At 56.0% G+C, this 245,630-nt stretch overlaps 3 protein-coding genes and 1 pseudogene across 3 annotated transcripts; 1 reads left to right on the forward strand and 3 right to left on the reverse strand.

Annotated features, from left to right (window-relative positions):
* Window positions 1–4,150: 4,150 nt before the first annotated feature.
* Window positions 4,151–8,767, reverse strand: PAM16 (presequence translocase associated motor 16). The gene is made up of 5 exons (XM_065411796.1): window positions 8,689–8,767; window positions 7,190–7,274; window positions 6,291–6,427; window positions 5,663–5,728; window positions 4,151–4,307 (listed from the first exon to the last, which is right to left on the reverse strand). The coding sequence occupies exons 1-5, from the start codon at window positions 8,689–8,691 to the stop codon at window positions 4,215–4,217; spliced, it is 384 nt and encodes a 127-aa protein (XP_065267868.1). The 5' UTR covers window positions 8,692–8,767; the 3' UTR covers window positions 4,151–4,214.
* A 4,111-nt stretch (window positions 8,768–12,878) lies between these two features.
* CORO7 (coronin 7) lies at window positions 12,879–183,970 on the reverse strand. Its single transcript, XM_065412032.1, has 29 exons — window positions 183,911–183,970; window positions 174,531–174,554; window positions 167,713–167,809; window positions 166,523–166,597; window positions 164,743–164,813; window positions 163,758–163,941; window positions 162,754–162,830; window positions 150,658–150,708; window positions 117,682–117,768; window positions 115,719–115,801; window positions 33,853–33,907; window positions 33,346–33,403; window positions 31,524–31,669; window positions 31,073–31,168; window positions 30,220–30,360; window positions 28,872–28,986; window positions 28,445–28,620; window positions 27,739–27,847; window positions 26,614–26,700; window positions 26,009–26,151; window positions 24,246–24,350; window positions 23,836–23,921; window positions 22,676–22,817; window positions 17,470–17,559; window positions 15,438–15,554; window positions 15,165–15,300; window positions 14,608–14,699; window positions 13,825–13,911; window positions 12,879–12,884 (listed from the first exon to the last, which is right to left on the reverse strand). Exons 1-29 carry the CDS (start codon window positions 183,968–183,970, stop codon window positions 12,879–12,881), a joined length of 2,796 nt encoding a protein of 931 aa, XP_065268104.1.
* On the forward strand, window positions 77,288–79,303 carry VASN (vasorin). Its single transcript, XM_065412761.1, has one exon. The coding sequence runs from the start codon at window positions 77,288–77,290 to the stop codon at window positions 79,301–79,303; it is 2,016 nt and encodes a 671-aa protein (XP_065268833.1).
* Window positions 183,971–188,895: 4,925 nt separating the features above from the next.
* LOC135884608 (voltage-dependent L-type calcium channel subunit alpha-1S-like) lies at window positions 188,896–235,567 on the reverse strand (annotated as a pseudogene).
* Between the last annotated feature and the right edge of the window lie 10,063 nt (window positions 235,568–245,630).

Consider the following 245,630-nt stretch of genomic DNA (forward strand, 5'->3'; position numbering starts at 1 on the left):
CATAAACTCTTTAGACTGATTTAGCACTTTGAGTGGTTGCTCCAGAGCCAAGCTCCTTGAGCACAGCTAGGCCTGGGCATGGCATGGCTGTGCCCACAGGAGCAGGCCCAGGCACTTCCTGAGGACAGGGCATCTCCAAGCAGCCACTGCTTGTGCCCAGGTCTCCTGGCCTCTCCCCCTCCCCACGTTTGCCCCTCGGACGCTCCCTCCCCTGCAGAGGGATTGCTCAGTGCTCGCCCCAAGGGGCCCACCCGGACTATCCCTCCGTTACAGGAGGGGTCTCGCTGTCTTTTCCGCTCCTCCTGGTACACAAGGGGGTCCTGCGTACCTCTCCCCTGTCCTCAGCAGGACCCCTGCTCTGCTGCCACCCTCCAACCAGGAGATCCTCCTAGCCAGGCTCTAGACCCCCCTCACTGGCCACATCCTCCACCTCAAAAGCTCCATTGCAGCTGCTGGAGGGAGGGAGGGGCCCTCAGGGTCTGGCTGTTACAGCACTGCAGCCTGGCTGGCAGGGAGCCAGCCCCCCAGAGCCAACGCTTGGGGGGAACCTGGTGCTGCGGGCAAGCATCACGCCTGCCAGCTCTGGGGCTGCCGAGAGATCCCTGCCCCTTCGCCCCAGGCCGGGCGAGCAGCATGCCACTCAAAGGGTTAACAGTAGCACAGCATGTGCTTTGTGATAGACTAGGCCTGCCAGGGCCGGTATACGTTTTGTTTTTCGGTCGTCGTCGCACATTCCAGGCTCTCGGTATTTTACCCGTCTCTAAGTGCCTTTCTCTGGTAGTGTACGTTCTTTCTCCTCTCGGCTCCATTGCTGTTAGCATAGCGTTTAACTAAAGAAACAAAGCGAGATGCTCACGACTGCCCCTCTCGGCCTCCAGAGGAGAGGAAGTTTATTAAGAAAACAATAAAGTGAATTGACAAGTTGCCCTGGCTGTGTCAGCCTGTGATTGCTTTTTGGGGGCTCCACCCTGCTCAGCGCCGCCTAGGGACACCACCCCTGTGAGCACATCTTAGCTTCCCACTGGCACCTGCACCCTTAGGTGCCAGCGACGGGCACTGCCTGTGCTGGCAACGGGTGGGGGGTTGCACAGGAGCTGTTGGCGATGAGAGGCAGCGGGCAGGGCTCTGGTGTGGGGACGGGAAGAGTTGGGTTTGAGCCCGGAGCTGCCGGGAGATCTTGGACAAGTGGCCACCCATTTCCCTTCTTCCTCGGTGCCTAGCTGGTCCACAAACTCCTGCCTCCTCCCATGTCTGGCCAGTGCCCAGCACAAGGCCCGCAGATGCTACCAAAACAGAGAGGGGGAGCCAGGATGCTGCAACCCCCAGTTTGGGAGCCACTGAGCCCTCTGGTACCGACGTCTCCCCCCATGGGCCAGAAGGGGCCCCGAGGAGGCAGCCAGGTCAGGCTTAGAATCATAGACTTTAAGGTCAGAAGGGACCAACATGATCTAGTCTGACCTCCTGCACAACGCAGGCCGCAGAATCTCACCCATCCACTCCCACAACAAACCCCTAACCTATGTCTGAGCCATTGAAGTCCTCAAATCGTGGTTTAAAGACTTCAAGGTACAGAGAATCCTCCAGCAAGTGACCCATGCCCCACTCTGCAGAGGAAGGCGAAAAACCCCCAGGGCCTCTGCCAATCTGCCCTGGAGGAAAATTCCTTCCCGACCCCAAATATGGCGATCAGCTAAACCCTGAGCATGTGGGCAAGACTCACCAGCCAGACACCCAGGAAAGAATTCTCTGTAGTAACTCAGATCCCACCCTATCTAGTGTCGCATCACAGGCCATTGGGCATATTTACCGCTAATAGTCAAAGATCAATTAATTGCCAAAAGTAGGCTATCCCATCATACCATCCCCTCCATAAACTTATCAAGCTCAGTCTTGAAGCCAGATATATCTTTTGCCCTCACTGCTCCCCTTGGAAGACTGTTCCAGAACTTCACTCCTCTGATGGTTAGAAACCTTCGTGTAAGGGTTTGGGATGAACCTCAATGTTCTCAAGAGTGTCCACCTCCCTGTGCAGCCAGCCCAGAGCAATCAGGTGAGTGAGGGAATGTCAGAGCCCGCCCTGCAGGACCAGGGGGCCAAGAAGGGCGTGTGCCAAGCAGCACAGAGGGCAGTGCCACAAAGGCTGTGTGTGTGTGTCATTGTGGTACCGATGGCCCTTAGGAAATGGAAACAATCTACTATGCCAGCTGGGCTCAGGCAGGGTTATTCCCTCTGGTCTGTTCACCCGGCACAGGGATCTCAGGACTTGGTAAAGCTAACCCCCCACGGGGTGGGGGCTGCCATCCCCCCGAGAGCTGCAGGATCGCACCGCTTTGGGAACATGCCGCCTGCCGCCCCCCGGGTGGCCTGGTAGTTACGATGATCAGGAGTGGCGGGAGCACGGGTCTGACAGCTGTTGTGATCAGTGGTGGCCAGAGCTCACCTCGCTGGAGGGGTTTGTGGAACAACGCTGCACCCCAGGAAATGCTCCAAGCATCTCAGGGCAGCTGAAGCCTGGAGTTTATGGGGGAGCCCCCAGAAGCCATGCGGGCCGTTGCTCTCCCCAGTCTGACGGGGCCCAGGTTTTCCTGTGGTGGTGACAGGCCAGCAGCAGGGCGGTTACAGCTCCTGGGCTCAGCCGTTCCCCTGGCTCCTGGGAAGGAGCCACAGAGGGGCCATTTGCTGCACTCTAGTTTGGCAAAACGCTCTCAGAAATGGTGCCTGGCGAGATTTGGTTCCTGAGCCCCCTGGGCTCAGTCTGGTCCCAAGAGCCCATCTGCGCCTGGCCTCCATGGCTGGACAGGAGTGGCTGAGACAGGCAGCTGGGGCTTTCCAAATGGCTGGGCAGAAAATGCGTCACTGCAGCCCCCCAGGTGAAACCGGCGGCCCTGCACCCTGGTTACTGTCTCGCCCCACTAAACTGCTGGGCTCTTTAGGCTGCCCTCACCCCCAGGGAGAGCTGGGTGTACAGGGGTCCAGTCAGATAGGGTGGGCTCACACTGACTCCCAGGGGCCCAGCAGCGGGTCTCCTCGCACAGCAGCTTCCCCACGTCCTACCAGATCTCCGCCCATGTTGTCTGAGTCTTCCTCCCCAGCAGACACCGTCCTGAGGCCGCTGAAGGACCTGGCCAGGGAGTGGAAGAGCAGATACGTCCCTGCGATGGTGGGTGCAGTGGAAAGCGTCTAGCCCACATCACACTGAGTCAGGGGCACACGGAAACCCTGTTTCTAGAGCAGGGGTGGGCAAACTTTTTGGCCCGAGGGCCACATATGGTTATGGAAATTGTATGGTAGGCCATGAATGCTCACAAAATTGGGGGTTGGGGTGCAGGAGGGGGTGAGGGCTCTGGGGTGGGGCCAGAAATGAGGGCTTCAGGGTGCAGGAGGAAGCTCCAGGCTGGGGCAGGGGTGCAGGCTCTGTGGTGGGGCTGGGGATGAGGGATTTGGGGGTACAGGAGGGTGCTCCGGGCTAGGACTGAGGGGTTTGGAGGGTGGGAGGGGGATCAGGGCTGGGGCACAGGGCTGGGGCATGGGAGGAGGTCAAGGGTGCAGGGTCCTGACGGCGCTTACTTCAAGTAGTTCCCAGAAGCAACGGCATGTCCCCCCTCCGGCTCCTATGCAGAGATGCAGCGCTGGCTCTGGGTTCCCAGCCAATGGGAGCTGCAGAGCCAGTGCTTGGGGCGGGGGTGGCGTGTGGAGCACCCTGGCTGCCCCTACGTGTAGGAGACGGAGGACATGCTGCTGCTTTTGGGAGCAACACGGAGCGGAGCAAGCCCTTGGCCCGGCTCCCTGGCGGGAACTCGAGGACCAGATTAAAAGGTCTGATGGGTTGGACGTGGCCCGCAGGCTGTAGTTTGCTCACCCCTGTTCTAAAGCATGGGGCTCCCAGGGGGGCAGCCAGCTGGCTGCATGTAGCACCAGGCATTTCTGGCTCTGCGGTGGGTGGGGGCAATTGGACGCCATGTTTCAGGGTGAATGGTCCAGGAAGGAATGCTCCGCCCCCATCTACCTCACTGCCCACTTGTCCTAGTGCATTATGGGAGGCCCCTGGCCATTCGGTAGTGGATACAGCTGCCCGCAAGCAATGGGCCAGGCCGTGACCCCCCCATCTCTCCCACGGAATCTCCTGAATCCAAACCACACAGAGGAAGCTGCAGAGAGGGGATTTATTGGCTGGCTATAATTTAGAGGGGCTGAGAAGAGGGCATGGAGGGTAGTTACGTCTCTGGCTTCTGCCCCTGTTCTCTTTCACTCTGTCTCTGGGCCTCGATTCGGAGCTCTTCGTCCAGCCGCTCCTTGGCTCTCACCACCTGCGGGACAGTGTCTCCAATGAGTCTCACCTACCACCCAGTCCGCCATACCCGGGCAGGGCCTCAGGCCCAGGATAGCCAAGGGACATGGCTGCCCTTCATAGGGCAGCCAGGAGGAGGCAGCAGAAACCAACTGCGTGACTGGCTAAGTTCCCTCTAAGCTGCGCAGCTGCCTATTAAGCCCTGCGCAGGGGCTCAGGCGAGGAGAGGTGCCCCTCCCCGCTGGCCCCAGCGCGGACGTGTCACGGCCGGGGGAGGGGAGCCCCTCCCTTGGCCCGGCCCCAGCACAGATCTGCCTCGGCTGGGAGAGAGGAACCTCTCCCTTAGCCCGGCCCCAGCGTGGACCTGCCTTGGCCTGGGGAGGAGCCCCTCCCTCAGCCCAGCCCAGCCCCGCCGGAGCTGCTGCGGCCGGGGAAAGGTGCCTCTCCCCCAGCACCAAGCTGCTGCGGCGAGAGAGGGCTGGGGGGAGTCATCTCTCCCCACCGCAGCCCCAGGGAAGCCTGCACCCCAAACCCATCATCCCTGGCCCCACCCCAGAGCCCACCCCCCCTGCACCCCAACCTTCTGCCCCAGCCCTGAGCCCCCTCCCACACCCCAAACCCCTCATCCCCAACCCCACCCCAGAGCCTGCACCCCCAGCCAGAGCCCTCACCCCACACACCGCAACCCTCTTCCCCAGCCGTGAGTCCCCTCACACACTCCGAACCCCTCGGCCCCACCCCCACCACATGAATTTTGTAATGTGCACCAATACAAAGGTGAGGTGTCACACATCATCTCCATATTGGTGCACATAACAAAATTCATTCCGCACATGGACGTAAAACATTAGAGGGAACACTGGTGACTGGCATGGGGGGGGCTGCTGATAGTGGCTCCAGGCCAGGCCCCACCATGCAGCAGCAGAGGGGCCTGAGAAAGATGCTGCAGCCCAGAGCAGTTTGCCCCCTCAATCCACATGCCCCAGAGAGCACAGGATGGCAAACGGACGCTGTGCCAGACCCCAGGAAACTCAGCCTTTCTCAGGGTCCAACATGCTGCCATCGGAGACACCCAGGGTCCAGCCCATGTGACAGGGGCCCAGAGAGGTGTGGGGGCATGTGGGCGGGTGTGGGGATGGAGACACCCAGAGGGCACTGCCAGCAGGACGTTCACCCTGGCAAAGACCCCGGAAAAGATCTGCTTCTGCTCAGAGGGGTAATTAGAGCGCCACAAACAGCGATGACAGCCTTAGCGCCTCCAGCCCCAAGTGCCAGCTCCCAAGAGAGCCAGCCAGCTCCCGAACCTGCGAGGCCAGCCCAATAGCCTGGCACAGAGCAGGACGGATGCCCAGACCCATTCAACACCCCGCTTACCTTAGACTGCAGGTAAAATGATCCCCCCACTGACTTGTCATTCACCTTGAATAAGTGATCGTAGTTCTGCCAAAGGAAACAAGCCAACCGTGAGCTGCCTCTTCCGGCTGCCCCTCGCTCTGCATTTCAGCGCGCTGCCAGCTGGCTGTTCTAAGCCATAGTGACAGGTCCCTCCAGGGGACAGCCATGGCAGTGCCCGCGCCCTGAGGAAGAGGGAGCAGCTACCCTCGCTCACTGACACTTGGCCAGCAAGGGCATGCAAATTTGTTGGGGGGCTGAGTCCAAGCACTTCAGCCCAGAGGCTCTCTCCCTCCTGCAGCACTGGAAAGCCCTGATTACAGGGCAAGCCAAGAAGGGTCCGGGGCAGAGAGGAAGGTGCGAATGCCTCAATTCACCATGGGTAACAGGCCTGCTGAAGGAAGCTGCTGCACTGAGATCAGAGGTGCCCAGCTCTAACTGGCCACCCATACTCACACTCCCTGGAGCAAAACACGCCACCACCCAGCCATCTCCTGCCAGAGCGAGAACACCAGGCTGCAGCAGCTGGGGAAAAAGGGCTGGCCTTTCAGTAACCTGCTGCTATGCAGACCTGCCTGCTGGACCATCCCATTCCGAGCTGCGGCTTTACCTTCTGAATTTCCTCCGGGCTGAGCTTGGAGATGTTGAGGATCTGCTGGGCCTCCTGCAGGCTGATCCCCGAGATGCTGGTGGCTGCAGCAGACTGGGGCCCGGCGCGTCCCCGCGCATCGGCCGCTGCTCGGCTGGCTGTTCAGAGAGACCCCAAGCTGGTCACTCCTCCAGTCACAGCCCGCTCTCCCCGGCCCACCTGGCCACTGCGCTCACAGGAGAGCTTGCCTGGGGCTATTGAACACGCAAAGGGAAGTGCCACAGGACCTCTATGGACATAAGGAAATGGGGGGGGAGGGGGAGTGAGGGCAGGGGGTGGCAACATGAGCCAAGGATGCCTGGGTTCAATTCCAGTCTCTCACAGGCTGTGTGGGGCAATGGGGATGATCCTGCCCTCCCTCCCAGAGGATCCCCCTGCTCTCTGTACAGCACTCAGAACTGTCCCCACGGGGGCCACAGTAAGCCTGGCCCAGTCAGCCACCGAGCAGGGCCCCCAGGAAACACTTGGGGCCAGACTTGGGGGCACTGCTCCCCGGGCTGCAGAGGCCAACTCTGACAGCAAATCTGGGGTCCCCGGAGACTGGAATCCCAGCCCAGGTCCCCATCCCTGCTCCCTGTCTGGCAGCAGCTCGTGTTACTAGCCTAGGTCCGTGAAGGTTACCCGCTAACACTAACGCACGTTACTGAGCAGTTACCACAAGCAATGGTGCCAATCCAGGCTGCCTTCCCCCAGCAGCACAGGCCCGGTGCCTCGCTCCCACCAGCAGCCCTTTAACATGCAGAACAAAGACCCTAAACCAGAGCTAAGGCCAGGGGTCACCCTCAAGGACAACACCAGGTTTCCATAGCTACCCCCCTTGGGTGGAAGAGACAAGGCTGGCAACAGTGACTGGTGCTTACCTGCAAATTCCTGCCGGAGTGCCCGAGCGAAGGCCCTGCCCACCACCTGCACCCCCACCACGATGATCTGCGCCAGGTACTTGGCCTGCAGACAAAGCACAAGAAGTCAAATGCCCGCTGCCGACAGGGGCCTACAGAAGAGGTCTTCTGCGTGGGTGTGCCCAGGTTACTCCTCAGACCTTGCATCGTTCAGGAAGGGCATCAGGTAACTAGGAAGATCCAGCGGCTCCCCCTCTCCCACCACAACTCGGGCACTAGTCAGCTTAAAAGCCCTCTCCTCCCTCAAAGCATTCACCCTGCCAAAAGCCAGCAATCGGTTAACCCAGCCAGTGACGCAACATGGTCCAGAAGAGCCAGGGACAGATCGGGGCCAGTGCCCTGGGACTAGTTAAATCACTAGTTATGGGAGCCCAGATGTGACCCCAATGCTCGCTGGGCACGGGATGCAAAAGGGAAGGGAGGCCGCACAGCTGGCGACGCACAGTGCGATACTAGACAAACCCTGCACTGGGGGAGGGGGGCACTTCACTAGACCGTGCATCTGAATTCAGAGTAACCTCAGCCTTTGCACCCAGCAGCCAGGGGTGTTCCTGTTACACAGCGAGTGCCTTCTAGTGGCCAGGAAGCTGCATGTTCCTGCTGGCTGTATGCAGAGCAAGGCCAGCCCGGCCCTGGGCACCGCAGGGTGGGCACTGGACACGGAGGAGCAGTTAATGCCCCTGCATTAGGAAGTGAAAGCGACCAGACAGGCCACTTGTACACTGATGCCAGGCGCTGGGCTCATCCCTCACACCGGTGGTGCTGATGAGCCGCGGCAGCCAGAGAGTCAAGTGAACGGCGGGCACCGCAGGAGCCCGCGCAGGTGACACCTTCTGCCTGGCAGAGCGGGTCAAGCGCTGCCCTGGCCCCTCTCTCCTGAGCCAGGGGAGCTTTTAACAGCCCCCAGCCTGGGACGCCTCTGCACAAACACGCTCTGCCCAGGGCTGCTTTCCACGGGCAGGGGGTACTAGGGCGATGGACGAGTTGTTCCCTGACCTAGCGCCGTCTACACCGGGGTGAGGTCACCGGGTGAGAGTCCGGCACTGCCGGGCCGGCAGCCGGGGCCATGGAGCTGTTCTGTACGGCCTGGCAGAGCCGGGCGAGGCAGGCCACGAAGGTCCTGCCCCGGCCGAGCTGCATGGACCCAGGGCGCGCCGGGCTCGGTCCCGGCCCCGGCCCAGCCGCTTTCCGCCTGCACGGGCAGGAGCTTGGGCCGGGGGCCTGGCGGGCAGCCGGGGTCTGTCCCAGCGCCGCAAGGGGCCCCGTGGGCGAGTCGGTGAAACGCTCCCTGCGGGTCCCCGGGGGCCGGCCCGTGCCAGGTGGCGGGGCCCGGGGCAGCACCGACTCTCCGGCGCCCACCGGGCAGAGGGACGAAGGGGCCGCCCCCCGGCGGGCCCTGCGCAGGACGGAGCGCGGCTGGGGGAGCCCCGGCTCGGGGGAGCGATCCCGGCCCCGCTCACCATGTCCCCGGCGCTTCCGGCCTGCAGCAGGCCCCGGCTCAGGGAGCGAAGGGCAGCGGCCCCCACGGGGGCGCCATAGAGACGGTGCCGGGCAGAGTGTCCTCGCGGCCATCGAGCGGCAGGTGCCGAGCGCCGCGCGAGAGGGGAGCGCGCCCCCTGGCGGACGGCGGGGAGGCTGCAGCGGGGGCGGGGCTGGGGTGCCCTGTCCCGGGAGCCAGGCCGCTCATCCCCATCTTGGCCCCAGCGCAGCAGCACCCCCGTGCCACGTGCTGTGGGCGTGCCCCACGGCCTGACCCACAGCCAACCCCCGCGCTGGGGGGCAGCAGCGCCACGGCACTTCTCTAGCGCTTGGGTCTGGGCTTTGGATCGTGGCCCGGCCCGAGATCTGCCAGGCCCTCCTGCCACGCTCCGCACCCGCAGTCCCTCGAGTGTGCCCTGGGGCTTGGCCCAGCCATGGGGCAGGGAGAACACGGGGGCAGCAGGAACTGGCTGAGCTGGCATTTGGCCACGTCCCTGGCACGACCCACCCCTGGTGAGCAGATTGCCCTGGCATCAACGCTAGCTGGGGCAGAGCCCTTGGGCTGCGATCTCATCCCATGGCACAGCACCGTGTGGGGGCACTGCTTCCAGGGCTAACAGACGCAGCCCCCTTACTGGGTTGGCTTGGCCCGCTCTCGCTAGTGCTCTCCCGTTCAAACACTGACCAGGCCTGGCAGCTTGGCAGGACTGATCTGCCAAACTCACCGCGTAGCTTAGTGTGTGTGTGCTGTGCCTGTAACGGTGCCATGCTGGGAGCCGGCAGCTGACCGGTGTGATAAACAACACCTGTGCGGTGGAGCATTGTGTGCCATACAGTGGCCGTACCTATTCTGAACCATAAAACTGGGCTGGAAAGATGTTTTCTCACTATATCACAATAATTCACAATAATTCACAATATTGTGAATTACAATAACCAGTTTAAAAACATCTTCACATTTGGGCCTCGGACTCTGGGCTTGAACTGGAGCCAGGTGGAAAAATTCCAGACAAACATTTTAGGTCAGAATTTGCCTTTGTCAAAATCAGACTGTTTTGATCTGTGCTGACAGAGCCCTGTCTGATGTTTGGCCAGCACCCCCGCCCGCTTGGCAGGGAGACGAGCCTGGAAGCCCTGGGCAGGCACCCCGGCTCTGGGGCAGCCCGCCACGTTGACAGAGTTGGAGACCCCAGGGCTCCTCCGCTTGTAACTCCAGGGCAGCCGTGGCTCTTGGGCAGCTCGACAGGTGAACGACCCCTGAGCCAGAACCTCCAGTCCCTTGAATGGCCAATTTCAACATGTTTAGGTTTGGTTCCAAATCGCAACAAAACCAGACTTCAAACGATCAGCCAAGGGGGGGTGGGCTTTGGTAGGTTGCCCCTGCTGCCAGCCCCCTGCCCATGCCCGGTGCAATAGCATTCACTAGAACAACAGGGAGCCAGTTACCCCGTGGCACTGGCAGTTCCCTTCCCCCAGGGCCTCGCATCTGAACTCAATCCTCTCCATGTTTTGGGTCACCTCCACAGGGGCACAGCCTCACCCACTGGGCCCAGGCATAGCATGGCTGCGATTCCCAACCGCTCCCAGGCAGTGCCCGCACCAGGGGCAGCCGTCTCCCAAGCTGCAGGGAGCCCTGAGCTGTGAACACGACCCTTGCAGGCTCCAAGCGGGCCAGGCCGGAGCATCAGTGACGTGCTTAGCGGGAGCCGAGGGTGCCTGGCACTGAAAACTGCTGGCTGCAGGACAATGCGCTGGGCTCGGGGGCTGGGGTGTACCACCGCTGCACCCCTGTACCCCACCAAGGAAAATGGAGGGCTGGGAGGCACCTTCTGTTGGCCACAACGGCGGTGGTGAGCGCTCAGGCTCACCCACGGGAGCACCGGGTCTGAGGGGAGAAAGCACAGTCGGCTGCAGCGGCTCAGGGACTCCCTGCCCATGGTGCTCAGCACGCGATCTAAGCCACACTGGCTACCTGCGATGGGCTTGGCCCTCCCAGTGACAGCAGCCGCAGCCCATGAGCTCGGCCACAAAGCCAGCCAGGTGACGGGCAAGTGGGAGTTGGCCACAGGCCAGCATCGACCGGGAGCTGCAGCACCAGCCGGCCAAGAGGCAGGTGTGAGAATCCATCCCCCCACAGCCCCGGAGAAAGCCAGCTGAGGAGGAGGCTTTGTCTGCCACGCTGCCTTTCAGGGACTATAGATTTGCTACCTCCATTTGTTTTTTTAAAGTACTGTTTTTTATTAAAACTCGCGACGCTGTTTCAGTAGCCCCCTCCCCACCGCTGGGTTGCTGGCATTCGTCCTCTTCCAGTGGGCACCCACTGAGTCCCCACTCCCAGATTCCTGTGCCGTACAAAGCATAGCCCCAGCCCTGCTCTGGCACTTGGGCTTGTTGGCAAGGCAGTGCCCCTCGCAGTGCCAGGCCCCCCAGGAAGGGCTGGACAGCTGTGGGCCTTGGCTCGGGGTAGCTCAGCTCTCTGGCCCCAGCTCTGCTCTCTCACCCCAAGAGAACATTCTCCCACCGCCCAGGCAGGTCACATACCGGGCGACATCACGCGCTGTCTGCTAGACACCACCTAGGTAAGCTAAAGGCTCACACTGCTGGTGAAATATTGCGCAGAGCGAATGTAATGCTGGGGAAGGATGCCAGCCTGGAAGCCCTAGAGCCTGGAGGTGTCCAGACTGGGTACCCCACAAGAAGCAGGGCAAGTATCTCCGGGTACCGCCCGCCCGAGCTGCACTAAACACCAGGGTCAGAGGGAAATCAGCAATAGTGCCTGGGACGTGAGTCTGAGTTGAAACCAAGGGGACAATGCCCACCTGCAGCAGCAGCCTGTGCCCCAAGCCCAGCCTGGGGTAGAGGGGAGGCTCTGGAGGCGTGGCAGTGGGGTTGCAGTGGCAGCTCCAGTGGGGCTGGGCCCGGGTGTGGGCTGGCAGTGCCACACAGGCCGGGCACCCTTGGGTTCCTGATTTCTGGGGGTGCAGCTGAACCGCAGTGCTGAGCTCCAGGCCTGTTCCATCCCTGCTCTCTGCCAAGGCTACCCACCAGCGACTCCTGCCCACCCTCCGGACAGGCAGCCCTCGAGGCCAGGGTGTGGTGCCCCTCTTGGGGAGGCTTGTGCTTTGAACGTCTGCCCGATGGGAAACAGAACAAGTGAACTGAAGAACAATCCCAGGCCAGGCCCCTGCACTGGATCGACAGGTGCCAGCGAGCCAGGGGCAGCCGGGGCGACAGCCTGACACAGAGAAGGCACTTGGTGTACGTTGTGCCGCGGTCATTCCAGCCTCCGGCCCTTGCTCCCCACAGCCTGAAAGAAGACCCCGATTCAGCAGCATGAGGCACGTGCAAGCGCTCCGGGGTAGACTTGTGGAGGTGTTCAAGGCACCTGCTGCCCTGGGTGTCAGACCCCTAAAGCCCCGTGCGTTGTGAGCAGGGCTGGCCTGAAGGAGGCGCTGCAGGCCGCGCCCTTGCTTGGGAGCCGTGCTCAGTCGGGCTGAAGAGATTGTGTTGACAGAACAGGAAGGGTTGGTGGCTATGAAAGGCCAGGCTGGGAGGCCCAGACCCCACGGTGGCACCCCCAGCTCCCCACGGCCCTCTCCTTCCCCAGCCTTGCAGCCCCCGGGTGGCTCTGTCCCTGCCCACGGTGGTTACCACCACCATGCCATTGGCTGGGGCCCAAGCACAACATGGATGTCAGCCAACCGGCGAGCAGCTCTGCCCGAGGGTGGGTGGTTTGAGGTGCCCGGAGGAGCCTGCTGGTCCAACGGGCAGAGGGTATAAACTCCTGGCCAAAGCCGCGGGCAGCATGGCCAGCCCCGGCCTGGCAGCACAGCGGAGCGTCCGTAGCCCTGCCAGACCCCACATGGAGAGGAGGGTGCAGCCTGGCGAAGCTGGCAGGATCTGGCTCACTCAGTCCGTTAGACCTTAGGTAACAAGGCAGAGCCCGGCACAGAGCTGGCTTCCCGGGTTCTTTGGGAAAGGACCGGGGCTGGGCCTGAGCCCCTCCAGGGAGATCGGGGCTGGATTGGGGAGCGGCGAAGCCCTGGGGTGTGGGCACAGTTCAGCGAAAAGCAAGGCCTCAGCGTGGGGGCTGCGAAGGCCAGGCAGGGAGCCAGCAGCATTGGCACGGAGGAGATTGCGGTCCCAGGATACAGGAGTCGCCCCTCCACGGCTAGTCCTACAAAGAAAGAGATGGAGTGAGCATGAGCCTGGGCAAGGCGCCTGGCACACGGGTGTGATCACTGGACACGCTGCCCTCTCCGGGTTCCCCCACGTCCCGGGCAGGGTTACTGGCACAGGGGTGTGATCACTGGGCACGCTGCCCTCGCTGGATCGCCCCACGTCCCGGGCAGGGCTCCTGGCACAGGGGTGTGATCCCGGGCACTCTGCCATCTCTGGATCTTCCCACATCCCAGGCAGGGCACCTGGCACACACGTGTGATCACCAGACACACTGCCTTCTCCGGATCCCCCCACATCCCGGGCAGGGCACCTGGCACACGGGTGTGATCACCAGGCACGCTGCCCTCTCCGGATCCCCCCACATCCCGGGCAGGGTGCCTGGCACACGGGTGTGATCGCCGGGCACGCTGCCCTCTCCGGATCCCCCCACATCCCGGGCAGTGCGCCTGGCACACGGGTGTGATCGCCGGGCACGCTGCCCTCTCCGGATCCCCCCACATCCCGGGCAGGGCGCCTGGCACACGGGTGTGATCGCTGGGTACGCTGCCCTCTCCGGATCCCCCCACATCCCAGGCAGTGCGCCTGGCACACGGGTGTGATCGCCGGGCACACTGCCCTCTCCGGATCCCCCCACATCCTGGGCAGGGCTCCTGGCACAGAGGTGTGATTGCTCTCTGCCCCCTCCAGAGCCCCACAAATCCTTCTGGGTACGGAGGGCCATAAGGGTTTCTCCTCAGGGAACCATCCGTAGCTCCTGCCGCCCAGCTTCCCCCGTGGGGGTGGGGAGCAGGAGGTGGGGGTCCAGGCAGCACCGTGGCCCCAGCTCTCCTCCCCTCACGACCAGCGAACCGAGTGACTGGCTCCTGCCCCCCACCCCCAGGGGAGCACGTCACAACATCCCCCCGTTACCCCTGCAGCAGGCCCCCCGGCCCTACCCATTCCGCTTCATCCACCCCTTCGAAGGATTCCTGCGGCAGGGGGTCATCCCGGTTACCCAACTTGGCCACCATCGCGCTCAGCAGCTGCAGAGAGAAGGGCAGAGCGTCGGTGCCGTCCCACGATGGGACCCAGGGGGCCTTCCCAGCGCTCGCTGCCCCCACGGTGTCTGCTACTGGTGGCCGGGTGGGGGAATACGGGCTCTGCAGCCCCGCTCCCCTGCGCCGGGCACGGAATGGAGACTAACTGTCCAGTGGGCACTGATGTGCCAGATACTCCCCCCTCCCCCAGGAGCGCTGGTGGGTCAGTGCCTGGCAGGAGGCTCCATAGGGCTGGTGGGCGGGGTCAGCGCCAGGTGGGGAGGGGGCTCCAGGGGGCTGGCGGGCAGGGTCAGTGCCAGGCGGGGAGGGGACTCCAGGGGGCTGGCGGGCAGGGTCAATGCCAGGCGGGGAGGGGACTCCAGGGGGCTGGCGGGCAGGGTCAGCGCCAGGTGGGGAGGGGACTCCAGGGGGCTGATGGGCAGGGTCAGCGCCAGGTGGGGATGGGACTCCAGGGGGCTGGCGGGCGGGGTCAGTGCCAGGTGGGGAGGGGGCTCTGTGGGGCTCGTGGGTGTGGTCAGTGCCTGGCATGGACAATGGGGGGACCCAGCAGGGTCAGTGGTCCCCAGCACTGGGCCAGGTCCAGCCTGCAGCTGTGGGGGCAGGGTGGCCTGGCTGGGCAGTGCTGGCTGGGGCGGGCAAGCCGAGGCAAGTCGAGGCACACGGGTCCCTGGGGCAGCCCACCTCCTCCTTCTTCTGCTCATCAGACTTCTCCTCCAGGTAGACCGAGGCTGGGACGTACTTCCGGATCGGCACATCCTGCGGGGCCGCGCTCACTGGCACAGACGGGTCCAGAGGAGAGAGCAGCATTAGCACCCATCTCCTCACCCCCTGCCCCACCCGGCACCGCCCAGCCCTGAGCTCACCGGCCTTCACAAAGGGCCACCAGAGAACGGCTCCGCATGGCCTCCCCCAGTCCCCGAGAGAGACGCCAGCCTGGGGCGCAGCCTGCCCACCCAGAGCCTGGCAAGGACCCCCGGACCCCTCCCCTGTCCGCCCTGAGCCCAGCAAGCGTTTGCCAGTCTGATCAGCCTCAGCTGGGGCTATGGGTCCTTCTCCCAGTGCCACATAGCCAGGGACGCCTCCTCTCCTGAGCGCCCTCACTCCACCCCACGACGCTGGTGCATGTGGGGAAGAGGAAGGTGCATGGGACCCACTCTGCACCACCCGGGGGCCAGCCCCCACCTGCGCTGTACCTGGCGCTCTGGGCCCCTCCCCGCCATGGCCCTGCCCTTGCCCACCTGGCGTCATGTCCCGGGGCTGCAGGCTGATGGTGCGGTGCTGCCCATCGGTTCCCGCGCGCCAGGCCGCGGCATGGAGGGCCGGCTCCCAGCATACTGCGGTGGCTGGGTAGATGTCGTCCTGGAAATAGTCCTTCTGCACGGGGGGAGGAAGGCCGGGGTTAGGGGCTGTGCTGGGCAAAGGAGCTCAGTCTGCCCAGCCCCGTAGGGAAGGGGGAGGCAGCACGCCAGGGCTCGCTCCTCGTGCAGCCCGGGGAGTCCAATGCCACCCACCTTGACTCGGGGGACCCTGAAGGCAACAGGCTCGATGGAGCTCTGCCTCAAGCGCAGAGCCCTGGCAAACTCCACCTCCCGCACATCGCACTCCGTCTTGGGCAGGAACACGAAGCCCTGGGAAAGCAGAGAGAGAGATGTCAGAGTCCCCCCTGGCCTGGCAGCTCCACCCCCTGGGGGCCTGGCCCCCGTGAACCTCCCTTCCGAGGCACTGGGAAGTCCTGCTCTCCTGCTCAGCGGGGGGCAGGGATGGCAGCGGAGTGATGGGCCCGCAGGAGGCCGTGTTCAGGCAGTGCTACCAGCTCCCTGGCACTGCCTACTCAGGGCACAGGATTTGTGCAGGTCCCATGGCCCGCTGCAGAGTTACAAGGCAAAGCCAGAGAGGGAAGGCCTGAACCACCAATAAGATGCAGCCACTTCTGGTGTGGAACCTGGCAGCTGATTAACAGCACAGGACAACAGCATACAAATGAAGAAACCTGACAGTCATTTGGCACTGCAGTGGGGCTGAACGGAGGCAGAACATCCTCACCCCAATTGGAACAGGAGCCCAGTCTGGCATCCCGACCCCTGCAAAAATTGCCATGGGGTGGCACACAAAGGATGGTGCTGCCCCCTGGCCCCACCCTCTCCTACCGCTTCTGCCCCTCCCCAGCAGTCTCTATAGCACCCTGTGCCACAGGGCTCCTGGTGCAGTCTGGGCTGGGCTGTGAAGACCAGGTGCCCAAAGCCCATGAGAAAGGCCCTACTCCCATGGGAACGGTCTGTCGGCTGCCTATGTGGGCAACATTCACCATGCCAGGCCCTGGGGCTCAGCACGAGGAAGGGCAGTTCAGGGGTTCAGCACCCCCTTCTCTCCCTCCCTGTACCACACCCCACACTGTGGAGAGCCAAGCCCCCGGGTGCACCTCTAACCTGGTGCCCGCCCATGGACACCCATGCCCAGGGAGGGATGTGGTGCTCCTGCCCACCCCCGCCCAGCTGCAGAGGGACCGCGGCAAACTCCAGCAGCCTGGGGGGCAGCTGCCAGCCTGGACTTTGGGGGGGGGGGGAGGCTGAGGGCACTGCCAAGGGGGCTTCGCCTGCACACACGGGTAGGAAGCTCCACCTACCTCTGGAGTGGATTCCTCCTGCAAACGTAGCACGGGTTTACACCCCGTGTCCCTGCACATGCCCCACGGCACCACGAGGCCCTCTAGCGGCCGAGGCGGGGAATTGCTACGCTATAACGCCCCTGCACCCTGGAGATAGTGACTCCCCTGGACGGCCACTAGAGGGCAGCTTTGCACCTGCTATACAAGGGAGCGGAGTGGCAAGTTCCCGGCTGCAGAAGGACTGGCAGGGAAAAGGAGGAGGTGGATCTGTCTGGGGATGTGGCCCGGTCTCCCGGGGAAGGGGTTACACAGCCCGTCCCTGGGATACTGAGCCCTGGGCTGGTCAAGACCTGGGGAAGGCGTGATCGGGGACAGCCCTGCACAGGGACCCATGGGACGCAGCGGGCTCTGCCGTCACTAGGTCCCGGCTTTGCCCGCTCTGCCATGCTCCGATGCAGCGATGTGGCCTGGACCAGGACTGTGCCCCTGGTGTGACAGAACCACCCATGGCCTGGGGCCGTTTGAGCCAGGACAGCTGGCATGGAGCACCTCAGGTCTCCTTGCTCGGGCGGTGGATGCAGAAATCGCCCCCCATGCACAGACCGGGACTGAGCCGGGGAGCGGAGGCGTTGGGGTCTCTGCGCTCGTCAGCTGTTGGGAGATCCGGCTGTCCCAACACAGCCATCCGGGCAGCTGCCCCATCCACCCAGCCTCGCAGAAACCTGCCACCAGCCAGGGAGGGCAGCAGCAAAGGCAGGCGCTGCCAGACCGCCCCCAGGCCTGGCTCGACTGGGGGAGGCCAGGGCACATGCTGCACAGGCAGAGCCCAACTGGGGTGGCTGGAGCCCCTGCCTTTGTGAGCAGGCAGCTGGCCTGGCACCGCAGAGGTGACCCTGCTCCCTTTCTGCCCAGGGCCCTCTCCCCGCCAGCCCTGGTACCTTGTGAGGGTCGCTGGAGGCGAAGCTGTTGCACTCCAGGAAGAAGGGCGCCTCGGGGACCAGCTCGTAGACAAAGACTCTCGTGTCGCCCTAAACACCAAGGGCAAGGAAAGTCGTGTGAGGGGAGAGCTGGCGACGTACGGGGTACGGCCAGGCTGGGTGCCGATGTCGGGGGCAGCTGCCGTGTCCCCATGGCGCTGTCGTGGAGGTGCGGTGTGTGGCGAGTGAGCTGGGATGCAGCAGCCTCATGGCATCACTTTTGCGAACAGGGGCTGTTAACAGGGAGTTTCGCAAGGGGAGTGGGAAGGGGCGAGGGTCCCTTGCCGGTTCTATCTGTTTTCCCTTTATTCCCCTTAAAACCTAAAACTTCTTGCTTAAACAACCCTTTCAGCGGACAGGGGGGCTGCAGACGGGAGTTTGACAGAGGGAGGCTTACGATGGTTAGGAAGACCCGCAACACCTGTGCCAGCACTGCTTCTGTCTCCTCCACCTGCACCTGTAGCCAGACAGAGCGCCTGAGCATGGATGCTTCTACCCAGATCCTGGTGTGGTTTTGCAGAGACTGTAACTTGCAATTTCCACTTACTGATATCCAGGCTGGGGGGACCATCCAATGTGAAAGGTGCCTGCTGGTGGAATCTCTCAGGCAGCAGGTGGGAGAGCTACAGGAGGAGGTGGCTAGGTTGAGAAGCATCCGAATCCACGAGCAGTTCCTGGACAGTGTCCATGTGGAGACAGCTGAGGTAGCTGTCCCAGTACACAGGACTGCTGATACACCACTGGTGGAGGAGGAGATGGCTCAGGGTGGACACTGGCAGCTGGTTACTTCTGGCAGCAGGCAGTGCTCCACCCCTGCTCCGAACCCTCCCACTGTGGTAATAGGTAACCGTTATGCTCTTCTTGATACAGGAAAGAAGGCATCACCCCCCTACAGTAAAGGAGGAGAAGCCTCGTACCCCTAAGGCTGGGAGGTCTGCTGCCACCACTGCGAATAGGAAACGTAGGGTAGTGGTGGTCGGAGACTCTCTGCTGAGGGGGACGGAGGCGCTCATCTGTCGTCCTGACATTTCGTCTCGGGAGGTATGCTGCCTGCCGGGAGCCCGTATCCGAGACGTTACGGAGGCATTGTCGAGGATTATCCAGCCCTCTGACTACTACCCCATGCTACTCATCCATGTGGGCACAAATGATACTGTGCGGTGTGACACTGAGCGGATCAAGAGTGACTACAGGGCTCTGGGAGTACGGGTGAAGGAGTTTGGAGCGCAGGTGGTATTCTCTTCGATTCTTCCTGTCAAAGGTAGGGGCCCGGGCAGAGACAGATGCATCATGGAGGTGAATGCCTGGCTGCGAAGATGGTGTCACCAGGAGGGCTTTGGCTTCCTAGACCACGGGATGCTATTTGAGGAAGGACTGCTAGGCAGAGATGGCGTTCACCTTTCGAGGAGGGGAAAGACCCTATTTGGACACAGACTGGCTAACCTAGTGAGGAGGGCTTTAAACTAGGTTCGACGGGGACAGGTGAGCAAAGCCCGCAGGTAAGTGGGGAACATGGAGACCTGGGAGATGGGTCGGAAACGAGAGGGAGTGTGGGCTATATTGGCAGAGAGAAAGGAGGGTCAGGACAAAACTGGGAGGAAAGATCAAACCAGTATCTTAGATGCCTATATACAAATGCGAGAAGTATGGGTAATAAGCAGGAAGAACTGGAAGTGCTAATAAAGAAATACAACTATGACATTGTTGGCATCACTGAAACTTGGTGGGATAATACACATGATTGGAATGTTGGTGTGGATGGATACAGCTTGCTCAGGAAGGATAGACAGGGGAAAAAGGGAGGAGGTGTTGCCTTATATATTAAAAATGTACACACTTGGACTGAGGTAGAGATGGACATAGGAGACGGAAGTGTTGAGAGTCTCTGGGTTAGGCTAAAAGGGGTAAAAAACAAGGGTGATGTCATGCTAGGAGTCTACTACAGGCCACCTAACCAGGTGGAAGAGGTGGATGAGGCTTTTTTTAAACAACTAACAAAATCATCCAAAGCCCAAGATCTGGTGGTGATGGGGGACTTCAACTATCCGGATATATGTTGGGAAAATAACACAGCGGGGCACAGACTATCCAACAAATTCTTGGACTGCATTGCAGACAACTTTTTATTTCAGAAGGTTGAAAAAGCTACTAGGGGGGAAGCTGTTCTAGACTTGATTTTAACAAATAGGGAGGAACTCGTTGAGAATTTGAAAGTAGAAGGCAGCTTGGGTGAAAGTGATCATGAAATCATAGAGTTTGCAATTCTAAGGAAGGGTAGAAGGGAGAACAGCAAAATAGAGACAATGGATTTCAGGAAGGCGGATTTTGGTAAGCTCAGAGAGCTGATAGGTAAGGTCCCATGGGAATCAAGACTGAGGGGAAAAACAACTGAGGAGAGTTGGCAGTTTTTCAAAGAGACACTATTAAGGGCCCAAAAGCAAGCTATTCCGCTGGTTAGGAAAGATAGAAAATGTGGCAAAAGACCACCTTGGCTTAACCACGAGATCTTGCATGATCTAAAAAATAAAAAGGAGTCATACAAAAAATGGAAACTAGGACAGATTACAAAGGATGAATATAGGCAAACAACACAGGAATGCAGGGGCAAGATTAGAAAGGCAAAGGCACAAAATGAGCTCAAACTCCCTACGGGAATAAAGGGGAACAAGAAGACTTTTTATCAATACATTAGAAGCAAGAGGAAGACCAAAGACAGGGTAGGCCCACTGCTTAGTGAAGAGGGAGAAACAGTAACAGGAAACTTGGAAATGGCGGAGATGCTTAATGACTTCTTTGTTTCGGTCTTCACCGAGAAGTCTGAAGGAATGCCTAACATAGTGAATGCTAATGGGAAGGGGGTAGGTTTAGCAGATAAAATAAAAAAAGAACAAGTTAAAAATCACTTAGAAAAGTTAGATGCCTGCAAGTCACCAGGGCCTGATGAAATGCATCCTAGAATACTCAAGGAGCTAATAGAGGAGGTATCTGAGCCTCTAGCTATTATCTTTGGAAAATCATGGGAGACGGGAGAGATTCCAGAAGACTGGAAAAGGGCAAATATAGTGCCCATCTATAAAAAGAGAAATAAAAACAACCCAGGAAACTACAGACCAGTTAGTTTAACTTCTGTGCCAGGGAAGATAATGGAGCAAGTAATTAAGGAAATCATCTGCAAACACTTGGAAGGTGGTAAGGTGATAGGGAACAGCCAGCATGGATTTGTAAAGAACAAATCATGTCAAACCAATCTGATAGCTTTCTTTGATAGGATAACGAGTCTTGTGGATAAGGGAGAAGCTGTGGATGTGGTATACCTAGACTTTAGTAAGGCATTTGATACGGTCTCGCATGATATTCTTATCGACAAACTAGGCAAATACAATTTAGATGGGGCTACTATAAGGTGGGTGCATAACTGGCTGGATAACCGTACTCAGAGAGTTGTTATTAATGGTTCCCAATCCTGCTGGAAAGGCATAACGAGTGGGGTTCCGCAGGGGTCTGTTTTGGGACCGGCTCTGTTCAATATCTTCATTAACGACTTAGATATTGGCATAGAAAGTACGCTTATTACGTTTGCGGATGACACCAAACTGGGAGGGATTGCAACTGCTTTGGAGGACAGGGTCATAATTCAAAATGATCTGGACAAATTGGAGAAATGGTCTGAGTTAAACAGGATGAAGTTTAACAAAGACAAATGCAAAGTGCTCCACTTAGGAAGAAAAAATCAGTTTCACACATACAGAATGGGAAGAGACTGTCTAGGAAGGAGTACGGCAGAAAGGGATCTAGGGGTTATAGTGGACCACAAGCTAAATATGAGTCAACAGTGTGATGCTGTTGCAAAAAAAGCAAACATGATTCTGGGATGTATTAACAGGTGTGTTGTGAGCAAGACACGAGAAGTCATTCTTCCGCTCTACTCTGCTCTGGTTAGGCCTCAGCTGGAGTATTGTGTCCAGTTCTGGGCACCGCATTTCAAGAAAGATGTGGAGAAATTGGAAAGGGTCCAGAGAAGAGCAACAAGAATGATTAAAGGTCTTGAGAACATGACCTATGAAGGAAGGCTGAAAGAATTGGGTTTGTTTAGTTTGGAAAAGAGAAGACTGAGAGGGGACATGATAGCAGTTTTCAGGTATCTAAAAGGGTGTCATAAGGAGGAGGGAGAAAACTTGTTCACCTTAGCCTCTGAGGATAGAACAAGAAGCAATGGGCTTAAACTGCAGCAAGGGAGGTCTAGGTTGGACATTAGGAAAAAGTTCCTAACTGTCAGGGTGGTTAAACACTGGAATAAATTGCCTAGGGAGGTTGTGGAATCTCCATCTCTGGAGATATTTAAGAGTAGGTTAGATAAATGTCTATCAGGGATGGTCTAGACAGTATTTGGTCCTGCCATGCGGGCAGGGGACTGGACTCAATGACCTCTCGAGGTCCCTTCCAGTCCTTGAATCTATGAATCTATGAATCACGGGGAGGGAGGCAATGGGCCGCGGGGAGGCTCCGTGGCGGGACCCAGAGGAGGAGCAGCCCCCAGCCCTCCAGGGATGGCTGCACGGAGAGCATGGCCTGAAGCCTGGCCGCCGTGGGACGGAGCCAGTGGGGCTGTCCGGGCCAACAGCCTCCCAACGGGGGGGCCAGGCAGGGAGCTGCTCCCCCGCGCAGGGAGACTCCGCTCCATCATCCTGGGCCCAGCCCTCTGGAGACCCCCACCCCAAACAGAGCATGGTCACTGATGCCCCAGTGGCCGGGCACGGGGGCACTCCCCGCTGGGCTGACGGGCACTGCCTCTCCCAGGCTCACACACATGTGCCAGGGGCCTGTGCGACAGGCAGAGTACAGACGCTGCTCAGCCCTTTCTCTAATGCCACAGGCTCTTCAACTTCCTGTTGGCCTGGGGCAGCCCCGCTGGTATTCCTGGCACAGTCTGAGGCCTGGCAGCTCGGCCGGGACATGCCCCCTGCAGCGACAATGGAGAGACAAGGATGGGGCCTGTCGGTCCGAGCCCTGGGAACGCCCCAGTCGTGCTCCTGGCTCCACCGGGACCTCGCTCTGCAACTCACTTCTAGGTTGGCTCCTATGCCCAGCCCCCGGCAGGGCTGGTGAGGAGCTGGCAGACACCCTGTCTGTGCGAACTGGCTGAGCCGCCCCTCCCCCAGACACTCACCTTGCCCGTGAGGAAGACCACGCTGGTGTCTGGGTCGTAGAAGGGGATGAGGGTGGAGGGAGCCGTGTCGATGCTCACCACTGCCAGGGGCCCGGCTGCCAGGGATGCTGGGTCAGACAGATACAGCTGGCGCTCGCTGCGGCTGCATGGAGAACACGGCGCGGATCAGTGGGGCCCGACACCGGCTCACCACACAGCTGCCCTCACCCTCCTGCTGGAAGATGCTGCTCCCTTGGCGATCCCATTCCTGGGGCACTGCCATGCAGGAGGCCAAATGGCGCAGAGGCCGGCTCGGCTCAGGCTGTGGCTGCCTCCCAGTCAGGATGTGCACCGGGCCGAGCAGGGGAGCTGGGACACAGGAATTCGCAGGCCGGGCAGCAGGGAGATGGATGAAGTGCCAGGGTGTTGACCTGGTGTCTAGATAAAGGCCAGGTGCAGAGTAGGGCAGATGGAGCTGGCTTCAGGGCCCAGGCCTGGCTCCCAGCGGGGAGATCTGCAGAATGGCAGGTGGCCCTACCTCCTGGGCCCCTCGCTGGAGCCACCTCTCACAAGGCCTCCTGCTGCGCTAGCAGAGCTGCTCTCCACCCCGCCTGGCGCAGCTGCAGGCTCCTGCCTGGTCCCCAGGGACCCCCTGGGGCTTCCTCCACAAAGCGGCCCCAGTGTCCCAGGGAGTGCGTGGCCCCCTTGGGAATGCAGCCCTGTGGGGCAGCAGGGCCAGCGTGCAGCAGCGGTTTAGGACAGGAAGTGAAGCCCTGCTTTGCCCACCAGCAACCCCCGGCCCCAGTCCCCAGCAGAGCAGTTATCCAAGCTGGGACGCTGCAGCATGGCCAGCCACACAACCCAGCCAGGAGGTGACTGACCCCCCAGGTGGTCCCTCTGGGGAGGGCGTGGGTGCCACGCTGTTCCGGGCACTGGCACGAAGCTGGCATCCCTCGCTCCGGAGCTTTGCCTTGCGGAGCAGGCGGCACAGCCTGGCTGAGGGCACAGCCCTGCTGGGACCAGCGATCAGTGCAATTCGGAGCCACAGCCTGCATGTGGGGTCAGCTGCCGTCTTCCCCCCAGAGGTGGCTGCACTGCCAGGACCATGGCAATGGAAGTTATCGCAGGGCGGTGACCTGCGCAGGTGACTGACGGCCTGGGGACGCAGCACCAACCCTTACCTGTCGAAGCCAGACACCAGCAGATAGCGGCCACCACAGACCCAGACCAGCCGCGCACCTCGCCCGCCCTCGGGGCCGGGGCCTTCCTGTGGGGGGGAGAGAACCGTGACTCCCAGCATACGCCCCCCATGCTCCCCGTACAGCTGCCTCCACCCCGGCCGGTGGCAAAGGGGAAAAGGCTGCGCAGGGCAGATTCGGGGCGGGACAGGGAGGCAGGAGCGGGAGCACGTGACTGGCTGCGCACAGCAGAGCACACTGCTCCCATGCTGCCCCCTCCCCCTGCTGCCAGCCAAGCACCCCCACAGGGACCCCTGTGCCCCACAGCTCCCTCCTGGTCCCCCCACAGCCCCATGCCTGCCTCCATCATGCCCTCCCCTCCACCCCCCAGGAGGAAGCGACTGACCCCTCACCTGCTCAGGCTCCGGGGACTGGCGGGGCGCATAGACCCGCAATCTGCCATCCTTGCTGACCGTGGCCAGCTTCCGGCCATCCGGACTCCAAGCCAGGCTGAAGATCTGAAAGACACCCACTGCCTGCGTCACGCATGTCCTGGCCCTGGGCACCGGCCGCGTGGTGCTCACCGAGCATGGTAAGCAGGGAAGGGCTGGCAGCGACGGGGCGGGCAGGGTGGGGCCCCCCAATCCAAGCTGTGACCTTGAGGAGCTGGCTTGGGAGAGGCTGGCGGCTCACACTGGAAGGGTTAAAGCAGAGTGGGGCAGCATGGACCATGGCAGTGGAGGGACCTCTGCAGGCAAGGGGAGAATCAGCAGGGGGCCTGCTGGCTGAATCAGTCTATGTGTGCTGGAGAAGGGGGCCCAGCCCCACACCGGGACAGCCACAAGTCCACTGCGGCTTCCTCTGCCAGGCCTCACTCCCACGCTGAACCCGTGCCAGTTTAAATCAGTTCAGCTATGCCAGTCTCCCCCCACGGAGATGCTCAGATTTCCGATTGGCACTTGTAGCCCACGCCCAGTGTGTCCCACGCAGCCTGGCACCGGCACGGGGACGTGGCTCTGGGCACGCCAGGCTGGCCTGCACTCCTGAACCACACCAGCTGGGGATGGGAATCCTGAGGGCTTGCAGGGTGGGATCCGGCCGTCAGCCCCACAGACAGGCGCCCCAGAGACAGGGGCTCCCTTAGCTCAGGTCCCAGTCCCCCGCATGCCCACAGGCAAACAGACACACCCGGCAGGTGCTGATTCCCACCCCCTGCCAACGCGGTCCCATCTGTCCCAAGTCCTGCTGGGGAGCGCGGGGATCGGCCGTGGGCAGGGCCCTCCCAGCACCACCGCCATGAGGCTCAGTGGTTCAGCTGAGACATTGGCTGGCATGGCTGCAAGCTGGCAAAGGCCAGTTAGGATGCAGTGCCTCTGTTCTGAACGTGCTAGGCCGGGACTCAGAGTGTGGGGGCATGGGGCGTAGACACTAACAGCACTGCTTCGTAGTACGGCTCCTGGGCTTTCCGCTCACACCCTGCCTTCATCCGCATTGACCCTGGGACAGTGACTGGAGCTTATGCCCCTGCAGCCAGAGCTCTGCCCGGTGCTGCCCTGGGCATGTGCCAGCAGCCGGGCCGGGCAGGCGCTGCAGCCCGGAGAGTCAGGCTGGTCTGGGAGTGGGCCGGTGCCGAGCTCATTTGGAAGGATCTGGCTGGAGGGAGCTACCCCCCTGCGTGCGTCTTTGGGCTGACCCCTGGCGCATGGAGGACTGACGACCCAGCTGCCAGACACAAGCTGTCCCTGTGTTTTTGGCCAAGCTTGCCTGGCTTGGTGTCTCAAGGGAGCATTCTGGGACTGACCATCTCTTGGGAGGGGTTTAGCGTTCTGAAGGTGCAGCCTACAGTGGGCTGTGGGGGATTCTCATCTCCCCGGCTATGGCCGGCTGCAGATGTTTATGCATTTTTAAAAGCCCTGTGTATTTCTCCGGCAGCGACAGCCATGCTCCTTGTCACTGACTGCACCCTCCCCTCCTGCGTGGAGCTGTTGCAGTGTGGGGGAGCTGCAGGCCTTGCCTGCCCATGGTGACTCCTTTTTCTTGCCCCTTGGCACATCAGGGCATCCACCAGCACCAGCCTCCCCCGGCCTTCCTCACACAGATCCCCACGCCGGGCACTGCTCTGCCCAGCTCCCTGGGGCGGGCACATGGCTTTGCCCTGGCCTCGCTCGCCTCCTACCTGGTCTCGGTGCCCCCTCAGGCACAGCTCCTCCCTGCCCGCCTGCAGGTCCCAGATCCGCACGCTCATGTCGTAGGAGGAGGAAGCCAGTATGTCTGCAGCCAGAGGGTGGAATTTGAGGGAGTAGATCTTCTCCGTGTGACCTTGGGGAAGAGAGAGGGGAGATCTCCGTGGCCTGGTGCGGACAAGGGAGCCAGGGCGCGACAGGAGCTGATGTGCCTTGGCACTCTGTTCAGAGCCCCCAAGCGCACAGCGTGTGAAGCCCAGAGCAAGGAGCCGGCGAGCCCGGTCTATTGAAACCAGGCTTGGTTAGAGGGCCAGAGCGGTGATAGCGCCAGCGCCCCGTCTGCACCCCACCTGGCGCCGAGGGAGCCAGCCAGTTGGCATATCCTGGGGCCCTGTTTCTCCAGCAGTGCCACACTCCTGTCCCCTCCAGATGGTTTGCTCTGCAGGCCCCAACTTAGAGACGGGCTCATGGGCTTAAGGGAAAGCTTCGCTCCAGCGCAGCATGACTGCAGGGCAGGCCAGGTAAACCAAGCCAGCAGGCCGGGCACTCGGAGCCTCTCCCTGGCTGCCAGGAGCGCAGACGCCCCCACAGCCCTTACCTCTGAGCACGGCCTCAGGCTCCAGCAGCGTCTCCTGCAGCCCTCCGGGGGGGATTCGCCACAGGCGGATCTTGGCATCGTCGCCCGCTGAACGCCCGAGGTGTCCAAACAGAGACAAAGAATGAGCCGGGTGCTAATGGGTGCTGGGCACCAGTGCCTGGGAGGCCCCAGGAGCAGGCAGGCACTAACAGCCTCTGCCCCTTGGGATGCTGAGGCCTTGGGCAGGCGAAGATCAGGGATGCGAGCAGTCCTCTGGGAAGGACAAGGGGCCGAGGCAGCAGGACAACCTGAAATGTGCCCGAGTGGCCGCCCCGAACACGTTTTAAAAACTGCTAAAACTTCATTTTCAACCACTCCTAAAAACCTCCCACTCCCATTTCCCAGAGATTGCTTGGCCTGTTTTAATCACCCGCTGAAATCCACGGGGGACGGGATCCGGCCGAGGAGCCCCAAGGCAATGGCAACAATACTTGGGAAACGAACACATTCTGCACTTGTCGGTTCTGCTGTCAGTGGCATCAGCCTCGTTCCACAGGTGGGGAAACTGAGGCACGGAGCCCTGTCCTACAGCAGTGACTGGCCCGTGGCTACCCAGCAAGTCAACGGCAAAGCTGGGGCTAGAACCCAAGCCGCCCAACGGGTCCTGATACAACCACTAGACCACACTGCTCATGCAGTGATTACCCAAAAGATCAGGAACTCACTAGCCTATGAGAGGAGATCCAGCAGTAAGAGGAGGGGGACCAGATCCCAGGGCTGGGAATCAAGAGATTCTACTCCTGGCTCTGCCACCTGGCTCACCTTGGGTGAGGGAATAGAAACCGTGCCTCAGTTTCCCCATCTGTAAAATGGGATTACACAGATTCCCTTTGTGGGTGAGGCGGGGGAAGGGCTTGGGGGCTTACTGAAGGTCTACAAAGCGTGTTGGAGATCTGTGGAGGAAGGCACCAGAGAAGGGCAGCGAAGAGGGACTGCTGATCTTAACAGTGTGTCCTGGGAGGGGGAGAGCATCGGACAGCCCTGGACATGGGCCTGGAATGAGGAGAGTTCTCCCAGGCCAGCAGCACAGCCCCACCCCCTGCAGCGGGGAGCTGGGCGTTAGGGGAGGACAGAGAGTTCACGCACCGACTGCAAGGCGCTGCAGGTCAAAGGGGTCCCAGCAGAAGTCTGCGACCGGCGTCCCATTCTCGATGGTGGGCACGGACGTGTCGGGGAGCCGGCCCGGCTTGGAGAGCTGCAGCAGAGTCCCGCAGTCAACGCAGCGCAGCAGCTTGGTTACCTTCACCCCATCCCCAGGCGTGCCCTGGCGAAGAGGATGGTGCCTTGCTTCCCCTCCCCCCGTCTCAGCACCACCCTCCCCTGGCCATGCGTGATGAGCTGGCTCACAGAGGGGATTACAGACCCGCTATTGCTACCACCTAGGGGAGCGGCCCTTCAGTGCAGGCTGGCGGGGCTGAGGGTTTTGACACCAGAGTTCTCACCCCACATGTGTGATCTCCTCGGGGACATGTGCCTGCAGCACACTGAGCTGTCAGAGTGGGGTCGGCTGGGGGGAGCCAGGCCCCACACCCGGGAGTCCAGCCCCACTGGGTCCCCTGTGTGATACCGCGGCGCCGGGGGCTGGGCCAGCCAGGGAATGGAGTCTCAGCAGCACCTCCAGCCACTCCCCTTGGGCAGCGGGCACCAGCAACAGCAGAGCCGGCCAGGGCTCTTTCAGCCCTGGGGGAGGCGGGGTGGAGGCATGCTGGCAGGGAAGCTTGCCCTCCCAGGGCCCATGCCGCACCCATGCCGTGGCATGTCCCAGCAGCGCCCAGCCCTGCAGCGCACCTACCTCCAGCACGGCGATCTGCCCGCCTGCTGACAGCAGCGGGACGGCGACGCGCAGCCGGTTGGCGCAGACGCCGTCACTCTCTCCCGGTGTGGTGAGGTTCAGCCCCTTGAGGTTGGTGATGTGGGTGCCGCGGGGCAGCACCGTACCCAGGGTGTGACGGAACTTGGAGCTGGGCCCTGGGGGGGACGAGGGCAGGAGTGAGGGATTTGCCCCCAACCAGGGCAAGGCCTCACGGACCATCCCCAGCTCTGGCTGCCCACCTGGGCCGAGGAAGAGCCGGGCGCCAGCTGCCGCTCCTCTCTCTGTCCATCTTCCAGGAGACAGCAGAGTGCCCTGGGCATGGCAGCTGCCTCGCGCCCGGCTCCAGGCTGCACCCGCCTAGCCAAACGCCCGCCCCCCCACCCCCTGAGCGGCCACTCGCACTTACCCAGAATGCTCTGCAGGGACTTCGGACTGGGACTGGGGCTGGTGGTGGAGAGAGATGGGGCTGAGCTGGAGGGAGAGCTCAGGGAGCTGGGGGGAGACGAGAGGCCGCTGCCCTCCTGGGGGAAGAATAGACCCCACAGGGAGTCAGGGGATTAAACAGCCCGGCCAAAGCCCCTGCCTTCCACCCAAAGCAGCCAGGCAGGGAACCAGACAGTGGTCAGGTGCCAACCCATGGGGGATGGGAGCTGCAGCTCCTGGGAGTCATCAGGGGATGGGGGTTAGCTGGGAGAATCTGATGCTGGGGTAGAATAGCCAGGGGCTGCTGATTGGATTGGAGAGTGTTGGCAGAGCTGGGGGCAGGGCTGGCAGAGCCGGGGACAGTGCTGGCAGAGTCAGGGGCAGGTCAGGATTGGAAGGCATTGGCAGAGATGGGGGGCAGGGCTGGCAGAGATGGGGGCAGGTTGGGATTGGAGCGTGTTGGCAGAGCTGGGGGGCAGGGCTGGCAGAGATGGGGGCCAGGTTGGGATTGGAGGGTGTTGGCAGAGGTGGGGGGCAGGGCTGGCAGAGATGGGGGCCAGGTTGGGATTGGAGGGTGTTGGCAGAGGTGGGGGGCAGGGCTGGCAGAGATGGGGGCAGGTTGGGATTGGAGGGTGTTGGCAGAGCTGGGAGGCAGGTTGGGATTGGAGGGTGTTGGCAGATGTGGGGGGCAGGATTGGCAGAGTTGGGGGCGGAAGGACTGGCAGAGCTGAGGGGCAGGTTTGGATTGGAAGGCATTGGCAGAAGTGGAGGGCAGGGCTGGCAGAGGTGCGGGTCAGGTCGGGATTGGAGTGTGTTGACAGAGCTGGGGGGCAGGGCTGGAGAGCTGGGGGCAGGTCGGGATTGGAGGGTGTTGGCAGGGTTGGGGGGCAGGGCCGGCAGAGCTGGGGGGCAGGTCGGGATTGGAAGGCATTGGCAGAGGTGGGGGGCAGGGCTGGCAGAGCTGGGGGGCTGCTGGTCGGGATCAAAGGGGCAGCGTGTGGGGTTATAGCGCTCAGACACTGGCAAGGGTGTGGGATCCAGGCCTGCCCCCGCCCTCCACAAGCCTTTCACCTCACACGACACTAATGCCCCCCCCCCAACCCTTTCCGTGGCCGTTTGTCACAGTCCTGGCCCCGCCCTCACTCCTGTGCCACCCTGCACACCCCCACCCAGGTTCTGGGGTGACTGCCCCACGCGCCCCAGGCCAGGTGTGCCCCACGCCCCAGTGCACGCTGGGAGCTTGGCAGCGCCCCAGCAATGTGTCAGTGTGTGGGACCCCGAGGCAGCCCCTGCCCTGTGGGCTGGCAGCTCCAGCCAGGCCCGGCACTCACGCTCCTGTCCACGTCCCCAGAGCGGGCGGCGGGCTGCTGGGCAGCGGGTGGCGCAGGCTCCTCATGCTGGGCAGGGGGACACAGGCAGGAGGTGAAGGTCTCCCGGGGCCTGCGGGCGGGGTTCAGGCTCATCTTCTCCACCTGACGGGCAGCAGCAGAGGGTCACTGCCCAGCACCGTGGCTGCCACCCCAACCCCCCATCACCCCCAGGGGGCTCTCTGAAGCCTGCAGAGGGTGGCGCTCTCCAGAATGGTCACTCCGGCGGGGCAGGACCCCCAGCCTGCTCTACATGGGGGGGTTCCCAGAGCTGCCACCCCCAGCTCAGCGATGGTGGGAATGGACAAGGCGCTGGCTCCAAAACGCCACATCACGGAGACCTGCCCTGGCGGTGACCAGCCTCATCAGCGAATGCCACGGTAGCACTGGGTAGCACAGTAGCCTCACACCCTCGCCACCAACAGGGGTGGGGGGGCTCACACCAATGCCACCAATGGGGGGCCTCACCCCAAGCACCAACGGGGGGCCCCTTGTACACTGGTACCAATGGGGGGGCCTCACACCACTGGCACCAACGGGGGGGGCTAACGCCCTTGGCACCAACAGGGGAGGCCTCGCACCACCGGCACCAACCGGGGGATTTATACCACTGGCACCAATGGGAGGGCCTCACGCAACCAGCACCAATGGGGAGGCTTATATCACCAGCACCAATGGGGGGGCTCGCACCCTTGGCACCATTGGAGGGGAAGGGCACCCCGGCACCAATGGGGGTAGCAATGGAGAGAAGCTGTAGAAGGCCCTCTCCTTAGGCACCCCAGGTCTCCGACGGCCAAGTCAGCAGCTGGGTGGGTACCTGCTTGTTGTCCCCTGCCCACCAGCCCTGCGCTGACACCGCAGGGACGGGCCCAGTGGAGTCCGGGAACAGATCTTCGTGGAACTCCTGCAAGGACTGGAAGAGACACAGGCTGTAAGTAGCGCTGAACGACCATATGCCAGGGAAGGGCTGGCATGATCCTGCCCCCTGGCAGGACCATCGCTGTGAGCATAAACCTCACTGGGGAAAGGGGGTGCAGGGTAAGACTCAATCCTGCTCTTCAGTAGCCAGGGCAGCTGGCCGCACCTCCCCCTGAGGTTCGTGGGGGACCTGCTGAGCCATGTGCTTCTGGGAGCGAAGGGACAGAGCACGGCTCAGAACCAGGCTCAGAACGGTTAACATCATCCTTCGGACTCAGGCCGGCCCGGTGGCACGGGGCTGCCAAATATCCGTGCCCAGGGCCGCCCTGGCTCCCCCCGCGCCGGCTCACCTTGCGGGGCACCGTGTAGCTGATGGGAACAATGAAGCTGTCCGTCAGCTGCAGGACTCTGAGCACCTCGCAGGACATGACGTCCAGTGCCCGCTTTGGCACCAGGGCGGCGCCCTTGGCCTTGCCCTCTGTCAGACACTGGGTCACTAGCGGGAAATGGAGACACGGTGTGAGCAGGGCTGCGTTGCCCATCGCCTGGAGGGGACTGGAGAGGCCGGGCAGCCTGCGGGACTATCAGTGGGTATTTACTGGCGTTAGAGCCATCTGGGGTGAGGACACGGACCCCAGCCCTGCCAGACCCCAGTCAGGCACAGGCCTTCCCATTACGTACCCGCTCCAGCCCCGCTGAATTTGGCCCTTGGGCACTGCGGCTGGTCATGCTCTCAAACCCAGCATGGCCTTGCAGGCTTGTCGCTCACTTGACATCCGTGCCCAGCGCAGTTACAGACCAAGCTCCCCGATCAGCCATCCCGGGGCACGGGCAGGAGCCCTCTCCACACCAGGTTGCAAGGCCTTGTTTCAATTGCCAAAGCCTCAGGCAGGGCAGCGCTCAGCACATAGGCCAATCTACTCGGCCCTGTGGGCACTACCCCTGCCAGCCACCACCCCACGCTGGCCTTTCAGGCATTCATACAGGGCCGGCGCAACCCATTAGGCGACCTAGGCGGTCACCTAGGGCACTACAATTTGGGGGGCAGCAACCGCGGCGGTATTTCGGCGGTGGGACCTTCCGTTGCCTCTGTGGGGGGCGGCATTTTGGGGCGGGACCTTCCGCCGCCTAGGGCGGCAGAAAAGCTGGCAGCGCTCCTGCATTCATAGCTGCTTTTCGTGTGGCTCGGCCAGTGGCACAAGGAGGAGCCAGCATCACTGCACCAGCCCACGCCACGTGCACCACGGGAAGCCCCGGACATGCTGACCCGACGAAACCAGGCAGCAGGTGTGGGGGCAATCAGGGTGCCTCAGGGCCAGTTTAGCACACAGGCGGCCAGGGCGAGAACTCTTGAGTGGTCCCAGAGTTTTCCCCATCCCAGGCCAACCCCCTGGGGCCCCTCATACTGCGGCTAGGTGATCCCCTTGCCGCTGGCTGGCGCGATTCACTGCGCTGCCATACGTGGCCCCTGACACCTGGGGACCTGCTGGCTGTCCCCCCGCCCCAGGTCCAATTCTCCTAGGACCTTGTATCCAGGGCAGCCCCTCCAGGGGTCGGGGTCCCCTGCTCCCCCAGCGTGACACTGTGTGCCCTGCAGGCTGCACAGCCGCTCCGTTAGCAGGCCTTCTCCCACCCCAAGCTGGCCCCATGGACAAGGGCTCGGCTGTGTTGCCCGGCCATTCCCAGCGCACACCACACAGGGGGTCCCACTGAGCAGCCCCCTGCCTGTGGCGCTCACGGTGACCGACTGAATGCATCGGCCAGGCATACCGTGGGGGTGTGGCATAGCACTGTGCCCTGTGTCAGGGACTGCCCTGGCATGGGTTGGGCTGCCAGCTGGCCTGGGCTCTCACCCATTCCCTGTCACCAGGCTCAGCCCTTAGACTATACACAGCTCACAGCATCCTGGGATGTCCCGCGGGCACTCACCAGCTGGTTATTGGAGCACTGCTCAGGCGGACTGAGCCCACTGGCTAATATCAGAGGGTCCCTTGGGGGGGAGGGGCAGTCAGGGGGACCCCAATACCCAGGCCTCCCCCCAAAGAAGTGGGCAGCTTCCCATCTGCCATGTCAGCCCTTCCCACGGCCTGAGAACAGTGCCCGGGGCCGGGCACCCCAGGTCCATGGGGCTTGGGAAGGGAAGTGCGGGGCGGCCACCAGATGGATACTCACCCTGTGTCAGGGCTGGCAGCGAGGGGCACACTTCAAAGCAGTAGAGGAGATTTTCACCCTGAAACAGAGACAAGATGGCAGGGCCAGAATGGCCGCACAGGCCCTGGGCAGGCACAATGGGCTGCCCCCGCCCGGGCTCGGCACCGCTGCAGCCAACTCTCGCCTGGACACGCCGGCCGCCATGGGGGCTTCAGAGACAGTGAAATTCTGCCGCCTCCACCCCAGGGATGGAGCGAGACCCCTCGCCTGGGGACACCCCCTAAGGGGACAGGGCAGTGATACCCCCCAATGGAGTGGACTAGCAGTGCACCCAACCTCACCTAAGGGAGAGCAGAGGGGTCTAGAACAAGGGGTCCCTGCTCAGCTGAACCCCACCACGGGAACTAGGGGGAAACCATGCTCCTGGCCCAAATGCTTTGGGGTGAGAGACCCAGGGCCCCCAAGGACAGCCCCGGCCCCCCAGTGACAACAGCTGCAGCATGGTCCCCCTGCTCTCCCAGCACTCACCTTTCCAGCCACCACCAAGAGCCCGGTGTCGGGGTCCAAGAGTGGGATCGCTGCCCTGAAAGACAAAGGGGCCTGGTGAGGGGAACTGCTCAGAGCCAGGCCTATGGATCAGCCACGCCGCTGCCGGCACTCACAGAGGGGCCCCAGCCCCGCACACACTGACAGCGCCAGCTAGCAGGTCGCCACGGGCAATGCCAGCAGAACCCTGGGCTTCTCAATCGGTCTGTGGGACGGCTCCCCAGTAGGGAGCGGCTCCGGGGCATGTTTCCCAGCAGGGTGCAGCACCAGTGCAGCACCCCGGTTTTTCCCTCAGGCCCAGGCCAGCCGAGTGACCACCCACAGGTACAGGGACATGGCCAGACGCTAGCCCTCCCCACAGGGGGCTTTCCCTGAGGGAGCCGGGGGCAGCCCGGGGGGTTCAGGAGCTGAGGGCCGGGCTGACAGCCTTTGCCCGAGTTGGAAATGGACAAAAATGCACTGAAGCCGAAAAGCTTCGAGCAAGCTCCTTATATGGAGATTGAGCTGCCGGACACAGCAGCCGGCTGCAGCCGGGGGCGCTGAGTGCGCCTGAGGGATGCGGGAAAGGAAAGGGAGAGGCAGATAAAGCTCTTCAAAGGGCCTCAGCACTCCAGCCTGCTCAGTGACCAGCTCCCAGCGACCATCCCAGCGAGGCCCAGTCCCAGCCCGGCGCCCGGACCGTCCCAACGGGGCCCAGTCCCAGCCCGGTACCCAGACAGTCCCAGCAGGGCTGTGTCACAACCCGGCACCCGGACCGTCCCAGTGGGGCCCAGTTAAAGCTCGGCGCCCGGGCCATCCCCACAGGGACCAGAAGTTACTGAAAGAACGCTCCCCATGCTGCCCTGCAGCCCACCACTCCTCCAGCCTTGGGTCCCCTCCATGGCTCTGCCAATGCCCCTGATTCCTAACCCTAACCCTAACCCTGCCCCTCACTGCTAATCCAGCCCCAGGTCCTACCCACATCCACAGCTGTGCCGATGCCCCTCAGTTGCCAGGGTGGCGTGCAGCAGACTAAGACTGGTGTTATGGCCGATATAGCAGCTGGTGTTAAAAGTGCAGCAACCACTTTTTTCCTCGGCGGCAAGATTTCTTTGAAAACATTTACGCGCCAGGCCAAAACCAGCCGGCCGTATTTCCCAGGTGTCACGGAGTGTGGGGGAACTCAGGGCCCTGCACCCCCGGCTTCCTGCGATTCACCATGACTCTTAGTCAGCCAGTAAAGCAGAAGGTTTATTTAGATGACAGGGACACAGTCCAAGACAGGTCTTGCAGGCACAGACAACAGGATACCCCTCAGTTAGGTCCATCTTGGGGTCCTCGGGCACCCCAGCCCCCCTTGGGAGGTCAGAGCCCTCTCTGCCTCCCAGCCACCTCACCAGCCAGCTTCTGAGACTCTGCCTTCAGCGACCCCTCCCACAGCCTTTGTTCAGTTTCCCGGGCAAAGGTGTCACCTGGCCTCTCACTCCTTCCTGGGTTCTCATGTTACGTGCTCAGGTATTCTCCGTTGGTCAGTCTCCCATCCCCCCATTGCAGACTATCCTAGCCACACTCCCCTGTCAGCATTCACAGACCACATTAAGAACAGTCCTAGTTCATCACACCAGGATGCTGACATCAGTGCTGCCATGACATCGCCCCCTGCAGGACTTGGGGGAAGGAGCTGGGTGTGTGCCAGAGTCCCCATAACTAAGAATCACAGAGTAACGGACTCCACGGGCCTGAGAGGGGTGCCAGGCTGTGCCCTGGCCAGCTGCCCTGGCCTGCCTATTCCTGAAGCTGTGGTGAGAGGCCAACTTCCCCGTCTCAGCCTTGTGCCCTGAGCAATGTGCAGCACCATCCTGGGGGCACCACCTCTCCCCAGCAGTTATCAGATGCTGCCAGGAAGGAGGAATGGTAATTGCCCCCATTTGCGCTGGCATCACCGGTCAGCCAGCCCCCCCAGACACCAGATCTCTGAGGGCGATGCTGGCGCTCGCCCTGCCAGCGTTCCCTGCAGTCTATTACCCAGGGCGCTGGCACTCCAATCCCACCATCTCACAGACTTCATCAGGCTGTGCCACAGCAGCTCCCCCACCATGTCCAGCACCTCACAGGGAGCTTCCGGAGACATGTCCTGCACATCACCCCTCGTTGCACAGCGCAGCTTGGGCATCGCCCCAGAAAGCCCCTCTCCCTGCTCCAGCCTGGGTGCCCACTCTTCAGACCCCCCCTGGTAGCTACGGGCATGTCGCCCAGCTGCCCACTGGCACAGCAATGGCAGAAACAGCATATGGGCGCCAAGGGCCCTTGGTGCCGGGTGCCCTCCCTGCCCCCTGGCAATGGTGGTGGGGGTGCTCACCCTGCCTGGGTCAGGCTGCGGTGGAGCCACATTGGCATTTGTCTGGACAGGAGGGATTTCAGGGTCAATCCCCTCCCGCCGTGTGACTGCTTCTCCTCCACCTGTCTGCCATGCCTGCTCCGGAGTGACCCCCCCCGTACTCTAGAGCTGCTCTGCCCCCTCTCCCCCCCCACAGAGCTCCAGCTGCAGGGGCTGGGCAGGGTGGGGCTTTGCCTGCTCCAGAGTTCTGGGGAGCCCCAGATGGCATGATGCTCACCCAGGCGAGACTCTGGCTCCCAGGGAGAGCAGCTGGTCCCTGTTGGTGGACAAGGGCGCACTCTCCACTCCCACACCCCCTGTGGTGGCAGACCCACCTGCACATACCCCCAGCTGGAGGAGAGCCCCATCACTCTCTGGGGCTCAGACTGAAGACAGGGAGGTAGGGTGGCGTGCCCCCCCCCCCCCGCCAGCCTGGGCCCCACCTCCTAAGGCAAGTGTGATGTTATTGACATGAACTGTAACCGTATAGATCATTGTTGCAACCACTGTTATATATTTGCAGCAAATATTGTACAAAGGTTATAGAGTAAGGTGTCTATGAGAAGGTTATGATTTGCTGGATATGATTATGCTATCTGTATGCATGTATCATGTGGCTATAAACTCCATCTTGTTGCTGTGGTGTTGCACAGGAGAACAAAGGGGTTTCCGCCCACAAGAGAAAGAATATAAAAGGCCCTGGAAACCCCTCCATTTTGTCTTCAATCCTGCTTCTTACCTCTAGAGGAAGTTTGCTACAAACTGAAGCTCTGAACAAAGGACTGAATGACCCATCCAAGCTGTGGATGTACTTCAGAGACTTGATTTGAACCTGCAGTTTATTCCATCACTGCTACAAGCCTGAACCAAGAACGTTGCCATTACCGTATGTAATTGATTCCATTTAGCCAATTTTAGCTCTCATCTATATTTTATTCTTTTTATGAATAAACCTTTAGATTTTAGATTCTAAAGGATTGGCAACAGTGTGATTTATGGGTAAGATCTTACTGGTCTATTGACCTGGGTCTGGGACTTGGCCCTTTGGGATCGGGAGAACCTTTTTGTCTTTTACTGGGGTATTGGTTTTCATAACCATTCACCCCCATAAGGAGCGGTGCTGGTGGTGATACTGGAAAACTGGAGTGTTTGAGGGAATTGCTTGTATGAGTTCTGGTTAGTCAGTGGGGTAAAACCGAAGTCCTCTCTGTTTGGCTGGTTTGGTGTGCAAAGGACCCCCAGCCTTGGGCTGTGACTGCCCTGCTCTAAGCAATTTGTCCTGAATTGATACTCTCAGTAGTGTCCTGCCAGAGGCCACATTGTTACAGTGGCGTAGTCGGGCTTGGATAAACATTACCACAGGTTAATTGGGTTTTTGGATCAGAACCACATGCTTGTCAAAATTTAAATTTGATATTGGAGAGTTTAAGGGTTAAAAATCAGTTACAGTGAGTGACCCATGATCAAGATCCTGACAGAAAAAGTCTGGAAGAATTGTGCTTACAGAGAGGGTTGTATTTTAAACTAAAGGACCCAGAGCAGGAACTGAAAAATCTGTTAATTGCCAGTGATAAGGAAGCAGACTCAACAAAAATGCTTGCAGTGAGAAGCCAGCAGCTAGAACTTGAACAAAAGCAAAAAGTAGATGATATGGAAGGAGAAGTTACTGAAAGAGAACACCTGTGTTTTGAACAGGAACAAAAAATGGCATACATTCGATTGCAGGAACTAGAAGCTAAGGCAAAAGTGGACAGACTTGAGCTCCAGCTCATGAGAATAAGGAACAACAGGAACTGTATCATACTGAAAAACCAGTCCCTCTCAACAACAAAGATGGGGATAGAATCTATCCAGTTTGTAACAATGTTGGTATGTTGTTTGACTCTAAACAGTTGTCTGTGTGTAACCAAATTTACCCCAACGCTGGCACCTTTTATGTAAATGCTTTTACTGTGAGCTCGGGTGAAGGGAACACCATAACTTGTGTAGAGAATGTAAAAGTCAATGGTAAAAGCTGTTTAAGGCAAATTACAGATTCTAACATCACTCTTGTTAAAGCAGATCTTGTCAAAGAGGAAGATTATTTACTAAATAAGAGTGTGAATACTGTCATCCTCTGAGCTTACTGTAAGTGTGCCTTTAGCCAGAATCCATCTTGAATGGAATGGTGTTAAACATGAAGTTATAGCTGGTGTAAGAAAGTTATTGCCTAAGGATCTTTTGATTGGGGATGATATTAAAGCTTTGTTCAGTCAGGTTGACATAAACCAGTTACAGGAAAGAAATAATCCTGAACCTGTGTCTATTAAGGGCAAGGATTTGCCTATGGAGGGTTTCTCCAAATGTTCATCTGAGAAAGATGGCTGTTTGTCTGTGCAAAGAAGCAATGCATATGTGGAAAACATTTCTGAGTGTCTGTCTAGTATCTCAGAAGTGAATCTGGCATTAGATTAGGCTCAGGAAGATGTTTCTCTAGAGCAAATTAAAATTGGTGATCAGGTTAAAGCCCTAACTAAAGAAGGAAGGGGGACATTCTTGGTGAGTGATAAATTGCTGGCTAGTAAAGGTTGGGAAAGTAAACCTGACCCAGGTAAAAGTGATGTGCTTAAAGTAGCTCAGTGTAATAAGACACTATTTGTGGAAAACAGCAGTTTACCTGGTAAGGAAGCTGCCCCACTCTCCCAGTATGTGTCTGTAACCAGCTCTGTGTGCTGGGACAAGGGAGAGGAAGGCAAGGAAAGTTTGGATGAGCCTAGGCAGCCTTGTGAGCTGATGGCTTTGTCTAATCAGTAGTACGGGAAGGCAAGGATAGTGGAAAATGAGTATCCTTATACCTTACCTGTTACCTATGTGGAGAATTGTGTCAGTGAAGGGAATGTACCTGTGTCTGTTAGGGGTATTGACTTGCCTATGGAGGGAGTTACCCCAGTCTCCAAGCAGTTGTCTGTGAACAGCCCTGTGTGCTGGGACAAGGGAAATGAGATCCCAAGCTGTGTGTCTGTAAAGGGGAAGATTTCTCCAGCTCTTCTTTGTCTGTGGAGCAGACAGAAGGTGCCTTTCAGCCTGTGATGGTTGAGGGTAGTGCAGTTGTCTCAGAGTTGGTTCTGGATTCAACTAAAGCCCAGGAAGGGAATGGTTCTAAGTTTGCATCTGCTGGGGAGAATGGCACTGTAACTAGGTTGCATCCAGTTAGTGTCCTAGAGACCAAACAATTCTGGTGCTTTTATTTTGCCTGTTGCTGTCTGATCAGGGTGATACCCTAGCTGGGGCACAAGGAAAGCATAAAGGTAATTTGACTGTGTTACCTACTAACACTTTGGAAACTTGTAGCAAAAAGGAAAAGATTCCTGAGCTTGTGTGTGGCAAAGGGGAGGAGAATGCTTCTAACCTTTTGTCTATGAAATCTAGCAGTTTGCCTAAAAGGGGATTGTGTAGGAATCCGCCTGATGGGCCAAAGGTGATCCTGGATGTAAGTGAAACTCAGGAGTTAGTAGTGGCTCAGCAGAGCAATGCTTCTGTGGAGCAAGGTAAAGGTGAATTGGTGCTTAAAAAGATTCCTGAAGAGAAAAATGTTCAGGGTAGTCTTTGCAAGCAGTTTGCTGCAACTGAAGGGTGTGGAAGTAATTTAATCAAGGAACTGAGGAAAGATTGGGTTACTGGTTTTTCAGAGCAGAACAGCCTTGTGACTGAACTCACAAGGATGCAGGGGAGAGCAGGCAAACTCTCACCCTTAGGTACTTTGAATTTGTTCAGTATCTCTTTAAAACAGAGTCCAGTCTCTAAGTTGCTGGTGGTGATAGATTCACAAGCAAGCATGCAGGAGAGCGTCTGTGTAGATGTTCAGAGCACAAAGGGTCTGCAGTTGGTGAACACACCTAGCCAGCAAAGGAATTCCTGTGAGCAGGAAATTTCAGTTTTCAACCTTCTAAGAAAAAGGTGTGGGGAGGAAAGAACCCAATCCTGCTGAAGGGAAGAATGAGTGTCCAGCCTTGAAATTGAAATTTAATGTGTTAATGCAAATTACCTAGCTCAGTGTTTTTCAACCACTGTTCCGCGGCACACTAGTGTGCCGCGAGATGTTGCCTGGTGTGCCGTGGGAAAAAAATATTAAACCATGCTTGAATGTCGGAACTGGTTACTAAAATTTTTGAATCCCACCACTGATGTTAAGGACTATAAATAGCTCAGAATATCAGCTTTGTGTTCAGCCAAACAGGCCCAGGTTGCGCACTGAATAAAGTATTTTATAATTTTTCATATTTCTGTTTACTTACTATTTCATAATAAAGTAATTATAAAATACTTTCTTTGTGTTTATTTGATTCCTATTCAAGAGAATTACTTTATATATAGTCAATATAGGCACAGAGTTAAATTTTTTAACATTTTCTAATGGTGGTGTGCCTCGTGATTTTTCTCATGAAACAAGTGTGCCTTTGCCCAAAAAAAGGTTGAAAAACACTGACCTAGCTGGCAGGAAGAAGAAAGACTTGCTAATAGTTGTTAGCAAAGAGAGCACACCCAATCAGCCAGTGGATTCTGTTAAGCAAGAGAAATCTGGGTTTGATCCTACAGGACAAGGAGAAAAAAGAACTTAATTTTGCAAAGGGAAGCCACAGGGTAACCCTAAAAGGCCCAAACCCCAATGGTATTGAGCCAAAGGTGTGGCATGACAAACATGATTGTAAATGGACACTTGCACTGGATTTGTTGTTATTGCTAATAGTAATTTTTTTAACTAATGTGTTGCTATTACCAAGAACTGTACAAATGTACAATGTGCCTAATCTTTTGGAAAAACCCTTGAACATGTTAAAAGCAAAGGGATACATAAGAACACACACAATGTTAAAAGGCCTTGTTATAGTGATGTTTCACAGTTAATGCCTGTAAACAGTATTGGAACTTTTCACAGGAGAAAAGACATTCCAGACCTGATGTGCTGTATGAAGAGGAAAACTGAGGCACACTACTATATTGCTTTCACAGCTAAATGCCAAGATTCCTGTACTATGGACAACATTAATATCTACATTGACTTGATATTAACTGGGTTCCAAACATTTGCCAGAGCTTGTATGGATAAAGTAGCTATGTTCTTCAGCTCTTGGCAAGATCACATGAGACATACAGGAACCATGCTGCAAGAGCAGATCCAATCCACTATTGTTCTAACCAAGTTTTACCTTGAGTTTGTAAAGAGATACAATCAGGTTATTGAACATGACTTGAATAAACCATTTCTGTTATACACCAATACTAGCTGTAGTAAGACAGAACCAAGGATGGGGAGTTCTTGGGATGCAGTCAATGATGTTTGTGTCATCCCTTCCTGCATCAATTTTGCATTGGCGGTGTGACGTTATTGACATGAACTGCAACTGTATAGATCATTGTTGCAACCACTGTTATATATTTGCAGCAAATATTGTACAAAGACTGTTGAGTGAGGTGTCTATGAGAAGGTTATGATTTGCTGGTTATGATTATGCTATCTGTATGCATGTATCATTTTTTATATTTGAAGTTATAAATATTGGCTATGTACTTGCATCTCAATGTGTTTGATTCTAAGTAGCACCAGTGAAGCATTTGGCCAGCTTATTGAGAAGGGACTCTTCAGATTAAGTGCCCAGTCAGGAAACATTTAACTGACAATGGACCTTGGGAGACTCCAATCCACATGAGAAGTCTTTCTGGGAATATTCAAGGTAGCACGTGAGCAAAGGCTGCTCTCCCTGTAAAGTCGTGCATGGACATGTGACTTGCCCATGTGGCTATAAACTCCATCTTGTTGCTGTGATTTTGCACAGAACAAAGGGGTTTCCGCCCACAAGAGAGAGAATATAAAAGGCCCTGGAAACCCCTCCATTTTGTCTTCAATCCTGCTTCTTACCTCTGGAGGAACTTTGCTACAAACTGAAGCTCTGAACAAAGGACTGAATGACCCATCCAAACTGTGGATGTACTCCAGAGACTTGATTTGAACCTGCAGTTTATTCCATCACTGCTACAAGCCTGAACCAAGAACGTTGCCATTACTGTATGTAATTGATTCCATTTAGCCAGTTTTAGCTCTCATCTATAATTCTTTCTTTTTATGAATAAACCTTTAGATTTTAGATTCTAAAGGATTGGCAACAGTGTGATTTGTGGGTAAGATCTTACTGGTCTATTGACCTGGGTCTGGGACTTGGCCCTTTGGGATCGGGAGAACCTTTTTGTCTTTTACTGGGGTATTGGTTTTCATAACCATTCACCCCCATAAGGAGTGATGCTGGTGGTGATACTGGAAAACTGGAGTGTCTGAGGGAATTGCTTGTATGACTTCTGGTTAGTCAGTGGGTTAAAACCAAAGTCCTCTCTGTTTGGCTGGTTTGGTGTGCAAAGGACCCCCAGCCTTGGGCTGTGACTGCCCTGCTCTAAGCAATTTGTCCTGAATTGATACTCTCAGTAGTGTCCTGCCAGAGGCCACATTGTTACAGTGGCGTAGTTGGGCTTAGATAAACATTACCACAGATTAATTGGGTTTTTGGATCAGAACCACATGCTTGTCAAAATTTAAATTTGATATTGGAGAGATTAAGGATTAAAAATCAGTTACAGTGAGTGACCCATGATCAAGATCCTGACAGAAAAAGTCTGGAAGAATTGTGCTTACAGAGAGGGTTGTATTTTAAGCAAAAGGACCCAGAGCAGGAACTGAACAATCTGTTAATTGCCAGTGTTAAGGAAGCAGACTCAACAAAAATGCTTGCAGTGAGAAGCCAGCAGCTAGAACTTGAACAAAAGCAAAAAGTAGATGATATGGAAGGAGAAGTTACTGAAAGAGAACACCTGTGTTTTGAACAGGAACAAAAAATGGCATACATTCGATTGCAGGAACTAGAAGCTAAGGCAAAAGTGGACAGACTTGAGCTCCAGCTCATGAGAATAAGGAACAACAGGAACTGTATCATACTGAAAAACCAGTCCCTCTCAACAACAAAGATGGGGATAGAATCTATCCAGTTTGTAACAATGTTGGTATGTTGTTTGACTCTAAACAGTTGTCTGTGTGTAACCAAATTTACCCCAACGCTGGCACCTTTTATGTAAATGCTTTTACTGTGAGCTCGGGTGAAGGGAACACCATAACTTGTGCAGAGAATGTAAAAGTCAATGGTAAAAGCTGTTTAAGGCAAATTACAGATTCTAACATCACTCTTGTTAAAGCAGATCTTGTCAAAGAGGAAGATTATTTACCAAATAAGAGTGTGAATACTGTCATCCTCTGAGCTTACTGTAAGTGTGCCTTTAGCCAGAATCCATCTTGAATGGAATGGTGTTAAACATGAAGTTATAGCTGGTGTAAGAAAGTTATTGCTTAAGGATCTTTTGATTGGGGATGATATTAAAGCTTTGTTCAGTCAGGTTGACATAAACCCAGTCACAGGAAAGAAATAATCCTGAACCTGTGTCTATTAGGGGCAAGGATTTGCCTATGGAGGGTTTCTCCAAATGTTTGTCTGAGGAAGAATGCTATTTGTCTGTGCAAAGAAGCAATGCATATGTGGAAAACATTTCTGAGTGTCTGTCTGGTATCTCAGAAGTGAATCTGGCATTAGATAAGGCTCAGGAAGATGTTTCTCTAGAACAAATTAAAATTTATTCCATCACTGCTACAAGCCTGAACCAAGAACGCTGCCATTACTATATGTAATTGGTTCCATTTAACCAGTTTTAGCTCTCATCTATATTTCTTTCTTTTTATGAATAAACCTTTAGATTTTAGATTCTAAAGGATTGGCAACAGCGTGATTTGTGGGTAAGATCTTACTGGTCTATTGACCTGGGTCTGGGACTTGGCCCTTTGGGATCGGGAGAACCTTTTTTTTTTTTTTTTTTTTTTTTTTTTTTACGGAGGTATTGGTTTTCATAATCATTCACCTCCATAAGGAGTGGTGCTGGTGGTCATACTGGGAAACTGGCGTGTCTGAGGGAATTGCTTGTATGACTTCTGGTTAGCCATTGGGGTAAAACCGAAGTCCTCTCTGTTTGGCTGGTTTGGTGTGCAAAGGACCCCCAGCCTTGGGCTGTGACTGCCCTGCTCTAAGCAATTTGTCCTGAATTGATACTCGCAGTAGTGTCCTGGCCACATCCTTACAAGAGAGCGAGGAGATCAGGCAGCTCTCTCTGGTCCCAGCACCGCTCTGGGCCCAGCTGCCTAGGGCAAAGCAAAAGGCCCCTAGTTCCCTGTCCAGATGCCTGGGGGACGGGGACTCCTCTGCCCCACAGCCGGCAAGCAGAGAGACCCACACAGCTAACCCGCTGCACCCTGGGACCCCAGGCTGAATGAGGGACCCACACAGCTAACCCGCTGCACCCTGGGACCCCAGGCTGAATGAGGGACCCACACAGCTAACCCTCTGCACCCCGGGACCCCAGGCTGAATGAGGGACCCACACAGCTAACCCGCTGCACCCTGGGACCCCAGGCTGAATGAGGGACCCACACAGCTAACCCTCTGCACCCCGGGACCCCAGGCTGAATGAGGCAACGTCCCCAGAGCCACCGCTGGTTTCAGCCCCGCACTGCAACAGGGCAAAGCATCGCAACGCACGTCTGCTATGTGTGGGAATGGCGCCGGGGTCACTCCAGTGCAATGCAGCAGTGACTGAGCTCAGCTGGTGCCAAAGGGCACCAAGAAACAGGCACCTCCTTGCCAGCCCCAGCTAGCTCACAAATAGCCACTGTCTGGGCGTGCCCATTCCGTTGTTAGCTGGGGTCACTGGCTGGGGCCCGGACTGTCCTGGTGCCATCATTTGCACCAGGGCAAAGACACTACCTGCCAGGAAGGGGGCATCTCACGTTCCCCTGGCACCAGTGTACCCGGCCACCCAAGGGGCAAGGCAGGGCACAGCTGGCCTCTGGCTCACATGTTCCCACCAAGCTGTTGTGATTGGGCATCTGACAGCACCCTCCAAACAGCTCTGTGGTTAATTAAAGAGCCAGATCCGAGGGCCAGCGCAGATGGGGGCTGACCTTCCCCCTCCCTCAGTAAACCATCTCCCGGGGGCCAGGCTCCTGGAGAGAGCCCCTGGAGCTGCAAAGGCCACTGGCCTGATTGGCAGCCCAGAGGGGCTGGAGGTAGCACACACACCTTGCTCCAACCCAGCAGGGAGATCGCTCCTCGGGCAGTCCCCGCGTTAAACACAGATGCTGCCTGGCTTCACTATTTGTACATCTGAAACTGGGAAGCCGTCCCAGGAGAGATCTGGGTGAGAATCTGGCAGCTCTTCCTCTCCATTCCCCTGCTCTGAGCTTCCCTCTCTCCCAAGAAGCCTGGCATGAAGCTTGCTGGGCTAACCAGCCAGCCGAGAGATGGCCTGGCGATGCTGGGGGAAGTTGGGTCCCTTGCTTAGCACCCCCTGCCAGGCATCGATGGGTCTGCGCTAACAGAGCCACCAGAAAAACCAGCAAATGCAGTGTGCAGGGGACCAGGGAAAGAGGTTAGATGAGATGGGGTGGTCGGGGGGTCACGACCCATTCCAGATCACACGCACTGGATGTTGTCTGAAGACTGCAGGGGTGAGCCAGTCGCCAACCGGGTCCCCCGTCGCCAGGGAAATCCCGGATCCCAAATTGGGATGAAAAGTAGAAAACTTGGAATATTTCATGGAATGAAACATTCTGAAAAATTGTGTTTTGGCCTCATGGACTAGCCACAAGGAAAAGTTTTAATAGCTTCCCATCAAAAATTTCAACCGAACATACGCTCCTGCAACCATTTCATTTCCATCAGCTCAGTGATTTCCAGCAACCCAGCAGAACATCATGGACCATCTTAACAGCTGGGCCAGAACTTGCGAAGATGCCGATCAGAGAGACATAGTCCCCTCCACTCCCAACCCCTCAAGTGAGTTCATCTGACAGCACCTTGATGTCCAGTCGCTGTTCCCTTTCAAACAGCAGCACGAGAGAAACCCTCTTCGGAGACAGGACCGTGTGCCTGTGACCCCACAGACGCTGGCAGGAAGGCCAGGGCAGGGCCAGCAATGATGTTTAACTCACTGTTTTGGTAACGGATTCCATTTCACACTGAGATTGCCCCATCAAGCCTAGAAATCTGGTCTCCATTAAACACGGCAATGCCCCCTGTGACAGGGATCACAATCCAAGTCAGCCAACCAAAGCCCTCCTCAGCAGCCAGCCAACCTTTCTATGGGCTTGCGGACACACCCGCGAGATTCGTCTCCAGGACGTCCTGCAGCAGTGAGTCCCAGCAGTTAACTCTAGGCAAGAACAAACGCCCTGATGGACTGATTTGGAAATGAGACCCACTTTCCTAGTCCCTGCTGGCATCTGAGAACTAGAGACACCAACTCAAGACGTTTTTTGTTTTGAAAGTTAATGTAAAAAAATCATAGAAGTCATGGCTGTGTCAACCTCAAAGGTTGGCTCCCTCAATATCCCCCACTCCTGACCTGCAACTCCATCTCCTCACTTCGCTCTGATTATCGTTCCATTCTGCTCCCTGGACCAGCAGAATGTCCCCGGTACCAAGGAGCAGGGCAGATGCTTCTCCAGTGCCCTCTGCTATGCCCCCGCTCTCCCAGCACACGCAGCAGGGTGATGCTGCCACAGGCAGGCTCGCAGAGGTAGAGGTGGGAGAGCTTTCAAAGCACTAAGGAGGTGCCAGGGTTGCAGCATGGTGGAACTCCCTGAATACAGCGACTGGATCAGAGCTGCTTTTGCAGAGCAGAACCCAGCCCGCACCGCCCAGAGGGGGGCAGGTTCTGTGCCAGGACTCGTTCTCACCGTGAGAGGTCAGCGGAGATTCCCCCACCCCTGCCTCCGCACCGGGCTGTGAGAACTCTTTGCAGCACTGTCTACTTTCCCCTGATTTATGGCTTCCCATGTCATAATCCTTTAATATACAACGCCCGGCCTGACGTGTTTATAGTGGCCTCTCCTGGAACCTGTCTGCTGGGAACTCACTGATGCCTGGGAACATCTGCCCCCCGGGCCCTGATTTACAGGCCGGCGGGATCCAGTCGCAGCTCCCCCCTGGTCTGGGGCTCCTGCACTGAGCCACACCCAGGGCTGGGCTGCAGCAGGTTCCCGTCCCCCACTGCTGCCTCCCAGCCTCTGACTGCTTGGCACACGCTGCCTCCGCATCCAGGTACCTGCTCCAGTGAAACGCTCCCATGGCCCAGAGAACGCCCCGGGTGCACCTGGGCAGGACCGCCGAGGAGCAGCCGCGCCCCCCGGCCCTGGTTGGAAGGTGGCCAAAAATGATTAGTGCCTGATGCTGGCATCTGGGAACTGAGTGTGGCGGGTCTCAGTCCACGTCCCAGCCACCACCAGCCCAGCTGGCACCGAATGACCCTCTGACGGGCAGCCTCAGCCAAGGCCCAGGAGTGAGCTGGGCATGGAGAGTGGAGGAGAGACCGTCCTCCAGGATGGGCCCCCCATTTCCTGGCCAATCTGGGCTTCCAAGGCAGAGGGACCCCAGCGAGGGTAACTGCTCTCTGCTGGCAACCCCTCCCTGCTCTCCTGGCGCAGGGGAGAGCGCTGCTTCCCCCCGCTTGCTCCCCAGGGACCACCTGGCCCTGAGAGCACCTGGCTCAGCTTCTGCCCACCCCGTGCAGGGCTAGCCAGCCAGATGGACGAGGCCCCGGGCACCAGGACAGCCCCTCTCTCTCCCACACTGAAGCAGCACCAATGCCAGCATGGAATAGTGCCCGGGGGAGGATCATGGCCGTGTCAGGATGGCAGTTTGCCCCCCGCCTCATGTTTGGAGAGTTCATTGCTTGGCACCTCCCCACCCCGGCCCAATTGCAGCCTGGACCCCACCGCCTCTCCATGCTGGGGCTGCTCCTGCCGCTGCAGCTACAGACCCAGCAGCTGGGTGAAAAAGCCCAAGCAAGGCGCCTGACGTGGGCAGCCGGCAGCCCTGCGGGAACAGGCCCAGTGTGGGATTCCCAAGGGCCTGGCCCAACAGGCCCAAGGGATCATGTCCCCGGCACTGGGCCCGGAGCATGCACGGTAGGTTTACCTCACCCCCAGGCCAACAGAGCTCCTGGCAGGAACCCCTGGAGCCAAAGCCATGCGGGTGCAGCGCCAGGAGCTCCAGCAGCACAGCACGGCCTCGCACAAGATGGGGTGGCCCTGAAAGCCTCGATAGGCAGGAGTTCCTGGTATCCATTGCTAGCTTGCAGAACCACTGCTAGCACCCTCAGCCATGCTGGGGAGAGCGGACAGAGGGGCTAAGAAGGGAAGATGGCCACATTGGGGATGTGGGTGGAGGAGGAATGGGGGGCAGGGGCTGCAGGAGGAGGGGATCAGGAAGAGCGAGGAGATCCGGTCACCTAATCCCCCAGGCTCTGGGGGAACTGGACTCTCCTGCCTCCAGGTCTGCTCTGACCAGGTTTGCCCACAGACCACGCCAGCCCCCCAGGAGATGCAGGTGGGTCCTGCCCTCTGGGCCCAGCATCAGGTGGTCCCTGGAAAGTCATGGAGAAGGAGCTCAGATCTAGCCTGGGCACCACCCCCTAGCTCCCATGCCCCAGCCAGGCTCAACCCCCAAGGGAGCCTGCCTTGCTGGGCGGGGGGGAGGGGGGGGGAGGGGGTTGTTGCGGGGCTGGTCCACGCTGGCTGAAAGTCCCCTGGATGCAGACCGGCTAGCTGCCCAGCCCGGGCAAACACACTCGCGCCGGTAGGGCTCACACCAGCATACTACAGACAGCGCTGCTACTGTGGAGGCTCGGGCTGCACACCTGAGCTGGGAGCCGGGGTGGGGGGCTGGCTAGAGCCTCTGCACTGCCACAACCTCCACACAAGTGTTTCAGCGTCCGTGTGCCCGGGCTGGGAGGCTCGCTGCCTGCTGCAGTGTAGACATACCCACGGGGCTCCCCCATCCACTGCACGAGCTTCCAGTGTGCTCCTGACAGCAACTGCCTGTGCCAAGGGCCCCTCCTGCCTTAGCAGTCCCCCGGCACATGGAATTTGCCAGTGTCTCCTCGATACCAGGACCCACGCCCTCCCACAGAGCTCACCGGGGCCTTCCCCGTGCCAGGCTCCCACTCTCAGAGATCACTGGCGCCTCCTCTGTGCCAGGGCTCCTGCACGCCCATGGAGCTCCCTGGCGCCTTTCTCCTCCTGAGGGCCACCCACCCATCCCCTGCCCCAGCCCTTCAGGTGGAAAGCTGCTCACCGTGGGTTCCTCTGGGTTGGCAATACCCAGCCCCTGTCCACCGCCAGCCATTGCTTTGGGCCACAGAGCTGGCAAAGAAATGCCCTAAGTGCCAGGGGATCTCAGAGACCTGCTGCCCAGCCCACACCCACCCTGGTGCTGCGCAGCACTGCAGCTGGATTCACCTGGCACCACCATCACAGAGGCTGTGGGCGCAAGATGGGACGTGAGAGCCATCGAGCCTGTGGGCATCTCAGCCTGTGCCACCCCCCAGCGAGGGCCTGGCACAGGTGCAACAGGGAGAACAACCTCCAGACGGGGTGGGGAATTGGGGGTAGCCAAGACCCCGCTCTACCATGTACCTGCTTCCCACCCTGTTCCCCAGTATGTTGCTCACTCCCCACCCCGCCACTGACTGGTCACCCCAGCCTCGCCCCCTGAGGCTTGGGCTGGCTTGCATTGGGGGGCCCTCTGCCTTCAGGCTAGAGGAGTTAGACCAGTGCCATTACCCACCCCCAGTTTGGTGTCCCACAGCTCTGCCCGAACCCCTCAGTCCTGACCCATGCCCCCCCGATAGTCCAGCCCTGAGACGCCACACACAGACCTTAGCTTGTCAGCTCGTGGGGCAGAGACTGGCTGCGTGTTCAGTGTCCGTCCAGCGCCCAGCACATAGGGCCTGGAGCCTAGGCACTGCCGTAATATACCTAACAAATGTACAATGCCTAGCACTTGGAGGCTGGGGGGAAGGGGGTTAGGCATTACCATAATATACCTAATAAGCGTACAGCACCCAGCACATGGGAGTCTGGGGTGCCTAGGCACTACCCTAATACACCTAATAAAGGTACAGCAACCACCACAATGGGGTCCTGGGCCATGAGTGGGGCACCTAGACACTACCATAATACACTTAATAAACGTACGGCACCCAGCACAAAGTGGTCCTGGGCCACGACTGGAGTGCCTAGGCACTACCGTAATACACATATGAAACGTACAGCGCCTAGCACATGGGGCCTTGGGGCGCCTAGGCACTACCATAATATACCTAATAAAGATACAGCACCCACCACAATGGGGTCCTATGCCACTACTGGGGCTCCTAGGCACTACCATAATACAAATAAGAATGTTTGCCAACACTCCTCAACCCTGCCTGCAGCCCTTCCTGCTGTTCCAATCCTGGGCTCCCTACACACAGCTCTGCCAGCGCCCTTCACTCACTGGTGCCATTAAGGAAAGGCTGGAGGTGCTGCCCAGTATGGGTTCTTGCATGCAGAAATGCCAAGCAAAGGCAGGCTCCATATCTGAGGCAGAAGGATGTCTCCTTGCCCCCGGGCTGGTGGCATCGCTCCAACAAGTTGAGCTGGACAAACACAGCACTGGACCAGGGAGGGGTTAATGGTCTGTCCTGGATTCAGTGCCCTACCTGCCAGTGTAGGCTGACTGCATGAGGAAGAAGAAGAGAGGAGGCAGGTTTCCAAGCTGGGCTGCTCCGGCAGAGAGCTCTGGACTCTGAGTAGAGGAGCTAGGGGTGGGCTGATCAGCCCCGTGCTGGAACCTTAGAAGCTGCCAGGCCTGGGTAGGTGGCTTGCACTGGACTTTGTCATCTTACTGCTCGAGTGCCAACCCTGCTCAGAGCACCTGGGCCATGCATTAGGGCAGATGAGGAAAATCCCCTGCTCACACCATGGCTCGGCACTAAGGCAGCAAAACACAGACAGAGGCTGTGTTCCACTCCAGAGTAGGCTGCAACTCAGGGGTGGAGGTGGGGGGGGGGGAGCCATCCCTGCTGCATAGTGTGTAGGATCCTCGGGGTCCTTTGAAACGAACTCAGCAAAACCCCATCCAGCAGCGGCTCCTATGCCCGAGGAGGGGTAGCTCACCAGAGTGCATGCGAGAATGGCCACTGAGCGACCCCCTGAGCTCTTCCTGGACACCTCTGTCCAGTGTGCTCAGGCATTCCGGGGTGCGGAGCGCCCGACTCTCCTATTGACTCCGGCTGGGGCCGTGTGTACTCAGCACATGGGCCCATCAGTCCCTGCTCCTGCCATACAAGCCTTCGCTGCTTTGGGGAGGGACAGTGCCACCCCAGCCCTGGGCCCCTGCCACCCCAGCCCTGGGCTCTCTCTTCCCCCCCCCCCCCACACCCCCTGCTGCCCCAGCCCTGGGCTCTCTCTTCCCCCCCCCACCTGCACCCCCTGCCATCCCAGCCCTGGGCTCCCCCCCACCAGTGATGACTCTGCCCGCTCCCCCCTCACCTCCAGCCGGTCCGGCGCTGGCAGGGTCGGGGTAAGCAGCGGGGCTCCCAGGCTGCGCCTCAGCCCAGGGTCCCTCCATCCAGGGCTCCCGCCTCCAGGACCGGCCGGGACCCGGGAGGGCAGAGCCGGGGGACCGCCCCGGCAGAGGGCTGAGGAGCCGGGGCAGGGTAGCCCCAGAGGCAGCGGAGCCCCGGAGAGCGGGACGCAGGCCCCGCATGACAGCGCCCCGCCCTCTATGGCCCCGCTGCTGCTTCTGGCCACCCTGCCACAGTCCCTGGGCAGCTTGGGCCGCTTCGCCCAGCCCCGGCTGCAGCGCTGGGGGCAGCCGCCCTGCGGCACCTGCAGGCGGCTCCGTGTGCCCCGTGGGGTGTCCCCCAGCCTGAGTGTCCCCCGCTCGAAGCCTGCCCGGCCCAGCCACAAGGTGTGGGCGCTGCTCCCCCACAGCGCAAACAGGGCGCCCCCCGCGCAGCTGCTGCCAGGGCCGGCTCTAGGCGTTTGCTGCCGGAAGCACACAAAAAAAAAAATGGCCAGAATGCTGCCCTTGAAAATGTGCTGCCCCAAGCATGTGCCTGGTTTGCTGGTGCCTAGAGCCGGCCCTGCCTGCACACCCCCCAGGTGACAGAAGCTCGGTGGCAGAGAGACACAGCCGCTGCAGAATGGCAGCCTGGTGTATACAAAACCTTCCCCAGCAGCCTGTCAGCCTAGCGCCTTGGACTTCGCCCACTGCACTGTAGGGCCAACGGGGGGGATGCTGAAATGGAGAAGGGGCCATTAGCTGGGGCGATAAAAGAACAACAAGGCTATAAACCTGGAACAGAGCACGGTTAATCAGCGCCACTGTTTACCTAAGATAGGGGCAGGGGAGCAAACTAAACACTCAGCTTTAAAGAGAACAAAGGGACAATATATTATTTTCGGCCTGACATTTTTGTGGTTACCCAGGGCAAGGGAGGGAGATAGGCACTGCCAATCTGCACTGGGATTTGACAGGGAAGCTGTCTCAAACTGCAGCCTGCTATGGTCCAGGCCCCCAGCCCTATGTGGGGGGCACATGAATTGTATGGCACTGCACCCTCGAGTTGTCTCGTCCCAGGCCGGTCCAGGAGCACTGGTTATTTCTTTAGTTGGATATAAGAGTCCCCCACCGCCCCTGCCCCGTCACACTCCGATTTCCAGCTGACTCTAACTGCCCTCTGGAGGCTGTTGGAGGGAAGTCAGCTTTAGGTTTGCAGAACCTAGGAGGCATTTTGGGGCTTCTGCCATTAGGAAAGGGGGTGACTCTCTCTGAGCAGGGCCCAAGGGGCAAGAAGAGTGAGTTGAATTCCCCAGCCAAGCAAGCCTTGACCGCAATTAACAGCCTGATTTCATGCTACCCCGACACCACCCCCAGCCTGCTTCTATCAGTGGGAGAGGAGCACAGCAGGGTCAGCAGCGATAGGGTTAATTACACTGGCAATGAAGGTGCATTGTTAGCCTTCCAAGGTAACATCCTCTTGTGAGGAATGGGACAGGCACAGTCCTCTCCAAGCAATTGTTTCAGGCTCTCTACAGACTCAGGCAGATGTTACTACATCAGTCATACCTCGCTCACACTTTGCAGGTTACCTTCACCATCATACAGGTTACAGACAATGAACACTTAGAATCTGAAGCTTAATTATGTTATAAATATATAAAGGGAAAAATTCTGGTGATTCACACCACCAGTTAATCAGAGTATACACAGTGCACTGTTCAACTGCCTCCATGTTCCACCCCAGAGGTGGCTACATTTTAGTGCTGGGTGGAGTGACTCCTGCACCTAGAAAAATCACTTTGGGATCCTACAAAAAATGCAAGACAGAAAGCGAACGACAAACCGGCTTCTGAGTCAGCAAATCCTCTGGCTCTCAAAGCAGGGTCTCAACACAGGCAACGGTTACGGAGCCATTCAGCATCATACTGTTTCTTTTGCTGAGCAACAACACAGGGTGTGCAGGGGAACCACAGGGCACCGGTGAGGGAAGGGCTGTGTGGGTGTGTGGGCATATACTCTGGAGAGATGGTGGAACAGATCCCCCCCAACCTGCACGGGGGGGCTTTTGACAAAGCACAGGGACAGCCCAGGAATTGTCCCACATCTGCAATAGAGCAAGAGGAACCGGCCTACACTCATCTGGGTGCCTACACCATGTCTGCCAGGGGTTGCCTTGATATTGGGCAGCCAGGGGCATGGGGCACTCAGGGGAAGGGCACTTGAGCCAAGCCACCAGGATCAGCCGGGTAAATGCACCTGTGCTGGCAGCACCTGCTCTGCTGGTTCTGCAGGGAACAGCCCTACCTGGCTAGACCGTGACCATGTTCATTAAGTTCATGGCCTGCTTCCAAAAGGCAGCTACCGCCAATCTGAACAAGGGGCCCGGGGTTGGGGTTCATCTCTAGCTGTGGGGTCCCAGCACCAGGCGCATCCTCCCATTCTTTAAAACAGCCCCTTCGGCTTTCCCCTGCTTTCTCACTGGGGGCATCGCAGAGCTGCTGGGAGGAGGAAGGCAGGGGAAAGCTCTGCTCAAGCAGCCAAGATCCTGCTGCAGAGAGGAAATAAGCAGCCAAGATCCTGCTGCAGAGAGGAAATACGCGAGCTTGCCCCCTCTATGCTGAGCAGCCCAGGGGGGGTGGTCAGAAGCCAAACAAGTGCCAGGCCCACAGTTTGCTTTGTATGGTCCTAGCAGGTACATTTCAATCCGGTTTCGACAGCTATTGGCACGACCAGTTATACAAATATTGCCCATGTTAATCCGGCTGGCATGTGTGCTGAGAGCACTGCCTGCCAGGGCCAGGGCTGGCTACCACAGGCTGCCACGTATTGGCTGGCGCTGCCCAAGCGCCCAGCTCCCGCCCAGCATCCTCATGCACAGTCAGTCACTGCTCCTCCTGGCTTCCTTCCCCCACTGCCCGCTCATACGCTCAGATACTGCCATCTGTACTCATAATAAAGGGGTGCTGCTGGGCTGGCTGCCCCGGGGGCACTCCAGAACCAGATTTGGGGGGGGGGATCGGAGCTGACACCGGAATCTGGGGTGGGGGGGAGATCGGGGCTGACACCGAATCTGGGGGGGAGATCGGAGCTGACACCGAATCTGGGGGGAGATTGAAACTGACACCGGGATCAGGGGGGGGGGCGGAAATCAGGTCTGACACCCGGGTCTGGGTGGGGAGATCGGGGCTAACATCAGGATCTGGGGGAGGGCAGGGATCGGGGCTAACACCAGGATCTGGGGGGGGGGGGTTTGGGGCTGACACAGGATCTTGGAGGGAGATCGGGGCTGACACTGGGATCTGGGGTAGTGGGAGATTGGGGCTGACTGACACCGGGATCGGGGGGGGGAGGGGGGAGAGATGGTGCTGATACCAGAATGTGTGTGTGTGGGGGGAGATGGGGGCTAACACCGGGATGTGTGTGTGTGTGTGAGGGGGGAGATGGGGGCTGACACCGGGATGTGTGTGTGTGTGTGGGGGGGTGAGATCGGGGCTGACACCGGGATGTGTGTGTGTGTGGATGAGAATGGGGCTGAGCCCTGGGGCTGGCGCGGACGGGAGGGTCACGCAGAGGTGCTGGAACTAGGGGTGCTGCCCCCCGGCTGGAGGCGGTATCCATCACACACAGGGTCACAGTTGGTTCAATGGCTCGCAGTGTCCCATTCACACACTGTTCCAGCCCCCCATCCCTTGCCCCGCCCCCCGCTCTTCACGGAGGCGCTGCCGCCAATCCAAAGGCGCTGCCCGGGGGCCCCGCCCTCCGGCCCCGCCCACTTTCCCTTAAAGGCTCCGGCGGCGCGCTGTGGCTGGGGCTACAACTCGGAGTCGCGGTGCAAAGGCCGGGGTGCGAGGTGCTACAGCCGGTGCCCGCAGCCCTGGGCCGGGCCCACTCGCTGGCCGCGGCCGGTCAACCTGGAGGCTGCGTCGCCCGGAGCTCGCCCCCAGCGGCTCGGCTCCGCTCCGCGCCCGGTGAGTCCAGCCGGCCTCTGTCTCCGTGGGTACCTGGGGCGGGGAGCCGGGGCGCCGGCCGCAGCAGCTGGTCCGCTCGTGGGGGGCCAGGGCCCTTGCCACGGGCCGTGCGCTGCCGGGGGGACCGGCATTGCTGGGGCTAGGGGCCGGCCCCGCCAGCCCCGGAGCTCGCCGTGGCTAGCTGCTGAGTTGCCCTGGCTAAGGGAGCCTGGCCCAGCTGCCCCACGGTGCTGCCGATCCAGGCAGGTAGTGGGCACAGCTTACAGACTAGACTGCCTGTCCCGAGGGCATCATGTGGAGCGGTGGGGCAGGGTGGAGGTCCCGCAGCCCCTCTCCATTCCTTCCCTGCCTGGCCCTTCCTAGGGGGATGAACCCCAGCCAGCTCCTCGAGCACGGGCTGTCGGGGGACCCGCGGGAAGGGCGCAGCCTGCGGCCGGGAGGAAGCGGGGACCCCCCGAATAGAGGCGTGAAAGGGCCGGGGTTGGGGGGGGCATGTCCATACCCAGGGGACAGTCACACGGGCCAGCCCCTCCCCGCGTTCCCCATCTGGACCCGGAGCAGAACAGCGCCCGTTAATGGCAAGAGGGAGCTGGGCCAGCAGCGACCGCATCTCGCGATCGGCTTTACAGGGACTTGTAAAGCTTACTAGACTGCGAGCCCCGATAAGATCTGCTGGCGAACAGCCGGGGCGGGTCCCTCGCGCGGCGGGAGCCAGCCTCCCTGGAGGGCGAGCCGCGGCCAGCCCAATTATTAACTAGATGCAAGGAAGAAGTGGGGAGTCAATCAGCCCAGTGAAACTCTGCAGCGCCGCGTGAGGGGCAGTCCCTGAGCGCCGTGGCCCTGCCCTGGGTCTGTGCGCTCCCCGTAGCGCCCTGGCTAGGGGGACAGAGGAACCAGCCCCACAATCTGGGCTGGCCCTTGGCAGAGACCCCCTGTGCACTACCTAGGACCCTTGGCAGACGCCAGGGTGGGAGGTGACATGAGGTTGAAGCATCGGTAGGCAGGCTTGGAGCTCTGGCCTAGTGGCCTCTGGGCTAGGGAGCCAGTAGATTCCACAAGTCTTTTTGGGCAGAGGCCTGTGACTTGTTGGTGTGAGGAATGGCACAGCCTCTATCTAATGCAATATTTCCCAAGCCCTGCTGGCAACTTTGGCTTAGCCAGGCCAAGCTGAGCCAGGCCCCTCCTAACAGCACACAGGCACTTTAACCCACCCGGGTGCCTGTGGGATGGAGCAGGCCAGGGTGCAGGCAGATTTGAGTCTGAGTGAAGAGGAGGTGGGCAGCGAGGGTGGCCAAGGGCGTAGTGCCGGTGACCAAGACGTACACTGCACAGTATCTCAGCCAAAAGAAAAGCCAGCAGGGCCTGTCACCTCTCTGAGCCAGAGGAGGTGGCTGTATGGGGGTGGGGGCTAGGGGGTGGTTTCCAGAGCAGTCTGTAGCAGTGATGGGTGTAGCACTGTGATGCTGGGTGTTGTGGGGCAGGGGCAGCCCTCCCTGCCTGGCGGTGTTTATTTTCTTCTCTTTTGTTAGTGGGACACAGGAGGTTCTATAAATAGAGTGTCAGACACAGGAAAGGGGTTCTGTTAATAAGCAGCCTGGCTGGACTCTCTCCAGCAGCGCAGAGCTGGCGGAGTACACCTCCCTTGCTGCTGGCCTACCTCTAGCCCATTGAGCCACCTATCAGCAAGGCCCCTTGCCTCTGCTGGAGGGGAACACAGAGCTGGTGCTGGGAAGCATGGGGGGAGAGTGCAGGGTCAGGAACACATGCCTGGGAGGGGGTCTTTACAGTGAGTGGCAGGGCTGTCCTGGGAACAGCTGGGGGGAGGGGATGCTCAAATGAGCCAGTATTCTCAGCAGCCTTGGCATTAGGATTGTGTATCATGATGCAGTGCCGTGTGTGACCCCACAGCAGGATATTGCCTCAAAGGGCCCTGCCCCAGCCTACTGCAGGTGGCACTGGGCTGGGCCCATGCAGGGCACAGGGGGAAGCGGTGCTCTCGAGTTTTAAGGGCTAGACACATCTGTAAAGAAACCAAAGCTCAGACTGCGCTGCCTGGCTCTAGCAGAGATGGCCTACCAGCCACACAGGCCCTTCCTGCCAGTGGCACCATGCCAGGGGCCCTGTTTTCCACAGCCATGGGGAGTCCACGGCTCTCAGCAGAGCTGTGAGCAGCACAGGGGTAGGCCTGTCCCTGGGACACGCTGGGGAGAGGAGCTGACTGCAAACTGGTCCTCTTTCATCCCATCTGGGGCACAACCACTGGCAGAGGATCACCTGAAACAACCCTCTCCCCAAAGCCCTGAGCTTGAGTAGCCCTAACCCCTCAGGGAAGGGCCATTGGCTGGCTCCCAGAGCCTGGGGGCTGGGGCCAGCCAGCATTTCAGTCATGGCCCTGTGGATTTTACTGGCCTTCAGCCCAGATGCTTAGTTAAGTGCAGGCTTCTAGAATGGGGGATGGCTGGGTCATGCCAGCCTCAGGTGGCACAAGGCTGTGCCCAGCAGGGAAGAGGCTCCTTCTGTTTACAGCTGGGCTGAACTTCACATAGCTGTTGTGTGTTTGGTCTGGGTGGCGCTGGGATGTATGCTGGGGCTGGCTAACACTCCCATGGGGGTGGGGGAGAAGACGCTTGGGGCAGCCCCTGGGCAGGCTGGCCTGGGTGGGAGCAAGAAGAAAGCATTAGGTCACTGTAAGAGCAATTCCCCAGCACCACAGGCCCCCAGCCATGCTCCTGCATGGAGCTCTGCATGCTAGGAGCCCTCTGCGGGCAGCCTGGGTAGCACAGACCCATCTGCCTCACCCACAGCTGGTGCCACGTGGCACAGGAAGTGCCCCTCCATTGCCTGGCCAATGGGCCTGGGCCTTGACCTGGAGGCGAACCCATTGTGGATCTCCATGGCCTCTCTCCTGAGGGGGCAGTCATTGCCCAAGGTAGTAGTGGGGCGTTTCCTGTGCTGAGGATGACAGCTGGTTAATTACTATATTTATAGTCCGCACAACCCTCTGTCACTCTGTTGGCTCACACTGGGGCCTGACGTAACTCCCAGCTCAGGCCACTCACTGGCTGGGCTGGGGTTTCTTCCTTCTGTCTCACCTGCTGAGCACCCTTGCTTCCCTCCCCTCCAGCGCAGCCTGGAGCAAACCTGCCAGGCTCAGGCCCAGCTAAGCAGCTGGAGTCATGGGATCGGAATTCTCATTAGTTGCTGCTTGGCGAGGAGCTCTCTGGCCGGGCGTGCGCGTGTCAGACGGTGCTGAGGGCGTGGGTGGGTTTGGGTGTCGGAACCAGGCCTCCCTTGCATTCATGGGCTTATGTTGCTTTCAAGAAAGCAGCCCTGCTGGTTTCTGTCACTCCCAGCACCTGGGTTAGCCCTTCAGCAGGGCAGCGGGGGGGGGGGGGGGGCATTTTTGGGGATACAGACTAACACGGCTGCTACTCTGAAACCAGTAAAAGGATGGGCAGTGTGCTGCTGAGACAGGATGGAAAATCCCCTTCTCTACAGCCAGGCGGGAGGATTGGGGGATCCACACAGGCCCAGGCCCCCTGGCCTGCTGCTGGCTGGAGGGAATGCAATAAACAGCCGGCACATTCCTTTGGGGCTGCCTCAGAGACTTAATTAAGTGGGAAGGGGGATGTGGGGGAGGAGGTGGTTGGGATGAAGGGGAGGGGGATTAAGTGGCTAAGCCTGACCCCCTGCCTGCTCCCAGGGCACACATTGAAGTGGGCTTGTCAGGGGGAATTGCTCGGCCCACAGAGAAGGCCTCATATGTGGAGCGACAGGCGGAGCAGCGCCTGCAACCTGACATGGCCAGGCTGGGCCAGGGGCCTGAGGGATCTGGTGGGGAGGCTTGGGGGTGGGGAGCCCAAGGGGCCAAGAAATGTAGCCAGCAACAGGCAGCTGGCAAATGCATGCCCAGCAACAGGAGGGTGCCCAGCACAGCTTTCCTACCAGGAGAGACTGTACCAAGCTCACAGCCTGGCACATGCAAATGGTTGAGATGTGAGACCAGTTCAGGCTTGCTGAGCACCTGCTGTGTTGGTCACAAAAGGGGACCTGGAACCCAGGGAAAGAAATACCCCTTTTGGCCACAGCCCACCGCTGCCTGCACCCCTCTCCTCCAGCACAAAGGTGGCTGCTCAGGGCTAATTTTTAAACCCCACCTAGACTTGAACCAGGCTCAAGCCTGCCAAGAGGGTTGAGTTATTTTCTGACCTGACCCAGTGCTGCCCTGCTATGCCAGCTGTTGCCCCCTGCTGGCTGTGTATGCTGCTCACTTCCCAACATGCTCCCTCCATGGCATGTGCTGCACAGTGAGGTGGCAGTGGCTGGCAGGAGCAGGTGACCCCCCAGGAGGTGAAGAGCCAACCCAAGCCTGATAGTCAGGTTGTTTTCCAGTCCAGCCTACGCTCTCAGCCAGGTCCCATTGAGTTGCAGGGCTGTGCTGCAGAGATCCCTCATGAGGGACAGGCGCATACCCAGCACGCTCGCTCCAGAGGCCCCTGAGCTGCCATTGCGTTGGCAGTGAGCAGCTGGAATGCTCCACCTCCCAGCCAATCCACCATTGACTTCCTCCAACCTGCAGCAACAACAACCTGCTTCTGAAATAAGGTTCAGCTTAGATACTGTGGTGCCCAGACCCTGTGGTGAGGGGCATAGTGTGGCTGGAAGGCTTGGTTGGCTGAGCATGGGGGTGTTCTAGGTGAGACAGGTGGCAGCTTTCATTAGGTGTCTAACCCAGGAGCAGGGTGTCCCAGGAAGGACTGAGGGAGACCTCTGATTTGGAGATGTGCTGACATTAGGTTTGCTCTTGTTCACTGCACCAGAGCCGGCTCCCTGCTTCAAGGCCTCTGGCTCCCTGCTTCAAGGCCTCTGGCTTCCTGCTGCCCTCTTTCCTTGGCTCCAACAGCTGGGCTCATAATCCGAGCCCTGCCTAGCTCTCTGCACCCTGCCCTGGTGGGCATGGAGAGCAACTGAACACTGGCCTCATAATCTCTTTGAAGAGGAGAACAAATTGGGGAGAGGCTGGAACTGGCATGTGAATGTGCAAGCCAATAGGAAGGATTTTAAACTCTGGGGTCATACCTGAAGACTGGAGAATTGCAATTAGAGCATCTGAATTAAGAAAAGTGATCAGGGAAACTCCAGGCCTGTTAGTTTGACCTCAATTGTATACAAGGTCTAAGAACACGTTTTGAAAGAGTAATTAAAGACAATGAGGTAAATAGTAATTGGGATAGAAAACAACATGGTGTCACACAGGATAGATGGTGCCAGACCAACCTGATCTTTCTTTGAGAAGATGACCAATTTTCTTGACAAAGGAAATACAGAGGAGGGCTGGAATATCATAAGGAGATTTGGGTGACCTTGAAAACTGCACTATTCAATTTCATCCCATTTCTATTACTCCAAAGTCATGCATTTAGGGACTAACAACAAGGACTTTTGCTATAAACTGGGGATGAATCAGCTGGCAGTTACAGGAAGAGAAAGACCTGGGTGTGTTGGTTGATCACAAGATAACTAAGCTGCCAATGTGATGCAGCTGTGAAAAAGGCTAACATGGTCCTGGAGTGCATCAGGCAAGGTATTTCCAGTAGACAGGGAAGTGTTGGTACCATTACTCATCTGGAATACTGCATGCAGTTTTGATCTCCCATGTTTAAGAAAGATGAATTAAAACTGGAATGGGGCAGAGAAGAGCTACTAGGATGATCAGAGGAATGGAGAACCTGCCTTATGAGAGGAGACTTAAGGAGCTTGGCTTGTTTAGCCTCACCAAACAGATTGAGGGGAGATGCATTTATAGAACAATCGTACCAGAGGGATAAATACCAGGGAGGGAGAGGAGTTATTTAAGAGACAATGTTGGCACAAGAACAAATATAAACTGGCCATCATTAAGTTTAGGTTTTAAATTGGACCAAGTTTCACCATCAGAGGAATGAAGTTCTGGAACAGTCTTCTGAGGGGAGCAGTGGGGACAAAAAACTTAGCTTGTTTTGAGATTGAGCTTGATAAATTTATGGAGGGGAAGACCTGGTGAGGTTGCCTACGATGGCATATGGCCCAGCTGTAACTATTAGCCAGTATCTCCAACAGCTGCAGATGGGACACTAGCTGGGGTGGGCTCTGAGTTACTATAGAGAATTCTTGCTCTCAAGTGTCTGGCTGTGGGTCTTGCCCATGTGCTCAGGGTCTAACTGATTGCTATATTTAGGGTTGGGGAGGAATTTCCCCCCAGGTCAGATTGGCAGAGTCCCTGTGGGGAGCGGGGTTTCACCTTCCTCTACAGCAGGGGTGGGCAAACTACGGCCTGTAGGCCATTTTAATCCTGCCCTCAAGCTCCTGCTGGGGAGCAGGGTTTGGGGCTGCTCCACCCAGCTCCCAGAAGCAGGGGCATGTCCCTTCTTCTACTCCTACACACAGGGGTAGCCAGGGGGCTGCACTCTGCATGCTGCCCCTGCCCCAAGTGATGCCCCCATAGCTCTTATTGGCCAGGAACCACAGCTAATGGGAGCTGCGGGGGTGGCACCTGTGGATGAGACGGAGCTGCCTGGCTGCACCTCTGCATAGGAGCCTGAGGGGGGACATGACACTGCTTCCAAAAGCCACTTGAGGTAAGCGCTGCCTGGAGCCTGCACCCCTGAGCCACCCCCTGTGCCCCAACCCCCTGCTTGAGCCCTGATCCTCCTCCTGCCCTCTGAACCCCTCAGTCCCAGCCTGGAGCACCCTCCTACACCCCAGAGCCTGCACCCAGAGCCCCCAATCCCCTGCCCCAGCTCAGAGCCCCCCCTCCTGCCCTCCAAATCGCTTGGTCCCAGCCTGGAGCACTCCTACACCCCAAATCCCTCATCCCCAACCCCACCCCTGAGCCCACACCTCCTGCTGGAGCCCTCACTTCCCCCTGCCCTGCCCCAGCCCAGAGCCCCCTCCTGCACCCTGAACTCATTTGTGGCCCCACCCCAGAGCCCACACCCCAACCTTGTGAGCATTCATGGCCCACCATACAATTTCTATACCCAGATGTGGCCTTCGGGCCAAAAAGTTTGCCCACCTCTGCTCTACAGCATGGGGTATGGGTCACTTGCTGGTTTGAACTACAGTAGAACCTCAGTTACGAACTCCTCAAGAATGGAGGTTGTCTGTTTTGTTCAGAGTTACGTTCTGGTTGTCCTTTCAAAAGTTTACAACTAAACATTGACTTAATACAGCTTTGAAACTTTATTGTGCAGAAGAGAAAAGCTGCTTTCAACCACCTTAATTTAAATGAAACTAGCACAGGAACAGTTTTCTTACCTTGTCAAATCTCTTTTTAAACGTTCCCTTTGTTTTTTAGTAGTTTACATTTAACACAGGACTGTGCTGTATTTGCTTGTTTTGTCTCTGCTGCCTGATTGTGTATTTCTGGATCCAAATGAGGGGTGTGGCTGACCTGTCAGCTCATAACTCTGAGGCTCTACTGTAGAGTTAATGGTGGATTCTCTGTAACTTGAAGTCTTTAAATCATGATGTGAGGACTTCAGTAACTCAGCCAGAGGTTAGGGGTCTGTTAAAGGAGGGGCTGGGTATGGGTCTGTGGCCTGTGATGTGCAGGAGGACAGGATCATATGGTTGTCCCTTCTGGCCTTTAAAGTCTGTATCCAGAGAAAAGCAACTACGATCAGAGGTTTGGAAAATGAGCTGAGGCAAGGCTGAAAGAACTGGGCATGCTTCTTCTTAAAGAGAAGGTGGGGGGGCGGGGGGCAGGGACAGCCCTGAACAGTAAAAGGTTGTTCTCCATGTTGACTGAGGGGAGGACAAGTCAGAATTGACTTAGTCTGCAGCAAGGGAGATTAGGTTAGATATTAGGAAAAATTGTCCAAGTCAAAGGATAGTTGAGATGTGGAACAGGCTTCCAAGGGAGGCTGTGGAATCCTCATCACTGGAGGATTTTAAAAGCAGGTTGGACCAACACCTCTTGGGGTTGGTCTAAGGCTATGTCTACACTATGGACCTTGCAACTGCGCTGCTTTAAGGTCTCCGATGTAGCACCACTATGCTGGCGGGAGAGAGCTCTCCGGCTGGCATAATTACCCCCCGCTCCCCCACGAGTGGCGGCAGTGACACAGCGCTGTACACACTGGTGCTTTTTTCAGTGAAACTTATGTCAGGCAGCAGGGTGGGTTTTTTCCACACCCCTGAATGACAAAATGTTGCTGACAAAAGTGCTAGCGTAGACCAAGCCTAAGTGTGTGGGGGATGGAGTAGACGACCCCTCAAGGGCCCTTCCAGCCCTGCATTTGTTACTCTTATCTTGCAGTTCATGCACTGTCCAGTGGGAGGCAGCAGGTGTTCTGCTCACCCAGTGTAAATCCGGAGTCACCCCAGTGAAGCCAATGGAGTTATAGTGGTGTAGGAGGCAGCAGAATCCGATCCCAAGGATTTAAACTGGAGATGGGCCTGAACCAACCCCCTGACACCCCAGGTGCCTAAAAGTTGGTTAAAACCACAAGGGGCTGGAACCCTGGGCAGGATGCAGACCTTGGGGCTCCCCAGGATAGATGATGATGGAGGAGGGGACGGGGCATAGGAGGGATAAGTCCTTGGTGCCATCTAGTACCCTGCATGCTCCAGTCTGTCAAACTCCACTGGCTGACGTGGCTCTCCCAGGCCCAGCAGCCCTGGGAGTGTCTCTCCCTCTCTGGCCACAGGAAGGCTGGCTGCCCACTAAGTGCCCTTCCCAATTATGGGTTGCAGCTATGTGCACGAATTACAGCCTGCCTGCCAGGGCTTCTGTGGCCAAGGGGCTGTGCATGACGGGGATGGGGTCAAGGGCCGCATGTGGCATCTGACTGCCTTTGTCCTGGGGCAGGGGGAGAGGGGTGGAACTGGGGCCAGCTGTGCTTTGATGTTTAGGCACAGCAGATCCCTGCCCTAGGCATGTTGGAAATCCAGGTTGGCACGCTGGAGCCAGCTGCTGCCTCCCTGGGCTGAGCATGGAGTGGGAGAGACTCCATTTAGCTTGGGGTGGGGATTCCAGGGGGGTTCTGCCTCATCAGGCTCCCTCCTCACCAGGACAGCAAGCCCTTGGTGCCACTGAACAAACACCACAGGTGCCACTGCCACCCAGGCTGATGGCTTCCAGCACACTGGCGGGGAAGCTGGTGCTGCTCAGAGGCAAGCCCCCCCATCATGTGGGAGCTCCGGGGGGCACAAGCTCTGTCCCCTGCATCAACCCATAGAACGTGGGGCTTGGCCTCTGGGTGTTGGCCCTTAGTTGGCATATTTTGGGCTGGGGTGCTGGGTGGGGAGGGCACACACCCTTTAGGAGGCTGTTCCCACTGCTAGAAACCCTGTGCAGGGGGGTGGGAGTGGGGGGCAGGCCACACAGGAACAGAGGGCAAGGGAAGGGGTGGAGCCAAGCTGAGATGTTCAGAGGAGCAGCAGCTCACTGCCCCTCTGAGCACAAAGGGAGGTGGCATGGGAAGGGCAGAGCTGACCAGTCTGTCCTGCCAGGCTGTCTGATGCTGCCCCCTGCTCAACACTCCATTCACAGCTCGATTCAAACAGGAGGGTGGGGAGCTAATTAAAGCCAGGGGCAGAGGGCTGGCACAGAGGGGTGAGGGAGTGGCTGTGTGTGAGTGGCTATTACACACTTCTTTGGGCCCTGGTGTTGGTACAGTGCGCAGCACAGGGAGGCCCAGCCTGGCTGTACCATTTAGGGTCCCTGACAACATGAGGTGTAAACCCAGCACCTGCTAGGCAGGCAGGATGCTGCAGTGATCGTGGGCAGCAGGATGAAGGGACAGAACTGGCCATACCATTCAGGGGGGCAGCACCCCTGGGGCCAAGCAGCAGGGAAGGTGCATGCTGGGGCTCTGGATTTGCCTCCCTGTCCCTGCCCTCAAAGTACTCCCTGAGAGCCCCCCCCCCCACAACTGAGCTCTGTCCCCTCCCAGCCTGCATCAGCCAAATCCAACCCAGGTGCTGCGGTGGGGCAGTCATGGGTGTGGGGTGGGGGGGACCTGTACAGCCTGCTTTGCTCCAGCTCTTCCCTCAGGCTCCCCCCAAGGCTGCATGTGTGGCTCCCACAGTGACCCACCCCCCAGTCTGTCCCCTTGGTACTGCCCAGAGGACCTTGGGCCTGGCACAGCCCTGCTTCATTTGCCCCCACAGTCCCAGTGGTGCTGGCAGCTTATGGGCCCACGTGGGCAGGTAACAGCACATCAGAGTCCACACAGCTCCCTCAGCTTCTCAGCCAGGCTCTGAGCGCACCCAGTGCCATGGGGCCACAGTCCTCTGGGCAATCCAGGAGTGGCTCCATGCTAGCCAGACCATCCCCCGCTTCAGACAGGCGTGCTATGCTGGCTAATGCAGCCAGACTGGTCAGCCAGTGAGCCAGACCAGGCTGTGCAGTGGCTTCCCCAAGCCCTCACAGACCTCCCCATCCTCTGCCCTTAGCGCCAGGCCCCCCCAGCCTGCCTTCGCTAACAGATAGTGATGTGCATGCGCTGGGTCACCAGAATTCCACGCCAGCCCCTGCCCCAGCAGCCCTGGGGAGAGGTGAGGAGAACAGGCACATGGCAAGGGCAGCTGTGGTGCTGAATGCCCACCAGGGAGGCACGCAGACAGTGTGGTGATGACCTGGGGCCAGACTTGTGCTGGCTGCTTTAAGGGAAATCTAAACCTCTCTCTAGCTGCTCTGAGCTGGGCACCCAGCACCCTAGTGTGGGGACCCCAGGGAGCCCTCTGCCACCCCAGGTCAGGCTGAGCCCAAGGCACTGGAAGGCTGCTCTGTGCCCAGGGGGGAGGGTACAGCAATGCTCCCCTGGGGAAAGCAGCAAATGGGGGACCAATTCCAGGCAGTGGGGGGTTGCTCTGTTCCACATGTGTAGGCATGGTGCCAGGCTGCCTGGGCAATAGGACTGGAGGGAGACAGGTGAATCTTGGGGCCAGATTCAGCCCTGCTTTACCCCAATCTGTAAGACCAGGCAAAGGCCCCCCCCATGCCAGGAAGGCTGGTGGGGGCTGAAGGTGCCTGAGAGCTTCAGGCCTGGGGGCATGCAGATGGCCAGCACAGTCACTGGGCCAGGAAGAGGAGCAGGCCCAGAGAATGCAGCCCCATGGACAGAGTCAAGGCAGTCTCCATTCAGTAGAAGCCCTCAGGGAAGATTAAAGCTGCCCCCAACTGGCAGAGTGCTCAAGAGGGCAGCTGTAGGAACAGTCTGCTGCTCTGGGGGGATGGGGAGACCTTCATGGGGCTGGCTGGAAGGATGTGCCCCACCCTGGGCTACCTAAGGAGAAAATCTGAGTGCCACAGAGCACCAAGGCAGCAACTCCTTCCTGACCCCAGTGGCAGTCAATTTATAGCTGGAAGCATGAGGATGGGAGGCCTGGGGGTTTATCCAAGCTTGCATCACTGCCTATCCCACTTGCATATGTATCCTTGAATTACAGCCTGCAGCAGGGACTTCCCCAGGTTCACACTTCAGTCCTTGTGTTTTCTGCCTTTTACCATCCCCCAGTGCCTCCTTGTGCCTACACCATGGGGCAAGGCTTCTCTCTAGCATCCCTTAGCACTGGCCGGGGCACGCAGGAGCTGCAGGGAAGGGATCTGCAGGCCAGTCCCACCCCACTCAACTGCCTGGGGTGTTTACTCCTCCACTGCCCACAGGCTTGGAGCACAGCAGGCAGGTCGCTCATGTGGGGGTGGCTGGGCTCTGTCTCCAAGGCGAGTGAATTTGGTACAGCCCTCCTGGTCAGTCCCGTCATCAAGTAAACAACCCCAGGCAGGCTGGCAGGGAACTGGGCCGCCTGGGCCTAGCTCCACACGCAGCTGGAAAAGATGAACAATCCAGCAAGTCTCTATGCTGCAGGCCCACAGGATGGGAGGTTGGGCTGGATTTAGTGCTCCGGCTGTGTTTGCTTGGGCCCATGGCAAAGCAAGCGTGCTGCCAGCATTAGCAGCTTAATGCCTCCCAGAGAAGCAGGGCTTTGTCTCCATCCCGTTTGGCTCCTCACTGGGCCCCCCTTTTCCTGTCTCCCCAGTTTATTAGGTGTAAGCCTGTCTGAGCAGTGCTAAGCCAGCAAGCTTTCTCTGGGATATGGTTAACCCCTCATGGTCTGGCATTTCCACTTAGTGAGCACTGTGTGATGGAGTGCCGCTGTGCCCAGGACCTCCGGCTGTCTAGTTCTCTCAGCCATGCCCCTGTGGGGGGTGGAGGGGAACGCAGGCTGGGCCCTGTTGCCTCACTAGCCCAGGGGCTCACCTCTAGCAGCGGCCCACAGCCAGCACCATGCACCCAGTCAGCTGTTCACTGCTAGAGCTGGGCTGGAGGGGAGACAGCTGAGGGGGAACAGGTGACCCCATTCAGGTCACCACGTAAAGGAGGGAGGGGCCCTGATGCCAGCCACTGGCTCAGCCTCTGCCAGGTTGCATTTGAAGGGCAGGGTGAGGCAGGGACTCATCACACGGAAGTGCAATTAGGAAGCTGTCCCTGCCTGGCCCTCAGGCTGTGGGCAGGCTCATGGCAGGGAGCTTCAGTCCACAATTAAGCATGGGTGGGGCAAAGCCACCTGGCAGCCTGGTCCTGACCTGGCAGTGTGGGGAAGAAATGCCCACACAATTAAAGGGACAGCAGTTTAGTCAGCAGCTTGGCTGCAGTGCCAGACACGTCAGTGAAACCTGACCCTGGCATTTCAAAACTGACTCCCACCCCAGTGCTGGCAGCACGCCTGCTCTGGTGCCCTGCCAGGCCCCATGTGCTTCCCAAGAGCACTTGACTGCCTGCAGCCCTCACTGGGCAAGAGTGTTGCTGGGAACACCAGTGGGCTGAACCAGTGCCCCTCAGAGCCAGGGCTACCCCCTGCCACTCTCATCCCCATCCCACTTCCCAGGGCTGGGCACAGCCCAGCTTCCCTGCAGAGAGCCATAGCCATGATGAGCTGCCCCCTCTCCTGGCAGCAGGACCAGGGGGTACATGCTGGGGGAGATCTCCCCACAGACCCTGGCTGTGTCAAGGGGCCCTGATGAGTCCCAAGGGCTCCTTGGTCTGGACTAGCACCCACAGCTGCTAGGTAGGAAAGTCCACAAGCCTTGTCCACCCTGGCCTCCCTGCTGCAGGTACAGCCCCGGTTCTCCGTTCTTGACCCCAGCTGCACTGCAGGTTTGTGGTCTGAGCTTCGCTTGGCTAGCTCAGCCACCCAGCGCTCTGCCCTTCTCTAGTGCCAGCTGCCCAGGGATCTCCAAGCACTTGACAAGCATTACTGCGCTGGGCAGCAAAGCAGCATTATCCCTGTTTTATAGCGGGGGAATGGAGGCCCCAAGAAGGCACAGGCGCTGGCAGGGCTCCTGATCCCTGCTGCTAGGCCGTCCCCACAGGCCAGGACCAAAGCAAGCAGTGTCCCAGCGAGAGCAGGCAGTGCCCTGGGTCAATGCTCTGCTGCCAGCTCAGAGGCGGGTTGCGCTGTGACACCCAGAGCTTTGCCCTGGGGTTGATACGTGCCTGGTCACTCATTATCCTGGGTTAAACACTGACCTACTGGTCAGTTCACTGGGGGGGGGTAGTGCCCCCCTCTGAGCATGATGCTCCCTGGCCAGGCGTCTCAGTGCAAGCTCATCCCCCTTGCTGCTGCCTGGGTGACAGGTTGCACCTCATGGTGCAGTGCCCAGCCTAGCTGCAGGCAGCTCTACGGCCCAGCTGTGCTGTGTGAGCAAGTGTCAGATGGCAGCAGAGCAGGACGGTCCTGTCCCTGCAGCCACAGCCCTTGCCTGGTGCTGAGGGTATAAGATTTCCTTTAATAGGAGCCATTCTTTGGGGGTGCTCCCTACCTCACAGTGGGGATCTAGGTGCTGGGGCTCAGTGTTCCCTCCTGCTTTCAGCTAAAGCTGGCCTGGGTGGAAGTGCTGGATTCCTCTTTGCTTCAAGTCCCCACATCTTGGGAACAGATGCCACCTGTGGCCACAACTGAGGGGTTTAAAATTCCAGCCCAGTGCCAGGCAAGCAGGAGGGAGCCTTTGCCCTGCACAGCAGGCTGCCTGCCCAGGGCCCAAAGCCTGCAGCTGTGAATGGGGCCAGTCACAGCCATGCCATGGGCCACACAGCCCTCAGCTGGCAGCCCCAGGATGGGAGAGCACTGCCTGCCAGGAGCTGCACCTGTGGGAAGTGCAGAGTACAGCTGGGGAAAAGGACATGGAGATTGGGGGGTGGGCAGTTTAGACAGCCTTTCCCACCCCTTACAGCCCCCCACCCTGTCCCTTTCTGCAGCGGCCACTCCACAGCACCTTCCACCCTGAGGCCCCTTGCTTTCATCCTGCCAATGCCTATCTACCCTGTACAGCAATCCTGCCTGTGGGCACTAAGGGCCTGCTCCTGCCCAGAACCCTGTACAAGCAAATCCCTAGTGCATGCCAGCAGAAAGGCAACTCTTTGAATGAGGCAGCAGGGACCATCTTTATCAGCTCTCAGTAACCCTCCCCCGCCAGAGCAGCGCCACTCGTGCTCTGCCAGTGGTTTGTCTCTGTGCCAAGGCCATGGACTCCCCCAGGATCTGAGACACAATGACCCTGGTGAGGCTGCAGGCTGAGCGTGCTCTGCTGCAGCTGACAGTGGCCACTTGTGTGTTGCTGGGTCAGGCCTGGAGCAGGTGCCTGGAGTAAGGAGAGGCTGTGAGCACAGCCTTGGGTCAGAGGAACCCTGCACTTTGGCTAGTGGGGAGTGTGGCTGGGGGGAGGCAGGGCTGGTCTAGGGCGGGGGGGTTGGGGTCAGTCCTGTGTCAGGCAGGCCCCCCACTGCTCTGTAACAGGCTGCTGGGGGAAGGCCAAGCGCTGACCTGCTGATTCCCCAGGGAGGAGGGGACACTAAGGCAGACCCACTCCTCTCTCCTGCTGCTGATAATGCAACAGGACCCTCCACTGCTAACTTGGCCTGGCAGTGCCTCCTTTGGCCACAGCTGGCTCCCATTACCCACAGCCTCCAGGCCACGGGAGGCCTCAGCAGGTAAAAGATCACAGGGCAGCAGGAGGGCAGACACGGGCCAGGGAGTGCCTGATGCTATCCCATGGGGCCTGGCTAAAGGAACAGCTCAGGCTTCCTAGCCTCCCTGGAGCTTTTCCTTCTAGTTGCCTCCTTTCCTTATCTCTGTGATGCAGGGGGGAGCTTGATCACCCCCTCTCTGGGCAGTGGGGCCACTGTGTCTGGCTAGCAGCAGTGCTTTCCCTGCAACCTGCCTCTTCCTCTCCATGGTCTGGCCTTGCCATAAGCAGCTCTGGCCCTGGCCTGGTGCCCTGTAGCCCTCTGCTAGCCCCTCCTAGGCTCTTTGGGCTGTCGGGGCTGCAAACCACAGCCCCCCCCGCCCCCAGCCCAGCTGCACATTCCACAATTTATTACCTGTCTGGCCCATGCCAGCTCTGCTGATATTTACAAAGATCTCCCCCTCCCCCCAATTGGTAATTACTCCTCTTATTAAAAGGACTGACAGACAGACTGAGAACCAAGCAGCCCCTGTGATCCCAGTGGCCCTTTGTGCTTTGGTGCATGCTGGCTCCCTGGGGGCCTGTACCCGCCCTCCAGGCTGCTGGCTCCCTCCAGGCCATGCCCTGGGTGAGGATGGCTAAACAGGCATCTCGGTGTTCCTTCCCTCCCATGGGCTCCCCGCAGGGACCAGCTGGCATGGGGTCTGATTGCTCCGAAGTGTCCCCTGCAAAACCCAACCATGTGCTTGGAGCCTGTCACCATTCCTCCACCAGTTTCCACTTCCTCCCTGCAGGCTGTAGGTAGAATGGAACATCTGCCTGAGGGGCAGGGCATGGGAAGGTGTGCTCAAGGGGTGGGGTGCAGTGTCACACACACAGACACACAGGGCAAGAGGGGACCATGGCTGCCCTTACCAAGGGTAGGATACCAGGCAGACCAATCACAGCAACCAGTTACAAAGACTCCCCCTCCCCCCCAGCTCGGATCCCTCTGAGAAGAATCTGAATTTGCAGGCCGGCCGGGAAGGATCCCCAGAGGGTCTGGAAGCGCAGTTCCTGCAGAGGCTGCTTGTGTTCTTGCAAATAAATCTGATTGTAATAATAACTGAGTGATGACAGCTTGGCAAATGCCTCCAGCCTTCCTGTGGCGTTCACCTTGGAGCCACGGGCCAGGGTCCTAACCCCCAGCTGACAGGAGCTGAGAGAAATAACCTGAGCTCCATGGGGCAGAGGGACTGGGGAGGTGCCAGCTGCCTAGTAGTGTGGGTGCTACTGGAGTGTAAATAGCAGGTAATGGCAGAGACCTCGCAGCATTCTCAGCCACGCCATCAGCCTCTCTAAACACTCTGGCGCGAGCCTCCGTCTCTAGTTAGCGTTTAGCTTGCCCCAAGTCGCTGCAATGTTCCTTGCTCCTCTGTCTAGTGCCACCCACTGGGCAAACACAAGAGATGTGCCAATGAGCTGCTTTCCCCCCACTCCAGCTTGGCAATCTGCTGCTGTTACCACAGAGACAGTCTGAGCTTCAGGTGCCCACTTCCTGCCCCTGCAGACAGCTGAGCCAGGTGCTGGGAAGCCATGTTGGGGGTGGGATGCAGGATATGGAAAGGGAGCTCCAATGCAACCCAGCTGAGATGCTGCCAGGCAGTAGTGGGAGAGCAGCATAGGTCAGCTGCTGTAACATGCAGCTCCTTACAGAGCTGGTGCCCAGGGTAATGGGCAGGGCTCAGCCCATTCTCCAGGGGGGTGAGAAGAGCTCCTTCCAGGATTTGTACGGTTAAAGCCAGCAGAGACTCCGTGCTCCATCTTAAACAAGGCCCAGGGATGTTCCCTGCATTCCCAACTGCCTCAGGATGCTCCCACCCCGAGCAATGACTTAAGGCATGGCTGGATTTCAGAACTGCCTTGCCAGGACTCTGGATGGAAGGAATCCAGCAGTGAATGGTGCCTCCAACAGTTGTTCTAAGTGCTGGGCTGAAAACGGCGCCAAGAGGTGTGGGGGGCGAGTGGTGAGGTCAAGTCATGAGGTCTTGCTGGCCCCTGCCCAGCATGAGCATGAAGCAAGAGGGAGCGCTGGGGCACTTGGGAGGGGACGGCCACAGGGCTCTTGGGGAGCCGTGGGCAGGACTCTCTGGGCAATGCACTGCAAGAGGCTTTTGACAGTTATTTTGCACCCCAGTGGGGGAAGTAGAGGAAGGGGGTGAATGAACAGGGTGAGATCAGCCAAAGCCCCCTGGCACTCACAGCGGTTAGTGGGGGTGCCAGTGCATTGCTTGCTGGAGAGTGCCCCGCTGTGTTCTCTCCCTATAACAACATCCAAGGCACCCAGGCAGAGGAATTGCAGCCAGGGGCTGAGCGGGATGGCGAGGCACGGAGGAGTTCGGTGCTGTCAGCCGACTGCCACTTCACCGTAGTCGGGTCACAAGGCGAGAGTACAGTGGTTTCTCATCACAGTCCGGAGGGGGAACACAGTTCAGGCCGTCATCACATGGCCCCTGGCTCCAGAGTCACTGGCAGAGCTGTGTGGGTGGGGCACTGGACAGTGGCTGTCTGCATGATGCCTGACCTTAGCTGGGGTAGTCTCTTTAGAAGCAATACATTCGCCTAGGGGACAAGTAGGCACTAGTTTGAGCGTGGGCATGGCACAGCTGTTGTGGCGAGTGCCCTCCCGACTGCAATGCAGAGCTTTGGCTGGAGAGAGCCAAGCTTGAAGGTACTGGCACAGAGCGTAAAGAATGCTTGGCTCCTCTGTGGCTAAATGTGGGTGCATTGCACACACACAGCGATGGCACCTGGTGGAGTGTTTCCGGCAGGAAGAGCTCTGGGCATCCCCTAATATGATGCCATTCTGTGGGCCCAGAAATAATTCTGGAAACAGTAAAAAAAATTCTCAGAAATGCCCCAGTGTGTTGAGGGGTTGGATCCTGCAACCACCACTTCCCCTGTAACATCTCTAACAGTGCTTCTGCTGCCCCCGGCTCCACAGCAGCCAGCCCAGTCGCTAGGACAGAGGCTATGTCAAGGGCTGTGGTGCTCCCCACATCTCTGCTGGACATCTGACAGCAGCTTCCCCCAGTTTGGGGCAGATCCGGGAGCACTGACCAGAGCAATGGAGCTCTGGCTGCACATGGGCTGGGGGGAGGGGGAAATGGGTCAGCTGGGCTCTCCAGGCCGTCCCAAGCGCTTGGGCTCCTGCATGGGCAGTTGTGTGACCAGCTCCGCTCTGGCGTCAGAGAGTGGGGAAGAAAAGGTGAGCGTTCAGAAAGCAGCTGCTGGGGCGCCCAGGGACAGCCAGCAGGTGATTAAAGAGCTTTCAGGAGCAATGAGGCAGGGGAAGCAGCTCCCTTCCTGAGTGCAGACTGTGCCCTGCTCATGGGAGGTGGCTGCCATGCCCAGCGGTAGTGCTCGGGGCTGCTCTCCTCTGGGGTGATCTCTTGGCTGAAGCGGGAAGGGCGCTGCCCGTTGATCAGAGACAGGGCTGCTCTTTGGGTGAGTTGCCCTCCAGCAGCCAGGGGTGGGATGAGGGGCAGCTCCTGGCCCCCCAGTCCCATCTCAGAGGATCCAGGGGACTAGATGGTCTGTGGTGACTCCTGCTGATATGCAAAGGGCTGGAATTTCCTCCCCACAACTCATGCATGTAGGCAGGGACCTTGGGGGCTTCCCCCTTCCCCTGGGGACTGGGCTGGGTGTATCTGTCAGAGTCAAGATGGCATGACCCACACATTGAATTTCAGACCGCTGCGGAGGTGGTGGCCCTTGGCCCTTCCAGTGCTTGTCCATGCTAGTGCCAGGCTGTGCCCAGCATAGCATCCAAGGGACGGGCAGCGCCTTTGTTGGCTATTCTAAGGGGATCTGTTTGCAGGGTGAAGGCAGCAGACTCCAGGCGATGGCAGCAAAGGGGAAAGCAGGAGGCCATGAAGCCAGGGGCAAGTGCTCTAGAGCTTCTTTCCCCCACTGGCATGTTCCAGCAGTGACCAGAGCTGGTGTGCCAAGGGGCCAGCAATGGCTGGCACTTGTGGGCATTGCCCATCGGGAGGATTTGACATGTGCCAGGCTGGGAGGTGAAGCCCAGAGCTCTAGTCGCTCTACAGCCTAGAGCAGGGCCCTCACTGTGGTCCCCAGTGCCCGGAGCTCGGCCTGCTGCACAGAGCCCCAGGCAGCCAGGGAAGAGAGCGCTGGAGGATGTGAGTCACTGGGATGAAATGTTCCCTCTCCCACAGCCGCCCTGCAAGGGAGCCCAAGCTTTGAGTAACACTGAGATGGTCCAGCCAAGTACCACCAGGAGCCAGGTCCTGTCTGAGCCATGGGGGGATGGATGACAGTGCTAGGAAGCTGCCAAAACCAGGGGTGTGCCGTTAGCAGCAAGAGGGAGCTGAGGAGAGGCTGGTGCCAGGGATTGGAAGGGAGCAGGGCCAGGGACTGTGACTATTCAGGTGACGGGCCCAGAGAGTACGGGAGGAAAAGGATGAGGAGCAGTGATCCTTCCCCGCCCCGGACAATGTCGCTGCAGTGTGGAATGGAAATATACCCTAGGTTCTTTCAGGCAGGGACACTAAGGCAGCCAGCGGGTCAGACTGCACGGGCCGAGCGCCCGCTCCGTGGGTGAGGCTCGTGTTGGCTGCTGGTGAGGAGAACAGTACCGTGTGCGCATGGCATCAGGCAGGACTCTCCCCCGCTGATCTCGCACGGGGGCTGTGGTGAGACACACATGGGCAGGAGAGACTGTCCTGCCTTGTCTTCACTGGCGCTTTGCAAATCAACTCCCCAGGCCTGAGTATGGACAGCCAAGAAATCCACCCCACTGTACTGAGCCAGCGACCCAGCTCCCACTGCGCCGCCCCCACGGACTGCCTGGGAAGCCCCTTGGGATGCACGGACATTGCACATTGGGGGATGCCGAGGCAGGGCAGCTGGGCAGGAGGACGGAAGGGGGCCTGTCAGCCCTCTCAGCTGTGCAGGGTTCAAAGGTCACAGTCTCAGAAGCCCCAGGGATGGATGGGGGGCTGGTCGCGCATGCTAGCACATGGCAGGCACACTCCAGCACAGGCTGGCCAGACCCTCCGCAGCTCCGCACTGCAGGCTGCCAGGGGAGCTGCCTCGTCCTGCCGAGGTCTCCAAGGGGCGGAGCGAGGATCTGTCCCCAGCCAGCCAGCACTGTGCCAGGCGGCTGGTTTCAAACACTGTGCGCTGGGAGCATGTCACCCGTGGCCCAGCCTTGAGAGCGCAATGCTGGATCTCTGCATGCAAGCCGGGGAGGGAAGGGACATTAGATGGCGGGTGCTGGCGACCAGAGCAAGCAGGCAAGAATAGTCCAGAGAGTGGGGTCGCTAAGGGAATCCAGGAACCAGGAAGGGATGAGCAATAGCTCAGGAAAAGCGATGCAGCACGGCAGGGGTCCCGGTATGGGGCCTGTGGTCAGACATGCAAAGCCCCTGCTCAGCCAGGAGCTGCAGATGGCACTGAATGGCTCCCACGCTCCCTGCTGTGCCGGGCCTGCGCACCATGGGGACCCTTTGATCCTGCAAGGCTGCGCGACGCTTCACCTGCAGTGGGCTTGCCACAGGGACCCCTGGCAGGGCGGTTTCCCGGCCATGGACCACTGAGCCCGCAAGAGAAAGGAGGGGGATGGTCTAAGTGTCTGGGCACCCTCCGCCTGGCAGAAGTCTCGGCAGTACTGACGGCCCAGTCTAGATGTAGCTGCAGCAGTGCGTGATCCCCTGCTGACAGCGGGCTGGCTCTCTCTGCCCTGAGCGCAGAGGCGAGGAACTGGTAAACCAGCTGGAATCGCAGGAATCCGGCCTCGTCTGACAGCCAGTAAACGCAGCAGCTCGAGGCATGGAAACCAGAGGAAGTTGCTGTAAGAAGAGAGCCTGGGTCCCTATAGGGAATGGCTCTCTAGCTGCCCCTCTTCCTCACACCTGTATACCCCCATCCTTCTCCAAGTCGGGCTTCATCAGAATCATCCTCGCTGGGCTAAAGGAAAGGAGGGTGCAGGGAGGAAGGGGAGCCCAGCATCGCCCCCTTAACACTGCAGAGCCAGCGGCCCTGGAGGCTGCCCAGCTCATCCTGGCTTCACCAGCGTCAGTCCAAGACAGGTCACTTATCAGAAACGGGAAATCCAGCCAAAGCCTTTCTGCGTGAGCCCTTTGCAGTAACTGACCTGCGGGGTGGAAATCCAGCGTGTCATGCTGGCTGTGGCAGGAGAGGTTGCTGCAGGAGCATTTCCTCCTTCAGGCTGGGTTCCCCAGCAGAATCTGCTCCCCCAGCAGTGCTCAAGCTGCTGCCCATGGGGCACCAGAATGATGCCACAAGGACCCCGACGTTTGAGGGTGTTTGGGTCCATGAATGGGGGGGGAGGGAGTTTGAAATCCAGATCTAAGTTCTGTGGCTTTACTCTCTAAGCCCATCACCTTCCCCAGTTCAGCGATATGACTCGCCCCCTCCCAAGATTTCTCAGGGGTTTGCTATCACATGACACACTATCTGCAGACGTGACGCTGTAAGCAGCTCTCTGCCCCACCTTGCCCACCCTAGGCCCTGCCCAATTAACCCCTTGGGGTATGGAGACTGGCTGTAACCTTACAGACATATCAGAAGAAATGCAATGGGGTCAGACACTTGATTCCCAACCCCCAATGTCATCTGGCAGGTAATATTTCTCTGGTTTTCCCCTCTACAGAGAGTCCAGCATGGACCACCTGATCCTGTGGACACTGCTGCTTCTGTCCCCCGCAGCCCGGGTTCAGGGCTGTCCCTCAGGCTGCCAATGCACCCAGCCACAAGTTGTGTTCTGTGCGGCCCGGAGAAGCCACGTTGTCCCAAGTGGCCTGCCACCGGACACGGCCTACCTGTACGCCTTTGAGAACGGCATCACCTCGCTTCACGACGACAGCTTCCGGGGCCTCCCAGCGCTGCAGCAGCTGGACCTCTCCCAGAACAAGATTTCCAGCCTCCAGAGGAATGTCTTCCAGCCCCTCACCAACCTTGTCAACTTGGATCTGTCATCCAACCAGCTGCGCGAGATCACCAACGAAACCTTCCACGGGCTGCGCCTGCTGGAGCGCCTCTACCTGGACCGGAACCGAATCCAGCGCATCCACCCGGCTGCCTTGGACACACTGGAGAACCTGCTGGAGCTGAAGCTCCAGAACAATCAGCTGCGTTCGGTTCCTCCACTGAACCTTCCCAAGCTCCTGCTGCTGGACATAAGCCACAACGGCATTGCCATCATTGAAGCTGGGGCCTTTCACACAGTGAACATAGAGTCTCTCAAGATCGCAGGGTTGGGGCTGAGCAGCTTGGATGAGGAGCTTTTTCAGAACTTGAACAACCTCCACGAGCTGGACGTCTCGGACAACTCGCTGGGCAGAGTCCCAGAGGTGCTCCGGCGGCTCCGGGGCCTCACCAGGCTCAGCCTGTCTGGGAACACCCAAATCGCTCAGCTGCAGGCGGAGGATTTCGGGGAGCTGCCCAACCTCCAAGAGCTGGACATCAGCAACCTCAACCTCAACACCATCCCCCAGGACTTCTTCAGCGTCTTCCCCAGGCTCCGGGCCATCACCGCAGCCGAGAATCCATTCAACTGCCTCTGCCAGCTGAGCTGGTTTGGGCGCTGGCTACACACCAGCCATGTCACGCTCAGGAGGTCCGAGGAGACAAGGTGCCACTTCCCTCCCAAGAACGCTGCTAAGCTCCTCCAGCACCTGGAATACGCAGACTTCGGCTGTCCTGCCACCCCAACCCCCACCCCCACCCTGAGAACCACCTCCCGGCAGCCGGACGTGCTCCTCACCAGCAGCGGGCACTCTGCGCTGGAACCCAGCCTTGCTGCTCCCACTCATGAGCCCGCCCCCCGGCAGGACAGCTCTACTCGCATGCCACACACGGCTGCGCAGGGGCCGACTAGCCCCGAGATGCAGATCTGCCCTCCCCGGACATGCTTAAACGGGGGCACCTGCCAGCTAGACGCGCACAACCACCTGGAGTGCCAGTGCCCCAACGGCTTCTCGGGCTTGTACTGCGAGGCCGAGATCCAGAGAACAACCCTGCCCCCTATCACCCAGGCGCCCACGCAGAGCAAGCAAATCAGCATTAAGCAGGTCAGCAGCACCTCACTGACGGTGGACTTAAAAAACTATCAACAGGCCAAAGATCAGCTGAAGGGCATCCGCCTGACCTACCGCAACCTGTCCGGGCCCGACAAGCGGCCAGTCACGCTCAGCCTGCCGACGTCGCTCTCCGAATACACGGTACGCGCGCTGAGACCGAACTCCACCTACCGCCTCTGCACTGGGCCGCTGGGGGAGAAGCCCTCAGAAGGGGAGTTCTGCATCGAGGCCCACACTGCTGTGCAGGGGACTCACCAGCAGCACCTACCTGTCACCCAGAGCAAAGACAGCAACCTGACGCTCATGATCGTGCCAGCGCTGGCTGCTGTGCTGCTGCTGGTGATTGCTGTGACAGCAGTCACGTACTATCTCCGGCACCGACGGGCTAAGGCACATGCCGATGCCAGGGTGGACTCCAGCCCCCTGGAGCTGGAAGGGGTGAAAACGTGTCTGGAAAACAGAGACTTAGCGACCCACAGTCAAAAGCTGCCAGAGAACGTGGCGGTGCTGAATGGCTTAGAATGCGACGTCCCCCTGATGCACCAACGCTACCCCAGTAACAACAACAGCCCAGCGGTCAAGCCGTCCTATTTCTAGAGCACAAGAGAGACCATGAGAGAGTCGCCATTCACAAATTCCAGAGCCTGGATGGATGGGATACGGGCTGACCGTTGTTAGTACCCAGGGTACGTTCCGCATGGGACAAAGGACATTGAGGGTTAACTTAAATTAAGACGAAACCCCACATAATGTGCAATTTTCCTAGAGGCTTATACACTTAGGAAGTAGACACTGTAATTTATCTGCTCAGCACATGACTAAGTGCCTGCATTTCCCTGGCTGCCCTGCTATGTGTGTAGAGAGAAGGTTTTTAGCCACTGCTACAGAGAAAGATGTGTGACTTAGTTAAGAGGCCTCAGTGTGCTGGTAACAAAAGCTCCTTTAGCTAAGTGCTGCCCAGGATAACAGACTCCTCCGTAGTTCTACCTGAAAAGCAATAAAGGAAGGAAAAAAACCCAACACACACAGCCAGAGGTGCAGGGACTCTCGGACTTACTCCCCCAGTGCGTTGAAGGAAAAAACCACCCGGGAATTAAAGCTTTAAGAACTTTTAGAGAATATTTATACATGGTTATTTCCCATTTCTTCTGGGAAAGCTCTTTTCTAACACAGATCTGTGTCCTTTTGTTTTGTAAAATAGATGAAGGAGGATGCTTTTTGTACAAAAATAAAATCTTTTGTACAGCGTTAGCTGCGTCCGGCTTGTGAGGGATGCTAAGGACGTAGGCACAGACCGACAAATCAGCGTCTCCCTACACCACCGAGAAGTGGAAACGCCGAGTTACCACTCCAGCTTTGAGGAGCAGTCCAGTGTCCTTGGGAGGAATTACAGTTTCCCATCCGCCCATGGGAGATGATTTGCAGGAGTCCGGTTATCGTGGGGAGAGCAGTGGTGATGGCTGGGTGGGGCGTGCATTGAGTTTTCACTATTGTGCAAAAAATTGGTTCTCACAGTGTAATTAGGAGGAAAAAATTAAGCTCTTGGAGAACTCCAGCTGTCAGGATTCTTTATCCCTTTTCTTTAATTCCTCGAGCCCCAGCCCCACAGGAGCTACAGTGAGTCTCTGATTTTAACAGACCGCTGCAGCTTTCCGTTTATGTTCAAATTGGGTGCACCAATTTAATGCTGGCAAAAAGCACCGGCCAGCACGCCCTGGACACGGGAACCCTCTCTATCTCCGGGGCGGGGAGAGCACTCACCGGGCCACTGCAGCTTCCCCAGCGTGGGGAGGGATAGCTCAGTGGTTTGAGTATTGGCCTGCTAAACCCAGGATTGTGAGTTCAATCCTTAAGGGGGCCATTTAGGGAACTGGAGTAAAAATCTGTCTGGGGATTGGTCCTGTTGGACTAGATGACCTCCTGAGGTCCCTTCCAACCCTGATATTCTATGATTCTATGAGAGTCTGCCCACATAAGGGACCCCCTCTCTGGCTGAGTGGGGGCTCCGTCTGCAGGGCCAGCCACTGCTTGGCAGTTTGTCTGCCCCAAGAGACGCCACTGCTCGCACCAACTGTGCGGGTGGCTTCCCTGATGTGGATCCTGAGGCAGAATTGTGACCAAACTTAGCTGCCACCGGGCAGTGGCTCTGCACAGCCAGCAGATGGGAAGGGCGGTAGGTCCCTCGTGAGCTGGAGGGAACATGGACAGGTCAGCTAGTGGCGAAAGGCCCTCTAACATAAGGCAGCCTGCCCTTTCTGTAGCATCTGTAACAAGACCATCATTTCCATTAGCAGATCTGGTGGCAGATCTGCACCATCTAGGGTGGGAGCATGGTCCAAGGGTCAGGGCACCAAGTGGAGAATCAAGATGCCTGGGTTCTGTTCCCAGCTCTGCCACTTCCCCACTGTGCAGCTTTGGGTGAGTAGCTCTGCATCAGTTTCCCATTCAATGATGCTCACCGAGGTTGGTAAAATGCTTTGAGATTACGGTGGGGGAGTGTGGCATACCGAGCAGTTAGTTATGTGTATTGAAGCAGAGTCTAGGAGCCCCAGTTATGGACCAGGCCCCCCACTGTGCTAGGCGCTGTACAAACACAGAACACAAAGTTCCTGCCTCAAAATGCTGACAAGAGATGGAGACAGGCAAGATCTGTGCAGGATGGAGTACGGAGCTTGGTCCTGGCCAGTACATGAGTCAGACGATGCTCTGACAAGATTTCTTTCTGTTAAAAAGACCAAAAGCCTCATCTAAATCTTCTCTGTGGGAGGGTGGGGAGTGAGGGTTAATGGGGGAGCTGTCACTGGCTGCTCAGGCCTGTTTCCGCAGGCCGGCCTGATAAGGTGAATTCCTTTCCCTGGATGAACCTCGCGCCCGAAGTGTCGGGAGGAGAGTCCTGGTGCAATGCAAACAAACGAGCTCGAGCACCAGACGCTTCGCTAGGCTCTGAGCCAAAATTAGCAGGATTTTGGTATCGCTAGTTGCTGTTCTCCCAGGCTCCTCCCTCCTCTCTTAACACCAGATGACAGTCAGTCGTTAGCGGGGTTTATTAGCTTATGAAACAGGAACAGTTTTCACTGCTAGATGCGGGAGGGAAGCCCTGGGAAATCCAGCTGGCTGCCCCACTGTGCCCAAGCCTTTCCTGCCCCCAGGGCACCAATGGTCATTTCATCTTTTTGAGGAGTCCAGCAAATTCCCTCCCCTCAAGTCACGGGAGTGGCCATTTCTGCAGTGGTTGGCTCTGCCTAGCTCAAGGCTTATCTGGGGGGAGGCTGGGACATGGAGGTTTGTGCAGCCCAGTGGATCAACGAGTCAGCTGGAGACTGAGCGGCTCTCCCCACTGGCGTTTCAGCAGCCCCCTGTGCAAGAGAAACACACAGAACAACTCCCACCGAGGGCCGGCTCTGGTGGCTCCTGGAGTGACCACTGTAAAGGTGGCTCAAGGCACTGCTGGGCGTGGGGTCACGTCTGCGCTACTGATTCCCACTGGCTTTGGCACCATTCCACGGTATCGCGCTAGGCCCCTGGGGCGTAGGGGGTTGTGTGTGCTTCCTCAGTGCAGGCAAGGCCTCCGGGGTTCCCAGGTTAACAGCCCATTATTAAGCCCCATGAGGCTGGGGTGGGGTGGGGCAGCTCCCTTTTCTCTTGGGCTGACCCACAGCATGTCTGCAGACATCCATATGTCAGTTAGCCTGGGAAAGGTCTTTGGAGCTGTGGAGGACAGAAACTTCTTTTAAAGGTGACTTGCAAAGGAAATACACTGGCTGTAGGTCTCTCTTGGCTTCGGTTCTGGATTGAGGAGGGCAACTGTGCGTTTGGGTTTGTTTTGTGTCTTTAACCTTTGGACTAGCAGGAACATCAGATCTGAGCTTCCTGTTTTGGTGGAGGACTCAGATGTGGATTGGGTCTTTTCTCAGCCCTTCGCTGCATTGACCCTAATGAGATATTTCCTTCCCCCCCAGGTTGAATAGATGTTGACAAGAAAACAACCAGAGTTTTAAACAACCTGAATAAAACTCACTGCGCTTCCAGGCATCAGGTTTTATTTCCTTAGTATCTCAGATACCAATAAGTTACCAGTTCCCCAGTCAGCCACAGACCTTCCAGGGTAGGCAGAACATACATTTCTAATGTGAAAAACATAAATCCAACCCCCTTTCGACACTGAAGGCCTGTACGGTACTCCTGTGCTGCTCAGCTTTGAATGAGACCTGACATTCATTGGAAACACTCAGGGAACTCCTAGCAGTCAGAGCAGGTGAACTACACACTCGCCCTCTGTGGGGATGGTGGAGGTGCCAGGAACTGGTCCTGCTAGCTTAGTTCTTCTCTGCCCACATCCAGAGAGAGCTGCTGCAGCAAAGGGTTTTGCTGAGATCAGAGAGTGAAGAATACATCCCTCCCCAGCCGCCCCCCTTCCAACAGCAGGGTGCAGACCACAAGCCGGTCAGTCACCAGGCAAAGAATGGTGAGTTCTCCATCCCAGCAGCGAGGCTGCAGGTTCCACCTGGCTGATTAGCAGTCAATGAACAAAGCTCCTCAGAGCTAAGGGAGGGCTGGGCTGCCAGCCCAGTGCTGAGCCCCAACCCCACAGGAGCGTGACACACAGCATTACAGCTCTGGGAACGGCAGTGCAAAAGACCCTGGCCCTTATGCCCAGGAAATGCAGGGCAGGCTGCTGCCAAGGCGCTCCAGGGAGGAGACCACTCCCTGCTCGCTGCGAAAACAGCAACCCCATGCTCGGTGTGTAACACATCAGCATGCAGGCTCCCACCGGGCTGCCAGACATCACCCAGCACTGAAATGCAGCCACCTCTGGGGGGCAGAAAGCAGCAGCGGCTAAAACATAGCAGCATTACCCAACAGCTTGGGCCTGAAAGTGAAGAAGAAACCACCATATCCCATGGAATGGCAAGAAAACAGACCATAACCACCAGAGTGGAATTTGGCCAAGCCTGCTCGGAACCGATATCACCTCCGCAGGCAGAGTCCTCCTGGCACCGTGCTAGGACACTGGGTTAGGGCAGGCGTAGGGGAGAGACAGCCACCTACGGAATCAGCAACACCACTTCCTGCAGCGCAGGGGGTCAGATGGGCGCTCAGCCTCAGGGGGTACGGCTGCAGGTGGAACTATCATGCAGGGTAAAGCTGAAGCGCAGGGATAGGATCAGCCTGGAGGAGCCCCTGAAAATGGCTTTTCCAGCCATGCACGCCAGCCCGCTGCAGGGTTCCTCTCTCTCCAGCCTCCGTCCGATCCCACCATTGTCCAACCACCCCGAAACTGGCAGCGATGGGACGTGTCCTGCCTACAAGCCAAGCCAGGCGTTCAGCAGAGATCTCGTGCTCTGCTCCACCTTTGCGGGCACATCAGAGGGCAGAGGGGACAGTTCAGCCACAGGACAAAGAGCTAGCACCATCAGGGTCCCCTGCCCAGCCCGGCAGGCACCAGGGGCTGGGTCGCTGTACTCAAACCGGCCCATCGTGCCCCAGCCCAGGGGATGAATGAAAGACAAGCTGCCCCGCAGCGCATGCTGTACTGGGTACACGGGGGCAGGGGGCAGTTTCCCTGGCGCTGTATGTGCCTGCAGGAGGGTTGGCTGGCTTTAGGCAGCCCCAGCGTGTTTACATGGAGATTTGGGAGTGCGAGAATTTAGAAATCATTTGGTTTCACTTTTCCTTAGCCAAATTCCATCAATATTTACACAGCTGCCTCTCATTTCTTCACCCACCACCCTTGCCTCCCCCTCCATAGCCCCCCTCTCCCCCCAGCCGCTCGCTGACGGGCCGCCTGGCTCTGATTAACGGAGCGTTACAGAACTCGGATTACGCATGGAGCAGAGTGTGGCCTGGCCTGCAGCCCCTGGCCCAGCTCCCCTCCAAAGTGCAGGGGCAGGCAGGGCTCTCGGAGATCAGAGAGCTGAGATGGTCAGGCCCCGCGGCACTGCTTTTCCCCGGCTCCCTTTCCCTTTCCATTGCAGCAGCCTGAGTTTCCCAGTGCGGGGCCTCTGCCGAGCAGGTGTTGCCAACCAGACAAGTTTGGCTGTGAGAGAACAGCAGAGGTTTGAGTCAGGCCCGGTGCAAGCAGCCACCGAGCGCCTGCATCCCCAGAGCTGGGCCAATACCCCACCCTTGCCAACCTGCGCTGCTGCTATTTCAATCCTGGGCCTGCCCCCCTAGTTCTGCCCAGACCCCTCGCTCCTGGCCCCCCAGCCTGGCTATTTCTGTCCTCGACCATGCAGACAAAAGCTTTCCTGCCTGCCAAGTGTGGTAGTGCGGACACACAATAATGCCGCCTGGAGAAGCGAGCGCCCTGTGCCAAGCCCTGGCCCCTGAGCGGCTCGGTTCTGCTGGGTGAGCTGCGGGCGTGGGGGGCTGGCACAGCCTGGCTGGGTGTGGCTGCCGGAGGCATGAGACAGTCCCAGGGAGCGTCCGGGAGAGCCTGGGATCCGGTCAGTGCAGTTAGCTCCTTGGCTCGCTGGGCTGGAGGCTTTCCCTTCTGAGGTGCTAACGTACCAGGAATCTGTACTTGGCAGAGCGCTAACCGCGGCACCGATGATCCAGCCTGAGCGTGCAAAGCTCACCCCACGCAGCAGGGGTCAGGTCTAACGATCTCCTTGACACTACTGACATGGACCCCGCTGTGAGCACAGCACTGAGCGCCAGCCAACGTCCCACTGCCCTGCCTCCTGCCGGATGGAGCTGCAGCCTATGGGCCGCCCCACGGAGAGCAAGGGGCCAGGGTGGCAGACCTGGGCCCTCAGCCAAGGCGAGGCTGTGCCATTATAAACACACAGCTCAAAGGCCACTTCTCCCCGCTGCTCAGACGGCTGTTCCCTGTCCCTCCTGCACACTGCCTACGCCCCTTCTTCCAGAGCTGAGGTGGGAGGCTCCCCGTATTCTCCCGAGTTCTCCAAGTGTCGCCATTCACCCCCAGGAGAACTCGCTGTGGGCCAGGATACTGATGCACCATGCTGGGGTGCTGGGCGGCTCAATGAGATCGCTGCTGGGCAGCGTCACAGGACTGTTAAGGACCTAGCCGCACACGTGTACACAGGAGACCGCAGATCTCGGTGCAGCCTGCATGTGTCTCACAGAGCACAACACATTCACTTGGCCTGCGCTCGCTTGACATCTCCTGTGGGCCAGCACTATCCAGCTTAGCAGCCTTGAATATAAGTGAGCACACACCCACACGTGCACATACCTCGCACGCACATGCACACACTTCACACTCACACACACCCAGCAGTTTCTGACTCGTTCCCTTTTCGGGCTGGAGTTTGCAGGCCTGTCTCTGCCCAGTGCGCAGCTTCATCTGGAACATCTGAGCAGACACAGGTCAGCCGCTCTGCTTGCCAGGAGAGCGACTCAGCCGCTCATCTCCTCAGACAGAGGTTTGTTGGCTCCTAGCAGCTGCGGGACTGACAGGGTTACCCCATTTGAAAGGGGGACTGTGACCTGGAAATCAGGTTCCCCAAGGAGCAGCGGGGGGCTCTGGAGCAGGCCAGTTAGTGAGCATGTGGAGCAATTCTCTCGCACACCTGACCATGGTGCAGGGCTGGGTCACCTTTCCGGTCACCTGCCTCAGCTCCTGGAGCACTGACGCCAGCAGGAGAACAGTGCCTAGGGGAGGGCTAAGGGATACTGCCTCAGTCCCTGCACCTGCCTTTGGAGCATTTAACACCAAATCTCCACATTCCCTTCACACACTGCCTCTTATCGCATGGCTAGACAGCACCTAGCACAATGGGGCCCTGCTCAGTGCTGGGGCCGCCAGGCCCCGCGGTAATCTATCATAAATAATATCTACTGTTGCTACGTCCCTCGCCACCATCACTGGAGCAGCTGGGTGCCTCACAGTCTTTTCTGTATTCATCCCTGAGGAGCAGGGCAGGGCTATTGGACAGATGGGACAAAGTGACTTGACCAAGGTCCCACAGGGTGTCTGTGGCAGAGCTGGGACCTGGCTACAGATCTCCTGAATCTCAGAGGCTAGCACCCTAACCACTGGCCATCCCTACTCCCTTACAGGGAGCTAGAGAGGTTATACTCCCTGTCTATGGAATCGTGGTCTGGGGCTGGTAATGAGAAATGGAGCCTTTGCCCCTCATTAGCCAGTGTGAACATGACTCAGACTGGTACAGTCCCGGAGCTATCACTTCAGTTCAATGGGGCCCAGGCGAGTTCGGATGCTGATCTCAAGCCAGTTCTTCGTGGTCAAGCGGGCACATCATAAAAAACAGCCTCGTCCACTGGAACTAGCCGGCCCCTTTGTTGGCAGGGGAAGCCAAGGACTGGGGTGGGCAAGGGGTGAGGTGGAGATTGCAAGACCGTAGCTATTACATGGATAGAGTTTGGCTGCCTTCATCCTCTCTCCCAGGAGCGCTAACCACATGCCTAACAACCAGCTGGATTTTAGCTCCCTCACACGGGTCGTAAGTTTAACTCCCTCACCCAGCCCCAAAGCTCAGCCTCAAATCCGTGTCTGAGCAGAGCTGAAGTTGGCCCAGGGCAGAGGAGCCAGAAGGACTCCTGGAGTTCTACTGTGAGGCTGCAGCTTGGCAAGGGCTGATGCCTGCAGACGGCCTGGTGCGAGAAGTCGCCCTGCGCCCGGAGGATTCTGGCCCGAGCAGCAGATCATCCAGCAGAGGCGCGTCTGGACCGAGCTAGATTTTTCGGAGTCACTCCTCAGGTGGACTTCCTGGAGGGCTGCTTTCTATTAGAGGAGGGGCCGTCTCTCTGGGAGCTGGCACTCAGATCTCTGCGGCCAGGCGTGAGGGACGCCCTCTCCCTTTCAAAGGGCCCATTGTAGTCCCCTCCCAGCAGATTTTTTAAATTAACATCCCAAATTCCTCTGAAAATTGCTGCTGACTAAATATTTTTGCGGGGAGCTTTGTATATTTTCCATCCCCACAATGAAGAAATGAAAAATCCTTTCTCAAGTCCAAGCTTTCTGTTAACCAGTGGAGGGTGGGTGGACGGCTAGAAGGGGGCGGCCAGCCCACCAGGACGAACTGGCTGCAATATTAACTGTTGCTTTGCAGCGTTCTCGGCCACCCTCACCCCCTCCAAACCCTATGGGCAGCCGTCCAGGCACTGGCTCCTGACCTGCTGGGTTAATAGACTTGTACAGAGAAGCAGCTGATCGCAGCCAGACTGCGCTCGCTGGATCTTCCAACGCGAGGCAACAAATGAGGCATTATATGGCTTTGCACCGTAGTTGTCGGGAGATGTGTGCAGAACAGCAGCGCGACACCCGCTCCCATACGCACGAGGGGGGAAAGCGAGAGCCCTGTGCTGTATTTCCTGGTCCGCTTGGGAAAGAAAGGGCGGAGGTGGCAGGCCTGGCCTAGGTCAGGTGAAATGCCTCGTCATGGAACCTCGCTTGTCAGTTGGCCAGGCAACACAGCCCCTCAGACAGCAGGTCAGCACAGAGCGAGGAGGCTCAGCTCCTCAACCCGATTCTCCAGAGAGGGTCCAGCTCATCTGCCAGGGCTGTCAGCACAAGGGGCACCGGATGCTGCCTACTGCATGGCCTAACAGGTACGTCAACTGGTTGTATCGAACATATAGACGGAGACAGCTGCTGGCAGCCCTGACAACACCTTAGAAAACCAGCTGGGTAGGCAGCCCAGCACGCTGGGAGGTAAGAAAGGGATCTAGATGGTTCATGCAGGTTAAATGCAGCCACTTCTAGGGTGGATCGCAGCAACTATGGAACAGCACACAGCAACACTCCACTTCATCTCCTGCCACAGACTGCTGTGTCTAACGGAAATGGCAGGGGTACATTAGGTAGCAAGCATGTCACTCAGAGTTAGAATTCAGCAGGACACTGGCATTAAAGACCCCGGCCAAGATTTTACCTGAGATCCCCCAGAAGGGCGTGATTTTCACAGCACAGGTCCTGGGAGGAGAGGGAGGGCTTCAGGCTGTCAGGCCATGACTGGACTGTCACCCTTCACCACTGGATCAGGGCCAGGCATGGCGCAGCAGGCCAATCCGTTGACTGGAGGCAGAGGAGACCTGAGCTGCTGGCAAACAATACTGCAAAGAGTCGAGAGGATGCAGTGCCGGCCACAGGAAGCCCAGCTGGGCTGCACAACAGCCCGAGGTGTGGCCAGGTAAGGGCAGCTTACAGGGCCCCAGATGCACAGACAGCTTCACCAGGAAGTGATCCCATGTGAGTCTGGTGCTGGTGAAAGCTGCTGGGTCCACAGCCCTGGAGACCAAAGTCCTCCTACTTCCATAGCGATCAAGGCCAGAAGGGACCATTAGATCCTCCTGCCTATCACAGCCCAAATGCCCCTGCGCTGAGCCCCACTTCACTTACACCAAAGCATTGCCGTGCTTAGGGTCTGACCTGGGAGCCCCAGGCAGAGAACAGGAGGCTGTGCGGTGGCAGGAGATCCTCTACCACCGCCACAGATCACTGTGCCCGTAATCTGCAGACACTCAGCCCACAGGGCCCCTGGAAAGCCACAGCCATTTCAGAACCGTGGCCCGGCAGTTGGCGTCCGAGGGCAGCCTGGCGCAAACCTTCCATCATAGACCAAAGCTACCACGCAGCTTCCTGACACCGACAGTGCCCTACTGCCAGCAGCAGTGCAGGCGGAGTGCGCCAGCAGCAGATTAGAGGAGGCCCATTGTGCGGCGGTGGCTAATTCCTGGGTGCTGAATCAGCACCGAGGAAGGTTGCAAAACCCCTGCAATTAAACCCCAAATCCCTCTTGCTATTAAATCCAGCCCTTGCTGGTAACTGAGACCTTGAGCAGGAAGCCACTGCCGGAGCCTTGGAGCTTTGCGTGGGGCACACATCCCACACCAGACCCACACTCGGCAAGGCTGCCATTTGCTAATCTAAGTGGGGTTTCTCTCCTTCCGGTGCTGCGTGCCAAGCACTCTCTGATAGCTCTAATCACAGAGGATAGCAATGGCCGGGCTGGAGCAGACCCAGGATCCTGTCTCTGACGCTGGCCACAGCCACTCCAGAAGAAGGTGCGAGAGCCCTGCAGTTCTGGGCTGCCTGGCCACAAGGGAAGTTCCTTCCTGATCCTGGCAATTAGAAGCTGGCTCATGCCCTGGAGCAGGAGGGTTTATAGCTCCTCCCAAACTCTTTATTTAATCCTTATTATTGTAATTCTGAATGTTCTCATCATCCACAGAAACAGCCAAGCAAACCCCTCAGCTCCTGGCCGCACTGACCTCTTGTGGCAATGAGTTCCGCAGGCTGTGTGTCTGTGGAAAGAGCATGTCCTTCGGTCAGTTTTAAAGCATCCTTTATGGTTTGATGAGCTGTTCCCTTGTTCTCATGTGAGAAAGGAAACTAGATGATCCTGATCTCCCTTCTCTAAGCCAGAACCCATTGTTTGACTCCTCTCTAAACCTAGCAGCCCCAATCTTTTCCCCGAGGCTAGACAGGGCTAGAGCTTGCTGGCCATAAGAATCCAGCACAGGTTTCTCTCTGCCTTCCAACATTGTGCCCAGCATCTACACAAGGTTTTCCACCTTTGCTCCAGCCCAGGAGAGGTTCCCCGCCTGAGGAGGGCTTGTTGGTCACCAGCCTACATTTGCAGTGGCTGTGGGTAAATCCAGCCCCATTCAATGGACTCCAGCAGACCTTCCTCACTTCCCTTGGCCCAGGGAAGTATTTCAGCATGTTCTATAGATGGTCACTGACAGTTTACAAATGACTCAGACTGGACACAGAAAGACCAAGGCCAGCTGGGCAGGGTGGTCTGCAGGGCTTTGGCCAGCCTCCTCTTCAGTAACTCAAGCAGCAGGGACCCCTCCACTTCCTGCTACACCTTCTGTGCTTTCTGCAGCTCCCTTCCCCCCCACCAGCCCCATGGCAGCTGCAAGGGATTTGGGAGCTGGAGTACCAAGGCTGCTGGTTAATTGTGTGCCATCCTACTGGCCAGGGAGATGTGGCAGCGGGGCTGGACAGCTGAGATGCTCTGATGGAGGGAGATTTAAAGAGAAAACATGAGGGCACAATCCTCCCTACGTAAAAATCTGCGAGCGGGACGGGGCGGCCAGCAGTGGGATTTCAGGGGCACTTTCAGGCAGGGTAGCTCACCAGCACTCCAACATGCTCCCTCTGCTAGCCATGCTTAGAGCTCAGTGCTCTGGCATAGCTACAGCTCGCTCAGACACATGCAGCATTCCAGCACCCAGCGCAGGGCACGGGGGTGTATCTAGATCTTGCCTCCCATGTAGAGCCCTTGCGCAAGGGAGAGCAATCGCCTGCTTCCCGGTAAGCTGCAGAGGCCTGAGTGCAGGCAGGCAGGCGTACGCCAGAACCACAGCCGGGGCGAGGGCGCCGGCCCATCTGGGAATCATTTCAGCAATTGCACTGCTAGCTGCCTTCCATCAGCCCGCTGGCCCCTCACCCTGCACGCAGCTATTTTTACAGGGAGCAATTACCAGGTCAGCCCTGTCCTGCAGCAACCCGGCTCACCAGGCACTATTAACCCTTTCAGGGGGAGAAGCAGAGAAAATGGCACCTGCAGGCTTTGGCCGAGATACCCTGCATGGTGCCAGGGCACCCACATGGCAGCTCCCACTTCTCTCCAGGAGTTCCTCCTGTGCAGCCCTTCTCCCCGTGGGGAGGGCGTCGCACTGGTCTCTGGCACAGCGTGCAATGGTGCCCTCGCCAACGAAACGCAGGCTATCACCTTCAGACGACCTCGGGAGCCGCTTCTTCAAGCGGCGTCCACGCAAAGCGATGCGTCTCGCAGCACCAGTCCCGAGCCCTCCCAGGCCTGCGTCTCAGGACACTGCAATCAAGGCTTCGCGCCGTCCCACGGGTGCCAATGCTCCGGGGGAGGTGGGAGCCCTGGGCCAGGCGGGGGTTCATGAGACCACCGTACCATGCAGTGCCAGAGCAGAATCTGCCCCTGCCTTTGAATTTCTTCACCTTGTGTCTCAATCTGGGTGTGCCAGCAACATGCGGGGGGAGGGGGAGAGGGACACTGGCACAAGGTGGGGAGGGAATCTGCACACACCGCACAGAGCTGTGTCAGTGCTGAATATGACAACAAACTGCTGACAGCAAACATTTGGCAAGGCTGGTTTTTCCCTGCTGGTGAAAGGGGCCAGGCTGACAATCTCAGAGACAAGCCACAGCTCAGCTGCAGCATCCGGGCAGCGCCAGGGCCAAGATTCCCCTGGGCTGCCCCCCCACAATGTGCCTCAGTCCTGACCTTGGCATCCATGGCTCCGTTCAGTCTTCAGAGATGGCCAGCCAAGCGGGTGGTTTGTGTGATGTGGTCTCCCTTACTACACCCCTCAGCACTTACCCAGGCCCTGCCTTCTCACCCCATCCCATCACCAGAATTACTTTGTCCAGTCATGGAAAAACAGCCCCACGTCTTGCTTCAGCACAAACTCCTCCCTCCGCTCGCTCGCCACCTCCCTGAATCACCCAGACCCAGGGGAGGTTCGGCATCCGCCCCCAGGCTTAATGCAGCCACCTCTTCCAGGCCAGCCCCACATTAACCTGGGGGCATGCCATGTTATAACCCTTGCCCTGGGGAGCCATTTCAAAGGCTTCGATCTTGGTGGTAAATGGGGATCTCCCTTGGGCAGCCTTCACTGCTGCCCAGACGCAGCAGGGGGCCATGCTGGGTACTAGCGCTGGAGTCTCGTTACCCATTGAGTTCCATGTAGAATTCTGGGTCTGGCACGTCAGGGCCGAGGTCCCAACCCTCCCTGAGCTCAACGCTGTCATCACCAACTTCTGTCTGTTTCAGGTATGTGGGGGCGACAAGAGGAAATGGAATTCAAGAGACCTCAAATCGCTTCAATGCTGGGAGCACAGCTGCAGGCTTCAGCTGGCAGGGGCATGTCCAGAGCCAGGGCCTCAAAACGAGACCCGGGAACCTGCCTGTCCCAGGGATCAGCGCTCACCACCTGCACCACCTGCAAGCAGCAGTGCCTGCAGCCATGCTCACCGGTCCATTCCCTCCAGGGCCTCAGCTCACCCTCCAGCTGAGTGGAAGGGAAGATCAAAGGGCCTGGAGACTTTCTCAGGGCTTAAGGGACAGCTGGGGCTAACTGCCTTCGCTGCCTTGGGACCCTTCGAACATTGGAGCCCCAGCCTCTGGGACCAGAAGAATGCCAGCTTCTCTCGGCAAGGCTTAGCAAGCAGCTGCCCTATGGGATTGCCAACATCTGGCTCGCCCCCCACTGGCTCTGACCGCACCAGCAGAGCGGGCCTGGTTCTGATGGCAGGGGATCAGCCGCCAGGAATAGTGAACCCTGGGGGAAAAAGGACAATATTCGAAAGGGGAGCCTGGTGGGTTTGGGATTGGCTGGAGCGACTCCGCAGTACAGCCGGGGAGGCTGGAACACCCACAGAGTGACAGCCAAGCCCCCAGTTTATAACCCCCAGGCAGCCAGGACGTGGGGAACGAAATCGCCAGAACTGTTGGTGATCAATTATGTGTGGGCAGACGAGCCATCGCACCTGGCCCGGGGGCCAGTGCAGGCCTTGCAGCTCAAGGACGGCCTCGGCTCCCATCAGCTTTCTGAGCCCCTCGTTCGGTCTTTGCAGCCCCTTCGCCCCAGTGAAGTACTGGCGAAGAAAGGAGGAAAGCCCCCTTCCCACTGACAGCAGCCACCTCCAGCCCAAAGCCTTGCTGGGGGGCAGCAGAGGCCACTGACTGAGGGCTGGATCTGAAGGAGTGTGGCTTGCAAAAAAAGGGGAGTCAGGAATTCCCTCCTCTCCTCAGCCGCTGAGACCCGAGTGGGGGGTCACCCATTTCCCTGGCAGCAGCCGACACCGCCCCAGAGTCCTCATACCAAGCGATGACTGGGCCTACCCAGAGCCTTGCAGGCTGCCGGCCTGGCCCCTTGCTGCTGAAGAGGAAACAGCCTCTGAACTTGGGTCAAAGGCAACTTCCCCTCCCCCTCGCCCAGGAGCACCCAACTGCAGAGCATACTGCAAGGAGAGCCAGGCAGGGAAGGGTTAAATGTGGCCTTGTCCTGGATCCTTGTGCTACTCCCCCAGGAGAGCTGGGTCTAGAACTCCCAACTCCACCCCTTGAGCTAGGGGAGCTCTGCAATGCCTCAGCAGGAGCAGCTCCAATGGGGCACTACCACTCACTCCTAGGGGATCCCTCAGAGCCAAAGCTGGGGGCTGAGCATTAGAGTCACATTGTTCTTTCGGTGGGGTGGGAACCACAGTTTCCCAGTACGGCAAGAAGGCAGCCAGCCTGCCAAGGATGTTGCCAGCTGGTGTTCCAAGTACTGGCGAGTGCCTCTGCTCTCCACTGCTAACAAAACCCCACACCCATCTGGCACACAGGCCACGAGTCACTGGTAAAGAAGCAGGCTGGGCCATGGAGACGGGCACATGGGAGAAGGGGCAGCAGGGGGTTTTAGCACCACTCGGGGGCAAGAGGCAGAGCAGCAGGGGCAACAAAGCAGGAGCAGCACAGATAAAGCTCCCTGGGCCAGGTTTTCAAAGAGATTCACGTGCCGAAGTACCTCTGAAAATCTGCCCCCCGCTCTTCCAGCATCTCTGCCTAATGTCTCTGGTAGCTCACTGCCATGCCATCCACATCGGCTGTCCGAAAGTGGCGGCCCCAGAACCGGGCTCGGTACCGAGGGCTCTGCGCAGACCCTGACTGGCTGGACTGGCCTAGCAAGGGCCCTGGGAAGCGGATATCCTGGAGACTTGCACCCTGACTCCAGGGAGTCCTGGGAAGAGACTGGCAGGCTAGAAAGCTCATTCTACTCACTCCCCCCTCCCCAGAAGGAACCATCTCAGACTGCTGACAACCTGCCTGGCAGCTGTCATTCCCATGCATGCTCTAGCTGGGATTGAGCGAGCACACTCAAAGTAGCAGTGCAGCTGCTGGGGCACAGGCGGTGCCCGAGTGCTGTCCTGTCTGAGCCCCTAGTTACATGCGCGGGGCTCAGCAGCATGAGAAATGGCCAGATATGGCCCATACCTCCCAGGCTGCGCCATCTCCCGGCTGCTCTCTGCCCCAGGAAGTCATTGAGGCTGAGAATGGACCAAGCGTATCCAGAATGATTGCAATGAATGACCCACATTGCAGAAGGGTTCTCAGATGCTGTGCTCCAGGGCCTGAGCCGACCTCTACCCATTACCCGAGCTCTGTGTGGGAGGCAGATTATCCCACCGTGGCCAGGGCCGGCTCTGGCTTTTTTGCCGCCCCAGGCAAAAAAGCCTCCGGCCGCCCCCCCCCTCCGGCCGGGGGGAGGGCGCGGGGGGGAGGGCGGCCAGAGCGCCGGGGGGAGGGCGGCGAGCCCGGCTGTGGCCCCGCTCTCCCCGGCGGCCGGAGTGCCGCGCCGCCCCCCTCCAGGTGCCGCCCCAAGCACAAGCTTGGTGGGCTGGTGCCTGGAGCCGGCCCTGACCGCGGCTATTGTGGGTCTGACACCTGCCTCCGAACCATCTAGTTCTGGCCTGTTTGCAATGGCATCCCGGCCTAGCTGGCCCATTGGTCTGATCCCAGGCGGCCATTCCTACACTCCCACGGCCAAAGGCACCAGCAATGGAATGTCCAAGGCAGAGCAAACTGGCCACACCGCTAATGGCACAGATATGTTAGAGTGTCACTGGAAGAAGGTCACCGGGCAGCAGCAGCACAGCAGGTGCAGGGGGCAGCAGGATGGGAGGGGTCACTGAGAAAGTTATATGATCAGAGTTGTGTTTGTTAGGGGTCCCTGGGGCCATCTCAAGCCTTTCCCTGGCAGAGCTCATTGGATTGATCATGGCTCGGCTGTTCCACGCGGCTTGCTCTGGAGATGGTTTTAAATGCTGTGGCCAACTGATTAAACCGCCTCAGATTTGGATTATTAATGGGGCTCCATCCAGCACTTCCGTCTTAAACTCAAGAGCCGGCGGATTACTTCTCCCATTTGTAAGGCCCTCTGATAGCACTGCAAAGGGAATGATATAAAAACGTAGACACTTCTCTTACATGGCACCATGCTTGCAATTGCCATGTTCTGCCTTTGGCCTGCCAGCTGGGAGAGTGCTGTGCACATATCAGGGTTTGCCCCGAGTTACGCTGGGTTTCCAGAACCTGTCTCTGCACAACAGCAGCATCAGCAGAAATGGGAAAACCCTTATCCCACCTCTGGAGCACTTACAGGGACAGCACCTCCAGGTGCCTTAGCCACAGGGGGTGGCCAGCCGGCTCTGGGCAGCCGGCCTTCACCTGTCCCATGGAAACGCAGAGCAGAGGAGAGTGCTGTGTGTGTGTCTGGGGGAGGGGGACAGAGGCAGAGATGATCTAGCATTCCAATCCAGCTCCCCGGGACCAGGTCCCCTGCCTGATGGAGCACTCCCCGGGAGGCCCCATATACACATGCCAGGACCGTGGCAGACAGGAAAGTTGGCCTAGGGGTTAGAGAGCTAGCCTGGGACTCCGGAGACCTGGGTCCAGTTCCCTGCTGTGCCGCAGGCTTCCTTTGTGACCCTGGACAAGTCCCTTAGGCTCACTGCGACTCAGTGCCCATGTAGGACAGCTCACGGATAAATACCTTGAGGACTAAGGTGCCCACATAGTGCAGTTGTGGGGGCCACTGAAGCTCCAGACAGAGCTACAACTTCTTGCTGTTGTATTAGACCAGAGCTAGCCAGAGAGCTCTGCCCCTGGACAAGAACTAGGTGGCAGGCACGTGGCCAGCAGAGGCAAAGGAAACCAGTTTCCTATTTTATCAGCTGACAGGTGCTGGCTGGTGCATTTGTCTCTTGCATCTCTCATGGCTCTGCCTGGCCTAGGATCTCTAGGTTGGTGCTCCAGCCAGTTAGCAGTGTGGACTTTAACCCGAGCGACAGTGGCCAGGTTAAAGCAAGGGGGACCCTCCCAGCTGAGCACATGGTAGATAACACCTAGCTGTTCCACAGCACTTTTCATCCTGAGATTGCCAATCACTCTACAGCGGTGGTCAGTATCATTGTCCCCATTCTACAGGTGGGCAAACTGAGGCACAGAGAGGCGATGCGATTTGTCCAAGGTCACCCAGCTGGCCTAGGGTAAAGTTGGAACAGAACCCAGGGGTCTGAAGTCCCAGTCTAGTGCTCTATCAAGGCAGGCCACCTCCCCTCCACTCGACCTTTAGAAGGTGTTCGATTAGCTAACACACTTCCAAGTCCTAGCCTAGCCCACACCCAGGAGCAGAGAGGATCTGACTGGAGACACAACCCCCCTCCACACACCAAGCTACAGCCCCAGGCTCAGAGTCATGCAGCCCTGGGGTGCCTCAAAAGAAATCAGAGCTGCTTGCACCAGCCTAGCGCTGCTGAAGGGGCTCCTGAGTGCGAATTCTGACTGTGCCGAGTATAAGGACCCTGTCGAAAGCTGCCGTCCAAAGGGGGTTTAATGCCAGGGAAGGTCTGTGGTGGCTCTGCAAGGCCCCGGTGCAGGAAGTGCCCGGGACACACAGACCCCAGCAGCGCTCGGTCCCCCTCACTCTCCAAACAGGTGCCCTGATTTTTGCAGGTTAAAGCAAGGGGGACCTTGCAGCTGAGTGAATGATCACTACAGGGGCTTGGGGCAATCGTCTGTGCAAAGAGGGAAGAGACAGTTCCCTCCTGTTCCCCAAATGCAACAGTAGCGCCTCTCCACCTGGCTTTAATTGCCACTGGCTGGGGTTCAGTCGCAGAGCTGCCATGCCCGGGCCAGCTGTCAAAGCAGCACTCGCGGGGCTCGGGAAACACACTACAAAAACCATCGTAAAACCTCCATTAAAGCCGATAAAAGGGATGAGATGGAGCTCCTGCGGCTGGGGAGGTGGAGACGCATTCCTCAGAGCGCAAAGGGGGAGCAGCCTCTTGCCAAGCCAGGAGAACACGCACATGCTCACGTCTTTCGTTCCTAAGGGACAGCTCTTGATAAGACTATCCATGCGGCAGAGAAAGGGTTAACGGAGCATCAATCTGGAGCCCTTCCTCCTCTCTTCCCTGCTTCCCCCCAGCACCAGGCCAGGAGAGAAGATTTCCACGGGACCCACATCTGCCCCCCATCCCCGAAGAGAGAAAAGAGCCAGACACTCCACGAAGTCCCCTAGGGACTCGGCTATTACCATCACGTCTCCACGAAAGGCGCTCCGATACCACAGTGATGGGCAGCAGGATAAACCAGACAGACCCTCCCAAGCATACCAGAATTCTTAGCACTGGCTGCCGGACAACGGCAGCTGGGCACTGTTCCCTCGAACCCGAGTGCCAGAGATGGTGCCCCAGCCCACGGGCTAATGCAGCAAGCGGGGAGCAGAGGCCGCTGGCTGTCCCTCCGCTCAGAAAGCTGTGACCGTTCCAAGCCACAGGAGCTCTGCATTTGTCTAGTGAGTGTTCCTGGGAGCTTGTAAATCTGGTGAAACCCTGGAACAGCTGCTCCCGTATCACCAGTTTTACAGGGCTTCCCATCAAACGGGATCACAGCCACTTCCAGCCGCGGCCCTCCTTGCCCCCAAAGCTGAAGGGCCCCCCTTGGGACCCATGTGCTGCCTCCTAGGCCCTAAAGCTTTGATCTCCAGAGCAGACAGCTCCCACGGACTTCAGTGGGGACTTGGGTAAAGCAATGCCTCTGAAAGCCAGCCAGAAGTGGATGCAAATTATTATTAATTATTTCTATTTCGGTAGCACTGGGGAGCCCAGTCCTGGGCCAGGACCCCAGTGTGCTAGGCGCTGTACACACATAGAACAGAAAGACATGTTCATGCAGGGAGCAATCCTGGAGCCAGGGGCTGGATAATCCAAGAGCTCACATCCATCAACCAAGGTCTAGGATTCAGATGTGTGGGTGCCATTCCAATACCAGAATCGCCTCTGGCTCCCGAAGCTGAGGGACTACACAGAGGTTGATTTATTCTCCCCCCCATCTTCCTAGGAGGGGGAATCAACCTGCAACCTCCTGTCAGACCAGGCAAGCCTGGCCTTGTGTGAATTCTCTCGCCTGACAACCGAAAGTTACAGCGATGCCAGCGCTCGGAAAGACGGGCTGGGTGGAGGGGGAGCTGTGCTGGGCTGTGCTATGCCGTCCCAGCAGTGAGAGCTGGAAAAGGCCCCGAGCTCAGAGATACTCCACCCCCAAGGGCCAGTGCGGGACTCGGCCCATTGCACTTTCTCCAGTGGTTTGGCTAGTCTAGCTTTCAGTGTCCCAAATGCCGAAAGCTTCCCCCATTTCCCTGGGGAGGAGGCACACAGCTCCGGCCATCCCACTGGCAGGATGATTCCCTGAAGGTCAGCCTAAAGTGTCCCTCTCTCCATTTCACCCAATTACCCCTCATTTTCCGCCGGCCTAAATAACTCCTCCCCTCCGAGGGGTTATCCTTTCCCCTCCGTTCCCGCACTCACTCAGGCTATTTCAGCAAGAGGCACAAGAGGGATGTAGAAAGAGGACACGGTAACCAAGGGTCCCCTCAAGGGCGTATGGGTCCCCCAGCTGGATGTTCGGCTTGGCTTCCGGAGCTCTGCTCTGTCCCCCACCCCAGCTCTCCTCCCGGAGCTGCTCGCGGGGCTCAGCAGGTGTTCCGGTAACCAGCTGACTTGTGAGCCCAGCTGTACGAAGGGAGCGAAAGTTCACAAAGCGGCACAATAGCTGATACCAATAACTGCGGTTGGGAAAAGGCGTGGAAGGGAAATGGACGCTGAATTAGTCCAATTAGGCCTATTGAGAGAACTCACGGGCTGGGTGATGATCGTGCCCAGTAGACAAGAGAAGTGTGGGACTGGAAATCAATGGCTGAAAATTAATGTGTCAGAAATGGGGCCTAATTGGTGGACAAAATGGTGAGGTGATGGGCTGTTCCACCCCCCTCCCTTTTGGGGCTCTTAACAAGAGGCTCTTGTTGGGGGGAGCTGGCTACTGTGGGGGTGGGGGGGGCTGACTGAAAGACCAGAGGAGGAGGAGTGCGTGTCAGCATCCTGGCTGCCATCTCCTGGGACCCGGGGCCTTCTCCATCCTCCTCCTGAGAGATGTCCTGAGCAGACCAGACCAGAGAGAAGGACCCAGACAACATCTCCAACTCCCTTGTTCCAGCTAACTCCCAAACTCCACCTGGGGTGTGAGACGGTGTCACCCCTTCCCGTGTGTGTCTTTTTCCTTGCCCACCTTACGTCCTCCCGTCCCTACCCCTCTCCTTTCGCCTTCTGTCTAATAAGAGCTGCCTTAGCTGGCCAAAGCAGTGAGCCTGGGATCAGGAGGGAGTCAAAGCAATGCCCTCAATAGCCCAATGATGGTCCAAATGTGCCAGCTCTCAGACCGTGTGTTGGGCCTGTGTTTCTCCAGCGCTGAGGCTGCAAACATGAATCAACCCCCCAGCCAGAAGCTGCACTGTCTTTGCTGGTCTTTTCTCTCCCCTTCTTGTCTTGTTTGCTCTTCTCAGGAAACGGGATGGGACCTTAACAGCAGCACCGACAGCTCCAGCCCATCGCAGCCAACTTCCCCTCTTCCCCCCCACCCAGGACCAGTTAGCACCATCTTTAACACCCCCGAGAGACAGTCGAACCAGGGGGTTCTCTAACCCCTCTCTCCAGCCAAGGGAAAGGGCACAAGGGATGCTGTTCAAACGAAAGCCCGACTAATACTTGACATTTGAAACATTTTCTCTGGTTTTCTTGCTTTTCTGTGTGTTCAGTCAAAGGTTCAAAGGCTGTTTGGTGGTGCATGGTACCAAGCTGGCAGAGGTCTCTGGGTATCACCCCCTGACCTTGCTGAACACTGGTTAATGTCGGACAGTGACAGGGTCGTGTTCCACCTAAATCAACACAACGGCCCTGCCTCCTGCTCTGGCCTGCTGGCAGCTGCTCATGCTGGCAAGACTTCTGTCAGCGAAAGGCTGCTCCGGGAACAACAGCCCCCGCACTGGACCCCGGCATCCCTCTCCTCAGCCCCCTGAGGAGCACCGAGGGCAAGGCAGCGGCGGCCGGCTGGAGCCTTGGAGGAAACACAATCAGGTGACAGTGTGAGGATGAAAGCGAACCTGGCCCAGTCCTCAGCCCTGCAGGCTTTACAGTGCCTGGCTCTACCTCACACCACACACAGTGGGCCGGGAGGCTGGGCTGGCTACCAGGGAGGAGGGGTGCTGGCTTTAAGGCTGCTCCCCAGAAGCCAGGATGGAGGCCAAGGCTGAGCTATGCACAGACCCCCCAGGACAAGGCCCCCTCCTGAGGCCCCCAGAGGCTGCCCCTTTCCGGACCACCTGTACCAGTTCAGTATCGTTACGCCCGACACTCCTCCGGTGCTCCCCAGCCGCGGATCTCCAAGCTGAGCGAGCTGAACAGAGGGGAATGAGGCCCTGGCGGCTGCCCACGGTGACGCCCCGAGGCACAGCAGAACCGGGAGAGCCCATGCCGGTGCCCTGCCCCGTGAGCCAGGCTGCCCTGCACAGCCACACAGCCCCGTGTGTGCGTCCTGCGCCTCGACCACCCACCCAGCTCCGCGACTTGCTGGAGGCCAGTTCCAGGGCTCTGTCTCTCCCTTCACTGGGTGCCAAGAGAGCCTACAGTTCTGGGCTGGGCGCCGTGGGCGACAGCTCCACTCCCCAGCCCTGGGCAGGCTGTGTCTTCACCCTGTCAGCCCTCGGAGGTGGGCACTATCTGTATGCGCACAGATCTCCACCCCAGGGGACCCCAAACACAACGGCGCCACTCACCACAGCCAGAATACACTATCATTGGTAATAAAGGGCTGCACAGCCGTTTTGCTTGGCACCCGGTCTGGGTACTATGCCAGGGCAGAGCTGGAAGAACACCGCCAGTTATTTCCCTCCGCCCCAGATCTGTCCCCCTTGCTCACTCCTGGCTACATGGACCGGAGGGAGAAGGGTGCGGGGTGTGTGTGTGTGTGTGTGAGCGAGCTTGCTGGCTGGGGGCTGCTCTTACGCTCAGCTCTCTAACCCTGCCTGAAACCCAGACGCCCAGAGGATGCCACCTGCGCTGCCATGGGGCTGGAATGCATGCTGTGCCCGGTGCAGACCCCGTGGAGGAGCACAGGCTCCCCACCCCAGCCCAACAGGAGCGTCTGTACAGACTGGAGACTGGTCCGACTCGGTGCGGCTGTGGCTGCCTGCCCCAGTTTGACTGACTTCCCCTTGGGGACCCATCTTTTGAAGGAAAGTATCTGGACTAGCCCCAGCCCACAGACTGCTGCACACTACCTCCACTTGGCCTAGCCTGCACCCCGGCGACACACACCAGGGCCGCCCTCCGAGCCGGGGACGCAGGGGGTGGGACACCTCCAAACCGCACTCCCAGTGTTGCAGGGAGCAGTGCTGATTCTCCACCCTCTAACAAGCACCGCACTGATGTGTCAGGGGCACTGTCTTTAAGACGAGATGGAAGCTAAGGGCTTGTCTACACCTGGAATACTACGGCAGCAGCACTTCAGTGTAGACGCTACCTACACTGAGGGCAGGGGCTCTCCCCTCGGTGTAGTTACTACACCTCGCTGAGAGACAACGGTGCTGGGTTGAGCTAATTTTTTAGTGTAGCTCGGGCCCAAGGTCCTGACCTCCTGTGATCTTTAAACATCCCAGGCACTCCACACAAGAACCGGTCTGGTGGCATTCTCGGTCTAACTGAATTCCAGCTGGGGTAATTATACTCTGTCTACATGAAACCACCCCACAGTTTCCCAGTGGACATGGAATTGTTTACTTCCTGTCCCAGCGTGGAGTGGGGTAGTGTCGTGTAATGGCAGCTGCTGTACTCCTCCCCAGAGGTGGCTGCGTGTCAGCGCTGCGCAAAGCAACCCCTGTCTTAGGAGCTCTCCAGCAGAAAGGCGCTGCATGAACGTACAAGCTTATTGGTGCTTATGGTCCAATCTGGTAACTGGGGCCCAGTTGGCACCTGGCACACAGGGCAGCACCTCAGAATTTGGGCTGAGAAGGCAGGGGCTTCCAGCAGCATGTGGGAGACGAGTGGAGGGAAAGCAAGACCCCTGGCAAACCCAGCAAGGCTCGCCTGAGCCCGCAGAGAGCTAGCAGAGGCGGAACGCAGGTCGGGTGCATCTCTAAGCATGGTGGGGAGGTGGCGACAGCGCTCAGAGTGGGTTTGCTGGGAATAGAGGATGCATTCCCCTCCCACACCCTGCAGCGTTCACACACGCAGAACATGAGCTGGGGACGGGGCTGCTCAGCGGGGAAGCCTGGGGTACCTAGCCTGCCGCTGCCAGAGCGCTGGGCTCACGCTGCGGAACGCTGCCAGCCAGGGAGGGCTGAGCTGGTCCAGAGAACTAGCCCCAGCCCTTTGAGGGAGCAGAAAGACTGAGGTGCCAGCCCTAGAAGGCCCGAGCTGGCTCACTCTGGTTACAGCATTGGTGGAGGTGGCGGGGGGAGGAGGGGGGGGGGGCGTCACATGGCCCTCCACCCCCAGCTTTATCCTCTCAGAGCAGCTGCTCACCCCCCAGTGCTGCCCCCGGCCCAGCAGCCAGGCACTACCCCGGAAGCAGGAGCCGAGCCCATGGCTAGCAATAGGACTCCTGCCTGGCCAGGAAGGGGAACGGAGGGGTTGCCACGGCTGAGCTTTGCTAGGTGCTCTGGAGCAGACCCCGCTGAGCCCGGAGGGGGAGGCTGGTCCGAGAGCCCCAGGGCTCTGGCTGGGCACTGCTAAGACCCTGCCTGGCACTGGAGCAGAGCCCTTGCTACGGATAGCTGGGAAGCTGCAGCAGCAACACCGAGGAGTTTGGGCTGAGTAGGTGGTAGAACGGCACCCCAGCAGGGGAAGAGCCCCCCATGGTAGGACGGGCAGGACAGTACAGCCGGGACGGCAGGGTCTGCACACCCGACACAGGCCAGGCCCAGCTGCCGGCCACGCGCTTGAGCTGCTGGCATGCAGCACGGGTGGCGGGGCTCTGCCCCGGGCGTGTCAGCCAGAGCAGCCAGCTCAGCACGGCTCCCTTCCCGCTGGGCCGGCTGCACTAATGACTGGGCTGAGCTTCCTGGCCGCCCCCGGATTACTTCCTCCAGGAGCTAAACAAGCTGCTTGCTTGACTCATCCAGCCGCCCTCCCGCAGCAGCTCCTCCCATGCAAGGCGAGGGGGCAGCGCCCTCACCAGTCTGCCCCGGCAGTCACCGTGCTGCATCCTGGAGAGGCACAGCCGAGGCCCTGGCGGAACCTGGCTCCCAACAATGACGATACAACATGCCAGGGTGGTGGGAACAAGCAAGGCAGCTCACACGGGCCGAGCCAGAGGCAGAGCAGGGGGCTCACTCCCCACGAGAGGCCCTGAGCAGAGAGGGGCGCCTGACACGAGGATCAACCGGGCCTCCGGGGGGAGGACTAATGCCGGGCCAATGTTTCGAAAGAGCAGAGACAGCTCAGTCCCACTCTGTGCAAACCAACATCTGCCAGAGGGACGAGATCTGGCACTGCTGCCCTGCATCCCCCTGCTCTACCAGTGCCCCTCCATCCTGCCCTGCAGCCCCCTGCTCTCCCAGTCCTGCCCCCTGCTCTGCCAGTGCCCCTCAATCCTGCCCTGCAGGCCCTGCTCTACCAGTCCTGCCCCCACCTCTGCCAGTGCCCCTCAATCCTGCCCCACAGCCCCCTGCTCTGCCAGCCCTGCCCCCACCTCTACCAGTGTCTCTCAGTCCTGCCCTGCCGCCCTCTGCTCTACCAGCCCTGCCCCCACCTCTGCCAGTGCCCCTCAGTCCTGCCCTGCAGCCCCCTGCTCTACCAGTCCTGCCCCCACCTCTGCCAGTGCCCCTCAATCCTGCCCTGCTGTCCCCTGCTCTGCCAGTGCTCACTAAAGATGAATGTCACTTTGGCTCATGATAATTTGCATCCAGTTGCAAGAGGCTCAGACCTGGTCTGAGGGCCATGGTTCCCTCAGTTACATGCCAAGACAAGCTCTCCCACTCTCCCTTGCTGGATGCTTTATCCTGGGGTGCGGGTGTTCGGCAAGCCCCCGGCGAGCAAGCGCGAGCTGTGTCCCTGCCTTTGTAAAGGGGACGATCCCTCCTCCCCACTTGGGAAGTGCCTCAGACCCGCTCTCATTCACTCCTCTGCCCGTGAGGACCGAGGGGCACAGGAAAGCAGTGGGCTGAAAGGAGCTGCTGTCCTAGGGCAGGGCTGACACCTCTCGCTTTGTACCCTCCTCACTTCAACACACGCACTGACGGGCCGTCTGGGGCTCCGCAGGGGAAGCTGTGAAGTGAGTTGCTGAGCGGAAAGGGCCGCTTCTAAGAGCTCACTCAGGCTGCCCCAGCGGCTGCTGTGCTACGCAGGGGAGCCGGCCGGAGCCAGACAAAGGATCATGGACCGGAAAGGAGCACGGAGCGCGGCTCTAGACGGCAGGCGGCTCCGACAGCTCTGCTGACCTGCGGCACCCACTGGTGCCCATGAAAGGCCCATTCTTCGCTGTCTGTCCTTGGACAGTCCCGCCATTCACGCCCCCTCCCCAGCTCCTGCCTTGGCTCGTGTTTCAGCCAGGCTTCTCTGCTCCAGGGGACAGAGCCAGGGTGAGGCAAGGGCCACTGGGCAAGGCAGCGAGGGAGACGAGACGTCATGTCCATAAGGGATTTAGAAACCCTCGATTGCAGGTGCCACTACCCTGGCGGGAAGGGAGCGCCAGGCTCCACGGGGGGTTGAACATCTGCAGCCCCAGGACAGCAAGAAGTGTTGTCAGTAGAAAGCCACCAGGGCAGCTGGCTTGTCCAAAGCCGGAGGATTGTCTGCCAGCAGCGGAAGCAGCTCTCTTTCGGCCCAGTGAGCCGTTTGCGACCCTCCCACTCACAGAACTGCCCCAGGCAGGCCCCGCCAGCATAGGCTGGTCCCCTCGGACTGGAAAGCCAAAGACAGCCGGCAGGCTAGGAGAGTCGGGCAGTGAGGCAGGAGATATGGGTGAAGACGTGGCCGTTCTACCAAACTAACTGCTAATCCCGGCCACATTTTACAGAGCTTGTACCAGTGCAGGCTGGCCAACACTAACCTCGGGTGAGGCAGCGCCAGGGCCAAGGGGAGAGCAGGAAGCCGGGCTGCAGTGGGTCAGGCAGCGGTTTAGACACTATGCTTGCATCAGGGCAGAAGCTGGTTTGTTGGATCAGCTGCCTTGGACTGAAGGGAGGAGAAGAAAACCTGAGCCGCTCCGAGTCAGCCGGCGTTCCAGGCCCTGCAGTGCCTACCTGCTCCCTCTCCCAGGGTTAATCCCAATCTCCGCCTGCAGAGCCACCAGACCCCGGGCTCCATTCCAGAGCAGGCAGATGTGCTACCACGCCCAGTGCTACCACCAACAGGGGGTGCTGCGACACTGGTGCGAGGGAGGCTGGCATTACAATGGGAAAGGAACTCTCTAGGCTGGGGGGCAGGGGAGCCGTGCGGGGGACAGGGGAGGGGCCGGAGCATCCCCTATCACAAGAATGTCCCAGCTATTGGGCCTGGCCTGTGACAGCACCTCCCTGCTCCTCCAGGCTGGTGCCAGTGAGCTTGGAGGGGAATGGGACGCATCCCCCACCCCAGCACACCTCTGCGCTCAGAGGAAGGAAGGTGGTAGGCTCCGTTCCCAGCTTCCAGGGTCAGCAGGCCCTGAAATCCAGCAGAGCTCTTCTCACAGAACCTCCCGAGGGTGTAGGCAGACACCGCAGCGCGTGAATCAATTTGTTGGGACAAAGTACCGGAAAACAGAGTGCAGGGAGTACTCCTGCCCTGCCCCTGGGAGACAGGCTAGGACGGAGCCAGCAGGGCTCTGGCTGTACTAGCTACAGCATGCGAGCTCCAGCACGACTCAGGGGCCAGAGGCTGAGCTGTCCAAGGCCTTGTGCACACTAGAGGGAGGATGTTTATAGCAGCAGCCGGCCAGTCACTTCCTTCCAGCTGTGACGGGCCCTGGGCCCTGCCCTGTTCACAGACTCACCCCGAGTAGAGCTACATTCACTCCCAGTATGCCCCTGTACGCCAACACAAGAGATGAGGAATGGCAGCTTGGGGAGCAAGCGGGTGGGCTAAGGGGCCAGGGGCACAAGACACCCAGCTGGAACCCAGGGCCATGGGGGCAGAGCCATGGGGCACCTAACTTCATTCAGGGCTTCCCTGTGTCCCACTGTGGCAGGGCTCAGTTCAGCAGTGACACACCTGGGTCCCAGGCCTGGCAGAACTCCTGCACTGTGAAACCCAGCCCTGTTCTCCAGGCCCTGCCGAGGCCTCTTAACACTTCCCTCAAGACCAAATAAGAGCTTCCCAGCGCCCCCCATGCCCACGCCAACTTCTCCCCTCCAAGCCGCTTCCCCAGCAGAACAGACACACCCAACACCAATGCTGCTCGACACTTGGTTAGCAAATGCTCCCTTGCCCGCCGCTCGCTGGGCCCTGCTCCACCAGCCAGTGCCTACCAGTTTCTTGGGGACCGGAGCGCAGAGAGGAGCGGTCGGTATGCAGAGTGGGCTGCAGCGCGTAACCTCGAGGAGGGTTTCTGGGCTGCCCTCGGGCCATGCCCAGCCTGGAACCCCATGGAACAAGACCAAGCCCTGGAGGACGCCAGCTGCGCTTAGTGTTAGCCCTCACTTCCTCCTCAAACTCTCTGGCCGGTACGAGGGACTAGAGAGGCTGGCAGTGCCAAGCAGTGGTTTCCTGGTTCCCTAAAGGAGGTGCCAATCACCTCTTCCTGGCCTCACGTGCCCCCCTCTGCCTAAGAGGAGCACATAGCCAATGCCCAGGGGACTAAATGGGTCTCTCCCTGGGCACCAAGAGCTTTGGCCTGCTTCACACAGGGGCAAGGCTGGCCCCCTCCTGCTTCCTCCACCCAGAGTGACTGCCCCAAACTCCTGGCGACCAGCCCTGAAGTGAAGCCGGACAGTGTGGACAGATGGGGTCTTACAGCCAGGCACTTGGTGGCTCCTGAAGATGAACTGACCTTTCAACTGTGGTTTCCCCTGCCCCTGTGGCCTCCTGGTTAACAGTGGCCAAGGGCGCTTCATGAACCAGGGCTGTACCTGAGGAATCCTGGGTCCCGTGGCTGGGAAAGGGCTGTGGGGCGCTTTCCTTGTTGTGCCTCGCAGAGGCAGGGCGATTCCAGCTGATTTTCCTCAGCTGGCAGTAATTGAGCCAAGGAGGGCACAGGGCAAGAGCAGGGACCCACCCAGAACAGCACCTGCCCCCCTCCTGGATCTGCACTTGGGAGGAAAAGACTCCAGCAAATTTCAAAAGATAACCTACTGCCCTCAGGGGAAGAGGCTGGCAGGACACAGTGGTTGTCCTGTTGCTCACCAGACGAGTGATCTAAAGAACTCAAAGTCACCTCACAGGGATTTTACAATTACAGGTGGGTAAGCCTAACTACAGTACCAGGCACATTGGTTGGAACTATAGTAAAGAACAGAATTGTCAGACACATAGATGAACATGATTTGTTGGGCAAGAGTCAAGATGGTTTTTGTAAAGGGAAATCATGCCTCACCAATCTATTAGAATTCTTTGAGGGGTCAACAAGCATGTGGACAAGGGTGATCCAGTGGACATTGCGTACTTGGATTTTCAGAAAGCCTTTGACAAGGTCCCTCTCCAAAGGCTCTTAAGCAAAGTAAGAAGTCATGGAATAAGAGGGGAGGTCCTCTCATGGATTGGTAACTGGTTAAAAGATAGGAAACAAAGGGTAGGAATAAAAGGTCAAGTTTCAGAATGGAGAGATAAATAGTGGGGTCCCCCAGGGATGTGTACTGGAACCAGTGCTGTTCAACATATTCATAAATGATCTGGAAAAAGGGGTAAACAGTCAGGTGGCAAAGTTTGCAGATGATACAAAATTGCTCAAGATAGTTAAGTCCAATGCAGACTGTGAAGAGTTACAAAGGGATCTCACAAAACTGGACAACAAAATGGCAGATGAAATTCCATGTTGACAAATGTAAAGTAATGCCCATTAGAAAACATTATTCCGACTGTACATACAAGATGATGGGGTCTAAATTAACTGTTACGACGCAACAAAGATCTTGGAGTCATGGATACTTCTCTGAAAACATCTGCTGAATGTGCAGCGGCAGTCAAAAAAGCTAACAAAATGTTAGGAACCATTAGGAAAGGGATAGATAATATGACAGTGAATATCACAATGCTACTACTATATAAATCCATTGTACACCCACACCCTGAATACTGCGTGCAGTTCTGGTCACCTCATCTCAAAAAAAGATATATTGGATTTGGAAAAAGTACAGAGAAGGGCAACAAAAATGATTAGTGGGATGGAACAGCTTCCATATGAGGAGACATTAAAAGGATTGGGATTGTTCATCTTGGAAAACAGACGACTGAAGGGGGATATGATAGAAGTCTATGAAATCATGAGTGGAGTAGAGAAAGTGAATAGGGAAGTGTTATTTACCCCTTCACATAACACAAGAACCAGGGGTCACTCAATGAAATCAATAGGCAGCAGATTTAAAAGAAAACAAAAGGAAGTATTTCTTCATACAACGCACGGTCAACCTGTGGAACTCTTTGCCAGGTGATGTTGTGAAGGTCAAAACTATAACAGGGCTCAAAAAAGAACTAGATAAGTTCCTGGAGGATAGGTCCATCAATGGCTGTTAGCAACCCCATGCTCTGGGTGGCCCTAAACCTCTGACTGCCAGATGCTGGGACTGGACGACAGGGGATGGATCACTCAATAATTGTCCTGTTCTGTTCACTCCCTCTGGAGCATCTGGCACCAGCCACTGTCAGAAGAGAGGATACTGGGCTAGATGGACCATTGGTCTGACCCAGTGTGGCTGTTTCACCTAGTGCACGGCTTGCCCAGCTCAGTTCAGTAGGGAAAAGGATTCCACTTGGACCATCAGGCAGCAGAGAATTTTGTAAGGATACAGCCAATTGTATAGTCCCCACTCAGCTCTGCCGATGCCCCTCAATCCCAACCTGCAGCCCCACCCCCACTATCCCAGGCCGGGCTCCCCACACAGCTCTGCAGGTGCCCCTCAACCCCAACCCACAGCCCCTTGCTAGCCCAGCCCTGGCCAATCTTGAGCAGAGACGCTGGACAGGTCACAGCGTGCGGTAGCTGTGTGACATGGACAAGCCAGCGCTAGGCTGAGACACCAAATCCCATTTCACGGGCAGCCCAGGCAGGCCAAGAAGCTGGCTCCCTGAAGGCATGAAGTGGGTGCAGCTGAGTGAGCCCCCCACTTCGGTCCATCACAGCCCACCTACGCGGAGGCCCCTCCAATCCAGTCACTGACAGCAGCTAGCGCCTTCTGCTCAGTCCTCAGCACTGCGGGCCCAGAACCAGCCCAAGGAGGAGCCTTAAGCCGAAGGTTTTCAGCAGAGGAAAAACAGCATTTGCTTATCACATTTGCAAGTAACAAGCCAAAACCCTGCACTGGTTTGTCATTTCAAAGAGATTTAGAGGGAGGGGGAAGGGAGGAATGGAATCTCGCCTTCCTATTTCAGCCCAACTGCACTGCTTTCTAAAAACACCCCTCCCTCCCTCGTTTCTGCAGTGTGCATCCCGGGGGGATGGAGCCCCTGGCTCACCCCTCTTTAATCAGTTCGGCTCCTGACCCCTCAACTGCTCCCTCCCCCCAATTCTTTTTATCACCTCTGATTTCGATACCGCTGCGCCCCGTGAACCCCTGAAGTGACACACAGATAAGAGCCGCGCACACAGCCTTCCAGTCACATTCCTCCAGCGCAGATAAAGCCCAGCAGCCAAAATAATCCCAGCCTGCAAAAACACAGCCGCGGAGCTGGAAGGCACTTCTGGATCTAATTTAGAAGCTGAATTCCAACCCGCCCCTCAGCTGCCTTCCTTAGCAATCCACGTGTGCACGCTAGCAGGGGCTGGGGGAGGCCTCGCCCAGTGAGCACTGGGCTTGCTGGATTCTAAGTACAGATATTAGATCCATTCTGCGCAGCAGCAGCAGCGGGTCTGGATTGAGGATTACTAGGGCTCATAAATCCAGAGTGGTTCTAAAGGGCCTTGAAACAAGAATCAGTTTAGGTGCAGAGGCAGATTTCTGGGGTCAGCAGCCAAAGGAACATTCAGAGATTTTTACTAATGCAAATTTCTTCTACTAAGACAAGCTCCTTAGCCAGATCTGCAGCCGACCCAAGCAAGCAACCCTTTACTGGGAAGTGAGTTCTCAATGGGGTGTTGTAGAATAAGGACTGAGCAATAGAATACACAACAGACAGCAGTGCCCAGCACCCTTGTGCATGTGGGTATGTGATGCCCCTGGGTGCCCGCAGAAAGCACCCCAGGGTGTGCAAGGAGGATGCCAGGCAGCCAGCTGAGCGACAGTAGCAATACCAGGGTGCCCAGTTATGCTGGGCATGGGGAGCAGAGGTTCCAGCCATCCCAGCAGCACAGAGCAGCCTGCAAGGGGAGCGGTGCTGTCCAGGAGGTAATTGGGGAGAGGCCTCGCAAACAGCATCTTCCAGCCGCTGGCTGAGCTGTGAGGTGTCCGAGCCAACAGCTCCCGACATTTCTGGCCCCGTGCGCGGGGACCCAGCTTCCTGCTGGGCTGTGCAGATACCTGGCAAATTATGGGCTTGAGTGTGATTTTGGAGGGCATTTCCTTCCCTCTCCTGCTGGAGCCAGGGGGCCCCTCGGAGCAGGAGCCTCAGTGCTGTACTTTCTTGCCAAGCTATTTCCTCTGGCCATCCCAAGGGAGATGCCAGCCTGGGGGTGACGGGAGAAGGTCTCCAGGCAGCAGGCGAGATCAGCCCAAGCGGTGCCCGTTCCTACAGGCCTGGCACCTACAGTCAGCACCCTCCCAGCGCCCCCTTGTGTTCCTGCAGGGAGCGGCAGAGCTGGCTCTGATGACGAGGATCCTCACTCAATTAGCCAAAATCCAAACGTTTCCACTTGTTCTAAGTCGCACAGAACACTTCTCCACTTCCAGATGCCGCTCCTCCTACGCCAAGGGAGGCTGTCTAGAAAGAGGGCCCGCCAGACCCACAGAACACAGCACAGCTATTCTGATTGTTTCAAGCATTAGTGGATGTTTTGGGTCTAATCTTCCCTGCAGCTTTGGGAGCCCCAACCCAAAGCCTTGGGCTTCCCAATGAGACCCACAACACCAGATCCACCCAGCTAATTTAAAGATGAGTGTTAACTCTGAAGTGTAATGATAACGTTTTATGTGTCAGCTATTTCACTGCTGATCAAAGCACACGAGAAAGGCGAGACCATCTTCGGTCTGTTGTGAGGGGCAGCTTGAATTCTCGAGTGCCCTAGCTTGTGGGTGGAGCCTGGGAGAACAATCCCCATACTTCTGACCCCTGAATTCAGGGAAGGAATGATTTGCTGTGCAGTCTCTCCCATCATCCCCTTTAAGCACCTGCAGTGAGAACTGCCTAGAACAGACACTAGGGATGTAGCGTGGGGGAGCTAGAATGACGGGAAGAGTGAGAGAACGAGATCACCTGAGACCAGTGCCCAGCCTGAGACAGCAACAAGGCAGAGCCCCCGGGAATGGTCACTGTGCTGACACAGCAAACAGCCTGAGTCCTACTGCCCTGCAACCCCCTTTCCCTCCTGTGCAGCAGGGTGGGGGAGAGCTCAGCCCGAGGGCCCGTTCTTCCTGAAGAGCGACCGGGGCAGCTCCCGAGGCGACCCGTGCCAAGCGACGACTGATGGATGCACCCCAAAATGCCTGTCAACAGGAGGGGGAGCCCAACCGTGCCTTCCCCACAACTCCCCGCAGATGCCTCAATCAAGGCTCGAGACAGCACCCGCTAATCATTGTGCTCCCGGGGCTGCCTCCCATCCCGGCCACGGCAGCAATGCTGTGCCCAGGAGACGCAGGGAGGGAGCAGGGAGAGCCATTGCTAGGGGAGGAAGTAGGATGATCCTATGCTGCTCGTGTCAGGAGCCGCCTGACGGACGGCAGCCCTTGCTGCTGTGCTGTGCTGGCGGGACACCCTTGCAATGCCAATTCACCACCCCACTCCCTGGCACCAGAGCCAAGTCTGCCCTGGCTCCCCCCCACGCACGACAGGCATGTCTGACCTCTCCTAGAATGGGCACCATGCCAGGCAGCACCCGCCATGACCAGCTGTATGTACGCAGGGGGTTGCCCCCAGGACACACTACCTTTCCCCCCTGCTGCAGCCAGCCCCAGCCCCCACTCTGAAGCCTGGCACCAGCCATTGCTATCCCAGACGTGGGCCGGGTACTGACCAGCATCCAGACACAGCCCCACACTGGCCACCCTCCAGCCACTGAAGAGGGCAGAGTCTAGCACTATCCTAAGCATGGGGAGCGGAGGGAAAGGGAGATACTGTATCCATGCAGAGATTCCAAGGCCAGACAGGATCAGTCTGCCCTCCTGTAGGACCCAGGCTGTTCAGTTTTGGACTGTGGTCCCTGCAGGGGCTGAGATTGGTGAGGCATAATGCCAGATGCCTCAGCCTACCTAGCACCCACGACCCAGCTCCCCAGCAGCTTGGGGTAGAGGAGCCTGGCTTGGAGTGAGCGAGCAACAGAGAAATAAACTCAGATGTGTACCCAGAGGAACCCCCAACTCTCCTGCCCGACTCTCCGTCTCCAACTTCAAACGGGGAACAAATCCTGGATCTCCGGGCAAGGGGCTACAGGATGCCTACCTGAGAGCCCAGCCAGAAGGACAGGGAGGAAGCCATTACCCCGGCCTGCTGGTGATGGAGCAATGGGAGCGGAGCAGATCAGCAGCCCTTGCAAGGCTAGATGGTCACCCAGGAAAGCGGAGATGTTCCTAAACCCCGTGGGACCCAGCTCCATGCCCACGTATGCCCTGCACGCCTGTGGGACAGAGAGCAGGGTAGCAAGGAGATGGCATGGGAGGCAGGTCTGCTCAATGGACCAGTGTTAACCCAGAAATTGAAACTTCTCACTAGCACAGAGCCCAAGCGTGCAACTGACAAGCAAAGGGAAACCGACCAGCCCTGCTGCAATCCCTCCTTTGGGGGCAGGGCAAGAGCCCCCCAGCCCACCTGGCCCTCCCTTCAGGGTGGGTTTTTCTCCCCTGCAGATGAATTTCCTTTTCTAATTGCTGCTCTCTGTAAGGCCATAAATCCAACCCAGCGTGGGAGAGGTCACGCCAGGCTGAAGGGAGCACAGTCATCTCTGCAGTCCTGATGGCGTAGCCGTCTTCACGGCTTTTTTGGGGAGCGCTGACCCACCAAGGCCACGAACACGCCTTTCCCAAACAGCCCACAAGCAGGGGTGAGCAAACGCCATGTGCACCCCAAATCACCGCACGCGTCTCCGGGTGACGGGCGGACACAGTCCCACACACAGAACAGAGCAGGGAGCTGGCGGTTTGGGTCACTCACCCCATGGAATCTCCTTTTCTCCAAACATCCAACTCCCTCCATTTCCCAGACCCCGGCACTTTCCCCCGGCTGAGTGCCCCCACTGGCGCCACTAAAGTGCAAGGGTCACCAGTGACTCGACCCTGCCCAGCATTCCCAACAGAGGGGGCAAGGGGTGGGCATCCTTCCAAGGCACCCTCCCTCCAGCACTTCCAGTCGGACTGAACTTCGTGGTCCTACATAAGCCACTCCCGGGGCAAAGGGGAGAGAAGCCAGGCAGCTGGCTCTAGGGAATGGAGGACAGTATGACTGCAGCCTGCTCCTGGAGCCGCTGGCCCCTGCGAGACTGATCCGGGGCTTCAGTAGGGTACCCTGAGCATGTCCCCGTACATGGCGGAATTTCTGCTGGCACCTGCCGGGCCATGGCCAGGTGACCCCACAGGGGGATTTTGCCGTATGCTGGCCCAGAGCTGTGTGCACGGTCGGGGGCGTCTCTGAACAGCCAGAGTGCCATGAATTGGCTGCACAGGCCAGAGGAGAGAGATCTGCCCCGGAGGAGTTTCCCCAGCCAAGGAGATGTGAGGAAACCTGCCACGTGCCACACTTTCCCCCTGGCATCCGGCCTCCCCAGCACTCTCCTGCCCGGGACCCAGAGCGGGAGGCACTGGAGGTTTGCCCCCGGGTCCCAGCGAGCAGCGTGACATGGAGCATGCAGAGAAGATGTTATCCAGCGCTGCCCGAGCAGGAAGTACAGGGGAGCCGGGGAGACCCCCCCCCCCCTTGTGTCAGTGTCCCCTTGACATTGCAACAAGCAGAGACTGGCGTCATTCACCGGGCGCTGCTACACTGGGCCCGTCCTCCCCTGGCACCTGTGTCCTATTCACCCCCCCCCCGGCTTTGCCAGGCCTGCCTCTAGTGCCAGCATCTCCCCCACACCTCTCCCCTGGCTTTGCCACACCTCCTCTGGCACCCACATCTCCCCCACACCCCTCCCCGGTATTGCCACACCTCCCCTGGCACCAACATCTCCCCATGCCCCTCCCCCGACATTGCCATGCCTCCCCTGGCACCAGCATCTCCCCCACTCCACCCCCCAGTGCCCGCTCTTCACCCCACACAGCCGGGCGTTGCCGGGGGAGGGAAAGCGATTGCACATCTGGAGCACCGGGGCATTTCCAGTGGGCGGCCAGTGTCTGCTCATGCCCAGTGCCGGCAATGCGAAAGTTACAAGCCACCGCGCGCATTTTCACTGCCTCTCGCGGCAGGGGGCTCTGGACACACGGGTGGGCTGTTGGCCTGGCTAACACCACGCCCAGAGTCTGCTCAGGCCCCTTCATGGGCTGCACCAACCATCTTCTGCACCCCCCCAACCCCAACGGTTCAACACCAACCCAACAGCTCCTTCCCCTCCCTGCTCCGGCAGCTCATCCCAGACCTCCCACCTGGGACACCCAGCTCCAGGGCCTGCCACAGGGCCCAGCCTGCTTCCTGCAGCTCCCCCAACCTTCGTGCGCCCATCAGGCAATCGCCTGCCCCTTTCCAGCTGGGGCTAATCATCCCCCGCCCAGGCCCAAGCGTCCATGCTTGGAGGGGCTCTGCCCCCAGGCCCGGAAAGGGGCCGGCTGCCTTGTTACGATGGGCAGCTGCAGCCTGGCACGTCTCACTGGGAACATCTCTCCTGGCTCGGCCAGATGCAAACCCAACCCCAAACAGCACAGACCGAGCTCAGAGCCTCCCACCCCAGTAACTGTCAGCAGCACGGCCCATCAACCCCACCCCCAATGCCGGGACCGGGGGCCGCGCTCCTACCCTGAGGAGGTGTCCAGCGCGAAGGAGACGAGCGAGCTGCTGAATCGCCGTGTGTCCCACAGCTTCACCTCACGCTCCCTCATCTGCAAGAGCAGAAAGACACATGCTTATTGATTGTGTACATGTACACACACACACACACACACACACACGTGCGCATACAGATACACACATGGCCAGGTGCTGGGCTCCAAGCCACGGTGCTTTGGGGGCAGTACCAGCAGCTGCTGCAGCCAGAGGTGGCAATGAGACGGCCCTAGAGGCATAGCCAGTCCCGCGTGAAATACACGGAGCAGGGGTCACTCTCTCTCCCAGTGAGATCAAACCAGAGCGGCTCCCCCTGCCGTTTGGGGTTTTCCCTCCCCCAGGCCCACATGCAGGCATGAGCAGCCATCACAGAAGCTGCAGGCCGAATGGCGGTTGGCTTTGAGGAGCAGGGACTAGAGCCGGGGGGCTGCAGGGCAGGGGCTTTCATGCTGAAACCCCAGCAAGGGGACACAAGCGGGAGCCTTTTTGTGGGGTGAGACACCAGGGAACCACCTCCACACAGGACTCAAAAGCAGCAAGTTCTGGACAAAAGTGAACATGGGCAACCCCAGTGCATCCTGGAATGGGCATAGGGGAGCCCTGGGCTATGCTGTGGGGGTGAGCAGGCAGCGAAAGCATGCAATCCTCTTTCCCTTTCTGAAAGGGACAGGCAGCCTGGGCAGGCAGTCATGAACACCTCCCCCGAGGAGAGGGGACCCCGATAAGGTGCATTGCATATGTACTGCATTCAGGGGAACGAGCTCCCTAGACAGCGAGGGCTTTGCCTGGAGCCCTCTCCCTGCATCTGATCGGCCTTCACCGTCTTCCACGGCACATGGCAGGCTCGGCCGCCCATCAGGCACTGTTCCAAGGGGAATCCATCCCCGTGGAGTGTACTGGCAGAGAGGCAGATACCGAGGGGTGAAGCCCTGTGGCTCCTGGCCATCTTCAGTGCAGCACTCAGTGGTGCCAAGGATGGGCAGTGGGGTCAGAGGGGCCAGGAGAGCCGAGAGGTGACGGAGGCCGACTCCAAGCTGTTTTTCTCAAGCCTGCCCCGGCTGCTGCTTCAGTGGGCAGTGGTGAGCCTGCTCCTCCGGGCTCGCTGCTCACTTGCTTGCCACAGGTCGGGATTAACTACTCCCAATGGACTTTGTCGCTTTCCCTAGCTCCATCCTGCTGGCCCAGAGGGCGAAAATATGGGCACGGTGATGTGTCAGCAGCTATCGCTCTGTGCACAGGCCAGCGGGAGCGCTCAGATCCCGGCACGCAGGCTGCGTCCAGAGTAACCACCCGGCACATGGCCCTGCAAGCAAACGGCAGCACTCACTGAGCTCAGGGGCTTTCGCTTGCACGCGGCCACTGGGGACGGAGCTCAGTACTAGCTCCCCGCTCAGCGCGCCCTTCTCCAATGCAGCGTGGGCTCGGCCACGCTAGCCCTTCCCACAAGTCTCCTCCTGGTGTGCTCCAAGCAGCGCAGCTCGGCGCTGCAGCATATGGCAGAAGCAGGCAGTGCAGGGGAGCTGGGCTCAGTCTTGTCTAGCCCTGCTCAGAGCCCTAGGCCCCCTCAGATCTGCAGGTTCAAATCCTGGCAGGGTCACCTCGTCTCCTCATTCTCCCCAGGTGGTGAGAGCTCCAGGCAGCCCCTCGGAGGGGAAATGACGAAGTGTCGGCTTGGCTGTTCTACTTGGCTGCTACCGCTGCCAGGGAACTTGGAAAGCCCAAGAAGTGGGCGCAGCGCTCTGCCAATATTGCGCTTGCTCTCGGGCGAGCTGGCCTCCCCTACAAAACCAGCTGCCCCTCAGTGGGGAGGGACATACAGAGTGACCGGCAGGACCCACGGCACCATCTGCACAAGCTCTGCAGGAGCGAGGTGGTGGAAAGCCCCAGTGAAGGAACAATCCTAGCTAAGGGCACCGGGGCGAGCAGGGGGCCATACCTGGCTGAATCCTACGGAGAGGACGTAATCGCTGGCGTTCATCCAGAGTAGCCTGGAATCCTTGTTGTTTTCGTGACCCTGGATGCTCTGAAAAACACAAAGGAGACCCAATGATCACTATTTGCACAGCACTGCAGAGCCGCTCTGTGCAGTGACTGAAAAGGGCACCCCTGGGTCTTTCCGGGACTCAGTTTACACACGAGTTTGATCTGCCAGCCCTGCATAATCCGGCTGGGAACCAAGAGCCAGGCTGGGTTCCTCACGTCTCGCTGAGCCCCAGTAATGAAGTCTCTCCCGTGACCTTCACTGGGTTTGCACACGTGTCACTGAGCTCAGCAAGCAATGCCGCTGCTGCTGCATGAAGCGGACCAGGCTTCAGCTCCTTCCCCTGAGCTGGGCTGGCCGCGCAAGCCCACAGGAGCACTAACGGCACAGCTCTGGGCCAGTTTGTGCCACAGGAAGGGGCTGGTTTCACACAGTCACTTTTCCGAGCAGAAAGTTGCTGGCCAGTCTAACTCGGGAGGATGCACTATTCCCAGTGACAGGAACACAGCTGGGTGCAGTGGGGCTGGGAAGCACTACAGCCCCCACTCTGCACCCTGTCATCTCTGGTTGTGGTGCAGGAGATGGGGCGAGGGGAGGGGAGCACTGGCAGGAGGCTATGCCACGCTGGCAGTGCAGTCACACAGCCATGCAGCCCCTGCCCAGAGCAATGGCAGCGCAGCGAGGTAGGGAAGAGAGGAGCTTGTTTCATCCTAGGACTTTGCAGATGGTCTCTTAGCCCAAGCCCAACGCAAAGACCTTGTCTACTTAGCCAGCCCCAACACACACTGGGCCCCAGGCATGGCCAGAAGCTTCCAAAACCCTGTTCACCCCCCTACAGCCACGGAGGTGGTGGTGGTGGTGGGAATCTGAGCAAAGGCCAGAGAGTCAGGAACCCCTGCATCCCAGTCCTGACTTGCTGTGGCTTTGAGTAAAGCACAACCTCCGTGCCTCAGTTTCCCCAGTCAAATACCATTGGCCTAGCTCGCAGGACCGGCGAGGGCTAATGTTTACATAGTGCTTTCAAGATGAAAAGCCCAAGTTAAAAAGCCTGGTTCTGCTCTGAGAAGTGACTATGTGAAATGGCCCCTTTCTGCTCGCTTGTGCACGCACCAGCTCCCCTGCCCACCAGCTCAACCGAAAACAGCTGTCTGCTTTGTCCCCCTGTTGGCTCTGCAGGGCCAGCCCAGCTCTGGGGGTGGGCTGGAGTCTATAGGGCTGGCAGAGCTCAGCTGGCGCATGGGGAAGGGCAGCTAGAGCACTCCAGAGCTCTCTCCTGCCTTCCAGCCAGCGGCACCTGTGCAAACCGGGAGCATGGCCTGGGCTCACAGGTATCAGGGCAGGCTCCCTGGGGATCCCAGGCCACGAGGAGGGCCCCTCCACGCCCTGGCAGAGACCGCTTCTGCTTATTGCCAGCTGAGCCCACTCGATCCAGAGGCAGTGAGACGCAGACACCCTCCCCCCCGCTGCCATTTCCAAAAAGTCCCTTTCCAGAGGAAGGGCAGAGGATTAGCTCTTGTTAACCAGCTCTGGCTGGCTGCCACTCAGCAGACGGCCCCCAGCTGGGCCCTGTGGTTAGCGGCGTTCCAGCGGGGCGGATCAGCTGGTGCCCACCCCCATTACGCACCAGACGCTGGTTTCCTAGACGCTTATTGAGAAAGTTCCAGTTGTAAAAAACCCCAAACCACTAATGTTTTAAGCGCGTCAGGGAAAAGAAAGGCCCCTGCCAGGGCTAAGCTGGGAATGCAACTTCAGGAAGCTCCAGACACCAGAAGAACTCATTCTCTCCCCGAGAGCTCCCAGGCCTGAACTAGCAATTAACTAAGAGGCCAGCACAGCTCCATGTCATTACACCAAGCGGGCAGCGAACAGGCGCCATTCAAATCCACCAGCCCCGCTCAGGCTAGGGCCGTCATCTCTCTCAAGCTCCCCTGGGCTGGGCGTGGTCCACGGCTGTGTGGAAATGCCAGTGTGGCAGGAAGTGGGGTTGGCGCTCTTCCACCCAAACCAGCTCCCGGACACAGCGTCCCAGGGCTGTGCTGCGGTGGGCCACGGATCACTCAGACGCAAGGTAGAGGTTGCGAGTGCCAGTGCTCAGAGGAGATCCCAGGGCCGACTCCGTCTGCAAGCCGCCCAGCGCTAGGGCCCGCGGCCCGAAGAAATCCCGGCTCAAGGAGTCCATTCGGCCTCCCTGCACTTTCAGCTGGACACAGAGCTGCCCTGGTGTTAGCTCTGCTGAGAAATGGACCTGCCCTTTCAGCACGGCTAATGCCAGCTCTGGCAGGGTTTGCAATGCTGGGGGCACCACCACAGAGCTGGAAATCTAGCACTATCGTCTATCCCTGCCCCGCGCAGGCCTGATAGATGTGGTGTTAGAAACCCAAGTGGCACCAGCAGTACCCTACGCTGGGGCTCCCGATGCTGCTAGCACCGGCATTGGCAAATGCACATGCACCCTCTGCCTAGGCACTGCAGGACTGCGAGTCAGCCCCTGGGTCGAGCACAGAGCTGGCAGCAGGAGAGCTGTGCCCTGGAACTCAAGCCCCACAAGTGGCTGCTGCTGGCCCCGCTGGCAGGAAGCCAGGGAGCGGCTGGGCTCTGGGGGAAGGAGCTGCTCTCGGCTTGTTCTGTTTGCAGTGGAGGGGGACTGATCGCACCTTCAGTGATGCGCAGAAGTAGACACCTCCACGGCTTCCCCCTGCCACTGCCCAGGTCACCTACAGCAGCCCATGGATTGGGTCAGGGGCTCAGTATTAGCCCTGGGCTCGGGCACAGCAGCATCCTGCATGGCATCACGTGCCAATGCTATGGCATCGCACAGGAAGGAAGCGGGCTAGTGGCGCTGCTCCGAGAGGGGAGCCCACACAGATCCTTAGATCCACTGGCACAAACAGAACAGAGATCCCACCTCCCCCCTGCAGAGACTGCATGCAAAGCCAGGGAGCCACTCCACCCTGCATGGCTGTACAAGGTTGGAGTGCCCAGGCCTGGCATGCACCATGGGGCAGCACAGCCAGCCAGCAGGTGCAGGGACCATGGGCCTCCTGGGGGTTGGGGCGTCCTACAGACTTACAGGCTAACACACGGCAGAGATTTCATTTCCCAAGAGAACAGCTTCTGCCTGCAAAGGGGTTCCCAGCTTAGCCACTGCCCCAGTGTCTCGGGGAGCCACAGGCATCCATCACCCCAAAGAGCCATGAGCACTGGTAAGCTTATGCTGCCCACCCCTGCGCTGCCCCACGCTGGACACAGCGAGCTGCCTCAGTGAGCGTGGCTGTGTCCGGGTCTTCCTTGGGTCCCACACGCAGCCCTGCAATGTGCCGGGGTGCAGTGGAAGCAGACCACACATGTGCTCGTTTGCTCCATGGTAGTGGCACCCAGCCCCCATGCCAAGGGAGAGCACAGCTCATCCTGCTGGGTTTGCTCCAGTGGATGCTCCGTATGGCCCTGCAGCTCCTCGCCCCACGGGCACTACCCAGCTCTGAGCGTTGCCTCCTCGGGCAGCCGACATGCAGCCGATTTTAACACTTGCCCTTTGTTCTGCAGCTGCCCCCACGGCTTCCTCCTCTCTCCTGCTGGCCCGGAAAGGCAGAGATGGGAGCAGGCCAGGTCTGCAGACAGCACAGGACTGTGGGCCCTTCCACACTGCCCAGCCACCTCCACCCAGCCTGCCTCCCCCATAGCACGCTGGGGCCTCAGGAAGCGGGTTCTGGGGAAGGAGGAGGATTGAGGGCAGGAGGGGGAAGGGGACAGGGTAACCTGCTGCGTACCCAACGAAGGCCTCGTGTTCTCTCCGGAGCATGGGCCATAGTGCCCAGGGAGCACCCACGCTCTGCCATGGCGACCCCAATGCATGCAGCTCACTGCTGCCTGGGATGCTCAGCGGCAGCCTGCCCCCAGCCCTCACTCCCCAGCCGATGGCGTGCGCCCATTCAGCAAGGAGGCCAGGCCCAGTGACCGCGCTGGTCCCCTTAGAATCCATGAACAAGCAGCAGAACAGGGTCGAAGCCGGAGAGCCCGAGGGCTCCTGCAGAACCCAGCGCAGAGAACCTGGGCAGCCCCACCACACCCCTCCAGAGCCCGCTCCCCTGTCCACCCCACATGGGATCTCCACAGACCCAACAGACACGCTTCCAGCCCTGGTAATGCAGAAATGCTTTGCCCCCCGAGCGCCTTCCCTCAAGCGCTCTGCAAAGGGGGTTTGACCCCAGTTTTCATACTCGGGAACACTGAGGCATGGGCTGGGTGCACCCTGCCAAGGTCACACAATGGTAGCAGCAGAGCCTGGGACAGCAGGCAGCCCGAGGGGGAGGGAGGGCACTAGATACAAATGCCCAGCCATCATACCACAGTGTGACACACCTCTCCTTCCAGAGACGAGGGGGAACCACACCGACAGCCGATCACACCACCAGTGCAGAGGGGGGCTGGCTGCCGGCCACTCTTCACCCACCAAGTTATAACGTCAAAGCCAGAGGCTGCGGGGAGCAGCGCCCCTGCGAGAGCCCAGCTGAGGGGACAGCAGGTTTGGGCTTTGAAGACCCTAGGTGCTGAGTTTGGAGCTGTGCCTCCTCCCCAGGTCCCCGTCCCAGCGGTGACGTTTCACAGCACGTGGGCTCAGTGTTTGGGCACGGTCTGTGAGTCCCAGCTGAGGAGACGCAGCCGGTTCTGGCCAGTGGGAGGACAATGGGCTGCAGAGTGAGGACCCAGTGACCTAACCAGCCGGTTCCAGCCAGAGGACAGAAGCAGGAGAGGAAGCCCCGGTTTACGACCCTGTTTACCTGGAGAGAAGACAATGGACAGAGACGGGGCTTGGGGCCGGGGATCTCAGATGCCCAGCTGCGAGCAAGGGGGCTCGGGGCTGGAGAGGGGAAGCAGGGAGAGTGCCCACCTGGAGGCAGAGAGACTGGGTTGTGCTGGGCTGAGGGAGGCCAGGCCTGAGGGTCAGAGAGTTTCCTGTGCTGTGTTCACCTCTCAATAAATCCTCCTGTTTCATGCTGGCTGAGAGTCACTCCGGTCTAGAGAACAGGGTTGCATCAACCCCTTCGGGGGCGGAGGCCCCGGGGGTCCAGAGCGAGTGGACTCCCTGAGGGGGCCCACGGCAGAGACAGACGTGCTAAGGCTCAGAGAGGTGCGGATCCAGGAGGTGGAGGGGCCGGACCCCGAGAGAGAGTGGACCCCTGAGAAGGGCTGTCTCACTAAAAGGGGCACCCCCCACGGACCGCACGGGGCCAAGGGTGGGCACGGTCTGTGAGTCCGTGACAGTGTTCTCCATAGGATCCGCAGTGCTGGGCACAACCGACCCCAGAGCCACTCAAACCATCGGCAAATTCATTGACAGTAAGATCCTTCCCTTCTGGGAATCCCAGGCATTGCGGCTCCCTGCACGGGCTGGCCAAGGAGGGTTCATAGTTAACAACCACTCTAATATCGCCAGAGCCAGAGTGCCTGTAACAGGGTGCTACACTGAAACAAAGGCCGTTCCGGAGCTCCCCCGGGCTGCACTCGCCTGCACGCTCAGCACTGCCAGTTCCAGCACCTCGAGAGCCTCGAGGTGGATGCGGCAGCCAATGGGAGGCTCTGGCACCGCTGCCCTGTTGGATGAGGGGTGTGTGATACATGGCAGACGCTCAGCTGGACAGACAGTTGGGACCCTGCCAGCGCCCTTATGGCTCTCTCATGTGACCCAAAGGGGCCAGTCCAGTAGGAGCCACGTGGAACTGGTCCCAGGTGGATGCTCAGGTCTGGATCCCGGTGCACAGGGAGCTGGGGGGAGGAGTGTTTCTGGGGACGAAAGGGGCCCTTCAGAGGCGACGAGCAGGATACACTGCACAGCTGGTAGCACGGACAGTAGTCATACGGCCTAGCGAGGGGCTCCAAAGCCCACCCTCCAGCAGGGCTGTGGGGCTGGGTGAAGGGCTTGCGAGTCCTGGGACCGGGCAGGAATTCCTAGAGGACAGCTCTGTTGCAGGCTGCGTGCAACGCGAAGGGATGAACCCACCGGCACTGGCAGGCTAGCAGAGGGGAAAGGGGCAAGCCAGGGAGGGAGCTGTTCACTCCAGCAGAGAGAGATTTTTGGAAGGAGAGAGGCAGCAAGCGGCCCCTTGTGTTATTAAACCAGGAGGGGGCCTACAAGGGGAAACAGACAAGCAGGAACTTGCATGTCCATGGCCTAAGTAGTAAGAGGGTGATTAAAGGGGCAGGGCTGGCCCCTTGGGAGGCCCCCTCCCACCCCATTAGACACAGACCCTCCAGGTGGGGGCACACAGGCAGATCAGTTAGGCCCAATGGTGACTTTGTTTCATTAGAAAAGAACAACACATCCAGACTAATCTGAAGGGAAGGGGGGTTCTGCTCAACAGCAGCAATGATGGTTTGGGGCTCTTTTCCCTCGGGGAGGAAACCTGGAACCAGGGATTTCCCTACACCCAGAGCCAACGAGAGTGGGGGGAAGCCGGTACAAATTACTGGGGCCTGGCTTCCCCCGTCGCCTTACCGGGGCCCGGCACCCGGCTCCCCCCCCGTCGGCCCTGTTTAGCCGGTCCGCCCTTGCTGGGGGGCCCGAAAAAAATTTTTCACCGGGGCCCGAACCCGCTCGCGGCAGCCCTGCCTACACCTGAACTCCCCCCCAACTCCCAGTGGTTAACTAGTTACTATCAACTCGCAGTGTTGCCAATTTAGTCATTTTCCAACTAGATCGAGCGGTTTTAATTTTCTAGTTGGAAAACAATTCCATTTAGTTGGTGGTTAGAAATCTGAACTGAAATGGAAACATTACTACACACTTTAAAAGCAGATATATGATCAAATACTAGTACCTGAAAAAGCATAATAGGTTTGAAAAGTCTGAACAAAGACAAGCTTCCTCACACAGCTGCGTTTGTTCTGACAGTATCGGCGCGTTCATTTCGGCAATGCTGGCCGACCTAATTGTTTCAAATGATGATTTATAAACAACAATAAATCATCAGAAATTCAAATGCTGGTGTTTATTGGTGTTTTATGATGTTTAAAATGTGGGGCCGAGAGGTAGCGCCGAATCACCTTGCCAACGAAAACGTACGAAGCTGGCCAGAGAGTGAGCTTAGCTCCTCTTTTGTTAGTGAAATTCCATGACAGTTTATGCACATATAGAAGGAATTAACATAATTTCTTGTTCTTGGGACAACTAGATTAGTATGTTTTAGGGACTTGGCTCCAGAATGCTAGATTTGTGACTGGGAAACTTATATCAATATACGTTTCCTAGGAGGCCAAGGTTTGTAAAATGCATTATTTGCCATGGTCGTTATCTCACCTCGGTGCTATCTCGAGAGGTCGTTAGCTCAGGGAGTTTCTGTCCTAAACATTTTTATTATACTATAATTAATTTTTCACAGGTCAATTTAAATTAAATACATTTTAAACATCTTTTGTTTTAGAAATCGAAAACTGTCATGTGTTTTTCACGTTATTACTTTGGTGTCATACAGCCCACCCCTACCTTTGCCCTCCTGGTCTCATTCCCCTCCCCCCCCCGGCCTGCACACCCCCCTGCAAATTCAAACACCCCTTCTCCCATCAATTCCTGGGGAAAACGCTGCCTGAACCCAGCGCCCGGGGATCAGAACAATACACTGGCTGTGAACGGGCAGGGACTCGGACCATTCTGGCCAAGGCACTGCAGTGACCAGCGCAGATGCAGCCAGCGAGAGGCAAAGGAGACGGTCGGCTTCTTAGCAGCGCCCCTTTCCTACACCAAAGGTCTCTAACGCATGCTCAAGGTCTCAGAGGTGGGACCTGCGTACTGCACGGAGACGACGCTCTGGGGAAATGGAAGGAAAGTGAAAGGAGATTTGTTTCCATCCAGATTTTCCCCAGTGAGCATTTCACATGGGGGCGGAGGGGGAATCAACCCCCCAACTTACATCAGTTGGGAAATGCTGGCACAGACCCTGGAAAAATCATGGAGCAGGTCCTCAAGGAATCAATTTTGAAGCATTTAAAGGAGAGGAAAGCGATCAGGAACAGTCAGCATGGATTCACCAAGGGCAAGTCATGCCTGACTAACCTAACTGCCTTCTATGATGAGTTAACTGGCTCTGTGGATGAGGGGAAAGCAGTGGACGTGCTATTCCTTGACTTTAGCTTTTGATACGGTCTCCCACAGTATTCTTGCCAGCAAGTTAAAGAAGTATGGGCTGGATGAATGGACTATAAGGTGAATAGAAAACTGGCTAGATCATCGGGCTCAACGGGTAGTGATCAATGGCTCCATGTCTAGTTGGCAGCCGGTATCAAGCGGAGTGCCCCAAGGGTTGGTCCTGGGGCTGGTTTTGTTCAATATCTTCATTAATGATCTGGAGGATGGCGTGGATTGCACTCTTAGCAAGTTTGCAGATGACACTAAACTGGGAGGAGTGGTAGATACGCTGGAGGATAGGGATAGCATCCCGAGGGACCTAGAACAATTAGAGGATTGGGCCAAAAGAAATCTGATGAGGTTCAACAAGGACAAGTGCAGAGTTCTGCACTTAGGACAGAAGAATCCCATGCACTCCTACAGACTAGGGACCGAGTGGCTACGCAGTAGTTCTGCAGAAAAGGACCTAGGGGTTACAGTGGATGAGAAGCTGGATATGAGTCAACAGTGTGCCCTTGTTGCTAACGGCATTTTGGGCTGTATAAGTAGGAGCATTGCCAGCAGATCGAGGGTCATGATCATTTCCCTCTATTCGGCATTGGTGAGGCCTCATCTGGAGTACTGGGCCCAGTTTTGGGCCCCACACTAAAAGAAGAATGTGGAAAAATTGGAAAGAGTCCAACAGAGGGCAACAAAAATAATTAGGGGGCTGGAGCACATGACATATGAGGAGAGGCTGAGGGAACTGGGATTATTTAGTCTGCAGAAGAGAAGAATGAGGGGGGATTTGATAGCTGCTTTCAACTACCTGAACGGGGGTTCCAAAGAGGATGGATCTAGACTGTTCTCAGTGGTACCAGATGACAGAACAAGGTCTCAAGTTGCAGTGGGGGAGGTTTAGGTTGGATATTAGGAAAAACTTTTTCACTAGGAGGGTAGTGAAGCACTGGAATGGGTTACCTAGAGAAGTGGTGGAATCTCCTTCCTTAGAGGTTTTTAAGATCAGGCTTGACAAAGCCCTGACTAGGATGATTTAGTTGGTGTTGGTCCTGCTTTGAGCAGGGGGTTGGACTAGATGACCTCCTGAGATCCCTTCCAACCCTGATATTCTATGATTCTAGGGCCTCACGTTCCCGCCTGCGCTCTGGGCCAGGCTCCCTGGTCAGCCTACATCTGCGAGGATGCCCCAGGGTCACCCTTGCTGCAGGCCACAGCAGTTGCACAGCCGAGGCGCATCACGTGGCCGGCTGCGGCCCTCGGCTCAGAGAAGGGAAGCGGGAGGCAGTGCGGTAGCATTTCAGAATTCAAAGCTCTCCATTTCAGAGTGGTCAGTTTGTCCCTGAATAAAGGTACACTTTCCGCAGACACTTTTCACAAAAACATTTTATTCAAAACCCAGTCGAGATAGAAAGTCTCCGGCTAGGCCTAGCAGCTGGCAGCTCTCCAGGGACAGATGTCCTTGTCTGATCCCAGTAAGGGGCCAGCCTGGCTCAGGGCGTGCGAGCTGGATTGCGCAGCAGAACTGCCCAGGCCGGCCCGTTCCCACTGCAGTGACCCTGCCCAGGCCAAGCCAGTCCACCCTTTCAGCACAGGCCCGGTCAAAGGGACCCTTCACTGCCATGTCAACTCTACTGCACTTCAGACACAGGGTCTCATTTTAGCAGTGGAGTCTCTTTAATCCGGCCTCAATGCTCCCCACATTCGAGACTCACTCCTTGGTTCAGGCCAGAACAGTCTAGTGCCCCCCACACAGACACCCTGCTCTGCTGCGACTGGAGCCTCAGGCATGTGGAGAGGACAGTGGGGTTAGCACCTCTGCATGGACCCAGAGGGAAGGCCATTAACACCCTGCCGCGTCGGACTCCATAAAGAACAGGTGTGTGGAGCGTGCGGAACGGCTGGAAAAGTGATTTCAAGGAAACGGCTCTTCTGAAGCCGAGAATTGCTTCCCGGGGCTGGCGCTGGAGCAGGGATGGAGGGACAGCTCAGCCAGCAGCTCCCGACTGTCCTGCCGCTTGCTCAGCACCCCGGCAAGAGGGGAAGCAAAAGAATAAGGGGCTTTGATCCAGCTCGAGCATGTGGCGATGCACCCACCCCTCCAGGAGCATAGGAGGGCCAGCCCCTGGCTCAGCGAGGATCCCATGAGCACTGCAATGGGAGCAGGTCAGGAAGGAAGAGGGAGGGGAAAGGGATGGGGTCAGCCACTCTCTCCCACCATGAGCACCACTCTTACTAAAGAGCAAACTGCCTTTGCGGGAGTGGGGTCAGAGATCCAGGGCTGGGGGAGAAGAGCCCAGAGCCGGGCTAGGAAGAAGCGCCCGCCAGCCTTGGGGAAGCAGGATTATCCCATGGGCACAGTCCTTCACATGCAGGCTGGCCACCATTTAAGACCACAGCAGCCTGGCCTGTACTGAGGCATTGCAATGAGCTGGGTAGAGGACATGCCCATCTGCTCCCACCTTAGCCAGGGGAGAGGTAGACAGCTGCCAAAAGGCAGGCGGAGCCAGCCCCAGTCCCATCCCACTCGGGGCTGCCGGCTGTGCTGGATCATTCCTCAGCACCATCTCCTCTGCATCCATCTCAAGCAGCACCTGGCTGGGGCACAGGAGTAGGCGAGATGCTGCCTCTGCTCTAGAGGAGGGCTGGCAGGAACTGTGCCCTGCCTCCATGCCTGGTAGGGGAGACGGAGCTGCTCCTGGGAGCCCCAGATGTCTAATGAAATGCTCTAGATTGCAGGGGCCCTGTCTCCACCCAGCCACGCTCCTGGGAGCATGCAGCTCAGTGCCAGCAGCTCAAAGGACCTCATCCCCCTCCCCGAACTGGCCACATCAATCTACACCCGCCAGCTGGGGATCTGTACCCCTCCCCCAGCTCACCCCCCAGAAACGGCCAACAGAATTTACTGCTGAGATTAACACTCAACTTCTTCCTGTCCCGATGGTACATCCTCCTGCACCCCGCTATCCCCTGCACACAGAGAACCCCTCCCCAGGAGTTTGGAGGGCCAGAGGTGGGCACCTCCTGACTACAGGGATGGACTGTGTCACCTCCTGGCCCTGCGGACCCCACCGAGACGTGCCCAGAGCAGACATACCAGGCTCCCATGGGAGGGATTTACGGAGGTCCCCTGGCACCGGGCAGAAACAAGGGGCTGCTGTCCCGCTCCCACAATGGCAAAGAGCATGTGATGGAGCAGACAAACCAGCTCCCCTGGGCCTGGCAAGGAAGGGCGACTGCTGCTGGGGTGGCCGAGACACCAGGCGGTATAGATGTCACAAGCGAGAGAGGAGTGTGCAGGGGTGTGTGTGTGTGTGAGAGAGAGAGAGACCGGAGTGTGCAGGGGTGTGTGTAACTGGAATGTGCCGGGGTGTGACTGGAGTGTACCATAGCACCCCCACGTGGTGGGCTCCTGCTGGATTCTCTACAGCCAGGTCCTAGTGGGCAGCAGACTGCATGGCAAACCTCTCAGCATCCCAGCCACCGGTATGAGCACCCAGGGCAAGACAAGGCAATTATCAAGTAGGTTCCCCAGTAGCATCTACCCCCTCCAGGTTCCCCAGGGACTCGGCCGCACTGCGGGAACACAGAGCGAGTCCTCCCCTCGCGCCCCCAGGGGCAGGACAAGAGCTCCCCAGGCCCTGGAAGGAGCAAATGCAGATGGTGGCTGCTGTACCTGATAGTCAGGGGGCCAGTAGCCAGAGAGGAGGTGGTGGGCTCCGTTCTACGTGCGCGTGCGGCCCTGAGCGCCCAGGATGCTCCCAGCTCAGGGTAGGCAGGTTCTTGTACATACTAATAAAGGCCCAGAAATCCAGTGGGGAGAATCTTGGACCCCACCTAGTGTCACCCCAGCCAGGAGCCATGGTAAGCTTGTCCCCTTCTTCTCTAGTGCCTGGGCTGGCTAATTTGGAGCATCCCCAGAGGTGGAGTTTCTGCCCCTTTTGGCAGACTAACCCACAGCCTGGAGGGCTCTTCCCTGGCAGGAAGTTTTGCTGGAGTTTTCCTTCTGTTAATCTCAACCCACTACTCCCTGAACCAGCCCTCGCTGGTGCTGACAGCCTCCATGCACCTAGAGCCAGCTGTGCCCCCCCAAGCTATCCAGAGCCACACTCCAGGGCTGAGAGCAGAGTCCCAGAGCCCTGTAATACACAGGGGGAGCCCGGGGATGCTCCTGCCCAACGCAAACCATTTCTGGCACACAGAGAGCCTGCTGAGTGGAGGCAGCCTTGGCTAACACAGGCCTCCAGCCCCCAGCCATGCTGCTCCAGGGTGCTGGGCTGCAGCAGGCTAAAGAGACGTGGAGGCCCTGGAGAGGGGCAGGAAGAGATGGCCCTGTGAATGGGGTGTAGATGCTACATGTCAGTTGCAGCTGTTGGCTGCTGAATGGGTGACGGGTCAGCAAACTGGTAACAGCTGGTGGAAGCGAGACAGCGACTGCTGCTGCCTAGGAGCGCAGGGAACAAAGGAAAGTCACCAGCCCCACAACGCAGCCTCCGCTCCCATGGCCAAAGCAATAGCTGGCGGGGAGAATATTGACTTTCCACCTGACAACAGCCAAGGGAGGATGGCTGGGACCACTCGGCCGCACAGAGGTTGTTGGGAGCGGCCCCCGGCCCTTGCCAGCAGGAGAGTTAGAGGCCAGGCAGCCGTAGCTAGGACGCAGCCTGAAAGCTACGCGGCTCTCGCCTCCCGGGCCTGGGGTGCTGCGGGTTCTATTTACCCACCCTGGGAGCCGAGGGCGGCAGCCGGCTCGCTGGGAAAGAGGCAAACGTCAAATCAGCTCCGAAGTTTACAAAAAAGAGAAGAATCCCACACGTCCTCGCCAACTTCCTATCCCATCAGCTGGCTCCCCGCCCCCGCCCCATTGGAGCTGCTTTCTCCGCGGGTCACAGGGAAACTTCAAAGCGGGGAGATCAGCACAGTCATGCCAAAAATCCCTCCCCCTCACTCATTTCCCGTGCCTGCTCCTGCTCTGCCAGGGCTGAGGGAGGGGGAGCAGCTGCTCTCCTCTGTTAGGAGCATGCAGTCTGCTCCAGTGAGTGCAGCATGGAGCTGTGAGTGAAGCCCATGGACCCAACTCACTGCAAGAGTCAGCCATGCCCTTGACCCCTCTGGGCATCAGGTTTTCCCTCTTCCATGGGATGGCTGCTACAGCCACAGCAATCACCTGAACCCACTAGCTGCAGCCGAACACGCTGGTGAGCCAAACCTGCGCTGGGCATTGGGAGCAGAATGAGCTGAGCACAAGCTCTCCCTGGGCCCTCGCGGCTTTGCACGTGCACGTGTGTAGCTGTGTAGCTGGCAGTGCAGGAAGCGTGCACACACACCCCAGGGCGGGGAGGGTGGGGATAAAAGATTGCTTTGTCCAGAATCCACCGAGCTAGAGAGAAACCTGCCAGGCCCAAGGTCAGAATAACGAGGCAGGAGGAAACGTACCGAGACTCCCCTAGGAACCATGCCCCATACAGCGCTGAGCACAACAAGGCAGACAATACAGCACGCGGGCTGTACCCCCCACCCCTCGCCAGCTGTGACAGACAAGTGATGGGGCTCAGTCCGGGGCGGCTGGGTGAAACTCTCCGGCCTGCGCTGTGCACAAGGTCCAGCTACATGATCTAATGGCCCCTTCTGGCCTGAAACACTAGAGTTCGGCTCCTTCTCTCTGTCGCTATAGGTCAGGAGGAAGAAAAGGAGCCAATGCCAGGGCACCCCTAGCTGCGGCAGATCAGCAGGAAGAGCAGGGGGTGTGCCCAGCAGGGCTGGACACTGGGGTCAGCTAGGCTGGGCTGCGAAGAGGGACTGAGTGGGGCTGGAGTTTGAGGAATTACAAATGGCCCAGATCTGTAGCCCAGCAAGTCCCACCTCCTGGCTCCAAAGAGTGACCACTAATGATGGCTCGCCCAAAGGCAATGAGCTGCCTACGCAGACAATGCTGTGCTCTCAGTCCCTACATCGGTGGCTGGGTTACCCGTCTCCACCTGTGTAACTAACGTGTTATTAGCACGGGTAGGCACAGGATCCTGCACGTACATTCTTCCCGGGCAGCTCTGCTTGGACAAACCACTGTAAAAATGGCACCGTCTTATTTCTTCTGCTTATCAGGTGTGGCGCTAGCCACGCCACCTCGGCAGAGCCCTCTGACGAGCATCAGATCTGGGCAGAGAGCAGATGGGAGACAGCATCTGTCTTTTCCCACAGGGGTGAAGGCTGGCCGCACACGGACGCTGGCCCATTCAGGAGTAGCGCGGCAAAGCAAAACCAGCCACATGCATAGTCAGAAACCATCTCTCGACGCCAGCTGCAGACCATTCTTCACACCACGTCAACGTCACAGAGAAATCTGGGCAGGGCGAGTGGGCCCACACCAGGCGCCTCACTGAGAAGCGTGCTCTTGGGTGGTTGAAGAGGCCTGCGTACTGTGGTAGGCTCGGGTTGGTCCTTCTCAGCCATTCCAGCTGCAGCATCCTTATGCTGGCCGTGTGGAGGAGCCATGCTGCTTAGCACGGGAGCCATGCTGCTGGCGTGGGTCGAATGGTCCCAGTGACGATGCACATGGTTGAATATTAGTTTCGTGTCCCCCAGCTTCCCGTAAGATGAATGGAGCCCGATGGAACACAGTATTCTGCTGCACAGTACCTTCTTACTTCGCAGACCTGTCCCCGCTGCTTCCTGCCAGCAAAAGGCCAGCAGCCCTTGCACCCTGGAGACTTAAACGGCTATTCAGCCTAGACCAGCCTTAGATAATGGCACGTGGGTGGCTGTCGTGGGAAGAGATTGCTAGCTTCTCTGTGCGGGGCTGCACGGGCCGGACAGGCCTCAATTGTTCTTCAGAGTCTCCATCTCCATCCATCTCTAGCTGTTACGACTGTGTCACGGAGTTCCCGGGCGATGCTTTGGAACTGCTCCCTACAAAGCCAGTCAGGACTTTGGGGAGCCTCCTCTCCCTTGGAGCAGACTGTCTTCAGGGCAAGAAGCTCACACTGCTTCACCTTCCTGGGTCTGACCTTGGAGCATTCAGCATATGCCCCTCCGTGCGCTTCCCACAGCGAGTCCGCCCAGGCGGGGTCCTGGGGAAGCCAGAGGGTCCTGCACGCACCCCCACTTCACAGTCACGGCATTGCCATCACAAATGGGATGCTTCCTCCCATCCCCGAGTCCCTGGGGCAGGGGGAGGTCACAGACAACGCAGAAGCCCACTGGGCACAAGGGCGGACGAGGGTCAGGACTGCCACATGTGGACAACAAAGCCCTCTACATGCACGCTGCACAGCACGGGCAGCACAGCAAGCTACATGCTGCAATCCCTCCTCTTCTGCCCTTACGCCTGCCCATTGCCCATGAATGGGGCCCTGCCTGCCCCAGAGGGACCGCCTCCAGCAGGGAGGGCAGCCTGGACCACCCTGGCAGCCCTTGGCTTCTCCTGAGACTGCCAGCTGGTGAGAGCTTTGCCCCGAGGCCAGGGACTCATCTCCCATGGTCTCATGTCAACAGCTGCACTGGCAGGGGTTCCAAGCTGCGGCGTGGAGGCAGAAGGTTGCACATCCCCATGAGCAGGCCCCTTGGGACAGTCATAGTCATCTCGACACAAGAGCAGAGCAATCTGGGCGCAACCTGGCAAAGCGCTGCCCCCATTCTAGCTCTGAGTGGGGACAATGATCCCTGACAACCCCAGAAGTGGGTTTGCCATAGACACCAGCCCCAGAGGAGCCGCCTCACCCCAGATGGTCACAGGTCTGGCCTTTGGCCAGCACCGGACGGCATCCCGGGACGTTTCAGCACTCAGTGGGATGCAGTCCCCCAGCCCCACTGGGACAGATTCCAACACAGCAGCAAGTGGAGAGCACATCCTGCCATGACTCTGCTGGCTGGTGCTTGGTCAGAAAGACTCTTGCCTTCTCCACCATCCCAGATCTCCCCTGGTGGCCCCTGCCTACAAACCAGAAGTGGCTCATGTCCCTGTCGAGGGTGGGACAGGCTGGCACATGGGGGAAGCTGCTGCTCTCCAAGCCAGCACTCCATTCAGAGGAAAAAGCAGAAGGGCCTTGCCTGGTCCCAGTGGCGGACGGCTCCCGCCATACGGTACCCAAATCAAACACCACTGTGTCCTCTTGGCTCCTCCTCCGCTTTCACATCTTTGCAATACCAAGCAGCATTCTTGTGAAGGACGGATGAGGGGGAGAAGAGCAGAGGAAATATAAACAGTCTTGTACAGTTACACTAGGGAACAGAAGCTTGAGAGCCTGTAGTATGTGTTACTATAAATAGACAGCCCATAGCTAGGCCAACTTTTTCAGAGCTTCCCACGGCCTCCTTGGGAATGTGGGATACAAGGGACTACTCTCCGAGCATGAAGGAAGTTTGGCTACTGAGGGTGGGAGTCAGGTACCCCCTGGGTGACCTCCACATGGGATATTACGTCGGCTGGGAGGTGGGAGGAGAGAAGATTAAACCTCTGTGTGCTGCTGAGTCTTTTCTCACCAGCCCCCCTTCCCGAAGCAATCCCCAGCCAGCTGAGATCTGACATCACGACGAGCACAGGACACTCCCCGAGATCAGACGTGACAGGAGACGCTGCAGAGCCGGATGGGCTCTCGTGCAGTGGGGATTCCTGGGCGGATCCAGAGCGTCGTGGAAGGATCTCCTGAGCAGAGGGCTGAATTCCCACGATCCGAGGTGTTATTTCTTTGGCTCTCAAGTTGTTTCACCACATGGGTTGTGGGGGCAGCGGCCACGCTGACGGGCCAGAGCAGACTCGGCTCACCGCTCCAAGACAGGCATTTGCAGTGGTCTGCCGCTTAGCAGCATGAGCAAAGGAGCAGCTGTAGCGTCCATTTGATGCTGCAGAAGAGGAGCAAAGTCCAAATGAGACGTCAAAAAAGGGATGTTTGAGAGCACAGACCGGGGAAAAGAAGCCTCACAAGGAACGAATGATGCCAGTTAGGGGTGCACCTTGTCGGCAGCCAGGACTCCTGGGTTGTTTCCAACCTGGTTAGCAAAGAGCGTCATCTCACACCGTAACCCAAATCGGAAGCAACCCTGACTGCAGCAGTAAGACATTTCTCCAACGCCTTCCCTCTCACAACATCCCAAAGTATTTTGTGCACTATTCAGGAACTTCGTCACCCACCGGTGAAACGCGGCTGCGTCTGGGGCGGAACGCGGCTGCTGCTGAACACAGGAAGAGAAGAATACGGTCACCCACTCGGAAATGGAGGGGCAATTTAAGTGGGCAGAGGGTAATTGTCTCCTGTGAAGTTTGCTAGGCACAAGTCAGGGTGCTAGCTTCTCTGCAATGCTCACCTGCGGGCAGGACCTCGTATTGGCATTCACGGGGAAGAGGGCACCTCCTGCAGCACGCTGGCAGCCGGTTCAGTACCCACCTGGTGGAAGGGCACCAACCACTGGCTCACCAGCGGCATTTTCCAGGCTCTCTCTGGGAGATCTCCCACCCCAGTTGTGAACAGTTCAAGCCCCAGGGAGCAGTGCTGGATCTCCTCACGGCATTGTCTGGTGTACTGGAGCTTCTCCCACTGCCCTTGGGGGAGCTATCCCTGCCCCCGACAGATTGGCCCATCAGGAATGGGGTTCCACCCACACCCCTCAATCTGCGGCTCAGCTGGTATCCATTTCAGAGAAACCACCCGATTCTGGTCCCCTTTCCGATCGATCTGCAAGCAGAAGGATCACAGCTGTGTATGGCCTAACCGTGACAGTCACACATACAAAGACCCAGCTCCTCCAGGCCCTGCAGAGAGAGAGAGAGACCCCGCCCCAGCCCACCCCCCAGCCATCAGCGCAAGGCAGCCAGCACAGGACCTGGCGCTCAGTACCCCAGCCAATGCTGCGTAGTCCAGCAAATCCCCCTCAACCTGCTTCACAGCAGCACTTCCTGCACCTAGCAGCTCCAGCTCTAATAGCAGTTGAGGGAGCAGACGCCCGCCCCACGCAGGCCTCCAATCCCAAACCCAGGGGGCACAGTGCATGTGGGCAGGCTGCTGGAGTCGCTGTGAGGGGAGCAGCAGAGCCAGCAAGGGGCCACTGGAGTCACCGCTCACATAATTGCTGCCTGGGCATCAACGGGAGTGAATGGAGAACCCAGACGGGAGGCCAGCCCCCCTCAGCCCAGCTGCCTTTGCCAGGAGGCTTGGTTCCATTTACTGACAATCCTTTAGAAACAGCAGCTCGGTGCCGTGCACAGCAGGCCCTCTACCCTAGTGATCCACTCCCTGGCATCTGCCTGCTTCCCGAGGCAGTCGGGGGTGCCAGCTTCAAAGCAGAGGGCTGCCAAAGCCCTGCACTCCGGAGGGAGCAGCCCCCGTGCTGACAGCTGCTCCCTGAACTCCTCAGGCTCCCCTGCAAGGGGGGACCGAGACACTTGCCTGCCTTTGAAATACATGTTTGGGACATACGCTAGGCAGTGCATACTAGTACTAGAGACTCACCCTCACCCCCCAGGGCCTGGGTAGGGCTCCCACTCACCATGTACAGACAAACCTGCAAATGGCTCCCAGCCTAGCCAGGGGAGTCTGCAGACAGCATGATCCTAGATACACATGGCCTCGTTCCTGTAGGTTCTGCACACCCACCGACTCCACTAAGTCTGTGGGAAAGAAGAACCTAGAGAGGCAGGATGGCCCAGTGGTTTGGGTGCTGGCCTGTGAGTTAGGAGAGCTGGGTTCAAGTCCTTGCTCTGCTACATACTTCCCATTGACCTTTGGCATGTCAGCCTCCCTGTGCCTCACTTCCCCATCTGTGTGATGGGGATAAGAGCCCTGCCCTGCCACAGATTGCTGGGTGCTCAGATATGGCGACAGGGGCCAGATAAGAGCCAGAGATAGAGCTGCAGGTGCTCAGTCCCTCGGTGACCAGCGTCAGCATGGGAACGAGGCAAGCCCTGAAGATTGGTACCACACTAGCCCCTTTTGCCTCCCAGCCTCCTTGTCACAGTTGGGGGGTGGGGTGGGCTAGAGAGTGGTGGGGTGACAGTCTGTCCCTTGTCCCCAGCGCCACCACAAGGAATGATGGAGGCTTAGCTAGATGAACTCTGAACTGCTGGAGACCCCAGAGCGAAGATAAACCGACCAACTAGCCACGCAGGGATTGACAAACTTCCTCCAGGCCACTCGGTGCAGTTGGGAGTCCCTGTGCCATGTGCCCAGCTATCTGAGAATGGCTGAGGGAGTTGAAGATGGGTAGAACACCCCCCTTATCCCTACCAGCTCCCATCCCACTGGGGCAGCCAGGCACTGCAGGGAGCGAGGAGCATGTGCTCGCTGGTGTGACTCCTGCAGTGTGGAGTCACACCAGTGCTGCTGCAGGATGGTCCTCAGCAGCCACCAAGGAGACCAGACTTGCCCCCACAGGGTGCATGAATTGCCTCCATACCGCTCAACAGGGCATTTACCGCTGAACCTCACCCTTCAAGCCACTACAGCGCCGGGAAGGCTTCAGCCATCCCTCCTCCACCCCCCGTAGCCACCATGGTGTCCCAGCAGCAAGCACAGCGAGCGTCCTGGGCCTGCCTTTCCAGCCCCACCTGCAGCAGGAGGCTCCAGGGTCCCCAGCCCACTCTTGCTCTCAGCCACCTGCACTTCATTTCCCAATTGCTGCCTTCTCCTGAGCTGGGCTCACCAGCTATCCTGGGCCCTGCTGCTTCTTGGGGGCTGCATAGAGCTCTAGTGGGGGAGCAAATGGGAGAGCTGGCTGAAGGCAGCACAATTCAGTAGCTCTGTAACCAGGTATGGTGGAAGGAGTGGCTGGGGTGGGAGACATCAGGGGACTTTGCTCCCTGTGATGGGGTGCACTCACCACTAGTGGCACCTCCTGTTGGCCATCCTGGAGATTAGCTCCAGCCAGGCGCTGTGCCCTCCCTGGCAGTGTCTCTCCCGTCGGCCTCTTGCCAGCTCCATCTTCATGACTGGGCCCTCTGGCAAAGCCAGGTCACCACGTGTTTCCCCTTTTGGGCCAGGGAGTGAGGACGGTCAAAGTCCCTCCATACATGATGGCAGCCTTCTCTTTACTGCTCTGACTATGGGGCTTCTCCAGTGGTTGGTAGGGGGACCTGGGCCCACCCTCTACTCCATGTCCCAGCTCAGGGGCCCTCCGGTCACCAGCTCAGGGCTGGACTGTCCTACCTTGCTGCTATTCCCTGGAGCCGTCTCCTACCTTCCTGGCTTCCCCCATCTCTGGGTTCACCAACCTTCCAACTCCCTTCTCCCAGGCAGTGACCATGGCCTGCCCTCTGTAGTCCTTAGCACACCTCTGCTCTCTCAGGGAGTGACGGGAGTCTGCCTTCCTGCAGCCCCTTCTGTTCCCAGCATCCTGGCTTATACAGGCTCCACCTGTCCCTGCCCCACTGAGCCCTGTGTCTAAATCCCTACTTGTCTCCTCCTCCAGGCGCAGCCAGGGCAGTTAACTGGCTCCCTCAGTCATCTTCACCCCCCACCCCCGGTACACCCACATTACCGCAGCAGAGAGCCTGGCACAAGCGTTACAAGGAGAGAAGATCCATCCGGTTCTGGAGACACACCAAGAGCTTGGAAAGGGCATTTCCAGGTCTGGCCTGTGTTCTCGTCTTCCTTGTCTGCCTTGGTGCAGCACCCCCTCTCCCTGCCCCCAAGCAGAGAGGGAAGGTTACCACCTCCTACCATCCTGTGTCTCCACCTTTCCTGTTCCCAGGGCTGGCAGCGCCATGGCATGGCTCTGGAGGAGGCTGCCCCAGCTGCCCACGGCCTTAGGGAGTGCTGCTGGGCCTTGGTGCCTGGGGAGGGGAGAGGCAGCTGGGGGGGGGGGGGAGAGAAGAAGCTGGGAAAGGATTGAGGGGATAGATAGATGCTGGGTGTTTGCTTCCAGGACGTGCCACGTGCACCTCCCCACGCCCCCACTCCCAGCACCGCCCCCACCCAAGGGGAAGTTTCTCATGAGAAGATGCTGCATTCTTGCATATCCCACACGGGCCACGCTCACTGGCTTCCCAGCGAGGCTCATTAACACAGCCTCGTCCCGGCTCCCTAATCGAAGCCAGGTGCCGGCCAGATGCACAGCTGGGGCCACTCAGTGCTTGGGCAGCACATGAGTGAGTAAGTGAGTGGGCGAAGGGGAACAGGGCTGCGTTCCTTTACCACACCCCCGCTCAGCTCACAGCAGCTTTCCCCAGCAAGCCTCCCTCACTCACCAGCCAGGGGACTGGGGAAGGGGGCAGGGCTGGGTTTGCACCAGCAGGGCCCTTTGCAGAGTCATTTCAAGGGAGCGCACAAGCCCGTCCGTTCGCTGAGCCAGGTGGAAATGTCACTAGCTCCTGCACTCAGAGCAGCGCTTGGCCAGGCGTCATGCCTAGGGCGAAGCAGGCCCATTGCCTTCCAGTGAGAAATCGCAGCCCCAGAGCAGGGCCACCCACTTCGTGGGGCATCTCCCGGTGTCTCCCTGCCCCCGCCCTGCTCCCCACTCAGATCTAAGTGTCCCTCCTCTTCTATCAACAAGCGGGAGACCCAAGGCCTGGGGACAGCAGACATCGGGGGCCTGGTGGTGGCGCACAGAGGGGGCGGGACAACCGAGAGTATGGCCCTGAAGAGGCACCTTCCAGAGCCCCAGGACAGCTGAACTCACTCTCCTGGTCGCTTTGCTGTGGCTCCCAGCCCCTCCCTCCCCGGCGGCACGATGCTGGGAGCCGGATTCCGCCCAAGCAGGAGCCGTCCCTCACAGCTAGCCAGGTGCCCGGCCCTAGTGACCATGCCCTCACAGCCACCCAGGGCTGCCTCCAAGCTCCCGGGGCACTCCAGCCCTTCCCCCGCTGTCAGGGTAGCACCGGCATAAGCACTGTTGGAGGCAGGGCACCAGGTCATGCATACCCCCTACCCCTGCTTACACTGCGGGGGGCAAGGTCAGCAAGGGGAAGCGTTGGCAACTCCCAGTGCTGCCCCCCCACACACACACACCCCTGACTGGTTACAGCCCAAGGTGCAGGGACTGCATTTGAATGTCCTTCCCAGCGCGCCCATGCAACCCGCCTCTAGGCCTGCAGGTGCCTCAGCACCAGCCTGGGCTCCACAGCAGGGTGCACTCTTGCATGCAAGCCAGCCAAGATCCCCCTTGGAACAGCACCCCCTGCAGAGACACCTGGCAGTACAGAGCTGGCACTCTCATGCTGCTGTGTAAAGGGAACACAGCCTCAGAGCCCCTGCCAGGTCAGAGCATGGTGCCTTTCCAAGGACACCTCTCCCCCCCCCACCCCGCTTCATCCAGCCCCATGGCCTGCCCTGGCAGCGACCCATACCCAACGCTTCAGGGCAGGAGCCCCCATCCCACAGACACACCCAGCCAGTCATTCCAACTCCAGGCGCTGGCACTGGGGGGCTCCAGGGCATCATCTCATAGTGCGCCCCTTCATCCAACCCCTGACAGCCAGCACTGCAGCACCATCTGAGGGGAGGCGGCACTTACTGCACTGCATGCTGTGCTGGGCCATTGAGAGTAGCATATTCCCTATTCACTGGGATTGGGATTCAGCTGCTGCAGGGTTGATCAGCCCACACCAAGTGCCAGGTTGGTGCCTTCCTTCAGGGTTCTGCCCCACAGAGAATCGCCGGAGTACCCCGTGCTAACCGGGGAGAAGGGGTGGGCGTTGCATGTGCAATGAGAGAAGGGCATTAACAAGTGTTTGAGGACACACCCCCATCCCTGCACCATCAGCTCCCAGGCTGGGGCCAGGAGACGCCATTTCCCTGCATGGACCTTCCTTAACCAATACAGAAATGGAATTTCCAGTAGGCCTGCTGCCCCCCAAACACAGCACAACTGGCAGGAGCCAGTCCTGGCCCGGTCCTGCCAGTGCCATGGACCAGCACAGACCAATTCACTTGGAAACACGGAGGCACGCAAGCTGGAGCAGAATGGAAGGGTTAAAGCAGAGAGGCAGGGCCTCGGTGGCAGCACACTCGGAGCACTGTACAAAGGGAGAGAGAGTGGAGCAAGGAGGAAGGGAAGTGGGCAGGGGAATGAGAGGAGCAGAGCAAGGCTGGGGGTCCACAGCAAGTGCTGACAGCCAAGCAGTCATGGCATCATGGTTGATGAGGACTGGACCCTAGAGAGGGGACGGGTAACTGGGCAGTATTGAAGGAGAGCACAGAACAGGCTAGCACAGGAGTCAGAGGTGCCACTAGAGCAGAGATGCGAGCAATGGAGGCACAAGCCTGAGAGCCAGCCGCAGCAGGGTCAGAGAAAGGAGAGCAGCACCCCAAGACAGCAACAGGCACTTTGTGACCCAGGTACGCGAGGGAGGCAGGGAAGACGGGGTGTCTGGCCTTGCAGGGAAAGTGAGGGGCTGAAGCAGAGTGCGGGACACGAGACCTTCCCCCGTATGCAGATTTGGGTCCTTGGAGCACTCCAGGGATGGAAGCTGGGGCGGGAGCAGGAGCTGATCAAGTCAGGCCAGGGAGGCAGTGGGGCTGCAGGGACTGGTACAGGCAGGTGTCATCAACATGGAGGGGCTGGCTCAGATTAGCAAGGAGAAAGCCCAGAGAGAAACACTGAGTGAGGATGCAGGTTTAAGGCATTAATTAATGGCTCTTTATTGGCCAGCAATTTCCCAGCACAGCCACCTTAACCTGGCCAGAGCCTGCAGGGAGCACAGCTGGCAGGAGCAGATGCAGTCCCAACCCATGGCCCCTGGTTTCCATGGCAGCCTGCACTCTGCTATTTCTAACTTGATTTCCAGACCATCACACTACCAACAACCCCACCCAACCTCTGGCAACAGCTAGGCAGTACAGAGGAGAGCGTGGGGGAGGGGCGCTGTCCCGAGGACCACGGCAGAGCAGACACTGGACACAGGGGACTTGGTGCTTCACCGTCCTGTTATCAGCCTCTCGCTGCTTGGCTCTCTCCATCCAAGCAGGTTCTGGAGTCAGAACCTAAACAGTGTAGGGGTAGCTCTTCCCTGCTGCCGACTCAGCAGACACTGACAGCTAGTGTGCTAGGGATCCTCAACCAGTGATCTGGGGGTGGGACGTCCATCCCCATGCAGTGGCCATCTCGCCGATGCCTCGCCAGTGAGCTCAGCTTGGTATTTCCCCAGCGCACCGCTGGCCCAGCAGGGCTGCAACAGTTCCTGTTCTCTCCCCTCTGTTGATTAGCTCAAGAATTGGTGAGCAGCATTCTGGGTGGATCCCCCCAAACAGGGAAGAAGGGGTGCAGGGACTGTGGTTCTTTGAGAGATGTCCCTCTGGGCACTCTACTTCAGGGGCACGTGCGCCTCTCAAGCCCTGATTTTCAGCATCCGTTCGACCCGCACATGCGGCCTGTGCCTCCCCATGCTGGACACCGAGACTACATCGGGGTGTATGGGCGAACCCTCAGTTCCTTCTTCATCCAAACGTTGTACAAAAGCAGAGGAGGAGGAGGTTGGGTCATGGAGCACCCATAGGGAGACATCTTGAGGAACCACAGTTACAGCACAGAGCAAGTAACCCTTCGAGCAGTGTCCCTGTGGGTGCTCCCCTGCAGCGACCTCCCGAGCAGTACCCCAGATGGAGGAGGGTGCTTCAGAACAGAGTCCATAACTGAAGACTGTGCTGCAGAACCAAGTGCCACATTGGACCCGACAGCATGGATCAGAGAGTAAGGTTTCGAAGCCCATGGCGCAGCCCCACAGATCTCAGATACTGATGCATTGTTCAGCGATACTGTAGGTGTTGCCAGTGAGCAGGATGAATGTGCTACCGCCCTTTGCAGGGGTGGGGTGAATCCCTGCAGCTCATAACACGTGATAATACTCCCAGATATCCACCTCTATAGTCTCAGAGCAGAGATCAAGGATCCCGTGGATGGAGCCTTGGGGGAAGGGGTGGAGTGGGAAGGGCCTGGGGCGGAGCTGGGGATCGAGCACCCCCCGGCACTTTGAAAAGTCGGCGCCTGTGAGCCCTTGATTAGCAAGTCATCGAGGTACGGGAAGACTAGGATTGCTTCTTGTCAGAGAGAAGCCACCACTACCACCAGGACCTTTAAGAACACCCTTGGGGCCGAGGAAAGTCCGAAGGGAAGCACTTGGCATTGGAAATGATCCTGGCCTATAGTGTTGGAAAGAGGTAAGGTGGTCTCCAAAAGGGGGGAAGATGGGCTAATGGGCACAGCTGTAAATCCAGAGGTGCGAGGGGATTTGAATCCTCAACCAACCCATCAAAACTACTCTGAAGATGGCTGGGTGGTTCTGGAGGACATTTGGGTGACCCTCTTTCCCTGAACTCAATGTCTTGTCGGGGCGGGGGGCGAGGGGGAGGGTGGGATGGGGAAAAAAGAAATCAGTGGATCTATGGAACCCAGAAAGATGAGCAGGATGTGATCACTGGGCAGTCTGTGACCTACTGAATCATTTCTTATTTGTAGATGTAGCTATGCTTGGGGATCATAACGTAGCCCTAGAGTCCATTAGAGTGTGCAAGGACTCATCCTCCGAACACCAGGGCCCGGGGCAGACTCACAGCCATGGCCTCGAATGGTAAACCAAGCCCCTCTGTAGTTAGATGCACTGGCTCCTTCCCTTGACTGACTGTTCCCACCTACACCCCCAGTGGGAAGATCGGCAAATCCAAACCAAACTCTAAGCTTGGAATCCCGAGACCTAGGATGCTCACATCTGGTCTTCCTGCATTTGAAATTGAGCTGGTAAGACGTGGCTGCTCTGGAAGCTTGCTGGGGGAAGGCTGGCATTTAGTGGAATGAGGATAATCCGTGGGATACAGTAATACAAGGGTACCAAATACCCAGGAACAACAGAGTAGGTCATGCTAATGGGGGAGTGGCACTACGGGTTTAGAAAAAGCACAGTCAAATAAGGAGAAAATCTTAAATGAATCGGACAGTCCCATAGAATCTCTGTGGATAGCTCTGCCAGGCCGGGCCGGTGGGGGGAGGGGGAGCGCGCGGCAGTCCATCACCAGCACCACAGCGGCTGACAGCTCCATGGTGCCTGGGGGTTCTGGGGCTGGTGGCTCAGGGTACCAGGTCCCCACCCCTGCTGCCCAAGGGGGCTCCGGGGCTGGTGGCGCCAGGGCCCCCAAAACCCGTGGTGGCTCAGAGCTCTAGGGCCCCTGCTGGCTGACAGCTCCGGTCTCCCACTCCGGGAGAAAATGTCATGGAGGTCGCTGAAAGTCACAGAATCCATGACCTCTATGACATAATCTTATCCTTAATAAGGGGGATTTCAGATATCCCTTTTGTGGCAGAGCTCTGACCTTGCCCTCGTGGGTCCTGCGCTTCTAGGCGGTATATGCTAGCTTCAGTGGCTCACTGTGACCCTCCACGTAGCCCTTCTCTCTCTAGGGCCAGGGTTACAGTCTACTGCGCCCTTTTCATCATAAGCCAGCAAGGAGGTTGGTGAGAGAACTCCCACAGTCTCTGTTGTTCCTAGGGCTTGTTTTAGAACAGTTTAGCCTCCTGTCCTGACAGGGCCTGACTTCCCCTCCCAGGAGGTGTTCCTGTAGTGGTGGGTTGGGGGGAACCCGGGCCCGCCCTCTACTCTGGGTTCCGGCCCAGGGACCCTAATGGTAACAGTTGTTGGCAGCCAACCTTTCACTGCCAGAGTTGCTACATTTCCCTGGGCCACTTCCCCACAGCTCTCCTGCTTCTCCCTTCTTCACCCTTACCTTAGGGCTCCCTTATCAATAACTTGAGGGTGTCTTCATTAACCAGCCCTTCAGCCGCACTTCCTCTCCTCTGGCTCCCTGGCTCTCCCCTGCCTGACTGGAGTGAGCCCTTTTTATAGTATCAGTGGGGCCTTAGAGTCAGGTGGTCATATTAGCTTAATGGCCTCACCTGACTCTTTGCAGGTTAATTTGAGTCAGGTGTTCTCATTAGCCTGGAGCAGCCCTTGCTCTGGTCAGTCAGGGAACAGAAAACTGTTAATCCAGTGGCCAGTATATCTGTCTTCTGCTGTACCCAACTGGCCTGGGTCTATCACACCATATTTACTGGTAACATGTCACCTCAAGATAGGATGCAGAGACAAAGTTTCTAGACACCATTAATGGCTGCTTCTTGGAGCAGCTAGTCCTGGAACCCACAAGGGGAGAGGCCATTCTGGATTTAGTGCTAAGTGGCACACAGGATCTGGTCCAAGAAGTAACTGTAGCTGAACCGCTCGGTAATAGTGACCTTAATGTAATTAAATGTAACATGCTTGTAGGGGGGGGAAATACCAAAAAAAGCTACCACCATTGCATTTAACTTTAAAAAGGGGGATTACACAAGAATGAGAATGATAGATGGAAATTAAAAAGCGCAGTCACAAGGGTACAGTGACTGGAAACTACTTAAACACACCATAAGTGAAGCTCAGACTAAACATATATCCCAAATCAAAAACGCCAGGAGGACCAAAAGAGGGCCACCATGGCTGAAGAGCAGAGTAATGGAGACCCTTAGAGGCAAAGAGGCATCCTTTAAAATTTGGAAGTCAAATCCTACTGAGGAAAATAGGAAGGGGCACAAACTCTGGCAAGTAAAATGTAAAAGTATAAGTATGAATTTGAGAAGCAACTTGCTAACGATGCACAAACCGACAGTAATTTTTTTTTTTTTTTTTTTTTTAAGTTCATCAGAAGCAGTTCGCCAAATGGGCAGGTAGGCCACTAGATGACACAGGAATTAAAGGAGCACTCAAGGAAGACAAGGCCATTGCAGAGAAGTTGAACCAATTCTTTCCATCCGTCTTCATTGCAGAGAAAGTGAGGGAGATACCAACATTAGATCCATTCTTTTTGGGCGACAAATCTGAAGTACTGTCCAAAATTGATGTGTCAATAGAAGAGGTTTTAGAACAAATTGATTAACAGTAAAAAGTCACCAGGACCAGATGGTATCACCCAAGAGTTCTGAAGGAACTCAAATATGAAATGCAGAACTACTAACTGTGTTATGGAAATTACTATAACCATGAAATCAGCCTCTGTACCAGGTGACTGGAAGGTAACTAATGTGATGCCGATTTTTAAAAAGGGCTTCAGAGGCGATCCTGGCAATTACAGGCTGGTAAGCCTAACTTCAGTACAGGGCAAATTTATAGAAACTATAGTAAAGAACAGAATTATCAGATACAGATAAACCTGATTTGTTGGGGAAGAGTCTTTTGTAAAGGGAAATCATGTCACACCAATCTATTAGAATTCTCTGAGGGGATCAAAAACATGTGGATAAGGGTGATCCAGTCAATTTATTGTGTACTTGGATTTCGAGAAAGCCTTTGAGGAGGTCCTTCACCAAAGGCTCTTAAGGAAACTAAGAAGCCATGGGATAAGAGGGAAGTGCTCTCTTGGATCAGAAGCTGGTTGAAAGACAGGAAACAAAGGCTTGGAATAAATGATCAGTTTTCACAATGGAGAGAGGTGAACAGCGGGATCTCCCAGGAATCTGTACTGGCACTGGTGCTGTTCAATGTATTCATTAATGATCTGAAAAAGGAGGTGAACAATGAAGCAGCGAAGTTGGCAGACAATACAAAATTATTCAATATAGTTAAGTCCCAAGCAGACTGCGAGGAGTTACAGAGAGAATCTTACACAACTGGGCAACAAAATGGCAGATGAAATTCAATGTAGATGATGCACATTGAAAAAAATAATCTCAACGATGCATATAAAATGATGGGGTCTAAATTAGCAGTTACCACTCAAGGAAGATCTAGGAGACACCGTGGATAGTTCTCTGAAAACTTCCACATAGTGTACAGCAGCGGTTAAAAAGACTAACCGTATATTAGGAACTATTAGGAAAGGGATTGATAAGAAGACAGAAAATATCATGCCATTATATAAACCCCTGATGCGCTCACACCTTGAATACCGTGTCCAGTTCTATTTGTTCCATCTCAAAAGGATATAGTAGAACTGGAAAAGGTTCAGAGAAGGGCAAGAAAGATGATCAAGGCTCCCACAGGAGATTAAAAAGATCAGGACTGTTCATCTTAGAAAAGCGACGACTATAGTTTCCCTTCCCCTGCCCTCTAGTGCTGAGGGGACAGACACGCATAGCAGAAATCCACCACCACAGCTGGCACCAGGGCGTTGGCAGCCTCAGCAGAACAATCAAGGCTTGAATGGCTCAGAGACGGAACTCCTACCCCACCCCAGGAGCGGACCTGAAGGTCAACGGAGAGGCACCATATTGAGGGAAGTTCACATGGCCCTAGCCCGTACTATCCCTGTCCTAGGGAAAGACAGAGGACCCCCGGCCGCAGGGCTGCCAGTCAGGCACCAACATTCCATGCGGTCACAGCCCCAATCCCCGGCTTCTTGTTTGCATTGGTCAGATTGTTTTTAAATTAAAGAAGGAGCAGTCAGTTTAGCAAGACAGTCCTGAGTAACTGCAGTACCCAGGCTCTAAGAGGAAAGGCTGTGACCATTCTATGCCATGAAGGATCAGAACATGCCTATGGCATCAGAGGTCTGGAGCCTCCGGATATCAGCATCACAAGTTTTGCATCAGATTTTAAGTTCCATCCTGCCCCTATTTCTGTCACATCAGTCGTTCCAGCTGACCTGGAAAACTCATTGTACTTGTGCCTCGGTAGCTGCCATGCAAACTGGGTCACGTCAAAGGACAGAGCGCAGCAACCCACTGCTTTCCACGGCGGCCCTGAGATGACACCATTTCATAGCAGCTTTGGGCCACAGGAGAAGAAGCCCTTCCAAGTAACCCAGCTGCTCCAGCAACAGGAAAATCAGATTTTATTCCTCTTGGCTAACTAAATCCTGTGCAAACTCTCAGGATTTATGGTATTTTAAAGGTTTTCCCTTCAGCACAATATAATATGTGGCATTTCTAGAAGACTAAACATCTTCATTAATTATGAGTGAGACTGGATTATGGCTGCAACTCAGCATTTTTTGGTAACTGCCAAGAAGGTGCATGTTTCTCTTGGCAACCCCGGACACAGATGAGGGGCTTGCACTGGACACAAACATCGATGGATCAGACGGCAGAGGAGGCAAACTGCCTAATTTCAACAGCCACCATCATTCACACAATATTTTTAATAGCTCAGCTAGACGGGGTCCACCCTTTCTGGGAGACTCGGCTGGAACCCGCCGAGCTCACCCTTTGCTAACGTGCCATTATACAACCAGACAGGAGCTCGCAGAGAATAAATAGGGGGCGTTTTGGAGTAGCACGGGGTTGCACGCCAGCAGGGAGAGATTTGGTGCTTTGCAGCAGTGTTGGACGTACACCTGGAGCAGTGGGAGGCAAAGATGCAGTTCAAAAGGTGAACATTTGCCATTCCAGCTTGTGTTAGCTGCTCCACTTCCCCACGACAGGCGCTGTGCATATAGCCACCCCAGGGGAGAGAGGGGCTGTGTACAAGCCAGGCGTATGCAAGGTGCTTTGATTGGCACTCGAGCAATGTGTGGTAAGAGGCAGTCAGGGCTTAAAACGCAACAGCGGCGCAGCTGTAGTGCAGCGTAGACACGGCGACAGGATGCATTCTGCCGTCGGCGTAGGTTAATCCACCTCCCCAAGAGGTGTCTACATCAAGGGTCAGGTCGGTATAGCATCGTCCCTCAGGGGGGTGGATCTTTCCCCACCCCCCAGAGACGTAGCTATAGTGATGTAAATTCGGAGTGTCACTGAAAATCTTATTCCCTGTGTGCCCTTCATCCTGGGAGACCCCCACCTCCCTCACTGCTGAGCATAGCCACCTCAGCGTTGGAACATAGCACGGCTGCGGAGGGGAGGCAGGCTAGTGCAACCAATGGAAAGAGAAGTCAGGCCAGGACCCCGGAGCTAACACCTCCGACGTGCAGGAAGGATGCTGTGGGAGGGATGATAGCCCCGGATGGTCAGAGTTAAGGCTCTTCCAGCAGCAGGGAATCCCCTAGCACCATGCTGGTGCACCGGTTCAATAGCCAAGATGGAATAGCACCACCTCCTGAATCAGAGACACCATTTCCTGCAGCAGCCTGGGTTTTCTGTCGGTATCACCCATCCAAATTCTGATCAGCCCTGACCGTGCTTAGCCTATGCCGCCTGATGAGAACAGCCCAAGGGGGGCATGGCTGTATGAACCAGCTGGTTCAGACAGTGCTAGGGGCCGCCTTGTGGGATGCCCCAGCCAGCAAGGGCTAGGAACCTGGCGGAAACTGATCACTCAGCCCCAAAGGGAGGGAGGTCCCGCACCCCCCAACAGCCAACCTTCTGGCTAGTTCCAGGGAGAAGACTGCAGGCTTGTGCATGAGCAGCATCTCCACCGCGTCCCACGGAAGGGTCTGAGCAGCTGGAGCAATTTGTTGAGACAGGCCGAAGGATGGGGCAAGGGCGACCGGCTACCGGTGCAGCACTGAGATGCAGGCCAGCCCATGCTGCCTTGTCCCAGCTAGCTGACACCCGGGCGCCCCAGGCTCGCCTCTACTCAGCCCCTTGTGCGCGGGCTACTGGCAAGCACTTGGAATAGCCAGTGGCCCTTTAACCACAAAGGCCAGGTGGCATGGCTCTCTGACTCTGCAGTGAGAGGCTGCATTTCGCTGCACTCTGGCCAATAATGCATCGTTAATCCCCATTCCCACACTGGGGGGGGGGGGTATGGGAGAGGGAGTTCTGCCCACTGCCAGCACCTAGACAGACGGACAGACACCCAGCAGAGCAGACTGTCAGCTCCTGGCACACAGGCCTCTAGTGCTGGTGCTGAAGAGGACTAGCCACGAGCGGTATTAGTGCAGCGAGTTCTCGACAGGCCACAGCCATGAGGCTGGCGGAAGGACCTAACTGGCACAACCCACCGTCCGTCTGACGCCATGCGCGACTGGGGAGACCACACCAGCCGGTGTCTTACACACACAACAAAAAGCGAGGCCTAACATACAATGGTAGAGCTGTAGCATGAGCAGTTGGAGGGTGTGGACGCTGGAAGTCCTGGAAGGAAACAGAGGCTGGGCACACAGGGGAAGCCACTACTTCTTTCCCCTCCTCAATGCTTCCTATAACTCAAGCCATCCCAGAGGGGAGAAGGACCTCAGCTTTCCAGAAGCCACAGGAAACCTTTAATGGGGGGTGTTTAATCTCCATGCTGAATGCAGCTCCGACCCCACTATTTTCTAATCACTGCGTTTGCTGAGTCGGTCTGAGCTGGTCAGTCAGAACTCAATGGCGCTGAAGCTATTTTGTTCAGCTGCTAGAAAAACCTGGAGGCAAACAACCCATGTGGGAGCCACCTCCCTCCCCGCTGGAGCTGGGACCGCTGACGGGCCCCGACCAGTCACTTTGAATTCACAGAATATCAGGATGAAAGGGGACTGCAGATTGGAAGCAGGTGTCCCGCACTGAAGTCTTCATGGCCTAAAAGCTTCCCCATGCTCTGTGCAGAGAGCCTCAGGGAAGCCAAGAAAGGACCCTATGCCAGAGGACGAGGCGGCAACAGGCAGAACTTCACCAGGCAAAAGACAGCCAGAGCCCGCAGCAGCCAGCAGCCATTCCGGGCATCCAAGATTCAGTGGTTTGGGTGTATGAACACCCAGAGGTTGGTACAGTTCTTCATCCCATGCTGAACAGTCTCCGTGGAGCTGCCCGTAGCACACCCCACCGCAAGGAGCTCAGTCTGTAACGATATCCTTCCAAACCCTGGTACCTCTCCCAAATATCAGACCCCTGCAGCAAAGATCCCGTACAGACAGCTCTGGACTATCTGCGCTTGTAGCACTCGGGTCGATTCAGCTCCTTCTACTGGGCCCATCACCGTGGTACCTGACCACCGATCTCTAATTCGCTTTGCTCCACCCAGGTTGTCCGTTCGTTCTCCCCCACCCTGCTGGCAGACCAAGGAAAGGAGGAAGTACCTGGGCTGCAGCTGGCTTGGTCCTTGGGTCAAAGATCCGCAGCTTCTTATCCTGTGGAGATACAAGGAGAACAGTCGGAGGTGAGCGCCATGGAGAATGCAGGACAGTTAACGCACATTGGGCTGAATGCATGAGGGACCACCAGCCACAGAACAGCACTAGCCCATGACCTCCACCCTCCTTGGGGCTGCTGGCTCCTGTTCCCCTATGGCTCGCCCCATCCCTTCCCAAAAAGCCCCCTAGAGGGGAACCCCAATGCAGTCTGCTTTAAGTGAACAGTGTGTGTGTGGGGAAGGGGGGCACGTGGGGAGCCAAACTTTGCCCAAGGAGCCAGTCTCAGCGGGGCCTGCTCTGCAATTTGTTGGAGCGGGACAACGGCCAGAGCTTCCAGTCCCCAGCAGCTGCAGCAGAGAGAACCTGCTCCAGGAGAGACCCGAGTCAACGCCCAGCTCCATAGCCACACTTGCCCTCATTCAAGCTGCTTTCTCCTGGCAGGGGTGGAGATGGGTCCCTGCGACTCCCCAAGGGTCCCCCAGCCTGTTTCTTTACTGACTCCTCTCCTCCTGCCAGTCAGAGCTGGCATTGTTCCAGCCAAGGGGCTCCCCCTGGACTCTAGCAGGGATGCTTCTCCATTGAGTAATAGCTGGCAAGTCCTGCCTGCTTGGGGGTGGGGGGTCTGCCAGAGCCAGAGCAAGCAGAGAGTGCAGGACCTGGTACCCAGGGGACCAGCTAGCACTGCTGCCCTGGGGCACCTAGGGACCACTCACACCTGGAGGAGGAGGGGACTCTAAAACAAGGGTCACTTAGAGACCCGCAAATGCCTGGTCGTTGGCCCCCAAGGTGGAGGTGAAGGCCAGGGGCACACCCCCAGCCCAGTGACTGTCCCACGCACCTTGCTTGGAAAGTGGAGGAACCATGTCACACTAAGAGGCAGCTCGATTAATTATTCTCATGCATCCCGCTGCCACCCAATCAGCCCCGCTAAGGGAGTCTCCGAGGTGTCACTGCAGCTCAGACACACCGGAGCTAGCTGTCATCTAGCCAGGCCAGCTACCAGAGCCACCAAGCCACCTGCAGCACATGGTCCGCACACCCCTGGGGATTCGCTCACGGGGCTAGGCTAAGCTGCTGCAGCTTCCCTGCTTCGGTACCTGAGCTGGCTGGGTTAAAGCTAGCTTGGGGACGTCGACCCGAGCTGCGATCGTGCCCCAGGACTGCAGTGCAGATGGGCTCCGAGTCCCTGAGGTCTATATATCTGCCTTGTTAAAAAAGCCACTTCACTGTCCATGGGGGAAGGAAAGGGAACCCCATCGGCCTAGGAAATGCTGTCGGGGACTGGGATGGGCAGAGATCAAAGTGCACTTACAGGTGAAATAAAGTGACTGAGAAACAACCCTTTGTATGCCACTCCTCTGCTCTGCCACATGCGGCGAGCCCTGCAGCTCCGGTTAGGGGAGAGGGAGCTGAATTTATCTGGTTGGCGTGTGAGCAGAGTCTGCGCTGGCAGCAGAGCTTCCAGCAGGGTGTGCAGACCCCAGGGGCACTGACAGGGCTGGTGCTTGGAAAGCCGCTGTCTGTGCTCACCCCCGAGCACGCTGGCTCTGGCGGGACAGAGTTCCCCCCACGCCAGAGTGACCGGCTCTCCCATGGAGCCAGCATGGTGCTCACCCCAATCTGATCCCCCTTCACGGGCAGGCAGGCTTGGGGCTTTGACCAGTTTGGGGCCTACCTATTCCCTCCTCCCCCATCAGATGGAAACCCATCCCCTCACTCACAGGGTCGAGGCCGGCACTCGAGCCATCAGGAGCCCACAGGTCAGGGTGGGGGGAGGAGAGCTGAACAAGGGGGAAGCCACACCTGCCCCCAAAGATGCTAAGGAAGGAATTGCAGGCTCCCTCGCCTCCAGCTCGAGAGCCTGGCTGGGGAGCTCCCTGTGGCAGCAGCTCAGAGGGCCGGAAGGAGGACAGAGGGGGCTGCAGCCTCTGCAGAGGAAAGATGCGCCTTTGGCCTGGCTGTTAGTACAATGACCAAGCCCTTGGTCTGAGTGTTACCCTGGAGAGCCCTGCCATACGCATGGGGAGTGTGGTGACAGCAATCGGCAGACTCGGCCTGACACCCCACATGTCCCTAGAGCTCTGGGCTGTGTGCGTTAGGGAGCATTCCCATGGGTCGCACAATCCATGGGATCCAGTCACACCGGCCCCAGTTGGCTTCACCACCCCAGTAACACCCCCAGGCACTGACTGCCCTGCAAACTCCTCTTGCAGGCCAGGGCCCCAGGGATCAAGCCCCTTATCAACATTGCACTGACAACAGTCCAGGATGATCAAGGACACTGGTGCAGACAAGGACAGTGGCAGTGATTCCTGCTCCATCTCCGCCCTAGAAACCCTGCGTCCCTGGGCTGCTTCCTCTTCTCTCGTGCTCTTGGGGCCGTCTCTTATCTTGCTCCGGGAGAGTCCAGGGGTCTGTTTTGTCTGCCCATGTGCCCTGGCCTGTGTCCAGGGGAACATGAGTCGAGGAAGGCAGCCGTGGTGAAGGCCAACGGGTGGGGGGAGCCCTCAGTGGAATCAATAACAGTTCCGAGCACACCACAAGGGCGTTAGAGGTGCCGACTGGCCTGGCTAGTGGGCTCACTTCTCCTGGCAGAGGCTCCCAGAGGAGGTGCAACTAGAAATGCCTGGACCAAGGGAAACTGCAGCAGGGCCTGATTCTAAGGCGGCGGGACTGAGAGCTGACCTCATCGCAGTCACCTCCTCCGTCACCACACTTCCCCTGCCTCTCAGGCATCCCGCTGGCATGGCACCTTGCAGATGATCCACATTCCTAAATCACTTTGAGATGGGGAGGGGAGCCCTGCTACTCAGCTCATCTCCCTGCCGGGGGCCAGGACTGACTGCTCTCCACTGGCTTATTGATTATGCGCATCACCCTAGCAGTCCCAGGACACTGCAGAACTCAGTGGCGCTAGGTGCTGTACAAACCCAGGACAAGTCTATGCTTCTTTTGCTAGTGCCAATGCCACGGGACCTCTGCTGAACTGGCAGCAAGGCTGCCCCCGCTCAGCTCTGAGGAGTGGGAACTTTTAAGGCATGCTTTATAAAGGGGGCCTGAAAGCACAGTTGCCAACTTTCACGCGGTAAATAAGCACCCAGACTTTCACAATGAGCCAAAAATCAAGCTAATCCCATTTCAAAACAAGGCCAAAACAAGCCAACCCCAACACTCTAGGTGACTAGATCCCCCCAGTGTGCAGTCTGGGACTGTGGTGGGCCTGCTGTGCACCCCTGACTCTCCCCCCCTTGCCCCTGCTTGCCGGTAGCTGATTAAAAAAAAAAAAAAAAGCAACAAGCAATAAGCCAAACAAGCAACAAGCCAAAAACTAGCCAACAAGCAACTCACAAGCCAATTAAGCCAAAAACAAGCCCAATTTCTGTGGTTTTTTCATGGGTTTGGCATGTCTGCCTGAAAGGCATCTTCCCCTCACCTCCATCAAGCAGAGCCCCCAGGCAGCCAAGGGCTGACGAAGCAGAGAAATAGCAAGGTTGCGACCCTACAAGGAAGCAGCCTGCAGTGGAGAGAAATTATTACGATTCAAGCTGTTCAAATGCTCAGAGCCTTTCTCCCAGCTCCAGCCTTCCCACAAGGGCATGGGAGGATGGGAGTGCAAGGACATTGCTCCAGAGAACTGGTCTGGAGAGACTCCTCAGGGAGCTCTAGTGATGGGGAGCCCCAACAATAGTGGGACATTAGAAGGGATAGGGCTGAGTTAACACCATGCCCCCCAGACTGGCTCTGAGCAAGAGGTACAGTGCCAGGACCCTAGCAGCGTCAGCCCACCCACCCCAGCTCTGCTGGAGAGTCAAGTACAGACAAGGCTGGGGTGCCCTGAAGGTTGGAGGCCTGCCCTTGCAGAATCCAGAGACCTGCCCTAAGCTGGGTGCTCGAGGCAGGCAGGGAAAGTGCCACACAGCTGGCCCTTCCAGAGCAGTACATGTGTCACAAGCACCATCTAGTGCTCGCTCGCCAGTCCCACACCACCACCTTCTCCCTCTCCCAACCGTGCGCTGCAATGCCCCACCTAGAACACAAACCCAGCCAGCTCTGAGATGCCCTGCCCCCGATTCATCATTTCTACAGTGCCCAGAATGTGCCTGGTGACTTTCCAACACAGCTAGGGTTGCCAGGCATCCGGTTTTCGACCAGAACACCCAGTCAAAAAGGGACCCTGGTGGCTCCGGTCAGCACCACTGACCGGGCCATTAAAAGTCCGGTCAGCAACTCAGCGGGGGCACAGGACTAAGGCAGGCTCCCTACTTGCCCTGGCTCCACGCTGCCCCCAGAAGTGGCCGCCAGGTCCCTGCGGCCCCTAGGCCTGCCCAGCACTGGTTCCGCAGCTCCCATTGGCTGGGAACCGCGACCAATGGGAGCTGCGGGGGGCAGCACCAGTGGGCACGATGGCAGCGTGCACCACGCAGAGCTGCCTGGCTGCCCATGTGCCTAGAGGCTTCAGGGACCTGGCAGCTGCTTCCTCAGAGGGCTTGGCCCCCCAACCCCCCGCCCCGAGCCCCCTCCCACATCCTAAACTCCTCATCCCCTGCCCCACCCCAGAGCCCACACTCCCAACCAGAGCCCTCACCCCCTCCTGCACCCCAACTCCCTGGCCCCACCCCAGAGTCCTCCCCCACCCCAATCCCCTGTCTCAGCCCAATGAAAGTGAGTGAGGATGGGGAAGACTGAGTGACAGAGGGAGGGGGGATAGAGCGAGTAGGGGGCGGGGCCTCAGAGAAGGGGCAGGGGTGTTTGGTTTTGTGTGATTAGAAAGTTGGCAACCCTAACACACATCCCTGCCTCAGCCGGGGACGAAGTTTGCTTCTGCTGTCCCTAGGACCAATGGCCAGGAGTAAGCAGCAGGTTTCTTTAGGAAGGAAGTCTCCATCTCTCGGGTGAACTGAGCTGGGCTGGCGGTCATGGACTCTTGTTATTATGCTAGTGAACGGAGGCCCATTGTGCTAGGTGCTGTATATTCGAGAGAGGTGCTGCCCGGAATGCAGGATTGCTAGGTTCTGGTCACAGCTTTGTTACTGGCTCTACCTCTGGGCCCCCACCCAGAGCAGTACGCTGGGATTAAGTATGTGCTGCTAGAGATCCTTGGGGGAAGATGCTACAGATGGGCAATGTGTTACTCTGCCCCCTCTCTCATAAGAGCGGCCATACTGTGTCACACCGAAGGTCCATCTAGCCCAGCATCCTGTCTTCCAACAGTGGCCAGTGCCAGGTGCCCCAGATGGAATGAACAGAACAGGTAATCACCCAGTGATCCATCCCAATCACCCATTTCCTCTCGATCACTCTTTGCTTCATGCCCACTGGCACAGCTCTCCATAGCATTGCTCAGATCAGCCGTCTCATGCTGGGGTCCGCTATGAAGAGGAAATTGCAGGCTGGGAGTCCTTCCCATGTTCCAGCTCTGCTGCAGGTGTGTTTGTGGCACGCTCGCTCCTGTGGGCCCTGCAGAGCCCGCCCAGCTCTGGGGGAGGAAGCTGGTGTCTGTAGGGCTGGTAGGGACAAAGACAGCCTAGCCCGGGTAGTGGGGAAGGGCAGCTGCATCATATTTCTTCGCAGGCATCCACTAAATTCTCAACGGATGTCTTCCCCTCCTGAAGGCAGAGGCCTGCCCAGGTGTCAGGGGGACAAAAACAGGTCCTTTAACGCTGGCAAGAATGGGAAGCATCCACAAGGACACCCAGGGCCTTACAGAGCTAGGGCTCCCTCCCTCAACACCTTCGCTGGTAAGATGAGCAGGTACAAAGGGCAAAAAGCATCACAGCGACGGCCTTGAAACAAGTTCTCACCAGCATGGGGCCCGGTGGCTCAGAGCCAGAGCTGTCTCCACCACTCAAGCCCACCCCAGACCGGCTGAAAATTGCCCGTTCCCTTCCGCACAGCTGACTGACCAGAGCAGTGCATCAGCCCACTGCACAGGCACCTCGCAGCACGGCAGAGCAGGCCTGTCCCTCACTCCCACACAATGCAAGGAGACCCGGAACAGTGGAACCCACTGGGAGCCTAGCCCATCCTCCCCTTTATCTTCCAATGAGCAGCAGAGGCACCAGGGGTAATTGTGCTGCCCCTGCTGAAATCCAATGTGGAAACAGCCTGGCAGGGCCAGCCATCCTATGGGGGGAGACCAGCCCAGTTACCCCTCCCACACCGTCCTCATGGGGCACCAAGCACCAGTGACCCCACCTCTTGCCACAACCCCCTGGGGAAGAGAACAGGCTGGGAGGAGCCACTCACAAGCACAGGAGTGGGCAGGATCAGCCACAGCAGGAACCTTTGGCCGCCATCACCACGTCCGATGCTTTGACTGGGCATTCTCTGCCCTCTGCTGGGGGTGCCAACGTCCTCCCTCATCTCCCCCCCTGCCCTGTGCACTCCCCCCCTTTTCCCATCCTCCAGCCGGTTAGCTAATCACCTCCCAGCAAAACCCAGCTCAGGCTGGTGGCACTGCCGTATCGTGAGCTGAGCATGCCAGGGTTTGTTCTTACAGCCTCCTTTTGCCCAGACACCATTGGTCTGGTCATTTCAACGGCAGAGTCATCAGGGCAGGGATTGCCTCTCACTGTGTTTGCACAGTGCCTAGCGCAATGGGGCCTCAAGCCTGGCCAAGGTGCGTGGGAACTGCTGGAATACGGCTAAGGATCTACCCCAGAAAGCAGGAGCGCTCTGGCGGGGCAGGACTGTTTGGAGGAGCCAGACAGAGTGGGATGCGAAGAGAGAGTTTCTGAGTGACACACATTGCTGGAATCTCCCCCACAGCTTGGCCAGGAAAAGCATGCGCTTGCCACCCATGACAGAGGTCAGCAAAGACCCAACAGCTTTGGAGGAGTCTGATGGTTCCAGTCACATGCATTGGTAGTGACAAAGCTCAGTCTTCAGGGACCCGTGGGATTAAAGGCGCACAGGGCCTGAGATCTAGGGTGAAATCCTGGCCCGTTGAAGCTAATGGCAGAACTCCCCTTGACAGCAGCGGGCCAGGATTTCCCCTTGCTGCTGAAGTGTCCTATTTGCCTCCAGCATCACCTACTAAGGCAAGGAGCCCATAATCCCCCAAGCCATGTCATCTCTGCCACGGCAAGAGGTGGCATCAGCCCTTCCAGCCTGGCCTATGGAAGCCCTGCGCTCAGAGGGCTCAAAGGCAGTCAGACGCCTGCAGCGACCAGTATGAGTCACAAGAACGCCAGCAGCTTGAAAATCACTGGATTGCCTTCACATGCACTTCAGCCATGCTGTCTGCAATCCCGTGGGCAAACAGAAGGGACGGGACAAAGAACGAGACACCCGCCAGTGCAGCCACACAGGGAAGAGACAGCCCTGGGAACAGCCAATCGATGGCATGTGATTACCTGGGCTGATATCAGCGAGCTGTCACGGATGTCTAATTTTGCCTTCCCCAGTCAGCAACTAGAGCTAGAAGTCATTAGCCCAGCTGCAGACAGATTTGCCAGCATCAACAGGAATATTACTGCCTCATTTCCTCTTCTAGAGGCACAAAATGCAGTATGCCTGCAGAGTCCAGGTAGCCAGGGAGAGCCAGCACCGGCCATGCCAAGGATCGTGCATACCCTCAGAAATCATGGGGTACAGAAACTGCAGGAATGATTGGACAATCAGAGAGAGGGACAAGTTGCAGGAATTTACTTTGAATCCAGTTGGTTCTGATTACGGATCAAGAAGTTCTACTTGTAGACCGTGAGAGTTTTGTTCATCAGGATCTCAAACACTTTTGTACACACCTAGTAACTAAGTTCCCTCTAAGCTGTGTGGCCACACGGATATCAAGGGCTGTGCAGGCGGGGAGAGGTGCCTCTCCCCCGGCCTCGGGCTGCTATGGCAAGAGAGGGCTGAGGGGAGTCCTCTCTCACCACCACAGCCCTGGGGCAGCCTGTACCCCAAACCAGTCATCCCCAGTCCCACCCCAGAGACCACCCCCCAAACTCCTCATCCCCAGCCACACCCCAGAGCCCTCGCACCCCAACCCTCTGCCCCAGCCCTGATCCCCCCACCCCTCATCCCCAACCCCACCGCAGAGCCCTCCCCCCACCCCCCACCCCCCCTGCACCCTAACCCTCTGCCCCAGGCCTGAGCCCCTCATCCCCAGCCCAACCCCAGAAGCCCACATCCCCAGCCGGAGCACTCACCCCCCTACACCTCCAATCCTCTGCTCCAGCCCTGATCCTCCCCGGCACCCCTCATCCCCAGCCCCACCCGAGCCCCCACCCCCTGCACCCTAACCCTCTGCCGCAGCCCTGAGCCCCCTCCCAGCACCCTGAACCCCTCATCCCTAGCCCCACACCCAGAGCCTCTGCCCCCCAAACCCCTCATCCCCAGCCTCACCCCAGAGCCCTCACCCTCTGCACCCTAACCCTCTGCCCCACCCTGAGCCCCCTCCTGCACCCTGAACCCCTCATCCCCAGCCCAATCCCAGAAGCCCACATCCCCAGCCGGAGCACTAACCCCCCTACACCTCCAACCCTCTGCCCCAGCCCTGATCCTCCCCGGCACCCCTCTGCCCCAGCCCCACCCCAGAGCCCCCACCCCCTGCACCCTAACCCTCTGCCACAGCCCTGAACCCCCCCCAGCACCCTGAACCCCTCATCCCTAGCCCCACACCCAGAGCCTCTGCCCCCCAAACCCCTCATCCCCAGCCTCACCCCAGAGCCCTCACCCTCTGCACCCTAACCCTCTGCCCCACCCTGAGCCCCCTCCTGCACCCTGAACCCCTCATCCCCAGCCCAATCCCAGAAGCCCACATCCCCAGCCGGAGCACTAACCCCCCTACACCTCCAACCCTCTGCCCCAGCCCTGATCCTCCCCGGCACCCCTCTGCCCCAGCCCCACCCCAGAGCCCCCACCCCCTGCACCCTAACCCTCTGCCACAGCCCTGAACCCCCCCCCAGCACCCTGAACCCCTCATCCCTAGCCCCACACCCAGAGCCGGCACCCCCCACACCCAGAGCCTCTGCCCCAGCCCTGATCCCCCTGCACCCCAAACCCCTCATCCCCAGCCTCACTCCCTGCACTCCAACCCTCTGCCACAGCCCTGATTCCCCCCCGGCCCCTCATCCCCAGCCCCACCCCAGAGCCCTCACCCTCTGCACCCTAACCCTCTGCCCCGCCCCAAGCCCCCTCCTGCACCCTGAACCCCTCATCCCCAACCCAATCCCAGAAGCCCACATCCCCAGCTAGAGCCCTCACCCCCCTGCCACCCTCTGCCCCAGCCCTGAGCCCCCTCCCACATGCCGAACCCCTCGGTCCCACCCCCACCACACGCCGAACCCCTCGGTCCCACCCCCACCACACATCACCTCCATATTGGTGCACATAATACAATTAATTCCGCAGATGGATGTAAAACATTAGAGAGAACATTGCGTGAATTCTGCTGCTGGAAGCCAGGCAAATCAAGAATCATGGAAAATCCTGGGTGACCCCTGCTGGCCATTCTGTAGCACTGCCTGACAGACTACTTATGACTAAGGCTCTACTTGAATTGCAGAATGATTGTCAAAAAATTGCAGCTGAGTTGCGGACAAGCCATGGAAATTGCAGAAAAGTATTACCACAAACAATAAGATCCATTATTAAAGTACATTATTACTTTCCCGCGATTTTCTGCTGTCAGCTGCCCGGGAGGGCACGGCAGGGCTCCCACTGTCAAAATTGTGATGGAAGCCTAATATTGCAGAATCCACAATTTCCACAATACCGCAAGTTAAGTAGGGCCTTATGACTACTGGTTATGATGACATTAATAACTGATTAAGTCTGATGTTAAGTGGCAGTGTCTTGAAAATACTGTATCTAGTAAATAAAATATTTAACTCTTATTCAGCCAGATGAAGAGAACTACAATCTGCAATAGCACCATCTAGTGACTCCATTAATATTACATTCCTATTTTACAGAAGGAAGAATCAAGTTTACTAACTATTACCATAGACTTGAAAGAAACTTGGAGAAATGCTGCACTCTGGTGCAGTTCTCTATACATGCTGAGCATATCCCCAGGAAAGCTTGTTTCTGGACTTAATCTCTATGATTGCAGTTCTTATGCATAGACCTGCTGCCTGAAGGTTATATTGGTACCCATGCAAGCAAGCCAGCTGTTACATAGCCTTAGAACATTGCATAGAGTACTCCACCTCTGCAGCACACGCTGCTCAGGGAGCAACACCAAATCCAGGGTCACACTCTGGTCTCACATTTGCCACCCGCCCATACATTTGACTAGTCATTGCTGGCAACATATAGTACTACAGAACGCGTCATGCCCTCCCTCCACTCAACCTCTTCTCTCTCCTGCAGGGACATTGGCAGGCTTTCTGCTGAAGATTAGCCAGAATGTAGGTTCCACTCAAAGAGAGCCATTACTCCTCTAGCTGATGGTCCCTACATCAAGCGTTGCTCTGGGTGCTTACTGGGGGTCTGCCTCCGCAGAGTGGTATTTCCCCCCCCCGCCCCGCTTAAACTCTTCCCTCCAGATACTCTTATTAGGAAAGAGTCACATTGTTCGTTAGGAACGGATTTGTTCAGATACTGAGCAGGTCTCTGGAGTGCAGGCCAGCCTCTTGAATTCCCACTCCATGACTAGTGGATTTACATAACTGTAGGAAAACAGCATCCTGTGTTCATGCAGGATCCCAGAGAGCTTACCCACCTCACAGGAACCTTTTAATGCAGCTGCCTCTAGGGTGGAACAGAATAGCACACAGCAACACTGCATAACAGCTAAGGATAGGAAGTGACTATTGTACCCAGTTGAAACTGCAGGAGGAATTTAGGGAGGCAGAACCCAACTGGTGATGCTATTTGAACAGGGAACCAGGATTAACAGCCCAATTGTGGCAAGGAACGCCATGGGAACTGCAGCCTCCAATCTACTAAGTGATTTCACATGGTGAGCTAAGAGGAAGGGTAACAGCAAAGGCTGTCAAGGGGAGGAGAGCAGTGGGACGGGGAAGTTGATGGGTTAGCTGCTTTTGCTGTTTTGCAGGGAGACAGCACAATTGTTCATAACATATCAAGTGTTTTCAACCCGAGACTGGAGGAGGGAAGCAGAAATGCTGATGACAGACCTTGGCAATACCTAGGAGAGGGGACCACATGGAGCAGAAGGTGACACACTGATGGTGCTAGCCTCGTGGTTCTAGGAAAGGAGTTTTGCAGAGGTAAGAGCACGTATGGCAAGAGGCATTTGCTGGTTTCCCTGCTGCCTTTCCAAGCGAGTGGCTCTCTAGACAAAGGCTCTGCCGTTTCCCTAGTACTGGAGTGGGAGGTCGTCACTGGAAAGCAGCAAACTATGCATTTGGAGCACACAAGCCAGGTCAATCAGCCACCACGTATCTGATTTGCCTCTTCCCCTTGCATCAGGCCCTGGACTCACCTCTGTCAGACCCTTCAGACCCCTTTCTCTGGTAAAAGCTGAACTCCTTTCCCCTAGCACATGGGGTGAGAGGGGTTTGGGCCAGGGAGTAGGCGAGGGTCAGTTCAAAGGAGAGCTGAGGTCAGGCCTTTCCAGCCTGCGCCTGCTAGCTCAGTAGGGACAAGACCAAGGACAGCACATGCGAGAGCTCTTTGCATTTTGCCATTTCCCCTCCTGCTCCCCTCTCCTCTGCCAGGCTCAGCCCCTCCAGCAGCTTGTCCAGTCCCATCCCCTGCTGCACTGGTGTCACAGGCTCCCTGGCAGACAGGAAGCTAGTCCAGGCTTAGCTCTGCTGCAGGGGAGGCTAGAGAGCCCTGGGCATCTAGTGCACAAGATGCTTGATGCTCACGCCTTGGTTCTACAAGCCTGCCCACAGGTGCTGCAGGGCGCAGCCCCGGCCTGCTTGAGAGAAGAGGCAGCAGGCCAGGCTCCAGCAGCAGCAGCATTCCTAGCACAGCAGAGGGAGGGGAATGATCTTCAGATGCTCCCATCACACGGTGGCTCAATCATACCTCAGAGCCTCCCCCGAACGCCACACACCAGATCTGCTCAGGAAATGGCACTCGGGGTTCCCAGCCCACCCGACCTGGTGCACCCACTGCGCTCACCTTAGAGGAGGTGCCGAGGAGGGCGCCATCTTGTTTCCAGGACACACTCTGGATCAGGTCACCGTGAGGTTCCAGTGCTGGGAAGGTGAGCGAGAATTGGAGTCAATCCCTGCCGGGCACAAGCTGCCAGCCAGCACAGCTGTCAGTCACCACTAGGGGAGGGCAAAAAGGGGGCGATTCAACCCCTCCCCCACAAATATACAGTCTCATCCCAGGCCATGTCACAGGCCAGACACTTAGCACACGGCAGCACTTTAGGAGAGTGGCTGCAGTTTGCACCACTGCAGGCATTAGTCTCTTCTCCAGCCAACAATTCCATTTCGAACATTTCAAATGCTGGATTTTTGCCTGGAAATAAACAGGCGACTGAATTTGGGTTCATTTTCACATGAGGGGCGTGCCCCAGCCCCAACAACTCCCGATCTAATTCAGAGGCAGGCAGCACCAGGAGAAATGGCCCACTCGAGGGACTGGCAGTAGCACAGGCCTCCTTCACATAGGGCCCTGGTTCAAACCCAGCTGAGGCCAGGAGTGTCCAAGTGCCATCCCAACAGGGGGGCTGTTCAGTGGCCAGCATGACACGTGTGCTGGTCTCACACAGGCCCCAGAGTGAGGGGAGCAGGTGCCCGCACCACTGCTCACCACACGCTCTGGACAGGTGTCTCAGCAGGGAGGCCAAGGAGTAACTGGGCCACGGTGCCTGAACTCCCTGTAGGGTGGCCCTTTTGGGACAGGGTTAAGATGCTGATGGGTGTCTAGGAAAGTCACTTCCCATGCCCTGCAGCACTGCTCAGGCGGCAGCTTTCACCAGCACTGAGGTCGTTCAGAAAGACACCGCATCCACAAAGGGGACACAGAGCCAGCCCAGGGTCTAGCCCCAGGCAGGTAGCAGGAGTTCCTGGAGTAAATACAGCTGAGCAGAGACTTGCTCCGGCATTCACTCAGGAGAAGACTGCGCCCAGGCCAAGGCACATGCTCTGCAGGACTGCGACGCCCGTGCCTACCTGTCAGGGGTTTCTGCTGGGCCACATCCCAGACCTTTGCCGTTCTCCCAGCTCCGCTCACCAGTACGCCATCCGCTGTCGGGTGGAACTGGAGTGTCTCCACCTGGCACCCTGCCGGCCCCAGGGTCACTCCAGGGCAGGAGGGCAGGTCCTGGCCGCTCTCAGACAGGCGCCACACCTTCACCTACAGCCCGAAACAGTAGGGTGAACCCCGGCAAGACCCTTCCCCCATGCCCAAATCCCCCAGGAAGATGCCACACACTCAGAAGGCTCCATTTGTCACAGCACCCATGTGCAGAGGTGGGGTTTGAACTGGGCTCCCCTACCCTAGAAAGCTGGCGACAACTGCTTGGCCTTTCACCTCCTGGGCTTTGTCCCTGCCAGGCAGGGTGACTGGAGCCTCTGTGGGGTCCCCAATCCTACCCAACTGGGTATGCAGCCTGGGTGCCGTGTGGGGTTATAGATCCGAGGCAATCACAGCCCTTTCCCCTTCCTTCCCCAGCACGGACAGAGCAGACACACAGCCCGCCTGCCTCACAAGTGCGGCTGCCCCTCGAGCCCACCCTCCCTGCCAGAGGTGGCAGCTATGAACACCTTGGCTTGTTGCCAGCAGAGCACAGTTCCCATAGCCTGTCACTGCCCCAGACCCTGAGGGGGGCACTGAGCCTGCATCCGACTGATCTCCTTGGGCTTTCGGCAGCTGCCTCTCCCCCCACAACTGAGAAGGTGTCTTCATCCTTCTCGCAGCCCGAAGGCCGAGCACCCTCCTCTGAACAGCTCTGTTTTACATCCCCATCTCACGGCCCTGTGGCTGCCCCTCAGCCCCACTCCTTAGCTCTCCAGGAAAGGTGCCATACAAACCAGGGCCAGCTCTCTGTATGGGAGAGCCCAGAGATGACCCCAGAGCCAGGGGGCCACCCCGCTCCCCTGCTCAGGGGGTTTGCCGCACGCACCCCCCTCGGCCCCCGTTTCGATTTACACTCACGGTTTCATCAGCGGAGCCTGTCGCCAGCAGGAGCGCGTCAAACGGAGAAAAGTCAAAGTCCGTCACCACGTCTGATGGGGAGAGAGGAGAGCAGAGGTTCACTCCAACAGCATGTCGGCTCTCAGCCCCTAGGCCGCAGCATGTCTGCTGCGGCCACGGTCCTCTCGCTCTCTGCCCTACAACAGCCTTGCTACATGCTTCTCCCAGAGCCCACTGCTCCTGGCAGGCAGCAATGGACAAACCTCCGCTGGCTTAGCAGCTCCATTTCCACAAGCAGCCGGAAGATCAGATGCTCATTGGAGCCCCACTGCTGAGCTAGGCATCTCAGGAGAGCAGAGTGGCTCTATTTCAGCCCTTGCTAACCCTTTGTGGGACACCTTCCTCTCCCTTCTGCTGCCACGAGCTAACCAGCCTGTCCCAGGTGTCCTGCCAAGGGATGGGGAGAACTGGCTCGGTGCCCTTTCTGCTTTGTTAGGGACGGATCGAAAAGGCCTGACAAGGGAGGTTGTGGCGACTGGTTCCATATAAGAAATTCCAGTTTTCTCTGAAGACTGTTGAAAACCCTGAAGGAGGAGGGGAGACAGCTACTCAACTCAAATGTCTGGAGCAGCTGGGAGGAAAGCACTGTGTGAGAAAGATCCAGCCATCCCATCTGAAGGCCAGAAGAGCTCCCATCATACCCCAGGAGAGCAGGGACTCAGCTTTCTGGGTTTGATTTGTACACCCTGTAATGGGAGCAAACCTGCTCCTTTAACACCCGCACTCAGGCCCTATCAAAGGGCTCGGGCCCAAGTGGATTTTCCATTGCTGGCCCCCTACAAGAGAGGCAGTGGAATGCCTTGCTAACTAAGGGGTACAGTTGGTGTGAACAGCTGCAGGAGCCTCACGACGTCAGCCAGACAGCGTCCAGCCCAGACAGCGCCAAGGCCAGCACGCAGATGCACAGCTCTGTCAGGACGCACTACTGCGGCGCGAGGCCCTGCTTCAGCAAGCGACGCCGCTGGTAACAAAATACCCCTTTGTGATTCCCTGGTTCGGCATGCAGGCCACTGAAAGGCACTCCTTGTAACTCCATCTGCAGGGACCTGGGGGAGGGAGGCTGGCACAGTAATTAACAGCCCCTCTGCTGCATCTGGCACGCTCAAGAAAGTAGGTCACTGCGTACTTTTCCATTTGTACAAAACGATGAGATACAGGCCCATAAAGCATTAAAAAAAACAAAAACAAAAAAACCACACAACTCCTCCGGCTCTGATATCTGCTGCATATGCCCTGAAAAATCCTCTGGTTGGAGCAGGCAGCCTGTGTTGAGACAGGCCAGCAGGCTGCCCAGGCGCTGCCCTGCAATCCCACTAAGCGGTCAAGTACTCTCACGCGCTCTGTCCTAGCATGTCAGTTATTGGGATAGTGGGCGACAAGTGCCAGCTCCTTTCCAAAGGGCCACTGACAGAGAGATCCAGCCATTGCTTGGCTGTAAGAACCTCGTGCAGGACATGGGAGGTGGCCCATGGCTAATGGATTAGCAGTAGGCAAGGGAGACTCTCACCGCTAGGTCACCAGTTCAAATCCGCACCGGGTCATTAATCACAGAAACTCCTTGCCTTCCAGTGGCTGACCCGTGAAACGCATCTGGTGGCTCTCGGTCCTGTTCTCAGCATATAGGAAAGTGCCTCACAAACCTGTCCCTTCCCGGTAGTGTCAGAGAGGCCTTTGAGACTGCTTGGCTCCCACCCACTAGCGCTGGTCCCTTATTCGGTATGTTTTGATCTGGCGAGCTCACCTGAATGGCAGCACAGCTGGGACACAGCCCTCTTCCCTCCATCCCGGCTCTCCAGCGGCACGATGCCCAACACGCCTGAAAGACAACATAGGTCACGAGCTGCCCACCAGTCCATCATGGCCACCCCTTGCTGAACACCATCCTGCTAGCCAGGAGTGCCACATACCACACACGCCTAGCATCCAAAAGCAAGCCGGGGTGGAGAGTGGACATGTTTCTGATGCCAGCTCAGCTAGGAGCTCCCACCTCCTGCAGGTGTTGGGTTCCACGATGTATCACATAGTCACAGATGACACCACAAGGGCTGAGGGCAAGCACGCGAGAGCTCCCCCAGCCATTGCTGGGGAGTGCCTGGACCAATCGTTAGCAGAGCGCGCCACCAAGGGAGTTTGCCAGCTTCATATCGGCCTGGTCTGAAGCACAGAGCGCTATTGGGGGAGATAACGGTCACCAGAGTTCACATAGCACACTCCAGTTACGGTCCGTTATTGGCGAGTAATGACTGAGATGACAGTCACCCCCTGTTCACTTCGACACCCCAGTGGATCCCAGGAACCAAGCAAAGCCAGGCCAGTACCCGAATGGGGCAGCCGCCAACCACAGACGTGGGGGACATGTCCCCCAGCTGGTACCATGGTACACGCATGGTACCACCATGGTACCACCATGCTTCCCGGAGACATTCTGCCGAACCAATGCCCCGCAGCGCATACGGGGCGCTGTGCTGCTAAAGCCATCTACCACACGAGGCAGGGGCCCTGAACACTGAGGTTCGTTATATTCTTGTCTTTAAGGAAGATAAGTAATCACATGGTCTTGTTGTAATCCAGCCTCCCTGCTCTGCTTTCACCTATTGTGCCCCCTACTGTTGGTTGTTCTAACTCACTACACCCTGTTGTTAGTCTGGAGCCTCTAGTGTTAAGAGACTCAGGTTCTAGTCCCTGCATGTCACTGCCCCTCTGTGCCTCAGTTTCCCCACCTATCCAATGGTGGGAATGTTTCCTTTCTCCCTGTCTTGTCTAAATAGAAAGTAAACTCTTCAGGGAAGGGCCTGGCTGTGTGTTTGCACAGCACCTAGCACAATGGGGCCCCAATGACTATAGGGTTAATGGGCACATTATCCATGTTCCACACCGATCCGAGTCACCCTTCTCCGCCAAGGCTCCACTCCAGCCCGCCCAGCTCCTTACCTGCCGAGTCAGCATTAAACGCTATCAAGTGGCAGCTGGACTTGATGTGGTTCCCACAGGAGATGGTGGAGCCGGCTCGGACATCCCTGATCCAGGCCTGGAATCCAGAGGAGAAATCTGTATTAGGAGAGGCTGCCCTGAGTGGGCTGGGGAGAAGGAAGAGGAGAGAAGCAGCCATGGAGCCAGATCTCCCATGCATCCAAGGGAGAAACGCAGTACTTCATCCGCCCACTACCACACAGCTGTGCCCCTGTCTCCCCAAGCCATTGCTTGCCCCAGGGGGTTACTCGCAGCATCCCTCTCCCTTGCTCCATTTCTAGCAGTGCTGGGCTCCCTCTGGGACTGCAGGCTAGTTCTGTGGAGCAGCTACTCGCCCTGCCCAGCCTCCCCGGCCAGCAGGCTTGCCCGGGCACACCCTGGGGCACAGGCAAGGCAGGCAGTACAGAGCATGTGGATTCTCAGACTGTCACTGGGGGTGCAGATGGCAAACAGCCCCCCCGAACAAGGCTTCCCCCATCAGGGCGAGGAGAGATCAGTGGGGTTCCCCATTCCCCAGTACTCCACAGCTCACTCCCTATCTCCCCTCCATCCCTGCCCCCACAGGCCCAGAGTTACAGACAAGTCATTCCAGGGCTGGCTCCCAAGGAATCCTGTCCAGTGGTTATTTGCCACTCCCAGACCCTTCCCCTCTTGCTCAGATCAGGGAGCGCCCACCTGGCAATCCAGCCCTGCTCTGGGCCTGCCTGCACTAAGTTACCCCAGAGGCTGTCAGTCCTCGAATCCTGCCCTGATGGCTCATGCAGAACAGCCCCTATCCAGGGCTCTAGGAGCAGAAACACAATCACATCATCCGGCCAGGAATGAGCATCTCCTCCTCCCTCCACACCCCCATGGTAGAGGAGTCTCACAGCGCACCCTGATGGGCCCCAGCCCAGGCGCTATCTGACAAGGGGGTGCATGTGGTGCATAGACATGTCTGAGTTCACAGCCAAGGATGCCTCACTGAGAACTCCCTGCTAACGGCCAGGGGACAGCAAACTTCAGCTGACCACACCAGTCCTGGCATCACAAGAGTTGCTCCCCAGCAGTCAGGGCCCGCTGAAGACTTGCAGCTTTGTATGGGCAAATCTAAAGCCTGATGTGTCACCTGGTAAGTGACTGCACCTGGGCTCTGGGATCTGCACTGCCAAGGGCTCTGCCTACACTGCAAACAAGAGGTGTGACCTTAGCTCAGGTTAGTTTACCTGGCTTACAACAGCAGCAAAGAGACAGTCCTGTGGCTTTTAACTGGGTTAGGAGCTGGAGTTAAAACCTGTAAGGGAGCCTGAGGTGGAATTCAAGCATTAAGAACACACCTTTTATTTGCAGCACGGACATACCCTATGAAACACGCTCTGCACTAGCTGCACTTCCTGGCTGGCCTGAAAGCACGGCCCACAGCAGGAATCTAACTTCAGTACGGCCCAGGACTGGGTCACTGGGACAAGGTCTTTTTGACGTGTGTGTCCGTGCTCAACAATCGCTCCTAGCTGGAACAGTCTGAAGAAGCTGGGAACCAAAGCAGCTTCCCTGGTGCTGACCCTCATTACCAGGCAATGGGCAAAGTCCCGCAAACAAGAGAGTCACGCTCTCTCCATTGCTTCCTCTAGTCTAGAAAGACTCAGTCTTCTTGGGACTGAGCACTCGCCTCTGAGCCCCAAACCCGGCTGAATCACTGCAGCACAGGGCAGCATCTGCACCCACGCTCCGAACAATCCCCTTCGCCCCACAGCCTTCACACACCCCTGTGCGTAGCAACCCCCAGAAGCACCTCAGTCCACACCCAGCCTCCTCAAAGGCCAGCTTCAGGGCCCAGACTCTTTTGGTCCTTGCCCTGATTTTCAAGCACATGCCCGAGAAAATTTTTAGCAGAAATTGTGAAGAGTTTTCACCATCTACAACAGCACCATGAAAGACTCAGCTTTCTCTGGGGCAGGAGGCCTTCGCAGAGACAGGCATGGAGAGGTTTAGTGCGACCAGCAAGAAGTTACACAGTGAGCATTTAGCAGGGACACCGACGTGTGAGAAGTGGGCAGCACCATTCTGACCATATTCCTCTTTAATCCCCAGGCCAACACCAGGATTTAGCCCCTTTCCGAGAGCTGCAGATTAACAGCTAATACTGTGCAAGAAACGGGGCCTAGAGTAGCTCCATGCGTAGCACCACTTTGTTTTCGAGCACTAGCCATTGGAGACAGCTGCCACCCACTAACCCCGGGCAGAACCGAACAGGGACAGAGAGGGACAATGGGAACCGGAAAGCCCTGCTGTAAGTCTGTTCTCATGAACTACCAGGGCTACGAATCACCTGTCGAACACCATTGAAAAGATGTGATCTCTAATGGCACGCAGCCTTGATTTGTAGCCCTGGCAGGTCAACTTTCACTGGACCCTTGGACTAGCAGTGCTTTCGTGGCACTGGTCCAAGACCTAATATAGCCAGTCTGGAACTATGGCTCAATGTAATTTCTAGTCCTTGAACTCCCAAACTCTTAACAGTTCAAGGCAGCTCGATCAATTCAGACTCTAAGGTACTGGTTTAAAACCCTTTGGAGTTTTGTGCTCAGCAACAAAATATTGTTGTGTTGGTTTTGCACTGATGTCGGTAGATTGCTTCTGTTCAGCACACTTCCTGTCTGAGACAGGTCGGAGGAAAGGGACTTAATTGAGATCATCCTAAAACACTTAGTTATTTTTGTTGCTAGACACTTTAACTTGGTAGAACACTTCCACGTCCTGTTTCAGCTGGAAATTAATGCTCCGGATGAGGCAAACACACATGCTTTTAAGTAGCCATCAGGATGAGAAGCTGAAAACTACCAACATTCTAAGGGTTAAGTCCAACTCTAGAGTAGAGGTTACTAACAGTTTATGACTGCCTATGCAAAGGATTTCTACCCACTCAGCGGCTACTGGCAGCTTCATAACTTGGCTTGTGCATGCCCAGAGTTACTGAGACAATATCCTTGGCAAGCTACAAGGTTTGTTTTTCTCTCTGATTGATCCACAATTGCCATCACTTTAGACCTCTGTAGCCCCCGCCCATTTTACAGACAATTTGTTAACACAGCCCTGCAATCTATGAGTTCGACAAAATATAAACAGCAAATATATGTGGCAGAACTTGGAACAGAGCCCAGAATTCTGACTCCCAGTCACCCGCGCTAATGACTGTTCCTACAGTCGCTGGAGCTACTAGGGAAACACGAGAACAATGCACAGAAATCAATGTCAACTTTTTACTTTGCAAATCCCTAAGCTTGAGTGGCAAAGATGGTAACTGCCACTGACCACTGAAAGGCCTGGTGCTCATGCGACACTAGGATCTGGAGAAGGGTCACAGTCAAAAGCCATCTTAAAATATTTCTAGTCATATTAGATTTTATCAATCCCTTTTCATTCAAACCGAGAGGTTTTGGTTTGGGCCCTAGTTACATTACTGCAGTTAGAGCTAGCGCTGTCAGCGGAGCGCTAGATTAGGAGGCTGCTGGCTAGCAGGGGAAGGGGAACAGATACTGAGGGAAGGAAGGAATTTAACACATAAAGGCACTTGCCAGATCTGCATCATGCTGTCCTAGGGAGAGGCTGGCCATTTTAGTCATCTGCACTTAAAAGGCTAGCTACATTTAAATGCTAATCCTCACCTTTGAGTGACAAGATGAAGAAATGCTCCTACCTGGGATCTGATCCCGTTTTGGCTAAGAGGGACAAAGGTTATGACTTGGGAATATTATTCTCAACATGAAAAATATTGTTGGAGCTGGAAAAGGGGGTGAACAGTGAGGTAGCAATATTTGCAGGATGACAATGATTTAGATTAGCCAGGACTAGAGAAGATTGTGAAGAATTTCAGAGACACCCAAGTGAATAAGTACACAATAGTTATAACATTCAAAAACCAGTTGGAGAACACTTCAATCTCCCTGGTCACTCGATTACAGACCTAAAAGTCGCAATATTACAACAACAAAAACAGACTCCAACGAGAGACTGCTGAATTGGAATTAATTTGCAAATTGGACACCATTAAATTAGGCTTGAATAAAGACTGGGAGTGGATGGGTCATTACACAAAGTAAAACTATTTCCCCGTGTTTATTCTTCCCCCCTACGGGTCCTCACACCTTCCTGTCAACTGCTGGAAATGGGCCATTTTGATTACCACTAGAAAAAGTTTGTTTTCCTCTCCTGCTGGTAATAGCTCACCTTAACTGATCACTCTCGTTATAGTGTGTATGGTAACACTCATTGTTTCATGTTCTCTCTGTGTATATATCTATCTACCTACCTACCTACTGTATTTTCCACTGTATGCATCCGATGAAGTGGGTTTTAGCCCACGAAAGCTTATGCTCAAATAAATTTGTTAGTCTCTAAGGTGCCACAAGTACTCCTGTTCTTTTTACAATAGCAGAAGAAACCCATTGTTAACATGCTTCACTGCATTCTAAACTAATTGTAACCACCCCGCAGTCTGTACCTGACACTTTGATAGAGACATCATAGATAAATATAGACAGACAAAAGTGCCCATCCCTCTTAATGCCAAGGGAAAAGTTGGATTTATGTTGGAAATCAAAGGAAGCCCTTACAGTTTGTGATGAGTCCAATTCCCTATAGACAGGTGGCATGTCTCCTAGCCACCTCCCCAGATGGAACCAATTGCCTTCTTACTGGCAGTCTCAGCAGAGATGTCAAGGACTAAATGGGCCATGGAGACCAATCGACACCTGCCCTGCCCTCTAGATGGTCTCTATAAAAGGCAGTGCAAGAAGCTGCCCTGGCTCTACCTATTTGGTGGAGAAAAAGCCTTGGCCTCCAGGGTTAAGCTGGCACCTTTCAGCAGGAAAACAAGAGGTGGCTTTGAGGTTTGTTTAGGCAGAGGAGATAGCGGAGTGGAGTAAGCATCAGATCTAGATTTCCCAGAAGCATGTTCAAATCCTGCAGAGGCCTGCACAAATTGCGTGGAATCCAGCACAGCCATCTGTTGTGTCTTGTGAATGAGACCATAAATAACTGCCCCACCTTACATGAAAGGGATCCCCCACTTAAAAAAGTCACTTGGGCCTACAATGTATTTAGCCTGCTACTGTTAAAAGGAACACATGAAGTTACTGTAGCAGTTTAGAGAAGAGGTTCCCCCCTCCTCTATTTTTTCTGTGTCTAGTCAGTTTCCTTATTTCCCCTCTACAGCCAGTTTCACCTGGTGAGGGCCTGTCACACAGCAAAATCATAACAAATAGGAAAGCATTTGCAAAGCCACAAAAACTGCCATGAGGATTCAGGCCGGTGAAGGCCCTGGAACGACTTTTAGCTCATTTTGGAAAAGGACTAAAACAGATTACATTGACAGTGTCTTGAAAAATATATTTATTTCTCAGCATTTCTCCTATGAGTAGTGGTTCACCCTGGCCTCCTTGTCCAAACTTTCTAGCCTCCTAACTGGTATTCAGCTTGCTGCCTGCAAGTTCACCACTGACCTTTACCCCAGAGGTGTCTGCATTTCAGTAATGTGGCACAGAGTTCGCTAAATTTGGGGGGATGGAAGGTGAAGCAAGTGGGCCCTATTCAGTGTTGCCCTGGGATGCTTAGCTCCAGCTTGCCCGGCACAAAGCAGACCATAGCAGAGGCATAACCCCCCATCCACACAGCCTGCACTGAGGGCTGCCCTGACCCCTGCAGCTACCAGATAGGGGGTGTATACACCCTCCTCTCTGCCCCAGCCAGCACTAGGACAGAGATGAACCTGGCTCATTGTTTTCTCTGATGAGCAGTTTGCTGAGGTGCAGCCTCCCATTCTGACCTTGGATAGGAAGCTCTAGTAGCACAAACTCTACTGATGGGGAATTAAATCAGCACAGCTCATACTGTGACTCAGGGAGCTCTTGGGACCAACTGGCCCAGGGCACGGGGTGCATAAATGTTGCAGGGAGTCTGGTCTCTCTGTAATAGTTTGCCAAAGGCTGTCATGTGAGGTCTTTGAATATTAGGTGCCCATTGTGCAGTATACATGTACAGTCTGGGCCAAATGCTAACCAAGTGACCGCAAAGTCTCCAGAGGAGATCCTAGACAGGAAAACACAAGCAGCTGTGGCTATCCAATTGGCAAGTGAAGCCAATGGATTTTTGGACTATAACTGTACAGTAATCCTGCATCTTTCCACTGTGGAGGCGAGAAGACACCATGACTTGTCCCACAAACAGAAGATCCCAGCCAAGCCTGGCTGTAAAACGCTGGAAGGATTTTGCTCGCTCTAACACAACAATGCCTTGGGAGTTAAGTTTAGGCTCTAGTATGCCAGTTACGATTTTATTTTATATGTAAACCCTTGGTTACCAATATTTCTGCTTGCTGTCACTTGAATCTCTGTCTTTGTTAAGTAAACTTATACCTGCTCCCTAAGTGCCGTGTGGTAAGAGGAGCGGTGTTTGATGGTATCGCTCAAAGCTGGCCTGTACCGCTCCTTTGAGAACAGAGCACCTGAGAACTCAGTGTCCAGTGGACCGGGGCGGGAGAACTCCAGGGAGACGTTTGGAGGGCGTGGGGGATGGCAGTGCTTGTGTTGCCAGAGCCTGATAGCGTTGGGAAGCTGACCCTGGCAGGCATAGACAAGACTTCCTCACACCCATGGTAGCGAGGTGCTTCCCAAACCTGTGTAGTGTAACATCTCACAGGAGGTTTAAGCAGACACTATTCAATAGCAGGGAGTCACTGAGGCTACCCCAGAAGGCCTTCATGTGGCGGTTGTGGAATCCTAGGCCAGGCTAGTCCATGTCACTTCTCTTCGAGCAGGGATCTCAAACTCAAATCAGCACGAGGGCCACATGAGGACTAGTACATTGGCCCGTGGGCCGCATATCTGAAACCTTTTCATATAACGATACAAAAGTATAGTCAAAAATGAAAAAAATGAAGGTAATATAGTATGTCAGGGGTAGACAACCTGCTACACGCAAGCTGATTTTCAGTGGCACTCACATTGCCTGGGGGGCTCTGCATTTTAATTTAATTTTAAATGAAGCTTCTTAAACATTTTAAAAACCTTATTTACTTTAAATACAACAATAGTTTAGTTATATATTATAGACTTATAGAAAGAGACCTTCTAAAAACATTAAAATGCATTACTGGCACACGAAACCTTAAATCAGAGTGAATAAATGAAGACTCGGCACACCACTTCTGAAAGGCTGCCGACCCCTGTAGTATGCTATTAAAAGTCAATGTACTAACTTTTTTAAAACTATAATGCAAAGAGGGGTTTTAATAAAATATAAACACCTATAACTATTCCTTATGTGGTCAGTAACACTGAGGATGATCTACACTAACAGTCTATCAACACAGCTGTAATGGCAGGAACTTTTTAAAGTAACTATTCATAGAAAATAGGTTGCCATTTTTAACAAACATTCTTCCCAACTACTCACAGCAAAGAATCATACATGCTGAACTTCAGACTTCAGACTGCTCGTCTAGTCCATGAGGCCCCGCCCCTGCCCCGCCTCTTCCCACCCCTTCCCCGTCCTCTGCACGTACCTAGCACTTGCTCATCTGTAGATCCTGAGTGGCATACAAAGGTAAAGGCACTCAATAGCTCAGATGGCAGAACTAAAGGATCTGAAACCGTTTTCTGAGAGATACTGTGATCAATTAAACAGCACATGGGTCGAGGAGATTAGACATGTCTATCTGTACCCCTACTGCCCATCCTAGGGCTCTGGCCTTTTGGTCAGGAAGGCTTAACTAGCAGTGGGTGGCATTTCCAGTAGGACCTATTTTACTGTGCAGCCTGAGTATCATTTCCCCAGACAATGTCTCACTGCTGCATGCTGGCAGACATCTGCACCTCGTCAGTACAGGGTTTACCATGGCGCCACTGGTGCCATGGCGCCGGGCCCACAATCAGAAGGGGCCCTGGCCAGCCCGATCCCCTGGCAGGCTCACCTGGTCAGGAAAGCTGACCCTGCTTTCACCTGGTCAGGAAAGCTGACCCTGTGGGGTCGGGCCCGCCCTGCAATCCCCGGGCAGCAGGAAGTGGAGCAACCTATTCCCAGCCCGCTCCGCCGGCTCGTGCTGGGGGGCGGTTTCCCCCCTGCCCTCCAAGCCTGGAGAGGAGATGGAGCAGTGAAGAAGGGGCATGGGATGGGGAAGAGAAGGGGATGAGGGAAGCGGGGGGGCTAGGGGAAAGAGGCAGTGGGGAAGGAAGTGGGTGGGATGGGGAAGAGAAGGGGATAGGGGAAGCAGGGGCCCAGCATGCGGATCCCCTTGACAGCAGCCTATTAAGCAGGCCCATCAAACCCTCACCCTGACAAGCCCCCCCTCCCCTGCATCTGTACCACCCAGATGAGCCACCCCAGACATCCTCCCCACTGAGCCCCAACCACCTACACCTGGAACCCCACCCAAATGAACCCCCCACCCTGCTGAGCTCCAACCACTTTCACTTGGTTCCCCCTGCAGACTCCCATTGCCCCTGCATCTGGAACCTCCCTGTAAATCCAGATCCCCCACTGAGCTGCGTGCACCCAGACTGCCCCACACATAACCCTCTTGTCCCCATCTGGATCCCCCCACACTAAGTCCCTCCTGCTGCCAGGCTGAGCCTCCTTGCCCACACCTGGTGTGCCTGGCACAAAAGGGGCATGGCCCTTGTGCTGTGTCAGGGTCAGCCTATCTGCCAAGTCCCTGTCGCAAGGGGTGGGGGAGGCTGCAGGACATTCTCCCACCTCAGTGGCCTGTGCTCCCCACTGCCATGGTGGAGTTGCCACATTTATTGTAAAAAAAAAAAAAAAAAAAAAAAAAAAAAAAAAAAAAAAAAAAAAAAAAAAAAAAATTGCAGAATTTTAAAATATTATGCACAGAATTTGATGCAGAATTCCCTCAGGAATATGGGGCGCTGTACAGCTGTGATGGTGGGACTGTGAAGGGGGTGCAGGACAGTAGGGGATCTGTGAGTCGGGGAGCTGGGCAGGGGGTATGGTGTGCAGGGTGCCATGCAGTTGTGGTGGGAGGTCAGTGGGAGGGGTCTCTGGGCAGGAGGTGCTGGGCATAGCGGGTCTGGGGGCATTGGGCATAGGGATCTGTGCTGGAGGTCTCTGGGTAAGGGGGCACTGGGCATAGGGATCTGTGGGGGAAGTCTCTGGGTGAGGGGGTGCTGGGCATAAAGGCAGGACACTGGGCAGGGTGGAAGGGACACACTGGCAGTGCAGAGCTGGGCGGGCCAGTGTGCGCCTAGCAGTTGTGGGTTTGTAAAGAGTGCCCTTGTGCTGGGCTGAGTGGGGCCACTCCTGCTGCACTGCACCTCATTGTCCCCAACCGGCCCCTCACTCTGCGGACCACCCCCCCATCACATGCCCTATTTCCCCAATCGGGGCCCACAAATATGTTTGGCGCTGGGCCCACAAAAAGTTAATCCGGCCCTGCACCTCGTTCATGCCAAAGGGAAGACATCCTTGCAGCAGACAACAGCTCCGCCAAACATGGATGCATTCCCCCAACGCCTGAGGCACCTCGAAGGAGCTACCAGAGCCTGGCCAGGCTGACACAGACACTCATCTCTCCCCATTTCTCCGAGGACAATTAGCTACAGTAGCTGCCTGGTTCCCAGACCTCAAGCTCTCATTCATGAGACAGAATGCAAGCCTCGCTCTCAGGTGCCTTCCAAACAGCGAGGCAGACACCGAGGGTGAGCAACTTTTGTCCCCCAGTACATGGACAGGCCAGAGGCTGAATGGTGCAGGGCTGGAAACCAGGGATCACTGCAGTGCCTTTGCATCTCGGTCACCCGTTCAAAGCCGAGGCCAGGACAGTGGTGACGCCGCCATTACTCCCTGAAGGCAGAGGCGATGCATGTTGCTGATCTCCCTCCAGGTCCCAGGGGATGAGCAGCCTCAAACACTCACCAGAAACTGGCCCCTCCCATTCAGGCATTACGGAGCCCAGGACAAGATGTTAGGCTCTGCCCCCATCTCTCTTGGCACCCCAGTCAAACCCGCTCTCACCTCACAGGAGTGGCAGGGGAAGTGCTGGAGCAGGAGCCTGCTCCGGGGCCTCTCTCAGGCTAGAGGGGGATGCTGGTTTAACCAGCAGCTCCACCTGCCCTCTGGGTGATGTCAAGGAAAGCAACAAGACATGCTGGGAGCCAGAGACACAGAGCACAGCTGGTGCTGCAGGCTTGAGTCTCCCTGACACCCCCATGGGTGTTGCCAAGCTGCTGCCCAGGAGCCCTGGGGCTTGGACAACATTCCCAGCAAGCCCTCCTGACTGGCAGCCCTTGTTCCTTCATGGGCAGGTTCAGCGGAGAAGCCGACAAGTGGCCTATGGAGACCCACCTGCCCCGACTCCTGGATGTGGCTCCTCTGGGTGGGAGCGAGGGGAGCAAACACTGCCGCCCTGCTCTGCAGGCAGAGGAGTTTGTTCTCCACAGCTGTCAGCCCAACACTTCCACAAAGCATCTCATTCTATTCTAAACCGAGCCATGAGCATCCTGTGAGAAGCTGGACCTTGCTGGCTACCAATATCCATAACTAGCCCAGCTGAAACATGGGCCTGCTGCCAGCGCGGCTCCCACAGCCTTCAGCGTGAGCAGTGACATCCATAACACCTGCCAGTCAGAGTGTATTTTTATACACACTGCTGTTAGCAGGCAGCTCAGCTCCTGTTAGGCCTTTGAAATTTAGCAGTTTGTTAATCTGAATATGGAGAATCAACCCTTTGAAGAAAGCTTAAGCCACAGTCAGTCAAGATTCCGGAAGCATCAATGGGCCAGGTGGGTTCTTGGCTCTGCACACCTGACTGGGGTCTGAAGCACAAAGCCAAGAACCTATTGGGAGGTGCAGGGAGCTGCTATAACTAGGGCATTGCTTCCGGTTTTACCTGCAGAATTAATTTGACCTGCACACAAGAACTGTTGGCAGACAGCCGCTCATTGCACAGGGCCTGGGTTATGAGAACTTTTACGGTTTGCAGTTAAAAATATGGAAGGAGAAAAAAGTCTCCATGTTAAGGAATCAGAATTTGGGTCATACACATCAGATCTCATGGAGAACAGCCAGCACCAAGCGCTGTCCAGACAGTGCTCTGTAGAGGGGCAGCAAGGTTGAGTGGTCTCACTCGCAGCTGCAAGCCAGTAACAAACCCTAACCCTGGTCTGGCCGCACCTTGCCACATGGCCTCAGGGAAGAGGTCACTCACCTGTGCCTGCTAAAAGAGGGGAGCTGCAGGCACAATACTCAAGGCTCATTATCGCTGCACTGCTGCAGCCTCACCTCCCCTGCCTCCCACTGACTTTTCCTCCTGAATTGCTTGGACTTGAATCTCCAGTGCCAGGCAGCCCTGTAGTCTCCCTCAGAGAGCCGAGCGCCATCACGCTGCAGCCTGGCCACCCACCATGGCACCAGCCTAACCCCCTAACACTTGTCTTCCCTTTCTTTTCTGGGTGTTCTTGAAAGGTATTTGTGGAATTCCTCATTGGCTTTTATCAGCAGGGCCGAGCTGCCTTGCCTTCAGACCTGCTCTGTCTGATCTAGGAAGAGATTCAGGTTTCACACTGGCAACAGATTTGAGGTCTGCACTTCAGTACTACTTGAGCACAGTGCTCCTGCACCCAGGGAAGAAGAGGGGCCATAATTCAAGGCAATGTATTTACCGCAGGAAAGGGCAGAATGCACAGTTACCCAGCCAGTCAGGGGTACCAAAACAACTACACCCCCTGGAATTAGGGCTTGTCTTCACTACCCGCCCGGATCGGCAGGTAGAAATCCATCTCTCGGGGGATCGATTTATCGCATCTCGTCGGGACATGATAATCGATCCCCGAATCGATGCGCGTACTACACCAGCCCAGGTAGGAGTAAGCGCCGTCGACGGGGGAGCCGCAGCGGTCGATTTGCCGCCGTCCTCACAGCGGGGTAAGTCGGATCACATACGTCAAATTCAGCTACACTATTCCCGTAGCTGAATTTGCATATCTGAAATCGATTCCCCCCCGTAGTGTAGACGTAGCCTCAGACTGGTAGCCAAAAAACTCAATATCCTCTCCACCTGCAGTTACCCAACTCACCCACCTCTTCCCTGCCTAGATATTGCGCATGCCTCTTTTCTCACAGACAAACTCCCCAATCCCAGTTAGTTCTGCCATCCTCCTCCCATACCACCCCTAGTTTCTCCTCCCTCACTTTGCTAGCTTCCCTTTACTCAAGGGGGGCTCTGCAACAAGCCCCTAGTCCCCTGCCCTTCATTTATTCATCCCTGACCCATAAAGGCCACCGAACCCAGAAGGGCTAATCTAGAGTCCTTATGGCTCTCATAACAGGGTGTCAAAAAACCTCCCAAGCCCTGAAACAGCAGGTCAGGATGGGGTCACTAGAGTAGCATGAGGCAATACTTCCTCCCTTGGCCCTGTCCCCTAGTCCTAGCCATCTGCTGGTCTGAATACAGACAGACAAAATTTGGTCTCCCGGTGGATGATCCAACAGAGGGCACCCCAGGGCATTTCCTACTCCTGTTCCTTTCCCAATTTCTTCTCTAGCTGTTCCTTCTCTTTTCAGGCTTCCTCTTGTTCCAGTTCCCTCCCTTCCCCCAGGATCGGCCCTGTGCGCCTGAACAGAGTTTGCAGAAGAGATGTGATCTTGGTCAGTTTTACGCTGCCACTGGGAAGCACTGTGTGCCGGAGACAGGCAGCAAAACAAGGAGCTGTGCCCTGAGCCTAGACCGGAATAGCAGAGGGACTACAGGCCAGGACGGAGGTGCATCAGCAGGGCCAAGTGGTGTCCAGGAGCGGAACAGCAGCTTTAGGTGGGTGAAGTTTGCACAACACTTGCCCACAAGATGACTGGCTCAAGCAGTTCTAATGGACATTAAATCAACTGTTTGAGAGGGGGATAATTAAATGTTTAAAGCTAAACTTTGCTGCCCAATAAACAAAAACCAACCGCGCTTCTGTTTAGTGAGTCGGATACTCTAACAGTTTGCCAGTGTGCTCAGTGATCTCTCTCCACTGAACTGTGAGCACCTGGAAGCAGACACATTGTCCAATGTAACTGTAAAGTGCCATGTGCAATTATACTGCTCTATACAAAAACAAGCCTGATAAGCTATATAGCACCTCTCATTTCTGAGCACTCAGAAGTATCACTTCCCTTCTCTTACCAACCCACAAAAAGGCAGCCACCTCTGGGGGGAGTGAACTGACCTGAAGCACACAACGGCTCTATACAACAATTCAAAACTGAACTGAAGACCTTCAGTTATCCTTGAGGAGAAACCAGAACAAAAATTCTGTTGCTGTTTTCACAGCAAGTTGGGGAAACGGTGTGTGTGAGAGGAAATCAAAGGAAACAGAAAACTGTACTGTCAAGGAGGGCTGCACATCTTGGACACCAACCTGGGAGATACTCGGGGCTTGTCTTCACTACCCGCCCGGATCGGCGGGTAGAAATCGATCTCTCGGGGATCGATTTATCGCGTCTCGTCGGGACGCGATAATTGATCCCCAAATCGACGTGCGTACTCCACCAGCCCAGGTAGGAGTAAGCGCCATCGACGGGGGAGCCGCAGCGGTCGATTTGCCACCGTCCTCACAGCAGGGTAAGTCGGATCAGATACATCGAATTCAGCTACGCTATTCCCGTAGCTGAATTTGCATATCTGAAATCGATCCCCCCCGTAGTGTAGACGTAGCCTCAGACTGGAAATGAGACAGTGGGAGCCACTGTACTCAGCATTGAGAGATTATTTAGATGCCTCCATATGGACACTAGAACCTAACTTTAGGCACACACACATTATGAAAATCTTAGCCAGGGATTCACCTGTCCCCCAGGGGAGCTGGGGCAAATGGCCAGTGCAGCACTCCGAGATCCCCACCAGCCAGCTGCCATAGAAGTGCAGGGCTGTGTATAGCGTGGCAGAGAGTCACAGAACTTTAGACTCTTTAGGGAGATCGTTACTACACAGGCACAAAACATTTTCATCATTTTGAATGTAGTCATTCAGCACTTCTCACACTTGCATGCACTGTGCACTATACAGCACTGCAGCGAGCTATCCACAAGTCTGCACTCTCACTTCCTTATCTACAGAATCATGGGACTGCACAGTTCCACTCTGCACCACTCAGGGGCACAGAATTGACTTGGGCAGTCCCTTGGTATCACAGGAGCAGGTTCAATCTTCTGTTTATGGAAAGGAAGTAGTTGGGTATTAATATATTTCTTTTGCCTTTAACGGCCGAAAATTTACACTTTCAAGAGTGAGGAAATGTGAAAGATACGCTGAACATCCTTAACTCCCAATGGAGTTCCTGCATAGTGCAATTACTAGTTAGGCTTATGCAGTGTGCGTCCAAATTAAGGGGCTGATCCTCTAGCCTTAGTTTGCATGAGATGGCTAACAGAAGCCAATGAGGCCACTCACCACATGTAAACAGGCTGCAGGATGAGGCCCTTGTTAGAGCACCTTCACTGTTCTGCTTCCTAATGCTTAAGTTTGCAGCCTATTGCATTCAGAGTGTTTGACACCCAAGATTCCCAGTTTGCACTGAGAGAAGTTCCCGGTAGTGTTGCATTTGCGGACCGCTGTCATGCAGTGTCCTCACCTCCTGCTCTAATTCACTGGTAGCATACATGCACACAGCCAGTCTCTGCCACATTAGCATAAAGGGCATGTTGAAACATTTTCCTTTCCTAGCAGGTTAAGCTACAATTTGCTCTGTAGACAAAAGCTCTACAGCACAGGGAAGAGGTTACTCAACCCCTGAGAGGAAGAGAGGGCGGAAATGCTGAGAACATCTTGTGATACAAAAACCTAAACTGAAAACAGTTGCAAACAACACTTTGAGAAGTCCATTGAAACGGCACACTGTGGTAAACTTAGCATTTCAAAGCCACATGGCACCATAATATCTAGCAGAGCAATGTCATGAGGAAAAAAGTTTCTAGGGAGAACACTTACAATAAGGCAGATAACCCCAGGTGAAAAATGCTAAGATCCAACACAGGAACACAACAGTATTTGTGTTTTACAGACAGCGTGCCAACCACGCAGCCTAGATAGCAACGAAGTCACTGAAAACTCATTTTGAGTCAGCTGGATCTTGTTTTCCAGGGATTGTTGGTATGAAAAAAATCTAAAACCAGCATGTGTGTTCAGGGACTGGTTGTTGGGATGAAAGTTGTTCTCTGATTTCTGACAGTTAAAAAATAATGCAGAACAAAGCAGCCTGGAGATGGCCTGAAATCAAATAAAGCCCAGGAAACGTGATGCCGTTCAGAAGTCTGGATGTGGGCAGCGGAAGCGCTGATAAGTCCAAACTAGAAGGCTCACGTCTACTCACAGCCAGGACAGGCACCTGGAGATCACTGTCCATCAGGGAAGAGCTCCCCACTCCAGGACCTAGGGACCAGACCTCCACCATCCTGCACCACACATGGCCATTCATGCCAGAGCAAGCTGGGGGCGGAGGGTTCTACTTCCACTGGACCCCAGTGCAGTAACTGGGAGTGATAGAGCGGACAGACTCGGACCCCAGAGCCCATCCCAACCACAGGCTGCCTAGGACCAGCTGTGACTGGGGAACCTCAGGAAGAGATGTTGTCCCCTTCCCCGTCACCCCAGGCTGCATGGGCAGGGAGGGAGTTAGAGGGGAGGGGACAAGGCCCTTGGTGGGCCACCCAGCCAACCCTGCCCAGCATCATGGAATGTCAGAGCCCCTCAAACTGCACCACCTAGCTCTGCCTGGCACCTGGGAGCACCAGGAAAGGGGCTCCAAGGGGAGAGCCATGTGCCCTCTGCCCCATACAGCCTGTGGGGGAGGGGATGGAAACTGACCACCAGGGGCCAGGGCAGGGTGGGAAAAGTGGAGGATCAGGGAGCCTCAGGGGCAGGGCCCCCCCAGAGCAAGGCAGGGGAAGCAGGGATGATCCTCAGGGGAAAGGGGCTCGGGGATTCACAGAGGCGGGGGCTTCGTGGGTTCCCGAGGGCGGGGCTGGGAGAGCAGGGACGGGGGTTCGGGGTCCCCGGGGGGGTCCCCAGGGACGAGACTGGGAAAGCGCGGGTCCTCAGGGGCCCCCCGAGGCGGGGCGGGCTGCCCGCGGCAGGCGGGGCGGAGCGCACAGTGCGCGGCTGCGGGGGCGGCCCTGCCCCGGCCGGACTCACCTCCTTGCGGGCTGTCTTGGCCACCGCGTGCCGGAACCGAGACGCCTTGAAGCGGTTCATGGTGCCGGCTCGGGGCTCTCAGCGTCTCTCCCTCCCGCAGGCTCCCGCTGCCACGGCCGCGCCCTCCCCTAGCCGGCAGTCCCGCCCCCGCACCAGTCCCCGCCCCTACTCCGCATAGGCCACGCCCCTGTGCCTGGCCGCGCCCCTTCTTCCAACAGACCCCGCCCCTGGTGATGCTCAGGACACATCCCCCTGCCCCTTGGTTGGGTGTGTCCCAGGGTGCCGCCTGCTAACCATGCCCAGTGCCATGCTACTAGCGGGACCAGGAGCCTACCTGAGTGAGGGCAGCCCCCAGCATAGCTCCGCTCTGACCTGAGCTGCAGGAGGGGACGTGCCCTGCATGGGGTCTTGGGCCCATGACTGCAATGGGGCGGTGACCCATGGGAGCAAGGCCCGAGCACTGGGAGGCTGCAAGTGCTGGTCACTGCAGTGTCGAGGTTCCATGGTTTCCCTTCCCTGTCCCAGCCGGCAAGGGGCAATAGGGTAGGGTGCCACCAGCCTAGGCATGGCCTGGTCAGCAGGGGTTCATTGTTTGCCCTTCAGGTCACTCCTGAGTTCCACTCCCTATATGACCAGACAACAGTAGACAAGGACTCCAGACTTCAGCCGACCAACACCAGACTGCTCGTTAATAAAACCAGTTCTCGCCATGCTCTGATTGTGGATGAGGCCTTGTATCGGGGGGGGCCTTGCCCAGGGGCTGGAGAGCCTGGGTCTAAGCCAGTGCTATTGCAAGAGGAGACTCACCTGAGAGGAGTCAGCTGTTGCCAATGTAAAAGGCAGCAGGAAGCACCAGGGCTGTGTGCGCAGATGGAGGTAGGCGAGGTGTCTGCTGAGTGGAATATGGGCTTTGTGCATGGCAGTTGCATTGGAGGTGGGTATGAACTATGGGGCTAGTACGATGGACATTGTGTTTGTGACTTTAAGGTCTATTTTGAATTACTTTAGGGTACGAACCCCATTTCAGGTGAGGGCTGGTGATAACCTTGGGAGGCTGTATGCTGCTCCTGAAGAGAGGGAACAGAGCAAGGGCCCCGTGGAAATGTCTTTGGCCACGAGGGGGTGCCAGGCAAATGGCCACCCTGCTACAGGCCTCCTGTTGTACTTTTACTGACCCATGGCTGGATAGTTCCCTTGGTTGTGAATTAGTACAGCCTTAAGAAGCAACAAAGAGTCCCGTGGCACCTTATAGACTAACAGATGTATTGGAGCATAAGCTTTCGTGGGTGAATACCCACTTCGTCAGACGCATGTATTCACCCCCGAAAGCTTATGCTCCAATACATCTGTTAGTCTATAAGGTGCCAAAGGACTCTTTGTTGCCTTTTACAGATCCAGACTAACACGGCTACCCCTTTGATACAGTACAGCCTTAGCCATTTGGTGGCTCAGTGACGTGAGAACCTAGGGATGGGCAGGAAGGGGAATGACCAAGCTTTCTGCATGTCAGAGGTAAGGCATGCACTAGAGATCTACTCCTTCATGGACAAGGTCTTGATATGAGTCTTGAGATACGGTGAATAGGCTGTGATATACAGCAAATAGAGAGGGTGTAGGAATTCTTGTGGTATATACGGACCACCCCACAACATCACAGACCTCCAATAGTGGCACTGATCCTGGAGTTGCCACTCTGAAATGTCTTCCATATGCACATAAATGATAACTTTGTTTCATTGAGGGAGACCAGTGGCTTACAACAGGCTATACCCATGCAAGAGGACTCATTCTGGATTTTTGGCATGATGGGAGATGCTTCAATCATGTTCTGATCACAAGCTACTCCATTCTGAAATCAGGGCCCACCCACACTCCTGATCGGGCAGACCTAGAGACTGATGGACTGAAAGGGATCTGCCTGGGGACAGAAATGTGGACTGCCTGGGGGAGGGGGGAGGCAGTATAACAATCTATTATCCATAACCCATATGTGTTCTGCATCCTCCCCCTGCATCATCCTCACTGGTCACCATGGGCGGCTTCCCAATAACCTGCAGCCATTTCTTGACCCTAGTTCTTGCTTGCCACTCTCTAATCTTCCCTTTCTAGGAGAGGTCACTGAAAAGGTGGTGGTGGGATATCTCAAACTACATCTAATATCCTCCAGTTTTTGAATACTAATCATTCAGGCTTCAGACCTCGGTATGACAAGGAAATGCTGTTAGTCTCGGTGGTTGATTGTCTCATGAGGGCAGGGCCGCAGTTAGGGGATGGCAAGCAGAGCACTTGCCCGGGGCCCCACAACACAGGCAGCCCCGCAAAGCTAAGTTGTTTGGGCTCAGGCCTCAGCCCCAGGCGGCAGGGTGTCTAACGACAGCCCTGCATGAGGGAATGGATGAGGCCAGACATGCTTGCTGATACTTCTGTCTATTCAAGGTCTTCGATCCCATTGATTCCAGAGTGCTGGGGCATGATAGGGCTGGGCAGAATGTAGGACTCATGAATGAAATTGTTTTTAATTGTTTACTTTATTAATGTAACTTCATAAGTAAAGTTTTATGAATGAAACAATATTCATTCATAAAACCGGTTACCCCAATAACTGGCTAATTAACAGTTAAGATGCTTGTTAAGAGCCATAGCTGTTCAGTCAGCTGCCTTTGTAAGTTTCACTATCAATCCAATTCCTGCTTAAATCACTGAGACTTGCACTGTTTCAGTATTGTAATTTCTGTTCACCATTTATTACACTTGCCTACAGTGTAACTTCTGTTCACTGTTTGCCATATTGTAATTCAAACCCCATTTTAAAACGCTTACTCCATTTTGTAAGGGCTTGCTGCAACCTTCATTTTTGCAAACCCTGCTGTAAGCTTATTAGTTTAGTTTAGATGTGTGAATGAGGTAGGTATGGATGATGGAATCAACCTCCAGCCCCAGCCTGTCCTGATTAAATAGAGTTCAAACACCAACGGCTGAAGATGCAGACAAGAGCCCTAACAAAGTAAGAAGAATCCACCCTAAAAAGAAAAGGTACAATAGAAGAAAGATCAAAGCCCGGTCCCAGGCTGAAAGTCATGTCTGCAATTGACGGGTGATCAATCACCAAACCCAGAGGCAGCGTGACACAGCAAGACCTATAAACTCTGGATTCAAACTAAAGCCTACAAAAAGGATGGGTGAGATGGAAAACTTTGGAGGAGGGTAACATTCTGCTGCCAACATGGAAGGGCATCGGTGCATGCCCAACAGAGACCCAGCTCATCCTTGTGCCCGGCTTTCCTGGCCAGTTAGCCGCCACAAGCTACGAACCTAAGCTGCAAACTCAAGCCACAGACTCAAGCAGGACTGGTAACTATGCAGCAGCTGCAGAACATCTGATGGATGTGTGTGTGTGTGTGTGTGTGTGTATAGGTATTAGGTATAATGTGTGTGTATAAGGATTAAGATATTAGTTATTGGTCATAAATCAAATTGTTATCATAATAAATGTGGCATCTTTATCTTGTCCCCTTTAATAAGATCCTGCTAGTTTTTACTGGTATAACAAGAATCAGATTAAATGCTTAATGGAGACATTCCACAGGGTGGTGGTAGCTACCTGCTCCTCCTCCCAACAGTGCTCAGGTGTGGCATTCTCTTGACAGGGTCCAGTCTCGGCTCCCCTCTTGTTCAATTTGTCCATGAAGCCACCGAGAGATTAGGAGGGTCTCAAGGCTCCAATGTCTTCAGTACATTAATACTATTCTGTTCCCCATCTCCTTTTCACTGGGTCGATATTTGTCTAGGTCAGGGGTCGGCAACGTTCGGCACGCAGCTCGCCAGGGTAAGCACCCTGGCGGGCCGGGCCAGTTTTATTTACCTGCTGACGAGGCAGGTTCGGCCGATCGCGGCCCCCACTGGCCGCGGTTTGCCGTCCCGGGCCAATGGGGGCGGTGAGAAGCCGCGGCCAGCACATCGCTCGCCCACGCCGCTTCTCGCCGCCCCCATTGGCCCGGGACGGCGAACCGCGGCCAGTGGGGGCCGTGATCGGCTGAAACTGCCGCGTCAGCAGGTAAATAAAACTGGCCCGGCCCGCCAGGGTGCTTACCCTGGCGAGCCGTTTGCCGAACCTTGCCGACCCCTGGTCTAGGTACTTATCATTTATCCACCCTGGCATGTGATGGATGGAACTACATTCTCTTGTCCGAATGTCTGGCAGAGATGGAGGTGGATAAAAGCTAATTGTCTAGCGTTCAATCTGGATAAGATGGAGGTGAAGTTGATTGGCCAGGCGGAGGAAATATTTTGAGGAAGTGGTGAGGTCTGTACCTGCCCCCTCAGCTGAGAACATTTACTAGCTGATTGGGTTGCAATCTCATCATGTTATTTCACTCATCCCTTTCCCTAGATTTCCAACTAGCCAGAATGGCTGGAAACGCTGTATTTAAAAGTGTCTTGCAAGTGCGGGGGGAGGAAAAGCTGAGCTGAGCTGAGCTGCAGCCCTTTTTTGCATGTTAAAGATGTGTAAGAACGGCCTGAAAGGTTTTCATTTAATTATTTACGTTGCTTGTTTGTTTTTCTACATTTGAAATTCAGGTAGGTGACTGGAGAACTGGTAGGACTGTGACATCACAGACATCATGGAAGTGAAGCCTGATTAAAGGAGAGACAATGTCATCTTTATTCGGGTAGTTTAGCACTTTACATTTTTTATTTGCTTTGGGGGGAGAGAAAAGATGGTTGTTATTAAAGATTCAGCACACCTGCCCCTTCACCTAACGGATAGGAGAGCTCCTAATACACACATTGAGTCATACAAGAAATCTTCCAACAAGATTCAGAAGATCAAACACAACATTCCTTATATTTGTGAGGAGAAAAAAACGAGTAGAAAAATTAACTTTCAGGCCTTTTTATACAGCATAAGATAGCAAAGGGGGGAGGGGCATTAAAACCCACTCTTTAGCTCACCTTTTACTGGGTAAGAGACTGTGTCCTTTCCTTCAGTCCTGGAAAAGATCCTGAGATAACAAAGTAATGGGTTAGATGGTTGCAATATACTATTTTTTTTTGTTTTGTTTTTTACAGTGCAAATATTCATAATAAAAAATAAGATAAGGTGAGCACTGTACACTTTGTACACTTTGTATTCTGTTTTGTAATAGAAATCAATATATTTGAAATGTAGAAAAACATCCACAAATATTTAATACATTTCCACTGGTATTCTATTGTTTAACCGTGCAATTAATCGCGATTAATTTTTTTAAACACAGTTAATATTTTTGAGTTAATCACATGAGTTAACTGCGATTAATCAACAGCCCTAGTTTATTCTGAAACTAACCTGGTTAAGGTTGACAGATATTTTTAAGGTGAGTGCCCTATAAATATAAACTGCATAATAAATTATAATAATGCTTAGATACAGGCTGGGGAAATGACAGGTCCCAGCATGCAATGCTCCATCTGAATATCTCTTTAATTAGACTTGTGGGGTACCCCATGAGTAGCATTCCATTTCAATCTAAGAGGATGTTCAGCAGGGAGCTGTGACTCCAGGAGACACACAGGCCCAGATCCCCAAAGGATGCTGGGTTTGATGTGCATGTGCTGGGCAGCTGCTACTTAGCACTGATTGAAACATCTTCTCTTCTCTTCTAGGTCAAAACGTCTGCTGTTTGCATTGTAACTCCAGTGTCAAACTATTTCATTACAACACAAACAGGAGACATTTTGATCTAAAAGAAAAGCGAAGCTGTTTCAATCCATGCTAAGTGGCAGCTGCCCTTAATAAGTTTTAAAATAAACTATATTAAAATAATATTTCTACTAGGGCTGTCAAGCGATTAAAAAAATTAATCGCAATTAAAAAAATTAATATTGATTAATCTTGCTGTTAAACAATAGAATACCATTTCTTTAAATATTTTTGGATGTTTTCTACATTTTCAAATATATTGATTTCAATTACAACACAGAATACAAAGTGTACACTGCTCACTTTATATTTATTTTTGATTACAAATACTTGCACTGTAAAAAACAAATGAAATAGTATTTTTCAATTCACCCAGTACAAGTTACTGTAGTGCAATCTCTTTATCATGAAAGTTGAACTTAAAAATGTAGAATTATGTACAAAAAATAACTGCATTCAAAAATAAAACAATGTAAAACTTTAGAGCCTACAAGTCCACTCAGTCCTATTTCTTGTTCAGCCAATCGCTCAGACAAACAAGTTTGTTTACATTTGCAGGAGATAATGCTGCCCGCTTCTTATTTACAATATCACCTGAAAGTGAGAACAGGTGTTCTCATGGCACTGTTGTAGCCGGCGTCACTAGTTATTTACATGCCAGATGCGCTAAAGATTCATATGTCCCTTCAAGCTTCATCCACCATTCCAGAGGACATGCGTCCATGCTGATGACGGGTTCTGATTGATAACAATCCAAAGCAGAGCGGACCGATGCATGTTCATTTTCATAATCTGAGTCAGATGCCACTAGCAGAAGGTTGATTTTCTTTTTTGGTGGTTCGGGTTCTGTAGTTTCTGCATCAGAATATTGCACTTTTAAGACTTCCGAAAGCATGTGCCACACCTTGTCCCTCTCAGATTTTGGAAGGCACTTCAGATTCTTAAACCTTGGGTTGAGTGCTGTAGCTATCTTTAGAAATCTCACATGGAACCTTCTTTGCGTTTTGTCAAATCTGCAGCAAAAGTGTTCTTAAAATGAACAACATGTGCTAGGTCATCATCTGAGACTGCTATAACATGATATATGGCAGAATGCGGGTAAAACAGAGCCAGAGACATACAGTTCTCCCCCAAGGAGTTCAGTCACAAATTTTATTAACGCATTATTTTTTTAACAGGTTTCAGAGTAGCAGCCGTGTTAGTCTGTATCCGCAAAAAGAACAGGAGTACTTGTGGCACCTTAGAGACTAACAAATTTATTAGAGCATAAGCTTTCGTGGGCTACAACCCACTTCTTCGGATGCATATAGAGTGAAACATATATTGAGGAGATATATATACACACATACAGAGAGCATGAACAGGTGGGAGTTGTCTTACCAACTCTGAGAGGCCAATTAAGTAAGAGAAAAAAAACTTTTGAAGTGATAATCAAGATAGCTCAGTACAGACAGTTTGATAAGAAGCAAGTGTGAAAATACTTACAAGGGGAGATAGATTCAATGTTTGTAATGGCTCAGCCATTCCCAATCTTTATTTAATCCTGAGTTGATTGTGTCTAGTTTGCATATCAATTCCAGCTCAGCAGTCTCTCCTTGGAGTCTGTTTTTGAAGTTTTTCTGTTTTAAGATAGCCACCCGCAGGTCTGTCATAGAATGGCCAGACAGGTTAAAGTGTTCTCCCACTGGTTTTTGAGTATTATGATTCCTGATGTCAGATTTGTGTCCATTAATTCTTTTGCGTAGAGACTGTCCGGTTTGGCCAATGTACATGGCAGAGGGGCATTGCTGGCACATGATGGCATATATCACATTGGTAGATGTGCAGGTGAACGAGCCCCTGATGGTATGGCTGATGTGATTAGGCCCTATGATGATGTCACTTGAATAGATATGTGGACAGAGTTGGCATCGGGCTTTGTTACAAGGATAGGTTCCTGGGTCAGTGTTTTTGTTCAGTGATGTGTGGTTGCTGGTGAGTATTTGCTTTAGGTTGGGGGGTTGTCTGTAAGCGAGGACAGGTCTGTCTCCCAAGATCTGTGAGAGTAAAGGATCATCTTTCAGGATAGGTTGTAGATCTCTGATGATGCGCTGGAGAGGTTTTAGTTGGGGGCTGAAGGTGACAGCTAGTGGTGTTCTGTTATTTTCTTTGTTGGGCCTGTCTTGTAGGAGGTGACTTCTGGGTACTCGTCTGGCTCTGTCAATCTGTTTTTTCACTTCAGCAGGTGGGTATTGTAGTTTTAAGAATGCTTGATAGAGATCTTGTAGGTGCTTGTCTCTATCTGAGGGATTGGAGCAAATGCGGTTATATCTTAGAGCTTGGCTGTAGACAATGGATCGTGTGGTGTGTCCTGGATGGAAGCTGGAGGCATGTAGGTAAGTATAGCGGTCAGTAGGTTTCCGGTATAGGGTGGTATTTATGTGACCATCGCTTATTAGCACAGTAGTGTCCAGGAAATGGACCGCTTGTGTGGATTGATCTAGGCTGAGGTTGATGGTGGGATGGAAATTATTGAAATCATGGTGGAATTCCTCAAGGGCTTCTTTTCCATGGGTCCAGATGATGAAGATGTCATCAATGTAGCGCAAGTAGAGTAGGGGCGTTAGGGGACGAGAGCTAAGGAAGCGTTGTTCTAAGTCAGCCATAAAAATGTTGGCATACTGTGGGGCCATGCGGGTACCCATAGCAGTGCCGCTGACTTGAAGGTATATATTGTCCCCAAATGTGAAATAGTTGTGGGTGAGGACAAAGTCACAGAGTTCAGCCACCAGGTTAGCTGTGACATTATCGGGGATACTGTTCCTGATAGCTTGTAGTCCATCTTTGTGTGGAATATTGGTGTAGAGGGCTTCTACGTCCATAGTGGCCAGGATGGTGTTTTCTGGAAGATCACCGATGGATTGTAGTTTCCTCAGGAAGTCAGTGGTGTCTCGAAGATAGCTAGGAATGCTGGTAGCGTAGGGTCTGAGGAGAGAATTGAGCTGGAATTGATATGCAAACTAGACACAATCAACTCAGGATTAAATAAAGATTGGGAATGGCTGAGCCATTACAAACATTGAATCTATCGCCCCTTGTAAGTATTTTCACACTTGCTTCTTATCAAACTGTCTGTACTGAGCTATCTTGATTATCACTTCAAAAGTTTTTTTTCTCTTACTTAATTGGCCTCTCAGAGTTGGTAAGACAACTCCCACCTGTTCATACTCTCTGTATGTGTGTATATATATCTCCTCAATATATGTTTCACTCTATATGCATCCGAAGAAGTGGGTTGTAGCCCACTAAAGCTTATGCTCTAATAAATTTGTTAGGCCTTGGCTACACTCGCGGATTCACAGCGCTGCCGCGGCAGCGCTGTGAAGCGCGAGTGTAGTCGCGCCGCCAGCGCTGCGAGAGCTCTCTCGCAGCGCTGCAAGTACTCCACCTCTCCGAGGGGAATAGCTTGCAGTGCTGCGAGGGAGCGTGCAGCGCTGCAGGCGCTGATTACACTGGCGCTTTACAGCGCTGCACTCGCTGCGCTCAGGGGGGGTGTTTTTTCACACCCCTGAGCGCAGCAAGTGCAGCGCTGTGAATTGCCAGTGTAGCCAAGGCCTTAGTCTCTAAGGTGCCACAAGTACTCCTGTTATTTTTTTAACGAGCGTCATCAGCATGGAAGCCTGTCCTCTGGAATGGTGGCTGAAGCATGAAGGGGCATACGAATATTTAGCATATCTGGCACATAAATACTTTGTAATGCCAGCTACAAAAGTGCCATGTGAACGCCTGTTCTCACTTTCTGGTGACATTGTAAATAAGAAGCAGGCAGCAGTATCTCCCGTCAATGTAAACAAACTTTAGAGACTGGGAATGGTTGGGTCATTACACTAATTGAATTTTTTCCCCCCATGTTAAGTTCTCCTCACACCTTCTGTGGGTCATCTCGATTATCACTTCAAAGATTTTTTTTCTTCTGCTGCTGATAGCTCATCTCAATCGATTGGCCTCTTACAGTTGGTATGCATACTTCCACCTTTTCATGTTCTCTGTATGTATAAATATCTTCTGTCTGTGTGTTCCATTCTATGCATCCGAAGAAGTGAGCTGTAGCCCACGAAAGCTTGTGCTGAAATAAATTTGTTAGTCTCTAAGGTGCCACAAGTACTCCTGTTCTTTTTGCGGATACAGACTAACACGGCTGTTACTTTGAAACCTTTTTTGTCTGAGTGATTGGCTGAACAAGAAGTAGGATTGAGTGGACTTGTAGGCTCTAAAGCAGGGGTTCTCAAACTGGGGTTTGGGACCCCTCAGGGGGTCACAAGGTTATTACATGGGGGGTTGTGAGCGGTCAACCTCCATCCCAAACCCCGCTTTGCCTCCAGCATTTATAATGGTGTTAAATATATAAAAAAGTGTTCTTAATTTATAATGGGGGTCGCACTCAGAAGCTTCCTATGTGAAAGGGGTCACCAGTAAAAAAGGTTTGAGAACCATTGCTCTAAAGCAAGGGTGGCCAACCTGAGCCTGAGAAGGAGCCAGAATTTACCAATGTACATTGCCAAAGAGCCACAGTAATATGTCAGCAGCCCCCCATCAGCTCCCCCCCCCATCTCCCGCCCACCAGCAGCCCCGCCGATCAGCGCCTCCCCCTCCCTCCCCGCACCTCCCAATCAGCTGTTTCGTGGCATACAGGAGGCTCTGGGGAGGAACGAGGGCACAGCAGGCTCAAGGAAGGGCGCGGGAAGGGGTGGAGTGGGGGCAGGGCCTGTGGCAGAGCCAGGGGTTGAGCAGTGAGCACCCCCCAACACATTGGAAAGTTGGCGCCTGTAGCTCCAGCCCTGGAGTCGGTGCCTATACAAGGAGCTGCATATTAACTTCTGAAGAGCTGCATGTGGCTCCGGAGCCACAGGTTGGCCACCCCCGCTCTAAAGTTTTGCATTGTTTTGTTTTTGAATGCAATTATGGAACCAAAAAAATCTACATTTGTAAGTTGCATTTTCACAATAAAGAGATTGCACTCCAGTACTTGTATGAGGTGAACTCAAAAATACTATTTCTTTTATTTATCATTTTTACAGTGCAAATATCTGTAATCAAAAATAATATAAAGTGAGCACTGTACACTTTGTATTCTGTGTTGTAATTGAAATCAATATATTTGAAAATGTAGAAAAACATCCACAAATATTTAACAAATTTCAGGTGGCATTCTATTGATTAACAGTGCGATTAAAACTGCGACTAATCGTGACTTTTTTATTTAATCGCATGAGTTAACTGCGATTAATTGACAGCCCTAATTTCTATTATATTATGACATGTCACAGTAATAGGGCATATTATGGGCGTACATTAATGGCAGTTGCTAGTTCGTATTGATGGAAACCTATTATGTGCTGTTACTCCTGCCATGGTATGAAATAATGTAAACATGAAAAAAGAAAGGACATCAAATTCTAAACAACATTTTGAATATTTCCAAACCTCTTTTTTTGGGCAGGAATTTTTGTCAGAATCAACACAATTTCATGACAAATTTCAGTTTTGGAGAAACTAACGAAAAACGTTTGAGGAAAATGTGCTGACCAGCTGTACGGAGGTGGCCGTCCTAGTGGTGACAGTAAGTGACACAAGCTGGCCAGCGACCCCCCCCAGTGTCTGTCTGTGTGCAGCAGCCTCAATCAAAGATTCCCCATTCACTGCAGCCACTTCTGACGCCTGCCTCTGCTCTGCCCCGATCAGCGGCTCCCCTCACGGCATCACCCCATTATGCACCGTCTCCAGAAAGATGGGGTGTGACTCACCTTCAGGACTATTTCAACTGTGAACACGGGGGTGAAGCCGATGTCAAAATATCCCAGAATCTGAAGATAAAAATCAGGCAGAGGTTTTGGTAACTCGGGAGACCAGATGTTATTTGAACGTCCTACAACCGGGAGCTTTGGCAGACAGACGGCACACTGCCCCGCTGAATGGAAACTGCACACCTGGTGCTAATAATAAATACAACAATAATACATACATGCTTTGCACTGTGACTGCTCCTTTCGCACCAGCATCTTTACGACACTAATGAATTAAGCTTCCCAGCCCCCACAGCAGTCAGGAAAGGATTATCCTTGGCAGAGCACAGCAGTCCAAGGGTTAGAGCCCGGGAGCCAGGATTCCTAGTTACTGTTCCCATCTTTGGGAGGGGAGAGTGTTCATAGAATCATAGAAGATTAGGGTTGGAAGGGACCTCAGGAGGTCATCAAGTCCAACCCCCTGCTCAGAGCAGGAACAACCCCAACTAAATCATCCCAGACAGGGCTGTGTCAAGCCGGAACTTAAAAACCACTAAAGATGGAGATTCCACCACCTCCCTAGGGAACCCATTCCAGTGCTTCACCACCCTCCTAGTGAAATAGGTTTTCCTAATATCCAACCTAGACCTCTCCCACTGCAACTTGAGACCATTACTCCTTGTTCTGTCATCTGCCACCACTGAGAACAGCCGAGCTTCATCCTCTTTGGAACCCTTGTTCAGGTAGTTGAAGGCTGCTATCAAATCCCCTCTCACTCTTCTCTTCTGCAGACTAAATAAGCCCAGTTCCCTCAGCCTCTCCTCGTAAGTCATGTGCCCCAGCCCCCTGATCATTTTCATTGCCCTCCGCTGGACTCTCTCCAATTTGTCCACATCCCTTCTGTAGTGGGGGGCCCAAAACTGGACAAAGTACTCCAGATGTGGCCTCGCCAGTCAGTGTTCTAGTGGTTAATGCTGGCGATTTAGGGTCAGGACTCCTGGGTTCAATTCCTGGTTCTGGGAAAGGACCATGGCCTAAGGTGTCAGGATTCCTGGGTTCTTTTCCCAGCTCTGTAAGCATCTAGCTGGGTGACCTTGGGCAAGTAATTTCCCCTCTCCAGGCCTCAGTTTCCCTATGTGTAAAACGAGGTTAGTGACAGTGCTTTGGGGTCCTCAGATGAAAGGCTCTGTACATCCACAGTATTACAATCCAAGACAATTTAAAGGTGGGGAAACTGAGGCACAGAGTGATGTTAAGTGACTTGCCAGTGATCACACAGGCAGTTAGTGGCAGTGCTAGGGGCAGAAGCCAGGAGTCCTGATTCCAGTTTTTTAGAGCAGTCCCATTTTACCTCAGCTGTGTGCCCCACGCTGCTGAGGTTTCCACGGAAACCTGAGCCAGCAGTCCAGTGATCGAGGGGCCCACCAATGGCTCAGGCCCCTGCAATGGCAGGGATTTGTTTTATTGAGACGTACCCAGCGGGTCCTTGCAAGTGATCTGTGCCCCAGAGGAAGGCAAAACCAGCCAGCCCCAAGATGCCAGCCGGTGTGACCTGGGGGGAAACTCCTTCCTGACCCCAAATATGGTGATCGGTTGGACCCTGAGCACGTGAGCAAGAACCAGCCAGCCGAGCGCCTGAGAGCACGAATGCTCGGTGCCACCTCTGCACCCTGCCCAATGGCCCACCTCCAGCTGTGGAGTTCTGATGAATAACTCCATCCACACTTGTGGGGTCTCCGAGTGCTTCACAGGGCAATGGACTGCTCTGCGGGCATCCCTACCGCTCCCTGCACCACAGGGGCCGAGCAGATCCCAGCGGGGAACGAATGTAACCTCACAGGGCAACTTTATTATCCCTCTGCTACAGACTGGGATGGTGAGGCACAGAGAGGAAGTGACTTGCCCAGGGCCACAAAGTAAAGTTAGTGCCAGGCCAGGAATGAGAACCCAGAATCCCCTGCTGCAGCCCTGGAACAGGTTTTCCTTCCAGAGCCAGGAAAAGAACCAAGGACTCCTGATTCCTCATCCCCTGCACTAAACTCTCCTTGGGCACAAGGCAATAGCCTGGCAAGCAGCTCCCCTGAAGCTGCACGTTTCTGGTGGCTCAAACTGCTTTCCCCAACAGCCCATCCTGGGAACCTTGTTCCTGAAGGACACAGGCCGGATGGGATCCTCAGCCGCCAGGGAGACGCTGCTGAGCAGGATGAAGAGCAGGATGAAGTTGGTGAACCAGGTGGCGTTGACGATTCGGTGGCACAGCACTCGGATCCTGGGGAAAGGAGAGAGGGGAGGCAGGCAGTCAAAGCATTGTCAGCTCCAAGGGGCTGAGTGACAGCCCAGGTTAGAGCTTGGGGAGTGGTGCAGCTGGGGAGATCCCTGCGTGAGTCTCGGGGGTGGCACCCCTCATTCTGTGTGCCCGGCCTGCTTCTACCCTGGGACAGCTTGTGGGCACAGCTGGCTCCAGAGGCTGTAACAGCCCATTATAGTTAAAGGTGTTACTTTATAGCTCAGTCGGGAGGTTCCAGGTTCTATCCTCGCTGATCACTGCTGGGTTTCTGACAGATGGGAGGAGAAGCAGCACCTACTTGTTGGTTGGGCTGAAGATGAAGAAGGCACTGGCTTCGGGCATGGGTACTGCTTTCTCCTTGAGCTGCAGCTCTGCCAGGGGGCGTGGCCGAGGGCTCAGGGATTTCGGGCTCATCTTCCTCATCGTCACCTGTGGAGCAGCCAGAGGGAGGGAAACATAGTCAGTCACTTTGAGCTCGCATGTTGGGGTCATTCACTTAGCAGCAGCCAAAAAAACCACAACAACTTAGCAGAAGCTGAAACTTAGAGGTAGAGAAGGATCACTTGGCCCCTCTCCATCCTGGGCAGCCAATGAGGGATTGTTTCCTTAACCATCCGGAGTTGGGGATGATGAGACCCCCGTGGTCCAACTGCAGGATGAGTCAGCAGAACAGCTCTGACCCTCCATGCAGGGATCAGGAACCTGACATCTGGCCATGTTTCCTTTTATGCTGGGCAGAGAGATTGTGGCCACCACAGTTAGATGAAGGGCTGTGGCTCCCCTCGCACCCCACAGCCCCTGGGGGTACTCACACTCCCGCTGTGGAGCAAGATGCTGCTTGCCATTAGAGACCCATAGGACAAAACCCTGGGGTATCCCCCGACGTCCTGACTTCAAATCCTCCTGGCCAAACCCAGCTCCCAGCTCCCATTGTTCTCAGTGTGGGGGGGGGGTCCCCCATCTTATGTCTCCTAGTGCGCCCCCTAGTGGCCAGCAGGACTCACCCGTCAGTGAGGCAAGTAACACCCCACAAGCAATGGAAGAGGCATGTGCAGAGTCTGGTATCCTCCCCAGAGAGAGGTAGAACTCCCTGATCACGCCCCTACCCTCATACACAGACCAAGTGCTGCAGAGAACTGCACAGAGTTTATTCCAGCTCGGCGTCTGCTGGAAACAAACCATGTGGCTTTCTGCATCGTAATAAGCCACTAGCTGAGCTGCACTCTTGGGACCAGAGCCCTCCAATGGGATTTCTCTCTGCAAGCCACCCCAACCCTTTCCATCGCTCCTTCAATCTCTCCGGCTGGAGGCAAGGATCAAGCCAGAGCCTTACCTGGGAAGTCAGCAGAAGGGTAGGGGTCTTTGATCTCATTCACGTTTGATTCAAACTCGTCCACTTTTAACTGAGAAGGAGAGAGAGAGGCGACTAGCTGAGCATCCCGGAAACACCACCCGTGGCACTGCCAGGGCTCTGCGTGCCAGCCTTCCCCAGGCCAGCGGGACAATGCTGCAGGCGAGAGGGAGGGAGAGCTCCCCCGATCTCCCATTGGGGCAGGAGCCATCTGTTTGTTCTGTGTTTGTACAGTGCCTGGCACAATGGGGCTCTGACCCACGATGGAGGCTCCTAGGCAGAGGCGGATTAAGGTTCCCTGGGGCCTTGGGCCAGAGCAAGTGGGGGGCCCCTCCCCACCCCTTCTGCCTGTGGCCCCACCCACAGCCCCACCCCTTTCTGCCCCTTCCCCTGGGGCCCGCCCCTGTTCCACCCAGGGTCCTCCTCATTCTGCCCCCCCACTGCAGCCCCACAACCCCTTTTGCTCCTTTCTGCCCCCCCCCACTGCGCCCCAAGACCAAGAAGCTCTGTCCCGTGCCACGGCCCGGGGGCCACAGCAGGGTGTGAGAGCTCCTTCAGTCCCAGGGTCTGGATGCTGAGGCTTCCCCCGCCACCCCCGTGCTTCTCTGTGGGACCAGGGTCTGGCTGCTGTGGAGGGGGCTTCCCCTGCCCAACACTTCTGCCATGGAACAGGGTCAGTGCGTGGGGGCTTTCCAGCCTCACCCGCCCGGCGGCCGCAGCTCCAGGCTTTCGCTGCCGCCGGCAGATTTTTTCCGGGGGCCTCCCAGTTGGCTGGGGCCCCGGGCCCAGTGACTAATCTGCCACTGCTCCTAGGCGCTACCATAATAGAAATAATTAATAATAAACAACACGAGGCAGGGGAGCCAGGATCACTGGCCAGTTGGACAAGGGCCTCTGACGGGCCCTACATGTGTGTGTGTCTGTGAACACGTGTGTGTAGAAAGATCTTGAGTGGAAACTCCACCGAGACAGTCCTTTGATACAGGACCTTTGATCGTGGGCCTGTACCCACTGAGTCCCACTCCCCGTCCCCCCGCCACGCGTTTTGGGAGGGGCAGGGAAAGCAGGCTCGCTCGTCAGAGGAATGATCCGGGCCTACAGGGCATACAGAATGGATGTCTTGCTACAAGTCTCTGGAGATGCGTCTGCTGAAGCTCAGGATTTTGTCCCCAGTCATTCGGTGGGCCCTGGGGAAATCTCCCTCCCTCCCCCCATGGCCATCCACCTTTCATGCACGACAGGACAAATAATGGGAAGACATTACTGCTCGGTACCGTACTCCTCAACTGCCAGGGAAAGTTCCCCTAGACATTTGTTCAGACGAGCTCAGAGGGGTCGCGGCACTGACCTTGGCTGTGGTGGGGATTCCTTCAGCCTTGGCTTTCTGCTCCAGCTTCTTGGCCAGCAGGAGCTTTTCCTCCTCAGATTTCTCTGGGTAACTTCTGGACAGGGGAACCGAAAAGGAGAGGTGAGGAGTGAGGCCATGGCAGAGACGCAATGAATGCTGCTGAGATGATGCCCAAGACCAGCAGCTCACACTGATTTGCAAGCCCTGGGCCCTTGGGGGTTCCCGCTTTTAAGCAGCAGAGAGCAGCACCGACCTGGACATTTTCCTCCGCTTCTTCTCCTCGGCTTTGGCTTTCTGGGCCAACGTCAGGCTCTCGGCCTCGGCCAGATTGTCCACAGCAATGGCCAGGAAGACATTGAGCAGGATATCTGAGAGGGGGTGGGGCTAAGGAGCTTAGGGAGCATGTAAGGAATGTAAGGAGCATATGAGCATGTAAGGAATGAGTCCCTTCCATGGCCCAGGCTTAGCGAGAGCCTGTGTGGTGACACTAAGCAATGTACGCAGGCAGCTGGGGAGAACCCCAGGTTCAGCAACGAGCCCTCTGTGTACCCATGACAGCTGCCGCTTGGCTGTCACCAGTGAATCTCTGTTGGTGTTAGCAGTGGGATCCAAAGCCATGAGACCAAGAGAGCTACCCAACTGATTTTTTCATCCCTTTTAACCCCCACTCCTGTTTCACCATTTCCCTCACTCCTGGTACTATGATGTCTGAACATACCATACCCAGCCCCATAGCCCTTCCCCGATGTGTACTTGAACCTAGATGTGACTGTGCTGGATAAGACAAGAAAACGCCCAGCTGTTACTCCCCAACTGACTAGAAAGAGGATACAGTTCCCGCAGACAAAGAGGATGATGAAGTAAATGCATACCAGCACGCCGGGGAAGGAGGGCCCTTTATAAGCCATGATCCCATTGTACATGATTGAATTCCAGTCTTCTCCGGTCAGGATCTGGGAGACGGGGTGAGTGAAAGAACAGGTCAGGTAGAACCATTCCACTGGACCAGAAAGAACAGAACCCAGGAGTCCTGACTTCTGGTTCCCTGCTCTAACCACTAAGTCACACTGTCCCCCAGAGCCCAAAAAAGAACCCAGGTATCCTGACTTCAGCCCCTCCTCTATGCGTTAGACCAGCGGGATTGATGCCCGCTGCACCCCATGCCCCGTACCTGGAAGACACTGATGAGCGCCTGGGGGAAGTTATCGAAGGTGCTGCGCTGCACCTCCATGTCTTCAAAGTCGAACTTCCCGCCGAAGAGCTGCATCCCCAGCAGGGAGAAGATGATGATGAAGAGGAAGAGGAGGAGGAGCAGGGAGGCGATGGAGCGGACCGAGTTTAGCAGGGATGCCACCAGGTTGCTCAGAGAGGTCCAGTACCTAGCGTGAGGAGAGGCACACAGGCTGCTTACGTCGAGGGGCACCGCTGGGGCGCACAAGCAGAAATGGGGGGCAGGGTGATGAGGGGAATGCCCTGCTCAGTTCGAGGGGGACACTCCATCATCTCATCTCCGCTTGGCCAAATGTCTCCCGTGTGGTCCTGGGACCAGGTGTTAGACAGGAGATGATAAGAATAATGCCTAGCTCTTCTGTGCTGTTTTTCATCAGTAGATCTCAAAGTGCTTTGCAAAGGAGGCCAGATTCCTTGTCCCCATCTCACAAGTGGGGAAACTGAGGCACTGGGCAGGGTTATGACTTGCCCCAGGTCCCCCAGCAGGCCAGTGGCAGAGCTGGGAGTAGAAGCCACGTCTCCTGATTCCCATTCAAGTGTGCTCTCCATTAAGAAACACATCCTAGTACTCAGTTCCTGGCTTCGCCACAGATGTCTTGTGCAACCATAGGCCTGGCACTTAGCCCCTCCGTGCCTCCGTTCCCCATGCATGAAACAGGAATAAGGATGCTGCCCTGCCGCACAGGGGGCGTGAGGAGGAATCCGTTGCTCTGATGTTATGGTGATGAGGGCAGATAAGTATCTACCTAGATAGATCTGGGGAGCCAGGTGAACCCCATGCCCAGCTTCCCCCCATTTTCATTATTGCCACCAAATATCCCAACCTAGGGAAGTGAGGTTCATGAATCCTGTGGCATTCTCAGCTCCCAGCTCTGTTGTGTCTCCGGGACCCCTCTGGCAGAGCAGGTTCCTGCTCCTGCTCCGGGTAGCTGGGAGGAGCCTCGCTGGGTCCCAAAGGACAGGCTGAGCTGCTGGTTTGTCTCGTGGCAGGAGGGCTCAGACCCTGCACTCTCCACGCCCTCCTTCCAGCAGGGCCGCAGGTAACTACTTAGGCCAGGTCTACACTAACCCCCTAATTCGAACTAAGGTACGCAACTTCAACTACGTGAATAACGTAGCTGAAGTTCGAAGTACCTTAGTTCGAACTTACCTCGGTCCACACGCGGCAGGCAGGCTCCCCCGTCGACTCCGCGGTACTCCTCTCGTCTAGCTGGAGTACCGCAGTCGACGGCGAGCACTTCCTGGTTCGACTTATCGCGTCCAGACAAGACGCGATAAGTCGAACCCAGAAGTTCGATCGCTCGCCGCAGAACTACCGGGTAAGTGTAGACCTACCCTCAGAGTGTGGTTTGCCCCACCACTCACAGGACAGCCTGATCAGCTGGGGGCTGATAGCGGTGAGTCAGTATCAGATTAGAGCCCCAGAGTTCTGTGTCCCAGCCCTCCACCTCCCCTGCTCTGATCCACTAGACCCCCCTCCCCTCCCAGACCAGGGAGAGAACCCAGGAATCCTGGCTCCCCGCCCCCTGCTTTGACCCACTAGACCCCACTCCCCTCCCAGAGCTGGGAACAGAACCCAGGAGTCCTGACTCCCAGCCTCCCTGCTCTAACCACTAGACCCCACCCCCCTCCTGTGGCTGGGATAGAACCCAGGAGTCCTGACTCCTAAGCCCTTGCTCTAACCACTAGACCCCACTCCCCTCCCAGAGTTGTAAACAGACACTAGGTATCCTGACCCTGGCCACACAGAGGCCAGAGAACTCACCAGTTCCCCTTCCTCAGCCTCTGGCAGCTCATAGTTGTAGTCATGCCTGAGGCCTCAGAAGGGGTAAGGACAGCCCAGCCTCCCAGTGCAAGCCCCCCTGCCTGTACTGCCTGACCCCAGGCCCTGGGGAGAGGTGCCCCCACCTGGTTATCTTGAAGATCCTCAGCAGGCGAATGCACCGCAGGACAGAGATGCCCAGGGGTGACATGACGTTGATCTCCACCAGGATAATCTCCAGGATGCCGAGGCACACCACGAAGCAGTCGAAGCGGTTGAAGAGGGACATGAAGTACTGGCGCAGGCCCAGCGCGTACATCTTCAGCAGCATCTCGGCCGCAAAGAGCGCCAGCAGCACCCGGTTGGCGCTGTCTGCAAGCAGCGAACCCAGCCAGTCAGCGCTCTGGACTGAGGCGGCAGATCCCCCGATGGCCACTAGCAGCTGCTCATGAGACCACATCCTCCTCCGCCCTCTCACTACACCCCCTGCTGCCTCCCTCTCCCCCAGCCTACGATCCTGGGGCAGCGCAGCAGGGAGGAAGAGGAGCCTGACTCACACTTACCTGCCCAGCTCCTAGCCCTGAGCAGCGGCAGCAGAACGCTCCCTTCCCCACCCCAGCAAGAGGTGGGTCTGTGCGCAGGAGGGGAAACACAAGACCGGGAGGAAACTACATGTGCACACAGGCACGGGGGTGTGCGTGCACTTTTGCGTGTGTGTGTGGTGCGCAGGCGCATGCACGTATGTGCGTTGGTGTGTGTGGGTGTCTATGTGGGTGTTCACGTGTGGGCAGGCGTGTGCGCACGCCCGCCCGTGGATGCACTGAACCGGCAGCGGCTCCCCAGCCCCGGGCCGCCCTGCTCACCTTGCACATGGGTCAGCCACTCGGGCTGCCAGTGATGCTCGGAGGCGATTGACAGGGTGTTCAGCGAGATGAGCAGGATCACCAGCCAATAGAAAAACTTGGACTTCACCACCTCGCGGCACTTCCTGCGGAACAGGCGGTTCCATCACCTCCACTGCCGGCTAGAGAGATGGGCCAAGAGGGGTGACTTCAGGGCTCCCTGCCCCCCCAGCACCCAGCCCCAGAGGGCAGAGTCATTGCAAAGCGCCCTGCCCACCAGCTCCTATGGACCCACGCAAATGCATAGGAGAGGGGTTCTGCAGGCAGGGATACCGCTTTGCCCCTCTCTACCACCTTTCCTCCATCCCAAACTATTACCAGCACGGGGTCAAAGTCCCCACTCAATCACCACGACGCCAAATGGGGATGCACCAGGGTAACAAAGGAGACGCTGGTGTGTTAATGAACAACTTGTTTCAAAGCCCTGGGGAAGTGTGCTTCATTTATCCCCATTTTACAGATGGTGAAACTAAGGCACTTGGGCAAGGAATAGAACCCAGGTGTCCGGGCTGCTCGCCCAGCGCAGGATCCATGAGATGCCTTCCCTTCCGCATGGCGGCCGGTCCTGTGCATGCTCTGGAGAGGACACTGCCCCTTAAAGAGTGCGCTGGCCTCACCTGTTCATCAGTCGGAATGACCTTGGATTTCCTGACACCACTCACGCAGTTCCCAGAGCCCTGGGGTGTGCTGGGTAGGAGGAGGGATAGTGGAGAGGAGCTTGACGCATGGCCCCCCAAAAGAAGAGGTGGGATACCACCTGAACTAGCCTTTTTCCAGAGCCGGACATAGCCAAATCCACCTTTGCGTGGGCTGCACTGAACATGGTGTATCCCCCGCCCCCAACAAAACTACCAGCTCTTCCGATAGGGGCTCTTACAACAGGATTGATTCCAAGAGCAGGAGAGTCAGGATCAGGCAGGAGAGAGAGAGACTCTGTGTGTGTGTGTGTGTGTGTGTGTGTGTGTGTGTGTGTGTGTGTGTACTCACAAGAAGAGAATCCATTTGTTCATGCCCTCAATTTCATAAAGGCTCTCGGTCTCTGAACCCCCTTCCTCTGATGGCAGCATCCCTATGAAAGAGAGAGATCTTCAGTGAGCTGGGGACCCCCTCAAGAGACACATGGGGACGTCGGCAATGGATTCCCACCGGAGAGGGAAGGGGAACTCTAAGGGTATGTCCACACTGCAATCGGAGGTGTGATCGCAGCTTGTGCAGATGCACCCGAGCGAACTTTAATCTTACTAGCTCCGATACTGGAGCTGTGAAATCGGCGCATAATCACTCACGGGGCTATTGCGGCTTCACCCACTCTGGTGACCGAGCTGGCTAGATGAAAGTGATTGCAGTGTAGGTATACCCTGAGAAGCACATCTGCAAAGGAAGGGTTCCCATCTAATAACTCCCTAAGAGACACAAACCTCCTCAAGAGACACGTCCGCGCTCAAGAGAACAAGTTTGGGAAGGAGGGTTTTTTTGGCATCGTAATGTGCGAAGAAATGGAGCGATACTAGACACCACGGGAGTATAACCGGTGGCAATAGAGAGCAGGGGACCAGCGATGGCGTTCAGAATTGTGATCATTACATATAGCTCCACAGCTGTGTAAAATGCCCCACAGAGTAAACAAAGAGCCAAGGGATTATATCCAAGCACATAACAGCATCCCAGGGAGGTAATGGGGAAGGGGGCCAATAACTCTCTTCTATAGCAACTTCCACTTCAGGTTCTCAAAAGCCCTTAGCATATGTGACTAATTTCAGCCCAAAATGGGCAAGTGTTAGTACATCCCACTACACATGGGGAAACGGAGGCACGGATTGGTGAAGTGACTTGCCTGAGGTCACCCAGTAAGTCAGTGGCAGAGCCAGGAACAGCCTACAGGCTTCCCAAGACCTTGGCCTGTCCTATGCCATAAGACTGTCTTTCCTCTCCAAAAACTCTTCATCTCTGGCGGGTCTGAAGCAGCTTCTAATCCTTGAACCTGGATAATGTCAAGGGAGGGGCAGCCTCCCTCAATGAGTAAACTAGGAGCAAGTGCACACCTTCCCCCAGCCTCCCACCCCGCTCATCCCACAGACACCCCCCCCCTCCCTGGTGGAGGATTTAACCATTCTCCAGAAGCGAGAGGGAAGCCAGGCCTGGGCGTGTCCTGCCTGGCTTTGCCCAGGTGAGGATGGTACCTTCTCCCCTGGCCCGGTGGCTGTCCATGACTTCGGCATGGGTGATCCAGTCCATGTAGCCCTTCAGATCCTCCTCCAGCTGCTGCTTCTCCCGCAGCTTCTGGAACGTGCCCTGTGACTTGGCCTTCTCATGCTCCTTGGTGAACTCCCTGGAACAAACCCAGATGGTTGGCATGAGGCCAATGGAGAGGGGGCTCTGCGGGCAGCTTCAATCCAGACCTAGCTCATGGGACACACTCATCAAGTGTGTGCCACGTCCTATTCTAGTGGCTAGTCCCCAGAGAGGATAAGAGCCTACTACTGCTGCCAGCTGGTGGAATTACTCCTTTAACTCAACTGAAGACTGAGAATGGATCAGTCCTGCCTTTTACCTTTGTTATATAATACAAAATTGCGGGGGGGAGGGGGAGGAATACACACCTAATAACAGGAAATGCTTCCTTATTCCTCATTTTTTTATCATCCTGTGGAACTCCTTGCCACAGGACACCACAGAACCAACTACTACAGCTAGATTGTAAAGAGGGCAGGTTAACATTAGGAGCACTAATGGCTGTCCCCACTGCTGCTTTGAGGCACACAGGAGTATCCGATACTGGAAAGCCTTGAGGAAATCATAACAGAGTGTCAGAGCTAAAGGGGAAGCTCACACAGCTGGAGGGTGCAGAGAGATTGCCAGCTGTGCCCACTTTCCCATCTGTCAAGGGGGAAAAACATCGGGCTTGGCCTTTTTTTGCTCCCTTCTGAGGGATAAAGCAGGCCTGGAAAGGACGGGTGGGTTTGTTTTCAGTGGTATTTTACCCGTTTGCTTTAATTCATGTCTTGGCTACGCTGGAAGACTCGAGGACTAGTAAGATTGTGACACTGCAGGGACCAAGGAAGTGACACCTGGTTAACTGAGAAGGGAAGGGAATTTTACAGGGACTATTTAAAACTGCTGTTGGGGCAGGGACTGTCTTTTTGTTCTGTGTTTGCACAGCACCTAGCACCATGGGGTCCTGGGCCAGGATGGGGGCTGCTAGGTGCTACCACAATACAACTGAATAATTACAATGTGTTCATTGTCTGGTTTTGTTAAGGCTGGGGAGAAAAGCTCTCTGTGTTAAGAATTCCACCATCCTGTCCCTTCAATTAAGGGCTGAGAGCGCCCCTGCTCCACATTCCTGAGTCATCCAAAGAGCTCTCCAAGAGAAAAGGGAAGACAAGGCTTGATAGCCTTGGTAGCCAAGGTACCAAGGAAGAAGGGAAGAAGAAAAGGGAAGAAAAAGGTTAAAAACCCCCTTCAGACTTTCTGTTCATATCCCCAAATTCAATAAGGGCCCGGCCCCTCCCTCGGGGCAGACCCCTGCTGGGACAGAGAGAAAGGAGAGCGGCACCATGCAGCCCACACGCCTTACCCGCTGAGCACGCCCAGCACCAGGTTGAGAACGAAGAAAGAGCCCAGCAGAATGAGGCTGACGAAATAGATCCAGGGCCACTCGTTCCCGATGGTGTCGTTCACCTGAGCAGGACAGAGGCAGATGAAGATCCAGGGAGAGAACCAAATCCACCTGGCGCAGGTAAGCCCATTACTGGAGTAGCTGAGCACCTCACAGTCTTTACGCATGGGGAACTGAAACACAGAACGACTAAGAGACTTGCCCACGGTCACAATGGGAGTCTGTGGCAGAGTAGGGAATAGAACCTGGGTCTCCCAGGTTTCAGACTTGTCCATACTCATTGACCAGCCTTCCTCCCAGGAACCCAGTGGTTAGGGCACTAGTTTAAGGCTTTGAAGACCCAACTCCCTACTCTGCCACAGATTCCTCGTGTGACCTTGAGCAAGTCACTTAGCCTCTGGGCCTCAGCTCCCCATCTGTGCAATGGGGATAATAGCACTGTCCTGCCTGCCTCCCGGGGGAGGGGGGGGCAGGGGGGGTTAACGACAGTGAAATGCTTTAAGATCTAATGGTGAAAAGCACTGTATAAGAGCTAGGTGGTGTTATTATTAAAAGCCACCAGATACAATATCAGACACTGGCCCAGCAACCTGTGTCTCAAGCTGCCCTCAGCCCACACTCCTGGGAACAAAGGATGCCCAGAAGGGTAACACACCAAGCGCTTTCCAGAGGCAGAGGCGGGACTGGAACTCAGCTCTGCAATTCCCAGCCTGTCCCTGAGCCGTCACACCATCCTTCCTCCCCTACCATTCTTCGTGGCTTGGAGGGCAAGTTTATGGTCGCTTATACCTGAGCTCCAGAGCTGAGGAGCCGTCCGAGGACTCGCTCCCACCAGGCTCCTGTCTTTTAAGGCAAGGGTGGGGTTCGTTTGAGAGTCTCAGTGGTACTTGGACAGGGACTCTCTTGGCTAGGCAGGGTTCAAACACTCTGCTGCACTGGCGGGTGCCACCTTCTCCCTGGGAGCTCATTGCTCAGTGGATGCATCATCCAGTAGCTGCAGAGTCTGCGGGGCTCGCTGCCCCGGAAAGATTCCCACCCTTTGGGAAGCCTGGCCAGCCCAACCCGCTTAGTACCATGTTCTTGCTCAAAGAGCGTGCCGGCGTCTCCTCCCTCGCAGCCAGCGGGCTCAGGCCTGCACCTACCCAGTAGAAGACTTCCGTCCATCCCTCCATGGTGATGCACTGGTACACGGTCAGCATGGCGAAGCCAAAATTATCAAAATGGGTGATACCGTTCCGTTGTTGGGCCCCGGCCACCCGCTCCTGCACTCAGTGCCGTTGAGGGTGCAGTGATACCCGTGGCCGGTGCTGGTGCACGGGGATGGCTTCTCCATTTCCCCTTTGGCAATGATATCTGAGGGTGAAACCGAAGCACAGAAGTCAGGCTGAGCAGAGGAGAAGGACAACTACACTCCTGCTGCTGCTTGTGCCTTAGCCCCAGGCCCCACCCAGAGGAGGGCTCTGGTGCAGTGAAATATACCTCCTAGCCACACCATATAGCCATATAACGCCCCCAGCCATGCCATAACCCTCCCAGCCATGCCATATAGCCATATAATGCCCCCAGCCATGCCATAACCCTCCCAGCCATGCCATATAGCCATTTAACGCCCCCAGCCATGCCATAACCCTCCCAGCCATGCCATATAGCCATATAATGCCCCCAGCCATGCCATACACCTCCCAGCCATGCCATATAGCCATATAATGCCCCCAGCCATGCCATACAGCCATATAACACCCCCAGATATGCCATACATCTCCCAGCCATGCCATACAGCCATATAACACCCCCAGATATGCCATATACCTCTCCATCATGCCATATAGCCTTATAATGTTCCCAACCATGCCATACACTTCCCAGCCATGCCATACAGCCATATAACGCCCCCAGATATGCCATACACATCTCAGTCATGCCATATAGCCTTATAATGCCCCCAACCATGCCATACACCTCCCAGCCATGCCATGTAGTCATATAACGCCCCCAGATATGGCATACACCTCCCAGCCACGTCATATGGTTATATGGCTATATGGTGTGGCTGGGAGGGTTATGGCATGGCCCCCCGGTGGTGGGAGGGTCGCCCACGTTCCAGACCTGTCCCGATGTAGTAGCAGGTCTTGTGCAACTTTCCCTTGAACAGCTCCTGCCCTATGATGATCATGAAGAGGACCAGCAGGGCGATGTGGAGCAGGGGCACCATGGCCTTGATGATGGAGTTCAGGACCACCTGCAGGCCTGCAGCCGAGAGAGAGAGAGAGAAGGGTAACATGTCACACCCCCTCCCCTCCTAACTGGCAGCACGGCGTCTCACAGACACATTGAACCGCTTCGCCACTGCAGCACATGGCAGGGAAGAGAGGGAGGGACCTGGGCCCAGCTCTCACGGGTGTCAACCACTAGGCCATCCTTCCTCCCCAGCATGTGTCCCTACATGTCCCAGGAGGGGTGTGTGTGAGAAGGAAAGCCCTGGTGACTGAAATCTCTCAATCCCATTACAGGCAGCAGCAGCTCCAGGCCCCCTCACACTGCCCCAGAGGGATTGGGGAAGGCTGAGTCCCCGCAGTCCATCTCCTTGGGAGATGGTCTCAGGATGGGGGCATCTGGCTCCTAGACACTGGGGTGACCCCCACCAGCTCCTTTCACAACAGGCTATGGTGGGATTGGCGCATGCTGGGTCTTGGTAGGTTATGTCTCCGCGAGGGGCACTAGCACTGGGACTATCTAGATCAGGGGTGGCCAACCTGTGGCTCCGGAGCCACATGCGGCTCTTCAGAAGTTAACATGCGGCTCCTTGTATAGGCACCGACTCCGGGGCTGGAGCTACAGGCGCCAACATTCCAGTGTGCCGGGGGGTGCTCACTGCTCAACCCCTGGCTCTGCCATAGGCCCTGCCCCCACTTCACCCCTTCCTGCCCCCTCCCCTGAGCCTGCCGTGCCCTCGCTCTTCCCCCTCCCACCCAGACAGGGCCGGCTCCAGGCACCAGCTTGTCAAGCAGGTGCTTGGGGCGGCCACTCCGGAGAGGGCCGGCACGTCCAGCTATTCGGCGGCAATTCGGCGGATGGTCCCTCACTCCGGCTCGGAGCGAAGGACCTCCCGCCAAATTGCTGCCACAGATCGCGATCGCGGCTTTTTTGTTTGTTTGTTTGGCTGCTTGGGGCGGCCAAAACCCTGGAGCCGGCCCTGCCCCCAGAGCCTCCTGCACGCCACGAAACAGCTGATCGGGAGGTGCGGGGAGGTAGGGGGAGATGCTGATCGGCGGGGCTGTCAAGAGGGTGGGAGGCTCTGGGAGCGGGGGGGGGGAGGGAGCTGATTGGGGGCTGCTGACGTATTACTGTGGCTCTTTGGCAATGTACATTGGTCAATACTGGCTCCTTCTCAGACTCAGGTTGGCCACCCCTGATCTAGACTTTGCTGATCGGTTGGAATTCCGCTGAGGCCCAGCTGGGGGCTGGCCACAGACCCGTGCGAAGGGGAAGCCTACTGCAGCTGCTGTGACCCTAGCCTCCCGCCAGCGAGCCGCCTGCCGTCCGGGCAGCTTTCACCCACTTGGCACTCCTGACACCAGGCGCAGGGGTCTCAGCACGCGGAAGGCTCGCAGGGCTTTCATGTTAAAGCCGCCCTTCCCCGACGGCAGTATGCCCTGCATCACGTTGATCTGCTCCACAACCACCGTGACCAGCCTGCCAGAGCGGGTGAGGAAGGGAGTGGGACAGGGAAGAGAGGGGAAAGGGGAAGAGGGGGGCGAGAGAAGGAACGTGGAGGGGGAGGGAAAGGGGGGAAGGAGACAGTAAAAAAAAAAAATCCAAGCAAGGAAAGTCAATTTCACCCTGTACAGGCCGGACCAGGGAAGTTCACACCAGAGCCCCTGCCAGCACAGCTAAACCATAACCTCATCTCAGACAGGTTCAGTGCGGCTTTTTTTCTGTTTTTCGGCATGGCCAGTGAATCGAAAGATCGGTTATTCTCCCAGCTCTGATTTCAAGCCAGCCCGTGTGCAGAACCTGTAGGTCTCGAAGGAGGACTTAAAAGTGGAGAGGGCGTGCGGGCGAGCTCAGGGGAGTCGTCTCAGGCAGAGGGGCGCCGTGTGGGAAAAGGCAAGTGAGCCTCCTCCAAGGGGAGTCACTAGAAACGCTCCCACCGGCTTCAGTGGGCTTTGGCTCCAACTCCAGGTGTCGGGCCTGGTCACGCTCTCCCTACCGTGGTCTCACAACCCGCCCCAAGAACAAACAGGACATTTTCTAAGAAACCTTCTGCCCACCCCACCAAACCAGCTCTCCTTTACCCCAAAGAGACAATGGCGAAGTCCAGCACGTTCCAGCCGTTTCGGAGGTAGGCATCCGTGTGAAGTAGAAACCCATAGGCGATGATCTTGAGTGTGGCTTCAATGGTAAAGATGATCAGGAAGACGTACTCTATCTTCTCCTATGAGAGACAAAGGGCAGAAGGGAACCAGGAGTGAGGTGGGTAACAGACCAGCGATGCCTAGTGAGGGGGAACGACCCAGCAGCCCTGGGACCCCCCACAGCAGTCATGCAGCAAAGTGCAGCTTCTGATTTTATAGTGGGTGACCGGATTTCAGTGGGGTCTGGAGCCTGTCTGGCATTGACGCAAGAAGCTACAGCCCCCTTGCGAAGTTTGGTCCTGCTGGAAGCTGGCTGAGCCAGCACTGGCTCCGTTCCCTCCTCCCATCCTGTGAAAAACATGGACAGGGCAGGACCTCTGCTCTTTTCCCCTCCAGCACCTGGCCTGGAAAGGGACAGAGGGAGCCATCCCTAACCCCCCAGCCTGGGAAAGGGGAGATGAGAGGGGACCCCACTACAACCCCCAGGCCTGGGAAAGGGGGGTGAGGAAACCTAGGAGGAGCAGAGGTGAGGCTCCGGGGGCTGGATTGAGGGGTTGGGGACTGATGGGGGGCCTGAACTGATGGGGGGATGGGGAGGCTGCGAAAGAGAAGACTATTTAAAATAAAAAATGATTTATTTTTAGTTATTTGGACAATTATTAATTAAAAACCAAATTATTCATTGTAATTACTGGATCGTGTACATATGTATGTAGTTATCAAAATTATACAACAACAGAAGACGGTCGAAATGCTTTGAATGTGACTGAATTGATTATTTTTAAAAAAAAATCATATTCAGGGATTATGACTGTAACTACTGCACTGAGCTAAGGAAAGCTCTGAAAGGGGCTTGTTGTTGTAAAGATCTTCTTACGTGTCAAGATCTTTACAGCTCACCTCATTATTCAAAAATCGTTGGAAAACGTGCTGCACAGAGAGAATGCTTTGTGTTTCTCAGCTGTTCATTGCTCATTTGCCGGCTCCATGTTATAGGCCTTGTTCAGTCTATTTCTAAATGTGTGTGAATTAGGTTTTTCTATCATATTGTAACTTTGTCACACGACAGAGCTCTCCACTGAGTACTTAGGGTTATACCTGTGTACAAGAACTTCCCATACATCCTCCCCTTTTTCCAACCAGCATGGATGCCTTCCCTCTACGGTAGCTCTCCATTTTGGAATGGATACTTTTGAGGGGCTCCATCCTCATAAGGAGATACCATTACCAGAAGCACGACTATTATATTGAAATGAATCTCTTGGTACTGAGGACTAGCCTAAATACAACATCTTCTGCATCTTCTCCTTTTGAATTCTCCTGAAGTATGTCTGTCTACTTGCAGCTTCCATTCAAGCAGCCAGAGAGAGGCACGTGTTCATTAAAGGTTGACTTGTCAACCGGACATTATCTCTCTCTCTCTCTCTCACACACACACACAAGCAGAGGAGAGTTTGAAAGGCAAAAGACAGATTGAAAAACAGAGTTTGATTATTTTTTTTTTTTAAATGTCACTGATTGTGTGGCCAATCACATGATTTTAGAGGATGTGAGTCATGGTCCTGCTTTGAGCAGGGGGTTGGACTAGATGACCTCCTGAGGTCTCCTCCAACCCTGATCTTCTATGATTCTTGATCTCTTGAGGTTGGCAATACTGCTATTGGGTGAGAATCTCTAATTCACGTATCCCCTGTTGTTAAGAGGGAAAATGGAGCAAACCAGTTTAATACTCTTTGAGAGAAGCCCCCCACTCTCTCACTAAGTGGCTTGCTGATCTGCATGTGATTTGCATCCATAGCCTCCCAATAACTCTGTACCCAGCTAGCATTCCTTCCACAGCCAACTCCCAGGTCACCTCCACACCTGCTGCTCCTGCTCACGCACAGCCTCTTACTCCTTGGGGGAATTCTGCGCTGCCACACAATGCAAAATTTTGCAGAATTCCCTGTTGCCACTGCAGAATTTCTAACTGCCACTAGGGGCCGCTGGACACTGCAGAGTGGAGCACTTTGATCCTCATTCTCCCAGGGACGGAGAGGGCCTTGGAGACGCAGCCAGCTCTGGCAAAGGCTGAGGAAGGACAGGGCTGCACCACACCATGTCCCCCGGTGGGACAGTAAAGAAGCTGGGGGGAGTAAAGGCTCTGGGGGTGCTGGTGTCTGTGCCGGGGGCTGCCCCGCGACTGGGCTCTGGGGGGAGGGGGTGTTGGTCTCTGGGCAGGGAGTGCCCTGCGGCCAGGGCCATCCTTAGGATTTATGGTGCCCTAGGGGGGATTATTAAACTGGTGCCCCTGTGCCTGACTTGCTCTTAACAACACAAACATAAGCTTACAGTATTGGAAAACTTGCCACATGCACGTTATTAAACCCAGTTTAACTTAATTAAGCACACTGTAATGCTGATGGACTAGCACTAAAGAAGTAGCGCTACAGAAAAAATTCTGATTTGACAGAATGATGCAAATAATATAATTTTTTTAATTTGTCAACATTTTATTGGAAATTTATATGAAGAGGTATTGAAACAAGGATTTGTTTTTAATTAAAAGCAATCTTTCTGGCTTTTTTGGCTGCAAAATCAGTAATAATGTCATTGTATGACAAAGACAAAGTGATGTCTTGTTCGATTGCAGGAATAGCAAGACCAGTCAAGCATTCCTGACTCATTGTAGAACGGAGATAGTTTTTAATGAGCTTTAGTTTTGAGAAACTCCGTTCTCCTGATGCTACTGTTACAGGAATTGTCAGTAGAATACGAGTGGCAATGTACACATTAGGATATATGTCAACAAGTTTGCTGGTATGAATAAACTGTACAGTGTCTGTCAAGGCTGTATCCCCACTTTGAACTTTAGGGTACAAATGTAGGGGCCTGCATGAGGACTTCTAAGCTTAACTACCAGCTTAGTTCTGGTCCGCTGCCACCATTCCCTACCTTGGGAAGCTTTTAGAAACTTTTCACCAATTCCCTGGTGAATACAGATCCAAACTCCTTGGATCTTAAACAAGGAGAAATTGGCCCTTCCCCCCTCCTTCCTTTCACCAACTCCTGGTGAATACAGATCCAAACCCCCTTGGATCTTAAAACAAGGAGAAATTGACCCTTCCCCCCTCCTTCCTTTCACCAACTCCTGGTGAAAACAGATCCAAACCCCCTTGGATCTTAAAACAAGGAGAAATTGACCCTTCCCCCCTCCTTCCTTTCACCAACTCCTGGTGAAAACAGATCCAAACCCCCTTGGATCTTAAAACAAGGAGAAATCAATCAGGTTCTTAAAAAGAAGGCTTTTAATTAAATTAAAAGGTAAAAATTATCTCTGTAAAATCAGTATGGAAAATAACTTTACAGGGTAATTAAACTTAAAGAGCTCAAAGGACCCCCCTCTGTCTTAGGTTCAAAGTATAGCAAACAAAGATAAACACTCTAGTAAAAGGTACATTTACAAGTTGAGAAAACAAAGTAAATCTAAGACGCCTTGCCTGGCTTTTACTTACAATTTTGAAAATAAGAGAGACTTGTTTAGAAAGATGGGGAGAACCTAGATTGATGTCTGGTCCCTCTCAGTCCCAAGAGCGAACAACCCCTTAAAACAAAGAGCACACACAAAAGCCTTTCCCCCCCCAAGATTTGAAAGTATCTTGTCCCCTTATTGGTCCTTTGGGTCAGGTGTCAGCCAGGTTACCCGAGCTTCTTAACCCTTTACAGGTAAAAGGATTTTGGAGTCTCTGGCCAGGAGGGATTTTAGTACTGTACACAGGAGAGCTGTTACCCTTCCCTTTATAGTTATGACACGCCCCCCAAATCACAGATAGTGTTGGACGTCCGGTTCCACACTGGCTGTGATTTCTTCCTGGAGCTCTAGGAGAAAACAGAGTTAATAAAACACAGGTACCTTTAGACATACTACTGATTATATAAAAACTAACAATATGTTTTATTCCAAAAACAATTGTTAACCAGTTAACTCTGGGAAACTTTCCCGGGAGAGTGCATCAGCCACTTTGTTAGAAGCTCCCGAAATGTGTTGTATTTTAAAATCAAAATCTTGGAGAGCTAAACTCCACCGAAGACGTTTTTTGTTATTTCCCTTGGCGGTATGAAGCCACTGTAGCACAGCATGGTCTGTTTGTAGTTGGAAACGCAGTCTCCAAACATATGGGCGTAGCTTTTCCAGCGCGTACACAATGGCATAGCATTCCTTTTCGCTGATTGACCAGTGGCTTTCCCTCTCAGACAGTTTCTTGCTGAGAAACACGACAGGATGGAATTCTTGATCCGGTCCTTCCTGCATTAAAACTGCTCCCACGCCTCGCTCGGAAGCATCTGTGGTTACTAGGAACGGTTTGTCAAAGTCTGGGGCCCTTAGCACAGGGTCAAACATGAGTGTTGCCTTAAGCTGGTTAAAGGCCTTTTGACACTTATCAGTCCACTGAACTGCATTTGGCTGTTTCTTTCTGGTTAGGTCTGTCAGCGGGGCGGCGATTTGGCTGTAGTGTGGTACAAATCGCCTATAATATCCGGCCAAGCCTAAGAAGGATTGGACCTGTTTCTTTGACTTTGGAACCGGCCACTTTTGGATAGCATCCACTTTGGCCTGTAGGGGATTTATAGTTCCTTGACCCACCTGGTGCCCCAGGTACGTCACTCTGTTTTGGCCTATTTGACACTTTTTAGCCTTAACAGTTAGTCCTGCCTGCCGGATGCGCTCGAAGACTTTTTCCAGGTGCTCCAGGTGTTCTGTCCATGAATCAGAAAAAATGGCCACATCATCGAGGTAGGCAACTGCAGATTCTCCCAATCCCGCTAAGAGACCATCTACAAGCCTTTGGAAGGTGGCGGGTGCATTTCGCAACCCGAAAGGGAGTACATTGAATTCATACACCCCTGCCTGGGTGACGAAGGCGGACCTTTCCTTAGCGGGTTCATCTAGTGGTACTTGCCAGTACCCTTTGGTTAAATCTAAAGTTGAGATGAATTGGGCGTGTCCCAATTTCTCCAATAGCTCATCTGTGCGTGGCATTGGATAGTTGTCAGGACGAGTTACAGCATTTAGCTTACGGTAGTCCACGCAAAAGCGTATTTCCCCATCTGGTTTGGGAACTAGAACCACTGGAGATGCCCATGCACTGGTAGAGGGGCGGATTATACCCATCTGTAGCATGTCCTGGATCTCCCTTTGTATAGCAGTTTGGGCATGAGGTGACTCCCGGTAGGGTGGGGTTCTAATTGGGTGAGCATTACCTGTGTCAATGGAGTGGTATGCCCGTTCGGTCCGTCCTGGAGTGGCTGAGAAAATCGGTGCAAAGCTTGTGCACAGCTCCTTGATCTGCTGTCGCTGCAGACGTCCCAGGGTCGTGGAGAGGTTCACCTCTTCCATGCCACCATTCCTTTTTCCTTCGTAGTAGACACCTTCAGGCCACTCCGCGTCATCTGTTTCCTGGGCTGTAAACTGGCAAACGTTTAATTCTCTGGAATAAAAGGGCTTAAGAGAATTAACATGGTATACCTTAGGCTTTATGTTGGAGGTGGGGGAGGCTATGAGATAGTTAACAGCTCCTAGGCTCTCCTGGACCGTGAATGGGCCTTCCCACGACACTTCCATTTTATGGGCCTGGAGCGCCTTTAAGACCATGACTTGGTCTCCTACTTTGAAGGACCGTTCTCTGGAATGTTTATCATACCAGGCCTTTTGCTCTTCCTGAGCATCCTTTAGGTTTTCTTTAGCAAGGGCTAAAGAGTGTCGGAGGGTGCTTTGTAGGTTGCTTACAAAGTCTAGAATGTTAGTTCCTGGAGAAGGCGTAAACCCCTCCCATTGCTGCTTCACCAACTGTAATGGCCCCTTAACCTCGCGGCCATACACAAGTTCAAATGGTGAAAACCCTAAACTGGGATGTGGTACAGCCCTGTAGGCAAAAAGCAACTGCTGCAACACTAGGTCCCAATCATTGGAGTGTTCATTTACGAATTTACGTATCATGGCCCCCAAAGTTCCATTAAACCTCTCCACCAGACCATTGGTTTGATGGTGGTAAGGGGTGGCAACCAAGTGATTCACCCCATGAGCTTCCCACAGGTTTTTCATGTTCCCTGCCAGGAAATTAGTTCCTGAATCTGTAAGTATGTCGGAGGGCCACCCTACCCTGGCAAAAATGTCTGCTAATGCCTGGCACACACTGTTAGCCCTGGTGTTGCTTAAGGGTACAGCTTCCGGCCATCGGGTAGCAAAATCCATGAAAGTCAGTACGTACTGCTTTCCTCTGGGTGTCTTCTTTGGGAAAGGACCCAGAATATCCACAGCTACTCGCTGAAATGGGACCTCAATTATGGGTAGTGGCTGGAGAGGGGCTTTAACCTGGTCTTGGGGCTTTCCCACTCGTTGGCACACCTCACAAGACCGGACATAATTAGCAACGTCCTTGCCCATTCCCTCCCAGTGGAAGGACTTCCCCAACCGGTCTTTGGTTCTGTTCACCCCAGAATGGCCACTGGGATGATCATGGGCTAAGCTCAAGAGTTTTACCCGATACTTAGTGGGAACTACCAGCTGTCTTTGAGGATGCCAGTCTTCCTGGTGCCCACCAGAAAGAGTCTCCTTGTATAAAAGTCCTTTTTCTACAACAAACCGGGATCGGTTAGAAGAGCTGAGAGGCGGTGGGGTGCTCCGTGCCGCCGCCCAAGCTTTTTGAAGGCTGTCATCTGCTTCCTGCTCGGCCTGGAACTGTTCCCTTGATGCTGGAGACATCAGTTCCTCCTTGGACTGTGGACTGGGGCTTGGTCCCTCTGGAAGCGATGCAGGTGCTGGGGCTTTTTCCATTGACTGTGAACCGCTGTCCGCTGGTGCACTATGTGGTATTTCAGGCTCTGGCTGAGCCTCTTGGGTAGGGTTATCTGCTGCTTCCGCCAGTTTAGGCTCGCTGGTGCCCTCTGGCATTGGAGTTGTAGACGGGGTTGCAAGCGCTGGACTCAGGGCTGGCAATGGTTCTGGTGCTGGTTGCGTTGCCAGTTCCGGTTCTGGGACTGGCTTTGGCTGGGTCTCTGGGATTGGATCCACTACGGCTGTTGCAGTCGTTGGCAGGGGATCCGGTTCCACCACCTGTTTTTGGGTCTCCGGTAACACAGACGGGGCCCTGGTGGACGGCTCAGGAACAGGGATGGGGGTGAAAGCTTGCTTAGCCTGGCTGCGGGTGACTATTCCCACCCTCTTGGCTAGCTTCACATGGTTGGCCAAGTCTTCCCCCAGCAGCATGGGAATGGGATAATTGTCATAGACTGCAAAAGTCCACATTCCTGACCAGCCCTTGTACTGGACATGCAACTGGGCTGTAGGCAAGATTACAGACTGTGACACGAAGGGTTGAATTGTCACTGTAGCCTCAGGGTTGATGAGTTTGGGGTCCACTAGGGATTGGTGAATAGTTGACACTTGTGCCCCAGTGTCCCTCCAAGCGATAACTTTCTTTCCGCCCACTCTCAAGGTTTCCCTTCGCTCTGAGGGTATGAGAGAGGCATCTGGGTCTGGGGTTCTTTGGTGTGATTGGGGTGTAATGAACTGTAATCGGTTGGGGTTCTTGGGGCAGTGAGCCTTTATATGCCCCAGTTCATTACATTTAAAACATCGCCCTGCTAAGGTATCACCGGGGCGATGTTGGTTGCTGGAGACTGGTGTGGTGGGGTAAGAAGGCGTCTGGGGTTTCCCTTGGGATGTGGGTGGGGTCTTGGGTTGTCCCCGGTGATAAGGTTTTGTTTCGGCTTGCCCCTTCTGATATTCGCTCCAACTGCTACTAGCTTTTTTCTTTTCTGTCACCTCCACCCATTTGGCTCCAATCTCCCCCGCCTCGGTTACAGTTTTGGGCTTCCCATCTAGGATGTACCTTTCTATTTCCTCAGGAACACCCTCTAAAAACTGCTCCATTTTTACTAGGGAAAGCAGATCTTCCAGAGATTTAACATTTGCTCCTGATATCCAGGCATCCCAATTTTTCCCAATGTGGTAGGCATGTCGGGTAAATGACACATCGGGTTTCCACCTTAGGGCTCTGAACCGCCGACGGGCATGCTCAGGTGTTAGCCCCATTCTGATTCTGGCCTTGTTTTTAAAAAGTTCATAACTGTTCATGTGTTCCTTAGGCATTTCAGCCGCCACCTCTGCTAAGGGTCCACTGAGCTGTGGCCTCAGCTCTACCATGTACTGGGTTGGAGTGATGCTGTATCCAAGGCAGGCCCTTTCAAAATTTTCTAAGAAGGCCTCAGTATCATCGCCTGCCTTGTAGGTGGGGAATTTCCTGGGATGGGAAGTGGTACCTGGAGAGGAGTTGCTAGGATGGTCTGATGCATCCTGCCTAGCACTTGCTGCTTCCAGTTCATGCTTCCTTTCTTTTTCTCTCGCCTCCTCTTTGGCTTTTTCCAGCTCCATCTCTCTCTTGTGGGCCTCCTCTTTGGCTTTCTCTTCTCTTTTATGGGCCTCCTCTTTGGCTTTTTCCAGCTCCATCTCTCTCTTGTGGGCCTCCTCTTTGGCTTTTTCTTCTCTTTCATGGGCCTCTGTTTCAAGTTTTTTAATTTGAAGCAGTCTCTGATGTTTTCTTTCATTTTCTTCTGCTTCTAGTTTGGCCAGTTCTATTTTGTTAGCTACTTCTTTGGTAGTCATTTTCCTGTTTTCTTGTGCTGGGTCACACCCCTCTGCAGTTGACTGGAACTGGGATGTACTTAGCTCTGGCTGCTGCTGAGTTAACAGAGACTTTCTAACAAGCTACTCCCGAGGATGTAAAAAGAAAAAAAAAACAATTCAGCTTGTAAATTGCCTTTACCAGTCAAAGTTTGTTTGCTTATTTGAACACTTCTCTTAACAAAGGACCTTGTTAAAAAAACTTAACACCTCTGCCTTCAGGCAAGGAGAGATAAGATATGCATCTACCTTCAGCTCTGCTTTCCAAGCAGCTAGAAGGAAAAAAAAATCTCTTACTGGCTTTTGGGTTTAAAACGATCTCCACCGCTGTGCCACCATGTCAAGGCTGTATCCCCACTTTGAACTTTAGGGTACAAATGTAGGGGCCTGCATGAGGACTTCTAAGCTTAACTACCAGCTTAGTTCTGGTCCGCTGCCACCATTCCCTACCCTGGGAAGCTTTTAGAAACTTTTCACCAATTCCCTGGTGAATACAGATCCAAACTCCTTGGATCTTAAACAAGGAGAAATTGACCCTTCCCCCCTCCTTCCTTTCACCAACTCCTGGTGAATACAGATCCAAACCCCCTTGGATCTTAAAACAAGGAGAAATTGACCCTTCCCCCCTCCTTCCTTTCACCAACTCCTGGTGAAAACAGATCCAAACCCCCTTGGATCTTAAAACAAGGAGAAATTGACCCTTCCCCCCTCCTTCCTTTCACCAACTCCTGGTGAAAACAGATCCAAACCTCCTTGGATCTTAAGACAAGGAGAAATCAATCAGGTTCTTAAAAAGAAGGCTTTTAATTAAATTAAAAGGTAAAAATTATCTCTGTAAAATCAGTATGGAAAATAACTTTACAGGGTAATTAAACTTAAAGAGCTCAAAGGACCCCCCTCTGTCTTAGGTTCAAAGTATAGCAAACAAAGATAAACACTCTAGTAAAAGGTACATTTACAAGTTGAGAAAACAAAGTAAATCTAAGACGCCTTGCCTGGCTTTTACTTACAATTTTGAAAATAAGAGAGACTTGTTTAGAAAGATGGGGAGAACCTAGATTGATGTCTGGTCCCTCTCAGTCCCAAGAGCGAACAACCCCTTAAACAAAGGACACACACAAAAGCCTTTCCCCCCCCCAAGATTTGAAAGTATCTTGTCCCCTTATTGGTCCTTGGGGTCAGGTGTCAGCCAGGTTACCCGAGCGAACAACCCCTTAAACAAAGGACACACACAAAAGCCTTTCCCCCCCCAAGATTTGAAAGTATCTTGTCCCCTTATTGGTCCTTGGGGTCAGGTGTCAGCCAGGTTACCCGAGCTTTTTAACCCTTTACAGGTAAAAGGATTTGGAGTCTCTGGCTAGGAGGGATTCCATAGCACTGTACACAGGAGAGCTGTCACCCTTCCCTTTTGTCCATCACCGATTTTGCATGTGGCAACATTGGTGACAGTGTACTCAATTCTTCGTACGGTTCAAGTCCATTTAAATCAAAACTATTACCGTGCTTCAGGAGGCTCTCTAGGTTCTTGCGCTGTGACCTTGAGCTAGTGTGAAGACACCTCACAAGGCGCTCCGCCCTGACTGAGACACAATAGAGTTGGAAACCCATGTCATTTTTACAAAGCCACTTTTTAGTTTTAAATGTATAGTGAGCATCAGTATTAATGTTTGTTACAACTCTATATCAACCTTCTACTGTAAATAGATCAATGGCATTATCCAGTTTAATAAGCTGGGTTTCCAAGCAGTGGGGAAATATAACCCCTAGTTTTACTCCTAGGTAAAGCACAAAGTGACCAAAATGAAGTCAGCACAGAATCATCTCATCTAGATTAAGGTAGCACAGAAATGTTACAGAAGTCCTATTGTACCTCATTTTTGTTTGGAAAGACATTAGCAATAGCAGCACATTTTGGGCACTGCCAGAAATACATGATAAATCACTGCCTCTAAAGTTCCATCAAAAACTGACATTTTCACAGCTTTAGCATGATCTGCTACACAGATTCTTCACAAGGAAGTGTCCCTGGCCTTTTTAACTCATATTAACCATGTATTTACTTTATGAAAGTTGGACAAAACATTGTGAAAACGTAAGACATTGGCTGCCCAACCTCTGGGCTGGCAAAAGCTATACTGACTCACTGGGAAAAAAAGCAAGAGAATCTTAGTACAACATATGGTCACTCTATACCAGGGGTCGGCAACCTTTCAGAAGTGGTGTGCCAAGTTCACTGTAATTTAAGGTTTCCCATGCCGGTAATACATTTTAACATTTGTAGAAGGTCTCTCTCTATGTCTATATTATATAAACTATTGTTGTATTTAAAGTAAATAAGGTTTTTAAAATATTTAAGAAGCTTCATTTAAAATCAAATTAAAATGCAGATCTTATCAATTTAGTGTGATCCTTGCCTGGGATCCTTGTCTGGGGTTCGCTCAGCCCACTGCCGGTCTGGGGTCCAGCTACTGGCCCTACTCAGCCCACTGCCGGTCAGGGATTCCATTCACTCAGCCGGCAGCAGGCTGAGTGGGCCGGTGGCGGGCTGAGCGGGACCGGCGGGGGGGCTGAGTGGCTCAGTTCGTTGCCAGTCTGGGGTGCCAGCAGCACTCAGCCTGCTGCTGCTCTGGGGTTCCGGCTGCCGGCCCCTTGCCAGTCGGGGTCCCAGCCGCCGGCCCCGCTCAGCCCCCCACCGGCCCCGCTCAGTCCGCTGCCGGCTGAGTGAATGGAACTCCAGGCCGGCAGCGGGTTGAGCGGCTCAGCCGGGGTCTCAGCCGCAGGCCTGCTCAGCCCGTTGCCAGCCTGGGGTTCCTTGGGGGTCCCCAGGCCAGCAGCAGGCGCTGAGTGGGGCCGGCAGCTGGGACCCCGGCTGGCAATGGGGCAGCAGCCGGAACCCCAGAGCGGTGGTGGGCTGAGCCGCTCAGCCCGCCGCGGCGTGCCATCAAAAATCAGTTTGTGTGCCACCTTTGGCACATGTGCCGTAGGTTGCCGGCCCCTGCTCTATACACTAGTAAGGAGATGAGCATATTACAGTTGTTGGAGGGCTCTATTTAGCAGTAACAGGGCTATAGGAAAGTCAGTCAACATTTTTTGTTTCTCTGATGAAAACTAGCCCACTCCCTGCCCCAAACCAAACTTGTCACAAATAATTGTCAACAACTTAATTTTCTGTTTTTGGCTAAGATATTGATTTTTTTTTAAAAAAATATTGAAATTGAATTCAGGGATTGTTAGCAAGCATTTTTGGCAAACAAAGTTGTTAAATGACAATCTAAATGGCAACACAGTACTGCTTTCATGCTTGGCTCACCCCCCAGCCTGCTGGTCCAACAGCTGCAGTAGGAGGAGGAGATAGGTGGAAAACTGCAGGACCCCAAAATCCACCTCTTGGGGTGCAGAGTGGCAACAGCAGCAGCAAACCCTCAGGTCCAATCACACGCCAATGGGCACCACCGCCAGCCCCACGGACCATGGTGAAGTTAGCACAGCATCTGATCTCAGGGACGGGGCACCCATGGAGCCACAGCAGCTCATCCTGCCCTGCGCAGCTCCCCCCGGATGAGATGGATCACTGCCAGCCCGGGGGAGAGACGCGCTCCCCAGCTAGGGTGACCAGATCCAGATGTCCTGATTTTATAGGGCCAGTCCCGATATTTGGGGCTTTGTCTTATATAGGCACCAATTACCCACACCTAGGGTGACCAGACAGCAAGTGTGAAAAATCAGGACGGGGGGGGGGGTTTGGGGGGGGGGCGGTAATAGGAGCCTATATAAGAAAAAGACCCAAAAATTGGGACTGTCCCTATAAAAGTGGGACATCTGCTCACCCTATCCCAACCCCCTGTCCTGATTTTTCACACATGCTATCTGGCTATCCCCAGCCCAGCCACGCGTGACCTTTCCAATCCTGGCTGGCTGCCGAGGAAGTGAGTTACTTTCACTTTCATTCCTCAGCAGGCAGCCAGACAGCCTCCCCCTGCAGCACCTCACCCAACCCAGCCCTGCTGGAGGGGAGGAGAGAGAGAGAGAAGGGTGCTCCTTGGGGGGGGGGAGAAAGGGGGAGTGCTCCGTGGGGTGGGGAGGGGGGAGAAGAATGGACATTATGGGGGACAACAAAGGATACTGGTGCCAGAGCTGCCGAGCCTGCCTCACCTCACGCCGGGGGAAAGAGTCACATCACAGGTGAGTTCCTTCCCCCACCCCTCCCCTTCCCTTCCCAGAGACCCCAGCAGCCAATCCCCTCCCTCAGACTGTGCTGCATTCGGCTCTCTCTAGGACCCAGCAGCCCTGCTCTTACATGCTCCACTGCTTCCCGTCTGTCCGGGCTCCGGGCAGAACGGTGCCCCCAGGTAGCGTGGTGCCCTAGGCAGCTGCCTGTTCTGCCTATGGCTAAGGACGGCCCTGCGCTGCGGCTGGGCTCTGCGGGGAGGCGGTGCTGGTGTCTGGGCCAGGGGGTGCAGTGTGGCTTGGCTCTGGGGGGATGGGAGTGCAGGTGTCTGGGCTCTGGGGGGGCCCCACACAACTCCTTCCAGCACCCCTCAACTGGAACTGGGTCATCATAGGGGTTTCTTTAATTCTCTACTCCTGGGAGAATCTTTTTTGCTGTTGTCTGTATTTTGTTGACATACTTGTTGACAGGTATTTTGAAATAAATTACCAAAATAACTGAAACTAAAGTGATTATATTGTGTCATTTTGACAAATAAAATATGCAGAATTTTTAAAATTTTGGCACAGAATTTTTAAAATTTCGGTGCAGAATCCCCCCAGAAGTAGCCTCTGTCTTCCTCCTGAGCCCGGCCCCCTCTGATCCATTCCACCGTGATCTTGTCCCTCTTTATTAAGTACAGTTGAATATGACATCTGAGCCCCACACCCCCACTCTGGCCAGTCCCCCCAGCTGGGTCCCTCACCCCCACTGCGGCCAGTCCCCCCAGCTGCCCCCAGCCCCACTGAGGCCAATTCTCCCATCTGGGCCCCTCACCTCCACTCTGGCCAGGCCCCCCAGCAGAGCCCCTTTCCCCCACTTCAGCCAGTTTCCCATCAGTGGGGCCCCTCACTCCCATCGAAACCCAAACTGAGCCCTGGTTTTGCCCATGGCTGTACTTGATGGGTTTGAGCTAGGGTGACCAGGTGTCCTGATTTTATAGGGACAGTCCCAATATTTGTGGCTTTCTCTTATATAGGCACCTATTACCCCCCACCCCCTGTCCTGATTTTTCACACTTGCTGTCTGGTCACCCTAATTCCAGCTCCCTTTGTGTTGTGAGCCCCTCTTGCCACTCGTGGCAGGAAACTGAGGTTTGGCAAACCAGGGGAAGGGGAGAGAACTCTAAACTCCATTTGGGCAGAGAGGATGCTGCCCCCCTCCTCTCCTGCCTTCGTCCAGAGGCTTTGCTGTCTGGCGCTTCAGCTGACTCAGCGCAGCTGCCTGCGGCCATCAGGGCCCAGAATAGTTGCTGCGTTTTGCACCGGGCACAGCAGTGCCGGCCGCCTGTCCATCACCCCAGCTGACGCTAATCACTGCCTGTTGCTGGGGCCTCTTCCAGGTCAGGATTTAAATACTTTAGAACCAGCCAGATATGGGGGGGGGTATTTATATTGATGTTTTTACATTCACACCCCACAATAACAGGGCAGGGAGATTCCCCACTTTCAGTTTGCTCTGGGGGCCGCTGAAATCCTGACCCCACCTGGAATTACACCCTGAATGCTCTTCGGGGCCAGACTCTAAGACAGATGCCCATCTCCTGCTGCCATCAATAGGGGTGCATGCCAGGTTTGGCCCACACATATCTTCCTAAGTATTCATTTGACTGGTAGATTAGAAAATGCCAGAACTGAAAGAGCGAATTCACCCTAATAGAGGATGGGACCCAGGATTGAAATCTCCCACCTCTAGGTGCAGTGCAAGAAATCAGGCCAAAGCCCACGTAGCTCCCTTTTCACCCCCACACACACAGCGAACATGCCAGGTATCACTTTATAGCTAGCAGCCCCATTCCATATTGTGACCCGAGAACCTGTTAATGCCAACCAACAAGGAGGTACAGAGGGGTACAGGTGTACCCTGAGGTCAGTATGCACCTTCTCATTCACCCAAGAATGTCATGAGAGGTCTCCACTGAAAGCCAGTGTCACATTGGTTATTGATATCATTGTGAGATGTATGTACTGATATTATGTAAGGAGTTAGAATCATAGAATCATCGAATATCAGGGTTGGAAGGGACCTCAGGAGGTCATCTAGTCCAACCCCCTGCTCAAAGCAGGACCAAAGTATATATACTGAAAACATGGTCTTATAGAATGGATTAAGGTGTGGTGGAAATCTATGAAGTCTGGGCTACAAACTTAAAACTGCCTTCACCAAACAAGGGCACTCCACCAGAGAAACAGATCACATCAAGGAACGACCCCACATTGGAACCCATATCATTGGACATCATCGAACAGTTACAACCTATACTCGATGGGGACCACATCCTGAAAGAGCTTTCCTGAACTCTCTCTTCTGGCCTTCAAACAACCCCCCCATCCTCTCCAAACTCATCCTCAGAAGCAAGCTCCCCACAGACCAGGACACACCGACTCAAAGTGGCACCAGAACTGCCAGAACAACAGATGTAAAACCTGCAGACATAGCTCCACTGCTGCGATGACCAACACCCCACACAACACACCTTTCAAGATCCATGGGTCCTACACATGCCTATCACAACAATTGGTGTACCTCACCCAGTGCACTAAGTGCCCAACAACAACTATGTGGGTGAAACCAAACAATCACTACACTCTCGAATGAACTTGCACAGTAAAATGATAAAAAACAAAAACACCCAATCACCTGCGGGCGAACACTTTTCACCAAACGACCACTCCGTATCTGGCCTCTCAGTTGTTGACCTCAAAGGAAACCTGCACGACGCTTTCAAAAGACGAGCCTGGGGGTATGTCCAGACTACCCGCCGTATCAGCGGGTAGCGATCGTTAAGACGTGATATATCGATCCCCAAACGCGCTCCCCGTCGATTCCGGAACTCCACCGGAGTGAGCGGCGGTAGTGGAGTCGACGGGGGAGCCGCGGCCGTCGATCCCGCACCGTGAGGACGGGGGGTAAGTTGGAATAAGATATGTCGACTTCAGCTACGGTATTCCTGTAGCTGAAGTTGCATATCTTACATCGACACCCCCCCCCCCCAGTGTAGACCAGGCCTGGGAGCTTAAATTCATAACGTTGCTAGACACCAAAAATCACCATCTTAATAAGAGGCCCTGGGTTTTTTTTGCCTTCCTCTGCAGCGTGGGGCATGGGTCACTTGCTGGAAGATTGTCTGCATCTTGAAGTCTTTAAACCATGATTTGAGGACTTCAGTGGCTCAGACACAGGTTTGATACAGGAGTGGGTGGGTGAGATTCTGTGGCCTGCGTTGTGCAGGAGGTCAGACTAGATGATCATAATGGTCCCTTCTGACCTTAAAGTCTTTGATTCTATGACACTGGATTTATGGCTTATTACAACAATCTGTTACCCACTAACCCCCTTTGTTTGTCCCATGACTGCAGAGGTGGTAACGGGCCACTTCACCTTGAATGGTCCCTTAGAATATGTGCAAGACTAGGTGGGTGAATGTGTTAACTACTTATGCTAAACCATCTGTTCCACCTTGTATTTAGTACAGAGCACCTTTCCCAGACCCGAAGAAGAGCTCTGTGTAGCGCCAAAGCTTGTCTCTCTCGCCAACAGATGTTGGTCCAATAAAAGATATTCCCTCACCCGCCTTGTCTCTATAGTCTTTTTAAGCAGAGCAGAGTCCCCTCCCCGGCTCTGCTTTTTACAAGTCTCTTTGGGTCTGTACCACAGCCCATACACTCCATGTAGCAAGGAAGTACTGTCTTATAGACCAACACTGGCTAGCCATGTGGCACATGTTTGTCTCATAGCTGTCCAGTAGGCCACCCCTCCTACTGCCAGTGGACTACTATCCCCTCTGCCACAGTATTCACGCTGGCAACACACAGGGGACAAGGCAGGGAGGTAGGTGACACTGCAGGCATTGGGGTTTCCAGGGTAGGATGTATGCAGGGAATTGCTCATACATGGGCCATGGCCCAGTTAAATCTGGCAGCCAGAGTGCTGACCTGCAGGATCCAGACATGCATAGATAGGATAGACCCTCACACCTCTGATACCCATTCGTCCTATGTGTCAAGTACACATGTAAGCATCCCTCCTGCCAGGCCAACACGCCCCCTGGGTGTGTGAGTCACACCAACCTGCCAGTCTGTGCCAGGCACCTCAGCTCAAAATGCCCCTCTAGCAGTGACGGCAGTTCAGATATTGGGGAGGGGTGTAAATTCCGGTCCCCGCTCATCCCACCCCCTCCTCCTGCAGCGACCCTGGGTCTCCCTCGGCCGGGAAGTCTCCCCACTTTCTGACCCACACAGTGTATGAGCCAGTGCTGCCAGGGGTCAAGTTCTTGGTGGACTCCCCTGTGTTCCACGGCACAGCAACAGACGCCCTGTGTGCCAGGTCACAACGCCATCTGTCAGCACAGGGGGGCGGCAGGCCATGTCAGTGAATGGCATTGCAACCCCCAGGTTGCCCAAGGGCATCCAGCAGCGCAGTGGCAGAGCTGGGATAGGATAGGAGCGTCTGTGGATAGCATGGTCCTGTGCTCCTTACTCAGCCCACTGTCAATCAGGTGTGACACCAATCGGATTACGCCGGTGTGAATGGGGAGCGAGAGGAGAACCAGGCCCTGGCATCTTTTCCTGGAGCCTCAGCACCCAGAGCTGGGAGGGGTCTCACATGCAAAGCTAAGGCAGGCCCTGGAGGGGAGACCTGCAGGGACTTTACAGAATCAGGATAAAGAGAGGGCCCCTCAGCCCAGCTGTAGGGGGCCAGTGGCCCACAGCGGACAGAGTGGTTGAGAAGATGGGCCACTGCGTTTCCCAGCTATGCCCTCCAGCCCTGCTCACGTCCATGCAGAGTGCTGCTGCAGAGATCACCTCCTAGCCCAGAGATGGGCAAACTACAGCCCATAGGCCACATCGGCCTGCGGGACCGTCCTGCCCGGCCCCAAGCTCCTGGCCCGGGAGGCTAGCCTCCGGCCCCTCCCCCGCTGTCCCCCCTCTCCCGCAGCCTCAGCGTGCTGCGCCGCCAGTGCTCTGGCCCGCTGCTCCAGCTGGGCAGCGCGGTGGCATAGCTGCAAGCTCCTGCCGCTCTGAGCGGTGTGGTAAGGGGGCTGGGGGGAGGGGGAAGTTGGATAGCAGTCGGGGCAGTCAGGGGACAGGGAGCAGGGGGATTGGATAGGGGGTGGGGTACCGGGGGGGTGGTTAGGACGGGGGGTCCTGGAAGGGGGCAGTTAGGGGACAAGGAGCAGGGGGGCTTGGATGGGTCGGGGGTTCTGAGGACGGCAGTCAGGGAGCAGGAAGTGGGAGGGGGCGGATGGGGCAGGGGCCAGGCTGTTTGGGGAGGCACAGCCTTCCCTACCCGGCCCTCCATAAAGTTTCGCAACCCCGATGTGGCCCTCGGGCCAAAAAGTTTGCCCACCCCTGTCCTAGCTCGTCATTTGGGCCATCTTGCCCCTCTCTTTGCCTCCCTCGTCTCTACTGCATCGTAGGTAAGCTAACTGTCTTCATTGGCAACGGCCCCAGGGCCTCTCCCCACCCTCCCTCTCACCCACTCCCGAGATTCCAGACGGCGACTCCTGCCTCCGACTGGACCATGACGGTAGGGTGACCAGACAGCAAATGTGAAAAATCGGGACAGGGGTGGGGGGTAATAGGAGCCTATATGTAAGGGGACTGTTGCCCCCTTACTAACACTCAGTGGGGGTGTTTTGGTTGGCTAGCTCCCAGCACTAAAAGGGGAAGGGTCGATGGCAAATCAGGAGCCTGAGACTGACAGTCCCCAGGAACAATGGGGAGAGGCCAATGCTCCAGATCAGCCTGATTGACAGGGCGGGCAGGCTAATCAGAGAGTCAGGAGCCCAGGAGGGGTCCCGTCCTCCGTGTGAACTGGAATTGCCTGAGTCAGACAGAGTGGGGCCGAGCGAAGGAGAAAGCAGGGGCCCAAGCTAAGCTGCTGGAAGCAGAGCTGCAGCCCAAAAGCCAGAGGGGCCAGAAAGCAGGTCAGAGCTGGGAGCAGAGTCACAGAAGCAGCCTGCAGAGCAGACCTGTAGCAACCAGAGCCAGAGAGGCCACCCAGGGAGCTGAAGGCAGAGCAGCATGGAGCTGGGTGCGGTGAGCAGGACCCTGGGCAGCAGGCCCAGTGCAGGGAGACACCTCAGCCAAGAGGCTCTGCAGGCCAGACTTGCAATGGGTTCTGGGTCATAGAATATGAGGGTTGGAAGGGACCTCAGGAGGTCATCTAGTCCAACCCCCTGCTCAAAGCAGAACCAATCCCCAAACAGATTTTTGCCCCAGATCCCTAAATGGCCCCCTCAAGGATTGAACTCACAACTCTGTCTTTAGCAGGCCAATGCTCAAACCACTGAGCTATCCCTCCCCTGAAGGGGGATCGTAACCCTGTCAGGGCGGGGGCAACGCTGGGAAAAAGGGTCCTGCCACCTAGAGCCTGAGAGCGTGTGGCCACTGCCAGAGCAAATGTCCGACCCGCAGCATCCCTGCAGCACAGCCCGGGCCTGAGAAGGAGACCTGGGACCTACAAGGAACAGACTGTGACCTGCCCTGACGTTCCAGAGACACTGTTTGTGATGTTCCCTGCCACAGAGCAGGGTGATGTGTTTCCTTTAACCTTTCCCATTTTTCCTTATTCTTTTTTAAAATTAATTGTTAATTAAACAACTTGTATTTGCTTTAAATTGTATGAAATGATCAGTGGGTCAGGGAGGTGCCCAGAGCAGAGAGAGTACCCCAGAGTGGGGACACCCTAGCCCCTGGCCTGGGTGACCACAGCAGGGTTGGGGATCGAGCCCCCCAGGAATCCTGGGCCCAGCCTTGTCGGGGTTTACGAGGACTCTGCCAGACAGGAGAGTGGAAGGGGAGTCCTCAAGGGCAGGGAGGCCTCTGGGTAAAGGAAGTGGGAGCGAGGACTCAGATCCTTTCGCTAGCCCACTTCACCGGGGTAGTGCAGAAGCCAGGAAAGTTCCCCACAATAGCGGGACCATTCCCCCGCTTACATATATAAGAAGAGACCCCAAAAATCGGGACTGTCCCTATAAAATCGGGACATCTGGTCACCCTACATGACGGCAGCCTCCATCGCCCTCCTGTTACGTTTTCTAACAAGCCCCTTTGTGCTTTCCTCTCCCACTGGGGCGGAGCTCCCTGTAAACACCCGCAAAGCTCCCTCTTCTCCTTCATGTCCCTCCGCAACACTCTCTTTTGCCAGGATGCCTGTGAACAAACCTAACAGCTTAAACTGTCAGCTCTCCGGGGCACGGACTGCAGCTCCTGGTCTGGCATTGCCAAGGGGCCGTGAGTGATGGGAACGGGGACTCCCTCGCCAGCCAGGGCAGAGCTGGCTCACTATACAGGCTCTGCTCCCAGCTCCCCAGGGCCCGGCATGGGGGGGATATGGAGCATGTCGGGGAGTGACCCGCAAGCACTGCACTACAGCTATTCTCTGCTTCCCTGGGCCCATAGGGAGGCACTAGAAGCAGAATGCAAGTCCACAGAGCCCTGAGATTGCTCTAAGTTCCACTGCGGGCCGGGGTGGCGCCTGAGAACACAGCGGGTTTTGATCCCCTGCTCCCAGTGCAGGAACGGACGCACCAGGCATTAGGTCCAGAGCACGTGGCGGACGTTTTTCCAACGGTGCCCAGGAGGCAGGAACCCAGGGGGAGTATTTCCAACCCAGACAGCCTCTCGAAGCTAGGAGACCCCGGCTGGAAGGCTGCCTGTTCGAACGGCTCCCTACGCAGATCACGGGGTATCTCGGTGAGGAATGCGTACAGGGGAACACATAGGAAAGAGCTGAGGACCAGTTCCTGGCTTGTACACTCAGCTTTCCCCAGAGCTCTGGCCCCCTCATCCACTGCTCCTCTCCTCCCATAAACAAGTGACGGGGCCTTGCTTGATGAATCCCAGGGCTCCTGAGACAGGCTGCAAAGCAGCAATAACTCTCCCTGGGAGCTGAGCGAGTGGAGGTGCCACTTCCGATAAGGAGCCTTTCCCTTTATGGACTCCTTAGCTCCCAGTCATAAACCTTGCCGCTTTTCTCCGTCAGGGCTGGCCTCTGTAACCCTGTCAGCGGGGCCTTAACTCTGGGACCTACACGGGACCCCCAGCCATAACTTAGCTGCCCGCTCAGATCCCCGAGGTAGGCTGCAGGACTGTCAGCTACCAGTTATTTATTCACTTTAAAAGCAACAATAGCAGCCCCTGCACATGCCCCTGGCTCTGACACTCTATCATCTCCGGGGAGGTCTGAGCAGGCAGAGGAGCGTGTGGATTTCTTTTCTTGTTTCAAGGTTCATGGGACTCTAGCGGCTGGATTGAGATCTCCGGGGATTTCGCTCTTTTGTATCCACACAGCAGGTGCAGCAAGTGTGTGTGTGTGTGTGTGTGTGTGAGAGAGAGAGAGAGACCACTGCCCTCTACTGGATGCAATCACAACTGCTCAACTGTGTGCCCAAGCCCCTACTCTGCTTACAGCTAATGGAGATTTTCATTTTGCTCTGAAAGTAGGGGCCTGGGCTTTCTGAAGCAAGATGAGCTGAATTAGGAGCCCGCCGTCACTATGAAATTCTAAGCGCTCACGGTGTGAAACAGAGGGACAACTATGCAGTTCTTAAGTGGCCAAACTGAGGGGGGCACAGAGGAACATTTGGGGGGGCAGAGCGCAGGGGGGGGGAATGCCACCCCGCCCCGCTCTGCCCCCAGCTCCACTTTGGCTCCAATCCCAGCCCCAGCTGAAGGTCGGGCCCCAGCCATGGCCCCGCTCCCGACCCCAGCCATGGCTCTGCTCCCGGCTGCAGCCCCAGCTCCGGCCCCGGCCTCAGCTCCAGTTCTCAGGGGCGGGATGTGGACAGGTTCCACTATGGGTAAGGGGGGGCAGGATGGAAAAAGTTGTGGAACCACTGATCTAAAAGACCGTCAAGCAGGGTTTTCCCCTAGAAAAGGCTCTAGAGCTAAAGCGAATATGGGAAATGGTTCAGATGAAAGCCTTACAAGATGGTTGCTAGAATAGGAGTCGTGACCAGGAACTTGACATGAGCCTCTGGCCCACACAGACTGGTTACAAGCTTCACCACCAGCCTTCATTTAAAATGAATTACTCACAAGCCCCCACCTAAGGGGTAGCCCCCCCCCTCCCATAAATTAGCACCACGGGGGCAGAGGGTTGTACTGGGAGCTGTTTGTCGGGGGGCGGGGGAAGAGACAGAGAGGAGCAGAATGAGAGACAAGAAAGAGAGGGATGCTGAGCAAAGAGCCGGCAAATCCCAAACCCCTCATTCCCAGCCCCACCCCAGAGCACTCACCACCCCCTGCACCCCAACCCCCTGGAAAAAGCCTAGAGAGGGCTTGTGGGGCGCTGGCTGAATGGGTGCTATGAGTGAGGCCACTTTGGTGCCTCCTGTGTTCAGGGACGCAGGACTTTACAAGGAAGGGACAAACACACAAGACTGCATCGATTGAAGATAATCTCAGATTCCATCGTCAATTTCTGTTCTCAACTGGACAACCCGCAGGGCCCCAGAATTTGAGTAGCTGCTCGGGTCAAAGGGGATAACGGAGTGGTTTAGTGCTGTTAACAGTCAACAGAGATGTTTTATTAACATAGAATCATAGAAGATTTGGGTTGGAAGAGATCTCAGGAGGTCATCTAGTCCAACCCGCTGCTCAAAGCAGGACCAACCCCAACTAAATCATCCCAGCCAGGGCTTTGTCAAGCCTGGCCTTAAAAATCTCCAAGGATGGAGATTCCACCACCTCCCTAGGTAACCCGTTCCAGTGCTTCACCACCCTCCTAGTGAAACAGTGTTTCCTAATATCCAACCTAGACCTCCCCCACTGCAACGTGAGACCATTGTTCCTTGTTTTGTCATCTGCCACCACCAAGAACAGCCAAGCTCCATCCTCTTTGGAACCCCTCTTCATGTAGTTGAAGGCTGCTATCAAATCCCCCCTCACTCTTCTCTTCTGCAGACTAAAGAAGCCCAATTCCCTCAGCCTCTCCTCGTAAGTCATGTGCCCCAGCCCCCTAATTATTTCAGCCCCCTAAACAGCTTCTTACTTGTGGGGCCAGCCACTCCCATCCCAACGCAACAGGGAGCAGAGGCCTGTATCTTGGTGTTGTGGGTCCCAGCTTCCCTTCCTGCTTATGGACTCAGAGGCTCAGGTGCAAATTTCACGACTACATAACTGGAGATCATGCAGCTCACGTGCTGGTGGCTTGGAGGGTGAAATTTCAGTGCCAGGCAGGCGCTAACATTCGTGGGCGAGGGGCTCAGCCCCTTCATGCTGCCTCGACTTGATGCCCAGGCTATTTTTAAAAGGTTAGTTTGGAACACAAGTGAAAGAAAAAGGTTTGCCTCGGGGGCTTTGCCGTGAGCGAGGCGGCGCCGGGCGGGTTTGTACAACACGAGGACGAGGCTGTCTCTTACCAGGCTGGAGTTGGAAGCGTTGGTATCATCGTTCGGCATGGGCAGGTAGACGGCCAACGCCACGCAGTTGGCAAAGATGGTCATCAGGATAATGATCTCGAAGGGTCTGTGGGTGGGCATTAAGGAGAAGCACAGAGCTGAGGCACAGTCCCTGCATATGCACCAATTAACGGTAACCACCTCGTCAGCTGGTACAATGCCATGGCACCGGCCATATTTACACAGGAAAGGCCCAGGGATGGACTAGCCACGGGGGCTGGGGGCACTGGCAGAGCTGGGGGGGACACCCAGGGCTGCAATAATACGGGGTGCGGTTGCCATCAGACCTGCCAACACTCCCACAGTTTCAGAGCCTCTTACAGATCTGGGGCACAGCCCATCAGTCTAAAGGGAAATCAGCCTCCGATTGGCTGCCTTCCCTACTGCCCCACCCCTTGGGGAAGGCTCCCCCTATGCTCTCCTGTGAACGGGGATGGGTTCCTGCCTCCGCTTCTCCCCATCTCCCTCCCACCCTAGGGTTGCCAACTTTCTACTCGCACAAAACCGAACAACCTTGCCCCACCTCCTGCCCCACCTCCTGCCCCACCCCCTCCAAGGCCCCGCCCCTGCTCACTTTCTACTCGCACAAAACCGAACAACCTTGCCCCCCTCCCTCTGTTGCTTGCTCTCCCCACCCTCACTCACTCGCTCATTTTCACCAGGCTGGGGCAGGGGGCTGGGGTGTGGGAGGGGGTGAGGGCTCCAGCTGGGGGTGCAAGTTCCAGGATGGGGCCAGAAATGAGAGGTTCAGGGTGTGGGAGGGGGCTCTGGGCTGGGGCAGGGGGTTGGGGTGCGGGGGGGGTGAGGACTCTGGGGTGGGGCTGGGAATGACGGGTTTGGGGTTTAGGAGGTTGCTCCGTGCTGGCACTGAGGGGTTTTGAGGGCAGGAGGAGGATCAGGGCTGGAGCAGGGGGTTGGGGCCGGGGAGTGGGTCAGGGGTGCAGGCTCCAGGCGGCACTTACCTCAAGCAGCTCCCAGAAGCGGTGGCATGCCCTCCTCCGACTCCTATGCGGAGGCACAACCAAGTGGCTCTGCATGTTGCCCTGTCTGCAGGCACCGCCCCTGCAGCTCCCATTGGCTGTGGTTCCCGGCCAATGGGAGCTGCGGGGGCGGCGCTTGGGGCAGGGGAAGCTTGAGGGGGGGGGATGAAGAACCTCTGCATAAGGAGCAGAGGGGCAAATGTGGGGCTGGGGGAGGGGCTCAGCAGTGAGGGGGAGCTGGGGAAGATTGGGCAGCTAGAGGCGCACAAGACTGATGGGGAGGCACAGAGCTGATGTGGGGAAATGTGGGAGCACATTAGTAAGTGCTGTGGGGCTGCTGTGACCCAGTGACCTCTTGATGCCAACTGGCACAGCAGGTGCAGGGGGTTTTACAAGGCTCTCCTGGGTCAGTTCTATTCACGTTAGTACTCCAGAAGACAGTCTCCAGCAACAGCCAGTAGCCCGCTGGTCATCACAATCATTTTGAAATGTATGCATGGATAATATTTAAGGAATTATGTCTCTATACTTAAAATTATGTTCTTAAAGCCTCGGGAGCTGTGGCAGGTAATCAGGAGGAGACATATCTCAGACAGGTTCCTTTCGGGAAGGGGTTACAGACACGTATCTCCCCGTCTGGTCCTTGTCTGTATTGTGTACAGTCCCTTCACAACAGGAGTCTAGCTTGTGGCTCAGTATGCAACTAATCTAGATTACAAAATTGACAAGAGACTGCAAAATCTACCAGTCCTCGCCTATAGACAGCCCCCCCAACCTGAACCAAATACTCACCAGCAACCACACACCACACAACAAAAACACTAACCCAGGAACCAAACCCTGCTGCAAACCCCGGTGCCAACTCTGTCCACATATCTATTCGCGGGACACCATCATAGGGATCTAACCACATCAGCCGCACCATCTGGGGCTCGTTCACATGCACATCTACCAATGTGATCTATGCCATCATGTGCCAGCAATGCCCCTCTGCCATGTACATTGGCCAAACTGGACAGTCTCTATGCAAAAGAATAAATGGACACAACTCTGACATCAGGAATTCATAACATTCAAAAACCAATAGAACACTTCAATCTCTCTAGTCACTCAATAACAGACCTAAAAGTGGCAATTCTTCAACAAAAAAACTTCAAAAACAGACTCCAACGTGAAGCTGCAGAACTGGAATTAATTTGCAAACTGGACACCATCAGATTAGGCCTGAATAAAGACTGGGAGTGGTTGGGTCATTACAAAACCTAAACTTAATTTCCCCAATACTAATTTCTCCCTACTGTTACTCACACCTTCTTGTCAACTGTCTGTAATGGGCCACTCTCTTACCACTTCAAAAGTTATTTTCCCTCCCTTGGTATCCTGCTGTTAATTGATTTATCTCGTTAGACTGACCTCACACTTGGCAAAGCAACCCCCATCCTTTCATGTATTTATACCTGCTCCTCTATTTTCCACTCCATGCATCCGATGAAGTGGGTTCTAGCCCATGAAAGCTTATGCCCAAATAAATGTGTTAGTCTCTAAGGTGCCCCAAGGACTCCTCGTTGTTTTTGCTGATACTGGCTAACACGGCAACTACTCTGAAACCTACCAGGAGGAGCAATTAGCACCAGGGGGTCTGGGTTACGAATAAAGATCAAAGGACTGTTTTGAGATAGCCTGGGCTGCAAAAGAGACACTGGGGACTTCTTTACTTAGGAGGCAAGCTGCCAGCATGACTTGTCTCATGAAACAAGGATCACAGGCTGTAAAAGGTTGGAAGGATTTTGGGGTGAGCATTGCTCTGTACGACATGAAAGTATCGAGTCTAGGTTCTAGAATGCGCGCTCTGATTTTACGTTGTATGTAACCGTTGGTTTCCAATACACGCCCCCCACAGCACGTCTCCCATGCTGGGCGACAAGACAGGCTGGCTAACACAGCAGTTCAGACAATAGAGCTCCTCTGTTGCCCTGCTGTCATGGGAGGGAGCAAGCGGAGCAGCGCAGAGACCCCCAGCCAGGACTGAGAGGAGGAGGAGAAAGACAAGCCCTAGCTGCAAGAGAGGTCACCCGGCTGCTGAGTGGTTCCTGCCCGCTAGATTATCCAAATAAAATCCGTGTCCCGCCTGCTATTCGGATAACAGGGAGCGTCCTGTACGTGCTACACGATCTGCATCAAATAAACTGCTGCGTGTGTCCCTCTGGACACACCCAGTGTGTGCAAAGCAGGGCAGCGATCGGAGGTGGGACTGGGGAGCTGTGGGGGGTGTGGTGTACAGCTGCTTTGGGTGCAGCGAACCTGGGAACACTCAGTGAGCGATCAGCACACTCCAACCTCCCAGTGTCCTCTTGGCGTGTGCCAATTGCTAACCCTTCAGTGACAGCAGGACCTGCAGAGGCCTACAGGGTAGGGCCTGGGGTGCCAGTGGAGGTGAGGAGCTGACCCCCGGTGGGCAGAGACAAGGCTCCCACATGCAAAGGGCAGGTTGTAGCAAGGTGCCTCCCAACCCCGGGTACCCATGTGAAGCGTCACGGCTGGGCACAGAATTCATTCATTTGCATTTAGGGAGAGGCTGGAAGTGTCCCCACCCCCACGCCAGGGAGTATTTCATGCACATTTGTCCAAGTTTGCGCAAATTCAAACTCTGCTGCTTTTTGGCCCCAAGGCGTTGCTAAGTCTGGGGGCTGCAGGTCAGGATTGAGGGGCAGTGGCAGAGCTGTGTTTGGGGGTCTGCTGGCTGGGATAGCAGGGGAGCTGGAGATCAGGGCTGGGTGTGTGGGGTTTGTCTAGCACCTACCTGCCCCCTGTTTGGCCCAGGACTGCTCTCGGCTCCCTAGTAACAGAGACAGGAAAAGCAAAACAAAAGCAGGGTCTTGCACAAACGTCTCCACTTGTTCCTCTGCCGCAGCAGGACCCAGAGCCCCGGGAAGCGGGGAGGGCTGGGAAATGATGCTCGCCGGGCAATTTTGCAAGGCAAACCAATCCAAATGCTCTCCAGCCATTTAACAGATCCAGTCACCCCTCTGCTCGACAGCCTGGGGGGATGGTGCTGGGGGTTTGCTCCCCAGCGGCTGCCCATCCTGCGCCTGCCGTGTATGTGGAGGTGGATCGGAGATAGCGGGGGAGGCTGGGGGAAAGGGTGTCACAGGACACACAGCTCGTGTCCCTCTGTCATCCCACCCACGGAGCGTGCTGGGTTTGCTTTCATGGGGCCAAGCTGAGAACAAGGCGGCGAAGATTCAATCCGGGGGAAGCAGCGTGGCCTGGCTAGGGGAGGAGGCAAAGGCCTAAGACACGTCAGCTGCTACAGACAGTGACAGCCGGAGAGTCCCAGCCATTGGGCTAAAGATCACATCACACCTGAGGTTACTGCGTGGCTGGAGACCATCCACAGTGATGACAGGCTGGGCCCCGACGGCCGGGAGGCCGCGCTGCTCCTGGGACACTCACACTGCAGGGGACATTAGCTGGCGCCTGATCCTCAGAGTGGGGCTCCCCGGGGCCGGGCTCCCCAACAAGGCACTCCTCCCCTCCCTGGAATACACCTGGGCCCAACCCGAGTGCCAGGGCACCTGCCTGATGAGGGCTGTGGGGAGGGGGAGGGATTGATAGGAGTCAGCTTTCAATTACCGCGTGCTGGCCTGTCCTGCAGCAATTTCACACGCGCTCCTGCACCCGGGGGTAACTGCGTAAAGCATAAGCAACGCTGAGGACAAGGTCTGATGCCCCCATCCTTAGTCCCTTCCCTCTGGGCTCCATTTATTATCCCAACAACCACAAACTCACCCCAGGAAAACAAAACTGCCCCAGCTGGGGCTTTCTACCCAGCTACAGCGCCTAGGGCCTCTCTCCAGCGGCTCCTGCAAGCAACTGTCCTTTGCTACAACATCTCTCTGCAGACCCCACCTCCCTGCCCCTCCTTAGAGTGAATTAAGCACCTGTCTCTCCTCAGCTAGGTCTTATTAGTGAACAGGGCCAGCTGGCCACAGGCCTGCAGCCCTTAACGGGGCAAGCTGCCCTGTTACACAGGCCAAATGAACTCTTTAGATATCTTTGGTAAAGGAAGCCATGTATATCTGCGACGATGTCTTTCGACGACGAACCAACCCCTTCGCCCCGTGGATAAAATCTCCTGGCCGTTCAGCATCCGCCTGCTGCCTAGACCTGCCGTAATCAGCTGACAAGGAGGCCAATGGCTGCTAAAGATGATCCTCTGCTGCCTTAATTTTAGTCGCGTGCCCGAGGTGGACATGCTGGCAGTCTGTATATTTCACCCCACACTTCACTGTCAATCACCATCATCAGCCTCCCGTAGCCCTTCCATCCCAGGCTCTCGGGCCTTGAAAAACTCAAGTCCCTTCCCCACCATCTCGTTTCCCTCATTTGCTCCCTGGAAATAACGGTGCTGCCCTGCGTGGAGATCTGCAGAGGGAAAGCGCTCATGAGTTGTTACAGAGAACGAAACCCGCCCTTCCCTCGGGTTTTTCTCCCCTTCTCCAGAGGAGTTAAAGGAGGGACACAGGGATCGAGCGACCCGCCTGGAGTCACACCCAAAGTCAGCGGCAGAAATGGAAACTGAACCCAGGAACTCCTAGTCCCCTGCTTCGCCCACTGCATGCGCTGCCTTTTGTCCCGCAAGGATGGAAGGAGCCTGGGACTGTTCTCTGTGCCTCTGCCATTTGGGGATTTACTCTATGTAGTTCCCTCCCAGATACTCCCTAGAGAAGTATTACCTAGTGGTTGGAGCAGGGGCCTGGGAGCCAGGAGCTCTGTCCCTAATTCTGGTCCTAACCTGCTGCATGCTCGGGTCTTAACTCGTCTGTGGCTGAAGTGCCGAGGGGTGCCAGCCTGGCCCCTTTTGCTGGCAGGAAATGCAGCCAAGTTAAACCAATACAGCCGTTTGGGATCCTGTGGGGGCAGGGTTCCCTCCTGGCTTCTCTCCATTTATGACTCCGGCGAAGCCCTTTGAGAGCATCAGCTCAGCCCTGGCGGCAGCAGCAGCAGCATGCATCATAAACCTGTCTCTAGCTGCAGCCTAAATCACACCAGGCCTGGAAATTTGCTGGCTTTTATAGCCAGGTTCTCTGGGGCATGACGGGGAGCAAGCTCCACTGGGCACCGGATAAGCAACCTGCCTTCTGAGCATTGTGAAGCGAGGGTGGAGTCCAGGTGCCGTGTATACCTGTAATGGGGCACATGTCCCCCCAGCGCCCCAACACTCCCAAACCCCACTCCGTACACCCCCAGCATGCTCACAAAGCACGGTTACAATTAACCCCCTACCAAGCAACCAGCCTGACCTTTGAGCAAATGCTACCTTGAGTGGGCCAGAACTAGGGTTACCATATTTTGAGCCTCCAAAAGGAGGACACTCCACGGGGCCCCGGCCCCGCCCCCAGCCCCGCCCACGCCCCCGCCCCAACTCCGCCCCTTCCCCAAAGTCCCCGCCCCAACTCCGCCCCCTCCCCTGCTTCCCGCGAACATTTGATTCGCGGGAAGCCTGAAGCAGGTAAGAGGGGTGTGGGGGGAGGAGGCGCGGCCCAGTCTGGCCCCCCCGGCGTCTCCAGCCTGGGTCGGCTCGGGCTCTGGGGTGCCGGCCCCGGGCCAGCCCCCGGCCGAGCACCCCCGGCCCGCCCAGCACTGCCAGCCCCCGGGCCCCCAGCTGAGCACCCCCGGCCCGCCCAGCACTGCCGGTCCCCGGCCCGGCCCCCGGCCCCCAGCTCGGCACCGCCGGCCCGGCCCCCGGCTCGGCACCGCACCGCCGGCCCGGTCGCCGGCCCGGTCCCCGGCCCGGCCCCCAGCTCGACACCGCTGGCCTGGTCCCCGGCCCGGCCCCCAGCTCGGCACCGCCGGCCCGGCCGCCGGCCCGGCACTGCACCGCCGGCCCGGTCCCCGGCTCGGCACCGCCGGCCCCCGGCCCCGGCTCAGCACCGCCGGCCCCCGGCCCGGCCCCCGGCCCAGCACCGCCGGCCCCGCATGTCCCAATTTTCCCGGACATGTCCGGCTTTTTGGGATTTCCCCCCGGACGGGGATTTGGAGCCCAAAAAGCCGGACATGTCCGGGAAAATCCGGACGTATGGTAACCCTACTCTGGTAATTGGCTGAGCCTTAATCAGTGGGCAGGGCATTCATACAGGCCAGGGCTTTATAAAGCAGCGCACAAGCGACCAGGGAGCTTTTGCGAACAGGGGCTGCTAACAGGGAGTTTCGCAAGGGAGTTTCGCAAGGGGAGTGGGAAGGGGCGCGGGTCCCTTGCCGGTTCTATCTGTTTTCCCTTTATTCCCCTTAAAACCTAAAACTTCTTGCTTAAACAACCCTTTCGGCAGACAGGGGGCTGCAGACGGGAGTTTGACAGAGGGAGGCTTACGATGGTTAGGAAGACCCGCAACACCTGTGCCAGCACTGCTTCTGTCTCCTCCACCTACGCCTGTAGCCAGACAGAGCGCCTAAGCATGGATGCTTCTACCCAGATCCTGGTGTGGTTTTGCAGAGACTGTAACTTGCAATTTCCACTTACTGATATCCAGGCTGGGGGGACCATCCAATGTGAAAGGTGCCTGCTGGTGGAATCTCTCAGGCAGCAAGTGGGAGAGCTACAGGAGGAGGTGGCTAGGTTGAGAAGCATCCGAATCCACGAGCAATTCCTGGACAGTGTCCAAGTGGAGACAGCTGAGGTAGCTGTCCCAGTACACAGGACTGCTGATACACCACTGGTGGAGGAGGAGATGGCTCAGGGTGGACACTGGCAGCTGGTTACTTCTGGCAGCAGGCAGTGCTCCACCCCTGCTCTGAACCCTCCCGCTGTGGTAATAGGTAACCGTTATGCTCTTCTTGATACAGGAAAGAAGGCATCACCCCCTACAGTAAAGGAGGAGAAGCCTCGTACCCCTAAGGCTGGGAGGTCTGCTGCCACCACTGCGAATAGGAAATGTAGGGTAGTGGTGGTCGGAGACTCTCTGCTGAGGGGGACAGAGGCGCCCATCTGTCGCCCTGACATTTCATCTCGGGAGGTATGCTGCCTGCCGGGAGCCCGTATCCGAGACGTTACGGAGGCATTGTTGAGGATTATCCAGCCCTCTGACTACTACCCCATGCTACTCATCCATGTGGGCACAAATGATACTGCAAGGTGTGACACTGAGCGGATCAAGAGTGACTACAGGGCTCTGGGAGTACGGGTGAAGGAGTTTGGAGCGCAGGTGGTATTCTCTTCGATTCTTCCTGTCAAAGGTAGGGGCCCGGGCAGAGACAGATGCATCATGGAGGTGAATGCCTGGCTGCGAAGATGGTGTCGCCAGGAGGGCTTTGGCTTCCTAGACCACGGGATGCTATTTGAGGAAGGACTGCTAGGCAGAGATGGCGTTCACCTTTCGAGGAGGGGAAAGACCCTATTTGGACACAGACTGGCTAACCTAGTGAGGAGGGCTTTAAACTAGGTTCGACGGGGACAGGTGAGCAAAGCCCGCAGGTAAGTGGGGAACATGGAGACCTGGGAGATGGGTCGGAAACGAGAGGGAGTGTGGGCTATATTGGCAGAGAGAAAGGAGGGTCAGGACAAAACTGGGAGGAAAGATCAAACCAGTATCTTAGATGCCTATATACAAATGCGAGAAGTATGGGTAATAAGCAGGAAGAACTGGAAGTGCTAATAAAGAAATACAACTATGACATTGTTGGCATCACTGAAACTTGGTGGGATAATACACATGATTGGAATGTTGGTGTGGATGGATACAGCTTGCTCAGGAAGGATAGACAGGGGAAAAAGGGAGGAGGTGTTGCCTTATATATTAAAAATGTACACACTTGGACTGAGGTAGAGATGGACATAGGAGACGGAAGTGTTGAGAGTCTCTGGGTTAGGCTAAAAGGGGTAAAAAACAAGGGTGATGTCATGCTAGGAGTCTACTACAGGCCACCTAACCAGGTGGAAGAGGTGGATGAGGCTTTTTTTAAACAACTAACAAAATCATCCAAAGCCCAAGATTTGGTGGTGATGGGGGACTTCAACTATCCAGATATATATTGGGAAAATAACACAGCGGGGCACAGACTATCCAACAAATTCTTGGACTGCATTGCAGACAACTTTTTATTTCAGAAGGTTGAAAAAGCTACTAGGGGGGAAGCTGTTCTAGAGTTGATTTTAACAAATAGGGAGGAACTCGTTGAGAATTTGAAAGTAGAAGGCAGCTTGGGTGAAAGTGATCATGAAATCATAGAGTTTGCAATTCTAAGGAAGGGTAGAAGGGAGAACAGCAAAATAGAGACAATGGATTTCAGGAAGGCGGATTTTGGTAAGCTCAGAGAGCTGATAGGTAAGGTCCCATGGGAATCAAGACTGAGGGGAAAAACAACTGAGGAGAGTTGGCAGTTTTTCAAAGGGACACTATTAAGGGCCCAAAAGCAAGCTATTCCGCTGGTTAGGAAAGATAGAAAATGTGGCAAAAGACCACCGTGGCTTAACCACGAGATCTTGCATGATCTAAAAAATAAAAAGGAGTCATATAAAAAATGGAAACTAGGACAGATTACAAAGGATGAATATAGGCAAACAACACAGGAATGCAGGGGCAAGATTAGAAAGGCAAAGGCACAAAATGAGCTCAAACTAGCTACAGGAATAAAGGGAAACAAGAAGACTTTTTATCAATACATTAGAAGCAAGAGGAAGACCAAAGACAGGGTAGGCCCACTGCTTAGTGAAGAGGGAGAAACAGTAACAGGAAACTTGGAAATGGCAGAGATGCTTAATGACTTCTTTGTTTCGGTCTTCACCGAGAAGTCTGAAGGAATGCCTAACACAGTGAATGCTAATGGGAAGGGGGTAGGTTTAGCAGATAAAATAAAAAAAGAACAAGTTAAAAATCACTTAGAAAAGTTAGATGCCTGCAAGTCACCAGGGCCTGATGAAATGCATCCTAGAATACTCAAGGAGCTACTAGAGGACGTATCTGAGCCTCTAGCTATTATCTTTGGAAAATCATGGGAGACGGGAGAGATTCCAGAAGACTGGAAAAGGGCAAATATAGTGCCCATCTATAAAAAGGGAAATAAAAACAACCCAGGAAACTACAGACCAGTTAGTTTAACTTCTGTGCCAGGGAAGATAATGGAGCAAGTAATTAAGGAAATCATCTGCAAACACTTGGAAGGTGGTA

Source organism: Emys orbicularis, chromosome 10 (genome assembly GCF_028017835.1).
Source record: "Emys orbicularis isolate rEmyOrb1 chromosome 10, rEmyOrb1.hap1, whole genome shotgun sequence".
NCBI classification, from domain to species: Eukaryota; Metazoa; Chordata; order Testudines; family Emydidae; genus Emys; species Emys orbicularis.

Coding starts and splice junctions, on each gene's coding strand:
- PAM16 (XM_065411796.1), bottom strand. Junction 5,729..6,290: donor GCCCGGAGGAAATTCAGAAG/GTAAAGCCGCAG, acceptor TTCCTTTGGCAG/AACTACGATCACTTATTCAA. Junction 4,308..5,662: donor CATTTTACCTGCAGTCTAAG/GTAAGCGGGGTG, acceptor ACTGTCCCGCAG/GTGGTGAGAGCCAAGGAGCG.
- CORO7 (XM_065412032.1), bottom strand. CDS start 183,970: ATGAACCGCTTCAAGGCGTCTCGGTTCCGGCACGCGGTGGCCAAGACA. Junction 117,769..150,657: donor CCAAGCCAGCTGCAGCCCAG/GTACTTCCTCCT, acceptor TGTGTTTTTCAG/AGCATCCAGGGTCACGAAAA. Junction 14,700..15,164: donor GCCCCGGGACATGACGCCAG/GTGGGCAAGGGC, acceptor CGTCTGTGCCAG/TGAGCGCGGCCCCGCAGGAT.
- VASN (XM_065412761.1), top strand. CDS start 77,288: ATGGACCACCTGATCCTGTGGACACTGCTGCTTCTGTCCCCCGCAGCC.